Below are 288358 nucleotides of genomic sequence, written 5' to 3'. Positions count from 1 at the left end.
CCCACACTGCTGAGCAGTATTCAAGCATTGGGCGAACAAGCGTACTGTAACCTACTTCCTTTGTTGTCGGATTGCATTTCCTTAGGATTCTTCCAATGAATCTCAGTCTGGCATCTGCTTTACCGACGATCAACTTTATATGATCATTCCATTTTAAATCACTCCTAATGCGTACTCCCAGATAATTTATGGAATTAACTGCTTCCAGTTGCCGACCTGCTATTTTATAGCTAAATGATAAGGGACCTATCTTTCTATGTATTCGCATCACATTACACTTGTCTACATTGAGATTCAATTGCCATTCCGTGCACCATGCGTCAATTCGCTGCAGATCCTCCTGCATTTCAGTACAATTTTCCATTGTTGCAACCTCTCGATACACCACAGCATCATCTGCAAAAAGCCTCAGTGAACTTCGGATGTCATCACCAGGTCATTCATGTATATTGTGAATAGCAACGGTCCTATGACACTCCCCTGCGGCACACCTGAAATCACTCTTACTTCGGAAGACTTCTCTCCATTGAGAATGACATGCTGCGTTCTGTTATCTAGGAACTCCTCAATCCAATCACACAATTGATCTGATAGTCCGTATGCTCTTACTTTGTTCATTAAACGACTGTGGGGAACTGTGTCAAACGCCTTGCGGAAGTCAAGAAACACGGCATCTACCTGTGAACCCGTGCCTAAGGCCCTCTGAGTCTCGTGGACGAATAGCGCGAGCTGGGTTTCACACGACCGCCTTTTTCGAAACCCATGCTGATTCCTACAGAGTAGATTTCTAGTCTCCAGAAAAGACATTATACTCGAACATAATACGTGTTCCAAAATTCTACAACTGATCGACGTTAGAGATATAGGTCTATAGTTCTGCACATCTGTTCGACGTCCCTTCTTGAAAACGGGGATGACCTGTGCCCTTTTCCAATCCTTTGGAACGCTTCGCTCTTCTAGAGACCTACGGTACACCGCTGCAAGAAGGGGGGCAAGTTCCTTCGCGTACTCTGTGTAAAATCGAACTGGTATCCCATCAGGACCAGCGGCCTTTCCTCTTTAGTGACTAGCAACAAATTTTACGCATAATTTCAAACCCTTACGAAACTTTTATTCGCTTACTACCTCCCCCCCCCCGTCCCCCCAAACTATGAAAGGAAAAAAGTTTACCGCTCACTACATACTCGCTGTTCATGCAGTAACACTATCGCATCAGGCATCACGTTTTAATTTATTATTTCTTTACTACTTATTGTATTCACGACGCATTTTGCAGACAATGTTCACACATACGGCTGAATGTTCCTACAAAATTATATAAATGTACGGCACATGCTTCAGGGCGTATGACGTCTTAAACACAGAGATGCGTGAAAAACTGCCGCATCATGCACGACGTTTAAATTCATCACTTCTTTGCTACTAACTGTATTCGCAACACATTTCGCTCTTATGTGTCGCTAAATGTATCTACAAAATTATATCATTGTATGACACGTGTTTCATGAGATTTGACGTTATAAACATTGATCTGCGTGAAAACGAAACTGCAGGCCGAAATTTGCTAGAGACACGTGATATATGTGTACAAATATCTCTTTCGATGAAATTTAGTGTGGAGGTAGCTTGAATCCTGAGGAAACGCGTAGTTCAAGAAGGATATTACGCGAATCAGGGAAAAATATTTACTCTTTGAAAAAGCTATTTATTCTTTGTCTTTTGTACTTTAATATATCTGTGAAGCAGATTTTATTGGTTGATATGTGCAACGCCTTACTATTCAAAGTAATAAATTCAGTGCTTATACAATCTTCAGTGTGTTTAATCCACACGCTCCATTTGTTGCATAATGTACGCGTTGAATAATGTATAGTTCCTTCAATAACACGACGCATAGATCCCATGTCCTTCCGTAGGCTTTTCTCGGCAGCGACGCTGCGCATGCCGACACATCGTGCGTAGGGACAACGTGAAAGGGGATAGAGCGCGGAGCACATTACGGGCTGCGCATACCCGAATAGGCAGTTGATGTTATTGCACATGCAGTAGTTTATTTACTCACCAGCACTCATCATAACAAAACTATAGGTTTACAAGTGCAGCCCCAGGTAACAGTTAGTGTAATATAACGGAGAAGATTAATCTTTCAGGTCGAAAACGGTATCGGCGATGTTTGCGTAAGTAAATAGTATCATTAAAAGGGGCTGGTTGCTGTTTTCTTCATTGCAAAAATAAACTTGTAAGAACTCCTGAATTGGCACCTACAACCATTCACTTTACTGGGTAATGTATTTATTTTATAATTTGTGTCGTCATGTTTTGCGGTGGAATGGTGAGTAGTAACATTCTCTGGTATCAGAATAACCTCTTAGTATTTTATACAAATCAGTTAAGTACAAAGAGAGGAATATTCTGTTTCATTTTCGTGACAAACGTCAGATTTGGGACTTTCCATTTCCACTCTTCATCTGAAGGCTTTGCTCTGGCCATGCCCATAACAGTACTCTCAGGTCAAACAACTTTTTCCTTGGAATTTCCTGCGCTATTTTTGCCCTTTCAGTGACCGTACGGAAATAGAAGAACAAAAGGTAAGTTCCTTCCCCCTGAGGAAAATCCTGGACCCTCAGGGTTATGCAACAACGGACGACACTTATATTGGCTCTAGACATTTGTGGCATTGCTATTACTTTTATCATTATTATTTACAATCATTCCCTCGTAAAGAGACTGTCTGCATTTGAATGCCTTTACAATGATTTCTTTGTGATTTTTTTTCTCTTCGCTAATTCTCTTAATGTGTTCCCTGCGATTTTTCTTTCTGCTCTACCCATTTACATCCTATCTTCTTCTTTTGGCTTATGGATTCAAATTCGCGTTTGTTGATGGTATTCCCGAACTTTTCCCGATCATCTGTCGTCATATTCAATTTCTTTCATTCACTTAGTTTTTCCCCTGTTTCAGTTAATAACTCCGAGAATTTGTATTACGATTCTGTTCTCATCCATCCTCTGAATGTGTCCGTAAAATTTGAGTTTTCTATTCCTGGGGTTCCCATGATTCCGTCCAGGTGTTCTTTTCTTTTATTTCTGATGTTGGTCTCTTCATCCAAATTATTTTTCTATTTGTAGGTCTGACACTGATTTTTTTTGCCTCCTGTTTCTAGAAATCCTTAATTTTTGTTTGCACACAAATTTGTGTTGTTCCCATTACGTGTAGTGAGTGCTGAAGTACGATTATGTTGCAGTGTACTAACTTTGTTTCGATAGATTTGGATTTTTTGTTGTAGTTTCTTCCACATAAATAGAGTCTAATTTAATCCGTAATGATTGAAGAATTTCTTGTAAATTGTCCTTCTCGGCACAGTTCACATCTGTCTTTAAGTCTGCCAGTTCAGTTCTTCTAACATCTCAGTGACACTCTCCCGCGGGCCAAACAAATCTGTGACCTTTCGTGCGTCCCTTCTCTGCATATGTTCACAATCCCCTTTTAGTCTTGAAACTTCCTGGCAGATTAAAACTGTGTGCCCGACCGAGACTCGAACTCGGGACCTTTGCCTTTCGCGGGCAAGTGCTCTACCAACTGAGCTACCGAAGCACGACTCACGCCCGGTACACACAGCTTTACTTCTGCCAGTATCCGTCTCCTACCTTCCAAACTTTACAGAAGCTCTTATTTGGCACGGCCGCCACACACTTGGACAATATTCTAGGTTGGGTAAAACGAGTGAGTTGTAAGCAACCTCCTTTGTAGACTGATTGCATTTACTCAGTGTTCTACCAATGAACCGATGGTGCTACCTGCTTTACCCACGATTAAGCCTAATGTAGTCATTCTATTTCATACCTCTACAAAGTGTTATAACCCGGCATTTGTCTGAGTTTACCGATTCTAACGATGACTCGTTGATACTGTAGGCATACGACACTACTTGTTTTTGTGTGTGTAACGCACAATTTTACATTTCTGAACACTTAAAGCAAGTTGCTAGTCTTTGCAAAAGTTTAAAATCTTATTAAGGTCTGACTGAATATTTGTGCAACTTCTTTCAGACTGTAGTTAACCGTAGATAACTGCATCATCTCCGCAATTATGTGGTTACTATTAATATTGTTGACATGGCTATTAATATACAACATGAATAATAAGGGATCTCACAACCCGGCGATACATCTACATCGGCGTCTATCGATGAGTCTCCATCTAAGGTAACTTGCTGCGTCCTCCCAACCAACAAATTCTCAGTCAAGCCACAAATTTCGCTTGATACACCATACGATCCTTCTTTTGATAATAAGCGTAGGTATGACACTGAGTAGAATACTTTTCGGAAATCGAGAAATACTGCATCTACCCGACTGCCTTGATCCATGGCTTTCAGAATGTCATCAGATAAAAGATGCGAGTTGGCGTCCACATGGTCGATATTTCGATATCAGTGCTTGTTAGCGTGGAGGAGGTCATTCTGCTGGAGACACCTCATTATCAGAATGAAATTTTCACTCTGCTGTGGAGCGTGCGCTGATATGAAACTTCCTGGCAGATTAAAACTGTGTGCCGGCCGAGTTCTAGTCTCGGTCCGGCACACAGTTTTACCTGCAAGGAAGTTTCTCCCTCATCGTCTTTTGAACGTAGAATATGACCTAATATTCTGCAACAAATGGATGTCAAGAATATTGGACGGTAGTTTTGTGGACGATTTTGATAATATTTTGTAGACGAGTATGAGCCGAGCTTTTTCCAACCACTGGATAAAGTTTTTTGTTCGAGGAATCTACGATATATTATAGTCAACAGAGAGACTACCTCAGCCTCAAATGGGTTATAGAGTATGATAGGTATCCCATCAAGTCCTGGGGTTTTGTTCAGTTTTAACGATTTCACCTGTTTCACAACACCACTGACACTAATATCTATCTCATTCAAAACGAACAAACATGAATCAAAGTTGAAACCTACAATAAAATATTTGTCACTTAATGTAAGTTGTTATATGTTTACTGTTTTAGACCATACATGAAGCAAAAACTAGTGACTTGAGTACAACGCACGTTCTGTGATTCAACCTTGTGAAACTGTCAGAAAAGTCCTTGTTTGGGTTGATAATCAACTCGCGCATCGCGTACGCTAGAATGTTGGTTATGTCGCCTAAGCATCGACGCTTTACGTGAATATCTGCACTTTGTCGTTCTGTTGTAGGTTCGTACTGATAACACGAAGTCACGACACCTGTGATGATTTTTTCCAGAAAATAATTATGCACATTTTTCATTTCAATCAAGTCACGGCAGGCGTCCTCGTATCGTTGTTTTTGCTCGTAAGTCAAGGTGTGCGGACGAACCTCGAACACACTTTTCTCATTTTCAAAATATTTTGGAGTCTTGAACACTTCATTTAGAGATGTTGCTCAATTACGATTTGTGACACAGCACCATTGACACACTGCGACCGCACGTCCGCTACTTAACACTGCCTGCTCACAGTACATCTGTTGTTTACAGTTGTTATTTCAAGCTGCTATCATAGTTATTGTGCAGACGGCGCTTATACGCCAGGAATAAAATCAGTCTCGGATCTTTTTGGGCGGACAGTGAAAAAATGTTTTTAAAATAGTTTTAGCCAGCGTTGACGATCCTGTTTAAAACGCAGTTACGGTCCATGTTATGATGAGTATGAACTATTCTTATGTTAAACTGTAGCAGAAAGTTTGTCATTATAATATGAATCACATGCAATAGTTCACTGACAGGTATTATTGAACATTTGTGCGCCTTGGTGGTACTAGCCTGATAATGTGCCGCTGTTAATTTCTGCGCGGGTATCAATTAAAACATTGCTCCCGATTAAATGGTGTACTGAAGATGTCATAGGCCTATCGATACATCGAGATTCACAGGAAAAGATGTGTATTACATAACCAGTGAATTTCGCACCGCAGAACTCTTCCATAAAAGATACCAGATCAGGTGTTGACTGTTAAGCTGAATATTTTTTGATGCATTTAGTTTACTGATAATTTGCTATCATGTACCAATGTAACATCTCAATCATGGCATTTGAAGTTACACACATTACAATGTGACTGTCAGTGATCATGACATAAAATTATCCATGAGATGTGGTAAAATGAATGATGCTCATTAAAAGTTTAGTTAATCTCACTGAAATAAACTTATTAGTGATCTGTACATATCATAGTAACGATTTCTAACATCACAGGAAGCTACAAATCCTTGGAAACATCTCTTTATTTAATGAGTTCTTTATGGATGTTGACCCAGTTGTGGAGAAAACAATTTAACGCATAATTGTTGAACGTTTTCCATCTGTAGCAACCAGGTGAAGATTATCCTAACAGTTTTATATGAACAGGGACCTGAAATGGCTTTGACCGTAACAGCTTCTTGGGCAGTAGCCCTATAGAGTCTCAGAATGGCTGTCTAAGGCTACTTAAAATCATTGTGGAAGGTAACATACCAGCTGCATAAAGGATCAAATCCATAGATTGACCTACCTGCAGCCAAAACCAAATGTGAAACTTTCAGGAATCCGCAGATAGACCGGCAAAATGCACCAAGTTGAGCAAGTCAATGCGGAGAAAGACCTCAAACAAAGAATAAAATACAGGAAAAACCGTCTTTCCCCAACGTAGAGGGAACGACCGAAAGAATCGTCCAGCCTATTTTCAAGCTCACATGTCCACAGTCTGCAGATATGTGTTCACAATCGTAATGCTAAGGGACACACGAGTAACGCTGAGGGCATATTTAGATTTTATATCGTGTAACTTATGACAATGTCGAGAGTTTGTTTCATTATAGTTCTTAAATCATCAGGTTACCTTCCATTAGGAAAGTGGGTGCACTCAGCTACTGTGTTGTGATTTATTAATTATAGAGCGCAGCAATCAGTCGTCCTTTTTTTGCAGGTTTTATTTGGCACATCCACATTTCGGCTAGTGCCTAGCCTTTATCAATGCACTATTTTCTGGTCTCGATCCATGTCAGTTCCCTGTTGTTCGAGCGTCAGTCACCGCTCTTTTGTTATCTTTCTTAAATCAGTTGCACAACGCATATATCTCACTGAACACATTTATCGAAGCACGATTTCAAAACAGTTAAAGGATCTCAACTGTGTTTACAGCGGACTAACAGCGGTTTATGATATCGTTATGAGGTGAGAGGTAATATTCAAACTTCTACGCGTCATACCATGTCTTAAAATTGGATACCTCCTCGACGCTATGTTATCAAAAGAAGCTTTCACTTTCTAGTGGGCAATAAGATGAAACCTCTCATGAAGCTTGATAATAGCCTTCCACAAGGACCACTGCTAGCCTTTCTGTTTTTCTTGTATATAACAGACGCGCGTAAGTCAACATAAAGAAATTTTGGATATGCTGGGTTAGGGCTCTTGGTATCAACAACAAAGACCTGTGCATCACTTAGTATATGTTGACTGAGTATCTTCAAATTGTTGGCAATTATAAAGAGACACAGCTGTGACATGACAGAAGTCAGCGGTATCTAGGGGTCACACTCGAGAGGATTCTCAGTTTTAAAGAGCACTTGCTGAGAACTAGCGCAAAGATGAAGATGCGAAATGTCTTGCAGAAATTTTGTGATACGACATGGTGTTCACGAGCTCCAATAGTAAGAAGTTATGTTTTTGGACTGGTGTACCCTGTAGCAGAATATTGCTCTGCAGCCTGCATCAAAAGTCCTTACAGCAAATTCGCCGATGCGTGGCTCAGTCCGACTATGCGCATCATAACTGGAACGATCAGTAAATCTCCCACTTTCTGGCTGCCTATTCTCAGTCATACAGTTGTCTCAGTTCTGCGGCGAAGATCTGGTTTCAAGCAGGAATTTACAAAAGCACCTGGCGATTTTTATCTCCCTGTATATGAAGACTTTCCTGCACTCCTGTCATCCACCTCAGAAGACTGCCAAAATTTCGGTGGGCAATGGAATAACAATAAAAGACCGAAAAACAGAAATATGGCAGAGAAGTGCAACCACAGAACAGCTTACAGTGCTCTGCATCTCGTCTAAGCCACCAGGTACTGAAGAGCACTGCACTCAACATAAGGATAAATAGAGAAAAATGTGCTGACTCAATGTACAAATGGGGATTAATAACATGGCCCAATTGTGACTGCGGTGCAGAACAATAAACCGTTCAGCACCTCATACGTGTGGGCTCAAAGTGATCATTTTCTGGTTATTCAGAAGAGTTCTTTAATATATATTCCGTAGACTGTATAAGTTAAAATGTCAAGATTGATTGTTAATTTGCTCACTATGGAACATATTACTAGAGCTGTTTCGGGAGTAAAAATGAATCATAAAGGATTTTCCAAAAAACTGAACTATGTGTTTGTACCAGAATCCCTCCACAGCCGGTTCTGCACTTTTTATTACCTTATGTGTTCGTGGAATTAAACGTAGGCGCAGAGTACTCAATTAGTCAGCAATAAGTCGGCTGATGTGCGACAGTGTAATATAGCAGTACGATACGACGAAATGTATCGCAATTCACAGCAATAAATCATACCCCTTCGTTTTAAGAGCAAATAAGTTTGCAGATTCTAAAATGAGCAAAGTAAAGATTCATGTAATTAAACGCGGATGGTGCGTCGTCATCACATCACCGAACTTACGCTTTATAGCGATAATAAACTGCTGAAACATAAAAACCGCCCATATAAGTACTCAAGGAGACAGGACAGGTTATTCTAAACAACATTAATTCAATATGTGAATTTACGATACTTATTTCATTCAGTTTCAGACTACTACAATAGACATCTTGCAGGTTAGACACCCGAAGAGAGAAAGACGAGTCTGTAGAGCTCGGCTATATGCTTGTTTGCCTTACAAGAAAAATGACGATAGAAGATCCACCAAAAGCACATAAATTATTCTCTGTGAAGTGAACCTAAACAAAATTAATCTTTTACAGTTCCATATGGATAAAACGATATCAGCTGAACACATTCAGCAATTGGATGTATGTATGTGACTTATACTTTGTAAATACCGTAAATTTAACTAACTTTTAATTACGATTTTTTTCTGTATGTTGAATATTTATACATGTATTGTTTAAAAAAAGCTTTCTTGTGTGACGTGATAAAATTCATGCGCTAAATAAATGAATTACACTAAACTGCAATCACTTTGGTTTTACGCATAAGGCACACAATAGAAAAATTTTCTATTTGAAAAGCTATTATTCGTTGCTGCAGCTCTCTGGAAAATAATTGAAAAATCTATGTCCCCAATCCCACAGCAAAAAATTGTTTCTTACGTTTACCTATCTAAATAAATATTCCTTCCAATTATTATTTTGTAAGTTACCGAGAAAAACACCTTATCTGAACGTCCTATGACATTTCATGAAAAGGGGTATGGCCTGCACCTTTAACCAATTACTTGAAAAATCTACTCTCCTTTACTGAAGAAGAACACAGGAAGCGAAAAAAAGGAAAATTTGTTGCGTACTAAACATGATTTTTACGACAGGATTCACGAAAAGTGTTTCTGATTCTAACATCACTAAACCACTATTCAGAATCTAGCACGAATCCTGAAACCGTTGTCTCAAAAGACTATCATTTACCCAGAACTTGCGCAGCGGCTATGCCATTTTAAAATTTTCTGTCGGAAGCAACTGTTTGTTGCATATCAAGTAAACTGTCCCTCAAACCCGAGGATACGTGCTCTGCACACGCATTACACACCATCGCAATACGTTAACTATGTTGGGCTCTTCCAGGTGAAGAGGATTCTACAATTAGCGTACTGAAATCGACGACTACCTGTTTTTAACAGCTCGCTCATTACCTGTATTAGATTGTGAACACGTTACTGTTTAACTTCTTTCATGACATTCAACCAGCCAGATACACTGATTCCATCCCGTTCGTGTTCTACTAACGCATAACAAGCTTTCGAATGTACATGTTTATGGATGCGGTGTTAATGCACCCTGAACATAAATAACTCGTCTGCGGCGTTTTGAAGCGCTTATCTGCTGCAAACATGTGAATGTTTGGTCGTTAATCACACCACATTCATTATGACGCCTATTGTTCGCTAACCCGTTTCGATAAGTACAACGGTGCTAGTAAAGCAAGCACGAGACCTGGACACGGACACCAAATCGATTAGTGGTCCTTTTCTCGTGACTGACGGAAAAACGATACGGTAAGCGTGCAGTGGCGAAACAGGTAATCATAGGTTATTAAAACTGCACCATTCTTAGCTTCAGCCAATAAGCTTCTCGTATACTTCAAACATGCACTTCGTCTTTTTCACGTAACATGCACAGCTTACAGGGCGACGAGCCTAACTTGTTCACCTCGTGTATCTTTCGAGTCGTTAAAGAAGATATCATTTAATGTTTACAAACTGATGACTAGTCAAACGGCTTATAAAATAAAGAAAAACCTATTACGTAAGCTTACCGTTTTTGATTTCAGGACGTTTATTATTTATTTATTCAACCTGATCAAATTAGGGTCTTTAGGATCTTTCTTATGTCGGACCAGAGCTTTATACACACAGCAAGTTTTACATAATAGTTTCTTTATTAATGACAATAATTATAATATGATAAACAGAAATAAAATTATTTTAATACAACTAAAATGACCTGAATATGTCTAATGACAATGTCAATAACAGCACTAAGAATTAATAAGCTAACACTATCAAAATAATTATAATGACATTACCAGATACAATACATATTTACGGGTGTAAAAAGTGATATTTTCCGAGATAACCTAGTTCTGAGGGGGAAAAAATTTAGGAAGACTGCACCTGTCAAGGCTTTGGGAAATTAGGAAGATATGAATGGAAACAAGGATGTAATGAGGGAATGAGTGCATACAGGAGCACTGTCTTTTGAAGCTGGAGCTTTTTCTCAGTTATCTCAATAGTGAGGGGGTGTCTCCACAGCTGAATTCTTGCTACTGGAAAGCACTTCGAGAAAGTGGCTGAGTTATGGAGGGCCACAGAAAAGATTTCGCTCTGGAACTCTGCTGTGTTATTCAGATAGGAACTTTAAGACCAAGGAGAGATATAAGCGACTGTACCCGCATACTTTAATAAGTCGCTAGAAGAGACAGAGTGTTTGGAAAGCTCTGCTCTTGTCTGCATATAGCCGGGATAGCTGTGCGTAAGATGGAGAAATGTGATTTCAAAGTCAAACATCATAGGCGTTCATCAGTAGGCCCAAGCGCCGTGGGCTTCCCTGAGAATGTCTTGCGGGGTAACATCGCTGTGATCAACAATTGGTAGTACAAGCGTACGTATAACAGTCTTTTCCAAGTCAAAAGGAAAGAGTTTTTTTATATATTTTTGTAGAGAATGGGATAAGGCAACTTCCTTCTCGCACATTGCAAGTATGTGCTCAATCCAGTTTAGGGTTTCATCTGTTGTAGCTGCAAAGCAGTTATCTGATGGAGAAAAATTAATATTTTTCCTGTATAAGATTAAATATGGTAGATATTTCTGGTATTACGGATGAAGAGCCTAGAATGACCAACCAGGAGCACTTTGGTTTCGCACGTATTGTGCTTTAACCACACATTTTGTGCTAATGACGATAATGTGCACAGGTCAGCACTGGAATTCTCGACAGCTATCTTCACGTTTATTCGTATTACACTTAGATATAACTGGAGATCGTCAGTATATATGTGCTATTTACAGTAGGACAGAACTGATGGTACATCATTGACGTATTATGACAGAGGAGTTTAGAACCTAATAGCGAATCCTTGCGGACCTCTGTCTCCATTGCAATTTTATGGTGCCGGACATGAAATATTGTTGGCGAGAAGTCAGGCACACGTGAAATCATTAGACTGCATTCGGAGAGAAATTTAGGCTGCTAAGTTTGGCAAGGACAATAAATATGAAAGTCACCAGTGTCAAAGGCTTTGCTTAAGTCTATGAAGCATATGATAGTACTATATGCAGGAAGAATGCAGATAGCTCGGCAATCACATGGTGCTGTACAAAAGTCCCGTGTGGGCAGTGGCTCGAAAAGTCTTTGTAAAAAGAAGTGGATCAATAATAAGTTTCATCATTTGGATTGTGATCCCATTGTGTTCAGTAGACAGAATTGATGACACATCGTTGACTTAGAATGGAAAGAGCAAAGGACCTAACCTTGAGGGCCGCCCCGTCCTTAGCGGAGCATAGTAGCCATAGAGTCAAGTAAGATTTTTAGTTAATCCATGACGTTTTCGGGACAATGAAATTAGCTGCAACTTTTACTTTGCATAAACAAAGACCACGCTTGTTTTCCACTGGACAGATGGTTTGCGTCTGTTGTCGGCTAATGTGTAAGCACACCTATGCGATTTTCAGGATAGGACCTAATTTGTAAGCCGATATGCAGAGTCTCTGAGATTCATTAACTGTTTTAGCTCGCCAGTTAGCCGACAGCTGGGGGTCGCTAAAATAGGAGATCCGCAGCTCTGGAGCCTTGCTGCGCTTTGTTTTAATGATGAGAAATAAAAGGAATCTTAATTTATCGCTATAATTAACGTAATTAACTGACTTGTTTTACGTAATTTCCATAAAAAACTTTCGAATGATCTATGGCATATGACACTAACTGTACATGTTCAGTCTTGGGTTTTTGTCTGACCGACCACGGAAGAGGTCCAATAACATGTGATGGACAGAATATAGCCTGTATTAGTGCGCAGTCAATTAGCAGACAACATGTGTATCCTGCATTCAATAAATTGTGATACATGAAGCACTGTGAGAAAAATCTTATAGAATTCATTGGTTTTTATTTCAGGAACATTTATTTATTTGCAACCTTCATCAAAGTAAAAACTACGAAAACTATTAATTTCAGTTATACAATGTATGTCTATAATCAGTTGGATGATGGTCGAGTGCAACTAAGTAATTACAAATTGTCATAAAGTAAGAATAATTAATCTTGGAATAGTCTTCTGTTTTCCATCAAGAACCGTTCCAAGAACTTTCAAACAATGAAAAACTAATTCAAAAGGAAATGAAAAACAATATCACTACGATTTACGAATATTGTTGCTGTGAAAAAGATATTCATGATTTACAGTCTGACTTTATCAGCATAAACCTGAATTAAGAGGAATGCAGCAAATATTAGCCAGTTATTCATTTGCAGAAACCATCACAAAACTAGAAACGATTTACGAATTAATACCAGTTCAACAGTATAAATGTTTTACGAATAATTTAATGTAAAGTAATTGCAGCGAAGTCCCAACAAAGTAGTAGTCCTTCTGATACTGTGAAATACAATTCGTTCAATCAAACGCTTGCCTTGGCATCTTTGCATCTTTACTTTGTATACTTTTCTCACTTGTGTGAAATAGGTATATGACTTCATTTGTCTTTTCAAGAAGACCCTTAAAGTACGTAATCTGTGACCTCCGCAAGCCTCTGTAAGTAGACGGGTTAGTCTGTTTCGAAACTGCCTTCTCAAGTCTCGAATCGACGTACAGGCTAACAGTTATTACTGTTGATTATAACATAAATCGACCGAAGGTGACACAGTGCTGCTGGCCGGAGTGGCCGAGCGGTTCTAGGCGCTACAGTCTGGAGCCGAGCGAGCGCTACGGTAGCAGGTTCGAATCCTGCCTCTGGCATTGATGTGTGTGATGTCCTTCGGTTAGTTAGATTTAATTAGTTCTAAGTTCTAGGCGACTGATGACCTCAGTAGTTAAGTCGCATAATGCTCAGAGCCATTTGAACCTTTTTTTTTTTTTTTTTTTTTTTTTTTTTTTTTTTTTTTTGACGCAGTACTCTTCTTTGGCGTTGAACTCATGAAAACAGACAAAAGTATGTAAAACACTGAAACATTTCTACTAGGTGCAGCAGAAGAAGGCTAATTCGTGGTTAAGAAATTGGCGCGGATTCTGGAGGAATAGGTTCCAATGACGTATCTGAATTATTTTGTCAGCATCAAACAGATTTTATTCTCATAGGTCACCGTTAAGCTGTCAGCTACTTCCTGGAAGGGTGATCTATTTCGTGTAAGGTCGTGCGTGCATAGATCCATGTAGTATGGATTATGGATCGCAGGTCATCGCATAAGACATACACTCTTGAACAAAAGTGTTACGGCCACCTGCTGAAAGCTTGTTTGTCCGTCTTTGAAGCGAAATACATCGACGATTCTTCGTATCAGGGATCTGACAGTTCGTTGGTAGGATTTTGGAAGTATGTGGCGTTAGATGTCTACCCATAAGTCATATAATTCGCGTAAACAATAGGCAGCTGATCTGCACCCGATAGCAAAGCAGATGACTTCCATACGATTTACATTAGGCAAATTTGGTCGCCGAGACATCAACTTGAATTCACTACAATGATCATCAGACCACTATAGCACAGTTCTGGCTGCTGGACATGGACAATTATACTGCTGATAGATGGTATCGCTGGCGGGGAAGACATCAAACATGACGGGATGCGGGTGGTTCGCAGCTCTGAGTGTGTCTTCGATTACTACCACAGGTCACATGCAAGCGCAGGAGAATGTCTCCTAATGTATGACACTGCTCCCACCAACCTGTGTCTGGGGCGCACTGCACGTTTCGAGCCACGGTCCATCTCGATGACGGCGGTTGATGAGACTACCAGCGACCTCGTGTAGCAAAAATATGATTCACCCGAAGAGTGGACACCTTTCTGTTCATCGAAGGTCGAAGCCCTATGGTTCTGTACCCCCTGCAATCGTAATTGACGATGTCGAGGGGTCAACATACGAACGCGTTGGATTGGTCTGCTGCGAGGCTCCATGTTCAACCCTGTACGGTGAATGCCGTGCTCCCAAACACCTGTGCGTGCACCAGCATTGTGCTCTTTCGGCAGAGATGCCACAGATCACCATCTATCCCACTTTACAGAGCAGACAAGTATTCGAACCCCACGTTATGTGAAGAGTCGTGGGCGTCCAACTATTTTACGACTAGTAGTTTCACTGTACTTCCATCTACACTCCTGGAAATTGAAATAAGAACACCGTGAATTCATTGTCCCAGGAAGGGGAAACTTTATTGACACATTCCTGGGGTCAGATACATCACATGATCACACTGACAGAACCACAGGCACATAGACACAGGCAACAGAGCATGCACAATGTCGGCACTAGTACAGTTTATATCCACCTTTCGCAAGAATGCAGGCTGCTATTCACCCATGGAGACGATCGTAGAGATGCTGGATATAGTCCTGTGGGACGGCTGGCCATGCCATTTCCACCTGGCGCCTCAGTTGGACCAGCGTTCGTGCTGGACGTGCAGACCGCGTGAGACGACGCTTCATCCAGTCCCAACATGCTCAATGGGGGACAGATCCGGAGATCTTGCTGGCCAGGGTAGTTGACTTACACCTTTTAGAGCACTTTGGGTGGCACGGGATACATGCGGACGTGCATTGTCCTGTTGGAACAGCAAGTTCCCCTGCCGGTCTAGGAATGGTAGAACGATGGGTTCAATGACGGTTTGGATGTACCATGCACTATTCAGTGTCCCCTCGACGATCACCAGAGGTGTACGGCCAGTGTAGGAGATCGCTCCCCACACCATGATGCCGGGTGTTGGCCCTGTGTGCCTCGGTCGTATGCAGTCCTGATTGTGGCGCTCACCTGCACGGCGCCAAACACGCATACGACCATCATTGGCACCAAGGCAGAAGCGACTCTCATCGCTGAAGACGACACGTCTCCATTCGTCCCTCCATTCACGCCTGTCGCGACACCACTGGAGGCGGGCTGCACGATGTTGGGGCGTGAGCGGAAGACGGCCTAACGGTGTGGGGGACCGTAGCCCAGCTTCATGGAGACGGATGCGAATGGTCCTCGCCGATACCCCAGGAGCAACAGTGTCCCTAATTTGCTGGGAAGTGGCGGTGCGGTCCCCTACGGCACTGCGTAGGATCCTACGGTCTTGGCGTGCATCCGTGCGTCGCTGCGGTCCGGTCCCAGGTCGACGGGCACGTGCACCTTCCGCCGACCACTGGCGACAACATCGATGTACTGTGGAGACCTCACGCCCCACGTGTTGAACAATTCGGCGGTACGTCCACCCGGCCTCCCGCATGCCCACTATACGCCCTCGCTCAAAGTCCGTCAACTGCACATACGGTTCACGTCCACGCTGTCGCGGCATGCTACCAGTGTTAAAGACTGCGATGGAGCTCCGTATGCCACGGCAAACTGGCTGACACTGACGGCGGCTGTGCACAAATGCTGCGCAGCTAGCGCCATTCGACGGCCAACACCGCGGTTCCTGGTGTGTCCGCTGTGCCGTGCGTGTGATCATTGCTTGTACAGCCCTCTCGCAGTGTCCGGAGCAAGTATGGTGGGTCTGACACAGCGATGTCAATGTGTTCTTTTTTCCATTTCCAGGATTGTATTTCTGTAGATGCCCATGAAAGTAGCACGTGAACATTCGACCAGCTTCGTCGTTTTCGAGGTATTCGTTCACAGGCTCTGCATAATAATAATCTACCCTTTGCCAAAGTCACTTATCTCAATGAATTCTCCATTTGCAGCCCATACAGTATCTCCGCTTAGGGTGACCCCCGTTCGTGTCTCCTCTCCTTAGATACTTATGTTACAGAGTTACGTGCCCGTATCGTCACCAGGCGGCATCCAGCGTTGCGTTGGGAAGCGGTCATAATGTTTTGCCTTATCAGCGTAAGTTTCTACTTGATAATTTGGCTCCTGTGGTGGGAGAAATTATTAAATTCTCCGACACTTTTGTTACTCTCTCAATAAAAGTTTTCGAAATTTTCGTTTATTGTAGCACTTAACATTGGAGGAGTTAAATACCAGTGGCCATAGTATTCTAGTATCCGATATCTCTCAGTATGCTCAGATCAATAAGTTACCACAGAACCCGCGTAGCGTGCATTTTATGGTTAGCTGCAGACTTTTCGCTGGAGCAGAAGTAACACCCTGTCAGCTACTACTCATTCATGTAACTAGGACTCTGTCATGATGGTTTATTTGGTAGGAATTTGTGTGCGTTTGTGTGTGTGTGTGTGTGTGTGTGTGTGTCTGTTCGGCCCGAATATGTGCGTGAAAGAAAGCAACTGAAAACTAACGTATGCATCAGAGAAAGGGAGAGAGAAAGGCGATGACCATTAGAAAAAAGTGACGAAGCAACTGGGAGGCGGCCTGTTTCACAAGGGAACGTCCCGCCGGACTGCGTCCGCCTCCGCCTTAATATGCTTCCGTCACGCTACACAGACCATGAAATGGTTTTGTTTGTCGTGTTTCCAGAGCCGTACAGAAAACTCCTTCTTTCATGCAAGCAAAGTTAAATGACTTCAGGCTATCCGAGCTTCCGGTCAAGCTGGTTCTACTTCGCTCTGCCATTTGTGTTTTCATGGAATGATGCTTAAACAATTACTCCACGAGTAATGCGCGATATCGTCTAAAAATGTTCTGTCTGTTTATACCTCCGTCCATTCGTTCATAGTTTGCGCGTTATTTTAAACTGCGGGAAAACGCAGCTAAATTTCTACATTTTGAATTAAATGGCCCGCACTGGCAGTTAAACACTTTTTATTGAAAGTCACTACCGGTTTTACGTCGGCTGAGGACGCATCCTCAGGTGATCTGCACAAAACTTAATAATGCTCTTCTCGTTTATTGTGTTCATGCACTGAAATTTTTTTAGGAGCGTTACTAGTTTACAACTTTGTTGATCCAAATGGTCATATCCAGCTTTTATTTTTATAGGTTCTACGCTGCCCCCTTAATTTGAGCTATGGACTGCCTATTTTAGCGCGCCTTGCACGTGTAAGTAGACGTGAATGATAGGGAGGGCTCTAAGGCTGTTACCTTTCCGCTATGAGTTATTAAATAGAATTTCTGTAAGTACTTTTCAGGTATCGCAATACGTTAATCTATTTCAGTATACCTTTATTCACCAGATCATTGGTAAGAATTCTCTGTAAGAATTTTTCTTTCTTTCAAAAATGTTCAAATGTGTGTGAAATCTTATGGGACTTAACTGCTAAGGTCATCAGTCCCTAAGCTTACACACTACTTAACCTATATTATCCTAAGAATAAACACACACACCCATGCCAGAGGGAGGACTCAAACCTCTGCCGGTACCATTTATTTCTTTATTAATTTTTATACGGGTTACCTGAGGATGTGTCTTCAATTGACGCGATACCGATCATGACTTTGAACAAATATATTTTACTGCCAGTGCGGATCATTTCATTCAAAACCTTCATACTTTATTTGTCTCGGAATATTCTTATACTTTTCTCGATGGTACCAAAGTTACTGAGCGTTTCATACACAAGTGTGGACGAGCCATACATTTTTGTCGCGTGTGTTACAGATTATATATGGTTAATAAGATTAACCACGGTCTCGAGAGCAGCTGCTTACTGAGTAGCGTAACCTTGGTACCTACAGAGTATTTATAATCAACTTTGCAGAAAATTATGATGGTAGCTAGTCTTCATCATCTTCACGGAGAAATTTCGAAAAGAAGTTTTTTTTGTACCCGAAATATAATGCCTTTTCATTTCCTAGAATAGAGAGTTCCTGTTTTGCTCCGTTCTGTTGGTTGTTGTTAATATTAGGTACTGTTACTGGGATTGGAAATGGATATGCTCATTCTCAATTACACTACTGGCCATTAAAATTGCTACACCACGAAGATGACGTGCTACAGACGCGAAATTTAACCGACAGGAAGAAGATGCTATGATATGCAAATGATTAGCTTTTCAGAGCATTCACGCACAGTTGGCTCCGGTGGCGACACCTACAACTTGCTGACATGAGGAAAGTTTACAACCCATTTCTCATACACAAACAGCAGTTGACCGGCGTTGTCTGGTGAAACGTTGTTGTGATGCCTCGTGTAAGGAGAAGAAATGTGTAACATCACGTTTCCGACTTTGATAAAGATCGGATTGTAGCCTATCGCGATTGCCGTTTATCGTATCGCGACATTGCTGCTCGCGTTGGTCGAGATCTAATGACTGTTAGCAGAATATGGAATCGGTGGGTTCAGGAGGGTAATACGGAACACCGTGCTGGATCCCAACGGCCTCGTATCACTAGCAGTCGAGATGACAGGCATCTTATCCGCATGGCTGCAACGAATCGTGCAGCCACGTCTCGGGCACTGAATCAACAGATGGAGACGTTTGCAAGACAACACCCATCTGCACGAACAGTTCGACGACGTTTGCAGCAGCATGGACTATCAGCTCGGAGACCATGGCTGCGGTTACCCTTGACGCAGCATCACAGACAGGAGCGCCTGTCACGATGTATTCAACGACGAACCTGGGTGCACGAATGGCAAAACGTCATTTTTTCGGATGAATCCAGGTTCTGATTACAGCCTCATGATGGTCGCATCCGAGTCTGGTGACAACGCGGTGAACACACATTGGAAGTGTGTATTCGTCATCGCCATACTGGCGTTATTACCCGGCGTGATGGTATGGGGTGCCATTGGTTACACGTCTCGGTCACCTCTTGTTCGCGTTGACGGCACTTTCAACAGTGGACGTTACATTTCAGATGTGTTACGACACGTGGCTCGACCCTTCATTCGATCCCTGCGAAACCCTACATTTCAGCAGGAAAATGGTTGCATGTCCTGCACGGGCCTTTCTGGATACAGAAAATGTTCGACTGCTGCCCTGGCCAGCACGTTCTCCAGATCTCTCACAAATTGAAAACGTCTGGTCAATGGTGACCGAGGAACTGGCTCGTCACAATACGCCAGTCACTACTCTTGATGAACTGTGGTATCGTGTTGAAGCTGCATGGGCAGCTGTACCAGTACACGCCATCCGAGCTCTGTTTGACTCAATGCCCAGGGGTATCAAGGCCGTTATTACGGCCAGAGGGAGTTGTTCTGGGCAGTGATTTGTCAGGATCTACGCACCCAAATTCCATGAAAATACAATCCTGGAAATGGAAAAAAGAACACATTGACACCGGTGTGTCAGACCCACCATACATGCTCCGGACACTGCGAGAGGGCTGTACAAGCAATGATCACACGCACGGCACAGCGGACACACCAGGAACCACGGTGTAGGCCGTCGAATGGCGCTAGCTGCGCAGCATTTGTGCACCGCCGCCGTCAGTGTCAGCCAGTTTGCCGTGGCATACGGAGCTCCATCGCAGTCTTTAACACTGGCAGCATGCCGCGACAGCGTGGACGTGAACCGTATGTGCAGTTGACGGACTCTGAGCGAGGGCGTATAGTGGGCATGCGGGAGGCCGGGTGGACGTACCGCCGAATTGTTCAACACGTGGGGCGTGAGGTCTCCACAGTACATCGATGTTGTCGCCAGTGGTCGGCGGAAGGTGCACGTGCCCGTCGACCTGGGACCGGACCGCAGCGACGCACGGATGCACGCCAAGACCGTAGGATCCTACGCAGTGCCCTAGGGGACCGCACCACCACTTCCCAGCAAATTAGGGACACTGTTGCTCCTGGGGTATCGGCGAGGACCATTCGCAACCGTCTCCATGAAGCTGGGCTACGGTCCCCCACACCGTTAGGCCGTCTTCCGCTCACGCCCCAACATCGTGCAGCCCGCCTCCAGTGGTGTCGCGACAGGCGTGAATGGAGGGACGAATGGAGACGTGTCATCTTCAGCGATGAGAGTCGCTTCTGCCTTGGTGCCAATGATGGTCGTATGCGTGTTTGGCGCCGTGCAGGTGAGCGCCACAATCAGGACTGCATACGACCGAGGCACACAGGGCCAACGCCCGGCATCATGGTGTGGGGAACGATTTCCTACACGGGCCGTACACCTCTGGTGATCGTCGAGAGGACACTGAATAGTGCACGGTACATCCAAACCGTCATCGAACCCATCGTTCTACCATTCCTAGACCGGCAGGGGAACTTGCTGTTCCAACAGGATAATGTACGTCCGCACATATCCCGTGCCACCCAACGTGCTCTAGAAGGTGTAAGTCAAGTACCCTGGCCAGCAAGATGTCCGGATCTCTCCCCCATTGAGCATGTTTGGGACTGGATGAAGCGTCGTCTCACGCGATCTGCACGTCCAGCACGAACGCTCGTCCAACTGAGGCGCCAGGTGGAAATGGCATGACAAGCCGTTCCACAGGACTACGTCCAGCATCTCTACGATTGTCTCCATGGGAGAATAGCAGCCTGCATTGCTGCGAAAGGTGGATATACACTGTACTAGTGCCGACATTGTGCATGCTCTGTTTCCTGTGTCTATGTGCCTGTGGTTCTGTCAGTGTGATCATGTGATGTATCTGACCCCAGGAATGTGTCAATAAAGTTTCCCCTTCCTGGGTCAATGAATTCACGGTGTTCTTATTTCAATTTCCGGGAGTGTATAATCACATGTCAGTTGTAGTATAATATATTTGTCCCATGAATACCCGTTTATCATCTGCATTTCTTCTTGGTGTAGCAATTTTAATGGCCAGTAGTGTACATTATGAGCACATAAATGACGTAAGTGAGATCCAGCCGACTGTGTCACATCAAGCAGAGAATAGGGAAACAGGCAGGGTCATTCGCAGAGTAAAAATAGCTGTTGTGCCGTTTTTACTTGACTTTATGGATATCCTCCGAAACAGCACGCACCGCCACTGCGTTGTTTGTATAGGCCAGTCACATTTACGTGACCACCGCCTATGTTCGAGATCAGTGTGCTACAACCACTCACAGACGTCAGGTGGCAACACTGGCAGTCGATGGTATATAAAGAGTGCTGGAGATCGAATAAAGTAGAGCAGTAGTTGTAATGCGGAAAGGGAGCAATTTACCTGATGTCGAAAAGGGCGTTACCATTGGCTTCTGGGCCAAGGTTGGAATCATTTCCGAAACGGCTAAATTTGTAAACTGTTCGCGCGCCGCCGTGGACAAAGTATACCGTGCATCACAAAACGGCTCTATCCAAAACTGGCGTCGAGGCAAATGCGATGCACCACGGGCCATGGATGACAGAGGTGAAGTAAGACTGCGGAGATACGTGTGGCGAATAGACGTGCAACCGTCAAACTGACAGCTGTGATGAAGGAAGGGGCTATCAGCAGTGTCTCTTCAATGACCATTCAGCGAACGTTGCTGCGTATGGGCCTCCGCAGAAGGCGCCTTGTTCATGAACAGTGTGTTAACTTTATGATGGCAGAGCCGTGAGGGGAGTGCGGGGAGAGGAGGGAGCAAGCAGTGGCTGGCAGGGGGAGGGTTGCCGTTGGAGGGGGGTGGAAGGGGGGGAGACAAGGCAAGCCTATCAGTTGCAGTGCTGGCACTACAAATTGGACGATATATATATATACACTACATGGCCAGTTCCTTTTGCTGCCTTCCTTGCGGTCCTCTGTCCATGCTTCTTGTCGGCTTTGTGTCTTCGGCTTCATCTTGATTGCCTTTTTGGCTGCCCATATTTCTTTCATCTTCTGGCTGTGACCTTGCTTGCGTTCTTCAGTCCATTTTATGCCTGTTCGTTTGTCACATTGTATCTCATGTAGTTTACTTTTCTTAATGATGTTTCTGAATTTTATTCTGTCGTTTATTGTGTCTGCTGTTATGTTGAGTTGGTTCAGGTCGTTTTCTACCTCTGCCACCCATTTGTTGTTTCTAGTTGTTACCCAGTCAAAGATCTATTTGGTCAGCCTGTGTGATGGCATTCTGTATAGGTGTCCATAGAATTGTAGTCTGCGTTTTCTAATCTTGTCTGTGATTGTCTCCGTATGTTTGTATAGTTCCTCTGTAGGTTTCTTGATCCATATTCCATTGTTGTTAGTTGCGCCAAATATTTTCCTAAGTATTTTCCGTTCTACTTTTTTCTAATTGTCTGATACGTGTATGCCCTAGGATTAGTGTGGTCTCTGTTGCATATAGTGCCTCGGGGAGCACCACCGTGTCGTAATGGCGTAATTTGGCTTTTTGTGAGATAGACTTCTTGTTGTAATGATTCCACACTAATTTGTATGCCTTGTCCAGTTTAGTCTTTCTTTCTTCGTTTGAGTCTCTGTTATGTCTACTCATTTGTAGTGTTTCACCGAGGTATTTGAAGTTTGCCGTTTTGTAAATCGTGCCATACTTTGTGTTCAGAGATGAGAGTTTCTTTGTGCTCATAAACTGAGTCTTTTCGTAAGAGATCTGTAGTCCAGTTTTGGAAGCGATTTCGTGCAGTTTTTCAATAGAGTCTTTTGTTTCCTTTATACCTTTTGTGACAATCGCCAAATCGTCTGCAAAAGCCAGGCATTTAATATGTAGGTTTCCTAAGGTTATCCCCTGTTGTGATGTTTCCCATTCTTTTATGACCTTATCTAACGCCAGATTGAAAAGGAGAGGTGAGAGGCCATCGCCTTGTCGGACACCTGTGCGAATTTCAAAGGGCTCTGATAGTTCCCCACAGAACTTTACTTCGGACGTTGTGTTGGTTAAAGTTTGCGCTATGATATATATATATATATATATATATATATATATATATATATATATATATATATATATATATATATATGACTACTATGCGCTCCTCACAAACCATTCATCCGATTGCATTGAAAAATGAAATATAAGGTAATTCGGACGAAATAGGGGGCTCCTTCAAAATGATCGCGAACAAAATATCTGAAATGGAAACTCACCTTTTATTGCCAGGCGTTTGTGGTGATACGCCAGGATGATTCTTGGAAAACTGTTTGAATCTTTTAATGCTACGCATGCTTTGTCCTGTGTATGCAGCAGCCCTCACTGAAGATTTGTAAATAGGGTGAAGCAATTTTTTCTGCTCCCTTTCCCTTTCGCAGCATTCAATCACACGCAATATAATTTTGCGAGCATCGCTACGTAATACTGATTTCCTTCTAACCGTAAGCCTACAGGTAGGGGTTGTTGGCGACTCCCAAGATGGGCCAGCGACTACCTCTTCACTCATTTTGATAATGTTTATCACAACTGCACAATAAAAACACGCAGAACAGTACAGCGCAAAACAAGAACGAAGCAGACGACAATGGCTACCTTGTACAACACAGACAGCTACGTAATGTTGGCAGCAGTCGAAAGTGCATGCCTACCGAAGCCTCCCGACGTATACCGACTTCAACCGATTCAGGACTAGGGAGAGGTCTGCCATCTAAAAGTTTACACACTGTATCCACGCAGCATACTGTTCATCGGCTGCGAAGGCTGGACTTCACACGCCAGTACGGCAACTGGGCGTCCCCTCAGCGGCGACAAGTGGACTTTTCAGATTAATCAGGTTTTGTGCTCCATCATGTGACCGTTAGCGTGTGCGGCGTGAAAACGTCTGAAAGCAAACACCCTGCAACAATCATCAGTACTGTCCAACCCGGAGGAGGGGCGTTATGAACTGGAGAATGTTTCCGTGGCATTCCCTGGCTGATTTTTCCATCGCTACATGCAGTTCATTTTTTCTCTGCACGATGGTATCTATCAACAGGACAATGCAACGTGCCACACAGGTCGCAGTGTGTGTCGTTCGAAGAGCACCAGGACGAGTTTACCGTACTCCGCTGGCCAACAAACCTCCATGGATTAAAACCCAATCGAGAATCTGTGGGACCAACTAGATTGGGCTGGGATCCTCAACCAAGGCACCTCGCGCAGCTGACCACGGCGCTGGAGTCATTGTGGCTCCACGTACCTGTCGGTATCTTCCTGAGCCTCACAGACTCTGTGACTGCACGTCCGCGCCACTAAAGGTGATTATTTAGGCTATTGACATGTGGTCACATCGGTGTGACTGGAGAGTGTATATTCTTTATCTGAGCTTCATTATAACCTCTTTAGCCTGTTTTTCCCCTGTTTATTTTATGTTTCGTATTCATAAACACAATGCCGCTAGGTAAAATTAATCTGCTATGAGTAAGTCACGTGTTTTACGAGTTGGCATTTACAGAGTGATAATTATTGAACTATGTGAAATGAAATTGTCATAACTTCTGAACTGTTTGCATTAGAACGGTCAAACTGCACAGCTGGTCGCAGGTCTTGATGGCCCACTTTCGTTTGGATGGGTTCGTCAGTAAGCAAAACTGCCGCATTTGAAAGACTTGGAATCCGCATTTCGCATCGAGAAGTATATTCACCGTCAACAGGTGACTGTGTGGTATGCAACGGAATAATAATGACACGGTGCCTACCGAGCGGTACATGAAGGTTTTGGAAGATGATTTTATACCTATTATACAAAGCGATCCTCATTTTGAAAAGATGTGGTTCATGCAAGATGGAGCTCGACCTCATCGAAGCAGGAGAGTGTTTGATGTCCTGGAGGAGCAGTTTGGGGACCGCATTCTGGCTCTGGGGATACCCAGACGCCACTGGCATAGACCTCGATTGACCGCCTTATTCTCCGGATCTGAACACTTGAACTCCTTTGTGTGGGGCTATATTAAAGACAATGTGTACAGCAATAATCTCAAAACCGTTTCTGAGCTCAAGACAGCCATTCACGAGGTTATCGACAGCATCGATGTTCTGACACTTCAGCGGGCCTTGCGGAATTTCGCTATTCGTGTGCGCCACATTATCGCCAATGATGGCAGGCACATCGAACATGTCATAACCTAAATGAGAATACCTGTAGTAACGATTATATGTTGAATAAAGTATGTGCACACCATAGTTCGTACCGAATTTACGTTTTTTTTTCATGTTGTTGTTGTGGTCTTCAGTCCAGAGACTGGTTTGATGCAGCTCTCCATGCTATTCTATCCTGTGCAAGCTTCTTCATCTCCCAGCACCTACTGCAACCTACACCCTTCTGAATCTATTTAGTGTAGTCATCCCTTGGTCTCCCTCTACGATTTTTACCCTCGACGCTGCCCTCCAATACTAAATTGGTGATCCCTTCATGCCTCAGAATATGTCCTACCAACCGATCCCTTCTTCTGGTCAAGTTGTGCCACAAACTCCTCTTCTCCCCAATCCTATTCATTAGTTATGTGATCTACCCATCTAATCTTCAGCATTCTTCTGTAGCACCACATTTCGAAAGCTTATATTCTCTTCTTGTCTAAACTATTTATCGTTCACGTTTCACTTCCATACATGGCTACATTCCATACAAATACTTTCAGAAACGACTTCGTGACATTTAAATCTAAACTCGATGTTAACAAATTTCTCTTCTTCAGAAACGCTTTTCTTGCCATTGCCAGTCTACATTTTATATCCTCTCTACTTCGACCATCATCAGTTATTTTGCTCCCCAAATAGCAAAACTCCTTTACTACTTTAAGTGTCTCATTTCCTAATCTAATTCCCTCAGTATCACTCGATTTAATTTGACTACATTCCTTTATCCTAGTTTTGCGTTTGTTGATGTTCATCTTATATTCTCCTTTCAAGACATAGTCCATTCCGTTCAACTGCTCTTCCGGGTCCTTTGCAGTCTCTGAGAGAACTACAATGTCATCGGCGAACCGCAAAGTTTTTATTTATTCTCCATGGATTTTAATGCCTACTCCAAATTTTACTTTTGTTTCCTTTACTGCTTGCTCAATATACAGATTGAATAACAGTGGGGAGAGGCTACAACCATGTCTCACTCCCTTCCCAACCACTGCTTCCCTTTCATGCCGCTCGACTCTTATTACTGCCATCTGGTTTCTGTACAAATTGTAAATAGCCTTTCGCTCCCTGTATTTTACCCCTGCCACCTTTAGAATTTGGAAGAGAGTATTCCAGTCAACATTGTCAAAAGCTTTCTCTAAGTCTACAAATGCTAGAAACGTAGGTTTGCCTTTGCTTAATCTATTTTCTAAGATAAGTCGTAGGGTCAGTATTGCCTCTCGTGTTCCAACATTTCAGCGGAATCCAAACTGATCTTCCCCGACCTCGGCTTCTACCAGTTTTCCCATTCGTCTGGAAAGAATTCGTGTTAGTATTTTGCATCCGTGGCTTATTAAACTGATAGTTCGGTAATTTTCACATCTGTCAACACCTACTTTCTTTGGGATTGGAATTATTATATTCTTCTTGAAGTCTGAGGGTATTTCGCCTGTCTCATACATCTTGTTCACTAAATGCTAGAGTTTTGTTAATCCTGGCTCTCCCAAGGCTGTCATTAGTTGTAACGGGATGTTGTCTACTCCGGGGCCTTGTTTCGACTTAGATCTTTCGGTACTCTGTCAAACCCTTCACGCAATATCATATCTCCCATTTCATCTTCATCTACATTCTCTTACATTTCTATAATATTATCCCCAAGAACATCGCCCTTGTATAGACCCTCTTTCTGCTTTCCCTTCTTTGCTTATTACTGGGTGTCCATCTGTGCTCTTGATATTCATGCAAGTGGTTCTCCTTTCTCCAAAGGTCTCTTTAATTTTCCTGTAGGCAGTATCTATCTTACCCCCAGTGAGTTAAGCCTCTACATCCTTACATTTGTCCTCTAGCCACCCCTGCTTTGCCATTTTGCACCTCCTGTCGATCTAATTTTTGAGACGTTTGTATTCCTTTTTGCCTGCTTCATTTACAGCATTTTTATAATTTCTCCTTTCATCAATTAAATTCAATATTTCTTCTGTTACCCAAGGGTTTCTACTAGCCCTCGTCTTTTTACCTACTTATTCCTCTGGTACCTTCACTATTTCGTCTCTCAAAGCTTTTTTTTTTTCATACAGTTCAATAATTGTCACCCTTTATTTTTATACAAGACGCCTAAAAATTGTTGGTCGAAAGGTGTAAGAATAAAACATATGAAAGATGTAAACGAAATACCTTTACTGCCTTCAGAACAACAATCAGCCGCAATGGACGAGTAGACGCGACTCACATTAGGAAGCAAAACAGTTTCTGTAGTGTCCCTGTGTCGCTGATAGAAAATGGCAGGATGGTTCATCTGAAACGGGCATGGCCGAGTCCCTTGCGCTATTCTTTCATGCTCAGCTTGCGCTCCATGTCTTAAGCCCTATCGTCTATAGCGGCGATAAACTGTGATCACCCTTTCGTCCTTTCTTCTTTTTCATTAACCACGCCAATCCTTCGACAATATCCATAACACTGCTGAGAAGTGTCGATAAAAGATACTTTCAGAAATGGTAGACACGCTAAGTCACACGTCTACACCTACACACATATTCCGTGACTCTCTCTTGTGACCATTCGTGCCGCCCTTCTTTATCAACGTTCAATATCCCCTCTTAGTCCTATTTGTTCTTGGTCTCATGCACTCGAGTAGTATTCTAGGATGGGTCACACGAGCGTTTGGTAAGCAGTTTCCTTTGTAGGTAGAGTAAATATTCCTGTATGCTGCAAATGAACCAAAGTAAGGCTTCTCCTTGCCTACGTATGAGTCTAGGTGATCATTCCATCTCATTCCCTTACAAATCTTTACACCCACGCTTTTGTATGAGTTGACTGTCTCTAATTGGATAATTTAGACTGTAGTCATAGATTACTACGTTATTTTCGTTTTATGAAGTGCATAAATTTACATTTCTTTGGGTGCAAAGCAAGCTGCCGATCTCTGCCCCACTGTGAAACTTTTCAATATCTGATTGAATATTTCTGCAGCTTTTTTCACGTAGTACTTCATTATAGATAACTGCATCATCTGCGACAAGTGTGGAGTTTCTGTGAATAATGTCTGCCAGGTTATTAGCTTGTGGCAAGAACAATAATGGTCCCAACACACTTCCTTGCGGTCTTCTATAAGGGGCCATCAAAAAGTTTTCGTCTGAGGGCATTACTGAAACGTATGTTCAATGAAGCGGGACTCCGATGCGGGTATATAAGCTCCGATATGTAGGCAAGGGGTTAGTGTGGCATTCGTTCTTTCTGACGTGCGTGCGATAAACGAGGAAACGTGATTATAGCGACGTTATTACCAAAAGCATGCGAACAGAAGCAACGTGCTGTTAATCTTCCCTTCGCTGCCAAACGACAAATACCGATAGAGTGTGTGGAGCAGCATGTCTATATCGAACACCACGACTTTGGTGCGTGAAGGGGTTCTGCTGCTTCGTGATAATGCACGACCCCAAAGCACGCAAATTCGTAACGAAGAAGTTAACCAACGCAAGTCGGGGACACTCGACCGGGCGACCTATAGTTCTGATCTCTCCTCGTACGATTACCACGCCTTCGGTCCCTTGTAAAAGACCTTGAATGGTCGACGATTCCTATCGGAGTGCAGCGAGCAGTTACGGACACAGTGTTTTACCAACCGGGTATCTTCAGCCTGGTGCACTGGTGGGATGATTGTCTCAATGGTCATGGCTATTTGCCTAACTGGAATACCGATTTGCGCTGTACGAACTTCGAACGGGAACTTTCTGATAACTCCTTACACGACCGTCGAAAGGCGACACAGACTACTGTAGTGCAAATAGCAGCATCATGCTTGTCTATCCATCCAGAGCTATAGCAGTAGGTTTCTGTTGCAATCGTTTGCAGAAAATAGAGGCCTTTATCACAAATGTGAGATAAATTTGCAGCAGTTTTCAGCAGTGTTTCCTTTGTCCATCAGTCAGTTTGTGTGGCGCAAGTCGGAAACAAGTCTTCCGCTTTCATTGGCCTCGGTGACGAAATGCCCCGAGACTGCTCTACCTCGTCCTCAAGTCCCCCGAAAGAGAGTTTACACTGCTCCGAATGACTTTACGGAATACTTCCACGAGCCAAGTCTCACATACTGTAAACGTAATCCAATCCGTAAAGAATGTTTCTAGATGAAACTTCCTGGCAGATTAAAACTGTGTGCCGGGCCGAGACTCGAACTCGGGAGCTTTGCCTTTCGCCGGCAAGTGCTCTACCGCCTGAGCTACCCAAGCAAGACTGATACGCCGTCCTCACAGCTTTACTTCTGCCAGTACCTCATCTCCTACCTTCCAAACATCGTGGAAGCTCTCCTGCGAACCTTGCAGAACCAGCACTCCTGAAAGAAAGGATATTGCGGAGACATGGCTTAGCCACAGCCTGAGAGATGTTTCCAGAGTGCGATTTTCACTTTCTTTCGGGAATGCTAGTTTTGCAAGGTTCGCAGGAGAGCTTCTGTAAAATTTGGAAGGTATGAGACGAGGTACTGGCAGAAGTAAGGCTGTGAAGAGGGGCGTAAGTCGTGCTTGGGTAGCTCGGAGGGTAGAGCACTTGCCGGCAAAGGCAAAGGTCGCGAGTTCGAGTCTCGGTCCGGCACACAGTTTTAATCCGTCAGGAAGTTTCATGGCAGCGCACACTCCGTTGCAGACTGAAAATCTCATTATGTTTCTAGATGGTTGTTCCGCGATGAGGCAAATCAGCACCGGTTTTCGGACTTGCGTCGAAGGGCCCGGCTCCTCTCGTGTCGTGTACAACGCGAGGGTCAGAGTAATACCTGCGAGACGTGAGGTGAAGAGCAGAGCAACAGTCTTTTTTATCGTCACTCCTTTCCACCCCGCGACTGCCCGTGGTCTGTGTTACTGACCGTCCGAAAATATTCACTTGCCGTTAGTCTTTTTTGTCAGCCTTCTTGTATTTCATTTTCGCCGCTTGTGCTCTCCGAGGTCTTCAGTTATTTATAAGCGCCAAAGAGCAAAATTATAGTGAAACGTGCATACTGACATCACATCCCCTACGACACTGTGTTGTGATGTAAAAACCCGTTTCATTACTTGCGTACCCGGTGCCGGTATTAATAAACTATTGGCGGAGAAGTTACAGATACTATGTACACTCATATGAAGAATTTGATGGATGTTATTCTGGACGTTTTAATAACTGATGAGGTAAATAATTTAATGATCATTCTAAGAGCAAAAAACGTTTGTTTGTCGAGACATTTTTATTCAAGACAATGAAAGAAAACTCATTGTACAGCATATTTCGATATATTAGCTATTTTTCTATGTAATTAATGTTCAAACTTCAACATCAGCCATAGCGTTCCGCAAGTTTTCCTACGCCTTCTGAATAATCAGTTGCTGCCAAGTTGTTAAAGACACTAACCCCCTCTTCAGTTAGTTGTCATTTCCGCAGGGCTTCCCGCCCAAATAACCCCTCTGTCTGCCAAATATAGGGCACAGGGCGAATATTCAGAAACTTCCTACTGAAGGTACCTAACGGAATTCTTCGTCAACCCATCAAGTAGCGGGCGAGCTTGACTGTAAAGAAGCACAGTGCCGCTTGACAACAATCCCCGACATTTGTTATGAACGGCACGGCGCAGTCGGGGAAAGGTCTGAGAGTAGGCTGCTGCATTTATGGTCTCTTCTCTAGACGTAAAGTCGATGAGTATGATGCCCTTTCGATCCTGAAACATTGTGGCCACAGCCTGTTTGGTGCGCAGAGTTTGTCTGAGAATTTTTTGGTTTAATTTCTGGATATCTGTTGTTGTTGTTGTTGTTGTGGTCTTCAGTCATGAGACTGGTTTGATGCAGCTCTCCATGCTACTCTATCCTGTGCAAGCTTCTTCATCTCCCAGTACCTACTGCAACATACATCCTTCTGAATCTGCTTAGTGTATTCTCTCTTGGTCTCCCTCTACGATTTTTACCCTCCACGCTGCCCTACAATACTAAATTGGTGATCCCTTGATGCCTCAGAACATGTCCTACCAACCGATCCCTTCTTCTGGTCAAGTTGTGCCACAAACTTCTCTTCTCCCCAATCCTATTCAACACCTCCTCATTAGTTATGTGGTCTACCCATCTAATCTTCAGCATTCTTCTGTACCACCACATGTCGAAAGCTTCTATTCTCTTCTTGTCCAAACTATTTATCGTCCATGTTTCACTTCCATTCATGGCTACACTCCATACAAATATTTTCAGACATAACTTCCTGACACTTAAATCTATGCTCGATGTTAACAAATTTCTCTTCTTCAAAAACGCTTTTCTTGCCATTGCCAGTCTACATTTTATATCCTCTCTACTTCGACCATCATCAGTTATTTTGCTCCCCAAATAGCAAAACTCCTTTACTACTTTAAGTGTCTCATTTCCTAATCTAATTCCCTCAGCAGCACCCGACTTAATTCGACTACATTCCATTATCCTCGTTTTGCTTTTGTTGATTTTCAACTTATATCACCCTTTCAAGACCCTATCCATTCCGTTCAACTGCTCTTCCAGGTCCTTTGCTGTCTCTGACAGAATTACAATGTCGTCGGCGAACCTCAAAGTTTTTATTTCTTCTCCATGGATTTTAATACCTACTCCGATTTTTTCTTTTGTTTCCTTCACTGCTTGCTCAATATACAGATTGAATAACACCGGGGAGAGACTACAACCCTGTCTCACTCCCTTCCCAACCACTGCTTCCCTTTCATGTCCCTCGACTCTTATAACTGCCATCTGGTTTCTGTACAAATTGTAAATAGCCTTTCGCTCCCTGTATTTTACCCCTGCCACCTTCAGAATTTGAAAGAGAGTATTCCAGTCAACATTGTCAAAAGCTTTCTCTAAGTCTACAAATGCTAGAAACGTAGGTTTGCCCTTCCTTAATCTAGCTTCTAAGATAAGTCGTAGGGTCAGTATTGGCTCACGTGTTCCAATATTTCTACGAAATCCAAACTGATCTTCCCCGAGGTTGGCTTCTACTAGTTTTTCCATTCGTCTGTAAAGAATTCGTGTTAGTATTTTGCAGCTGTGGCTTATTAAACTGATAGTTCGGTAATTTTCACATCTGTCAACACCTACTTTCTTTGGGATTGGAATTATTATATTGTTCTTGAAGTCTGAGGGTATTTCGCCTGTCTCGTACATCTTGCTCACCAGATGGTAGAGTTTTGTCACGACTGGCTCTCCCAAGACCGTCAGTAGTTCTAATGGAATGTTGTCTACTCCTGGGGCCTTGTTTCGACTCAGGTCTTTCAGTGCTCTGTCAAACTCTTCACGCAGTATCGTATCTCCCATTTCATCTTCATCTACATCCTCTTCCATTTTCATAATATTGTCCTCACGTACATCGCCCTTGTATAGACACTCTATATACTCCTTCCACCTTTCAGCTTTCCCTTCTTTGCTTAGAACTGGGTTTCCAACTGAGCTCTTGATATTCATACAAGTGGTTCTCTTATCTCCAAAGGTCTCTTTAATTTTCCTGTTGGTAGTATCTATCTTACCCTTAGTGAGATAAGCCTCTACATCCTTACATTTGTTCTCTAGCCATCCCTGCTTAGCCATTTTGCACTTCCTGTCGATCTAATTTTTGAGACGTTTGTATTCCTTTTTGCCTGCTTCATTTACTGCATTTTTATACTTTCTCCTTTCATCAATTAAATTCAATATTTCTTCTGTTGCCCAAGGATTTCTACTAGCCCTCGTCTTTTTACCTACTTGTTCATCTGCTGCCTTCAGTACTTCACCCCTCAAAGCTACCCATTCGTCTTCTACTGTATTTCTTTCCCCCATTCCTGCCATTTGTTCCCTTACGCTCTCCATGATACTCTGTACAACCTCTGGTTTAGTCAGTTTATCCAGGTCCCATCTACTTAAATTCCCACCTTTTTGCAGTTTCTTTAGTTTTTATCTACAGTTCATAACCAATAGATTGTGGTCAGAGTCCACATCTGCCCCTGGAAATGTTTTACAATTTAAAACCTGGTTCCTAAATCTCTGTCTTACCATTATATAATCTATCTGAAACCTGTCAGTATCTCCAGGCTGCTTCCATGTATACAGCCTTCTTTTATGATTCTTGAACCAAGTGTTAGCTATGATTAAGTTGTGCTCTGTGCAAAATTCTACCAGGCGGCTTCCTCTTTCATTTCTTACCCCCAATCCATATTCACCTACTACGTTTCCTTCTCTCCCTTTTCCTACTACCGAATTCCAGTCACCCATGACTATTAAATTTTCGTCACCCTTCACTATCTGAATAATTTCTTTTATTTCATCATACATTTCTTCAATTTCTTCGTCATCTGCAGAGGTAGTTGGCGTATAACCTTGTATTACTGTAATAGGTGTGGGCTTCGTATCTATCTTGGCCACAATAATGCGTTCACTATGCTGTTTGTAGTGGCTTACCCGCATTCCTATTTTCCTATTCATTATTAAACCTACTCCTGCATTACCCCTATTTGATTTTGTGTTTATAACCCTGTAGTCACCTGACCAGAAGTCGTGTTCCTCCTGCGCCAAACTTCACTAATTTCCACTATATCTAACATTAAACCTATCCATTTCCCTTTTTAAATTTTCTAACCTACCTGCCCGATTAAGGGATCTGACATTCCACGCTCCGATCCGTAGAACACCAGTTTTCTTTCTTCTGATAACGACATCCTCTTGAGTAGTCCCCGCCCGGAGATCCGAATGGGGGACTATTTCACCTCCGGAATATTTTACCCAAGAGGACACCATCATCATTTAATCATACAATAAAGCTGCATGCCCTCGGGAAAAATTACGGCCGTAGTTTCCCCTTGCTTTCAGCCGTTCGCAGTACCAGCACAGCCAGGCCGTTTTGGTTATTGTTACAAGGTCAGATCAGTCAATCATCCAGACTGTTGCCCTTGCAAGTACTGAAAAGGCTGCTGCCCCTCTTCAGGAATCAGGCGTTTGTCTGGCCTCTCAACAGATACCCCTCCGTTGTGGTTGCACTTACGGTACGGCTATCTATATCTATCCTTCTTAAATAGGAGTTTTGTTGGGAATCTTGAATGAAGCCATTCCACTGATTGGCGCTTTGTTTCTAAACTTTTACTCTAAAAGCAGCGATCGTCATCAGTAACAGTGAGAAGCAAAAACTCCTCGCCATCCTTGTCGCACCAAGTGAGAAAAGGCAGTGCAGCTCCCATCCACTGGTTTTTTTTTTTTTTTTTTTTTTTTTTTTTTTTTTTCGTCTGGCAAAGTCGAGGGACCCGCGTGGCACTCACTTTTCTATGTCTCAAAGCACCACCAACAGTTGGTAAAGAAGCCAACCTTAAAGCAATCTTACTGTTGCCGTGCTGACATCGCCGACGTAATAATGCCTTTCTCTGCCAGCAGTAACCTTGCTTTGTTTTCTTTTTCGAATATAACATTGCTTTGAGGGCGATAACGGATGAGGACCAACACAGCACTTTAACATGTATCTCAACTCAAACTGACAACTCATCCTGTTCATACTTGTTTCATTTACATGAAAGGCCCAAGCAGCTGTCTCGCGAAACGGTCTCCTGCAACTGTTTCGTGAGAAACTCTCAAATAGTGTTAAAGAACCTTAATACAAATGTCAGTCATCGATGTTGAGCCATGACTTGCCGTACTCCCTCACTATTTTCTGTACTTAGATTTGCTGACGGTGAGTCAGAAGTGTCGTAGCAAGAGCTTCCTTTACGTCATGAAAGTATTTGCACCTGTGGTAAGCGGATTTCTGCTTACCGCTTCCGTTCCGTACATTTGCATCAACAACTGTTTGTGCTAAGACACGAGTCTTTACACTCACTGAGTTCGAATAGCCCACAGATGACAAATCTGGTTCAGCTTAAAGTGATCCATTTTGCGCGGCGAATATTGACATTTTTCTCCATGCTCGGGGGCATGGACCCTCTGAATAGGCTGGCCGCGGTGGCCGTGCGGTTCTAGGCGCTTCAGTCCGGAACCCCGCGACTGCTACGGTCGCAGGTTCGAATCCTGCATCCGGCATGGATGTGTGTGATGTGCTTAGGTTAGTTAGGTTTAAGTAGTTCTAAGTTCCAGGGGACTGGTGACCTCAGATGTTAAGTCCCATAGTGCTCAGAGCCATTTGAACCATTTGAAGCTCTGAATAGCGTGGATATTCGAACATGCTGTGTTTCAATCCATCGATTCTCTCTCCTTTGGGCAAGTGTATTGTCCTGATGAAAGACAGTCTTCTTTTGCTTCTCACATAGACTTTTTCCTTAACCCAGTTGGTCCAAATGATATGCGAAGCATTCGTCAGTTATTATTTTCCCCTTTGTAAGGTCTTAAACGAAAACCATCCCTCTTTAACCCCAGAAAACATTGATCATAATCTCGTCGGCAGACGAAATCGACTTAGTCTTTGTCGGTACTGGACCATCAGCTTCCTCCCAGTGCTACGATTAATTTTTCATTTCTAAGGTTATCTGGTAGACCCGTTTTATCCACGTCTCACTAACAAGCCAGCGCGCAAAGACAATTAGATTCTTTCTGAAAAGGCACAAACGGTGCTAAGAAATTCTTTCTTTTTATTTGTTTTAGTCAGAATTCAAAAAATACAGCTCATTTTTGCAAAAGCTTTCTCTAAGTTAATTCTTAGTGAAAATGAGCCTCCTTTTTACTCCGATGTGCCTACTGTATCAGTTACTTCATAGACCTTAAATACCAAATCACCCAGTACCGTACTGTCCAGTTTCTACATCTTTCATCCATGGTTGCTATTTCGCACGTCCGTGATGTGGATCAGTATCAAGAAAAGTGTGAAAAGATACTAGTTCTCAGTTGTTGAAAATGACGAAGTAGATTTCTTATTAACATTCGCTAATTTCGAGTAAGTTTCGGTAACCGATAAACTGAACAAAACAAATAACTTTATATTTTAATAATTAATGGAAAATCTCATATAAAGATGTGAAACAATTACTAACAAAGAGATAGAGGGGCTGGCCAGTACTTACCTCAGCTCAGTACAGCCGATGGAGACACAAAAAACAACCGAAAATTTAAGCTCCTAGCTTTCGGAATAAATGTTCCTTCATCAGGGAGGAGAGAGGGGAAAGAAAGGGAAGAAGGGAAAGTGGATTTAGTTACTCACAACCCAGGTTATGAAGCAACAGGGAAAGGAAAACAGGGAAGGTAGCAAGGATGGAGGCATGGTTGTCAGAGGCTTCCCTCTGACAACCATGCCTCCATCCTTGCTACCTTCCCTGTTTTCCTTTCCCTGTTGCTTCATAACCTGGGTTGTGAGTAACTAAATCCACTTTCCCTTCTTCCCTTTCTTTCCCCTCTCTCCTCCCTGATGAAGGAACATTTATTCCGAAAGCTAGGAGCTTAAATTTTCGGTTGTTTTTTGTGTCTCCATCGGCTGTACTGAGCTGAGGTAAGTACTGGCCAGCCCCTCTATCTCTTTGTTAGTAACTTTATATTTTGTTCGATGACGAACTGCAGTTTCGAATATGGAAATTTATTCCCTAAATTCAATTTAACAGTAATAGATATAGATGTACTGCCTATCTTGAACCCGGATATCCACTTATTGCGAGCGGTCACGTTACCACTTAGGCTATCCGAGAACGCTCTCAGAACCAACCTAAACTTCCATATGTCACACGTCTATCTATTTCTTCTCGTAGATTATTAATTAATTTATTTACACTCGCACGTCTTGTGATTCCCGTGCAGTTTTTTTAGAATCAGGACAACGAAAAGTCATAGGCCATCGTTGTCATTTTCATAACAGGTCCACCTTCGCCTTATAGGTAGTCCCTTTATACCTATTACTTAGGTTGAATTTCAGCAATAAATTTCAGTATTTGAAATTGTAGTTCAACATCAGCTGTAAATATACAAGCTCTTCAAAAAAACTATGTCGAATACTTTGAGAGGTGATAGTACTGATCGAAACAAGGAAAATAAGTCCAATAAACTCGCATACTTTTCGAGATAAACACGTGCTTATAGGAAGGGCTGCATGACGGTTGGTTGCTGATGTTAGCACAGTCACAAGAGAGCTCAGTTAAACGCGTCGGCAGGGTATTATGATGTGTTACGTTACTCTACCTACCATTAGGTGGTCTGCAGTCAGTTTTGTGGTTCGAGCAGTGTTGTAAGCTACGTTAGTTTTCGTCGTCTTTGTCTGCCTTATTGTCAGTACTGTCAATCCTGGGTACTGTCATGGTCCTTAACGTTCTTACAAACGCGAATTCACTTATGTATTTACTGTTATTGCGCTGTTTGTGCGTACAGATGGTGTAGCACACTAAAATTTTCTTTCTTCCACCGCTTGTTAGCAACGGAAGTTTACTACTTGACAAGTGAAATGGCCAATGTGATGCTCTGCTATGTTTCAGCAAATGGACGTAGCCTTCGAGTCCGTGTCCTCTACGCTGAAAAATATCCGCAGCAGAGAGTGTCCTCTGATAAGCTGTTCGGTAGACTTTTCCAGCGTCTGAAGGACACAGGTACCATGCACCTCGGAAGACTGAAATTGGAAGGTTCCGCACAGTCTGCAAACCTGACATGGAGGAGCATGTGCTACGTTCTGTGGAAGAAACCCCTGGGACCAGTGTGCGACGATTAATAGCTGCAGAAGGCGTGTCTCATTCACTTATCTGGAGGGCACTTCATGAATAATTGCTGTACCCAAATCATCTACAACGCGTTCGTGTCCTAAGGAGATAGGATCATCATGGCAGAGGGCGCTTCTGATTATGGCTATAGAAGAAGTGTGCCACAGATCCACTGTTCACACTCAAGATTTTGCTTACCGGTGAGGCAGGTGCTCAAGAGATGGTGGTGCGAATTTCCATAATCAGCGTGTCTGGGCAGATGTAAACCCCAAAGCAATTCAGGAAAGACGACATCAACACCGATACTCAATCAACGTATGGGCAGGCGTACTTGGTGGCAGATTAATAGGGCGATGTTTGATACCACAGTGGGTAACTGGGGCGCGTTATCTGGACTTTCTCATTAATGTGTTGACTACTTTACTGGAGGCTGTGCCATTGCAGTAACGAGTACAAATGTGATTCATCCGTGATGGCGTACCCACACTTTCGTCACAATGTGAGCAACCGTCTGACACAGACATTTCAGGACCGGCGGATTAATCAGGGAGGGGGTGATGGTGGGAGGGGGGGGGGGGGGGAAGGAGATGGTGGAGGACGCACTTTTGGCCTGCTCGTTACCCAAACCTCAATCCCCTAGACTTTTGACTACGGGGACACTGTAACGAATTGGCCTACGTCACGCCAATCAACGACGTGCGGACACTACAGACCCGCGTCTTCAATGCGTGCCAGCATATGCAACAACAACCACGTGTACTTGAAAGCGTGAGTCATTCCTTACGCCTGGCCGGTCATAGTGGCCGTGCGGTTCTAGGCGCTACAGTCTGGAGCCGAGCGACCGCTACGGTCGCAGGTTCGAATCCTGCCTCGGGCATGAATGTGTGTGAAGTCCTTAGGTTGGTTAGGTTTAATTAGTTCTAAGTTCTAGGTGACTGATGACCTCAGAAGTTAAGTCGCATAGTGCTCAGAGCCATTTGAACCATTTGAACCTTACGTCGGAGGGCAGAGGGGTGCATTGTCGTGAATGGACGCAACGTTAAACACCTCCTGTAAACACGCGTTTATCGCAGAAGGTATGCATTTCCGGACCCATCTTTATTGGACTTATCTCAGAAAGTAAGCATTTCTGCACCCATTTTTCGTATTTGGATGAGTACTACCACCTCTCAAACTATTCGACACATTTTTTTTAACACGCTGTATATATAACGCGAAGACAGACCTGCAACGAAAATGATAACGATAGTTTATGGCTTCCGTTGTCTTGATTCTAAAAAAAAAACCATGGGACTGACGGGACGTGCTTGTGTGGGTAAATTAATTAATAATCTATGAGAGCAAATAGATGGGTGTGTGACATATGGAGGATTGGATCAGTCCGTTGAGCGTGTTTGGATAGTCTAAGTGGGAAGACAGCTGCTCACGATAAGCAGGAAATCCGGGTTCGAGCCCTGTCCAGCACAAATTTTCATATGTCGCTTTATGTAGTACATCTATACCTGTTACGGGTAAGTAGAATTTCAGGAATATATTTTAAATAATTTTATGAGTGCGTGATATTGTTGTTTATTGATTTCAACAAAATATAGACGACACGACTTTTTCAAAAACCTCTCCAAGGAACTCTCCACAAATAAAGTTGACATTTCACTTAATGTTAATATGCAACATGTGCAAATACAATAACAACTAAATTCCCGCCTTTTCTATGCCGTAGTGAGAAATTTCCGCCATAACCTCGTACAACAAGCATAGATTCGTATTCCAGAAGCTTTCGTCACAGTGAGAAAAATTAAAATATATGAACTCTACACACTACACGTCGAGCTCCACCCTGATGATATTGCAACATATCTACTAAAGACATTGCTTACGCTACGCTTGTCCGTCCTTTGCTAGCGTATTGCTATGCGGTACGGGATCCTTACTGGGTAGGATTGACAGGGGACATCGAAAAGGTTCAATGAAGAGCATTTCGTTTTTTACTATCGCAAAATAGGGGAGAGAGTGTCACGTATATGATACGCGAGTTAGCGGTGACAATCAAAGGCGTTTTTTGGTGCGGAGAGATCTTTTCATGAAACTCCAGTCACTTTTCTCCTCCGAATGCGAGAATATTTTATTGACACCCATCTACATCGGAAGAAATGATCATCGTAACGAAATAGGAGGACTCAGAGCTCGCACAACAAGATGTAAGTGTTCGTTTTTCTCGCACGCTCTTTGACATGAGAGGCAGAAATTTGGAAATTTGTTGTAAGATCTTATGGGACCAAACTGCTGAGGTCATCGGTCACTAAGATTACGCACTACCTAATCTAACTTAAACTAACTAACGCTAAGGATGACACAGTCACCCATGCTCGAGGGAGGACCCGAACATCCGACGGGGGAGCCGAGCGGTTCGTGACAAGACGCCCTCAGACTGCGCGGCTACTGAGCGGTAGAGAAGTAGTGTGAAAGTGGTTCGATGAACCCTCTGCCAGGCACTTAAGCGCGAATTGAATTGCAGAGTAGTCACATAATAATGGGGCAGACTTGAACTCGACAGCTTTTAATGACCACAAGGATACTGTGAAAGGGTCAGTTAATCCCACACTCGAACTCTCCATCTCTAAACCCAGGTATCAGGACGGCCGAACACTAGGTATCAGTCAACGGATGTGGTATTCCTAGCCCTAACCTAACTCGTCAGCATCTCCCTAACGTCTGTGCAGAAGCATAGTGTTTCGTTGTGTAGTTCAAGTTAGTCATCGAAGCGAAAATTATGGCAGAAAGTCGCGTTTTACGACCTATTTTTAGTGATCGTGGTAATACACATTTAAACTGCGATGGTTATAAATTCAAACGCTAGAGAAGAGTTCTACGAACTGAAGAACGTGAATGGCGATGTGGCGATAAAAATTTGCGGTGTTCTGTTAAATTGTTTACAGGAGGCAGTAAAAACTTACGGAAGGCGTTCGTGACCGCACACCAGTTCCAGAACACTTGTTAAACAGGAAAATGTTACCGAATTCTATTAAAACGAAAGGAGCAGCTTGGATGAATGACCATAAAAGCTTATACGTGAAGAAGTAGACGACAACTGTGAAACATTAACGAGGAAGGGTGCCAGGTATATTCGCAACAATATTACTTAGGCTCGTTTGAAGAGTATGCTGAAACAATCAAACAATCAAGATATGAGAAGGTAACTTATGTTGCCTTATCGCATATGGAGGTGACAACAACAAAAGGCGAAACCTCTGTCCTTACTAATAATGTGGAAAATGGTCACGATGTTTTTCCAACTGACTCCAATCTACAATAGCTATATCAACAGGAAACTGTATTGATGTATGGTATTTTTCAATATGCAGCGAAGCACTTTCTTCAGTAATTCACGATCCACAGTTACTCTGAAGATTCTTACATGCCATTAATGTTGAGCCTTATAAAAGGTAAGACAAAGGAAACATACACTCCTGGAAATTGAAATAAGAATACCGTGAATTCATTGTCCCAGGGAGGGGAAACTTTATTGACACATTCCTGGGGTCAGATACATCACATGGTCACACTGACAGAACCACAGACACATAGACACAGGCAACAGAGCATGCACAATGTCGGCACTAGTACAGTGTATATCCACCTTTCGCAGCAATGCAGGCTGCTATTCTCCCATGGAGACGATCGTAGAGATGCTGGATGTAGTCCTGTGGAACGGCTTGCCATGCCATTTCCACCTGGCGCCTCAGTTGGACCAGCGTTCGTGCTGGACGTGCAGACCGCGTGAGACGACGCTTCATCCAGTCCCAAACATGCTCAATGGGGGACAGATCCGGAGATCTTGCTGGCCAGGGTAGTTGACTTACACCTTCTAGAGCACGTTGGGTGGCACGGGATACATGCCGACGTGCATTGTCCTGTTGGAACAGCAAGTTCCCTTGCCGGTCTAGGAATGGTAGAACGATGGGTTCGATGACGGTTTGGATGTACCGTGCACTATTCAGTGTCCCCTCGACGATCACCAGAGGTGTACGGCCAGTGTAGGAGATCGCTCCCCACACCATGATGCCGGGTGTTGGCCCTGTGTACCTCGTCGTATGCAGTCCTGATTGTGGCGCTCACCTGCACGGCGCCAAACACGCATACGACCATCATTGGCACCAAGGCAGAAGCGACTCTCATCGCTGAAGACGACATGTCTCCATTCGTCCCTCCATTCACGCCTGTCGCGACACCACTGGAGGCGGGCTGCACGATGTTGGGGCGTGAGCGGAAGACGGCCTAACGGTGTGCGGGACCGTAGCCCAGCTTCATGGAGACGGTTGCGAATGGTCCTCGCCGATACCCCAGGACCAACAGTGTCCCTAATTTGCTGGGAAGCGGCGGTCCGGTCCCCTATGGCACTGCGTAGGATCGTACGGTCTTGGCGTGCATCCATGTGTCGCTGCGGTCCGGTCCCAGGTCGACGGGCACGTGCACCTTCCGCCGACCACTGGCGACAACATCGATGTACTGTGCAGACCTCACGCCCCACGTGTTGAGCAATTCGGCGGTACGTCCACCCGGCCTCCCGCAAGCCCACTATACGCCCTCGCTCAAAGTCCGTCAACTGCACATACGGTTCACGTCCACGCTGTCGCGGCATGCTACCAGTGTTAAAGACTGCGATGGAGCTCCGTATGCCACGGCAAACTGGCTGATACTGACGGCGGCGGTGCACAAATGCTGCGCAGCTAGCGCCATTCGACGGCCAACACCGCGGTTCCTGGTGTGTCCGCTGTGCCGTGCGTGTGATCATTGCTTGTATAGCCCTCTCGCAGTGTCCGGAGCAAGTATGGTGGGTCTGACACACCGGTGTCAATGTGTTCTTTTTTCCATTTCCAGGAGTGTATTACAAAATAATACTGCGTGTTCAAGGTGAATATAGGAGTAGGGCACTGTCTTGTAACCCAAAAAACCGTGGTAATTAAATTCGAATAGTCTATCCATGAGAGTATTAAGGTTGCCTTCCCATCGGTCATGATTACAGGTTTTTGGTTTCGCCTACAACTGTAGCTGTTATTATAAAAAAAAGCCGTATTACTGTTGAACGATAAACAACCATAATTAGTACAGAATTACCTTTTTACAAACACAGTAGAATATACGTAGTTATTACCGTAGCTAATTTCCTGTAAGACACTAAATATTAGTATGAAAGATTTGTGTTTCAGCTTATTCTCACTCTTCTTCATTTATACAGAACTTCAATTATTTTATTTGCGGGAGGGAGCTTCTCTATCGATAGACGCAAGCGTGGGGATACGGCTCAGCACTGGTGAGTTAGGAGACGAGCGGCTAGGCGCGTGGCTGCGACAGAAATAGGGGCCCGGATCTGGGGAAGGCGGCGCGCCCGCCATTGTTCGCAGCCGAGGAAGCCGCGGAGGACACGCCCGGCCGCTTCGTGGCGCGTCACGCCGGGCGAGCGAGCCCTCCAAGTCCAGACGCGCCTCAGCAGGGCTGACCGAAAATATTGAATATCGAGGAAAGAAGATCGTTTAACAATTAAGTGGGACACGCACGTGACTTTTCCTACCCCTCGTGCTCCCATATTCCCTCTGCCGGCTTTTGTTGTAGACGCACGCAGTTGACACAGAGCCATTTCTACAGTGTCGTTTCGTACAAGTAATGTCATAAAGAAACGGCTAATATCGAACAGCCGTCAACCGACAACATGATTTACATGACAACAGTGACCTCAGCTCACACAGCTTTCTCGTTTCCAACAATGAAGTTCTTCCTGTTACTTCCCCCTACGGTACTGTAGGACCTCAAAGGTCGGCGAGCAGGTGCTGGAATAAATATATCCTACTAGATAAGCACAAGACGTCGTTTAACGCTGTTATCAAAGATCTTGTAAAGTTATTGACCCGTTTACTCCAAGTTTTAACACGATGCTCTAATAAACACTCGGATGGACATAGGCTGTATATGTTTTTAACATGCAGGGTGGGCAGAAACAGTCTAAAAAGCTTGTAAGGATGTTGCAGAACAGGCTGTGCTGAGAAATAATTTTAAAGAAAAACTTCGATAGTTGCGCCGTTCCCGGCTTATTTAACACTGCCGATCAGGCAGTCACGCCTGCAAATCCAAGCGGTCCACCAGATACAATTAGGGTCTATTGTTCTTGTAGCGTACATGCCCCACTGTACGAGACTGTTCAGCTAATGGTTCAGGTCCAATCTTTACTACCGCCCTATGTCCAGTTTTCGTGTCGCTCTATCTTTCAGTGTCAGGAAACCAAACGAAGCACACGTTTGACGACACCATCTCTGACAGGCCGCTTGAATTTTCACGAGCAACGGCCTGATTGGCTAACTTGAATACTTATTAACATGGAAACGGCGCAACGTATCGATTTTATTTCTTACCATTATTTCTCAGCACAACCTACCTTGCAACACCATTACAAGCTTTCAAGTGTTCCTGACCACCCTATATTTTGTTTCTCATCATATGTAACTTTAAACGTAAACTATACACACGGCAATGTGCTGTTTCTTCTCTTCCTCGCAGTCGGCTGTAACAGAAAACAGAAAAGTTGTATTTACGGCTTATCGTCTTATTATTAGAATACGATACACTACGGAATCTGAATTGCCCGAAATTTTGTAATCCTACCGATTCGCATATTATAACTGTGCTAAATACTGTCATGGAAGCTAGTATCCCCTCAGATCCAGCAAATGGAGAGGTCTTTCTCATACCCCATGTACTAATGACCCCTACCGGTTAACCTACTCATTTTAAGCGTCTTCAATTCAAAACCAAGGTTTTGTTTGCAACAACAATATACGAGGCTAGAAGTCATAGAGAAGGGGGAAGAGCAGATGGACAAAGGTTGGTGGGGGGGGGGGGGAGAAGAGGAGGAAATGGACAGAGAGAGAGAGGGGGGGAGGAGGAAATGGATAGAGAGAAAGATGAGAAGGAGATTAAGCCGTATATCCAATTCTAACACGTATTTAGCGATTGTGGAGGATTGCCAGGTTCGCTAATATGGCATACAAAGTGTGACAGCCGCGAAAAAGGCAGTACTGCAGGAAATACAGAATTTCTTTCTTTAGTTCTAGTGAATAAACGCAAACAAATTTTCCTCTGTCTATTTCAGTCTGCGATAAACACCTTCAGATCTGATTAAAACATAACATGACTCACATTATGTTATCCCAAAATGATTATGCCAAAGCGTCATCGTCATAAAGTATAGACGAAGTTAGCTTTGTATCGTGTCGGACCTTGCTTTTGCCTTGCATGGCACAGCACCTAGACGTGGCATGGACTCAGCAAGACATGCTGCCTCCGTGGCCGTTCGTAATGGCGGAAGTGTTGCTGGTGCATGATTTTGTACGCGAACTGACCTCTCGATTATGGCAAATGTTCAATGGGAATCGTGTCGGACGATCTGGGCGGCCAAATCGTTCACTTGAGTTGTCCAGAATGTCCTTCAAACCAACCGTGAAAAATTGTGGCCCGGTGACATGGCGCATTGTCATCCTTGAAAATTCCATCGTTGTTTGGCTTCAAATGGCTCTGAGCACTATGGGACTTAACTTCTGAGGTCATCAGTCCCCTACAACTTAGAACTACTTAAACCTAACTAACCTAAGGACATCACACACATCCATGCCGGAGACAGGATTCGAACCTGCGACCGTAGCACTCGCGCGGTTCCAGACTGTAGCGTCTAGAGCCGCTCGGCCACCCCGTCCGGCCGTTGTTTGGGAACATGAAGCCCACATGAATGGCTGCAGATGGTCGCCAAGTAATCGAACATAACAGATTATCAAATTCTTTTCACGTGAACATAGCCCACACCATTATGGAGTCACCACCAGATTGCACAGTGCTGTGATGACAACTTGGTTCCATAGCTTCGGCGGTCTGCGCCACATTCAGACCCCACCACCAGCTCTTACCAACCGAAATAGGGGCTCATCTCACCAGACAATGGTTTTCCAGTCGTGTAAGGTCCAACTGATACGGTCACGAGCCCAGGAGAGGTGCTGCAGGCAACGTCGTGCTGTTAGCAAAGGCACTCATGGAGGTCTTGGGCTGCTATAGCGCATTAACGCTAAATTTCTTAGCACTGTCCTAACAGTTACGTTCGTCATACATCCCACATTGATTTCTGCGGATACTTCACTCAGTGCTGCTTGTCTCTTAGGACTGCTAACTCAACTCAAACGCCATTGCTCTTGGTCGTTGAGTGAGGGCCACTGTGTTGTCCGTGGTGAGGGCCAACATCTGGACACACTTTTGACACTGTGGATCTCAGAATATTGAATTTCCTAACGATTTCCGAAACAGAAGGTCCGAAGCGCCTAGCTCCAACTACCATTCCGAATTCGAGGGGTGCTAATTCCCTTTATGCATCCATAAACACATCTGAAACCTTTTCACCTGAGCACAAATGGCTGCTCTGCCAATGTGCTGCCCTTTTATACTTCGTATGTGCGATGCTACCTCTATCTTGTCATCTGATCCCCCCACACTTCACTATTAAAATTCCCTATCTCTGCACAAGTTTTGAAAGATTCGAGAGGCGCAAGATATACAAAAAGCAAAACAATTTACTTATCTTCATTTTCTCTTCTTGTTGGCTGCAGTTCTCGCGCATAGGGGTACATTCTTATATAACATTCTTTTTATAACGTTGTGGGTTCCAGAAGACTAAATAATTGATGAAGTACTATCTGTTGCTATCGTTTTCTTTTATTTTATCCCATTCTTCTATATCACAATGACTTCACAATCTCCATTTTCATAAAACCATCAATTATATTGTTGTAGACAAAATTAAAAAAAAAAAAAAAAACACATGCCCATTACTCCCAACATTCTGTGGTACTCACAATACTTCAAAGAGTTTTCAAACCGAAAGAGTTTACAAACTATCTTGACAAAAGAAGAATCTTCAAGTTACATCATTATTTTATAAACGAGACCAGAAATAAATTTAATAAATAGCATCAGATTGTGCAATTACTAATATGAATTTTAAGAATGCCAGACATTTTGTAGTTTCAATTATTCCCAAAAGAAGAGCAATTTTAGCTGTACAAATCGATTATAACAAATTTATTTTTTTTCATATATTTTAGTTTGAAATATAGTACATCGTATGCAACTCGTATGAAATTATTTTATTGGAATGGCTGAGATAATTTTAACCTTTACAAGATTTAAAATATCTTTTGGTATCGCCTACTCCTATTAAAAAAAAAAAAGTTATGTTAGAAATGTGTCACCAATTACAATCTGTATGTGTGCATATTAATGGCCCATAACTTTTGTCACCTCAGTGTATTCGCTATTGTACATCATACTAAAATCAATGTGCAATAGGTGCCATAAAACAATAAGACACAGATTTTGTTTTACTTACAGTTCTTAGAAAGTTTATACAATTTATAATTTACTTAACACAGTAATACATTTAATTCATTTCTGATCATTATTTTTCATCACTGTAATACAGTTAAGTAACATTTTTTCATTAATGCTTCATCTTAGACAGTTCTGGTAGGGGTGCAGGATCACTGTGATACTAGACTGCAACTCAAAAGTCATCCTCACACTGGACTCGAACGTGGAGAGGAACGAATAGTGCCAGTTCAAGAACATTTTTCCCCGTAAACGACATTTCATTTGCCGCTCTGCCCCCTTCCCCTCTGCCCGACACTTTCCCCAGACATGGGTCATCTTTCTTATGGCTCTTGATAAAACCTTTAACAGGAAGTCTAAATCCAGTTGTTGTGGGAACTGATTGTATTCTTCTGTAACAAAAATAAATTTGTAAATCTTATTCCAGTGCTAAATATTACAAGATGATATGATTCATTTCATTTTAAGGAAACTCCTAAGATCTTTGAAGCCTTTTAGTGAAAATATTTTGTTATTTTACATACAGGGTGAATGGCAGCTAATAGCAGAAACTGACACAGTAAAAGTATACGATAATGGAAGCATAACTATTCCAGTAAAGATGGACCCACAAATGGGCCACTTGTGAGGTAACTGCGAGTTTGTGGTTACAAGCCACCACTGACTTCAGTACAAAGTATTTTCCTGGTTAGTACAAACATATTTTAAATGTAGTCTTTTCAGTTAAGTCCCCATACATTGGGGTGAGTGGTACATGTACAATGGGTTGCAGGCACATTTTGCTGCTGGAGTAAGATGGCATCTAATGCATCTGTATGGTCCGAGATGGATAAGTCGCACACAGCCCTTCCCTTGGCCTCTGAAGTCCCCTGACCTCAACCATGTGGATTTTTCTGTCTGGGGTTATCTCAGAAGTGAAGTCTACAGCACTCTCACTGCTAGGGTTGGAAAACTGGAGCAGTTTGTACACTTTTGTCAAGCTTTACAAGACCCACGAGTATTTGAAAGAACTTGAACTCATTTCATAGAGAGTGCAGTGTTGCATCCAGATGTGAAGCCGACATGTGGAACACCTACTATAATAATTATGTGTAACGTGCTGAAGTAGTAATGTATTTCTTTTTAGATAGATCTTGGGTGAAATTTGAGGCCAGTTACATGAGGACTTAATTGAAATGTATTTGTACTAACTAGGATAATGTTTCATAATGATGTCAGTGGCAGCTCAGGACCACTCATTCCCAATTTTCGCACAGAAGGCTCATTTGTGGGCCCATGTTTGCTGGAACATTTTCGTTTCTGAGAATATCATATATTTTCAGCCATGCAAGTTTTCATTACTGGCTATTTTTCACACTTCATAAAAATTACACACTTTCTCAGCATGGTACCCCAAACTAGTCACTTGTGTCACCTGGGCCTTAAACTGGCTCTGTGATGCCACACCATGCAATCCCAAGTCTCAGAGCAAGCCTTACTGTGAACTACAAAATAAGTTGTGTCGGATCTTGACAATGTCCTATGAAACATGAACCAATGCGATGGAGATCGCTTTCTACTTCACAGACTACACCAAACAGATGCTGCAATGGAATACAGTCCTCTAAAGGTATTACATTACATTACGTTAGTCGCATTCGATGGATCATGGACTCCATAATGTGGGGTTACTGGGATGTAGGAAGAAGTCAAATATTTGCATTTTATTTCATTTAAATGGAATACAATAAAATACCTTCACAGTACTGTATTACAATGTTAATTATAGTTATAAACTAATGTAAGACATTTTCTTCAGAGATTCTGTGATGAAACTCTTCGGTGTACAAGGAGTTGCACAACAGAAAGTTCTTTAACTCCACCACATAAATTACAAGACATTTTATATGCTCTGGTAGATTGTTGAATAGATGTTTAGCATGCACCCCATGCCTTCCTGTATTAGATTCATGTTATCCCCTTGAAGTCTTGTAGGACATAGTTTCTAGTCCTAGTCTTTTTCTCATGCTTTTCACCATTTTTTGAGACATGATAAATATTGGTAATGATGAAGGATATTAATGAATATACGAGGTCTAATACAATGATGTACTAAAAATCTGAGAGATTGTAGAGGATGAAATTTTGAACATTTTGATATAACAAAATGATATCCAGAAATCTGAAATAAACTTTCTACAACACTATGCACTTTCTACATATTCGTTAAGCTAAATAAAACACCAGAATACTACCAGTTGAAAAACATTTATTGACATCACAGTACAATTAGACAACATAAACTAAATCTGGGCTTCACTACTGTGGAGTAAATGTTCAATTTGACAGTCACCAACTTCATTACATCATGTGCAATGAAAAACGATATTTTGTTTGATTCCCCCACATGGAGGAAGCACAGGTCAAGAGAGTGGGCATCCCCTACTAATTACTCTTTCCCTGAAGTTGTCTGTGAGGTAAGCCCTGCACCAATGATCAAAGTGCACTGGAGCACCACAAACTGGTGTGAAGTTGCAAGGAAATGCCCTTCAGAAGTTCAGGGAAGGAATTTTCCAGAAAGTTCAAATACCAAGAACTATTCAAACGTTCTGGTAAGATGTGTATTACAATAAGGTGATCTCCAAGAATTCTGGCCCAGATGTTCATTGCGGACCTCATCTAGTATCTTCTTATACAGGTAATGCATGGATTTTCAATGGCCCCAGTGGTGCCACCCTGTAGCCTGCATATTGTGGAATTGTACTTGTCAAAACACCCAGTTGTTTGAAGAAGTCTGTGCAGCATGTTCTAGAATTAGCACCAGATACTAATTCTTTTAACATATTTCTGTATTCTGTATACTGTCCTTGTATGTTGATTTTCACCAGAAAAAGACACCATAACTCATTAATGAGGAGAAATATGCAGAGATGTATATGGTGGTTTTTGCATTAGACAATTCAACCTATAAAAATATGTTGATTCAGGGCACCACTGCATTTTAGTTATAAGGTGTAGTCATTAAGTTTTAGTTATCACCCCAAAAAATCAGCCAAAAGCATCAAACTTATTGATGGAGTTAATGATTCTCTACATATTCACCTTCAATGCAACACATCATTCTTATAAGAGGCGTTCAAGTTGTAACACCTCCATTTTTTTCTCAGGATTGGAAACACATAGATACATGTAGTTTCTTTTAAAATACACGTGCAATCATTGTAAATGTGTGGCAGGGATGACAGCACTACACAGTGCAAAGAAATCTAGCAGCAGCCAAGAATGAGGAATATTTTTGATATTTAAAACAGCAACATTTTCATTACACGAACAGCAAGTAATCATCCATTTTCTCCGTTTGCGTGGTTTGATATGAACTGAAATTCATCACCAGTTGAGTGAGACACATGGTGATGGTATTTTGGATGTGTCTTAAGTACGTCAATGAGCACAACTGTTCAAAGACAGCAGGACGTCATGTGACAACAAACCTAGACAATCTCGGCCTTGTAACAGCAGGTCTGATGACATGACTGAGTGAATGGAGAAAGTCGTTTAGGGAGGATTTTTGAATGAAAGTGGAACACATACCTCCAAGGCTGGTATTTCATTGGGATCTGTGCACACAATCCTGCATGAAGACCTGAAAATGTGAGAAGTGTCCTCCATCTGGGCACCACGAATGCTGATGGCTGACTGTGAGGCTGCACACATGGCATGTTGCCAGGCTGTGTTGACACATGGGTCTTTCTTTTGAACGACTGTGACAATGGATGAGATATGGATACCATTTTACAATCCTGAAATGAAGCAATGTAACAATGTAGAGGTCTTCAGTTTGGCTGTTCAGGAAAAATTTCACCTTGAAAATCACATCGCCATCATTCTGAAAATGTCTATCACACAATAATTTCTTTGTAGAAAAGAGGAAGAATTCATTAGTTGCCATGGCACGGAAATATGGGAAGTGAAGCTAAATTTGATAGCCAAAGAAACAGCTGCAAGGGTGCCCATACAATACTTTGTTTGGTTTGAGGGGGGGGGGGGGGGGGGGGGAGGGGGGGAGATGGACACAGAACTGGAGATATGGATTACTTTTAATATTGCACTTGTGCAAGGTGATTAGGCAGCTAAAGAAGTCATCTGGGTTGATCTGACAGCATCAAAATGGCGAGCTTTCTGAATTAGTATTAAAAGTTGCTGGACCAAGTGGGTGGGAAACTTTATCATGTTCAAAATGTAGGCTAATGTTAGATGTTGACTGGTGTTAACTTTTTCCACTCTTGCTTGACTGCAATAGGCCAGTCTTCAACCAACAGAGTGTCCACTTCTCTTGTGACTCCCGTCTCTTCTCTAGAGGGTGGTCTGTTACTTCATCTGCATTATTCACACTTGCTTGACCACACTGTAATTATCTGCACCATCTGTGCTGCTCAGTCATAAAACTTTAACTCCTCACAAATATCAGTAAGTTTATTTTCTTATTTAAATATATTATCAATGATAATTGGTCTAGGAAATAATTAAATATTTTAATGCTTTTTTTCTCAAAATGTTAAAGAGCTTTTGTAACCATTGATGTCTGTACAAAGTTCTTTGGTATTTTCTCTGTGCTTCATTGAGAATCACTAATTCAATTAATGCACATATTTCAAGCATTTTTATTTCCAGAATGAAAATCTATGCAGTTAGTGAACCAGCAGTAGCTCACAAGGGCTGTGGAGAAAGCTGCAGTCACAGATCATAGTTGTGAGCATGTCCCATGTGAACGTTTCTGAGCACTCTCCTTCCATAACAGAAATCATTTCCACATATGCTGTACGGTTTCACATCTTGTCTGAAGACAACCTTAGGCATCATGGCTTTATCTTCAATGTCGCTGATAGGTTCAAGGCATACTAAACTGAAAGTGAAGTCAGTGGTGAAGGCAGAAAGTGCATTGTATCAATAATGTGCAGATCTACCACTGTCATCCAGCTATCATCCCATTAACTGCTAACATTGAGGTTACTGCTTAATTCTTGGTGACTGCTTTTCAGTTTCATATAATGGGGTTGTCTAGGACAAGGCTTAGCTCAGTAAGGTCCAAGACTGTGAAGACGCCAGATTAGCATAATGTTAAAAGACTTTAAGCAAAAGACCTTCTAGTCTTACCCATCAGGGATCAGCCAACAAATTCAGTGTTGCTCTTGCCAACAACCAGTAAAGAGGTGACACACGTACTAAGCCAATTGAAAAATAATAAATCAGTGGTCTAGATGAAATTCCAAATTGTGTGCTTGTAGAATGCATAAATAATATAAATGCACTGCACTGTTAACACAAATGATTAATTACTCATTCCAATCTGGCTGCTTACCCAAGTACTTGAACTGAGCTAAAGTATTACCTGCCCTCAAAAGAAGTCAGGTGGAAAAAGTAGAAAACTACAGACCAGATACAGTACTATCTTCCATTTCTAAAATAACAGACACCATAATGAAAAATGTTTTAATGAACTACCTGAATAAACATAAACATCTGCCAGGAAGTTTCAAACATAACCATCTTTGCAATGAATAATTTGGTTTCAGGCGCAAAAGAGGTACAGAGTTTGCTACAGGAAAATTTATAAAAATTGTTCTTGAAGCACTGGATAAAGGTGACATCTCTTGGATCTGTTAAAAGCTTTAGGCACTGTTGATCACATAATCGACACTTATCAATCAGAACATTATGACCACCTGCCAAATAGCTAATATGTCCACTTATGGCAGGGATGATGGCAGTGATGCATCATGGCATGAAAGCAATGAGGCCTTGGTACACTGCTGGACGGAGCTGGTGCCACATATGCACACACAAGTGACCTAATTCCCATACATTCTGAGGGGGGTCAAAGAGCTTTGAAGCCATGTTTAAGCACATCCAAGATGTGGGTTCAGATATGGCAAGTTGGGGGCCAACACATCAACTGGATCTCACCACTCTGTTCCTCAAAACATTACATCACACAACTGGCCTTGTGACATGGAGCATTATTTTGTTAAAAACTACCACTGCTGCCATGAAGGGGTGTACATGGTGTGTAACCAGCGTACAGTACTCCTTCACTGTCAAGGTGCCTTCCACGAGCTCCACTGGACCTATGGATACCCATGTGAATGTTACCCAGAGCATAATACAGCCACTGCACTGCCTTGTCTCCATCCCACTGTACAGGTGTTATGGAGTTGTTCCCCTGGAAGAAGACGGATTTGCGCATTCCCATTGGCATGATGATGATGGTACCAGGATTCATGGGACCATGCAACACTCTCCCATCCCACCAATGTTCAGTGCTAATGGTCACATACCCATTTGAGTTGCAGTTGCCAGTGTCATGGTGTTAACACTGTCACATGGATGGGTCATTGCCTGCAGAGGCCCATTGTTAGGAGTGTTTGGTGCATTGTGTGTTCAGACACATTCGTACTCTCCCCAGAATTAAAGTCTGATGTTAATTCCACCACAGTTCGCTGCCTGTCCTGTTTTACCATTCTGTGGAGCCTATAACGTTCGACATTTGTAATGAGGGGCAGCCACTGTATCACCCCCCATCCCCTCTTCTATGGTATTAAAATGAATTGATTTTAATCTAAGATGTGGTTGGAATAGTTGGGAAAAGGTACAGGATATTTAATACACTGTTGACATTGCGTGTTTTCTGTACACTTGTAAATGAGGCTTGCTTACATCCCGAGGATAATGAAGGTGGCTATGCATGCACAAATATTAGTAAAAATGGGTACAGTTTTACTTGTAATGGTTTAATTAGATTATCTAAACTCATGGCTAGCTCAAAGATAATCAGACATAGAATGAAACTATTACCGTTATTGTCTGATAAATTAATTGTTTCAAAGAGAAAGGTGATATAACCACCTACATATCATAAGGTTTTGTACTGATAATAAATAGTTTCATAGATAGCAAGCTGGCTTCATTGTAGGTGAAGTATTTCCTTGACAGAAATAAGTTTGATTGCAAACTCAAAGATATTGTGAAGCAAACCTAAGCCTTGTTGCCTACTGCAGTTAAATCTATTCATGCAATTCTTAAGGCTTCTGATAAAAAGAACTTTGAAAATATTAATGCCTGGAAATTATTATCAATATTCAAAGTATTTATAATGTTAACTTGAGGGTGAAGCCCAATATTTAATTAATATTATCTAATGGCTGTTGGTGTGACATTATGACAAAAGAAAGCCAGATGGACAATCTTCTACACAACTCACTTTAAATAATTATTTTTCACTGAGATATTTCCACAGAGGGGGGCATTTTGAATAAAAACAGGAGACATTCACTTTTCACCATATATCATGAAAGAAAATACATAGATCAAATACTTCATGTGTCAGAACAGCTAAGTGACATAATTCTTCAATAGCAGAGACAAAATTAGCACTTGATCTTTGAACCATCACTTTTAACCTTAATGATATAAGATGTCCATGGCTATAAAAATGTCTTTATACTGTATAGTTACTCTCTGACACTGAAATACATGTTTTATTAACATTTTAACATAGACAACATCATATTAATGAGTTGTATGTTCTATAGTTTTCTGTTGTATTAGCCACAATTTCATTAACAGAAATTCACTCTGTTTTGTGCTTCCTTTGTACTTCATACTTACACATCTGGTATAGGTTTAGTTCAATTTTTAAAGGGCTTTCCAGCAGACATCACAATGCCCTTGAAAGTTTAAAGCACGCTCGTTTACAAGACCTGTTTGAAACTTTCCAAAAAACATTTATTTACATGGTATTCTGCAGGTACAGTAAGTTGTTATTGTAATATTCATGATATGGTTGAAGGTCATTTAGAATTATTGAGAGAATATCCTATCAGCACATTCGTCATTTAAATACCGTGATGAACACTGTTAGTCCGAGTTTAAGTAACAATTTGCTAGGGATAATTAATTTGCTTCCCCATTCAACATGGCCGAAGGAAAACCCCAGCTGAAAATCCAGGCACAAGCCTTCAGACTAGCTGTGTCTGACTTTCAAAGTGTGATAGTTAACATTCAGTCAGATAAGAAGGGAAAAAAAAATACCCTATCATATTACAAGTTTACATCAAATAAAATATCAGATCATTAATAAATCGATAAATGTTCAAGTTATTGAGTACCTCTTGGCTTATTTCTACATCAATCTGAAAATTGAATTATATTATTCATTCGGTCGTTTCTTAACAGTTCTGTACTATTTAGCACAAGAAATAAGTCCTTCAAGTGTGAAATATCAATGATGTTTCACCATTAGTTCATTGTCTATTAATAGAAAATATTGGTTGATTGTACATTGTTTCTTAAGACATTAGTATTTAGTATTTCAAGGTTATACAAGTCAGTTATTTTGCAAGCATCTTGCATTAGCACTTATAAACTGACAACAACTGAAATATTAACATTGTCGTGTCAGTAACAGGCAGCATGAGTGTCCAGAATGCATTCATTGGTGAGTGGCTTTAATGACTCTCATCCATGTGGGGTGTCGACATCTGCTTTGTGGTTGACGGTGGGTAGTGCTGATGATCTGGGTGCCATCGGTGTCGCCAGCAGTGGCTGAGCTGCCATCCGCAGTAGGTATCGGATGATGATGATTATGCAGGATCAGGAATGCAGCCACTGGATTAGTTGTAGGAACTCTGCACTGCTTCCTGGAGACCTTGGTGTTAACTGGGATAGTAAACGTGATAATTTTCCAAAGTGACATCTCAAATTATTCACAACTTAATGTCTGCTGGAAAGAACTCACAAAGTAGTACATTGTCACACATACGATTTCTAACACATATGTCTGTGAAGTTTTTTTCTGTTGTATGTGAAGTCTTTGTAGAAATACTGCCAGTTTATCCAGTTCACGGAAGTTGCTTGCAGAATCACGTTAGTTCACTGCCCTTAATTTCACAGTTTCCACTGCCTTAGGTAAATTAAACATATTAACACCAAAAAGCAAATATTTGCATAGTACAATTTGCTGCAGAAATATTTATTTTAATTTAAAAAGTTTGCATATTTATTAATAGTGCCCTTGATACCATTATTTAACAGTTTATGGAATGTTGCTGCACTTTCAGAGTGACAGTCCTCCCCACAAGTCCTGACACATTTTCTGTGCTGCAGTTCTATATGCATCATACTCAATGGGTAATCTCATTATCATTGTCATGCTTTTGATTTATTTCTGAGTTAGCACTGTTGGTTCATTATTTATTGAATGTACAGTTTATCTCATGTTGCTTGAGCTAAGTTTTACACTATGTGTGCACATTCTTCATCTGTACATTATTGTTTGATGAATTAATAATATAGACGCATACAAAGCCCTTTTGCAGATACATATTTTGCTATCAGCAGCTAATATTAGTACCTCTCCACTCCATGACTTATGATCAATTGACCATCTGGATTTTTGTTAAACAAAATTCTGGCTTGACTTTTACAGATTAAATGCCAATGTGTTGTTTCTTATAATCTTTAAGAGTGATTATATGTAGAGGACACCACTTTGTGCATTCTACAATAATGGAAGCAAACTACCAGTGCCTGAATACGAAATAATGTTGTCACGAGGACAACATTAGACACACGAAAATTAACTGACAAATCTGCCATTCTGATTGGGTAATCACAGACTCTATCTCAAGTTCAAAAGAAATTCAGATCTCGATGCATCTTGCAAATATTAATTAAGGCATACAATGAATCTAAGTTAGTTATAAATCATGTTTCATGTAGTTTTAGAAAATCAAACACATGCTAAGAAACCTAAATCCTATCATTACAAAAATGTAAAAAATATTATTGTGCTTATTGAAACCTTAAGAAAATTTAATCTGAATGGAAATATGGACAAACCGACAATCTTCATTTTTAAGCAAATAGCACTGAGTGTATTTCTGTTCATACACACAATATTACATAAAATACAATCTAAATTATTGGAAACTTTTTCAGAATTCTTTGAATCATCACACTTTAAATAACATGAAATGAAAAACTTATAATCTACTACTTACATACTAAATATCTGTGCAAGGAAGAAACAAGAATACATTTCTGTACAAGAAAACAATGTTATTCAAGAAACTTCTTTAAATCTTCATAGGGGTATAAGCCTTGGAGAATCAGGTCGTCTTGTGTCAACCTGTAGCTGCCCCACAGGTAATTTCAACAATTTTGTAGGGATCAGCACACAAAAATTGCCACTTCTTATTCTGCCTTTTAAGGCTTGATGACTTGGTACATACTAGTATGATTATCCTATTAGTAACTCTCACATCCAGAACCAGCCTCACACTACCATCTGCCTTTACTATTGCAAATAGTGGACTACTGTACGGAGAATAAGAAGGCTCTGTTATATCCAATTCGATCATATTCCTAATTTCATTTGCTACTGCTTCCTTCTGTGTCCAAAGGATAGAATGTATAATGCGACAGCATGTTTGATGTGGGTAAACCTCCATGTTATATACGTAACCTTTTATAGTTCATGGTTTTTCAGAAAATACTTTTGTACACACACCAAATATATCCATTAACTGTGTCTGTTGCTGCATATCTATGCACTCTGATTCTACTATATTTTGCCAAATAAGCTCTTTAGTGGAAATTACCTCATCACTTTGACTAAGGCATGAAGTACAGTACCCTTGAGTAGGTGGATTACTGTCTAGAAATAATATTTGAGTCCTGGCATACTCAACACAGATACTCTGGCAGTACTTGCCATGTATCTCCTCTATTCCAGTTAATTCCAGCATGAGTCTTTTCGCTACATTGTCCACAGTACACGTTCCAAATGAGAGATTGATCATTGTGTTGCTCCCCCTAATAAAATCCCAACCCAGAGTATAGGCCACTGATAAGTTTTTTATCACTGGGAATGTGCAATTAAAGGCTCCATTTCCCATTAAAAGGTCGACCTGCACTGTGTTTTGCTTACCTGCAACTTGGCACTAACAGCCCCTACCATTCTACATCCTTGAACTGGAAATGATGGTATCTTGTATACCTAACAAAATTCTTTGTATAAGTCATAATTCATAACACTTGTTATTGCTCCTGTGTCCAAGATCACAGTCGACAGTACATTGCCTATTTTCACGTGCACTGCAGCTTGCACTATGGATTTACCTGTCTTATTAAAAGTTTTCAGCTCAGTGCATTGTTCATTGTTCATATCCTGGCCATCTTTGTAATGCAACATGTTTACAGAGTCTATAGAGGTGCCTTCATTTTTCTCCTTGACCACTACTGAAGAACATGGGGTGGTCGACTTTGGTTTAAAGGTGTGGGCAGGCTGGATTGGCTTTAATCCACAACCATTACTATTCTATCTCATTGATCCTGGTGCTGCCACATCATATGACTGTTTTGTTCCTGCACATTATGGTGCTCAGAATTATTTCTGTATTGAATGTTTCCATCAGGTGGCTCCCAGTTTTGACTCAGCTGAGGTGCTTGTTGGTTATCCCACCTGTCGGCATAAGATTGACTCGTTTTAGGCTGTTGGAAGTTAGGCTTGTTATGTCTCATTACATCTCTGTCTCTCTTCCTACTACTTCCTTGTTGATTTATTAATGAATCCATTCCCATTTGAGTTCATATACGCCATATTCTGTTACGGTTGCTTATAATCACTGTTATTATTGACACTGTTGTCATAGTAACTGTTCTTTTTTCTGTTTCTGTTACCACTGCTGTCTTAACATTATTATTTCCACCATTCTGCAGAGGTTATCTGCCCTTACCTGAGCTAATCTTTCTTCTATCATCACGTATCAAATCTAGTGAATCCATGATGGCTAGAAATCTTTCCAACTCTTCTTCAAGGACGTTAACTAACTGCTCTCTAACTGGAATACGTAATTTTGGTTTTAATATTCTTAACACCTCTCTCATTATCATGTGTTCATCCCAGTAATGGGTTTTACTAATATAACACTCTGTGTATTTTCTCATACTAATCCCACCATGTACAACACAAAGTTAGGTAGTATGAGAAAATACACAGAGTGTTATATTAGTAAAACCCATTACTGGGATGAACACATGATAATGAGGGAGTTGTTAAGAACATTAAAGCCAAAATTACCTATTCCACTTAGAGAGCAGTTAGTTAACGTCCTTGGAGAAGACTTGGAAAGATTTCTAGCCATCATGGATTCACTAGATTTGATACATGATGATAGAAGAAAGATTAGCTCAGGTAGAGGTAGTTACCCTCTGCAGACCGTTGTAAATAAGCTTAGACGTTCTTGGGTACAAGTACTCCAATATTTTGCTAAGAAAATTTTCTCAAATTCTTCGAGTGTTTTATTGCTGTCCGCTGTCTCTATTGCCTGTAGTGTGGCTTCACCTATAGTATGTAAAGCCACAAACTGTATTTTTTGTCACTCTGTCCAAACCTTGGGTAGAAAGTGTCAAAAACTTTCAATGAAAATGACCAAAAGCATGGTCTTTTTCTCTGCAGAAAATGTTTGAATGTGCCTGTGTTTTATGAGGCTTTCTTGCAGTTTAATCTCTGCATAGCTCGGCCTTTGCTCATCAGTTACCGCTGCTTTCCTCTCTGGAGCAAGTTTGTCAACATTTTGTTCAGGGAAAGTTGTTGAGGAATTATTTTGGAAAAAAAAAAAAACAGATCCCTTCATGTTTCCACAAAGGATTACTCAAGATAATTAGCCTCAGTAGTAACCACTGAGACTGTGGAATGAGCGTGAATCTTATTCAATAAAAAGCCCATTACATCAATAAGATGTGCTTCACAGCAGCTAAGAATGTCACAATGATTTGTCCACAGGATACTGAAAGAGAAACTTAACCTTCTCCTTCACAAAAATGAACAATGTCATCCTCTGAAGGACAGGGATATTCTTTGGAAATGAGATGACTGAGGCCTTTTAAAATGGAACAGTAGGTATGAATTAGATATGGTTCAATGATGAGGCACACTGGCACCTCCACGGCTATGTCAACAAATAGAACTGGTGCCACTGGGGTACTCAGAATTCACACATTCAAGCTGCTGCTCCATGTCTTCAACAAAAAGTCACTGTTCAGAGTGCAATCAGTGAACAATGTATTATTGAGCTCATTTTTGTGCTGTTTGAGGCTTTCCTGGTGCTGCATCTGCTTGATAGGTTCCCAGGAGTTACACCGGATAATATTGTAAAAACCGCACAAACATTTCAGCGAGACAACTGCCCGCCATCTTCAGGTGCTACTGTTGCGTCGCTGAAAAGCTCACCAATTTATATGTTGGCTTTCTAGAACAGCACAGGTGCCAGTGGGGGCATAGCGTCATCAGAGACCAATCGTAGATGGCATTGAATAAAAGAGCCCTCTGCTGGAGAAACGGGTCGCGGTCTGCAGAACCGTGCCGCGGTGCGAGAAAATGCGGCCAGGAGCGACAGATCCCATTCGAGCGCGAGGTGTTGGCGTGCGATTTAAGCATCCGTGCTAAGGTTTTCCATCTGTGTTGACTCAGTGCAGTTGCTAATCTGTGGCTGATGATTCCTTAGTGCCGCCAAAGCTGGCTCCCAGGCTTTGCTCATGTGAAACCCCATGACTCTCTTTATTAGGTCACTGCTTATATGTATTTCGACCACCTCTTTGATGATGGAGTCCCAGTATGTGGAAGCATACGAGAGGATCTTGGTTTCTTCATAGTTCATGCCGTGTCCTGTGTCAAGGCAGTGATCAGCAACTGCAGATTTCTTTGGCTGACCCAACCTCGTGTGGCTTTTATGTTCGTCGCATCTGTCTTTAACTATACGACACGTCTGGCCAATAAAAGACTTCCCACAGTGGCATGAGATTTTATATATTCCTCGTCTCCTCAGGCTGAGGTTGTCTTTAACAGAGCCCAGCATTGATTGCACTTGTGCTGGAGGCCGGCTAACACCTTTAATCTGGTATTTCTTGGAAATTCTGCTCATCTGAAAAGACACGCCACCGACATACGGTAGAAAAACCAACCCCGTGGTTTTCTCTGCTTCTTCATGCTGCCCTTGAGCTTTGGAGAATGCTAGTCGAAATGCGTTCTGGATCTGCTTCTTGGAGTACCTGTTCTGGGCAAACGCAGAGCGGAGATGGCTAAGCTCTACCGATAAGCTGTCCTGATCGGAGATGGCTCTAGCCCCATGCACTAGCATCCATAATACACAGCTGCGCTGTGAGGGATGATGACAGCTCATAGCTTGTAAATACAAGTTTGTGTGCGTAGGCTTCCAGAACATACTGTGACCCAAGGAGCCATCTCCTTTTCTACAAACCAAAACATCCAGAAACGTGAGCTCACCATCTTTCTCTACCTCCCTGGAGAAACAGATGCTTGCATGGAGGGAGTTCAGATGTTCCAGAAAAGAAGGAAGTGTTGCTGTCCCATGCAGCCATACCACAAACATATCATCTACATATCTTCAAAAACATTTGGGTTTCAAAATCGCCATCTGAACTGCTTTGCCCTTGAAATCTTCCATAAAAAGTTTAGCTACTATGGGAGACAGAGGGCTACCCATAGCAACACCGTCAGTCTGATCAAAATACTTGTCATTGAATAAAAAGTAAGTCGAGGTAAGCACATGTTTAAAAAGGTGTAAGATGTCCTCTTCCAGCTTAGCTCCTATGAGTTGTAATGAGTCTATCAGAGGCACTCGTGTGAACAAAGAAACCACATCGAAACTCACTAATAAATTGGTAGATTCAAGGCGCAAGTTCTTCAGTTGCCATATAAAATCTTCTGAGTTTCGAATATGGTGTTCACATTTTCCCACCATGGGAGAAGCCAGATGTTTAGCTAGGTGGTATGTTTGGGCACCTGTTATACTGATGACAGGGCAAAGTGGAAAATTCTCCTTATGTATCTTTGGCAGACCATAAAGTCATGGTGGAACTGGTGTTCGTTCTCTTAAACTCTTCTTCAGGTGGTCAGGAAGTTGGCTGAATTTGAGGAGAGCAGATGTCTTCTGTTGTATGGCATCCATCGGATGTTTCTGGAGATGACGATTCACTGTATTTTGTAGTAATTCCATCATCTTGCCAAAATAAGATGTGGCAGGCAGAAGAACAGTGGCATTATCCTTGTCAGCTGGTAAAATTACTATATCATTGTCTTCTTTTAAAGAACGGAGCGCTCTTCTTTCTTCAATGATGACATTCTGCTTGGCTGCAGACATCCTGGTTATTGATCTGCAAGTTTCTCGCCTTATTTCTTCAGCGGCATCATTCGGAAGTTTTAAACACCTTGTTCAACAACACTGATGAGCTCCTTGATGGACAAGGTCTTGGGAGTAGGCACAAAATTAAGTCCCTTTTCTAGCACTGACATTGCAGCGTTACTCAGTGGTTTATCTGTTAGATTAAACACAGTCCGTCTGCTAAATTTTTCTTCTTGCAATGACCGGTGTGTAAGGCATTGGAACTTAGAAGTTTGACAAGCCGTGATTTGCTGCTGCGCCCAGTCCTAAAGCACCCAAGTAGAGCTGTCCAACCACTCCCAGGAATCTACTGACAGACACAATGAGATTTTCAGATGAAGTGAGAGCAGGCTTCTGGATACTTGGTATAATACTTGCCTAGTATAATGGATTCTTTCTCTCATGAGTGCCCTGCTTGCTCATTGTTTAATTCTCCTGGCCGCCGCACAGTCCACATAATGGGTGAACTTGGCAAAAGTCGGTGTAGTTTGCTGGTCCCGACATCTCAGTAAGAACGTGAGAGACCACAAGAGAGAAGTTTATCGAACTCACATACTGTGTTAACCATCTTCTCCCCGTAGAAGTACCAGATGTGCTGTTTGAGGCTTTCCCAGAGATACCCATTTCTGGATGTTTTGGTTCGTAGAAAAGGAGACAGCTCCTTGAGTCACAATGTGTTCCGGAAGCCTACACATACAGACTTGTATTACAAGCTACGAGCTGTCATCATCCCTCACAGCGCAGTGGTGCATTACAGACGCTAGTGCATAGGGCTAGAGCCATCTCAGACCAAGACAGCTTATCAGCACAGCTTAGCCATCTCCACTCTGTGTTTGCCCAGAACGGGCACTCCGAGAAGCAGATCCGGAATGCATTTCGACCAGCATGCTCCAAACCTCAAGAGCAGCATGAAGAAGCAGAGAACACCATGGGGTTGGTTTTTCTACCGTATGTCGGTGGCATGTCTTTTAAGATGAGCAGATTTTCAAGAAACACTGGATTAAATGTGTTTTCTGGTCTCCAGCATGAGTGCAATCAATGAAGGGCTCTGTTAAAGACAACCTCAGCCTGAGGAGACCAGGAATATATAAAATCCCGTGCTACTGTGGCAGAGCTCATTTTTATTTACGATCTTGTCACAGCAGGCAAACAGATGGAACATGAATTTGTACTAGCTGCATGATGTGGCTGAATGCTCTGGAACTACTGATTCATTCAGGATGGAGCGTGGCCACACCATACTGGAAGAAAGGAAGATTGGGTTTAATGCCCCATTGAAATCAAGGTCATCAGAGAAGGAGCAGAAGCTCGGATTTTGGGAGGGATGGGGAAGGAAATCGGCTGTGACTTCCAAAGGAACCATCCCCGGCAAAGTCGCAGAAACACTGAATCTGGATGGCCTGATATGGTTCTGAAGTGTCATTCTCCTGAATGTGAGCCCAGTTTGTTAACCACTGTATCACCTCGCTCAGCCACACTATACTTCAAATGTCATCAGTTTCTATCAGAAGACGTTCAGAGATCAAATTGTTGCCCTGTACAGCTTGTCATTCACTGGAGATGGTGTGGAATGGCACCCTTATAGTCCTGATCTCAAACTGTTATTATTTTTATTGGGTTAGCTGAAGGACAGAGTCTTCAAAGATGCATCTGCAACACTCCAAAATGTGGGTACTGTTATTTACAGTGAGATTAAATCTGTCTAAAATAATGTTCTTCAGAACATCATCTCAGAATTCAGTTCAAGGCTCTACACACTTCATTGCTGCAGGAGGAAATCGCTTAGAAAACCTATTGTATTAAATTTTAGGTTGTCCACTAAAGCATAAATATGAAAACAAGAATTATCATCCTATATTGTATTGCAGAAGACAACAACTTTCTAACACCTGTTCTGCCCCATCTTGTATGTTAATATAGGAATACCTCAGGGGAATGTATTGGCGCTAATCTTCTTCCTAATCTATACTAAAAATTTCCTACAGACCACCAAACCTGAAGAAAAATTACTGTGTTCAGATGACAGCATCATACTGATCATTGGACACTGAAGTAACATTAAATTTAAATAAGACAAACTGATTGAACTTCTGACTGAATAAAACACATTGGAGCTAGACTGTAAGTCAGTGATGTCATATTTAAATGTGTAAATGAGACCAAATTCTTGGGACTGAATATATACTGTGAGTTGAAATGGACACAACATTAAAACATCTTCAGCTTGTTATTCCATTCAAAATTTTGCTCCATTTCACGTCTCAAAGTGACCTACTTTGGATATATATATTCAGTCCTCAGTTATGGGATTACACAGGCTGTGTTCAATGTACAGTGAAGGGCTGTTCAGATAATGACAAATAGCAGTAGCAGGGCTTATTCTGTTAGTTATTTAAAATGCTAAGTATTCTGACTGTCACACGTGATTTATATATTTCATAATACAATATAAATTAGAGAAAAATATTCATCTGTACATCTCAAGCAGTTCAACAAATGAGCATGGAACAAGAGCAAGTCACTATTTACAGCTAAACAGGAAAAAACAAGTACAAAACACAATACAGTGTGTTATATGATGGACTTAAACTGTACAACAGCCTGACAGGAAATTAAACATGTAAATAACTCCAGCACCTTTAGGCAAAGGTTTAAAAACATTAGTTAAATACTAAGTTTTTCTGAGTCATCAGTCATCTACCTGATATGATGTGGCCCACCACGAATTTCTCTTCTGCACTAATCTCTTCATTTCAAAATGACACTTACACCCAAAATCCTCAATTATTTGATTGGTGTATTCCAATCTCCATTTTTCTCTACAGTTATTACCCTCTACAGCTCCCTCTAATATTATGCACATTATTCCTTGATGTCTTAACATAGGTCCTTCTTCTCGTTACTGTTTTTCGTACCTTCCTTTCTTTGCCAATTCATCCTCATGCCTTATCTTATCTTATCTTATCTTATCTTATCAGTACACCTAACTTTCAACATTTTTCTGTAGCACTGGATCTCAAACTCTTTAATTCTCTTCTGTCCTGGTTTTCCCACTGTCCACAATTTACTACCATACAATGCTGTCCTCCAAACAGATAGCATTGCCCTGAGCAAGATTGAGAACATTGAAACAGATACCTCTGAACAAGTCAACCCTGCATTTTAGACCATCTTTTGATCACATACCAAACCCCGCCCCCTTCCAGATGTTAAGCAAAAGATGGCAACAAAAGTGAAGAAGAAGAAATAGCGAGGAAATGATATCACTCATTCTATTTTTGTTTTTCTTTTTTTTCCCTACAAATCTCAGTCACCTAGGCCAACATCAAGGAAGGTCTTGCTGTCAATGATACAGGCTCTTCTACTACTTCACTCACTGAACACAGCTCAAATGAAACACTGACCCTGAAAGTCAGTTTAAGGATATCAATGAACAATTTACTGCTAGTCGTAATACATTCTGTGTGAGATGTGACTAGCTGAAAACTGGACTGATATAGCAGAAGGAGTACCTGAAGCTGTGGGAATACATTATCATCATGGTATTCTGTGAATAAAGAACTGTATGGTGCATGAACATAATTTTATGCAACCTACTTAAAGCTGGTGAAAGAGCAATTCACACTGCAGAATTTGTGGCTCCATGGCAATATTTTTTTTTCCCCCAGCATAGTTTACATATTTCCCACAATATCTGAACCACAAACTGAGAAATGAAGTTGATAAATGTGAATCTCTAGTTTCCACTACTTTAGAAAACCACTCTTTTGGGTACTGAATGTTAAATGTGGCTAAGCCCCAGAGGTTGCACTCTTAACGTTACATATCTTCCGTGGTGTGTTCTCTTACAGCACACTGTGTAGTAAGACTCAAGGATAAATTGGCCCTGACAGCTTGTCTTCAGTGATGAAATAGATAGGAAAATTTATTTACTTTAAAGGAACAATTACAGCAGTGTGAAATCAGGAATGTGGATATATTGCACATATTGCTTAGCTACTTATGAAAGTAAAAGACATTAGTCTACCAGTTGGACTGGTCCTCAGTCTCAGCAAGTCCAAAGTCATGTTAACTGATTAAGTAGCACTGTTTCAACTCATGGCTGATTAAAGGACTGGAAGAAGTGAAATCTTTCATCTAACTTGGGTCAACTACCTGTGACATGGCAAGCTGTGAAGATGAGATAAAAAGATGGATCACTTTAGAGTGAGTGGTCTGAAGAAGCTCACCAAACGCAGTGGATAGTGAAACTATTATAGCTCAATTACTCAGAATGACTGAATGATGCACTTTTTCATCTGCTAGTCTAGCAATACCCTCTAGAGCCTTTTTGGTGCTTGTATTCTCATTGTTTTTTGTGCTACTATGCGGTGTGGTCAGCACTATATATATGACAACAAGGAGACAAAGTCTAAAGCTTGCTCCTTGATTTCAAACTATCTTGTCTAAAAAAGGGGTATATATATATATATATATATATATATATATATATATATATATATATATATATATATTTGGTCTATCAAGCATTACTGACTCTCATGCCAGCTCGCTTCAATCATCCTGAATGAATACAGACACTTTTGGTGGTTCTTTTCCCAACACTGAAATAAGAAACAATGTTGAAATGTAACTTGTCATATGATTTTGCTTAGTGTATTCCATGATTTTTTCCTGGCTTTGACTTCATTTATTCCATGCACTTTTATCATCACAAAGGCAGTGTCTGTTATAGTACAAATTTTTGAGATAGGGGTTAACAACAAAAATTCACTAGAGAAAAAATAAATACAGACTACTGCATTCCAGCTAACAGTCAATTCAGACAACATTATAGTAAGTAAGAAGATCCCTAAAAGTTGCATTGGGGTGGGCACTGCAGCTTAGAAGACCTATGCAACCAGTCACATTTCACAATTTTGCAATTTTCTCTATAGCAACACTTCTGTGTTGCCGGAGCACTATACACTGTTATTGCTTTTGCCTTCAGCCATTGGCAACTTTGTTGTTGACAGCTGGCAACAGCATTGCCAACGGTCAGGGATCAGCTTACGCCGTCTCATCTATAGCTACGAGGTATGATAAAAGAAGGTGGTGAATAATTTTAATAGAACCAATGTAATATGCTTACGTGAAATTTGGTTTAATCTCCTTCAAAGCAGTGAGGCTAACAATGCACTTATCCCAACATTGAATCCATGAATACAAGCATTTTTGGAAGGTTTCTTTTGGGTGAGTGTTCTTCTACTCTTTCATGATCCTCTCGATGTCAGGAATGGTGTCAAAATCTTTTCCTTTAAGCACAGTTTTAATTTTTGGGGAGAGTCAGAAGTCACATGGCACTATATCTGGTACATACAGTGGATGTGAACAGATAGAAACACTTCTTCCAGCCAAAATCTTGCAATTCAAAAGTTAAGTGTGGCAAGGCACACTATTATGATGAAAAAGGAAGAATTTGTTTGGTCTCTTTCTTCATACATCATTTTACAAACATAAGTATAAATGATTAAAACTGTGTGCCGGACCGAGACTCGAACTCGGAATCTTTGCCTTTCGCGGGCAAGTGCTTTACCAACTGAGCTACCCAAGCACGACTCACGCCCCGTCCTCACAGCTTTAATTCCCGCAGTACCTCATTTCCTACCTTCCAAACTTCACAGAAGCTCTCCCTGTTGGTAGAGCACTTGCCTGCGAAAGGCAAAGATCTCGAGTTTGAGTCTCGGTCTGGCACACAGTTTTAATCTGCCAGGAAGTTTCATATCAGCACACACTCCACTGTAGAGTGAAAATTTCATTCTGAAAACTAGACTTTCCACAACTGCTCGACATCCAGTAACAGTTCATCCAGACTGGTCTGCATTGCATACATCTGTTTTTCTGCATTGCACATATCTCTGGTGCAGGAACTTGAAACACCCGCTAAATCATGCAGGGCTAACAGGTAATTAGGATTGTGGAAAGGGCCAAGGGAGTTGCGGTTGGATTCATTTCACAACTGTAATTTATTATCATTTAGTTCACAAATACACTTTTGAAAGAATTAAATTTGCTTCGAGGCTGAAGGCCTCCCAACAGATGCTTTAGAATAAGTTCAATTTTGAAAAGACTTGACACACAGTTAAATTTACGAATAAGATAAACTGTATACATATATGAGATCAGCATGTGGAGTGGCTGAAGGCCGTCGGATTAAATCTTCAAAATTCCAAGTATACTATGATGATTACTGAAGGCAGAAGGCCACAATGTTTTAAGATGTTAACAGGGATGATGGCCCACAAGGTGCACAGAAGGAGATAAACAAATACAATAAGATGGCTGAAGGCCACAAAGTTAAATTCTGCAAATTAAGGAAATATATATATTGGAACAATTGATAAAACAATACATTAAGTTTAAAAATTTCCCTTTCGCAACACCAATGGCTGAAGGCCCACAGTAACTTGTAAAATCTTTCAGAGGAAACTACAATAACCTTTCAAGAGCAAAAGGCGATACTGTTTGGTGTTGAAGGAAACTCTGAGAACATGTTTCCAGGGCTGAAGACCCACAACTAACCTTGCCAAATTAAAAATATAAAATACAGCTAAATTACAACAACATTAACACTGCCAAAAAGATAATTAAGAGAACCGCACTCAGGAGTCTCCAGTGGATCGGTCTGCCCTCGTACACTTAGGCAAGACAGGAGGCGAGTCCAACTACACTTAATTCATGCAAACCCAACCAAGGGACAGTCAGGGACTGAACGACCAACTGCTTGCTTGCCATGACGTACCTGCTATGATGGAGTAAACGAGAATTCAAAGCAAAAAAAAAAAAAAAAAAAAAAAAAAAAAAAAAAAAAAAAAAAAAAAATAAAAAAAAAAATAAAAGTATCACTATCCGCAAGCAAATACGTATGTGAAAAGTATCACTATCCCCAAACAACGTATGTGAACTGAGCTGCCAAAACTACACACCATGTTGGGCAGCAACAACAGGTGAGGAAAAGACACAGCCTAAAAACTACGTTAGTGGCCAGGGCAGGTAACCAGAACACTAGCGGCCACAAGGCAGAAAATTCCACTGGTTCACTTAACTACAAAACAAGATAATACAGTTAACTTCACCCAAAATGAACACTGCCTGAATTTATGTTAGTGGCCAGTGCAGATAACCAGAACACTAATGGTCACAAGGCAGAAAATTCTGCTGGTGCACTTGACTATGAATAAATTAATTTGATCAATTTCACCTGATGGCAGCTATTTCGAACACTACACTCGTCGTTGCTCACAGGAAAACCTCCACAACAGCAATGCCAGAACCAACCTCGCCTTCACATCTTAGGTCGGCGAGCGTCAATGCTCATACCGATCGGACAGCTCCAGACAGACTCCAACACTGCGCAGAGACCGCCAGTGCCCCAGTCGATTACACCGCACGGAGATGTCCTCGGACCAACCGACCGACCAACAATCCACCAAAAGTCAGGCCCAGCTTACGTGATGCGTGGCAGCAATGGTTGGGCAGGCAATGTCCACACAGGGCTCACTGCTGGTGCAAGCCGGCGAGTGAACTGCACTCTAGACGTGTTGCAACTTACTGCCAGGGCCCAACTCATGACCCGAACTGCCACCTTGAACTCTCTTCCTCACACATTCTGACTGACTCCTCTCAGAATGCTAACAACATCTAAAATAGTTGTCAGTGGAAATAACACCAACTGCATACACAGAACCTGACAAACACTTGCACGAGGGCCTGAACAATACCCAACAGTAACTAAGCACTCACAAAGACAAATTAGGAGTCAAAGCACACACACAGCTAACTCATGAACGATTGGTGAGCCAAGACGCGTCGTCCGGTAGGACGACAACTGACCGACGATCTACCAAGAGCGTGACTCGGCTCAAGTGATGTGTAGCGGCAATGGTCGGGCGAGCGATGTCGACGCAGACCTCACTGCACTAGTGCCGCATTGCAACTCCCAACTGGAAGGTCCGGACTGCACTCCAGATGCGTTTCAACTGACTGGCAGACCCGGGCTCAAGACCCGAACCGGCTTACAACAAGCAACAACTGGGAAGTAATAGCAGTCGAGCAAAGATACTATGAGAGAGGATATATCGATACACGCTGCTAACATTCAGGCAAAGCAGCAACTCAGTGACAGTAGTAATTTAAATTAACGTAGTGAGGAGGAAGTATGTTAAGAACAGGGTGTAAAATACATTATTCTGGAAGACAAGCCACGCACGGCTCAGAACTGATATTTGACCCTGAGAGTAAATAAATGTAACGCATTGCACAAAAATAAGCTAAGAAATCCATTACCATACATTTACATTAAGTGGGTGGGGGGGGGGGGGGGGGAGAAGACGCAGGGGATTAATGATAATGGTACCAGAAGTATCCTATGCTACACACTGTAAGATGGCTTGTGGAGTATAGATGTAGATGTAGAATTATTCTACATTCGGGCGTAAAAAACACAGCCTCCAAGAATAAGACCCTTGCTGTTAGTTGTTAATTAATCCTAAACAAGTGTCAACCCACTGTAAATGTGTAGTTACTGCATTGAAAAAACAAAGTTTATGGTGATAAAATTATTTGTTCAGTTTAAAAATGAAATATTGTGGAAATGCATTGCTGGTGTATTGCAACAATATGAAGATGGCATTCCACAGATGTCAGATTGCCATAAACTGTACTATATGCTTAGATATGTATCCAAATGATTAGCATTTTTAGGGCAACCACACAAAGTAGTTATGAGAATTACTATCTAAATTTTGTGTTTAAGGATGATTTATACAACAGGTGTCTCATTCAGAAATCACAAGAGTGTTAGCTGGTTGTGAGAACAAGACATCTTCCAGCACAAAATGTCAAATCAAAACACCTTCAGCCACATAAATTTCCAGTTTTATCCTCTTTGTGCTATCAGTTTCAGCATTACATTATGCCATCTTCAGGTAGCAAGTGATGGTCCAGCTGAGTATCTGCTATGAAGTTTTCAACAGATCACAGATCTGCTTTCATCCAACCTTGTGTGATAGACAGCAAAAATATATCATCCTCAAAAACAATCACAGGGATATGTGAACCCCCTGAGGTCCACACTTCTCTGTAACTGCTCTCATCAGGTTATCCACCATGATGTTAAAAATCACTGGCCTCAGTGGGGCACATTGCTTCTGTTTCTACATCTACATCTCATACTTGACTTAAATGTCCCTTACCACTTCAAGGTCAATACGGAACTGTGAGACCACCTCCTTGTAGGAGCTCACTATGTGTTGCATTGTTGTTTCATCAACACACTAGGACCAAAATGCCTGATAAATAGCCTTACAAGAAGTCCCAATCAAATGTTTAAGTCAAATCTACAGCAACTACATATAGTGGCTCCTTTATAACAATGACAGGTATTGTAATATTTGTCATTATTCTGTCCACTGATCAAAATTGCCTCCGAGTGCTGTGGATATAAATTATTTTCAATGATCTGAAGGCCAATATCTTTCAGCAGCTGAGTTATCTGTGCTGAGATGGTAATAGCATGCCTGTTTGCTAGGAACCTTAAGTCACCCTTCTTTGGCAGCCAAAAAAGTATTATTCTTAAAAAATACAGATGATAACTTCTTTAAACCATATAAGATGTTAACAGAGTATTCAGATGGTGGCCCTGCTTGTGCTTTATGTGCTCAAATATTATGCCAGTTCTCTTCAACCTCCTTATCCTAAGTTACAGCTCCTGTAATGACAAAAGTTGAAGTCGACGAATGCATTGTTAATATATCACCAGAGAAGTGGACCTAGGCCCTTCCCTTAACACTCTGAGGACTCCAAACAGTGCTGAAATGCAACACTGGTGCATCTGTGGCTGGAACAGTACACAGTGAGCCTCTACACATTCCACCAGACTACTCAGTGCCAGCATCACAACCAGTCATGACAAAACTTCTTCAGTTAGTGTAACAATTAAAGTAATACTGCACCAATAATCAACACCCAAACACTTCTTGGCATGCCAATCATCACATGTTTCTGCACAAAGATCTGCACAACTGTTCCTACATAATGCTACATACTGACTCAGACAGATCGCCCCTCCAACCCTATATGCTGGTTCTTTCCCAGTGTTGCATAATGGGAGCACACAATATACATTCTATGCAATGCAGCTCTTCAAAGTCTCCAATGAACAAGTAAAACTAGCGTAGATTTTAAACTCAACTGTGGCCGACACTTAGCCCACACCTCATGTCACAACCAATCCAGAGTCAAAGGATCACACTTCCCATACACCGATCAACCCTGCCTCAAAGCCTGCTGATAAGCTAGTGTCGCAGCTGACGGCTTCACCACCATGATGGCATCCAAGCCACCCAAGAGCCTAGCCATTAAATCAAGTTTAAATATCAAGTTATCCCAGCTGTTCTGAACTGCAATGGGATTTTTTTTTTTGGGGGGGGGGGGGGGGCGGGGCTATGTGGCACTGATGTATTTTGAGTTTGTACATCACGAAATTATTGATAGCCTCCCTAGCAAGCATTTTACCTTGTTCAGGTCGTTGCTAACTTCTGTACCAAATGGTCTCTTATGCTGTGAAAAAAAGTTCTCTCTGTATGTGTAAAGGCTATGTCCAATATTTAAATAGCTTACATATCCAATCAGTATTCGATAATCCTGAATAGTAAATTAAATATGGCCAGCAGTAACAGAAAATAGAGATGATAATACAAGAGTGTCAGTGAGAATGGACATTATCAATCCTCCATTTTCTGTGGCAACTGCAGAGAAACAGAAGGATTTTGAGTAGTAAGATTCTTGTCCTGTAAGTTACCAGGGCATAGAAACCTGTGTGCGCAGTCAAAATCTGTAATGTGCTTCAAATGCACACAAAGTGGTCACTATGTGAAAGACTGTACAGTGAGCGCATGGCTGAAGTAAAGAAAGAATAAAATGCTGGGAAACTAAGGTGCGTATCGCATGTATTGATAGTCCATAGTTAGTACTGCATTTGTTGCTTTGGTGTGGTGGTGGTTGCATGAAAAAAGCAATGTGTTGAGTTTCACCAATAGACAGTAATGGAAGCTGGCTCACTCGTCACAAGCATGTAGCAGCACATGGAGCTATGAAAGTTTACTTATGTAGTAAAAGACAGTTATTGGTGGTACATGTATATGTGTGCCATGTAATAGTGCAGGTGATACGTTTAGTGAACAGCTTAAGCCAATTTGTGCATGTTATAAATGTCCATTTGTGTACATTTGACTTACTATTTTTACTGAGTCAGAATAATCATAATTATGCTCACAAACAGGTAATTAGAAGATCTGAGTGGTTTGACTATAAATGTGACTCAGATTTCAGTGTATCTACGATGACAGTGATATGGAGATAAGAGCAGCCTGTGCTGTAGCTTCACATAGACGATAAAACATAAAATTTCTTATCACTTACCGACAGTTGAGCCACTTCCATGTCACCATGACTGGACCTACATTTTTGGATAGGTTTGCTGATTGAATTTATTGATAAATATACAGGAAAATGGTTGTGGTGTCATAAAGTGTAGTGAATGTGAGAAACAAGGAACTTGATCACACATTGATACCACTCAAAACAGCAGAGAACCCGAAGTCGAAGAAGTAAGTGACAGTGTAACATCATCAGCCATTTCCTTCACCATCTATGTATGGAGCAGATGTACCAAGAAATGATCAAATTACTTCAGCAGTGACTCACACAGCAGTGCAGTTGGAGAGCTGATTCCAGGATAGTGAAACATTGCCAGCCATTTGTCCCACCACCAATGTGTGCAGCAGAAGTTTAAGACATGAGCAGAGCATTTCAACAGTGATTCACAACATGGTGCAATGGAAGAGCCAACGTCATGAGAGCACAACACATGCAAGAGCACAACACATGCATAAAGTGTGTAATAAATTCTAATAACAATATCAAATCCCATGGAGTCAATAACATTGTAAAAGCAACTTACGTGTGCTTTGTATCAATTTGCATGATGAAACCAGGAGGCAGCCGAGATTACTCCACAGTAGGCTTGGATGTAATTGTGTGTAACGTAATTCTGATCAACAATTGAATGTTAAGAAATATTACTAGTGCACATTGTCTGTATGTTTATTAATTTTAAAGTATATTCTGGTATTGAGTTTCACTGTTGTCAGTGTTAACTGATGTTGATTTAGTGTTGTCACTGTATACATCAAGTGTAGATTGTGCAAGTGAATTTCATCCCAACATACAAGGGTAGTTACACTTGTTATGGCAATAACAAACACAAGTGCACATTTGGCTAGTGCAACAGTACCATTAAAATGTGAAGCCGGGGCAGGTAGAGATAGTGAAAATAAAAACAGATGTTGTTAATAACAAGGTGCCAAATTACCCTATTACTGGCAATACTAGAATCGAATCTGACATAGGAAGTTCAGGTGCAGATCCATTCTCAATTTCTGGAACAGTCAAATGAGAAGACCAAGGGCAAGATGTGGACTTATTTACTATGATGAAGCTGTTATTGATATGTAGTAACCAGAGTAGGTAAGATATTAAATAGAATAGGATAGATTTTAAAGGAGTAGAACTGGAGCTTCCAAGGCTCAGGAAAACCTTTCAAAGAGATTAAATAAAGTAGGACATACACACAGAGAAGTTCAGAGCACCTGTGAGGACCTCGCCATAGAGCATCACAAGTTTAATGAAAAACTCAGAAAACAAGATGGGACGCTAGATCACATAAAGGAAGTGCTAAAGAATATGAGTAATGAAAAAAATGAAGAATGTGAGAAGGATGTACGAGAACTGACAACATGTCTAGATCAGTGAATGGAAGATTGTAATAAACCATATGTAAAAGTCAGAACACAGATAACAGATGTGAAAATAGACATGAGCAGCCAGACTGATTAAAATGTAAAACACTTGACAAAATTGAATGATGATGTTTTGCAACTTGATTCAGAGCAGAAAACAGGCAAGCAATGTGTGAATGCTGTATGCATTTACATGGGGACAGACAGCAAATAGAGACTAATGTGAGATCACTGGTATGTGGTGATTATGTATCTGGAAATCACCAAGTGGGGATGCAGGGTAAAGAAGTAGTCATTACTTTAGGAAATTTCAGAAAATGTACCATAAATGGAAGACTGCATCCTGTAGACTTCCCTGACCAATTGAAATACATAATGTCAGACCTGTGGTATGATCACAGGAAGATAAGATTTGTAACATCACTTATGGCACGAGAAGCAGGCATGTGGGGAATGACAATTGCCAGAAACGCAAAACATATGATTAGTTCCAATGAGAATTCATAAGCTAGTAATGTTTGGAAAGGAAACAAAGGAATATTCAGAATAGCTGTTTCAAAACAGAAGATACAGCCACAAATGTGACAGAAATTTAAAAAACTTTTCCACAAACTGTATGAATGGAACAGTACAGTATAGAAGCAAGAATACCACTAGATATGTAAACTGCTAGTAGAAGAACCAGAGAAGCGTTTAGTTATACCAGAGGACAGTGTAGAATCTATCAAATTATCACTAGAAAAGCTGGATATGTTGGGAAAAAGAAGGAAAGATATAGAATCTGAGCAAGCCAGAGGACAACAAAGGAAGAATGGAATGGTTCAAATGGCTCTGAGCACTAAGGGACTTAACATCTATGGTCATCAGTCCCCTAGAACTTAGAACTACTTAAACCTAACTAACCTAAGGACAGCACACAACACCCGGTCATCACGAGGCAGAGAAGAATGGAATAAACGAGGCAGAGAGACCTAACAAAGTTTAAAAAAACTATAACAAGGTGGAATGGCCATAATGGAGGATCTTGTGGTCACAGTTCCCGAGAAAGATATAACAGGTACAGAGACAGAGGTGGTGGTTTTGTTCACTAGAAAGCTGGGCAAAGAGTGCGAGAAGTTGTAAGAGAAGCATTATCAATATCCTTACTAATAACAGACAACAACCACTTACTTTCTGGGACTGCTCTTTCATTGGCTTTCTAGATGGTTCCAGATGGGCCAGTTTTGTTCCAACGGTCAGGGAGTGCTTGGATGATGCTGGAGAGGCAATTCAGTGAGTTATGGGTTGTCAAAGGTGACAGTTGGGGTGTGGCTCAGAGGTAGAAAAAGTTAATACTGTTGAGGAAAAATTAGTTCAGTTTAAATTATGACAAGTACCGTGAATAGAGGATGTGTTTATGTACATGTGGATGAAGTTTTGTGGATTTGTAAGCGAAGCACCAAAAGTTATAAGTAATAAATGAGGATTGTAGAGTGCTAGGTGAGTGGCAGCCATTGATGCCGCATGGCTGTTTGAATATACGAAACGCAACTGTCGATATAGTTTGATACCAGAAGAATTTATATAACCTGTTGAGGGAGCTAGAAAGGCAGTTAAAACTTTCTGAACATATGTTACATGGTGACTCTTTTTGTTGTGGCGAGACAGAATGAGTGATGTGAGACTGTGTGACACTGACTATGCACTATATGCTTGTTTCAAGGATATGTAAGCTATATTAAAATTGAGTGACATTTATCATTCTAGTACTATCGTTAAAGATAGATTCCTATGTACACAGCAAACACTGTATAAGTCAGATTAGACTCATGGTAAAATTCAGTAGCTGTCTATGTATCTGATGTAAATGCTACCCCTTTCACTCATCCAATTGCAGCTAAAAATGAGTGTAGTGTTAATCCACTATCAAAAAGTTGTATGCAAAGTGGTTGAACAAGGACAAAAGTACCAAGTCTTTCAGATAATGAAGTCTGCATCATTAGTGTTGTATGCATGAAGAATAATGCTGTGAAAGGGTAAATTATGATTGCTATGAGAATTAAAGAGAGTTTTAATGTTTCGGCATCAGCTGTGCCTGGACTGGGCTTGCCAATGATTTCAGCTGTGGAATTATTAGGGAAGCAGCAAACTCTCTTAAATTTTTCTAATGGTAGTTTAAATGAAAGAGAAGAAGAAGTAGTTATTGTATTTAAGGGCACTGTGGTGGAATGGTGATTAATAGGAACAACAGGGTTATGCTACACTGTGCTGTGCTATGGAATCACAGATACTACAGTACTGAAGAAGAAACAGTGGAGATAGGAAGATTAGTTAAAGTTGAGGACCCTGAACTGGCAACTAAGAAGAACATGACTTCGTTAGAGCAAGCTAATCCTGAAAAAATTAAAGTTCTCATCAATGTACTATGGAAGCTCAGTCAATCTTTCTCAAGTGAACCAGGCATAATTGAGGCAGGGGAATGGAAAAGAATCAATTATTAATGATGTTCCACAATTTGTTTCAAAGAATAAGAAGAGGTGCTATGACATCATAATATAGAACAAATTTTGATAGCAAAAAACAAGCCTGCCTCAAGTCCTGCAGGAATAGTAATGAAGGAAGGCAATCATATGTGACAGACATGTCATCACAAGTGTAGCCAACTGATGGAATATGTAGAGAACTTTGAAAACAGGTTCACACCATTGGCTTCACACCCAGCAACAACTTACTAAACTAACAGCCAGAAAATATATTTACTGAACTCATCAAGGATGTTCTGAATACAAAGTAGGCATTGGATGGAAAGATACAATTAGCAGTGGAAATGAAGCCACAGAAAGGACACAACAGAAGCATTCATCCCATAAAATATGAGTTAGGTGATGCATTGCATCAAGATGCACACAAAATCCTATTAGATGAATCACGAAATACATAAATTCAATTTAGAGTCCAGAGGACCATACTGAATGCTCAAATACAAGAGAGCTAAAAGCTGATAAATGGGGCAGTTATGAATGGAAGCACAAGGTTCAGAATATTAAACCATATCCTAAGGATGACTGATATAATGAAACATATTTGTATTTGCTAAATAGGAAGGTTTAGTATATGTAACAATAACATTCCCTGTATTACGTAAAATGGTGCCCTTGCGTACAATGTGAACTGAACTTAAACTTCTAACAATTTTTTTCTATAAAGACTATTAACAATGTTCAGAATATTAAACCATATCCTAAGGATGACTGATATAAGGAAACATGTTTGTATTTGCTAAATAGGAAGGTTTAGTATACGTAACAATAGCATTCCCTGTATTACGTGAAATGGTGCCCTTGCGTACTTTGGCATTAAATGCTTCGTCTAATATTGAGATTCACGAGCTTTGGATTTTGTCTTGCTTTGTTGTAGCAATACATCAATGTGATTGCCGTGTTATGCAGTAACTGAGCTTGATTTATACTAATATGTATACTTTCTCTAATCTCAAACCTTTTATGTTGTTATTGTACAGCAGACAATGGATCAAACTCGTAAATTTCATGACTGCCATTATACTTTGTTTGGATGTTAGTCTCTTTACTTTCAGATTCTTTGGTATAGCTACTAATACAAGGATAACCAAGCAAGACAGATGTCATTTCTTTTGTATTGGGTTTTAAGGTAGATCAGTCACTTACGGGATGCTGTTCGTCTTTTCTTTTTGGAGCACACTGCTGCAACACAAGAGTTAAATGCTGCTACAGAATTCAGTAGTCAGCACAGTGGCTGTCAATGACATACGGTTCTAGCAACTGTATTTGAGAGCAGTGACCTCCCTTTTTTCTGCGGGTGCTTAAGTGTGTAAAGGTCACTGCAGATGTCAGACATTGGCATGCTCATGAAGTGTGTGTGGATGTGCTGTTAGGAGACAAATGTGGCCCAAACCTAGTACAATACTATAATTTTCTTATGTAAATTCTAATTTTTGCTATTCCTTTGTATACATGAACTGCACTTATCAATGCTGACATATTTCATGTAAAAATTTTGCTCTCTAAAAATTTCTTTTGCTTTCATAGACTATGTGTATACTTTCAGATATTTACATTCATTTTCACCTGTATTGCTACATTTCGTATCTTTTTTTGTACTTTTTGTGTTTGCTATGATTTATTGTTTCTACTATTGACTACTCAAGAGGATGTCGTTATCAGGAGAAAGAAAACTAGCGTTCTATGGATCGGAGCGTGGAATGTCAGATCCCTTAATCGGGCAGGTAGGTTAGAAAATTTAAAAAGGGAAATGGATAGGTTAAAGTTAGATATAGTGGGAATTAGTGAAGTTCGGTGGCAGGAGGAACAAGACCTCTGGTCAGGTGACTACAGGGTTATAAACACAAAATCAAATAGGGGTAATGCAGGAGTAGGTTTAATAATGAATAGGAAAATAGGAATGCCGGTAAGCTACTACAAACAGCATAGTGAACGAATTATTGTAGCCAAGATAGATACGAAGCCCACACCTATTACAGTAGTACAAGTTTATATGCCAACTAGCTCTGCTGATGACGAAGAAATTGACGAACTGTATGATGAAATAAAAGAAATTATTCAGATAGTGAAGGGAGATGAAAATTCAATAGTCATGGGTGACTGGAATTCGAGTGTAGGAAAAGGGAGAGAAGGAAATGTAGTAGGTGGATATGGATTGGGGCTAAGAAATGAAAGAGGAAGCCACCTGGTAGAATTTTGCACAGAGCATAACTTAGTCATAGCTAACACTTGGTTTAAGAATCATGAAAGAAGGTTGTATACATGGAAGAACCGTGGAGATACTAAAAGGTATGAGATAGATTATATAATGGTAAGATAGAGATTTAGGAACCAAGTTTTAATTTGTAAGCCATTTCCAGGGGCAGATGTGGACTCTGACCACAATCTATTAGTTATGACCTGTAGATTAAAACTGAAGAAACTGCAAAAAGGTGGGAATTTAAGGAGATGGGACTTAGATAAACTGAAGGAACCAGAGGTTGTACAGGGTTTCAGGGAGAGCATAAGGGAACGATTGTTTGGAATGGGGGAAATAAATACAGTAGAAGAAGAATGGGTAGCTTTGAGGGATGAAGTAGTGAAGGCAGCAGAGGATCAAGTAGGTAAAAAGACGAGGGCTAGTAGAAATCCTTGGGTAACAGAAGAAATATTGAATTTAATTGATGAAAGGAGAAAATATAAAAATGCAGTAAATGAAGCACGCAAAAAGGAATACAAACGTCTCAAAAATGAGATCGACAGGAAGTGCAAAATGGCTAAGCAGGGATGGCTAGAGGACAAATGTAAGGGTGTACAGGCTTATCTCACTAGGGGTAAGATAGATACTGCCTACAGGAAAATTAAAGAGACCTTTGGAGATAAGAGAACCACTTGTATGAACATCAAGAGCTCAGATGGAAACCCAGTTCTAAGCAAAGAAGGGAAAGCAGAAAGGTGGCAGGAGTATATAGAGGGTCTATACAAGGGTGATGGACTTGAGGACAATATTATGGAAATGGAAGAGGATGTAGATGAAGATGAAATGGGAGATACGATACTGCATGAAGAGTTTGACAGAGCACTGAAAGACCTGAGTCAAAACAAGGCCCCCGGAGTAGACAACATTCCATTGGAACTACTAACAGCCTTGGGAGAGCCAGTCCTGACAAAACTCTACCATCTGGTGAGCAAGATGTATGAGACAGGCGAAATACCCTCAGACTTCAAGAAGAATATAATAATTCCAATCCCAAAGAAAGTAGGTGTTGACAGATGTGAAAATTACTGAACTATCAGTTTAATAAGCCATAGCTGCAAAATACTAACACGAATTCTTTACAGACCAATGGAAATACTAGTAGAAGCCAACCTCGCGGAAGATCAGTTTGGATTTTGTAGAAATACTGGAACACGTGAGGCAATACTGACCTTACGACTTATCTTAGAAGAAAGATTAAGAAAAGGCAAACCTACGTTTCTAGCATTTGTAGACTTAGAGAAAACTTTTGACAATGTTGACTGGAATACTCTCTTTCAAATTCTAAAGGTGGCAGGGGTAAAATACAGGGAGCGAAAGGCTATTTACAATTTGTACAGAAACCAGATGGCAGTTATAAGAGTCGAGGGACATGAAAGGGAAGCAGTGGTTGGGAAGGCAGTAAGACAGGAATGTAGCTTCTCCCCGATGTTATTCAATCTGTATATTGAGCAAGCAGTAAAGGAAACAAAAGAAAAATTCAGAGTAGGTATTAAAATCCATGGAGAAGAAATAAAAACTTTGAGGTTCGCCGATGACATTGTAATTCTGTCAGAGACAGCAAGGGACTTGGAAGAGAAGTTGAATGGAATGGACAGTGTCTTGAAAGGAGGATATAAGATGAACATCAACAAAAGCAAAACAAGGATAATGGAATGTAGTCAAATTAAGTCGGGTGATGCTGAGAGAATTAGATTAGGAAATGAGACACTTAAAGTAGTAAAAGAGTTTTGCTATTTGGGGAGCAAAATAACTGATGATGGTCGAAGTAGAGAGGATATAAAATGTAGACTGGCAATGGCAAGGAAAGCGTTTCTGAAGAAGAGAAACTTGTTAACATCGAGTATATATTTAAGTGTCACGAAGTCTTTTCTGAAAGTATTTGTATGGAGTGTAGCCATGTATGGAAGTGAAACATGGACGATAAATAGTTTGGACAAGAAGAGAATAGAAGCTTTCGAAATGTGGTGCTACAGAAGAATGCTGAAGATTAGATGAGTAGATCACATAACTAATGAGGAAGTACTGAATAGGATTGGGGAGAAGAGAAGTTTGTGGCACAACTTGACAAGAAGAAGGGATCGGTTGGTAGGACATGTTCTGAGGCATCAAGGGATCATCAATTTAGTATTGTAGGGCAGCGTGGAGGGTAAAAATCGTAGAGGGAGACCAAGAGATGAATACACCAAGCAGATTCAGAAAGATGTGGGTTGCGGTAGGTACTGGGAGATGAAGAAGCTTGCACAGGATATAGTAGCATGGAGAGCTGCATCAAACCAGTCTCAGGACTGAAGACCACAACAACAACAACATTGTTTCTTTATTGATTTCATGTTGTGTGACTGCAGCAGAGGCTTTCCATAGTATGCTGTTAACAGCTCATTTGTTTCCTTGGTACATAAGCAGTGGCAGTTGCCATGAAATGGTAGTGTGTTGGGACCTCCTGACAGAAAATCAGCTGGCTTGCAGCACGGAGCAGGATGTTAAAGCTAGAGAAGTTTCTTTAAGCAATAAAAGGCAAGTGGTGGTACATGTATGTGTGTACTGCATAATATGGCAGATGATATATTTAGTTCACAGATTAAGCTGATTTATGCATGTTCCTCATAAGTTTTCGTATCATCTACCAATATTATTCCATTTTTTTCCCCTAAAGAAACAAATATTCTATAGTGCAACCATTTGATAACACACATCCACATTTTAATGAAAAGGATAGTTGCTACTCACCATGTAGAGGAGATGCTGAGTCACAGAAAGGCACAACAATAAGATTGTCAGAAAGTTAGCTGTCAAAAAGACACAACACACACACACACACACACACGACCAGCTGGAGTCAGACTGCAAACAGTAGCACATTATGGGAGAGGAAACCAGGGGGAGTTAAGGAAGAGACTGGAATGAGGTGGAGGAGGAATAACAGGGTAGGGGTGAGGGAAGGTAAAGAGCTGCTGGTAGCATGCAGCAGGGACGATGTGGAGCCTGATGCAGTCGAGAGATTAGACGGAGGGGGGCGGGGGGGTGTAGTGGAAAAGGAGAGAAGTAAAAAGACTGGGTATGTTGGTGGAATAGAGGGCTGTGTAGTGCTGGAATGGGAACATGAAAGGAGCTAGATGGGTAAGGACAATGACTAACAAATAAGGAGGCCAGGAGGGTTACAAAAACATAGGATATATTGCAGGGAAAGTTCCCAACTGTGCAATTTAGAAAAGCTGGTGATGGTGGGAAGGATCCAGATAGTACAGGATGTGGATCAGTCATTCAAATTAAGAACACCGTGTTGGGTAGCGTGCCCAGCAACAGGGTGGCCCGGCAGTTTCTTGGCCACAGTTTGTTGGTGACCATTCATGCAGACAAGCAGCTTGTTGGTTGCCATGCCCATGTAGAAAGCTTGCAGCTTAGCTTGTAGATCACATGACTCTTTTCCCATGTAGTCCTGCCTTTGATGGGATAGGTGATGTTTGTGACCAGACTGGAATAGGCGGTGGTAGGAGGATGTATGGGACAGGTCTTCCACCTAGGTCTACTACAGAGATATGAACCATGAAGTAAGGGGTTGGGATCAGGAGTTGTGTAGGGATGAACAAGCATATTGTGTAGGTTCAGTGGGCTATGGATAGCACTGTAGGAGGGGTGGAAAGGATTGTGGGTAGGAAATTTCTCATTTCAGAGCACAACAAGAGGTAGTCGAAACACCGGTGACTGCAGCAGAGGCTTTCCATAGTATGCTGTTAACAGCTCATTTGTTTCCTTGGTACATAAGCAGTGGCAGTTGCCATGAAATGGTAGTGTGTTGGGACCTCCTGACAGAAAATCAGCTGGCTTGCAGCACGGAGCAGGATGTTAAAGCTAGAGAAGTTTCTTTAAGCAATAAAAGGCAAGTGGTGGTACATGTATGTGTGTACTGCATAATATGGCAGATGATATATTTAGTTCACAGATTAAGCTGATTTATGCATGTTCCTCATAAGTTTTCGTATCATCTACCAATATTATTCCATTTTTTTCCCCTAAAGAAACAAATATTCTATAGTGCAACCATTTGATAACACACATCCACATTTTAATGAAAAGGATAGTTGCTACTCACCATGTAGAGGAGATGCTGAGTCACAGAAAGGCACAACAATAAGATTGTCAGAAAGTTAGCTGTCAAAAAGACACAACACACACACACACACACACACACGACCAGCTGGAGTCAGACTGCAAACAGTAGCACATTATGGGAGAGGAAACCAGGGGGAGTTAAGGAAGAGACTGGAATGAGGTGGAGGAGGAATAACAGGGTAGGGGTGAGGGAAGGTAAAGAGCTGCTGGTAGCATGCAGCAGGGACGATGTGGAGCCTGATGCAGTCGAGAGATTAGACGGAGGGGGGCGGGGGGGTGTAGTGGAAAAGGAGAGAAGTAAAAAGACTGGGTATGTTGGTGGAATAGAGGGCTGTGTAGTGCTGGAATGGGAACATGAAAGGAGCTAGATGGGTAAGGACAATGACTAACGAATAAGGAGGCCAGGAGGGTTACAAAAACATAGGATATATTGCAGGGAAAGTTCCCAACTGTGCAATTTAGAAAAGCTGGTGATGGTGGGAAGGATCCAGATAGTACAGGATGTGGATCAGTCATTCAAATTAAGAACACCGTGTTGGGTAGCGTGCCCAGCAACAGGGTGGCCCGGCAGTTTCTTGGCCACAGTTTGTTGGTGACCATTCATGCAGACAAGCAGCTTGTTGGTTGCCATGCCCATGTAGAAAGCTTGCAGCTTAGCTTGTAGATCACATGACTCTTTTCCCATGTAGTCCTGCCTTTGATGGGATAGGTGATGTTTGTGACCAGACTGGAATAGGCGGTGGTAGGAGGATGTATGGGACAGGTCTTCCACCTAGGTCTACTACAGAGATATGAACCATGAAGTAAGGGGTTGGGATCAGGAGTTGTGTAGGGATGAACAAGCATATTGTGTAGGTTCAGTGGGCTATGGATAGCACTGTAGGAGGGGTGGAAAGGATTGTGGGTAGGAAATTTCTCATTTCAGAGCACAACAAGAGGTAGTCGAAACACCGGTGACTGCAGCAGAGGCTTTCCATAGTATGCTGTTAACAGCTCATTTGTTTCCTTGGTACATAAGCAGTGGCAGTTGCCATGAAATGGTAGTGTGTTGGGACCTCCTGACAGAAAATCAGCTGGCTTGCAGCACGGAGCAGGATGTTAAAGCTAGAGAAGTTTCTTTAAGCAATAAAAGGCAAGTGGTGGTACATGTATGTGTGTACTGCATAATATGGCAGATGATATATTTAGTTCACAGATTAAGCTGATTTATGCATGTTCCTCATAAGTTTTCGTATCATCTACCAATATTATTCCATTTTTTTCCCCTAAAGAAACAAATATTCTATAGTGCAACCATTTGATAACACACATCCACATTTTAATGAAAAGGATAGTTGCTACTCACCATGTAGAGGAGATGCTGAGTCACAGAAAGGCACAACAATAAGATTGTCAGAAAGTTAGCTGTCAAAAAGACACAACACACACACACACACACACGACCAGCTGGAGTCAGACTGCAAACAGTAGCACATTATGGGAGAGGAAACCAGGGGGAGTTAAGGAAGAGACTGGAATGAGGTGGAGGAGGAATAACAGGGTAGGGGTGAGGGAAGGTAAAGAGCTGCTGGTAGCATGCAGCAGGGACGATGTGGAGCCTGATGCAGTCGAGAGATTAGACGGAGGGGGGCGGGGGGGTGTAGTGGAAAAGGAGAGAAGTAAAAAGACTGGGTATGTTGGTGGAATAGAGGGCTGTGTAGTGCTGGAATGGGAACATGAAAGGAGCTAGATGGGTAAGGACAATGACTAACGAATAAGGAGGCCAGGAGGGTTACAAAAACATAGGATATATTGCAGGGAAAGTTCCCAACTGTGCAATTTAGAAAAGCTGGTGATGGTGGGAAGGATCCAGATAGTACAGGATGTGGATCAGTCATTCAAATTAAGAACACCGTGTTGGGTAGCGTGCCCAGCAACAGGGTGGCCCGGCAGTTTCTTGGCCACAGTTTGTTGGTGACCATTCATGCAGACAAGCAGCTTGTTGGTTGCCATGCCCATGTAGAAAGCTTGCAGCTTAGCTTGTAGATCACATGACTCTTTTCCCATGTAGTCCTGCCTTTGATGGGATAGGTGATGTTTGTGACCAGACTGGAATAGGCGGTGGTAGGAGGATGTATGGGACAGGTCTTCCACCTAGGTCTACTACAGAGATATGAACCATGAAGTAAGGGGTTGGGATCAGGAGTTGTGTAGGGATGAACAAGCATATTGTGTAGGTTCAGTGGGCTATGGATAGCACTGTAGGAGGGGTGGAAAGGATTGTGGGTAGGAAATTTCTCATTTCAGAGCACAACAAGAGGTAGTCGAAACACCGGTGACTGCAGCAGAGGCTTTCCATAGTATGCTGTTAACAGCTCATTTGTTTCCTTGGTACATAAGCAGTGGCAGTTGCCATGAAATGGTAGTGTGTTGGGACCTCCTGACAGAAAATCAGCTGGCTTGCAGCACGGAGCAGGATGTTAAAGCTAGAGAAGTTTCTTTAAGCAATAAAAGGCAAGTGGTGGTACATGTATGTGTGTACTGCATAATATGGCAGATGATATATTTAGTTCACAGATTAAGCTGATTTATGCATGTTCCTCATAAGTTTTCGTATCATCTACCAATATTATTCCATTTTTTTCCCCTAAAGAAACAAATATTCTATAGTGCAACCATTTGATAACACACATCCACATTTTAATGAAAAGGATAGTTGCTACTCACCATGTAGAGGAGATGCTGAGTCACAGAAAGGCACAACAATAAGATTGTCAGAAAGTTAGCTGTCAAAAAGACACAACACACACACACACACACACGACCAGCTGGAGTCAGACTGCAAACAGTAGCACATTATGGGAGAGGAAACCAGGGGGAGTTAAGGAAGAGACTGGAATGAGGTGGAGGAGGAATAACAGGGTAGGGGTGAGGGAAGGTAAAGAGCTGCTGGTAGCATGCAGCAGGGACGATGTGGAGCCTGATGCAGTCGAGAGATTAGACGGAGGGGGGCGGGGGGGTGTAGTGGAAAAGGAGAGAAGTAAAAAGACTGGGTATGTTGGTGGAATAGAGGGCTGTGTAGTGCTGGAATGGGAACATGAAAGGAGCTAGATGGGTAAGGACAATGACTAACGAATAAGGAGGCCAGGAGGGTTACAAAAACATAGGATATATTGCAGGGAAAGTTCCCAACTGTGCAATTTAGAAAAGCTGGTGATGGTGGGAAGGATCCAGATAGTACAGGATGTGGATCAGTCATTCAAATTAAGAACACCGTGTTGGGTAGCGTGCCCAGCAACAGGGTGGCCCGGCAGTTTCTTGGCCACAGTTTGTTGGTGACCATTCATGCAGACAAGCAGCTTGTTGGTTGCCATGCCCATGTAGAAAGCTTGCAGCTTAGCTTGTAGATCACATGACTCTTTTCCCATGTAGTCCTGCCTTTGATGGGATAGGTGATGTTTGTGACCAGACTGGAATAGGCGGTGGTAGGAGGATGTATGGGACAGGTCTTCCACCTAGGTCTACTACAGAGATATGAACCATGAAGTAAGGGGTTGGGATCAGGAGTTGTGTAGGGATGAACAAGCATATTGTGTAGGTTCAGTGGGCTATGGATAGCACTGTAGGAGGGGTGGAAAGGATTGTGGGTAGGAAATTTCTCATTTCAGAGCACAACAAGAGGTAGTCGAAACACCGGTGGACAATGAAATTCAGTTGCTCTGTCGTTGGGAGGTACTGAGTCATGAATGGAACGTTCCTGAGTGTCTGGACGTTGGGACTTTGGCAGGTGTTGGGTGACCAGAAAGATAAGGCAGGGAAGATCTGTTTCAGTACAAAGTCAGGTGAGTAACTAAAATCTGTAAAGGCCTCACCGAGACTCTCATGATATTTTGAAAGGGACCGCTTGTCGCTACAGGTGCGATGGCCACGGGTGGCTAGGCTGTATGGAAGGGACTTCTTGGTATGGAATGGATGGCAGTTGTTGAAGTGGAGGTGATTGGTAGGTTTGATACATACAGAGGTACTGAGATAGCCATCTCTGAGAGGGAGGTCAATATCGAGGAATGTGACTTGATGAGTTGAGTAGAACCAGGTGAAGCGAATGGGGGAAGAGTAGGTACTGAGGTTCTGGAGGAATGAGAATAGGGTGTCCTCACTCTCAGTCCAGATCACAAAGATGTCATCAATGAATCTGAACCAGGCGGAGGTTTGGGATTCTGAGTGTCTGGGAAGGATTCTTCTGGATGGCCCATGAACAGGTTGACATAGGATGGTGCCATACAGGTGCCCATAGCCGTACCCCGGATTTGTTTGTAGGTAATTTCCTCAAAAGAGAAGTAATCGTAGGTGAGGATATAGTTGGTCATGGCAACTATGAAGGAGGTGGTTGGTTTGGAATCCATAGGGCTTTGAGCAAGGCCATGGGTAGTAGGGACATTAGTGCAAAGGGATGTGGCACCAATAGAGATGAGCAGGGCACCTTGTGGTAAAGGAACAGGGACTGTTGAGAGTCGGTGGAGGAAATGGTTGGTACCTCTTATTTAGGAGGGTAGGTTACTGGTAACTGCTGAAGGTGTTGGTCTACAAGAGCTGAGATTCTCTCTGTGGGGGCACAGCAACAAGCCACAATGGAGCATCTTGGGTGGTTGGGTTTGTGGACTTTAGGAAGCATGTAGAAGGTAGGAGTGCGGGGAGTAGTAGGGGTGAGGAAGGAGATGGACTCCAGGGAGAGGTTCTGGGAGGGGCCTAAGGATTTGAGGAGAGACTGAAAATGCTGAAGATTTCTGAAAATGGGTCACTGTAACAGGGTTTTGTAAGTGGATGTATCTGATAGATGGCGGAGTCCTTCTGCCAGGTAATCCTTGTGGTTCAAAACAACAGTGATGGAGCCTCTGTCAGCAGATTGGATTATAAGGTTGGGACCAGTTTTTAGGTGGTGGAGTGTAGATTTTTCTGTGGATGTAAGGTTAGGCTGCATGTTGAGGTATTTGAGGAATGGTGATGAGGCAAGGATCAACGTTAAGAAATTCTAAAGTTAACAGGGAGTGATTAGGGGGCAGTAGGGGTGGATCACAGTTGGATGGAGGAGTGATCTGAGTCAGGCAGGGTTCAACATTGGTCTTCGGTTGAGTCTGATTGGTTGTGTTGGTGGTGAAAAAGTGTTTCCAATGCAGGGACTGGGAGAAGGTCTTTAACAAGCCTTTCATGAATAAACTTGGGGTGGGGCAAAAGGTGAGGCTTTTGGAAAGGGCTGGTATTTCTGTGGGGCTAAGGCTTTGGAGGAAAGGTTCATGACTGTGTTTTGGGTCTGTTTAGGTTCTGGATTCAGTGTGGTGGTGGGAGAGAGTGTGGAGGGTGGGATAAATGTAGTAGGTCTGTGAAACAGGGTTTGTTAGCTATGAGGGAACGATAGGGAGGTTTGGAGGTTGTTGTAGAGGTGGTGTACAGTGGTAGTCCAAGGCGAGAGTAGGAAGTAAGCAGGTTGGAGAGTTTTTTGTGGCATGCAGTGCATGTTGCTCTAGTTCCTAGAGGGCAAGAGTTTCAATGTGTGTTATGGGATCCAGGAATTTGGAATTGCATAGCAGGAGAATTTTAGATGGAAAGAAGGTATTGCAAGGAGGTTTAGGCATGACTGATATGGTTTTGCTGGACTATGTTGGTGAGGGCTAAGGATCGGCAGAATCTGAACAGATGGCGGTCGTTGTGGAAGGAAGGATGGCAGTTGGAGATGAGAAATTTGAGGGTAAAGCCATTTTGCAGGGATTTCATGAGCCAAGAAACAATACAGAAACATGACTGAGTTCTGACAAAGGATAAAGAAACTTTTCCGTATTGATTCACATGGAAGGAGCAAGAATCCACGGTGGTGGAAAAAAAAGTGTAAAAATATGTAAATAACGTAAAATTATGTTTTAAAAAAATTCATAATACTGTTACATTCCATCCTGGAGTTACCGTTGTTCGATTCACCCACGTTTGACATATTCATAAATATTTGTTTTGTAAATGTTATCCTGCATAATTATTAATGTAATAGCTTTGTATCTTCTTTGACATAACAACACCTGTGTATTTGCAGACAACACCTGTGTATTTGTAGAAGTGTCTTTATATTTGAAATTCTTTGACTTGTTTTGACTAATGTTTGCAAATGTGCTGTAGAATGGAAAGTGTATATATTTACATCAACATGTTTACTCTTACTGTGATTCAAAACCATGTATCTACTACTGGAAACAGTTAAGTTTTTTTTTTTTATTTGTCTTAGTTTTGTTAACTTATACTCACAATATAGCACTTTGTAATATATCACTGTAATCTTACCAGGACCAGAATTAACCTAACTCTGAAAAAATTGATGTAGACTGTCGAAACATCTGAAGATGAGCCCGCAGGGCTCAAAATGCATCGTGTATTGAAGTAAAATCACTATTGTGACTGAACGCAGTTGTTCTTTATTTTTATTTTACACAAGTCATTCAGTCACAGAAAAAACACTAACAGCAATGGATGAAATTAACATTATTCCAGCTGCACTGTTTACAAGGGACATAAGAAAGCAATTGTATTGTGCCTTGCATTGGAAAATATTGGCAGCCGACTGCAAAAACAAAAATAAGTTTGTAGAGTTGGAGCTCCAGAAAGGTAGAACAGCATGAAATTCCTTATTGATAGTGGGGCACAGATAGGCTGGGTGAAGAACACTAGTTCCAGAGATGATGGAAAGTATAATCCAGCTGAAGATATTAGGATTCGAGTTAATAATGTTGTGATGACAGAACTGTAGCCCTCAGACCGCAAACAATAAAGGGATTGGAAAACAGGCATCCCCTTCACATGGTGCAAGTACAGGAAAGAGGCGTTCTCTCAAAGCAAAGTTGGATTCTATGGCTATCAGAGAGCAGGTGCAAAACGTAGGCAAAGCAGGCAGAAGAATATCCTGAAAAACAATTAAAAAGTGGTGCTGAGAAACACATGTAAGTCAAAAGAAGATTAACGCCAGGGTCATGCGAGGTACAAGTGTACAGGGTAAGAACGGAAGTAAATGAGAGAAGCTGTCACCCAAAACAAAAATAATAAGGGACTTTTATATAGCTGATAAACTGGTAAAAATGGAATTAGGAATGTGTGTAATGAGTATACTGAACACTGCAGATTAGTGTGTATCAGTAAAATTCCCACTGCTGTTCATGGAGGCTGTACCAAATTAGAGAACATTCAGTGTTCTGGCAGTTCCCGGTGATTAAGGGTGGCAGTTAAGGGTGGCAGTGTGGTACTGGAGTGCCAGACACACACTCCCCCTTAGCTATCAAACTTATTTGGAGTTGCTTCGCCGATCTTCTTTTCAGGATAGCCGGCTGCGATGTCCTGCACAACTTCTTCTCTGAAGATAAGATGCTACTTTGGAGGCATTTTTTATACTTTTAAAATAACCCCGTACACTCGAGAATACTATGAACTCAATCTCACTGTATCTTCATCACACTATCATAAGACTGTAACATTCATTTTTCAATAATTACAATCTTCAAATCTCTCCAAGTTTAACAAGACAACTGACCGGACCTTACGAAAGTAAGTGAAAAAAATGAATAAGTAATTGTCTCTTCTCTTAATTCAACAACATTTAAATGTTCACACAATAATGTTTGATGGCACACAGAGTACGGCGCATTTATTCCTTGAACTGGACGTTTAACTTCTAGGTGGGCTCGGCGACTACCTGCCCACGCTGATTATCCATCCAATACACGGCCATCCTGCACATACATAATTGTGGTGCGGTAGACACAGTTCTACTTTACCACACTCATCTCTAAACTGGAAATATGGGGGTGTCTAGAATTTACCCCGAAATTCTCGAGGCACTACAGTATGTCGCAGTTCAGTAATACCAAACCACAGCTAAAAAATTACACTAAAAGAGAATATCTGTGTTGGTCATTTAAATGGGAAAAAAAAGTAGCCATTACTTAAATACGAAGAATGTAGAGCAATGTTTTTCACTTGCCTGGAGATAAGTTATACTGAGGACATAAAGCAGGAAATAAAACTGTGGTCTGAAGTGGAAAGTAGGTGATTTATTTCACCACCCCACAGAATACCAGAATCGCAAAAGAAGTGCTGCAACAGGAAACTGAGATAATGTTGTTATATAACAGCACACAGTAAAAGTGGATGGAGCTTTCTGTTGATAATGATTCTGACAACAACTGATGCCAGTCAGTAACAAAAGTGTAAGTTGCTGACTGTAGGAGCACAAATGAAAGCTCCTTAAATTTAGTCTGTCTACTGCCAAGATAGATGAATTACTTGATGATCTAAGAAAGGCAAAATAATCCTTGGCCCTCGATTTAACAAAAGGCTATTCCCAGACCTTACTAGATGGAGAATTTCAAGAAAAGACAGCTATCAAAATGATGTTTGGTCATTGTGAATATAAGCAGATGTTTGCAAGTGTTAGGATAACTCAAAGCACTTTTCAGAAGCTGATAAATTTTGCTTTGCTGACACTACAATGCGCCAAACTGTTCATTCACTCAGATGATGTGATGATATTTGGCTGCTCCTTAGAAGAACACAATGTGTGGCTAATGAAAGCGTTTGTATGGCTTAGACTCCATAATTTAAAACTATAGGTCAACAAATATGAGCTTTTGTGAAAAGGAGTGTCCTGTTCAGGTTATGTCCTGTCTGCCACAGCCTTAAAGTCAGATCTAAAGAAGGTCAAAATGATAAAAGAATATCCACAATCTACAACCACAAAGCAACTAAAAACTTCCCTATGTTTTGTTGAATACTATTTTTAGCAATTTTAGTATTTTTTTAAATAATTTTAGCAAAACTGCCAAACCACACATTATTTGTTAAAGAAGGAGGTATCTTATAGCTGGGTCCCTGAGCAAGATATTTTCTAACCAGTCAGATATAGCAAGTAGCAGGACCTGTGTCGGTAGCCACAGGAAACATGACAGTTGATCCAGAACCAGTGAAAAAATAAGACGTGGATGAAAAGGCACTGATACTAAAACAGTACCACTATTGTTAGCCACCTTGGCACTGGGAGAACATATGAATGCATTAAAAAAGCACCAAATGTGGGGTGGTATAAAAAACCATACAGGCACAGAAGAATGATTATATCCAAAAAATCCTGAACATATATTCAAGAGAAATGATATTGATTAGGTCCGTCCTCTGAACCAAATGGACTGAGGAAATGAATACATTCTTACACTTCAGGATGCTCTGACAAAGTGTACATTAATGGAACATATAAAAGGCAAGACGCTCATGTGGTGGCCTCAGTACCAGCTGAGAAAATTGTACTCAGGTACGGAATACTCACAGTACTTTTAAGTGACATGGGAAGAAATAAGTGGTACCATGAAGAAGAAGGAAGAAAGGAAAATTTGGGTTTAACATCCCGTCCATAATGAGATCATCAGAGATGGAGCAAAAGCTCAGATCGAGGAAGGAAGTTGCCAGGGTTTTCAAAGGAACCATCCCAGCATTCGCTGTAAATGATTTATGGAAATTATGGAAAACATAAACCTAGATGGCCAAACATGGGCTTGAACCATTTTCCTTGCTAATGCATGTCCAGTGTGCTAACCATTGCACCATCTCGGTTGGTGATACCATGGTAAAGTGTTTGAACTGTTGAAACTGAAAGAAATAGTCTACTAGCTAACATCTTCAAACGAACAGAGTGCTGGAGAGGTCATGTCATATGTTAACAGAGGTTCTGCGATATTATGTAAACACAGCACAGATTACAATAGTTAGGTTCCATATGCAGTAAAATACAACACTGCACAGTGAAAACTGATACACTCCACATGAAATGTTCTTTGGATGAGGATGTAACATTCTAGTGATATTACAAAAACATCTAGCCAGACTGTTATATAAATCTGATGACTATGTGGCAGAACTAAAAGTGCATATGCAAGAGATGCACCAATGTGTGAGTGAACCAAAAGCTCAATGTAATGCAAAGAACAAAAGAGTATTACAATAAAACAAGAAACCCAATAAAATTCTACTTTGATGATAAAATTATGTCATTTAATGTAAGCGTATGATGAGGCAGATCACAAAAATTAGATACCCAATGGCAAGGACTGGACAAAGAACCACGAACAAAGGGACCCAATGCAGAAATAGGCCAATACAAAAATATGCAACAGCATCTTTGGCATCGCTTTCCTAACAAAGTTGAATCCACTGGATGAGACCCATACACTGAGCTAAAGAAATTCCAGTTGTCACTGAGACTGTACTATGTGGAAAGTAAAAATTTATAGTATAACCCAGAAGATAGTAAACTATTTCAATCTACTAGAGCTGTAGGAAACTTTGAACAAATTCAGTCAAATTTTATACATGAAGACTGGCTTTTCTTAATACAAGTTCAGCAGAAACTGAAGATGGTGAAGACACCCCAAATTGGCACACATGGCGAAGTTAAAAAAAAAATGACAGTTTAAGTGGACCACTAGCATGACATGAATCATGTATGAAGTAACCATAGTTAAAGCAACTTTAACTAGTTTCAATTGAACAAAAATCTCCATAGTTAAAAGTGAAGGAATTATCATGCAAGGAATCAAAAAAGTGAGCCAACACTTTGTAGAGCACAAATACGATTGTAAATAATGGTAGTTGGCATCTCTGAAACTGAACAACTTATACAGCTAACGGACATCTTTAATTAATTTAGAGTGATCATATGAATTACTAATACTGGAAATTGTAGACACTCACATGGGTATTTTAGATCGCATCTGACCATTCCAGATCAAATTGTAAAGTATGTAGAACTGATCAAGAATCACATCAAGCACGAGAGACACTCTGTCGCCCTTAGGTCAGACAATGGTTACCAGTTTATCGGCACTATTGATTTAGATGTTTTCTTAGCCGTAACATCTTAAGCATTAAACATCCAGCTCGTAGAAGATAACATGTTTAATGTGCACAAAGCTTAAGCACTACCATCAGAGGCATACAGAACCAAACAGTTACATTCGTACATCGCAGCTGAAATGGAGTTACTGCTAATTAATGATGTAAAGCCACTGTAAGCAAAGTCAAGTAGTAAGCAATTACAGTGCAAAACTGTGGGTCAAAATGTTGGAATCTTAACCAAATATTCACGCTCACATTCATTTATGATCACAAAATGCGAGAGACAAGGTGCTGCAAGCAGTCATAAGGTTCAAAAGCACTGTGTTCAGAAATTAATTGTATTAAATTAAAGTGTGTGAACACCACTAAGTACTAAAAAATGGCTGTTTGTTGTCCCAAATGACAAAGACAACGGAAGTAAACCTATTGATACTACAGTCTAGGGAAATGTCATGAGTACACAAGTCTTCCAATCTGAGCAGGTAAACTGAACAAACGCCACCAGTATTGACACTGTGGGTACTTTAACCATGGAAAAAAAAACTGCTACATATGAAATAATGAAAGGAAGAATATTAGTGAACTTAATCTGGACTTACCAGAACAGAATGTGATTAGGCCAGTTGGAGACCTAACAGCTTCAGGACATACTTTATGAACTAAAGAATGAAACTAAGTATTGGAAAAGAAGTTCCTTCAGCAATTACCATCTAAATAATTTCTCCTTGTAGAGTTACACGGACTCTGGCGTAACAATTATATGGTGTCTTTGTAGATACTTTGTTGTCGAGACTGTTTTAAATTTGTCCCCAAGATGATGGGTGACATTTGCTGTGGAGAAAATGTGTGTTAGAAACACTTCAGCGAATCAGTGTCCAAACATGGATGTGGTAAGATATGACTCTATTCAAAGGATGTCAAGAGACAGTGAAGAATAATTTTTGGGAAATCAAGTATGCCTGCTAAATATGTGGCACGATGGCACAAGAAGCCAGTGAAGGGCTCAGGATACAGTTTGAGCCCATGTACAGAGAGGCAATTCTACTCCTCCACTTAACCACTGAAAAAAGCCTCAAAAATACCACATACGGTTGCCAATAAGACAATGAAAATCCCTTTGATATTAAGTCATGTCAGTGAGGTCAAAGGAGGAAGTTTGACAAGGAAGCATGACAAAGGGTCCTCAGAATTGCAGTCAGAGCAGTCGAGGACGATTTGTAGTTGAGAGATTTGCAATTCCTGGGGGCTCATGCAGAGGAGTCAGGCAAAAGTCTATCAAGTAGCCTCAGTAAGGAGTTTTAAAGTAGAGACTATGTTCAGTCAATGCCTATCGATCCAGTATAAAAGTCTTGCAGTTGAGATTCGGTAAGCTGGAGAAGACACAAGAGCAGTCCTGCTGCTAAGTTCATATTAGGTCTGGAGGTTGGAGGATGTGATTCCAGTAGGTTGACAGAATGGTGAGAGTTTGTCACCACCTCTGTGTTAGAGTTTGGCAATCTTGTGAAGGTGAGATTCTGTTCAGGCAGAAATTCCACTTGTGTGAAGAGTATCATGAAATAAACACAGAAGAAAACTTTTATTTCGGAAGTTGCAATTCATCTCGAGTCACCTTTTATCCTTTTCCATCATCACGGATAGGTAAATTTCGAAGGACTATAAGTTCATTAAGTGCAAGACTCCTCCTCACTTTTGCAAAATGGTTGAATTCCCTTGCAAAATGGTTGAACTGCCTTTAGTACTCACCCCTGTTGCTCAAGTACCTGCAAAACCCATGTTTGAGATGTGACAGTGCTTAATGTGTAGTGTTGCCAACATATAAGATCTTTTTCCTTCATCTACATGAGAGTGATAGACCACAACATTTCATCTCAAGTGTTTGCATGTCATTTGAGCACAGTCACCACTATTCTGTACTCTGTTCCTACAGTTTGTTAGTATCTACTAAATCGTGAATTTAGTGCACTTATTCCTTTTACACATGGTATATTTCTAATTACAAGAGACTAGTTAGTAAAGACAGGACTGGGTTAAACAGTTACATTTTTAGTGTACCACACCTCTGTTGGTAAAAAGGAACCCTTAAAGAATTGCTTTCTTGTCCATCTGTCTTTCCGTCTGTGCAACTGTTAAAAACAATTTTTCTCAGGAACAAGTACACACATAAAGTTGAAACTTATGTCATGTGTTTAAGGTCTATGGTCGCTTGATGGTGTAAAAAAGTTAAGCATCTAAGTCAATTCCATCAAAATATATGGCCATGTATGTCACGTACTTGAATACTCGCAAACTCACTCATTAAAATATATAAGGTACTTCCCACTGACTTAGAATAATGAAATTTGGCAAGAAGCAAGTGTCAGAGTATAAATAAAGGGAAAAAATCAGACCATCGCTAATTTTTAATTGTAAATTAAAAGATTCTCAACAATCTTGGAATTCTTGGGACCAATTTTGGCCTGTGTCAATGGCAATAACAGATAAAAATCATCGAGATTTTCAATTCCCGTGATGAATGAACTGCTTATGTACATAATTAAGTTTGTATGGACCCTCAGAGTCTGAGTCCTACGCACATCTGCCCAAGTTTCTGTTTAGTTTTACTTCAGTATAGGCTGTGGTGACAGCCATATATGAATGATATGCTGACAGGTGCACAACCTCCCTGGAGTGCATTATCCAGACTTATATAACATGAGGGCCTTATATGATGGTCTAAAGCACCAGCAAGTATCATAACAGTATAGTTACTTTCAATGTTGGATACAATCATCAGTCATCAGCAGATCTGAAAGTTATGGAGTACTTCAGCACAGTCCTGAAATTATTATTCGTACATAACAGACGGCTGCACTCTACAGACTATGACTTTTCAAAATTTGTACTCTGCATCTTATTTCACTCTGTCAAACATCTCATCATACCTAAGAAAACAGTGTCAAGTTGTCAACTTGTGCATGACACTAATCATGTTTAGTTTAGGAAGAAGACTACGATTTTAAGAGTCCCACACTGATAAGGTCATTAAGGAGAAAAAAACAAGCTTAAGCTACGAAACAATGAGGAAGGAAATCAGTCAGATACTTGTTTGAAGAAATACGTCAGAATTTACCATTAAATAATTTAGGGGAACTACGGAAAATGTGGATTATGGAACAGAGTTTTGAATCATACTCATCTTGAATATGAGTCCAATATTTAAACACATTTAATTTATTTTATTTAGTTCCTGTTCCACAGATCACAATCACAATGTATGTTATAATGTGGAACTTGTCAATTAAACACAATCTGAACACATTTGAAGTATCCAATACATGCAGACTTTGGACAAGTAGAACCTATTTACGATGCCTTTTCTCATGAAGTCATCAGTGTCTAACTGCGTAGCATACAGAGTGTCTTATTTCAATGGGCATTGTCTTCACTTATACAGAATTTGGGGAAGTAATATTGTTTTACTGCTCAGTTTTGTTGGCTGTTTGTTTCCATTAATATATCTGATAGACAGGCTGAATTTCACTGGTATATAACAATTCCTTCAACGTGAAGCAATTTTCACACATAATGTTTCAGACCATGCTACAAGGAAAATGCAGGTACTTTCCTTTATAAACTTATTGTTTCAAAATCAGATAGGTATGAACTATGCTATTAAAGCCTTTTCATTATTTTCCAATAGAAAAAAAAGATTACATGGGGTTACAAAAATGGTTTTCTCCACAATGTAATTTCAGCTCCGTGTGTGTGTGTGTGTGTGTGTGTGTGTGTGTGTGTGAGTGTGAGAGAGAGAGAGAGAGAGAGAGAGAGAGAGAGAGAGAGAGATAGATAGATAGATAGAGAGAGAGAGAGAGAGAGAGAGAGAGAGAGATAACAATACTTAACAACTTTTGTGTCTCCACTGTTAATATTGCGTTCTTTTTAACACGAGTTTTAAACAATCAACAACAGTCATGAAACTCACATAAATGTGTTATAATAACATACTGTGTATGCAGAGCCAATGTGTAACTACCACACTACAATAAATATATTTAATGGTATTAAATGTCTTTTTAACATAAATTATCACAGTTTGATATTATTTCAGTCTATCTTTCCCATGACAGTAGTTTTGGTCAACATCAATATACAAAATTAAAGCTATAAAATCTAATCATGAAAGTCAACAATGGAAATTAATGAATATAAATGTTTTCATTTATGACATTCATGTTAAAGTCTATCACTGACAGAATAATCTGCAACAGTTAGAGTAGCCAAATTATCATTAACTTTAATCAAAATATCCACGGGTGTACTGCCGGTTTATAGTGTCCAACGGGCAGAATCACATCATTAACTTTGTCTTTGTACTTTACTGTCCTTTCCTGACTCTAACATTACATACAATATGAAGTTGGTTGTAATGTATTCATTGTTTCTTTGGCCCTACCCACCACAGTTTTAGACTGTTTTCACTTTTTGTTTTGACTTTTGTAATACGGCAGTCTGAATCATATTCTGTAGGAGACTGATCTGTATCTGAACTGCTGTCAGAAAAGAGATCCTCAAAATGCCTCTGCCCTGAGCAAGTTGCAAGAACTGGATACTGCTTATGTATGCTGTAAGAAAGAACAAAATGTATTAGTATTTTGATGACCATTATTAAATGTATTTAAATCAATATGAAAGTATTTGAAAGTACTTGACATTTAATGCTGATACCAATAACAAAAAATTACTTAAAGAATTCAGAGTGCGTAAACATAGCAGTACAACAGAACAGTTCTTTTTCCACGGTGTGCTGATTTCTCTTGCCTCTGAAGTTGTCCGACAATGTCGTACAAAAACTGGTTACAACCTTTTAATATTTGGTGGTAAAGATTGTAATTCTCCAGCAAAATTTTAATAAATAATTTTCTTTTCTCTTACATCAACTGCTAACATGGTACTGTTCTCTTTTTCTGAGTTCAACGCTCCTTAACATTATGAATGTGGTGGGACTGTTTTCCAACCCAACTCTTGCATCAATCCCACCACAGTGGAAGTAACTATCAATGCTGTAAATGTGTACAACCCTTTTTACTCTCTTTCTTTTTGTACGTTAGGCAGATTCTGTATCATGAGCAGAAATATGTACAACAGCTCTTTCCTTTTACTCTTTTACATAAAACACACCCTGTATCAAGAGTGTGAAGAGATGCAATAAAAATAAATAAACGCTGTTATTTAACATCACATTATAATTTTATTTTAGTTCAATATTATTCAGGGGAGCCGGATCAATGAAAATGGCAAAATTAACCTTTTTTTCATTATAAAATTATTTGGAGTTTTCTGAATAAAACAAATCAAGTTCCACTCTTCTAAGTGAATTCCAAGTGTGTTTTTTATCGCTGCAAAGTTGACGCACTGCATAAACAGTTGTAGCAACTTGGTGTGTCACCTCTGACGGCACCACTTGCTGGTTGCAAGCAGGGTATCTTTACAGAATTAGACAGTGTTTTGTTTTCAAATGTTGTATGGCTTTATCCCTGTGACAAGTGACTATTTACATCAGCAAACATAAATGCTATACTGTGTGTGTTGACTTGTGGAGTTTGCTTTGTGTTGTTTAGCTGTTCAATTTTGCATATTTGATGAATTTTGCTCGTACCTGTTTGGTTTGTGTATATCAATATGCCTCGTTTCAGCAATCGAGTGTTTAAGAAAAGGCACAATGAGTGGAAGAAGAAATCTTTTGTTGTTTCGAAGGGAGATGCTGGTCAGACTGCTTCACCGACTACTCCAAAATAATGTGATAGAACTTATTCCAGCAAGAAACTTTGTGACAGCAAAGAAAAATTTGAACACTATGAAAGTGATAGTAATGATGTGAATGAAATAACTAACATTTCCTTGCCCTCTAATATTTTGAAACATTGCGTATTGTGCCAAGTTTGCAAAGAAAGAGGACTGGGATTAAAAATGACTTCACACATTGGTTTGGCATGTAAAATGTTATTGAAGTGTAACAAATGAGCTGCAGAAGTTTCGTTTTCTAATTCTAACAGTATTCCTCACAGTGGTAATAGTGGAAAGAAGGTGTGTGATATAAATGTTAGGTGTGATATTAATGTTAGGTTAGTGTATGGCTTGCTTTGCATTGGCAAGGTCAGTGCTGCATTGACAATGTTATTTGGAATTATGAACTTTCCAAAACTACAAACCAAGTTTGGATTTTATAATGAATTGGTGGGATTTTCTGCTGAAGATATTTCTCAAGCATCAATGAAGAAAGCAGTTGAAGAAGCTGTGACAGATAACAGGAATTGTAGAGATATAACTGTTGCTTTAGATGGATCATGGCAACGTAGAGCTCATAACTCTCTAAATGGAGTTGTGACAGCTACCAGTGGAGACGGTTGCAAAGTAATTGATATTGCTATTCTCTCAAAGCATTGTAGATGTAGGGCAATACCAAGGACGAAGCTAGTGAAAGTTGTGAAGCAAATTTTCATGGCACAGGTGGAGCGATGGAAGTAGGGGGAGTGAAAGCAATTTTTTTCAGATCACAGGAGTGGTATAATGTACAATAAACAAACTATCTATGAGATGGTGATTCTAAGGGATACAAAGCTGTAGAGGAACTCAAATCTTATGGCAATGAAATTCACATTAAAAAACAGAATTGCATTGGACACGTGCAGACGCGCACGGGGGCTCGCTTGCGCAAACTAAAGCAGACATTAGGATCCCACAAGCTTAGTGATGGTAAGAGCCTTGGAGGAAGAGGAAGAGTGACAGATGAAGCAACTGATAGATTGCAGAAGTATTATGGGTGTGCAATTAGGCAAAATACAAGAAGCATTGAGCATATGAGAAGAGCAGTATGGGCGTTATTTTTTCATACTGCATCAACAAATGAGCACCCACAACATGTGCTGTGCCCCACAGGTGATGACTCATGGTGTAAGTACCAATCAGGAAAGGAATATGGCCATAAAAATAGTTTGCCAATTGCTGTAATTGATGTAATTAAGCCAATATTCAGAGATTTATCATAGTCAACTTTATTGGAAACGTGTCTACATGGGAAAACACAAAATCCAAATGAAAGTGTAAATAATTTAATTTGGATTAGGATTCCCAAAAGAGTGTTTGTACAGATAAAACGCCGCCAGGTGGCTTGCGGAGTATGGATGTACATGTAGATGTAGATTTTGAATTGTATGATGCAGTGGCAACATACAACGAAGGAAACATTATCAAATGTGATGTGCTGAAACGTTTAGGTTTCCAACCAGAACACAACACCATTTCCACAATGCACCTAATTGATGAAGAAAGTCTAAGAGGTGCAGGAAGAAGAGACAAAAGCCTACAACATGCAGCAAAAGGGAAGAAAAGACGTCAAATGGAAACTAACACTGGAAAAAAAAGGATGCTGATAATCCATAATATGGGGAAGGAATATATTAAAAAAAACTTTGGGAGCCATTTCCCGTAACTTTAAAATTTTCATCTTTGAGGAACATTTTCTCAAAAACTGATAACAGTATATCAATGAAATTTATACACAATATTGTTTATTTTGTTTCCTTCAGTTTTATAACAAATTGTAAAAAAAATGTATAATTCAAGAGTTATAGAAGCAAAAGTGCAAACTTAGAGAAAAAATAAGCATCTGTTTAAAAAAATTGTAAAACAAAAACCAATACATATTTCTTAAAATGGCAATATAACTTTGTAGAGAAATATTCACAGAACATGTAGTCCAAATTTCAGAACAATATGTTTAATGGTTTTAGAAAAAAATGTTCCTTCTATTTGCTAAAATTAACATGGAGGAGTTGGATCATTCCGGCTCCCCTTAAGGACCCCTCCCCCACGAACCATGGATCCTGCCATTGGTGGGGAGGCTTGCGTGCCTCAGGATTACAGATAGCCATAGCATAGGTGCTAGCACAATGGAGGGGTATCTGTGGAGAGGCCAGACAAACATGTGGTTCCTGAAGAGGGGCAACAGACTTTTCAGTAGTTGCAGGGGCAAGAGTCTGGATGATTGACTGATCTGGCCTTGTAACATTAACCAAAGCAGCATTGCTGTGCTGGTACTGTGAATGGCTGAAAGCAAGGGGAAACTCCAGGTGTAATTTTTCCCCGAGGGTATGCAGCTTTAACTGTATGATGATGATGATAGTCCTCTTGGGTAAAATATTCCGGAGATAAAATAGACCCCCATTCAGATCTCCAGGTGGGGACTACTCAGGAGGGCGTCATTATAAGAAGAAACAAAACACATTCTATGGATAGGAGGTTGGAATGTCAGATCCCATAATGGGCAGGTAGGTTAGAAAATTTAAAAAGGGAAATGGATAGATTAAAGTAAGATATAGTGGGAATTAGTGAATTTCAGTGGTAGCAGGAGCAGGACTTCTGGTCGGGTGAATACAGTGTTATAAATACAAAATCAAATAGGGGTAATGCAGGAGTAGGCTTAATAATGAATTTAAAAAAGACAGGAACGCACATAAGCTACTACAAACAGCATAGTGAATGCATTATTGTAGCCAAACAGACATGAAGCCCACACCTACCACAGAAGTACAAGTTTATATGCCAACTAGCTCTGCAGATGATGAAGAGATTGAAGAAATGTATGGTGAGATAAAAGAAATTACTCAAACAGTTAAGGGAGACAAAAATTTAATAGTCACGGAGGACTGGAATTCGATAGTAGCTAAAGGAAGAGAAGGAAAAGTAGTAGATGAATATGGAATGGGGGAAAGGAATGAAAGACGAAGCCGCCTGGTAGAATTTTGCACAGAGCATAACTTAATCATAGCTAACACTTGGTTTGAGAATTATGAAAGAACACGGTATATGTGGAAGAGGCCTAGAGACACTGTAAGATTTCAGATAGATTATATAATGGTAAGACAGAGATTTAGGAATCAGGTTTTAAATTGTAAGACATTTTCAGGGATAGATGTGGATTCTGACCAAAATTTTTTATTATGAACTGTAGGTTTAAACTGAATAAACTGCAGACAGGTAGTAGTTTAAGGAGATTGGACCTGGATAAACTGAAAGAAGCAGAAGTTGTAGAGGGTTTCAAAGAGAGTATTAGGGAACAACTGGCAACAACAGAGGAAGTAAATAGAGTAGAAGAAGAATGGGTAGCTTTGAGAGATGAAATAGTGAAGGCAGCAGAGGATCAAGTAGGTAAAAAGACGAGGGCTGGTATAAATCCTTGGGTAACATAAGAGATATTGAATTTAACTGATGAAAGGAGAAATTATAAAACTGAAGTAAATTCAAGCAGGTGAAAAGGAAAACAAATGTCTCAAAAATGAGATTGACAGAGAGTGCAAAATGGCTAAGAGGGAATGACTAGGGGACAAATGTAAGGATGTAGAAGCATATATCACTAGGAGTAAGATAGATGGCCCCTACAAAAAAATTAAAGAGACCTTTGGAGAAAAGAGAACCACCTGTATGAGTATCAAGAGCTCAAGTGGAAAACCTGTCTTAAGCAAAGAAAGGAAATCAGAAAGTTGGAACGAGTATATAGACGATCTATACAAGGGCAATGTAGGCTTGAGGGCAATACTATGGAAATGGAAGAGGACGTAGATGAAGATGAGATGGGAGACATGATACTGCATGAAGAATTTGACAGAGCACTGAAAGACGTAAGTACAAACAAGGCCTCTGGAATAGACAACATTCTGTTCTGGGACAGCCAGCCATGACCAAACACTTGCATCTTGTGGGCAAGATGTATGAGACAGCCAAAATACCCTCAGACTTCAAGAAGAATATAATAATTACAATTCCAAAGAAAGCAGGTGTTGACAGGTGTGAAAATTTACCGAACTATCAGTTTAATACATCAAGGTTGCCAAATACTAACACGAATTCTTCACAGGTGAATGGAAAAACTGGTAGAAGCCAACCTCGGGGAAGATCAGTTCAGATTCTGTAGGAATGTAGGAACACGCGAGGCAACACTAACCCTAAGACTTATCTTAGAAGCTAGATTAAGGAAAGGCAAACCTATGTTTATAGCATTTGTAGATTTAGAAAAAGCTTTTGACAGTGTTGGCTGGAATACTCCCTTTCAAATTCTGAAGGTGGCAGGGGTAAAATACAGGGATCGAAAAGCCATTTACAATTTGTACAGAAACAAGAAGGCAGTTATAAGAGTTGATGGGCACGAAAGGGAAGCAATGGCTGAGAAGGGAGTGAGACAAGTTTGTAACCTATTCCCAATGTCATTCAGTCTGTACACTGAACAGGCAGTAAAGAAACCAAAGAAAAATTTGGAGTAGGAATTCAAATCCAGGGAGAAAAAATAAAAAAGCCTTGATGTTTGCTGATGTCATTGTAATTATGTCAGAGCAGCAAAGGACTTGGAAGAACAGTTGCACAGAACGGACAGTGTCTTGAAAGAAGTATATAAGATGAACAACAACAAAAGCAAAACGAGGGTAATGGAATGTAGTCGAATTATATCAGGTGATGCTAAGTGAATCAGATTAGGATTGAGACACTTAAAGTAATAGATGAGTTTTGCTATTTGTGCAACAAAATAACTGAGGATGGTCAAAGCATTTCTGAAGAAGAGAAATTTTTTAACATCAAGCATAGATTTAAGTGTCAGGAAGGCTTTGATGAAAGTATTTGTATTGAGTGTGGCCGGACAATAAACACTTTAGACAAGAAGGTTATAGAAGATTTTGAAATGTGATGCTATAGAAGAATGCTGAAGATTAGATGGGTAGATCACGTAACTAATGAGGAGGTACTGAATAAAAAAGGAATTTGTGGAGAGAATAGGAATTTGTAGCACAAACTCGACTAAAAGAAGGGATGAGTTAGTAGGACACCTACTGAGGCATCAAGGGATCACCAATTTAGTACTGGAAGAAAGTGTGGAGGGTAAAAATCATAGAGGAAGGCCAAGAGATGAATACATTAAGCAGATTAGAAGGACGTAGGTTCCAGCAGCTACTCGGAGAAGAAGAGGCTTGCACAGGATAGAGTAGCATGGAGAGCTGCATCAAATCAGTCTTTGGACTGACAACCACAACAACACAACATTGTTAAGGATGTTATTGTGTTACAAACAAAGTGGAAATTATTATGGAACTCACTCACTTGTTACAGTATTGCTGTCAAGTCATTATTCAGTAAGATTAAACGTACAGAAGCACTGCAATTGGCACACACAAAGAAACTAAGCACAGTGGCTTCAGTTCAAAGAAGTAGTCAAAAGCTTAGTATGATTTTTCATGTTTCTGGATGCTCTGTTACTGCCACAACAAATTGTAATAAAAGCATATTTCAACACATACACAGAGCAAATAGCAGACTAGAGGATAGTAAACTGAACAATGTTACGCTCACTAGCAGATCTACAAACTAATGGTGTAGGGAAAGACAATCTACTGATGCACAAAGAAATAATGTAAACAATGAGCAGTAGGTACACATACAGATAAACACAACAGAGTGTCTTTACAACACATGTGCATGTAATTTTCTAAGCTGCACCCAAGATTTGCAGTTTCTGTTATGAAGGAATTCATTAAAATTCCACTGTTGCAAATTGTAACTTGTAGGCCTACCTGATTTCAAGCTAATGCTGTCAGATATTACCTAGATACAACAAGAAAAAGAACCATGAGTCACTCACTATTGGTAGTTTACTGCTGCAATATTTGTTTTGTATCTAAAGATGATATTTGCACCAGTTTGGAAACAGTTACAAAATAAAAAGTACTATGAGTGACCCATAGAGTATTTTTTATTGTTATTGTTAAACTCACAGCACAAGACATACTTCCTAATAATTCAGTCTCTTTCTTTATCTCTAAAATGAAAGACAGAATATTACCTTAAACCATTAACACAGTCATTGTGTGCCACAAAGGTCTTTAGAGGATGTAGTACAGGATCGCCAAGAGAGGTGTCTGGTGGTCGCTGAATATCCCAAATTTTTACAATACCGTTAGTGCCACCTATAAATGTAATAATCTGAAGTTACATATTTCAACTTTATTGTATATACACTCTGTTTTGAAATTTGGAAACTATTCAAATGGTTTCAGAAGATATTATGAAGCATGAGGAACTGATCAAGAGTTGTTTAAAAGAACATAAAAAATCACCCATTTAAAATTTCATGAGTGGAAGAAAATAATTTAAAAAGATGGAATGTGATGTAATGCTGACTAAGAAAAATAGGAAAAAAATTTAGTGCCAAATTTCTTCACAAGTTACCTATGCTCATATAAATACAGACCAAGACACTATTAGAAATTACCACGTATGGATTGAGAAAATTAACATGTTGTTTTCATAAACAAGAATTTTATAGAGCAATTACTTACCTGACATGACATAACATCCATTAGGGCTGATGTCAAAGTATATTCTTTGATTTGTTGTAACTTCTCGCTGGAGAACAAAGAGAACAGTACCAGGATTTCGTAAATCCCAGCAAATTATTTCTGAATCTTTGCGACCACCACTTAGAAGTTTCGTGCCATCTGGTGAGAAGGCAATGTGTGTTACACCACCTTTCTGCCCTTTCAAAAAACAAAGTAACTGTCCATCTGGTTCAGAATACAGACCTGAAACAAAGATAGTTTTCAGTATTGTTCCCCATTTTCTCTATTTTAAAAATATAAACTTTTAGTGATATTTATGCAGTAAACATAAGAAATCTATCAAAATCATTATCCTTTGTTGGGAGGTGTAACTTTGTACAGCAGAGTTATCATAATATACACAAACACAAACAAAAATTTTAAAATATGAAAATCTTAATTTTGTAGTTATTTATTTATTTTTAAGTCATCAGCCTTTTGATTACTTTAATGCTGTTCCATGCTCAATTTCTTTTTAACTTGTGTTTAGTATTTTATTTTGCTATTGCACCCAACCTTATCTATAATCTGTTCAGCATAGTCTAATTTTTGTTTACCTCTACAATTGCACCCCCCTCAATCTCTTCTAGCACCAATTTTACCATACTTCAACAGCTGAACCACTAAGCTCTCTCTCCTTCTGGTACGAATTCTCAATAGTGTTAAACCATCATTATTATTTTTAATACCTCTTCATTTCATTTCATACTTTGTGTGACCATCTAATTTTTAACATTCTGCTACAGAACTGCATTTCAATTGCCTCCAGTTCCTTCTGGTCCATGTTTCTCATGCCCATGTTTTGCTTCAAGACAACAACATGTTTCAGACAGACACTTTCAAACATTTCTTCCTCAGCTTGATATTAATATTTCATGCCAGGAACACAAAAAACTCTTCTTCACCTAGACCAATCAAATGCTGATATTTTCCTTGGTTCATTTATTTATTTATTTCATGTTCTGTAGATCCAGTTAGTGAGTCAATCACAAAGATACGGAACGCGTCAAATTGTACAGGTTTCAATTTAAACTTACAATAAATATAAGGGCAATTCAATGCCAAATTGTACATACTTTAAGTAAGACATACTATAAATACAGGAATAGATACAACTTCAGCTAAATAACATAACAACCATTTAACAGAAAAAGGAGTTTCAAATAAAGGTTAAAAATAAGAGCACAAAGTTAAATCAGATATTAGGCCTACAAGATTAAATACAGGTACAGCCAATCTGTTGTTACAAAAAGTGTGATAATGCTCAAATGCTCTATGAAATCACTTTAACTAGTTCTAGACGCTATAAATATTCATCCACAGTATAAAAAGATTTCTCCGTCAACTAATCTTTGAGAACTTGTTTAAACTTTGGCAGTTCTGTATTAACCCATTTGATATGTAGTGGGAGAGCATTGAACAGCTTAATGCTGGAGTAGTAAACTCCTTTTTGTACCAGAGTGAGATGTTTCATTTCGAAATGTAGATTGTTTTTGTTTCTGGTGTTATAGCCATGGAATTTATTGTTGTCTTGGTAGATAGAATAATTTTTGCACACGGAGGTAGCAAGGAAAAAATATACTGTGAGGCAGTTGTTAGGATACCTATCTTTCGAAACAAGTGCCTGCAAGAGTGTCTTTGATGGACACTACACATTATTCTATTGCTTTTTTTTTTGAACGGCGAAAACTTTCTTTGCAAGTAGTTGGTTCCCCCAGAATATGATAGCATATGACATCAATGAGTGGAAGTAGCCAAAGTAGGCAACCTTAATGGTGTCAACTTCAGCCACCAAAGAAATTACCCATAATGCAAATGGCGCCGAGCTAAGTTTTTTTACATAGATGAAGAATGTGAACTGACCAATTACATTTGCTGTCTATATAAGCACCCAGGAATTTTGTATCTTCAACTTTCTGTATTGGTTGATCTCTACGTTTTATGTTAATTTCATCGAGATTACTTTGTCATGTATGGAACCTCATATAATGAGTTTTATATTCATTGAGTGAGAGACCATTTGAGGAGAACCAATTTAACATGTCATTAAAAACAGTATTTGTAGTTTGTTCAAGATCATGATCTATCAAATCGTCAATTAGAATTGTGGTATCATCAGCGAACAGGGTAAATTTTCTGTTTGTCTCTGAACAAAGAGGAAGATGATTAATGAAGATGAGGAAAAGCAGTGGGCCCAAAATGGAGCCTTGAGGCACACCACATGTTATCATGCCCCATTCAGACGAGGCAGGTTCTCCAGAAGAGCCATTTAGCAATACAGTCTGCTTCCAATCCTTTAGATATGATTGTAGCCATAAGCCAACAGTACCACCTAAACCACTGTATTCTGTCTTTTTGAAAAGAATTTGGTTGTTTACACAGTCAAAGGCTTTCGTAAGATCACAAAAAATACCCAAAGGAGACATTTTTTTGTTAATGGCTTCCAAACCTTGGTTGCTGAAGGAGAATATTGCCTGTTTAGTACAAAGACCAGCATGAAAAATAAACTGATTTTTGCTTAAGATACTGTGGAAATTGAGATTGTCTACAATCCTCCTGTGCACGAGTTTTTCAAGATTTTTCGAGAAGCTAGCTAATACAGATATTGGGCGATTACATTGTTTTTATCACCTTTTTTTTAAAGAGAGGAATCACTACAGCCAATTTTAGTCCGTCAGGGACAATCCCTTCTTGTAGGGATGTATTGTATATGTTGCATAAAACGGGACAAACAAATTTATAACAGTGTTCCAGTATTTTACTAGGAATATTGTCCACACCAGCAGAATTTTTATTTTTTAATTATCTAATTACTCTTATGACTTCGCTTACAGTAAATGGAGGTAAAGATAAATGTGGGATTCTGTTGCTAATAGCTTTCTGTAGGAGGGACAATGATTCTCCTATATAACCATTACAGCCTGTCTTCTCTGCTGCTCTCAGAAAGTGGTTATTAAATACTTCTGCAACCAACTCAGGCTTCTTTATGATACTGTCCCCTGTTTTAATCTCTACCTGAGACATGTTCCCTGTTTTCCTGCCAGTTTCCCCCTTTATTACATTACATATAGTTTTAATTTTATTTTCTGAGCTTTCAATTTCTGATTTTACGCACATACTTTTAGATTTATTTATACCCTTCTTGAGAACGCTACAGTAAAGTTTGTAGTGTTGCCATTTCTTTGGATCATTACAAGTCCTGAGAGAACTGTATAACATTCTCTTTGTTCTACAAGATGTTATTATCCCTGTAGTGATCCGAGACTTCTTAGCATTAACTATATGACTATTTCTAACTACTTTTATGGGAAAGATAGACTCAAAGGCATGAATTCATTTAAAAATGAATTGTACTTTTTGTTTACATCTGTTTCCCTATAGACTGAGCTCAATCTATCTCTTTGAGGCTGTCATATAATTTTTTAAGGCCCTCTTCATTTATTATCCTAAAGGATTTCCAAGAACGCTCGGAACTGTTGCACACACTGATATAATTGAGCCTAAGAAATTGACCATCACAATCAGAAAGGCAAGGATTGGATGTACAGTGATTTCATTGCATTTAGACTTATCTATAAATACACTCCTGGAAATGGAAAAAAGAACACATTGACACCGGTGTGTCAGACCCACCATACTTGCTCCGGACACTGCGAGAGGGCTGTACAAGCAATGATCACACGCATGGCACAGCGGACACACCAGGAACCGCGGAGTTGGCCGTCGAATGGCGCTAGCTGCACAGCATTTGTGCACCGCCGCCGTCAGTGTCAGCCAGTTTGCCGTGGCATACGGAGCTCCATCGCAGTCTTTAACACTGGAAGCATGCCGCGACAGTGTGGACGTGAACCGTATGTGCAGTTGACGGACTTTGAGCGAGAGCGTATAGTGGGCATGCGGGAGGCCGGGTGGACGTACCGCTGAATTGCTCAACACGTGGGGTGTGAGGTCTCCACAGTACATCGATGTTGTCGCCAGTGGTCGGCGGAAGGTGCACGTGCCCGTCGACCTGGGACAGGACCGCAGCGACTCACGGATGCACGCCAAGACCGTAGGATCCTACGCAGTGCCGTAGGGGACCGCACCGCCACTTCCCAGCAAATTAGGGACACTGTTGCTCCTGGGGTATTGGCGAGGACCATTCGCAACCGTCTCCATGAAGCTGGGCTACGGTCCCGCACACCGTTAGGCCGTCTTCCGCTCACGCCCCAACATCGTGCAACCCACCTCCAGTGGTGTCGCGACAGGCGTGAATGGAGGGACGAATGGAGATGTGTCGTCTTCAGCGATGAGAGTCGCTTCTGCCTTGGTGCCAATGATGGTCGTATGCGTGTTTGGCACCGTGCAGGTGAGCGCCACAATCAGGACTGCATACGACCGAGGCACACAGGGCCAACACCCGGCATCATGGTGTGGGGAGCGATCTCCTACACTGGCCGTACACCTCTGGTGATCGTCGAGGGGACACTGAATAGTGCACGGTACATCCGAACCGTCATCGAACCCATCATTCTACCATTCCTAGACCGGCAAGGGAACTTGCTCTTCCAACAGGACAATGCACGTCTGCATGTATCCCGTGCCACCCAACGTGCTCTAGAAGGTGTAAGTCAACTACCCTGGCCAGCAAGATCTCTGGATCTGTCCCCCATTGAGCATGTTTGGGACTGGATGAAGTGTCGTCTCAAGCGGTCTGCACATCCAGTACGAACGCTGGTCCAACTGAGGCGCCAGGTGAAAATGGCATGGCAAGCTGTTCTACAGGACTACATCCAGCATCTCTACGATCGTCTCCATGGGAGAATAGCAGCCTGCATTGCTGCGAAAGGTGGATATACATTGTACTAGTGCCGACACTGTGCATGCTCTGTTGCCTGTGTCTACGTGCCTGTGGTTCTGTCAGTGTGATCATGTGATGTATCTGACCCCAGGAATGTGTCAATAAAGTTTCCCCTTCCTGGGACAATGAATTCACGGTGTTCTTATTTCAATTTCCAGGAGTGTATATTATATATCAGACTTTTACTGTTAACAGTAACCCTAGTTGGGAAATCTACCACTGCTATCAGATTATAAGACTCCATTAAATATACTAAATCAATTTTACTATTGCTCTCATTTACGAAATCAACATTAAAGTCACCAGTAATTATCAAGTTCTTGGACTTTGAGTACAGTTTGGATACTAAAGAATCTAAGTGCTTAAGAAATACATTCAAATTCCCTGAGGGAGATCTATAGAGTGCTGATCTATACGATGCTAACACTACAGCCGTGAAGTCATTTACAGTAATCTCAACGCCACATACTCCAATTAGGTGCTCTATACAATGGCTCTTTAAATCTAATGCATTGTAAGATAAGTTGTTTTTTTACATAAATTACCACTCCACCTTTTTCCATGATGGTTCTAAAGTAATGTGCTGCCTGGCAGTAATCACTTAGCTGCAACCTTTCAATATCTTTCACATGATGTTCACTAAAACATAATACATCAGTATCTTTTATTCCTTGTGGTTCCTCTAACAGAACAGTAATATCATTTACTTTATTACCAAGTCCTCTCACATTTTGGTGAAAAATTGTGATTGCATTGGAATGAGAGACAGGTGTGAACTTTTGCCTAAAAAATTATCTGAAGCTACAGAAGCAGTACGTTCATTACTAACAATTTCCTGAAATATTTGAGTTTGAAACTGAGTCTGACTTGATGGCTGGAGACATTTAAGTGCGATTGGTTCCAACTCTGGGGTACATTTGTGGACTTCTTCCGATATTTTTGTTTTTAAAACGGTGCTTAATGCTTTTTTTCCTGATCTGTTCAGGTGCATACCATGCCTTGTAAATAATTCTCCTCCAAAGCTGCTTATATCTACAACACAAGTATTGTTAAAATGCTTACACTACTTTGCTAACTTAGAGTTCGTTTGTGAGATTTACACAGAACTGTGGGATTAAGTCATGTCTCTTTGGAATGTTCACAACAAATACCTTAGAGTGATGAAGCAGATATTTTCTTCCTGAGCGACTATATGACATCATTCCCTTCGTTGCAGGCAACGTTGTTTGACCCACCTATTCAGATCACACACTCGTTTTTTACTTTTTCAGGATCATACCCCACTACAACTTCTTGAAGTTTAGCACCTGGTTTCACGATTCCACAAACATTGGCAGCATTAAAACTGTTTTTCACTATATCAGCAATGCCTCTACCATGACTATCAGCGAAAATCTGAAGACGATTTGTTGATGTCTTACTCACAGCAGACTGGATCACGCCACTGCCACTTTCATTGCTGTTAACTGAACGCTGTGGCTTTGAAAGATCAAACGTAACCATTTTCTGGCAGTTTACCGGTACACTCTCCTTACAATTGTTTTCACTTTCTGTGCAACTATTACTAGTACAAAGTACATCAAAATTGTTTACATTCTTGCACCTCGAAACATTTGTTGTAAATGACGTTTCAGCACAGAATGTTTGACGCTTGTTGTGTACTACCTTCCATTTCGATGATTTATCAACGTCGTTTTGCAGCAATGTATCCATGTTCTGGCAAAAGCTTTTGTCCTTCTGTCTGTCTTTCAGCAATGGATACATGTTTCGCTTCTACTTCAGTTCCATATTTTCGGACTTCAGGCTGTCGATGTCTACTCTTAGACTGCTGATTACACATTGTAAACTAGCAATACGTTCACTATACTTTAAGAATTCACTTTTGCTCTTTACACAAGGATTTTTAACACCTTCACTGTAACTTATTTTTGGAGTAAAATCGCAGATATCTACACACACCGCCATCCTGTACACTCCAATTTTCTAAAAAGTTACTATTCCTGTATGTGCTACTCTTCATCAGCTTTGTCTAAGCTTTGTCTAGCCTTAGCTCACCTTCAGCACCACGTATGCAGTCCTCCCCAGAGTAAATTATTGCTTACTTTTAGTCAGCTTACTATTAGTCATAAAAGTTGTGTCATCTGGGGAGCTTAGCATCAGTACTTGTTCCTCATTTATTCCTCTTTTGAAATTTCCATTCAAACTCCTCACTGTTTATCTATCTATCTATCTTCTGCCCACACACATATAAACTGAAATACCCTCTCATTGTTCTCACTGCACATTCGGGTTAACCTCGAAAACTATTGTAGGGATTTTGATGCAGTATTCTCTAATAAACAGACTGATTTATGAGCACAGTTTGTGTGCATAATTTAGAAATATTTTATGCAAATTGCCTGAACTCTGATGAGTTAAATTCCTCAGCCACTGTGAGCATTATACCACTGCCATCTAGCAATACACGGCAGATCTCCTTGGAATCACAATAGCTTGCATAGTGCTCCATACCAATGTTACATAGCAGAGGGTGCTTCATACCAATGTTATATGGTAGACAGCACTTTGTACCAATGTTACATGGTACAGAATGCTTTGTACCAATGTTACATAGTGAAGAACATCATGGATTGCCACCTGAGTTCAGGAAGCATCTCCATAATACTCCCATGTTGCAAACCTAACAATAACAAATCTACCAGTCCGACTCTTGAATTGCTTCAGCATCTTCCTTCCTTTAATCTGACCTGGTGTGGGTCCCAAACACTTGAACAGTACTCAATATTGAGTTGCACCAGTGTCCTATATATGGGGTCTCCTTTACAAATGAACTACACTTGCCCAAAACTCTCCCAATAAACCAAAGTCAACCATTTGCCTACCCTACGACAAGCCTTATATGTTCACTCCATTTCACACTGCTAAAATTTTCTTCAGGGACCTCAAGGGTGAAGGGATCCTGGGGAAGGGGGTTTTCCTGTCTTTGGGGCTATCTTCTTTCTCTTCTTCGATCTTAGCAATCATTTCTACTTTTTCCTTTCTTACTTGTCATTTGAGTACCTGTCTATCTTTCCCTTTTACATATTCATATACTTATAACACTGAAGTCCTTATTTTCCGTGGCTTTCTTATAAGTAGCAGACCACATACACATGTTTCCCAACGGCAGTTGTATTTTTCAACAAGATAATGCACCATGTCACAAGGCCAGGCGTGTGATTGAGTGGTTCAACAAACATAGTGGTGACTTCCAATTGATGTGCTGGCCCCTCAACTCACCAGATCTGAACCTCATCAAACACATCTGGGATATGGTGGAACATGGCAGCAGATCTCATTGGCTCGCTCCCCAGAATGTACAGGAATTCGTTGACTTGTGTGTGCAGATGTGGTGCCAACATCCTCCAGTGACCTACCAAGGCCTCAATGCTTCCTTGCCACAAAGTGTCGCCACTGTTATACATGCCAAAGGTGGACATACCGGCTATTAGGTAGGTGGTCATAATGCTCTGGTTCATCAGAGCATATGACAGATAATTTGAATCAGAATAACTATTTCAAGCTGCTGGAAAACCAAACTTTAGCATTAGCCCATAAGCTTAATAAGGATGGTAAATGTAATGGCTCTGTCTAGCTGGTTGATAATTCTCAGTCCATTGGTTAAAACTGTGGCTATATGACAAGAGGAACATTCAGGAACAGCTGGTCAGGGCTTAAAGTTTCCAGATTTGCATGGCACTGAAAATCTCTGAGATCAATAGAAACTTTATGTCACACAATATTGACTGATTTATGCATATTGTTGAGACAGGTGCAGTTCTGTTACGTGTCATTAGGGCGGGGAGGTGCTTAACATATTGTCTCATGACCTTATATTCCTAGCATACAATTAGTGTCATATCATGGAAAATACATGTCACATATACCAATCTTCTGATGACATAAACTACAAACAGTACCACCATGGTCGTTTTAGGTTTTGCCAATTATTTACATTTTTAACAGCCAACTCACTGGTTTCACCTGAGGTTAGAATTTTATAAAATGATAATTCTGTTAGGCATTTGCTCTAGTTCCCAGTAGGAGATTCAGCATACGGTGTATTAAGTTGTGTATGTTGAATACTGTGAATGGTACACATCTCAATGTCAGTATAGCAAAAATGCCAAACAATTTGAACCATCTCGTTTTCATATATGTGGTGATTATTGCACATGTCACACTGCAATATTGCACATTGCCCCCTTGTTAACTCACCAGCAGAATTGGTCCAAATAGAAGTGCTACTGCCTTCCCTATTAGTGCTAAGTACAACACAATGTTTTCTGACATCACATTGTTTTGAAACAAAATAAGTGTTCTAACCCAAGAACACTGTAATTTATTGCTCAAACACCATACACACAGAAGCAAGCTACAATACAATTAGTAGTACACAAGTGGCTGGCAGAGCTTTGCGCTCCAGCCTACATAGCCATCAGTCCCAACAGGGAGCGCAGCCAGCATGTTGCACAAGCAGCTGCTGCCACATCAGCAGACCAGGTGACCTCTAGTAGTCAAAGCAAACTTCACGCACGAACTACGAAGCAGCGCACACACAAAATTGGTACTTACACCACTCCTCTTCCTTCGCGAAGAAGTGTGAGCTGATTGACACAGGTTGTTGAGTCATGTGAAGCACTGCCACTGGTGCTTAGGGTTGGAAGTGGTACAAGCACAGATAGGTGCAGCACCTGCCGCCTTGTGACAAAAGTAGGCCATGTGACGTTGGCGCAGCTTTCATTTCCATGTCTGAGTGTCTGAGTTCAACCCCAGGCAAGGAGGTGGTGGCAAAGGCACGCTGAAACAGGCAGTGCCAGCTGTGAGGGAGCAGCAATGGCAGAGGCATTGTCTGCGATGATGTGGGAGCCGGGGTCCCGCCACGGCCACAGGCAGCTGAAGGCTGAAGATTGTTGTGAAAACATCAGCAGCCAAGGTAGAAAAGGCTATGGCACCGGCAGCAATGTGCGAGTCAGTTGGGCAGATGGAGGATGCGGGAGTGACAGAAGTGTACCCAGTGTGCAGCTGCCCATGCCAGGTCGTAGCTGTTCAATGTTTGTGGCACCTTCCCCTCAAGCAGGTGAACGACGCAGAGGCATCAGTCACGGTTACTCTCAATTACTGCCGGCACCCATTTTAGCCAGCAGCCAAACAGTTGTGCCAGGCTGGAAGCGTTGCAACACTGTGCCATTGGATGGCCTGGAATCACCGAAAACATAAGAGCTGTAAAAGAGTCCAGGGGTGACGACCATGCAACAACTCTGCTGGACTCTTATCACCAATAGGGGTGAGCATCCAAGAATTGAGGAACTGATCAAGAGCAACTTCTGGTGACACATCCAAAACGTATTTTGTCATCTGAGTCTTAAGTGCTCACACTAGTCATTCAATTAAGGGTGGAAAGGAGCGACTGTGACATGTCAAACACCAGTTTTGTTACAAAAATCTTCAAATGACTGAGATATGAACTGGGGGTCACTGCATGTAACTAACATATATTGAAGACACACTGCAAAAATTTTTGTCAAAGCTAAAGTTGTTGCCACTGCATAAACAGACAGACAATGCACCACATAGGGAAACAGAATAAGCATCGATTACGAGTCAGTACAAATTCAAAAAAGGTCACACCCGCAAAATGTACATGTATTTGATTCGTTCCCAATGCTGCTGTGGATCCAGCCATGGTGACAATGAAACATGGGGAGCTGCCTGTTGTGTGGCACACTGTGGACAGGATGCAACAACTCGCACTATTTCACTACCAATGCCTGGACAAAAAACATGTCTGATTGCTAACACTTTTGTATGTGACCCCCACCTAATGATCTACATGTAATAAATGCATAACCTGGTGCTAAAGGGCATACAGGACTACAACCCTGAGAGCAGTGTCCTCTGTAGACAGCAGCAGCACTCCATCCCAAACAGAAAGACGAATTTGTAACACAAAGTAATTTCGCAAAGGATCAGATGCAAGGTCTAGAGTTTTGTCTGGCCAGCGATGTTGCACAAATGAAACAACAGTGTGGTTATAAATCCCATTCCTTGAATGAGAAGTATCACATCCTTATGTACAATTGTTAGAGAAAAGTTGTTCATGGCAGAGAGTAATCGATAAGTGGTTAGCACCCCACTGTTGGGAACTGTTTTAAATTATAGGTATGGATACCAGAGCTAACAATCCAGTGACTGTATAGAAGTAGGTAGCAGTCAGATGATATTATCTGCTGAGGTAGAGATTAGAGGTCCATGGAGCAGGTGGTGTGGAAGAAAGACCTATATGAAATCTAAGAACACAAAATGTCAAAATTAATAAATGTACTGTAATTGTTAACTATCAAGTTCAATATCAGATTTATTATGTACATAGCACAGAGAGGCAGTATGCAGGTTGGTAGCGGTCCTCATTTATCATGTATTGAGTTGTAATTTTGAAAATAATATGTTGTTGTTGTTGTTGTGGTCTTCAGTCCTGATACTAGTTTGATGCAGCTCTCCATGCTACTCTATCCTGTGCAAGCTATTTCATCTCCCAGTACCTACTGCAACCTACATCATTCTGAATCTGCTTGGTGTATTCATCTCTTGGCCTCGCTCTACAATTTTTACCCTCCACGCTGCCCTCCAATACCAAATTGGAGATCCCTTGATGCCTCAGAACATGTCCTAAAAACCGATCCCTTCTTCTAATCAAGTTGTGCCACAATCTTCTCTTCTCCCCAATCCTATTCAATACCTCCTCATTAGTTATGTGATCTACCCATCTAATCTTCAGCATTCTTCTGTAGCACTACATTTTGAAAGCTTCTATTCTCTTCTTGCTGAACTACTTATCATCCATGTTTCACTTCCATACATGGCTACACTCCATACAAATACTTTCAGAAACTACTTCCTGACACTTAAATCTATACTCGATGTTAACAAATTTCTCTTCTTCAGATATGCTTTCCTTGCCATTGCCAGTGTACATTTTCTATCCTCTCTACTTCAACCATCATTAGTTATTTTGCTCCCCAAATAGCAAAACTCCTTTACTACTTTAAGTGTCTCATTTTCTAATCTAATACCCTCAACATCACCCGACTTAATTCGGCTACATTACAATATCCTCGTTTTGCTTTTGTTGATGTTCATGTTATATCCTCCCTTCAAGACAACATCCATCCCGTTAAACTCCTCTTCCAAGTCCTTTGCTGTCTCTGACAGAATTACAATGTCATCGGCGTACCTCAAAGTTTTAATTTCTTCACCATGGACTTTAATACCTACTCCGAATTTTTCATTTGTTTCCTTCACTGCTTGCTCAATATACAGATTGAATAACACCGGGGAGAGGCTACAACCCTGTCTCACTCCCTTCCCAACCACTGCTTCCCTTTCACACCCCTTGACTCTCATAACTGCCATCTGGTTTCTGTACAAACTGTAAATAGCCTTTCGCTCCCTGTATTTTACCCCTCCCACCTTTAGAATTTGAAAGAGAGTATTCCAGTCAACATTGTCAAAAGCTTTCTCTAAGTCTACAAATGCTAGAAATGTAGGTTTGCCTTTTCTTAATCTAGCTCGTAAGGTACGTCGTTAGGTCAGTATTGCCTCACGTGTTCCAATATTTCTACAGAATCCAAACTGATTTCCCCCTAGGTCGGCTACTACTAGTTTTCCCATTTGTCTGTGAAGAATTCGCATTAGTATTTTGCAGCTGTGACTTATTAAACTGATAGTTCAGTAATTTTCACATCTGACAACACCTGCTTTCTTTGGGATTGGAATTATTATATTGTTCTTGAAGTCTGAGGGAATTTAGCCTGTCTCATACATCTTACTCACCAGATGGTAGAGTTTTGTCAGGACTGGCTCTCCCAAGGCTGTTAGTAGTTCCAATGGAATGTTGTCTACTCCGGGGGCCTTGTTTTGACTCAGGTCTTTCAGTGCTCTGTCAAACTCTTCACGCAGTATCGTATCTCCCATTTCATCTTCATCTACATCCTCTTCCATTTCCATAATATTGTCCTCAAGTACGTCGCTCTGGTGTATACCCTCTATATACTCCTTCCACCTTTCTGCTTTCCCTTCTTTGCTTAGAACTGGGTTTCCATTCGAGCTCTTGATGTTCATACAAGTGGTTCTCTTTTCTCCAAAGGTGTCTTTAATTTTCCTGTAGGCAGTATCTATCTTACCCCTAGTGAGATAAGCCTCTACATCCTTACATTTATCTTCCAGCCATCCCTGCTTAGCCATTTTGTACTTCCTGTCGATCTCATTTTTGAGATGTTTGTATTCCTTTTTGCCTGCTTCATTTACTGCATTTTTATATTTTCTCCTTTCATCAATTAAATTCAATATTTCTTCTGGTACCCAAGGATTTCTACTAGCCCTCGTCTTTTTACCTACTTGATTCTCTGCTGCCTTCATTACTTTATCCCTCAAAGCTACCCAGTCTTCTTCCACTGTATTTCTTTCCCCCATTCCTGTCAATTGTTCTCTTACGCTCTTCCTGAAACTCTGTACAACCTCTGGCTTAGTCAGTTTATCCAGGTCCTATCTCCCTAAATTCCCACCTTTTTGCAGTTTCTTCAGTTTTAATCTACAGTTCATAACCAATAGATTGTGGTCAGAGTCCACATCTGCCCCTGGAAATATCTTACAATTTAAAACCAGGTTCCTAAATCTCTGTCTTACCATTATATAATCTATCTGAAATCTGTCAGTATCTCCAGGCTTCTTCCATGTATACGATCTTCTTTTATGATTCTTGAACCAAGTGTTAGCTATGATTAAGTTGTGGTCTGTGCAAAATTCTACCAGGCGGCTTCCTCTTTCATTTCTTAGCCCCAAGCCATATTCACCTAATAATATAATAAAGTGAATTGAACCTCACTTCTTATTTATGTGGTGGAGCGAATGAGAACAAGAATTATCAGTAGCTTTATCTACAGCCTGTAAGGAGGCAAAGTCTGAGCCAAGTTGAAGGAAGAAGATACACAGATTCAGGGCAAAAAGTAGCTGGACCTTAATTAATAATACTTCATGGCAACCGAATATTCAGTAAGTAACATTCATTGTATATAAAAGGAGTGTTCATATGGCAACTTATTTAAGCGTTTGGTGCATGAAGTATAACAAACCACCACACAGCCAAAGCCAACCTGAAACATTCATGTGGTGGCCTCAGCAGCTAAAAGACAGATAAAGTGTAACGAAAAAGCCAAATCTCAAGAAAATTTCGTAAGAAAGCACCAGGGAGAAAATGCATTTCCAAGGGCAATGGAATAAAACAATAAAATGTTCTGTACGGTACAAAAATGAAACTGAATCAGAAGCAAATAACAAAATTGAGTGAAAAAGGAAGAAGAGCTTTGTTGGGGAGACACAAACGAGTATTTCCCCAATGACAGTAGGTAATCCAGCAGTCATCAAAAGATTGAAGCGCAGACACAGTCATCAGCCTATTGCAGCCTACACTCAGTTCGTTGGCAGCACACAGCCATCTGCAGACTGCAGCTAAAAGACAGATAAAGTGTAACGAAAAAGCCAAATCTCAATAAAATTTTGTAAGAAAGCACTAGGGAGAAAATGCATTTCCAAGGGCAATGGAATAAAACAATAAAATGTTCTGTACGGTACAAAAATGAAACTGAATCAGAAGCAAATAACAAAATTGAGTGAAAAAGGAAGAAGAGCTTTGTTGGGGAGACACAAACCAGTATTTCCCCAATGACAGTAGGTAATCCAGCAGTCATCAAAAGATTGAAGCGCAGACACAGTCATCAGCATATTGCAGCCTACACTCAGTTCGTTGGCAGGACACAGCCATCTGCAGATTGCAGACCACAAGCAGTACATCGGCAGCATGCAGCCGTGAGCAATTAGCAGTCAATGCACACAATACACAGTTAATGGTGAGAAATTTAAAAAAGTTGTATGTGTTGTGAGTAATACAATAAGACAAGTGTAGGATACAATTAATTTTAAAATTAAAAACATCAATACAGATGATAATCTTGTTGAAATGAGAAATAAAATATCCGTTTATGCCTGTCATCACAAGACAGATGACCATGCCAGGAGAAATAAATTTAGATATAATATTGGAAAAATTGGATTGAATAACTAAGCAGATACAAACACTTAATGAGGAAAATAATAAGAAGAAACGAATCAATTTAAAGCTATTAATAATAAAATACAGTCAACCAAGTTATAGGTACTTAACAGTAATGACAGATTTGCTCGATTTTATCGGAAACTTGAGCACTTGGAGGAGCGTTTCACGAATGCAGAAGATCATAAATTAAATGTTTTTAAAAATAAAATTCATACTGAAATGCTTCAACAATGCGACCTGGTACATAACCATATTCGAGAACGTATTAGGGAAATTCATACTGATGAAGAAAGTTTGCGAGAATTTGCAGTAAAGGAGTGTCAACCTTGTAAAGGATCCGATCTCAGACGCACAAAATCATGATAAACATTTAGCCCAAAGGAGTGAGAACGGAGATGCCGTTTCTTCACATGATTATTTTACAGTTTTGGGAGAAAACATACAGGCCTTAGTAGAACAAAATTTTCAAGAAAATCACAAAAAAAAGTAGGTGTTGACAGATGTGAAAATTACCGAACTATCAGTTTAATAAGCCACAGCTGCAAAATAGTAATGCGAATTATGTATAGACGAATGGAAAAACTGGTAGAAGTCAACCTCGGGGAAGATCAGTTTGGATTCCGTAGAAATGTTGGAACACGTGAGGCAATACTGACCTTACGACTTATCTTAGAAGAAAGATTAAGGAAAGGCAAACCTACGTTTCTAGCATTTGTAGCCTTAGAGAAAGCTTTCGACAATGTTGACTGGAATACTCTCTTTCAAATTCTAAAGGTGGCAGGGGTAAAATACAGGGAGCGAAAGTCTATTTACAATTTGTACAGAAACCAGATGGCAGTTATAAGAGTCGAGGGGCATGAAAGGGAAGCAGTGGTTGGGAAGGGAGTGAGACAGGGCTGTAGCCTCTCCCCACTGTTATTCAATCTGTATATTGAGCAAGCAGTAAAGGAAACAAAAGTAAAATTTGGAGTAGGTATTAAAATCCAGGTAGAAGAAATAAAAACTTTGAGGTTCGCCGATGACATTGTAATTCTGTCAGAGACAGCAAAGGACTTGGAAGAGGAGTTGAACGGAATGGACAGTGTCTTGAAAGGAGGATATAAGATGAACATCAACAAAAGTAAAACGAGGATAATGGAATGTAGTCGAATTAAATCGGGTGATGCTGAGGGAATTAGATTAGGAAATGAGACACTTAAAGTAGTAAAGGAGTTTTGCTATTTGGGAAGCAAAATAACTGATGATGGTCAAAGTTAAGAGGATATAAAATGTAGACTGACCATGGCAAGGAAAGCATTTATGAAGAAGAGAAATTTGCTAACAACAAGTATAGATTTAAGTGTCAGGAAGTTGTTTCTGAAAGTATTTGTATGGAGTGTAGCCATGTATGGAAGTGAAACATAGACGATAAATAGTTTAGACAAGAAGAGAATAGAAGCTTTCGAAATGTGGTGCTACAGAAGAATGCTGAAGATTAAATGGGTAGTCACATAACTAATGAGGAGGTGTTGAATAGGATTGGGGAGAAGAGAAGATTGTGGCACAAATTGACTAGAAGAAGGGATCGGTTGGTAGGACATGTTCTGAGGCATCAAGGGATCACCAATTTAGTATTGTAGGGCAGCGTGGAAAGTAAAAATCGTAGAGGGAGACCAAGAGATGAATACACCAAGCAGATTCAGAAGGATGTAGGTTGCTGTAGGTACTGGGAGATGAAGAAGCTTGCACAGGATAGAGTAGCATGGAGAGCTGCATCAAACCAGTATCAGGACTAAAGACCACAACAACAACAAACAATGGGAAAACCTCATAGGGTACTGACAGACAATGGACCACAGTTTACCAGTCAAGCCTCTAAAGAGTTTTTAGCGTGGAAAAACATTAAACACATTGCTATTTCAAAATACCATCTGCAAAGTAACCTTTGTGAGTGGATAATGAAGGAAATTGCTTGACTTTGCAGAACTTTTTGTTCAAAGCAACATACAGGTTGGGTACATCTGATTCCAGAGTTTCAAAAGATTATTAATGAGCTGTCACATCTAATTACAGGCCTATCACAGATACAAATAATGGACAAACAGTTTACAGGAGAAACTTTATTAATATTCTTTACTCGGGCAAACCCGATACCTTACGAACAGAACAAACACAATGACAAGTAACAAAAAATACATAATAGGCAGCATGGATCTTCTAGTCCAATGGTACAATGATCAAGTGAGTACCACACTTTAATATTAGAGACCCAGTGTTAATCAATGATCCTTACATGAGGTCAGATAGTAACACAGACCAGTAATTTTTTTCCTATGTATGTTGGACAACACAGAGGAAGTTTCCCATCCAAAAGCGTTATTTCTAATAGAGGCAATTACGGGAAAAGAAAAAGGGCTATACAATGTAGAGATGGTAAAGAGATAAATGACACAGTATCTGACTGGAAACTCAGACAAGCATTGTTTTCTACTCTGAACAATGTGAATTATGTAATTTTTTTACCTTATATATTTAATGATTGTACTTTGGGTGGGTTTGAATTCATTTTATAGGAGAGAGATGAGATTTTCAGATACTACAGGTCACACGCACCCAGGTAACACCGTGCTATGGTTTAATCTCTACAGGCATTCTTGGCAGGGAGTGTGTACTGGGGTCAGGGGGTGGGAAGGGATTCTGTCTTTGGGGTCTATCTTCTTTCCTCCTTCAGGTGCATCACTCAGGTTCTATTTTTTCACTTTATTACTTCTCAACTTTGAGGACCAACTCTGAATTCCCTCTTTCAATATTCATATATGTGTATCGTTGAGACCCTATCCTGTTTTCCATGTCAATAGTGACATTCATCATGTTGCGATTATAAAGTTTACTTTAGTGAACTGGCCAAGGAACAAGCACAAACAGTGTACAATCATGCACATGATCTCCAGTAGAAGTAGGAAACATTATAGGAATTTTTATTTTTTTTTAATTTTATTTTTTATTTTTTTAGAAGTTAACTCTTGTCATTTTTCCGATGGGAAGAACAATGGGGCCAGGTATCAGAATAACCCAAAGATAAGAGTGACAAGGTAATGCAGAAGGAAAAGAGTTTTAGAGGAGAGTAGCAATAGGAGTAACATTCGCAGGAGAACTGTCCGGAGCAAATCAGGAGTACGCAGAATTCTGGGGGGGGGGGGGATGCAGACACAGAAAAAGAAAAACAAATGGAAGAGGTAATGGAGTACTCAAAATAATAGTAAAGAGCTATGAGATGCACTTTATAACAGTTTGTGGGTAAGTTACCCCAGAGAAAATAACTTATACCAGGCTCATATGGATGCAAGGGAGGGAAGACCACAACCACTTTGTAGGAGTTTATGGGTAAGTTGCCACAGAGAAGGGAATTTATACCAGATTCAGGTGAATCCAAGGAAAGGAGGACCCCAAACACATTATGGGAAGAAAATTATATCACCTTAGTGAGGGTATGAAGATAAGAGGAAAGAGTACTTAATCCCTGGAAGGGTTGTGTTAAGAAATGTTTACAAGTATTATTATTTGCACAAGGATAGAGTCCCTGGATAAGGGAACATTTCCTCCAAACTGATTAAATAAAATGATTAAAGTTAAGTAATTTCTGAGGACACAATATAACCTCATAGTGCTCTGATGTTTGATCCTAGAATTATAGATAATATTGACCTTCTCCAAGAAAGGAAGACATTTGTGTGATAAGATATAATGTAATGTGTGTTAATAGTAAAACCAAACCTAAAGAAAAATTTACCACAATGATAAACTTAAAGAATCACTGAAGGTGATAGTGAAGCTATCGTGTCTATTTATGCAACACTTGTATAATAATTAAAGTTGAATGTGTGGAAGTGGGTAGCGGTCAGACAACCCTATCTGCTGAGGTGGAAACTGGAGTTCAATTGAGCGGGCAGTGCAGAAAAAAGAGCTCCATGAAGTATAAGAACGTGAAATGTCAAAGATAATAATTGTATTGTAATTGTTAATTTTCATGTATGTAGCTCCCGCCTGGCCCAAAGAATCATGGGCCTTGCCGTTGGTGGGGAGGCTTGCGTGCTCCAGTGCCTCAGCGATACAGATACACATACCGTAGGTGCATCCACAACGGAGGGGTATCTGTTGAGAGGTCAGACAAACGTGTGGTTCCTGAAGAGGGGCAGCAACTTTTCAGTCTGGATAATTGACTGATCTAGCCTTGTAACATTAACTAAAACGGCCTTGCTGTGCTGGTTCTGTGAATGGCTAACAGCAAAGGGAAACTACAGCAGTAATTTTTCCCGAGGGCATGCAGCTTTACTGTATGGTTAAATCATGATGGCGTCCTCTCGAGTAAAATTTTCCACAGGTAAAATAATCCCCCATTCAGATCTCCAGGAGGGGACTACTCAGGACATTGTTATCAGGAGAAACAAAACTGGCATTCTAGAGATCAGAGCGTAGAATGTCAAATCTCTTAAACGGGCATGTAGGTTAGAAAATTTAAAAAGAAAAACAGATAGTGCGAAGTAGTGAAGTTTGGTGGCAGGAGGAAAAACACTTTTGGTGAATACAGGGTTATAGATACAAACTCAAATAGGGATAATGCAGGAGTAGGTTTAATAATAAATAAAAAAATAGGAGTGCAGGTAAGCTACTACAAACAGCATAGAAACGCATTATTGTAGCCAAGATAGACACAAAGCCCATGCCTACCACAGTAGTACAAGTTTATATGCCAACTAGCTCCGCAGATGATGAAGAGATTGAAGAAATGTGTGTGATGAGATAAAACAAATCATTCAGATAGTGAAGAGAGACAGAAATTTAATAGTCATAGAGGACTGGAATTCAATAGTACGTAAAGGAAGACAAGGAAAAGTAGTAGGTGAATATGGAATGGGGAAAAGGAATGAAAGAGGAAGCCAACTGGTAGAATTTTGCACCGAGCATAATTTAATCGCAGCTAACACTTGGTTTAAGAATCGTGAAAGAACATTGTATAGGTGGAAGAGACCTGGAAACAGTGTAAGGTTTCAGACAGATTATATAATGGTAAGACAGATATTCAGGGGCAGAAGTTGACCCTGACCACAATTTATTGGTTATGAACTATAGACTAAAACTGAAGAAACTGCAGGCAGGTAAGAATTTAAGGAGATGGGACCTGGATAAACAGAAAGAACCGAAGTTGTAGAGAGCTCCAGAGACAGCAATAGGGAATGACTGACAAGAACGCGAGAATGAAATACAGTAAAAGAAGAATAGGTAGCTTTGAAAGATGAAACAGTGAAAGCAGCAGAGGATCAAGTAGGGAAAAAGATGAGGGTCAGTACAAATCCTTGGGTAACAGAAGAGATACTTAATTTAACTGACAAAAGGAGAAAATATAAAAATGCAGTAAATGAAGCAGGCAAAAATGAATACAAACATTTCAAAAATGAGATCGACAGGAAGTGAAAAATGGCTAAGCAGTGATGGTTAGAGGACAAATGTAAGGCTGTAGAGGCATATATCACTAGGGGGTAAGATATAAGAAGGTGAACAGAATCTCACTTCTTATTGATGTGGTGGAGTGAATGAAAATGAGAAGTAAATTTTCAGTAGCTTTATCTGCATGCACCCTTTAAGGAGGCGAAGTCTGAGCCACGTCAGAGAAAGAAGGCACAGGGATTCAAGAACAGACTAGCTGGACCATTTGATAATACTTAACAGTGACCAAATATTCAGTAAGTAATGCTCCTCGTATATAAAAACTGTATTCAAGTGGCAGCTTATTTAAGTGAGGTGAAGTATAGGAAACCACTACGCAGCACAAGCCAACCTGAAATACTTCAGCGACTATCATAGCTACAATTTTAGTGCTGATAATATGAAAACAGGAAAATTATCAACAACATTTGGAGCTTCCGCATCTAACAGGAAACAAAGGACTTCCTCTTTATCAAAATTTGGATACAGATCAGTCAGCAAACACAATAAGGTGTCTCTGTTTGCATGTTGCACTGTAGATCATAAACATATCTCATAATTCTATCGCAAAAAGAAAGGAACCCACTGCTGTAAGCGATGAGCAGTTTTGGCTAGCAAAGCCACCAAAGGATTAAAAAGACAGACATTGGTGGTCTGTCATCAGGTGAAACATAGACCCAGATAGAAAAATATGAGCATACACGATTACTGAAGTTTCTTTTTCTACCTGAGAATAATGCTGTTGTGCTGAATTAAGGTTTTAGAGGCATATGTAAAAGGGTGTTTCCATCCGTCCACAAACTTATGAGCAAGGACAGCACCAAGGCTGAACAGAGATGGATAACACAAGGTGCTCGTCTGACTGAAAAGGGGCCAACGGCAGCTTAGTTTTCAACAACCTGAAAGACTGGTCACAAGCTGGGAAGCATTGTAAAGGAACATCTTTAATTAATAATGCATGGAGCAGGCATTTAGATTCCTCGTGGAAAGGCAGCTGTAAAAAGGCCTCTGCCAAGTCAATCTTTGTAAAATAATAGCCTCCTGATAATATTGCTAACAGCTCATCAGGGCATGGCAACGGATGATATCTATGATTGACTGAGCCTTAACAAATTTTTTAATATCACCACAGAAGCATAATTTACCAAAAGGCTTTCTGACAATCACCAGTGGTGTTGACAATTCACTGGAAGAAGTAGCTCATATAACATCAAGGGAGTGAAGACAATGTAATTCTGCTTTTGCTTGATCGTGTAAAGTTACTGGCACCAAAAAGGCCCAGAAAAATCAAGGGCAGGCAGACTGTTTCAGTGTAATATGAGCCTGAAATTCTGTTGCACAACCCAGGCCTAGAGGAAAGACGGCACAGAGAGCATCTAATTGTTGAGAAGGAACTTAATTAGAAACCAAATTCACTTCATCATCGATGGAGTCTCCAAAAAGTTTAAAAGTTTCCAACTTGTTGTAACTGCGACCGGGACAGTTGCAGAGTTAAAATGACGGAAAGTGCAGCGAGACCCGCGGAGAGGCCCGTGAATAACAACACAATGTGAGAGGACGGACACGACCAACAAAGGAGAGAATGAACAACAACAAGATCGAATAACGGAGTCACGAGGAAACCTAATAACCACGTCCACTCGTACACAGAACAAAAACGTAAGTAAGCTGTCCAACGCAAGGCGATGTGTCCACAGACATACGCGAGATTAGACTGGCTGGCTGTGCGAAAGGCAGGAGCTTAAGTACTCTATCAGGGGCGCCGCTATTGCCCACTGGAACCATGTGTTCCACTGTGGCGCCCTCACACTAAAAGCGGGCCAGGAGGTGCGCGCCGCCACAGCTTATGGCGCGATGGTGAAGAGACCTCTAGGGGTCTTCGACATCCATGACATCTGGCGAGGATTCAAATTCCGCAGAGTGTGGTACCAGACAACTCAAACAGATTTTCAGTGTAAGCATTGTACACAACTAGGAATGTTAATGAAAAAACCATAGCCTTGTAAGTCACAGGTGCAAGAAACAGTCCAAGAATGAGAATCTGTCATTTGTTATCACTCACCAGCCTCCATGACAATGGAGTCAGAAGGGGAAAAACCAAATCCACGTAAGTCTTGAGTATTCACTAATGCTGCTGATGCACCTTTGTCCACATGCATTCTCAATGGTTTGTTAAGCACATGCACTTCAACGTATAACTTGCTTTGAGACACCATCACTGCTGGCACACTATTCACATTCATATTTGTTTCATCCTCACTGAAGTTTGGAAAGGAGTTAAATAAAAAAGCAATTTGTCCTTACTAATGGTACATATTAAATGTCACCCAGCACTTGGGACATGCGGTTCATTTATGTTGAATGAAGCAGTATGGGCATGAGGGCACCAGAGCACAAGGCTGTCGCTACTGAGACACAGGGTGGTGGTGTTACAAACAATGATTACCTGTACAATGCTGAGACATCTGTTGGACTGCTGCAATTACGTCTTTCTGGAACTTCAAACCAGGCTTCAACCTGACTACATGCAGCCTGTGAAACTTCAAATGCCTGCACTATGTTCAATACTTCTGTAAGTTTAGGATTTTCACATTGTAGAGCTCACTCTTGAACTTCCCCATAAGGAACAAAACGTGTGATTGCATCACAAGCCATTGATCTGCATAGGATTCGTTTTGAACATTTGTCACAAAATTACGACTACTAAGTCCATACAGTTCTGCTGCCCATGCTCTAAATGACTACTTTGGCCACTTCTGGCAGCGGTAAAATTCCACACGAGCAGCAATAACAAGAGTACATTTACAGTGATAGGTAGAAAGTAATTCACACATCTAATCGAAATATGGACTTGAAGGTTCTTGTAAGGAAATAAGCTGGGGCAATAACTGATACAGGCAAGGTGAAATCCACAACAAAAAAAGGGTCTTGCACAAGTTTACGTCTATTACCCCAAACACCAGGAAATGTTGCCACATATATTTTCATAAGTGTCCCAGTCTTCTGCTGCATCGTCATAATGCAGGGAACAGTGGCAGACATATTGTTGGTGGGGCCGCATGTTGTCTCAATGTAGTTGTTAAACTGGAAATAGCAACTGGCAGTGCCTGTTGTTACTCGAGAAGCGATTTCAGCATTCCGTCCATGGAAATTAAACTCAAAGGACCAATGACTGAAGAGGAACATGTGGAGTTGAATACCGTACTTGTCACCAAATGAATGTTCTAACCCAAGAACACTGTAATTCAGTGCTCAAACACTACACACACACACACACACACACACACACACACACACACACACACGGAAGACAAGGTAGAATACAATTACTGTAGTAACATACAAGTGGCTGGTGGAGCCTTGCACTCTGGTCTACATAGACGTAAGTTCCAACAGGGGGCACAGCCACAAAGCTGTGCACGCAACTGCTGTCGTATTAGGAAGCTGGGTGGCCTCTAGTGGCCAAATCAAGCACAAATTATGAAGCGGCGCACACACAAAATTGGTAGTTACAGCACTAACAATGTTATCTGACCAAAGAAAACATTTCACACTGAATAATGTCATCTTTCACAACAGCTGCTGCACTAATAATGATCTATGGCTCTTTGAGATAAAACTGAAGTTCAAACTGGAATGTGACACCTTTCGGAGAATACTGTAATATGATTAACTGAGTCTCCATTGGTTCTTAGTAAAACATTACAATAAATGAAAAGCATCAGTTTGCTTTTGCCTACAGTATTAATTTTATTGTGTTAATTGGTTTTTGGCTTACAATGCCACCTTCGGAAATTACTGACAATATTCAGTAAATATCTGCAGATGGCCATTTACTGACTGTAGTCAGTAAATGTTTGAAGCTGGCCTTGTAAGCCAAAAATCAGTTAACACAGTAAAATTAATACTGTAAAACAAAAGCAAACTAGTGTTTTTCATTTACTATTATACTGTCATTAAAATACTTATTACTAAACAACAAAAACAGTTATAGTGATTTATATCAAAGATATTTTGACTTTTATCCCCACAGGAGACAAATAATAATGAGTTGTGTGCATTTACATAGCAAGGAAAGTGTGTTTTCCGTCTCAATCATATCAGTCACTTAGAATTCAACAGAGGCTTAGTACCTCAACTATTACAACCTCTGACAATAAAGTGCAGTGAATGAAGTCAGAATGGTCGATCAGGCAACACTGGCAACTCACAATGCTGCACCTGCTTAGGGGCCAGTGTTGACAAACTGCCCCCACCATAGTTCAGTTGAGCATCATGTGTTTTCTGTGTTAGACCTGTTGGACAAATGACTTGTTTAGTGTGTTGGTTCTGAACTGAGAACAAGACAATGAACATGCAAAGGACCAATTTAAAGTTTTGCTTTAAGCTTGGTAAGACATCAAATGAAACGCATGCAATGCTGTTACAGGTTTATGGGGATCAAGCACAGACCATGAAGTGTGTGTACGAATGATTCGCCAGTTTTTTTAGGTGGGCGAGAAAGTGTTTCTGACAATCCCCGTAGCGGACGACTGGTAACTGCCACCAGTGACGAAAACATTGAGAACGACTGCTGATTGACTGTGCGCATGATAGCGGATGAACTGCAGATGAACCGTGAATCCATACAACAAATCCTTATCCAGGAGTTAGGGAAGAGGAAAATATGTTTTCGTTTTGTACCACATCGCTTGACTGACAATCAGAAGCATGCACGTTTAGAGGCTTCACAGGAATTTGTTGAAACGTTGAGTACGAGACCCAATTTCTTGAACTGTATTGCCACTGAGGATGAAACCTGGTACCTCCATTACAACCCTGAAACGAAATGGCAAGGCATGGAATGGCGTTCTCTGACATCACCTCATCGGAAAAAGGTCAGAGCTGAAAAATCATGCATCAAAATAATGCTAATCACCTTTTTCAACAATCAAGGCATTATCCACAAGGACTTTCTACCTGAGGGAATGACGCTGAACACTGCACGGTACACTGAAATTTTGACCCATTTCATGCAACGTCTACACAGGGTATGACTCCAGTATGCACAAGGTCCTGGTTTTTTGTTCATGACAACACTCGCCCACACACAGCCAATATCGGTTAAACAGTTCCTGGCAAAAAAAGGAGGTGGTTCAATTTGAACATCCACCATATTTCGAAGGACAGTAAGCTAACTGTAGTACATAGTTCATCGACGTTAATGTTACAGGAATATTAACCAAACTTTAATATCAGAGGTTGTATTATGCTTACAGCTTTCCAATCCTCTTCAAAAACAGCTGGTGATCTTTCCCTCCAAACATATAAATTCCAGTACAGTTTTCTACTGTTATTATTGTAGCACTAGAAGGTAATTTGTTTTATGTCATTAGAATGTCATTTACTTACCAACAGTCTTAAGGTAAGTGCCAACAGCATAGACACTACTCAGATTTGGGTTCACAGCTACACATGACACAATTCCAATTTTAGTTTCATTCTGGTACATTGGCACTGAAAAAGATGGACACACAGAATATAGTACTTTCTGCAAAATTTTGGAATTAAATCAATGAAAGTAGAAGCTCAAAGCAACAAAATGCATACTTTCACACCATCAATAATTAATGCAAATGTTAAGAGGCATCCCCACAAACATTCTGTCTGAAAAACTACCTTTATTGAAACAATACATTATACTCCTAATATGCACACTCCACAAATCTTCACCATTCTAGGAGATATCTAGTGATAACCCCATCAGTCCTCACACTTCACAGATTTAATTATTGCCCCAATTTACTTGAATCCCCCATCTTCCATTGTTTCCTTACAAAAGTGTTCTGTAAAAAAAACCTACATATGTGGCACTGTGCAAGTTATTTTGATTCAATACCCACATAAAATTATCACTGAAGATTCCCCCCCCCCCCCCCAAGGACTGATGACCTCAGATGTTAAGTCCCATAGTGCTCAGAGCCATTTGAGCCACCCCCCCCCCCCCCCCCCCCCACTTCCCCACAGTAATACCACTAACTGTTTTATTCTCCAGTTTCAGTGAACTGAAAACTGATCTTTCTGTTGCATCTCTGACACCATCCTTACCATACCCCACAGTTTTGATTTGTTCTGAGACTTCTATATACTAACAAAGCTGATTTTACCTATCTGACAACTTCTGGTCACCAATTGCTCTGGTGTTTGCTGACAGAGAAGTTACATCCATATTGAGAAATGGTATGCTGAAGGTAAAAACCATCTCCCAATATTTAAAAAAAAAAAATAAATAAATAAAATAATAGAAAATCCAGGATGGAATCACAACAACATTATGAAAAGGATAGATTCCAACTCATCACTCAGAGCAGACACTGAGTCACAGACAGGCGCGCCATACGGTCACTGAGGCCTCAATGGCCACAGACAGTGGTCGTGTCTGTGAGTTGTGTTTGTGTCAATGTGAGTTTTCTACTTTAGAAGGTCTTTTGGCCGACAGCTCAAATGTACAGCAGTCTTTTTGTTGTTCTTGTCTGTGATTCAACGTGTTAGTGAGGTAATTAAAAAGGGATATGGGAGAGTAACATCCTTGCCTTTTTTCATTTGAGTATTGGTTAGAGCTATAGTTCGTGCTGCTCTAAAATTGAAATCAGCTTTTCTTCTATGCAGCAAGTGTGAACTACAACACCTTCAGTCATGATTTTTTTGTATTTTACTTAATCACACAATACATTGCCGACCTCATAGGTCATCATAAGGCACAAATTGTTTTTATGCATTATTCATTTCTGTTCTTGAGTGAGGTGATACAAAATGTATGTTGTTGTTATGAAGAGATCAGGTGTTAGGTTTTGAAACTCATGCAGCAAATAATAGACAATTCAGTTAAGAAAAAGTGAAAATATGGTAAGAAAAAGTGAAAAACTTACCGAAAAATATAGAAAGAACAGTTTTAACATTTTAATGCAGCATACATCAGCTGACATTTCGGTGTTAAAAATATTCTTCTTGGATGCTTTGGTAAATTTTTCACAGTGTCTCATAACTTCGTTGTTTGATCTGTGAGTTTTGAAACTTAATATCTAACCTCTCCACAAAAAGAACATATATTTTGCATCACTCAAGAATGGAAGTAAATTACATATTACAATTATTTTCATCTGATGATGGGTACACAGGGTCTAAATGCATTGTATAATTCAATAAACCATGGAAAAATAGTGGCTGAATGTGTTACCATCCTTAATTAACTGTGTTCCATACAGTTATATCCACATCTACAAAATGTGGGTAAAACTAGCTTTTTTCTGTTTGTGTACACAAGTGTGTCTATGTATCTTTATCCTTTCGTAATGCTTATTATGCTTACAAGTGCAGAGATTTCCACACACTGTCTCCTCTATTGCCTTATTCACATTGACTGCCTTTCATATCTATCCTTGACCTTAACTGTCTTGCCTGAACAACATAACAGCAACACTCGTTCCTATCAGAACACAATCCTTTCTGTCCCAATCCATCACTCAGATACTTTCTCAAAGTCTTCTTCCAGTAATAGGAGCCTGAGTTTGGAGTAGCCTTCATAATCATATGAGAGAACTGAACAACATCTCCATCTTCAAAAGGGTGGTTAACGATGCATTTACTGAAGCAATAATGTCTACTTTTGCCCTGTACATACTGGTTACCTCATTACATCCTTCGTTCCAACCAGATTCTCCTCATTTCCCAATGCTCTTACTATTTAGCATCAGCAGCAGCACCATTGGTAGTACTACTGTTAGAATTAACCTTATTGGTTTTTAGACAGTACTATTTATTCACACTGTCTCTACACACATTTGAATCATTTTTAATTCCATTAATACTATTTTATCACAAGTTGTCATATTAAAATTGTTGTTATTACTAAAGTAACTGTGATGTAAAATACAAAAATAAGGAATGTGCAAGATCCTGATCCAACGAATGAGATGACCCCAATCTCATGAGATTAAATAAATTAGATAACAAGTTGCTTATTACTAACTGTGACTTTAAATAAGTGTTAATGTCAATATCTACAGGATACTAATGGACCCGATACAGTCAAATACTTCCTGGTAATATCTGACATCACATGCCTCTTCTTCATAAGACCTAGGCAATGTGAGGCACACAAAAGAAATGATGCAAGTGATAATTATGTAAAAATTATCAGGAAAAAAGTTTATTTTTTCCTTAATCAAATATAAAGAGAAATGATGTGGGAAGAGGCAGATAGAATGAAGTCAACAGTTGTCATATCCTGGGAGAGTGTAGGGAGAAAATGTAAGTGTTTATGCAGGACAAAAACGTGACTACTAGAGGTAATAAATTACAGACACATGACCTAGCAGTGGAGGCTTGCAAAACTTATATGCAATAAGGAGACACAATAAAGTTGGGAACTTAGTTAGCCTTGATTACAAATACTGTACTGTAACACAATAACAATAGCACTACATAGCCAGTGTGGATATTACAAGGAGTCTCACAATAATCAAGAGCCATCTGTAATAGCTTATTACAGAAAACATTGCAAGTCTTTTAGGAAGTGTTTCACAAGCTTAAGACATACATTAGTAGATACAATATTTAAGCACATGTTCAGCACCCCAAAATTTAGAACAGACTGTATAGGTAGGTTGGTTGTTTCGGGGAAGGGTACCAGACAGCAAGGTCATCGGTCTCATCGGATTACGGAAGGACAGGGAAGGAAGTCGGCCATGCCCTTTGAAAGGAACCATCTTGGCATTTGCCTGGAGCGATTTAGGGAAATTACGGAAAACCTAAATCAGGATGGCCGGACGCGGGATTGAACCGTCGTCCTCCCAAATGCGAGTACAGTGTCTAACCACTGCGCCACCTCGCTCGGTAACAGACTGTATAATTACTGCTGTTAAAGGAGTAAAGGAGCATTTTGTGAGTGATATTCAATCATTTCTAGCAGTCAAACTCCATATACCTAATCATTCAATGCAAATACGAGAGTGTGCTGAAAAGTAATGCCTCCAAATTTTTTGAAAGAAAACTCCTAAAGAATTAAACAAAACAAATGTTATTAACATTCTACATTAAGAAACTTCCACATGGGAAAAATATATTAAAAATAAAGATTCCAAGACTTACCAAGCGGGAAAGCGCCGGCAGACAGGCACATGAACAAAACACACAAACACACACACAGAATTACGAGCTTTCGCAACTGGCAGTTGCTTCGTCAGGATTGTTCATGTGCCTGTCTGCCGGCGCTTTCCCGCTTGGTAAGTCTTGGAATCTTTATTTTTAACATTCTACATTTTTATTCTTCATGTCTCCGTATTTAATACTCAACACTGTGGTTACAAACACATTTCTCCCAACACGAGAAGATTTTGTTGACACTGCCACTGTAGAACATTTCATTTTGTTGGCAGAGCCACAAGCTCACCTCTGCTTCCAACACTCCATCACTATCAAAGTGCAGTCCTCAAAGGTGTTCTTTAAGTTTTGGAAATACATGGAAATAAGATGGCACCATCACTGTACTTCTGCATAATCTGGCATTGTCATACTGAAGGAGAGAGTGCTCCATGTGTGGATGAACTCTTTCAAATCAAAACACAATCAAAGCATAGTGTTTTTCACCCAGCGACAGAGTTACAATACACACCACTATGTTAAATGCTACAATTTGGAGCCCTCTTGTGAAAGAGAATAAAACTGTAGAATGTTAACAGCATTTGTTTTATGTAAAAAGCTTGAAGAGTTTTCACAGAAAAAAATCTGGAGGTATTATTTTTCACCATGTCCTTGTATTTCAAATTTACCTTCTCATTCTACTGGTAGAATTTATGAAGTACCTTTAAACTTATTCACATTAATTATGACTCATCAGATAGACTTCTTATTAGAGTAATTACTACATACACTCATTTCTCAAATAGCCAATATTGTCCTTAATCTAAACTTATTATTGAAAAAACATTTCAAACTTCAGCAGTCTGGGAGTGTTAACAAAATTTTCTTTATTATTTACTTCTTTTCAATTTTTATTTGAACAAAACAAAATATGTTCTTTTGTAGTAGCACTACATCATAAGGTGATGACCACAACTGGAACTGATTTGGCCTGTGTTATTTTGCTAATCCAAATTGATCCTAATTACCAGTGAAATACTATGAGAGTAACATTTATGCAACGCAGATTCCTGAATTCACCCTGACCTGAGCTCATTTTATGTTCTAGCTCAGATAAATTGCTTTCTAAAATAAACCCTTAGACTATGGCCAGAGTGCAGCATGGTGGATAAACAGAAAGTATTATTTGGAGAGTTTAATACATTGTATGAGAGATTATGATTAGAGCCTGATAAATTTCATGAATGCAGATCAGTGCTCGAGAGCACCCTGCATAAGGTTCCATTCAATTGTGCCACCAGAGGAGAAACTTGCAGTAGCCTTGACGTAAGAAAATTTAACATTTTTTTTTATTTTTAAAATTTTATATTATATAAAAACAGTATTAAATAATTTAAACAATTGCATGTAACACCACTAGTGCAAAGAAATGTGCAAGATATGTTTGTGAAAACATTTTGTCAAAAAAGAATGGTCTGTTCTTTCAGGCTTTCAAATGGCGTCTGTTCCTTTGGATACGTTCTTTCAGACATGTCCAGAAGAACCAAATGTCCAAAAGAACATGTCCAAACGTCTTTCGGACATCTCTTAGAAACACAGAATCAAAGTGAAGGCAACCATTTCTATTCATCCTCTTTTATCACATGCCTTATTCCACAAGTAACAAGTGCTACCTTCATTTCCCAGACTGAATACAGATAAATTACGCACTGGCAGTTTTCTCAGGCAGAATATTTGAAGAAGTTACCCCATCATTCACCTGAAGTGATTTGGGGGGACAGGCTTCTTCAAAATACAAATCTAGTATCTAGTACTAATGACACTTTTCTTTGGGTTTTTTCCTGGGATATTAGTACTGAGCTCCAGCAGCAGTTATGCATAGCAATTAATATCTACATCTACGGCTACATCTACATCCATACTCCGCAAGCCACCTGACGATGTCTGGCAGAGGGTACCTTGAGCACCTCTATCAATTGTCCCTTCTATTCCAGTCTCGTATTGTTAATGGAAAGAAGGATTGTCGGTATGCCTCTGTGTGGGCTCTAATCTCTCTGATCTTATCCTCATGGTCTCTTCGCGAGATATATGTAAGAGGGGGCAATATACTGCTTGACTCCTTGGTGAAGGTATGTTCTCGAAACTTCAACAAAAGCCAGTACCGAGCTACTGAGCGTCTCTCCTGCAGAGTCTTCCACTGGAGTTTATCTGTCATCTCCGTAATCCTTTCACAATTACTACACGATTCTGTAACGAAGTGCGCTGCTCTCTGTTGGATCTTCTCTATCTCTTCTATCAACCCTATCTGGTACGGATCCCACACTACTGAGCAGTATTCAAGCACTGGGACAACAAGCGTACTGTAACCTACTTCCTTTGTTTTCGGATTGCATTACCTTAGGATTCTTCCAATGAATCTTAGTCTGGCATCTGCTTTACCAACGATCAACTTTATATAATCATTCCATTTTAAATCACTGCTAATGCTTACTCCCAGATAATTTATGGAATTAACTGCTTCCAGTTGCTGACCTGCTATATTGTAGCTAAATGATAACGGATCTTTCTTTCTATGTATTCGCAGCATATTACACTTGTCTACATTGAGATTCAATTGCCATTCCCTGCACCATGCACCATGAGCCAATTCGCTGCAGATCCTCCTGCATTTCAGTACAATTTTCTATTGTTACAACCTCTCGATATAATACAGCATCATCCACAAAAAGCCTCAGTGAACTTACAATCTCATCCACAAGGTCATTTATGTATATTGTGAATAGCAACGGTCCTACGACACTCCCCTGCAGCACACCTGAAATCACTCTTACTTCAGAAGACTTCTCTCCACTGAGAATGACATGCTGCGTTCTGTTATCTAGGAACTCTTCAATCCAATCACAAAATTGGTCTGATAGTCCGTATGCTCTTATTTTGTTCATTAAATGACTGTGGGGAACTGTATTGGACGCCTTGCAGAAGTCAAGAAACACAGCATCTACCTGGGAACCCGTGTCTATGGCCCTCTGAGTCTCGTGGACAAATAGCATGAGCTGGGTTTCACACAATCGTCTTTTTCGAAACCCATGCTGATTCCTACAGAGTAGATTTCTAGTCTCCAGAAAAGTCATTATACTCGAACATAATACATGTTCCAAAATTCTACAACCGATCGACGTTAGAGATATAGATCTATAGTTCTGCACATCTGTTCGATGTCCCTCCTTGAAAACGGGGATGACCTGTGCCCTTTTCCAATCCTTTGGAACGCTACGCTCTTCTAGAGACCTACGCTACACCGCTGCAAGAAGGGGGCATGTTCCTTCACATACTCTGCGTAAAATCGAACTGGTATCCCATCAGGTCCAGGGGCCTTTCCTCTTTTGAGTGATTTTAATTGTTTCTCTATCCCTCAGTCGTCTATTTCGATATCTACCATTATGTCATCTGTGCGGCAACCTAGAGAAGGAACTACAGAGCAGTATTCCTCTGTGAAACAGCTTTGGAAAAAGACACTTAGTATTTCAGCCTTTAGTCTGTCTTCCTCTGTTCCAGTACCATTTTGGTCACAGAGTGTCTGGACATTTTGTTTTGATCCACCTACCGCTTTGACATAAGACCAAAATCTCTTAGGATTTTCTGCCAAGTCAGTACATAGAACTTTACTTTTGAATTCATTGAACGCCTCTCGCATAGCCCTCCTCACACTACATTTCGCTTCACGTAATTTTTGTTTGTCTGCAAGGCTTTGGCTATGTTTATGTTTGCTATGAAGTTCCCTTTGCTTCCGCAGCAGTTTTCTAACTCGGTCATTTTCCATCTCTTATGATCTTGCTTGGCACATACTCATCTAACACATATTGTACTATGGTTATGAACTTTGTCCACTGATCCTCAACACTATCTGTACTTGAGACAAAACTTTTGTGTTGAGACATCAGGTACTCTGAAATCTGTTTTTTGTCACTTTTGCTAAACAGAAAAATCTTCCTACCTTTTTTAATATTTCTATTTACAGCTGAAATCATCGATGCAGTAACCGCTTTATGATCGCTGATTTCCTGTTCTGCGTTAAATGTTTCAAATAGTTTGGGTCTGTTTGTCACCATAAGGTCTAATACGTTATCACCACTAGTCGGTTCTCTGTTTAACTGCTGAAGGTAGTTTTCAGATAAAGCACTTAAAAAAATTTCACTGGATTCTTTGTCCCTGCCACCCGTTATGAACGTTTGAGTCTCCCAGTCTATATCCGGCAAATTAAAATCTCCACCCAGAACTATAACATGGTGGGGAAATCTACTCGAAATATTTTCCAAATTATCCTTCAGGTGCTCAGCCACAACAGCTGCTGAGCCAGGGGTCCTATAGAGACATCCAATTACCATGTCTGAGCCTGCTTTAACCGTGACCTTCACCCAAATTATTTCACATTTCGGATTTCCGTCAATTTCCTTCGATACTATTGTACTTCTTATCGCTATAAACACACCTCCCCCTTCACTGTCCAGCCTGACTCTGCGGTATACATTCCAATCTGAGTTTAAAATTTCATTACTGTTTACATCTGGTTTCAGCTAACCTTCTGTCCATAGTACTATGTGGGCATTGTGACCGTTTATTAATGAGAGCAATTCTGGGACCTTTCTATAGACGCTCCTGCAGTTTACTATTAGCACATTAATATTATTATTCCCTGCTGCATTTTGCCTACTCCTGCCTTGCCATGTCTCAGGAGGCGTCTTGTCGGGCCTAGGGAGGGAATTCTCTAATCTAAAAAAACCACATGTGCACTCCACATGTACTCCGCTACCCTTGTAGCCACTTCCTGCGTGTAGTGCATGCCTGACATATTCAGGGGGATCCTACATTTCTCCACCCGATGGCGGAGGTCGAGAAATTTGCACCCCAGATCTCCGCAGAATCGTCAGAGCCTCTGGTTTAAGCCTTCCACTCGGCTCCAAACCAGAGGACCGCAATCGGTTCTGGGAACGATACTACAAATAGTTAGCTCAGATTCCACCCCAAGAGCAACGTTTTCCGCCTTCACCAACTGCGCCAAACGCCTGTATGAACTGAGGATGACCTCTGAACCCAGATGGCAGGAGTCATTGGTGCTGACATGTGCAACAATTTGCAGTCAGGTGCACCCAGTGCTTTCTATCACCGCCGGCAGGGCCTCCTCCACATCTCAGATGAGATCCCCTGGCAAGCAGATAGAGTGAACACTGGCCTTCTTCCCCAACCTTTCCGCTATTTCCCTAAGGGGCTCCATGCTCCATCACCTGCCTAATGTTGGAGCTCCCAATCACTAATAAACCCCTCCCCCCGTGTGCCTGCTCGGACCTTGCTGAAGGAGCGGCCACATGTCCACTCACAGGCAGAGCAGGCGATGCAACACGGCCAGCCTCCACATTGACCCTCCGCCTCGTGCACCGTGAATGCCGCTGAACCTGCCACTCCCCTTGGGGAAAGGGTGGCCCAACCGCACCCAGTACCTGCGGAGATGTCTCGACAGCAGGGATAGTGGGTGAAGCATGTAACACCTGAGGTGTACCATGTGACGCACCAGACTCCCCACTACCGCTACACTCCGAGGGAGTAGCCTGAAGACGGCTGACCGCGGCCATCAACATGTTCAGATATTCATGAACAGTGGCCAGCTCCTCCTGCATCTGTACACAGCAGTCACACATCCTATCCATCCTAAGAAATCAATTTACTGTACAGAGTTAATCAACTTTTAACTAGACTGCTAATTCACTAAAGGTGGCTGTTATTTGACTAAACTGTGGTTACTAGACACTTCTTGTAGAAAACAATGAAAATAGCACTACCTGTCTCTTGGCTGTATTCAAAACAAACACTAGCACTACTGGCACTATGGCTGACTAAAGGGACTCTCTCTGACTGTATTCAAAACAAAAACGAAATCTTTGGAACACTATTACTAGCACTCGGCAATTAAAGCTTCTTAAAATCAAAAACACACGGAAGAAGAAGTGACAAGTAAGAAAAATACAGTTAATACTTTAATTAATGTAGCTCGCTGCACAACAGACGTGACGCAGACGGCAGTTACGATGACACTTCTAGGGAACATACCTAATCAATGCAGACTGCCTTTGTTCATTACAAATAAAATTATTTTGAAAGCTGTATTATCTGAACCTCAGCTGTCAATAATCACAACTTAGCCAGACTAACTGGCACCAGAGTAACAAACAAAATCTGATAAAACAATGGAAAATCCAAGATGTATTGATGACAATATTATGAAAAGAAAAGAATTGCTACTCACCATATTGTGGAGATTCTAAATCACAGACAGGTCCCACACATCCTCTCACCACAACCTACCCCAGTCTGGTCACAGGCATCACCTATCCCATCAAAGGTACTAATTGTGAAGCCGGTCACGTGATCTAAGAGCTAAGCTGCAACCACTGTGCTACATCCTACATTGGCAAGACAACCAACAAGCTATCTGTCGGCATGAATGACCACTGACAAACTGTGGCCAAGAAACAGCTGGAGCATCCAGCTGCTGAGTGCAATGTCCAATACAATGTTCTTCATTTCAATGATTTCTTCACAGCCTGTGCCATCTTGATCTTTCCTACCAACATCAACTTTTCTGGTGCACAGGTGGGGGAACTCTCTCTCAAATGCATCCTATGTTCCCAGGTTCTTCCTGAGATTAATCACTATCCTTCACCCGTTTATCCCCTTACCTGTTCCCAGTCCAGCACTGCACAGCTTTCTATCTCACCAACACACCCACAGTCTTCTAACTTCTCTCCTTTCCTACTCTCACCCCCCCCCCCCCCCTCCCCCAACCACCAATTGCTGTCTAACCACCTGGCTGTACATAAATGCCCTACCCTCTCCCCAGTTCATCCCCATACACTCACAGAAGCAGCACTTTACCGTCCCCCACCTGTATCCAGCCAGAGACAGTGGTTATGTGTGTGAGAATTTTGTGTGTGTGTGTGTGTGTGTGTGTGTGTGTGTGTGTGTGTGTGTGTGTTATCTAATTCAGAAGAAAGTCTTTTGACCAAAAACTTACTTTTTTAGCAGTCTTTTAATTGTGCATGTCTGTGACTGCATTTCCAGTATATGGTGATTAGAATCTATCCTTTTCATAATAAAATCTGGTATTTGCACTAACATCCAGGCAGAATGAAGAAAACTGGAGCTGTTTGCACAGATTCTTTATACATCATTCTGTTGTCATCAGTCTGGGAATAAAGCACACTTTCCAGATATTAGTCATTGTTGCCATAAAAAATTTGGAAGGGGGGTATGCCATCCTGGCTTCAGGTAACATTCCCTCTACAATTACTTCTACATAGATACTCCACAAGCCACAATATGGTGTGTGGTAGTGGGTACTTTGTACCACTAATAGTCGTTTCCTTTCTTTTCCCACTCACAAATAGAGCAAGGGAAAAACCACTGCCCATACATCTCTGTCCCACTTTCTCTTATCTTATCTTTGTTATCCTTACGCAAAATGTACATTGCAGACAGATTCAAATGATGGTTCTCTAAATTTTCTCAATAGGTTTCTACAAAAGAATCATCATCTTACCTCCACAGATTCCCACTTGAGTTCACGAAGCACCTCTGTAATATCCCCATGTTGTAAACCCTAACAATAACAAATCTAGCAGCCTGCCTCTGAATTGCTTCCACATCTTTCTTCAATCTGACCTAGTGCGGATGCCAAACACTCGAGCAGTACTCAAGAATAGGTCATACTAGTGTTCTATACATGGTCTCCTTTACAAATGAATCACACTTTTCTAAAAGTCTCCGAATAAACTGAAGTCGAGCATTCATCTTTCCTGCTATCATCCATAAAGTGCTTGTTCCATTTCATATCACTTTGCAATGTTATGGCCAGATATTTAATCAACATGACTGTGTCAAACAGTACTTTAGTAATGCTGTATTCAAATATTATGTGATTTTTTCCCATACTCATTTGCATTAGCTTACATTTTTTACATTTAGTGCAGATTGCCATTCATCTAAGTTTGTCTAACAAGGAGACGGCACAACCGTGGGGTCGGGGATTTGTCCAAAATTTTGTGTGGTGAAAGAGGACCCCTAACACCTCACGTGGTTAAAATATTAGGATGCACTACTTGGAAAATCCTGAGAAAAATTGATCCAAATTTCTTAGGTGCCTTATGAGTATAAAATGTTAGTCCATTGCCGAGCTGCCGTCTGGCATAGATGGTCAGGGCTCGGACTCTTATGCCACAGGTCTCGGGTTCGATTCCTCCTCTGGCACTTTTTTTTTCTTCTTCTGTTTCATTTTCTTTTGTTATTCCACCAATTATTCAAAAAGTTTCTCAAACCTACATTATTTTAGCTCAAGAATGTAAAGTTTTTCATACACTGAAAAATATTCATGCTCGTTGCTCTATTTTGTTTTATGGGATTTCAAGATTTAAAGGGGCTTTGTAAGGGACCCCTTGGGATTATAACGGTCATCTGTGCACAGCACTGTGCGAGCCGTGAGAAGCAAATGGCAGTTTTTGATTTCGTTGTGAACAGACGTGCCTGTTTCAAATTTCAACGTGTTATTCTGATCCGAGGTTAAACATGTTGACTGAAGAAGTAGCTGGTTCATCTGGAATAGGAGAAGAAATTGCTGAAGAATCCATTCATAGTGATCTATCAAAATTATGATTGAAGGACACAGTGGTGTATTACAAAAAGCTGTTGACAGAAAATAATTTAATTGCATTGACATCTTCAGAAGAAATCTCTCGCAATGCTATGTTATTGGCTGGAGAACTTTATAATAATAGACTGGAACTTTTGGGTGAAAAAACATTCATAACTGACGAGGAATTAATTCACACTCATGAGGATTGCGAAGAATGTGAGGAGAACGACGAACAGTTCGAAGTGCCACAAAGTGATTCGTCTCCAGACGAATATAAACCGTCACCGAAAAGATTTAAAAGTGACATGATTCCCATTGCCTAAAAAGTCAAAGTCGTGAATATTGCTAAAGCACACATCACATGGTCCTTGGTGACATTGCAAAAAAAAGGATGCCGCCAATTGAAGAGAAGAGAATATCTTTCACAATGGGAGAAAGATATTAAAAGTGGTGCTACGCGAATGGATAAATTTGAGGCAATAGATTTATGGACCTACGACCGTTTTGTGGAAGCAAAACAGCAATATCAGCAAGTCACGACGAGAAATTTACAGCAATGGGCGTTGGCTGCAGCTGCACAATTCATCAATTTCAAATTCATGGCATCTGATCGATGGGTCATGGCATTTAAACAGAAGCACACAATTTCATAACGCAAGATCACAAAACTGGTTTCAAAAAAAGAAGCGGCGTCAATGGAGGACATCCAGGAGTTTGCGGAGACCTTTAGTTGGCAGATGTGCCATTTAATCCCTCAATACCATGAGGATTATGTGATAAATACTGACCAAACAGGTAAATACATGTTTTCTGCGTACAAAATGTTTTTACTGATGTAAAATATATCAATTTAAATTTAATTACAGAAAAAGATATTTGCATACACATTTGAATATTGTTTAATATTAAAAATACTATTGTTTCAGGATGCCAATATCAATCTGTTTTCAACAGGACTCTCACAGAAAAAGGGAGTAAAACAGTTTTCATGAAAAAGTCGGATTTGAATAAAGTGACGCATTCATACACTGCACAATATTCAATAACATTACCCAGAAAACTGCTCCCACATGTCTTCATATGGTTACAAGAAGCGACCGGTCATTTCGGACATCGTATTCACAAATTAATATATGTCTATGCCAATACTTATACGAACATCATCATAACATCATCGAAGTCCAGAAAATTAACAATAGTTTTATACATGGATTTTCTCCGGAAATGTTGAAAATCTTACATCGGGAGAATAAATATTTACTTTTCATTGACTCTTGGGGAGGTCAAACGAATCCGGAGATATATGATGCAATTTTTCAAGATGACGAAAATATGCCAACTTAGTCTGTAAAAGTCATACTTCCAAAATGCACTTCTTTGATGCAACCCTGTGATGTTTACTTTTACAGGCAAGTTACAAATTTCATAAAGTGCTCGCAAAATTGCACTGCATTGTTACAGGATAATCGTGAAATTAATTCCCAGAAATATTGTATAAAAATTCATTCTAGAATTCGCCATCAATTATCGTCACCAATATCTCGAGACATGATTCAATATGCCTAGTTTGCCTCAAAATTATCAGAAACTCGAAACACTTTCGTAAATGTTAATGGGGCATGTTTTTGTACAGATTTATTGCAAACACCGTGTGATTGTAAAAAATCCACTTTTACATGCTGCGCAAGATGTCACAAAAATTATTGCTTTGTTTGTTTTTACGATAATTACCACTGCGGTTCTTGTTTATAATTATTATATGTATAAAAATTGAATGTTTCCCAATCAACTTTGTTATTCTGATTAAAAACCCAATATTTATCCTCATATACTTTACAATGAAAAATGGAAAACCCACTGCCATGAATTGTAAGAAAATAATTTTTATTCAATAACTTAACTAATTTGTTAAAGACAATGCAGGTTTCGGAAACTTTCTGAATAATTGGTGGAATAACAAAAGAAAATGAAACAGAAGAAGAAAAAAAAAGTGCCAGAGGAGGAATCGAACCCGAGACCTCTGGCGTACGAGTCCAAACCCTAACCGTCTAGGCCAGATGGCGGCTCGGCAGTGGACTAACATTTTATACTCATAAGGCACCTAAGAAACTGTGGATCGACTTTTCTCGGGATTTTCCGAGTAGTGTATCCTAATATTTTAACCACATGAGATGTTAGTGGGCCTCTTTCACCACACAAAATTTCAGACAAATCCACGACCCCACGGTCGTGCCGTCTCGTTGTAAGTCATGTTGCATCCTTCTACACTCACTAATAATGACAACTTCCCATAAACCACAGCATCATCAGCAAAAGGCTGCAGATTGCTGCTCATCCTGCCTCTCAGATCATTTATCTACATAGCGAAAAATAAGTGGTCCTTTCACACATTTCTTGGCACTCCTGACCATGCCGTTGTCTCTACCCACAAAAGCAGTTTCACCAAGCGCAAAACTGTGCTTGATTCAACCAAAAGTTCCATATAACAAATATGTAAACTGAGTCAGACATAGTTTTTGTTATAACTTCAAGTTGAACAAATATATTTCAAGGAAGACGCAATACATGAAAGCCACAGATCAAGTAAAAAGAGTAAGATGTGTGTACACTTTAACCGTCAAATCATAACTGAGTCCAAGTCTAGCGGCCGCTGGCTGACTGGCTGCTTAGGTAGCACTGCTGCTGCATGGCTGACAGACAGCACCACATGTAGAGGACGCGCGTTAACTGTGTGGCGGCACTTTGAAAGATTTGGCGAGTGACAACACTTTTCCCCCCTTTGAAGTTTTTTGCACAGGTCTTGATGGAGGTGGCCTGTAGATTGCTAACGTCCATAGGTGTTGTTGACTGGCCGTAAAGTCTTGAGGAGGAGGCTTCCCGTACGGACGGAAGTGTCCCCGATGATAACGGGCCGAGATGACAGAAGACGTGGGGGTCGAATCTGCTGGGATCCTGTGCACCAATCTGCCCGTTGCGGCAAGTCCAGTTGTTATAACAGGAGACATGGGCAATGTGTCTGCGTCTGTAGGAGAAGAAGTTGAGTACAGTTGCTCCGACAGACGATAGTCATCTGGTTCCTGCATGGGCATGTCTCCTGGTGGTGTCAGTTCTTGTGCTGGCACCGATATGATGACATGTGTTGTGAGTAATGAGAGATTCCAGTATCCCGAGCGCCATGTAGAGCCGAAGGTTGTGTAGCGGTATCTGGACCAGGTATTGCCGGCACTCGAGGCCGAAGTTGGTCCGAATAACACACTGCAACACCCGTGTCCGTCTGGATTTCATACAGGCGTTGGCCACAGTGTCGTAAGATACGGTCAGGACTCCATTTTGGCAGCCTGCCATATCCCCATACCCATACAAGGTGGGTGGCGGTGAACCGGCCAAGCAAAGGCACTCGCGACCGTGAGGTGGAAGGTCGCAGAAGATGAAGTAGCGTGCGGGGCTGTCGGCCATCTAAGAGCTCAGCTGAGCTGCGGTCGCCCATAGGGGTGAAACAGTAACAAGCCAGAAATTGGAGAAGCGCATTATCAGCAGCAGAAGAAGTCAGGAGTTTCCTCATCTGAGCCTTAAATCTGCGGACCAGTCGTTCAGCGTCACCGTTTGACTGTGGAAGGGACGGAGGGGCCGTGACATGCATGACGCCGTGACAGGCACAAAAATCCGCATAATCGGAAGAGGCAAATTGCAGACCATTATCAGTAACAAGAGTAGAGGGAAGGCCTTCCAAAGAGAAAATGCGAGCTACAGTGTTGGCGATTGCCACGGTGATAGGCGCGTGCAAAGGACAATGAAAGGAAAGTTAGAGCAGGCATCAATAACAAGAAGCCAATAAGTACCTAAAAAGGTCTCGCAAAGTCAGCATGAATACGCTCCCAGGGCTTCTCAGGCGAAGGCCACGGTGACAAAGATGACTTCGGGGCGGTGGCCTGTGACGCACAAGGGCCGCAGACAGCGACCATGTCTGTGATTTCAGAGTCAATGCCGGGCCAGTACACATGACGGCGTGCCAGAGATTATGTGCGAGACACACCCCAGTGCCCTTGGTGAAAGAGGCGCAAGACTGAAGCACGCAAGATGCAGGTACCACAACACACGGAGAAGCATTTTCGGTGGAAAGGATGATAACACCATCCCTAGCCATGAGGCGGTAACGCAAAGCGTAGTAGTTCCGCAACGGTTCAGAAGTATTAGCGGACGGACGATCTGGCCAACCCTTCTGAATACAGAAAGCCCGGGAGAGGGTAGGGTCAGAATCCGTAGCAGCCGCCAGCCGGTCCCCGGTGATGGGGAACCTGTCCACAACCCGCTGCTCGGCAACATCCAGGTGGAAACACAAAAGTGCGTCCCTATCAATGACAGATCAGGACCCATGGGAAGGCGAGACAGTGCATCAGCATTTGCATGTTGAGCCGTCGGCTGGAAATGAATCTCATAATTGAAATGAGACAAGTAAAGAGCCCAATGCTGGAGGCAGTGTGCAGCCTTGTCGGGAAGTGACGTTAATGGATGAAACAACTAAACAAGTGGTTTGTGATCTGTAACAAGATGAAATTTGGATCTGTAGAGAAAAACACCAAACTTATGAAGAGCATAAATAATGGCCAAAGCTTCTTTTTCAATTTGAGAATACTTTTGTTGGGCATCCATAAGCGTTTTGGAGGCATAAGCAAAGGGTTGTTCAGAACCATCAGACAAATGGTGCACAAGGACTGCACTGACCCGTATTGAGAGGCGTCCGTGGCAAGAACAAGATGGCCAGGTTGATAAGTAGCCAGGCACGGGGCCTGTTTCAGCATAGTCTTCAAATTGTGGAAAGCTGCATTGCATGACGCGGTCCAGTGAAAAGGCACGTTTTTATGCAACAGGTGATGCAACGGCTGAGCCACCGAAGCAGCAGACAGTAAAAACTTGTGATAGTATGCTATTTTCCCCAAGAAGGCCTGCAGTTAATTAACAGATGTAGAGCAAGGAAGGGCATCAATCGCAGCAACAGTTTGCTGAAGCGGATGAATACCATCCCAAGAGAGTGGAAACCCCAAATACATGATAGATGCCTGGAAAAATTTTGATTTCTGAAGGTTACACTTAAGACCGGCAGTCTGTAAGACATGAAAAGGAGTCAGTGGTGGAGGCAGTGACAACAACGTCATCCTGGTAATTTATACACCCAGGAACAGTGAGCAATAATTGTTCCAAGAATCGTTGAAAGAGAGCAGGGGTGCTGGCAGTCCCGGATGGCAATCGTTTGTATTGATAGAGGCCGAAAGGCGTGTTAAGAACCGCATGTAGAGGACGCGCGTAACTGCGTGGCGGCACTTTGAAAGATTGGCGAGTCACAATAGTGTTCTTAGTTTTGGCATATATGAGCCTTTTGTCAATAGTGATAGCACTCGAGACACTGCTAGCACCATCACTACCACATGGACATACCTCTACAATAATTTATGGCTGGCTATCCTTAACAGACTTCAGAATATGGCACACCATTAGAAAATATAATATCATTTGTTATTATCATGCCTCATGGCGAAGTGGTTAGCACCTTTGGCAATCAACAAGGGAGTCCTGGCTCCAGTCTCAGTTACCTATTCAGATTTCTCCGTGGTGGGAAGATTCAGAGAGGCATCCATTCAGTCTCATGAGACCAAATGAGAAAATTCCTGCATAAATAAGTAGCAAAAATGACACACATATATCATTAAGTGGAATGCCTTTCACCCAACATAACATTTCTTTATAATTATGAAGACTTGCTCAAATGTACACCTTACTTCAGATTACATATACAACACTCATAATGGAAGTTTGCACACCATAATATAAGGAAAAAATGTATAATATTCATCATTCAGTTACTACTATTTTACTACAAATATTGTATAAAAGTATAAAAATAAGGAGCATCATTAACTGTATCTGCACTTACATTTCAAATTCCTAGTGTCACAATTACGTCCAGGGTAGGCAGTGTTGAATATTTTTATCATATTCTTGAGACCACAGTATAACTTTTCACCAGTAGTGTCAAAGGAAACACAATGTGGAGTCACAATTTCATCCATTCTGAAAGAAATGACAGAATCAATACCAAATGACTGTTGAGTTTTCACAATGTGATTGTCAAAACATCATACAAACAATTATTTCAATTCAGATCAATATCACCTAGTTAAATGTTGTCTCAAGAATATGTTACTTGCTCAATAAGAGAAAAAAAAACTGGGCGGAGAACAGACAGTTATATGAAAAATGGCAACCATAGAGAGAGAGAGAGAGAGAGAGAGAGAGAGAGAGAGAGAGAGAGAGAGAGTAGGACAGGAATACGAGTGCAACAGACAACTTGTCCATGGGGTACCAGTGATAGTTATATGCTGTACACTGGAACACAGAGGAGTTGGTGTCTATAGTGGGAGGAACTAGATGGATGGAGAAAGGAAAGCTGGCTGTAAGAAGATACAGAGGCCAGTAACATGAGAAGATGATACCCACAGCAAGAGAAATGTGAAATTGGGTGTGCAGGTGGAGAAAATAAGATTATTAACATTGGCATAAATACAAAGAAGCCAGGGACAAGTAAGTAGAGACTGGCGGCAGAAGGACTACATAACCAAACACCATGTTGGAGGATCTGCCCTACTTATATACCAGTAATTATGATAAGCTAGTGTGGTAACGTAAAGTCTTGGTAGAAAGTGGGGAAAAAGTGGAGTAAAGATAGGAACTCACCAAATAGTAGAAGCATTGAGTCATTGGCAGCCGCATGAACAAGACTGAAAACTTTGCTAACTTTCACACAAGGCCTTTTCTGAGTTAAGAGTACACGTGCACCCACATACATGTGCACCCCCACACATCTCCCACCTGCACTGTGCTGGATGAATGTACACCACAGGTTATTCAGCAAGCATAATGTAGGGAGACACGCATGTGTGAGTGCACCAGTACATGTACCTCAGCTAAAAAAAGAATTTTTCTGAAAGCTAGTGAAGTTTAAAGTCATGTATAGGCGCTTGATGGTGATTCAATACATCTCCTACACAGTAAGTTGTGGCTTCACCCAATTTTTTAAATTAAAGGAATTACTGTTTCAATAGTTGTGAGTGGGGAGGGATTGAGGGATGAGGGAAGGTGGGGACGGGGAGGCTTAATGGAGGCATCCATATGGCTTGAGTTCAGAAAAAGCCACTGAAGGTGAATTAGCTGTGCTGAAAGGAACTGTTGCAATTGGATTGTCAAATTGCTTTTTATAAGTCTGACAGAGGCTATTCAAACAGGTAGCCAGCTGGCTAGTGGTCATGCCCATATGAAATGTCAAGGTGTTGGTGTTAAATCTTAAAAACATTTAAAAGTAAAGTTAACAACAATATTGTGAACAGGCCAGACTGCTGCTCACCAAGTAGAAGCGACACTGTCACAGGCAGGCTCAGTGAAAAGTCCGCTATAACATTTTAGCTTTTGGCCAAAAGATGTTCTTTTAAATTAGTACACACACACAGACACACACATACACACAATCACTGTCTATGGCCACTGTGGCCAGACTTTTTGTGAAAGTGAAAATAATTAAGCCAAAAATAAATAATACCCATTAAGTAAAAAATTAAAATAGAATTGCCACACTGATAGTTCACCTCAGAAGGATAACATAAAATTTACAAATGGTAGAAAGCACAGACTATTTTTAATTACATTTAACTTGTTTAATATCAGCATAATGTAAGCCTGTTAAAGAAACTTTGGAACAAAAGGTTACACCAGCCCTTATTTGTAAACAGAATGCAAAGAACTCTCGTATTCCAAACAATTAGGTCAGATATGGTGTGGGAATATACATTTCTTGATTGTTACACAGCTGAACTGAAGTATTCTCACACTGACCATGAAGGCTGACCTAAGTACATATCACTGGATCATACACAATGCTTACAATGTACTTCTGAATGCTACAAGAGCAAAGTGGAACTCTGTCAACCTAGCATAGAGATGGTATCAATATCAATGAAATTTTGTTTTTCTTATTCTGGCACATGTTGCAAAATAATTAAGTCAAATATCAATTTGATCAACAGTAGAAGTATTGTGTATTTCTCATTAAATACTGATGAAATGCAATGGTCAACAGTATTAATAGTATTGTACATGTTTTGTTAAATACTGATCAAATGGAATACTCTGCAATCACAAAATTCTTTGTTCTGGAAATGTTGTCACCAAGGGAAATTGCTTCAAAGATGGTCAAAGTTTTTTTAATAGGAATCTGCTTCCTTATTTTCAACAGCTGAAAGATGGGTTCATATTTTTCTTGAAAATGGTCACGTGAATGATATCACAAAACTGCAACAAAAAAATGAAAACCCTGAAAAGTCCATAATATGTATAGAACAGTCAATGATTAAGGATGTACAAAATATCTGATGCCAAAGACGCGTGAAAAGAAATAGTACATTAAATTTTGCACGACAAATTAACTATGAGGGCCTTTTGTCAAGGATAGTTGCCACATTTGATGAATACTGACAAAGAATACCTCCAAAAACAAATTTAACACCAATATTTGCACAATTTTAAAGAGATGTCAATTTATTCTGTCATCTAATTTCCTACTGTGGATGAAACGCGGGTCTGCTGCTTTATGCCTGAAAGAAAACTTCAATGAAAGTAGTGAGTGGAGTCCAGCAGACCTATACCTAAAGAGGTGAAGTCAATTTCATTTACTGGATCGCTTATGTCGTCGTCATTTTCTGGACTGCAAAAAGGTTTCTTTGTACTAGTTACAATAACTGGCAGATTCTATGCAAGTCTTCTGCACTAACTGGATGAGGTAATGCATGAGAAGTGGCCTGGAATGCAAAATTAAAATATATAACAATGCAGATGCTCACAAAAGCAATTTTCTAGTTGGAAAATTGGCAGATATGAAGTATAAGTAGTTGCGATGTTATTCATGAGATTTTGCGCACTGTGACTTAAATTAGTCCTGCACCTAAGGGACCAAAGGAACATTCTGAGTCCAATGAAGAGGTTCTACTGCGGCCTTACACGTGCCACAATTATATTTCAAAAGAGAGCCTTTCACTTTTAAGACAAGAAATTTTTACCTTGTCCTCGTATAAAAAGGACATACACACTTAATATGACTCAAAGCCTTATAAAAGTCTTTTATTTTGATGTACATAAATGGGCTTGTTTCAAGAATGTTGCTTAATATTCTAAGCAGTTAAACAGTTTGTCCAGTGAAATTACTGATTTATTGTATCAAGACAAAAAATCTGATAAAATCCATTATTTTATGTCAATGTTTATGGATCATAAACAATCACTTAATGATTTATAACTGTTTACTCAAAACATGACCAGTTTACAATGAGCTCTGTTGATTCGAATTATATGGGCATTGGGCCATAGTCTAAGGCATGTTTCTGTGCCTAATGCTTTGTCTCCTAATGCTGGAGACATCCTTAGAAGCCATAAAGACTTGGTTACTTGATTTCAAAATCTGACAACCTCAGCAATCTGAACTGTTTATTTAAATGTAATTCCACAATGGCTTTCTGAGCTTGTCTGCATTTGAAAAACAATCAACACAGTCTTTACAGTCTCTGAGCATGTCTCCAGCATTGGTAGATGAAACATTCAGCACGGAAAAATGTCTCAGATCAAGGCCTTATATTCACATAATTAAAACTCAAAAGGATGTAAAAACTAGCCACGAAAGCCTGCACTGTGTGATTCAATGAGCTTTGTCAAATTTCTTCATATGCTCACTGTGCATTTATGGGTGGCTGTGTGTAGGTTGCACACCATAGTCTTATTTTTTTGTGATAAGCACCTGTTTTAAATAAGGATTTTTTTTAGAGAGAGAATAACATTTATGTTTCAGTGTAATTTTGCTTTGCTAGATGCCCACTATGTTTTCAATACACAGTAATCATGAAATTGTTCTAGTTAGCTATACAAACATGTTTTGTTATCATCAATGCATTTTCTTTTTTTTTATTTTATTTTAAGAAAAAGTTCTGTGGTGGAAAAGATTCCCAAAACATGTTTGTGTGAAATATAAAAACAAGAAAAAAAGACATGCTCATAAATAATATACTCTTTTAGACAGACATAGAATAAATATGAGCATAGAATACAATGACAGTGTCTTTTTTCCTATATCAATGATGTCAGAAAAAAACTGCTGCCACAAAGGAAAACACTGAAAAAGTGCACATTACTGAACAACAGGTGATTAAAGACGTAAAAAATAGCAGCTGCCTGGGGCACATCTGCAATGTACATCTACATCTATACCCTGCAAACAACTGCAAGGTGCATGGCAGATGGTATGCCCCATTGTACCAGTTATTAGGATTTCTTCCCGTTCCATTCACATATGCCTTAAAGAGTCTTCCAGTTCAGCTCCTTCAGTATCTCTGTGACACTCACCCATGGAACAAACAAACTTGTGACCTTTCACGCTGCCCTCCTCTGTATATGTTCAATATCCCCTGTTAGTCCTATCTGGTGCAGGTCCCATACACGTCAGTAATATTCTATGATGGGCCACACGAGTTATTTGTATGAAATCTCCTTTGTAGATTGATTGCACTTTACCAGTATTCTACCAATAAACTAAAGTCTATCACTTACTTTACCCATGACTGAGCCTGTGTGGCCATTTCACTTCATATTCCTACAAAGTGTTACACCCAGGTTTGGTATGACTTGGCCAATTCCAACAGTGACTCACTGACATTATAGTCACAGGATACTATGGTTTTTTCATTCTGTGCAGTGGACAATTTTAATTTCTGAACATTAAATGCAAGTTGCCAGTCTTTGCAACACTTTGAAATCTTATCAAGATCTGGCTGAATATTCATGCAGTTTCTTTCAGGTAGCACTTCGTTATAGATAACTACATCATCTGCAATAAGTCTGGAGTTACTATTAATAATGCCTGCAAGTTCATCAACATACACCATGAATGGCAAGGATCTCAACAACACACTTCCCTGATATACACCTGAAGGTACCTCTACATCTGACGATGACTCTCCATCCAAGATAACATACTGCATCCTCCTACCAAAATGCACTCAGTCCAGTCACAAATTTGCTTGATGCCCCATACAATCACACTTTTGGCAGTAAGTGTAGATGTGGTACTGCGTCAAATGCTTTTCAGAAATCGAGAAGTACTGCTTCTACCTGACTGCCTTGGTCCAGGGCTTTCAGTATGTCAAGTGAGAAAAGTGCGAGTTGATTTCACACAATCTATGTTTTCAGAGAGAAAGAGTACACTAAATTTTGCATGAGAAAGTAACTGTGTAAAAAAGCAGCAGCACTCCATCATCAGGCCACAAGTTGCCCATTGGGACAATCCGATTGCCATGTCATCCTCAGTTGAGGATGCGGGTGGACCCCGAAAAAGGGCAACAGTGCATGGCGGCCTGGATGGTCACCCATTCAAGTGCCGGCCATACCTGACAGTGCTTAACTTCGGTGATCTCACGGGAATCAGTGTATCCAATGCGGCAAGGCCGTTGCCTAACTGTGAAAAAGCTTTGTCCAAAATGGGTGCCACATTTATCAAACACTGACCAGGAGTCTCCATGAAAATGAAATTCTCATGCATGTCTGGACGAATTAAAAAATCTAATAGATTTTGTGCTCCGATTTGTTACAGTGAATGAGACATTAATTTGCAAACGCTCAAATCACAACTTTCCCTAATAGCACTAAATAGAGTATTCCAAATTCTTAGATGTTTATACTGATGAAAATCTGTACTCGAAGTCACATGTTACACAACTTCTTAAGCAACTGGATAATATCAGATTCTGGAGACAAAAATGAAACAAAATACACTTACTTCCCTCACGGTCATTCACTAAAGTATTACAAATAAAATTTTCCACAAGGCAGAAAATGTCTGTAGCAAACTCTGCAGATAACGGGGGCATACTGACAACAGCCTCATAGCACATTCACTCCCTCATGAGGATTGCTGCCAAATATCAATCACAATTTGAAAACAGTAAAGGTCATAAACATTGGAAGGAGAAATGACACACTCTCCTACATGCAGCCGTGTGGCACAAATAGCAGTTAGATATTCAACCATAAAATTCTTTGACCACCTATTCAGTGATGTAAATAATTTAACAGATAATAAAATTACCTTCAAACAGAAACAGGAACCATAAATTCTTGACAACTTCCACTAATCCACACAAAAATTTCTGTACGTGTAATAATATAATATGATGTAATATAAGGTAGGTGTGTGTGTGTGTGTGTGTGTGTGTGTGTGTGTGTGTGTGTGTGTGTGTGTGTGTGTGTGAGTGAGAGAGAGAGAGAGAGAGAGAGAGAGAGAGAGAGAGAGAGAGAGAGACTGGACACAATTAAGTACAAATCATTGAATGTACAGTGCTAGCCATTAAATTAGTACACCAAGAAGTTGTGACAGCAAAAGATGGAGAATTGGCAACAACACTATAAATTTCTGAGGAATGTCATTCTCAATGTGGACAAACAACATCACACACACTTTCAACACATTATTTGAATGATTTTTATTGAAATTACATGCAATAGATCAGTTCACAGGCCACACATGCATATGTCTAGGTGTATTGATCTTCTTGGAATGTGCAAATAACTGAACTAAACTACAACAGGCCCACTGAGTTTAGAAGTGTACATTCTTGTCAAAAAGATACTGACTCTGATGGTCATGTCAATTATGTCATCAATGCAGCTCTAGAATTTTACTAGTGGTCTTCTTTCCCATGACCCAGTGCTTAGCATTACTTTCTTAATCAGTTCCTGTCATTTCTCCTATTCCTTCACTCAGTGGTCAGCAAACATGAAGCTTCTGAATTACCATTCAGTTTCTAACTCCTACTGAGAGCTACCAAAAGAAACTAGGACAGGAACAAGAACTTTTAATAAAAATCCTAAATTTGTTTATTGCAAATAAACCTACATTCCTAGTTACTATGAAATGAATTTGAATTAATCTGTATCTAAGAAAAAGAAATTGAATTTGAATTACACATGAGGAAGAAATTAAAGTGTAGTATTACTAAATTACAAATACAAGAACAGTTTTTTTAATCAGAGTTATTTTCTTTAATGAGAAGGATGGCATTCATTTTTGCATCAACAACTTTTAATGTGGGGAGGTAGGTTCTGACTGCCATTCGAATATAGTTGTCCAAATGTACCTCAGTTAATCTATTTCTGTACTTGTTTTTAAATTTCAAACTAGAAAAAGAAATCTCACACAGATATACTGAGCTGAACATTTCTTTCACTTAGAGAACAACCTGGACTAAAAGTGGAATTTTTCTTTAGGAACAAGAGGTCAAATATTTTCAGAGCTTTAAGAAAGTGAATTTAAAGATAAACTATTTTGAAAATCAATCAATTCCAACTGCACTGCAGCAGTGTCTTCTTGAAAATAAAAATGTTCCATGGCTAATAGAGAACTCTTCCACATCAGTCTCTATAAAGGCAGTTTGATGCTTTCAATAACTTGGAAGCATTTGTTGAATTCACTTCTTAAATCTGAAAGAATTTGCTGTTCAAAGGTGGTGTTGAAGAGACCTATTTTTCATGGGTTTCTTTCAAACACTCAATATGTTGGTATTCATCTTGGATGAGATTTTTTCCCCGCAGTTCCACCTCTTTTTTTTTTTTTTTTTTTTTTTTTTTTTTTTTTTTTTTTTTTTTTTTTAAAGAATAAAGCAACATCTGAAACTCTTCCACAATTTTCTTTACCTCTACCTTCAAGCAACAAATTAAGGATATAGGACTTTTTGGGGATGTCTCTGAGAAAATCAAAATCCTAAACCAGGTCTTCTAGTACATGGAATGATTCGCCTCACTCTTTCAAAAATTCTACTGAGGCAAGCAGCATCTCTTTAAAAAATATAAACTCTTCCTCTATTAAGACACTGAACTTCTGCATGAAGCAACAAATCACTGTACTGGCAAACCACTTCATCAGTTGGTGTTCTGAACAAAAAATTGTGAATTGCGAAAACATTTCCTGTCCTGTTAGTGGTATAATATTGACCAGTTCTGCTCTTATTTCAAAATTAACAAAAGCAATTTTTGCAAAAACAGCCAACTGCATTGTATGAACTATATCAGTCAGTTTGTCAAGCTGTAGAGGAAAATAGCTGCCATGATCAAAGTCCTTTTTAAACTGTTAAGTAAGACCAGAACTCATAACCTCAAATAACCTCATTATTGTACTTACAGGAAGCTGTATAGAGTTAAGTTAATAAATGACATTATCTCACTTTTATTTTTGAAATTAGCACTTAATAGATCTGTAGCTTCTAAAAATTCAGTTTTGATTAATTCACTTTCTTCATAAGTTCTCTTGCTTTATTGCTTGAACACACCATCATTTGAACAAACCTAGTTTAGCATCAATGCATAAATCAAACTATCCATGTTAGCAAATATCTCATACACACAAAAAACATAACATGCACAACTTCAAGTGTACACAATTAACTATGAGGCTGACGATGTAGTATTCTTGAGTAACAATGGCAGTTGCAGGAGTGAAAGAACGAGTCATTGTCATGAGTGGGACGTGAGCTCAGTGGAGCAGTCCACATTGGCCAATCTGGACATCACTGTGATCTAGTGAAAATGTCCCTGCTCACAACTGAAGTCTTGATGATCACTGCCTTGCCTCCTTTGACACATCAAGGAACCACTGGTTCTGAAATCTACTAACTTCCTACTGCAATCCTGTACAAAGAATGTTTCAATTTCAAAACAAAAGAAAAATAATACTTACTGATTAAAACATCGATACGAGCACCTTAATTCACCAGTGAAGGCATCCCACATATGAACTGGATTGTCTTTACTTGTGCTCACCAGGCTGAAATCAGAGTATGTCATTCAAACACTTAAAATATAAGCATACACTGGAAAATATATATATGAAAGAAGTAAAGAAATGGTTGAAAGCAAGGGGAAACTACAGCTGTCATTTTTCCCGAGGGCATGCAGCTTTACTATATGGTTAATGATGATGGCGTCCTCTTGGGTAAAATATTCCGTAGGTAAAATAGTCCCCCATTCGGGACTCCGGGCGGGGACTACTGAGGACGTCGTTATAAGGAGAAAGAAAACTGGCGTTCTACGGATCGGAGCGTGGAATGTCAGATCCCTTAATCGGGCAGGTAGGTTAGAAAATTTAAAAAGGGAAATGGAAAGGTTAAAGTTAGATATAGTGGGAATTAGTGAAGTTCGGTGGGAGGAGGAACAAGACTTTTGGTCAGGAGAATACAGGGTTATAAATACGAAGTCAAATAGGAGTAATGCAGGAGTAGGTTTAATAATGAATAAAAAAATAGGAATGTGGGTAAGCTACTACAAACAGCATAGTGAACGCATTATTGTGGCCAAGATAGACACGAAGCCCACGCCTACTAAAGTAGTACAACTCTATATGCCAACTAGCTCTGCAGATGACGAAAAAATTGAAGATATGTATGATGAAATAAAAGAAATTATTCAGATAGTGAAGGGAGACGAAAATTTAATAGTCATGGGTGACTGGCATTCGGTAGTAGGAAAAGGGAGAGAAGGAAACGTAGTAGGTGAATATGGATTGGGGGTAAGAAATGAAAGAGGAAGGCGCCTGGTAGAATTTTGCACAGAGCACAACTTAATCATTGCTAACACTTGGTTCAAGGATCACACAAGAAGGTTGTACACATGGAAGAAGCCTGGAGATACTGGCAGATTTCAGGTAGATTATATAATGGTGAGACAGAGATTTAGGAACCAAGTATTAAATTGTAAGACATTTCCAGAGGCAGATGTGGACTCTGAGCACAATCTATTGGTTATGAACTGTAGGTTGAAACTGAAGCTGAAGAAACTGCAAAAAGGTGGGCATTTAAGGAGATGGGACCTAGATAAACTGAAAGAACCAGAGGTTGTAGAGTGTTTCAGGGAGAGCGTAAGGGAACAAATGGCAGGAATGGGGGAAAGAAATACAACAGAAGAAGAATGGGTAGCTTTGAGGGATGAAGTAGTGAAGGCAGCCAAGGATCAAGTAGGTAAAAAGACGAGGGCTAGTAGAAATCCTTGGGTAACAGACGAAATATTGAATTTACTTGATGAAAGGAGAAAATATAAAAATGCAGTAAATGAAGCAGGCAAAAAGGAATACAGATGTCTCAAAAATGAGATCGACAGAAAGTGCAAAATGGCTAAGCAGGGATGGCTAGAGATAAAATTTAAGGATGGAGAGGCTTATCTCACTAGGGGTAAGATAGATACTGCCTACAGGAAAATTAGAGAGACCTTTGGAGATAAGAGAACCACTTGTATGAACATCAAGAACTCAGATGGCAACCCAGTTCTAAGCAAAGAAGGGAAAGCAGAAAGGTGGAAGGAGTATATAGAGGGTCTATACAAGGGCGATGTATTTGAGGGAAATATTATGGAAATGGAAGAGGATCTACATGAAGATGAAATGGGAGATACGATACTGCGTGAAGAGTTTGACAGAGCACTGAAAGACCTGAGTCGAAACAAGGCCCCCGGAGTAGACAACATTCCATTAGAACTACTGACGGCCTTGGGAGAGCCAGTCGAGATAAAACTCTACCATCTGGTGAGCAAGATGTATGAGTCAGGCGAAATACCCTCAGACTTCAATAACAATATAATAATTAAATCCCAAAGAAAGCAGGTGTTGACAGATGTGAAAATTACCGAACTATCAGTTTAATAAGCCACAGCTGCAAAATAGTAACGCGAATTATGTACAGACTAATGGAAAAACTGGTAGAAGTCAACCTCGGGGAAGATCAGTTTGGATTCCGTAGAAATGTTGGAACACATGAGGCAATACTGACTTTACGACTTATCTTAGAAGAAAGATTAAGGAAAGGCAAACCTACGTTTCTAGCATTTGTAGACTTAGAGAAAGCTTTTGACAATGTTGACTGGAATACTCTCTTTCAAATTCATAAGGTGGCAGGGGTAAAATACAGGGAGCGAAAGTCTATTTACAATTTGTACAGAAACCAGATGGCAGTTATAAGAGTTGAGGGGCATGAAAGGGAAGCAGTGGTTGGGAAGGGAGTGAGACAGGGCTGTAGCCTCTCCCCACTGTTATTCAATCTGTATATTGAGCAAGCAGTAAAGGAAACAAAAGTAAAATTTGGAGTAGGTATTAAAATCCAGGTAGAAGAAATAAAAACTTTGAGGTTCGCCGATGACATTGTAATTCTGTCAGAGACAGCAAAGGACTTGGAAGAGGAGTTGAACGGAATGGACAGTGTCTTGAAAGGAGGATATAAGATGAACATCAACAAAAGTAAAACGAGGATAATGGAATGTAGTCGAATTAAATCGTGTGATGCTGAGGGAATTAGTTTTAGGAAATGAGACACTTAAAGTAGTAAAGGAGTTTTGCTATTTGGGAAGCAAAATAACTGATGATGGTCAAAGTTAAGAGGATATAAAATGTAGACTGACCACGGCAAGGAAAGCATTTATGAAGAAGAGAAATTTGCTAACAACAAGTATAGATTTAAGTGTCAGGAAGTTGTTTCTGAAAGTATTTGTATGGAGTGTAGCCATGTATGGAAGTGAAACATAGACGATAAATAGTTTAGACAAGAAGAGAATAGAAGCTTTCGAAATGTGGTGCTACAGAAGAATGCTGAAGATTAAATGGGTAGTCACATAACTAATGAGGAGGTGTTGAATAGGATTGGGGAGAAGAGAAGATTGTGGCACAACTTGACTAGAAGAAGGGATCGGTTGGTAGGACATGTTCTGAGGCATCAAGGGATCACCAATTTAGTATTGTAGGGCAGCGTGGAGAGTAAAAATCGTAGAGGGAGACCAAGAGATGAATACACCAAGCAGATTCAGAAGGATGTAGGTTGCTGTAGGTACTGGGAGATGAAGAAGCTTGCACAGGATAGAGTAGCATGGAGAGCTGTATCAAACCAATCTCTGGACTGAAGACCACAACAGCAACATAAGTAAAGATGTGCTGGCAAAATATGGAGAACTGGCAACAACAGTACAAATTTATGTAAAAATGTAGATTTCAACTGTGGATAAGCAGCCCTTAAGTCTACAGATGTGTTCAAAAGATATCCAATATTATGATATTACTTTGTTTTCTCAGCTTCCAAATTGTGCACTGTTGCTTTTCTTTATTTATTTCTTATTAGACGTGAAATAAATATAATATAATTATGCCTCTGAATGTGATACATGCTGCATATTCATATTAAGTGGAAAGTACTATGACAATTTTTGTAGAAAAACATTTCGCATATTTAGCACTGAATGTGCAAGTCAGATGGCTAATTACATGTTTCTTGAATGATGATAACATGTAGTCAATCATCTCACAGATATTGTGCATTTTTGTGTGTCCAGACAGCTTCAAATGATCGTAAAAAATGTTTGTAGTGAGTTAAGGTATTATATGCTTATATTTATAGAAACATCAACTCAAAAAGTTTTTTTTTTATGTTTACAAATTCTTAATGTGTGAATCATTAGTTCTATGGCACACTTCCAGTTTATGGTCCAATTCGGCCCACATTCGCCACAAAGTGTTCACAATGATGGCAATCAAAGCATGTTGTGAAACTACAATGTGCGAACAGTCATGTTGACAAATGAAATTATCACATTATCACTGTCCTCTCACAACTGCAGCATAAGCCACAGCTAAAGCATGCCCCACTGAGAGCATCCATTGATTGTCACCTGTGTAACAAAGAAGAAGTGTTGATACACTTTTTGCCCTGACTAAGTACATAACACATTAAGTTTTGGGGATCTACAGATATGCTCAACAACACTGTTGTAATTCTTTGCTCCCCAGATTCGTACATCATGCCAGTTAACATCACTTTTCAGCTGAAAGGTAGCCTTAGCTGAAGATCAACCTGCGAGTGATACTTGTTGTGATAGTGCCACGACATTTAACAGTGCCGCCACGACAGTACGCACAATTGGCGATAGAGGCGCTCCGCAAATTGGCTGAGCGCGGGAGCGCCACCTAGCTACGAACGGCGCCGGCCGCATGTCACGCCACGTCAGTCCAATACGAGAGACTGAGTTGTAATCATGTGATCAGCTATTGTTTCTAAGAGAGAGTGTGAATATCCACGCAATTATTGTGATTAAAGGTTATAACACTTTTTGGCGACGAAGTCGGGATATTTTCACTGCGTTGTGGATTTGCGTGTTCGTGACGGGGCAGACATGGAACAGCTTATGCAAGCGCTCATTGAACAACAAACACAGCTGACGGCAGCGATTCAGGCATTGTCGACGTCGCTTACTTATCGTCTGTCTTCCTCTTCTCCGCCTCCATTCCCTCCTTACGACGAGGCCGCTGAAGACTGGGAGGATTATGAGAAGCGTTTGCGGCAACACTTCTTGGCTTTCGGTGTTGTCAACACTCCTATGTGAAAGTCGTTATTTCTATCTTGGATTTCCCCTCGAGTCTATCAGCTGCTATCTCAGTTAGCCCCTCTGCGGGAACCCGCCTCCCTGTCCTTCCAAGAAATGTGTGACTTATTGTCTGCCTATTATCGAAAAAACACCCACGTCGTTGCCGCCTGCGTGGCATTCTACCGGTGTCGTAAACAGCCTCATCAATCTTACCGGGCTTGGGCGGCGGAACTACACAGTCTGAGTAGGAAATGTCAGTTTGTCACGGACACTCATCACGAGTCTTATGCTGATTCAATGGTTAGGGATGCTATTCTACGGCTTGATCCTGATAGAGAAGTTCGGCAACGTGCCCTACAACTGCCAAACCCGTCGTTGTCGGAAGTTCTAAGCATTGCTCAATCCTTTGAAGTGTCTCACGCTGCTGGTGCGTAAATAGATGCGTGGTGTGATGTAGGCGCTGTACAGTCAACTCTCGACAAGGACGATTTGCCTGTTGCACAGGAGAACGAAGATGTGGCGGCGGTTCACTCGCGTAAACAACGTCGCGTTAGGCCGCAACGCTCGCAGCGAAACCAGCAACCACAGAAGCCGGTTCGTTCCGCGCTTCCTTCTTGCCCCCGTTGTTTCGTACAGCACGACAGGGCAGCGTGTCCAAAACGTTGGGCCACGTGTAATTCATGTAGGAAAAAAGGCCACATTGCTTCTGTGTGTCAGTCCCATAAAGTTCCTGTCGACGAGGACGGGCGTCGGACATGGATGTTCACTGTGTGCTTTCTCAAACAAATAAGTTGTTTGTTACTGTTCGTGTTCTGAATAAAGACATCCGCATGCAAGTGGACACTGGCTCTGCAGCAACTCTCATTAATTCTCGCACGTATTTGGCGTTGGGCTCCCCTCCTTTGTCTCCAGTTACGCGAAATTTGAGGACTTATAATCAACAGAAAATTCCTATCATGGGCCAGTTTGATGCTTCCACTGCCTACAAGTCTGTTGTTCGGCCCCTCACGTTTTATGTGGTGGATCATGCGGGCACTGAAAACCTGTTCGGTTATGATGCTTTCCAGTTGTTCGAGTTCTCCATTGATGACGATGTGCACCTCATATCTGAGGACATTCCGTATCAACAGCTGGATGGACTGTGTTCTGAATTTTCGTCCGTGTTCTCTGCTGGTCTGGGTTGTGCCAAGGATTTTGCAGCCCACATTACTCTTAAACGTACAGCTCACCCTAAGTTTTTCCGGGCACGCCCTATTCCAGTGGTGTTGCGTGCACCTGTCACGGCTGAGCTAGACAGGTTAACAGCTTCAGGGCTTCTCCTTCCGGTTACCTCCAGCGAATGGGCATCGCCGATCGTGGTGGTTTCTAAACCAAACGGGAGTCTGCGATTGTGTGGTGACTTTAAAGCCACTGTCAACGCTCAGAGCCTCATTGACACTTATCCTCTTCCCCGTCCTGAGGAGTCGTTTACCGAGCTCGCTGGGGGCCAGTTCTTTTCCAAACTTGACTTATCGGAGGCGTACCATCAGTTGCCGTTGAACGATACTTCCGAGGAATTTCTCGTTATCAACACTCCTTGTGGGTTGTATCAGTACCAGCAATTACCATTTGGTGTCGCTAGCGCACCGGCCATTTTTCAGCGGTTTTTGGAACAGCTCACGGCTTCCGTTCCCGGCTGCATAAACTATCTGGATGACATTGTTGTCACGGGAGCCTCCGCTGCGGAGCACCTTCGTAATTTACGTTCATTGTTTCGGGTTTTGCATTCGGCTGGGTTGAGGTGCAATCTGGACAAGTCACAGTTCTTCCAACCCTCCATTGAGTATCTTGGTTTCCACTTGTCCCGTGAGGGTATACGTCCTCTCCGTCAGCACGTTGCGGCCATTAACGCTCTACCCCGGCCGTCTACGCTCAAAGAACTTCAGGCGTTTCTAGGCAAGATTGCTTATTATCACAAATTCATTCCATCCGCAGCGGCGGTAGCTTATCCTCTGCATCAGCTGTTACGCAAAAACGTCCCCTTCTGTTGGTCCAACGGGTGTGAGCAGGCTTTTGTCCGCCTGAAGGCATTTGCAGTCGGTGCCTTGTCTTGCCACATTCCGTCCGGGTCAGCACTTGGTTCTGGCGACTGACGCGTCACAGTATGGCCTAGGGGCTGTTCTCGCCCATCGGTATGAGGATGGGTCGGAACGACCCATCGCCTATGCTTCCAAGACCCTCAACGAGGCGCAACGGCGTTACTGTCAAATCGAAAAGGAGGCGCTCGCTATCATTTATGCTCTAAAAAGTTCAGTGTTTTTTTGTATGGTTCTAAGTTTCACCTCATCACCGACCACAAACCACTGGTCTCTCTGTTCAGCCCCTCGGCGTCACTTCCGGATAAGGCAGCTCACCGCCTGCAACGTTGGGCCTTATACTTGTCTCATTTTCATTATGAGATTCACTATCGCCCCACTGCCCAGCACGCCAACGCTGATGCATTGTCGCGATTGCCGATGGGCCCCGACCCTGTTTTCGATCGTGATGAACTCCTCTGTTTCCACAATGATGAGGAAGAACGTCGTGCGGTCGAGGGCTTTCCACTTACAGGTTCGCAGGTCGCGTCGGCTACTGCGCGGGACCCGGTCCTGCGTCGGGTGATCGGTTTTGTTCAACGAGGTTGGCTGGACAGGACTAAGGGCCGGGCATCGGATCCCCTTCGCAACTACCATGCCTCGCGCCTTCATCTGTCTGTTCGTGATGGTGTTGTTCTTCTGGCCACGGATGGCGCATCTCCACGGGTCGTGGTGCCAGCCTCTCTTCGCAAAGATGTTCTCAAACTGTTGCACGGAGGCCATTGGGGTATTTCTCGGACTAAGTTCCTGGCCCGCAGGCACGTTTATTGGCCCGGTATTGATTCGGACATCGCCCATATGGTTGCTGCGTGTGGCCAGTGTGCTCAACAACTGGCGGCACCTCGTACAATGCCCGTAGTGATTTTTCCACAGATGACGCCCTGCTGCAATTTCTGAGTTCTTATCGCTTCACGCCTCTGGGTGATCGCAGCCCTGTTGAACTCTTGCATGGCCGCCAACCGCGCACTCTACTGCACCTGCTTTACCCTGTCTGGCCTTGTACTGTGTCCCCTAGTGCTGGAAAATACTCGGTGGGCGCCAACGTGTGGGCACGAGGGTATGGATCTCGCCCTAAATGGATTCCAGGGGTGGTCAAGGCTCTTCGCGGCCGCCGGCTTTGTGAAATCCGCACGGGCGATGGCACGGTTGTTCGCCATTACAACCAGATGCGCCCACGAGTGGTGGCCACGCCGATGCCACCGCCCCATCCTTCGCCTCCACCAGCCCGAGACGCCAGTCCTGTCGCTGCTGCCGATCTACCGTCCGTGTTGATGCAGCCGCCGTCGCTGCCGCTTCCGAGTATGCCGGAACCGGCCCCAAGCGCGATCCCGCCTTCTCCGGGACCCATCTCGCTGGAGCACACTCCCAAGTCAATGACACCTATGGACGCTGCTCCGGAGTTTTCACCCATCATCTCATCCAGGAGGCACGTTCCACGCACGAGCTTCCGTCCTGGACATTTTCGACCATACTCTCATGTCTCTGCGCGAGATCTCCTCGGGGCCTCACAAGAGGCCATGGATGTCTCCGCGCTGTCCATGTCTCCAAGGAAGTGAGTGTTTATTTTTTTCAAGGAGGGAAAAGTGTTGTGATAGTGCCACGACATTTAACAGTGCCGCCACGACAGTACGCACAAACGGCGATAGAGGCGCTCCGCAAATCGGCTGAGCGCGGGAGCGCTACCTAGCTACGAACGGCGCCGGCCGCAAGTCACGGCACGGCAGTCCAATACGAGAGACTGAGTTGTAATCATGTGATCAGGTATTGTTTCTAAGAGAGAGTGTGAATATCCACGCAATTATTGTGATTAAAGGTTATAACAATACTGCCATCCATTAAGTGCTGCAGATCAATACAAAACTGTTTCCGCAAACATTTGTCGCCATACGTAATGGCTTTTAACAATGGAATCCAATACTGTTTCATTTGAAGATGGTTTCTCAGCACCCTTCAAGCAGATGGCTGTAGAATTTCTAGCTCTCAGCTGCCACAAGAAGCTGATTTTTTGTGGAATTGTGAAAAATTACTTCCCTGGTCCATTCATCTGTTCCTCAGTAGTCAATGGCTGCCCACTGTTTTGGTTTCACACACATCCTGTTTTCTTGAACTTCTCTACCTAAACATAAGGGGATTTTCTGGCAGGTGGAGCAATGTTAAATGTGGTCCTGAATTTCCAACAAACTGTGCTTGCAGACCCACATAAGCATCTTTCAAAAACCTTTTCCACTGTTATGGCAGCCATGTTGCTGGAGATCACTCTCACAAAAAGAGCTTCTTGAGTTGCTGTTTCCATAAATATAATCATTTAATACCTTACCTCAATACAACTATTTTTGTCAGTCAGTTTAAACTGTCTAGATCATTTTTAATAACCCTGTATAAAGGAACATATCTATCACAAGCCATGTACAGTGCATGGTGGAGGATATACTGAACTGATATTATCAATTTTCTTTCCTATTTCATTTGCATTTTGAGTAAGGAAAAAGGACTGTAAATACTTTAACGTCTCTTAACTTATTCTCATGATCCTTACATGACATTTACATTGGTGGCAGCATAACTGTCACAGTCTTCTTCAAATAAACATTCTCTAAATTTACCCAACAGGTTTTGCAAGAAATAAATCATCTTTCTTTCACGAATTCCCATCTAAGCTCCCTGACCATTTTTGTTAACACTTTCATATGGGCTACACAGCCCTGTTACAATCTTCGCAATGTGTCTCCGAATATTTTAGATGTCTGTTGTCATACCTATTTGATAAGGACTCCAAACACTGAAACAATACTCCAAAATTTGTTTTGTCAGCATCTTGTATGTAGTCTCCTTTACAGATACACTGCATTTTTACCAGAACACTTCTGGAAATCTAAGTCTTTCATTCCACTTCCCTAATACTGATTTTGTATGATAGTTCCATTTCATATCACTTCTTAGCATCATCCACAATGCGTATACAATGTGACATGTCCAAGGTGTTCATCAATAATCTTATAATGAGATATTATGTGATTTTCTCCTTTTTTGTATGCATTACCTTGCATTTATCAACATTTAAAGAGAGCTGTCTTTCACTGCACAAGTGCAAATTCTGTCCAAGTCTTTCTGCAATTCCTTACGATCATCCAGCAATTATACTTTCCTGTACACAACAGCATCAATCTTATAGTGCTGTTGAACCTATCTCATAAATTATTTATATATACTGAATACATTAGAGCACCTCCTATGTTTCGTTGGGCACATCCAATGTTACTTTCCAATGATAAGTCTGTCAGGTGCTGGCGCCATTTTTGCTTTAAGCAGTCTTAATTGATTTTCAACACCAGTGGTATTAATAACGATATCTCTTATTTGTGATTTTGTGCAGCATCCAAACATTGACACAGAAGTATCCTCATTTATAACTACATTTTTAAATGTGGAATTTTAAATTTCTGCCATATTTCTACATTCAGTGTCACCACCACATGGATCCACGAAAGAATGGAAGGTTTAGATTTGCTCATTGACTTTATATATGACCCGAATGTTTTGCGATTTTGTAATAAATGTTCTCCAGGACCCAACCATGTGTAAATTATTGTAGGCTTCATGCACAACCCTTCTTACAGATGCACAAGTTTGCTATCAGCATCCCTGCAGTCTCTGTTGTATCAAGAGTGCAGTAGTCTGTTTTTGCAATATTCTATTAATAGTGCCATTAAAACAGGACAGGCCATTGTCTTTTATTACTTTACCTAGAACATATTTACCCAGTACACAGTTTATAACGTCTTTCAGCTTTAAGCACAACTGTTCTTTGTTTGACAGATCTGAACGAAATTTCTTAGTTCATCCATTACATAAGTTGGTAATCATTCTCCAGCAGTTTGACCAAACACAAGTAGATTACAAAATAGCATGGTTTCACTACTCATGTTCCAAATGAAACACAACTTTAACAATAAAGTAAACATCTGGTATTAAATATATAATGTTTAAATAAGTATGCAACTACAGAATAGAAGTTGTCAAGAAGCAATGATATACAAACAAAAGAAAAAGCAAATCTGTAAATTTGGTGACAGGAATAACTACAATTTATATCTGCAACAAATAACACCTGTAAGACCTTCAAAAGAACAGTTCAAATTAAAGACAGGTGTACAAAACACAAGTATAATATTCTGTAGTTTTTCATTTGTGATATTTGTTAGTGTAGGGGAACCTTACATACCTATTCTCTAATGGCTGTGATGTAGAGATGGTAAAGCTTTCATACAAGTTAGATGAGAAATGGAAAGGTAAACAACTTGTAAGAAAAAAAGTAAAGCTGGAAGAAGGACAACATGCAAGAAAAACACAGGAGGTAAAGGCAAAAGAAAAACAAGCACTTCAACAAAATGGGACAGCCTAGTTTGACATATCACAGGAGGAAAAAAGTTTAGTGTTGAAAAGATAACAGAAGAGGCAGCAAAGGGTAAACTAAACAGACACTTATACATCAGGGGCAAAGGCATAAGAACAGAAAAGTAGAGGTGAGTAGGGGTGTTAGAGAAAAAGCAGATATATCAGAGAAAACATAAACAAAAACAAGAATATAAATTGTTCAAAATGAATTTTGCACCCTCTGCATATCTATGAATGTGTGTCGGATTAAAATGAAACAGGTCAAGGACTGATTAAATAAACCTTATGAACCTTTAACATAAATAATGAAAGACAGTGAAACCAAAAAATTAAAACTGAATTTGAAAGTGATCATCTGTGAAATCAATGCCACTTTGCTCTACCTCATGCATTTTAACATAGTCAGATAGCCCTTGACGTGCTCTCAACAAGGTAGTCGAGACGTTACTGCACAATGCTGTCCCACTCTTTGATGGTAAACCTCCTGTAGTCATTGACGTGTGAGGAAATTTGCTTTGATGATACAATGTAAGATTCAACTGGTCCCAAATATTCTCAATCAGGTTAACATCAATTGATAGCAATGACTATTCAATTTGGTCATCTCCGGCCTCCTGGAGGAAGGTTGCCATAAGCTGGGCTCAGTATGCTCTTGTTGTATCATCCTGAAATACAAACCCACTGCCAAAAAAGTTGAGTGTAGTATTAACCAGAAGGTTGAATTGGAGAATCCTGTCCCAAAACTGTACAGCCCACAGAATTATTCTTAGTAATAATGACAGGTGTCTGACATCATCAATAAATTATGCCAGTAAATACATGATTAAACTGTCTCCCTGCTGAACCGATGGGTTTTTATCCCCTAAATGTTCATTGATACCTGGCTGTCTTCATAGCAGTCTGTGACGGTCATCAGATGTCAGACTTCTGCACTTGTCAATGAAAAGAAATCGATACTATTCATATAGTTTGTTCCCCTGCCCATCGTTTTTATGCACTATGGTGCTGCGACATTTGTATTTTGTTGGAAATGGACATGTACAAGTCAAGTTGATTCTATGGAGATGATTGCAACTGTCTGGGTTAACATTGCTCTCCCTGTTGCCGCCAAAAGGAAACGCACAGTTCTGCTGCATTTTTCTTGGGTTACCCTCAAGCCAAATTTGTAGCTACAGGCCACCAGCTATTGTTGCTGATCACAGGCAACCACTATGAGACATATTTTCAATATTTTGTACTTCTCACTAGTGGCTGAATGTTCTAATGGCATTTATGTTGTGTACGCCAATTCGACTGCAGCTTCTCATGCTGAAACCCTCCATTTCTGCAAAGTAACAATGCACACATGATCTCCGCTGAAGTGATACTGCAAGGCATGCTGACAGCCTGAACACTTTATACAAGCCACAGTGCCCCATTCATGACTTGACAATAGTGCACTCTACTCAACGGCACTGAGAGTGTAGGTTTACCTTTAATCTCCACTACACAAACAGGCTGCACGTATAGGGATATTCTGTGGTCAAAATAATATTAAGAATGAAGTTTCCAATCACAAAAACACAAATTACACAAGTCACAAAACTGAGAAATAAAGAGAAATTAGGGAGAAGATAAATGAAGAATTAAGATTTTTTTTAGTGTGTGTGTGTGGGGGGGGGGGAGTTTACATAAATGTATCTTTACTTCTCACTTTGGCCTTATCTCTGCTCTGCAGTTGGCACAGTGCTTACCAAAGTACCATTCCTGACCTACTCCACAGGATGTCTTGTAAGTGCATCGTCTTTCCACCTTACACAGTATTTGAATATTTAAGTGGTGTGCTTGCACTAGTAACCTAAACTGAGGCACGGTTGTCAGAGTTGAGCTTTGCTGGCAGCATGGGCTGGAGTTATGCAGCATGTGCCAGGGTCCATGTCTGTAGCAAGACACTATGGTATTGTAATCTAAATCACATTACATGGATCATAATGTTACTGCCAATGTTATAAGTTTTGCTGCGATGGGGCTTGAATGTTGTGGAGAATTTGACTGAAGTATTTTTATAAAAGTGTGCTGCATCACAAAATACAGGGTGATTCAAAAAGAATACCACAACTTTAGGAATTTAAAACTCTGCAACGACAAAAGGCAGAGCTAAGCACTATCTGTCGGCGAATTAAGGGAGCTATAAAGTTTCATTTAGTTGTCATTTGTTCGCTTGAGGTGCTGTTGACTGTGCCATTTCAGCCAATAAAGTTTTTGGTCCCTTTTTCTTCGAAGGTGCTACTGTAACTGGACTACAGTATCTGGAGATGTTAGAGAATTGGCTGTTCCCTCAGCTCGAACAAGAAGCACAACAATTCATATTTCAGCAGGATGGAGCGCCACCACATTGGCACTTATCTGTCCTAACTACCTGAACGTCAGCTACCCGAGGCGATGGATCAGCCGCCAGGCAGCCCGTGACAGAGCACTTCATCACTGGCCTCCAAGAAGCCCTGATCTTACCCCCTGCAATTTTTTCGTATGGGAGTATGTTAAGGATATGGTGTTTCGCCACCTCTCCCAGCCACCATTGATGATTTGAAACGAGAAATAACAGCAGCTATCCAAACTGTTACGCCTGATATGCTACAGAGAGTGTGGAACGAGTTGGAGTATCGGGTTGATATTGCTCGAGTGTCTGGAGGGGGCCATATTGAACATCTCTGAACTTGTTTTTGAGTGAATAAAACCTTTTTAAATACTCTTTGTAATGATGTATAACAGAAGGTTATATTATGTTTCTTTCATTAAATACACATTTTTAAAGTTGTGGTATTCTTTTTGAATCACCCTGTATTCTGAACTTCCTCATCCAATAATGAAAGACTTAGCTCTGGCCACACACAAATGATTAACTGTTTTCAATTGAAAAATGCAATCCAGGCTGATCAGGTCACCTGCCTTCATCATAAATTTGGGAAGTGGATTTGATCTGGGGCAAGTTCACCTCCCTGAATCCTGAAAGAGGTGTGTTAAAGTGCTCTGTTGGCCCAGTATGTAAAAGATTTCTCAGAAATTATGCAAGTGTATTTCTGAGCTTGTGGGACGTTATCTGAAACTCATCTCTCAACCTACGTCATTCACATTTTTCAGGTACGGGTTTTGCAGGGTGGACTGTGGGTGATTGTAGACTATGTACAACTAAAGGTAAGCAACTGATGTAAACTGTACCATGCTCAGTGTGGACAGTAGCAAATATACAACTGCACCATGCACCTTTTATTTTGTTATTATCTATGTAGAGATAAAGGCAACATGGTCGAATATTCCACAAAAACAACACTAATACACAATAACGGGCTCTCATGGCCTCCACTCTTCATCTACTCTTGTCCTTACTAGGTAGGTCCCTCTCATCTTCGAGTCTGGCCTAGCATTTTAGCTTTCCTTGAGCAATCCCTCTCCTCTCCCCAAGGAAGGAACTATCTGTTCCAAAAGCTTGGAAGTGTTTGACCTGTAATTTTACATGTATCTGTCAGTAATAGTACATATTTTTCTTCATGAAGTGACATATTGGCCAGCCAGTCTGTCTCATAATCTATTGAAACTTTTTTGAGCAGAGTGAACAAACATTCATAAGTGTGTGACAGGTAAAGATGACACATAAAGAAGGTAACTTTTGAAAAAATTTCAATCACCAACTTTCTCCTCCAAATGCGAAAACATTTTGTTGACACCGACCTACATAGGGAGGAATGATCATCACGACAAAATAAGGGAAACCAGAGCTTGTACGGAAAGATATAGGTGTTCATTCTTTTGGAATAATAGAGAGTTGTGAAGATGGTTCAATGAACCCTCTGCCAGGCACTTAAATGTGATTTACAGAATAAAAACCATCACAAAAATTTGTGCTGGCAGCAACTGACCACAAAAAACTGCCTTTTAAGAGACAGTAATCCAAATAATCAATGTTTGAAAGTTACATCTTGTACTTGGCATCCTCCTTTGCACGTGCTTTCTTCCCACCCACTCTTGATCATCCTAGCTGATCAGTGCAACACCTCAGCTGAGATAACACAAATTTGATCTTGAATTCCTTGTTTCAACTCATCCAGTGTCCCTGGCTGAGTCTCGTAGCCCCACAACAACAAATCACTAACAGACAAATCCCATGATATTGGGGGCCAGGAAATGCCACCAAATCTTGAGATGACATGGTTACCGAACAATTTTTGGACAGCTGCCACTGACTGCCTTGTAGTGTGCAATGACACACCATCCTGCTAAAACCAAGTTCAATGCAGGTGCAACAAAAGATTATAATATCTGATCCAAAGTGACAGTCACGGTGATCTACTTTTCAGTTTTGAAAAAGTAATGTCCGATGACACGTTGTGGTGAAACTACACACCATACTGTCATCCTGCTGACAAGGAGAGGGTATTCATAAACTTCAGTAGGGTTGTCATCTACCCAGCAAGAGTAGTTCTGCTTACTCTAATAACTTACTTAACCTGTGATATGAAAATGATCCTCATCTGTCATCCACAGCTTGTTCAGAAATGCATTGTCCTTATTTACATTTGTCATAATTTGATTACAGAAGTCTATCTACAACTGGTAATCATTCTCCTCCAGTTGCTGCATGATCTGTAGTTTTCACATATAAAATTTTACAGTATAATGGAGAATTTGGTGAACACACTCTCAGGACTGTCTGCCTGCAGCAACTTGCTCACAAACTGAATGCTGTGGACTACGAAAGACTGAAACACATACAGCTTCAACATTCTGTGAAGCACAAGCACTTCTTGGATGTCCCATCATTTTGTTTTTTTTTTAGAGAAGATCTTGACTCTTCAAAAATTTTTATCCCAAGTTTTCATCATGTGTTTCAAGGGAACTCGACCATGACCCCAAAGGCTGAAAAAATGTCGGAATCCTCTCTCGCACTTTCAAACTATCATTGTTTGTGTAAAACATTTTTACACGGTACAAGGTGACTAATAATGAATGACAAAGATCAGGTGAAGGTACAGAAAGGAATTGTTACACTGCAAGTGGGAGCCAGAGAACTTTGCACTGGTACACTGCACACAGAGAGATTGCTCTAGTGAAAACCACAGATTGAAGACATAATTTTGCTCTGCCAGAAATAATTTAAGGAAATGTTACCTCCAAGGAAGCTAGACACCTCCAAGGAAGTTAGACTCAACAGTAAGAAGGGTGAAAGTGAAAACATCTTGATCTGGGATGTACCTTAGTGCATAAAAGAAATTATAAACTGTGTGAAGTTAAGCTTCTGACTTAAGTTTTTGTTTCATTGAATGGTTCGCACAGTGACACTTGCTGATGGCTCAGCATTGAAATCTGCAGCAATCTACATCTACATCGATACTCTGTAAATCACATTTAAGTGCCTGGCAGAGGGTTCATTGAACCACCTTCACAATTCTCTATTATTCCAATGTGGTATAGTGTGGGGAAAGAATGAACACCTATATCTTTCCGTACGAGCTCTGATTTCCCTTATTTTGTCGTGGTGATCATTCCTCCCTATGTAGGTCGGTGTCAACAAAATATTTTCGCATTTGCAGGAGAAATTTGGTGACTGAAATTTCGTGAGAAGATCCCGTTGCAACGAAAAAAGCCTTTCTTTTAATGATTTCCAGCCAAAATCCTACATCATTTCTGTGACACTCTCTCCCATATTTCACGTTAATACAAAACGTGCTGCCTTTCTTTGAACTTTTTCAATGTAGTCCATCAGTCCTATCTGGTAAGGATCCCACACTGCGCAGTATTCTGAAAGAGGACAGACAAGGATAGTGTAGGCAGTCTCCTTAGCAGGTCTGTTACATTTTCTAAGTGTCCTGCCAATAAAACACAGCCTCTGGTTAGCCTTCCCCACAACATTTTCTGTGTTCTTTCCAATTTACTTTGTTCATAATTGTAATACCTAGGTATTTAGTTGAATTTATGGCTTTTAGATTAGACTGATTTATCGTGTAACCAAAGTTTAACAAGTTCCTTTTAGCATTCATGTGAATGACCTCACACTTTTCATTATTTAGGGTCAACTGCCACTTTTCGCACCATTCAGATATTTTTTTAAAAATTGTTTTGCAGTTTGTTTTGACCTTCTGATGACTTTATTAGTCAATAAATGGCAGTGTTATCTGCAAACAACTGAAGATGGCTGCTCAGATTGTCTCCCAAATGATTTGTATAGATAAGGAACAGCAAAGGGCCTATAACACTACCTTGGGGAACACCTGAAATCACTTCTGTTTTACTTGATGACTTTCCGTCAATTAGTATGAACTGTGACGTCTCTGACAGAAAATCGCAAATCCAGTCACATAACTGAGATGATATTCCATAAGCACGCAATTTCACTACGAGATTGTCTCCCAAATGATTTGTATAGATAAGGAACAGCAAAGGGCCTATAACACTACCTTGGGGAACACCTGAAATCACTTCTGTTTTACTTGATGACTTTCCGTCAATTACTGTGAACTGTGACGTCTCTGACAGGAAATCGCAAATCCAGCCACATAACTGAGATGATATTCCATAAGCACGCAATTTCACTACAAGCCGCTTGTGTGGTACAATGTCAAAAGCCTTCTGGAAATCCAGGAATACGGAATCGATCTGAAATCTCTTGTCAATAGCCCTTAGCACTTCATGTGAATAAAGAGCTAGTTGTGTTTCAAAGGAACGATGTTTTCTACACCCATGTTGACTGTGTGCCAATAGACCGCTCCCTTCGAGGTAATTCATAATGTTCAAACACAATATATGTTATAAAATCCTGCTGCATATTGACGTTATCGATATGGGCCTGTAATGTAGTGGATTACTCCACTACTTTTCTTGAATATTGGTGTGATCTGTGCAACTTTCCAGTCTCTGAGTACGGATCTTTCATCGAGTGAACGGTTGTATATGATTGTTTAGTATGGAGTTAAAGCTTCAGCATACTCAGAAAGGAACCTAATTGGTATACAGTCTGGACCAGAAGACTTGCTTTTATTAAGTGATTTGAATTGCTTCACTACTCCAAGGATATTTACTTCTACGTTACTTATGTTGGCAGCTGTTCTCGATTCGAATTCCGGAATATTTAGCAATGAGCAGAGGAGTGCACTTATGTCACAATGAACGATTCTCTTCAGTCATGGTTGGTCCCTTTCCTGCACGGTCATTTTCCGGCCTCAGGGATGTCGGAGATTTCAAGGTTTATCTGATTCCTGATATTCACGGTAAACCCATGAAATGGTCACACGGGAAAATCCCCACTTCATTGCTACCTCGGAGATGTTTTGTTTCATCATTCGTGCACCAACTATAACGCCACATTCAAACTCACTTAAATCTTGACAACATGCCATTTAGCAGCAGTAACTGATCTAACAACTGCGCCAGAACCTTGTTATCTTATATAGGCGTTGCTGACCGCAGTGCCGTATTCTGCCTGTTTACACATCTCTGTATTTGAATACATGCACCTATACCAGTTTCTTTGGCACTTCAGTGTACATAGTTAATTATTTGGAGTTTTGTGTATCATAGCTACGACGTCACAGTATAATGTGGAACCAGTCGTTTTACAATTACTTATACTATCATTAAATATTATTACCTCTTGGAGCTGCAAGGTTTGAGCAAATGCATTAAAGAATGCATAACCTAGCACAATACATGTAGGACAGATGGGATTTCTCAATGCAGAGAAATACCAGGCGTGTGACGTAAGTGGGAGTGGCAATAGCAGAACCATTAGAAGTTGCGGATCTCAATATACAAGCACATCAGACACATGAATATGGGAGTTTTGGAGGCCTCTGTCAAACCATTCATCACAAGATTAATATAGTGGATGGGGGGGGGGGGGGGGTGGGGGGAGGGATGGTTAACATTAGTTTGTGCAGTCTTTTCTAGAATTATGGTGAGTATAGCTTTCTTGAATATTTTTTTGACAGTTTGGTTTCCCAAGGACATGTCTTATTAAAATAATCTCTCACTTACATAAATAATAACACCATGTACCTCATTACATTTGACTACGAACATTCACACTGGCAAGAACTTCTTATCTTTTTCCATCAAAACTGACCTTTCATCAGCATATTAAAGTGTATTCAGATACTACAGATGGCACGGAAATTGACAAACAAGGTGATGAAGACGTGATATACTGATGGAAGATTAATGACGATATGACTGCAGGGTAGTTTGAAAAACATGGTATTAATACACTTATACATGCCAACCAGGCAGCACAGAGGCGAGGGGATGGAAGAATATTAAGACAAGATTAAAGAAGTTATCACAAAGGAAAATATAAATGCCTGAATTATCACTATGGGGAACTGGTATGTAATTGAGGGTGAAGAAAGAGATGAAGATACAGTAGAGAAATTTCGAGTAGGGATAAGAAATGAGAGAAATAAATGGCTAACTACAGTGTATTTTGCACAGAAACCTCACTAGATGTGGGTAACTCCTTATTTGAAAATCACAAAAGAAGACTTTTGTCATTCATGGATCTCAAATTTGAACAGAGAAAGATGTTAGACTACACCCTGACAAAGAGAAGAATGTCAAATCAAATACCTTTCAGCTGTCTACATTTCCAAATTATTATTTTATTGGGCTATCAATTTCAGCCATATATCCTGACATCTTCAGGCCCCCTGACCTACATATAGTAAGATTCCCACGTTTGGTCCAGTCAAAATAGGGGCCAGCATTCAAAGAACGTTATCTGTACATTTCTACTTTAGACAACGATTACTTCAAATATCGCCTGCCGACTCTTGCCAGGTGATGTTTGAAGTGATCGTTGTCTCAATTAGGAATCTACGAATCCAGTGTTTGAATGCTGGCCCCTATTTTAATTGAACCAAAGGTGGGAATCTTCCTACACATCAGTCAGTGGGCCTGAAGATGGTATAACATATCGCTGAAACTGGTGGCCCAATAAAATAACAATTTGGAAATTTAGACGGCTGAAATGTGTTTGATTTGACATTCTGTATTGAACACCCAAAGCCCAGCAACCATTTGTGAAAAGATGGGCATATAGAGACTTGACTCTCAGAAGTTTTAAGAACTATCTGAAAATACCAAAGCTTACCCAGATTACAACCTCACAGTGAGAGATACAAGTGAAGTTGAAGAAAGTATGGAGAGGTAAAGTTAAGAAAGATTAAACTTGGAGACACTCGAGGAGGTAGGTATGGCTTCACAGTTAGAGGAAAGATTATTGGAAAAATGGGAAAGTGGTAGAGTGGAAGAATATGTAACTGACAAATTGATAAAAATGAGGTACGGACTCATGGACTTTGTCAAAGAAGTTTTAGGAATTAGTGTGTCCAAAAGTATCAGGAAAGAATGGATAATGGAAACCATGTTGAAAAACATAGAAGAAAACAGAAAGTGGAAAAATGTGAAAAATTAAGATGGTGAAAAGGGCTATGGGAAACTGAACAATGAAATAAGAAGAGAATATCATGAAGCAAGAGAAAGATAGAAGAAAGAAAAATGTGAGGAAATACATAAAATGGAGGGAAGGAGGGAGGGAGAGAGTGAGAGAGAGAGTGTGTGTGAGAGAGAGAGAGAGAGAGAGAGAGAGAGAGAGAGAGAGAGAGAAGGAAAGGGGGGGGGAGTACGAAATCATGTACAGATTGACTAGTGAGATATTTTTTGAAGTTAAAAGAAGGAAGACTAATATGGTAATAGAAAGAGCGGATGGCACATTAGCCAAAGAACCAAAGGAGGTTTTGGGCAGATGGCAGGAACATATAGCATGTCTGTATATCTTATGAAATCAAGGTTGACAAGGAGGAATATGTGCCAGAAGACAGAAAGAGTACAGCATCTTGGAAGCAGGAGTACAAAAGGCACTGAAGGCGATGAAGAATTGGAAGGCATGTGGAACTGAAAACTTACCAGAAGAAGTGTTGAAGAGTTTGGGAAACAGGAGAGGTATAGGACAAAGGGGAATGACCTGATGACTTTCTTACAGTGGTAATGATACCAACAGAGAAAAGAGAAATACCAAAATATGTGAAGATCATTGTACTATCATCCCAGTTTCTCATACAGCTAAAGTATTGTTGATAGTGCTGAATAGAAGGCTGTATGGCAAGTTAGGCAAATGGATTGGGGAGAAACAGTTTACATTTAGAGGAAGAAACATAGGGAAGAAATATATTTAGAAAGATAGAGAAATTTACGCTTTTTTTATTTTTTTATTTTGGAAAAGCTTCCTACAGAGCTCACAGGAACAAGCTGGCGGTTATTTTGAAAAGGAAAGGTGTAAACAGAAAGGTGAAATGTCTGGTACAGAATCTATATTTACAACAGAAAGTAAGAATAAGGATTGGAAATTAAATGCTAGAAGGAAGCAGCACCAGAAAGGACATTATACAAGGTTGTTGTTCTCCCCTTTGTTGCTCATCTTATACCTGGGAGAAATTATTATGAAGTGCTTAGATGTAATAAGAGAACTTATTTGTGGAAGCAAAATAGAATGTATAAGGTTTGCTGACGACATGGTATTATAGGCAGGAAGTGAATGAACTGTAAATAAAATGCTCAAATATCTTAATAAAGCTTGTTTGGAGTATTGTATGAGAGATGAGAGTCAATACACCAAAAAAAGAAGAACAGTATGATGATCAGCAGAAAAAAAAGGAGACTGGCAAATATTAAGATAGCAAAACTTATTATTACGAATGATGATGTGACTTACCAAACAAAAGCGCTGGCAGGCTGATACATACACAAACATACACACAAAATTCAGCTTTCGCAACCAACGGTTGCTTCATCAGGAAAGAAGGAAGGAGAGGGAAAGACGAAAGGATGTGGGTTTTAAGGGAGAGGGTAAGGAGTCATTCCAATCCCGGGAGCGGAAAGACTTACCTTAGGGGGGAAAAAGGACAGGTATACACTCGCACACATATCCATCCGCACATACAGAGTCAGAAGCAGACATTTGTAAACGCCTATTATTAATATGAGCATTTAAATATCTTGATCACTAAAACCTGAAATATCATCATCAGGAGGTGAAAACTCACATTGCTATGGCAAAGAAGGTATGCAAGAGAAAGAGGAGATTAATATGTGGCAAACTAAATACAAGTCTGCGGGAAAGGCTTAGCAATTGTTTTGTTTGGAGTTTGGACATGGGACAGGAACAAGGACAGTGAAATGAGAGAATGAAAAAGGTTACAAGAATTTGAGGCATATATGTGGAGTAGAATGGAGTGAGTAAAATAAGGGAAAGGCAACCACTCGCCTGTAGTGGATCAACACGTGGAGCAGGGTAAGGAATAACAGAAAACAGCATTCTCACTAGCTTCCAAGCACTAACTCATTTTCCAGAAACAATGCACACATTCAGATGTACAACCTCACAGACACATAGACACCCAATTAAGAGTGCCCGTAGTATAATATGCTGGAGGGGGTGGGGGGTGGGGGAGGGGGGGGTTCTACACCTGCTAGTATGACATAATTTTAATATTTTGGAAGAACAGTGAATTGTAAGAGGCCATAAACATTTTTTGGATCTGACCACATTGAACATGTGTAATAATGACTTTTAAATCTTTTCTTGAAAAATAAACACCTAAATATACCTTTTTTTCTTTTCCTTGAGAGCTAGGAGGGGGCGGGGAGGGGCATGGTCCCTCCCTTACCCATAGATATAGGTGTTCTGGCACCCAAATACACACTCCGGTGGCATAACCAAGACTAATTATTGATACTCAATTATTGAAAGCAGCTGACTGAGGTGGGAAGGGGGTACGGAAGGATGCAAGGGGGAAGGGTTGTGGGAATGTGGCACCTCTCTGGAGAGATGACTTCGCAGCTGCATGACAAGACAAAAAAAGCACAGAGTGTACAATACAAAGAGATGTAGGACAAAGAAGATGAGGATGGGGAACAGGGGAGGGGGGGGGGGCAAGTGGGGGAGGGGGGGGGTTGTTCGGATGGGAGGTGGGTGGGAAAGGAGAGAAATGTGAAGATAAAGAAGAGGGGGAGAGGGGAGGGAGAGAGAAGGGCGAGGGTTGAAAAGGGGGGAGACGAGAGGGAGAAAACCCACATGGAGGAGGAAGGAAGAGTTGTTGGAGAAGGCAGTGCTTGATCTGGATGGAAGAGGACTGGTATGGACAGATTGGGAGGGGGGGGGGGGGGGGGGCAGGTGAGGCAATGGGAACATGTTAGTGGAAACTTAGGCCCCAGTATTGTGAGAGCACAAGATATGTTGTAGATAGAATTTCCATCTGCATACTTCAGAAGAAACTTGTGCTGTAAGGGAGTATCCGAACGGTCCTTGTAGCAAAGCAGCTGTTTAAGTCATTTGTATTGTGGAAGACAAGTGTTCAGCAACTGGATAGTCAAGTTTAAAGTTTGCCATAGTTCAGTGGTGTTCATTCATGGGAGCAGTCAGATGGTACTTGTCCTACCTAGAAAGACTGCTCTACAGTAATAACAGCACAGCTGAAACATAACATGGCTGCTTCCACACCTGGTCCTACTTTTTATTGGGTGGGAAATGGCTGAGACTGGACTGTGGTAGGAGATGGAGGGTGGGTGTATGGGACAGGTCTTGCAGCTGGGCTGACTCCAAAGGAATGACCCAAGGGGTGCGGGATTGGGAGCAGGAATGGAATACGGATGGACAGGATCAGGTTGGACTGGCAGCGGAACAATGCTTTTGGGGATTTGGGTAGGATTTTGGATAGGATATCCCTCATCTCAGAGCACAATGCGAGGTAATAGAGGCCCTAGTGGAGGATGTGATTAAGCTTTTCAAGCCCATGGTGATACTGGGTGTTAGAGGAGTACTGGTCGGTGGCTAGTTAACAGGTTTATTGGTATCAGACGAGCAGATGGCTCAGGGGGACTTGTTCATGGATGAGCAGGATAGGATATTGTTTGTCAGTAAAGGCTTGGTAAGGTTATTGGTATATTTCAACAACTGCTGTTTTCCACAGCAGATGCGATGTCCGTGGATGGGTCAGATGTATGGAAGAGACTTTATCCTGTTGGTGGTTGGACAGTTCATATGGTCAGACCAATCTATGGAGTCAGCACAGGGGTGGAGACAAACATCTAGGAAGATGGCTCGATGTACTGAGAAGGACCAAGTGAAGCAGATTTGGGGATAGGTGTTGAGGTTATGGAAGAAAGGTTGTGCTTGCGATGAGTTCAGATAACGAAAATGTCATCAATGAATCTGAAACAGACAAGAGGTTTTACATGATGACTGGTTAGAATCAATTCCTCCAGATGGTCTCTTCCTTACAGCCTCAGCATGCATGAATGCCGCATCTGCAGTGGAAAGTTGGACTTGGCAAAATATACTAATAACCTCACCAGAGCCTTAGCTCATCCATAACAAGTCTCCCGCACCATCTGCTCATCTGACACTAGTAAACAAGCCACTTACCAGCACTCCTCTAATCAGCCAGTATCACCACAGCCTTGAAAAGCTCAATCACATTCCCTATTATCTCACGTCATGCACAGAGATGTGAGAACTACCAACACCCCCCAAAATAGTGTTACACCACCCATTCAGCAACAGAATATCCTTGCCCATCCCTATTCCAGTCCTACCCCCAATCCTGCACTCCATGGTTTGTTCCCTTGTGGCTGGCCCAGGTGCAAGACCTGTTCCATGCACCAGGGTTTCCCGAACTTTTCTTCTTATGGAGCATTTTGAGAAGCCTGGTATTTTCATAGAACAGCTTGTTTATTTTGAAGGTTAATGAAATTCAATAAAATTATAAAAATTGAGAAAAATAGGTTTTATTTGATAATTTTAAATCATAACTAAAACAATAAAATCATGATAAAATTTTAAAAAATAAGAAAAACCTAATTATTTATTTCAAATGTATTTAATAATTATTTTATTTTGTCCCTTAACATATAACAACAATGAGGAATAAAGTTTCCAATGGCTTGGGTGATTTTAGGTCCTTAAATTACAGATCTTGATATCAGATGCAACAGTAGAAAGTTGAATTCTAATATCTGGTGTGTTGTCAAGCCTGCTCCTAAACACTGTCTTCATTGCAGTGTAATTAAAAAATTCTGCTTGACATAAATACAGTGGTAAATGGAAGTAATAGACGCCAAATCATCGAGTAAAACTGAAGTGATATCAGGTATTCCCCAGGGAAGCGTCCTGGGACCTCTGCTGTTCCTGATCTAAATAAATGACCTGGGTGACAATCTGAGCAGTTTTCTTTGGTTTTTCACAGATGATGCTGTAATTTACCGTCTAGTAAGGTCATCCGAAGACCAGTATCACTTGCAAAGCGATTTAGAAAAGATTGCTGTATGGTGTGGCAGGTGGCAGTTGACGCTAAATAACGAAAAGTGTGAGGTGATCCACACGAGTTCCAAAAGAAATCCGTTGGAATTTGATTACTCGATAAATAGTACAATTCTCAAGGCTGTCAATTCAACTAAGTACCTGGGTGTTAAAATTACGAACAACTTCAGTTGGAAAGACCACATAGATAATATTGTGAGGAAGGCGAGCCAAAGGTTGCGTTTCATTGGCAGGACACTTAGAAGATGCAACAAGTCCACTAAAGAGACAGCTTACACTACACTCGTTCGTCCTGTTAGAATATTGCTGCGCGGTGTGGGATGCTTACCAGGTGGGATTGACGGAGGACATAGAAAGGGTGCAAAAAAGGGCACCTCGTTTTGTATTATCATGTAATAGGGGAGAGAGTGTGGCTGATTTGATACACGAATTGGGATGGAAGTCATTACAGCAAAGACGTTTTTTGTCGCGGCAAGATCTTTTTACGAAATTTCAGACACCAATTTTCTCTTCCGAATGCGAAAATATTTTGTTGAGCCCAACCTACATAGGTAGGAATGATCATCAAAATAAAATAAGAGAAATCAGAGCTCGAACAGAAAGGTTTAGGTGTTCGTTTTTCCCGCGCGCTGTTAGGGAGGGGAATGGTAGAGAGATAGTATGATTGTGGTTCGATGAACCCTCTGGCAAGCACTTAAATATGAATTGCAGAGTAGTTATGTAGATGTAGAAGTAAAATAATAATAGCTTGTTTTGATAAACTTGAATATTCTTCTGACAAATTCACCTAGAAGTTACATAATGATTGTTCTCTTTGCTTTTGCTTTAAAACAGAGTCACTTATTAAGTCAATTATTTTTCATACTCTCTTGCACTTAAGCCTGCTGGCTTAGCTGTTATGGACAATGGATTTTGAACACAGGAATTATCCTCACTAGCTATTGCAGAAGAGTTTTTTCCGATTCGTGGAATTGCTCTTTAATAACTAAGAAACTTCATCTATTTTAAAATTGTTTTCAGTTAAACATCACAAAAAGTGTGAAAGCAATTAAAAGTGTTTTCTTGACCTGAAGGAGTCCAAAACTCTAATTTTATCTCAAAATATCCAATTTTGTCTCTCCTATTAAAAACTGTGACATTCTTTCTACATCCACATGTACATACCACAGTTCAGTGCATGACAGAAAGTATCTTGTACCATTACTAGTTGCTTCCTCTTCTGTTCCACTCATAAATAAGAAGGGAAAAATTTATCATGTCTTATCTTCATTGTCCTTATGTAAACATGGCAGAAGAATTGCTCTGTGATCAGCCTCAAATGCTGGTTTTCAAATTTGCACAATAGTGCCTTGCACGATGAGCATTGTCTTCCTTCTAGGGATTCTCACTGTGTTCACGACACATCTCCATAATACTTGTGTGCTGATCGAACCTATCAATAATAAATCTAGCAGCCCACCTCCCAACTGCTTCAATGTTCTCCTTTAATCTGAACTGGTGGGAATCCCAAACACTCAAACAGGACTCAAGAATGGATCCACAATCACGTTCTATAAGCCATCTCCTTTATGGATGAGCTACACAGTCCGAAAATTCTCCCAATAAAACACAGTCGAGCATTTGCCTTCCCTACTACAAACTTGACATGCTTACTCCACTTCATATTACAGCTACGTACTTAATTGAAGTTATTGCATTAAGATGGACCCTACTAGTGCTGTATTCCAATGTTACAAGACTGTTTATCCTGCTTGTCCACACTGCAATTAGAGCAAGCTGCCAATCCATCACACCAACTAAAAGTTTTGTCTAAGTCATCCTGAACAGTCCCACAGTCCCTCAAAAATAACACCATTCCGTAACCACAGCCCCGGGAGTAAACATACATAAACTGGTGCTCATTCTTTCTGTCAGGTCATTTATATAAACAGAGAATAAAAGCAGTCCTATCAGACTCGCCGCTGAGGATCACTTACTGGGTTCTATTATTTAAAAAGTCTTCAAGCTACTCGTGTCTGGGAACTAAGCCGATGCTCATATCTTTGTCAACAATCTGCACTGGGGCACCATGTCAAATGCTTTCCGGAAATCTAGGAATAAGGAATCTGTGTGTTTCTATGATATCATGTGAGAGAAGGACAATTTGAGTTTTGCATGAGTGATGCTTTCTCAATCTACGTTGATTTGCGGACAGAAGCTTTTCTCTCCCAGTGAAATTTATTATATTCAACTCAGAATATGTTCAAGAATTCTGTGGCAAACCAATGTTAAGGATATTGGTCTTTAATTATGCGGGTCAGTTTTACCTTTCTCATACACAAAAGCCACCTGTGCTTTATTCCATTTGCCTGGTGTTTTTCGCCGGGTGAGAGTTTTGCGATAAATGGACGATAAGTAAGGGGAGTAAAACTGTCTTCAGCGATGAGTCCTGGTTAAAACTGAGCCCCGATGACCAGCAAAGATGTTTTTGGAGATGCCCTGGACAGTAGTGGGATTCCAACCTATCAGTTGCTGTATGAGCTAAAAACAGGGAGTGAAGATCTGGGATGTCAATTCATTTAATAGCAGGACTCGTTTGGTTATTATCTGCAACACCCTTACAGCACGTCAGTGATATTCTGTGCCCCATTTCATTGCCCTTCATGACAAACCATCCTGGGCTTGCATTTCATCAAGTTAATACCTGCCTACACATGGTGAAAGGTTCCACTGCTTGTCATAGTGCTTGTCAAACCCTACCTTGGTCAGCAAGGTCACCGGATCTCTACCCTATCGATAACATTTAGACCATTATGAGCAGGGCCCTGCAACCAGCTCGGGATTTTGACAATATAACACGCCACTCGAACATAATATGGCACTATATCCCTCAGAAGAATCCAACAACTCTACCAATCAACACTAAGCTGCTTGCATAACAGTCAGAGGTGGCTCAATGCATTACTGACATGAACAATTTGTGAAGCTCTTTCTCTTGAATAAAGCATCCAATTTTTTCTGCAATTGTAATCATTTGTTTGTCTGTACATTTACAACACATCTACCAATTTCCATCCCATTTGGACAATTTCTTCATGGTGTGTTCCCCCCCCACACACACACACACTTATAATGTACCTCCATTATGCCATTATGTGTGGGTTGTCTAACTAGTCATTCACACCACTTTTTGGAAAATGTGTTCACAATTACTTCACAAGGCTGCTCGCCTGTACCACATGGAATGAGTCAATAGACGTTCCAGTCTATACTCACTACCAGTAGGTTAAAATCACCTCCAATTAATACTGCATGATTTGAGTATTTACACGATACTGATCATAGCTTATCCTTGAATGATTCTGTCATAGTCCATATCAATTCAGGCAGGCTAGAAAAAAATCTTACCTTCATAGTCTTGGATGTTATTGAATTTAGCATATGTTAAAATGAATAACTCAGTCAGGAACACATATTTCTTTGTTTTCTCCAAAAACATTTCTGCTCCGAGATATAGCCCTCCTAAGGTGACACTGTGCATACCATTATGAATATACGAATTTTGGAAAAATTTTACTGGAACAGTTTTAGATATTTTGTTGTTTTTTTTTATTTCAAAGATAATTGCTTTCTAATTTCAAATAAATCCTCCATTTGGACTTACCTGTCAAAGTTATTTCACTATAGTATACTGAACTTTTTTATAATTCTTGTAAAAAAATTTTTTTTTCAGAAATGCTAATCCATACTTTTTTTTTTAAGTGCCATATTGTTCTGAATTCCCTGAAAAAGAGAGCTTCCACTTTTAGGTTGGACAGGTTTTATAAACAACTCAAATTTTTGCCATACATAAAACCTGTTTTATCATCACATAACAGGCTCATAAAAATCAAAACCTAGCCTTATTTAACATAATTTTAGTTTTGAAAGATGAGTAAAAGAATCATTTTTCAAGCATTTTAAATGGTTCCAAAATGCATGTGAAAGGTCCAAAGACAAAGGTTTTAATTCATACAACTTCTGTGCACACTGTTTTGTACTGAAATCAGCCAGTCAATGAACTAAAAATGTGTTCCACTGCTTCAGTATCTTACTTTGATATAGAGTGATGCCTTCCTGTTGAACCAATAGGAACTGGAGCACTTACAATCTTCAAAACACTAAACAGGAAGTGAGCACTGATGGCATTGTTGCTGTCCTTCAGCTGGAAACCTATATCCAGCAGCTGGTCCATGTGGTAGCATAAAGTTCACTACAATTTTGTTTAACTCATAATCTCTACAATCCACTAGTCGAAGTCATACACAAGTGCAGCGAACATTCCCCTTCTCAGGTTGTGAATCTGAATATTATCCTGCTGTTTCTGAGGTGTTGATTGAACAAATGAAATTTCTTCTTTCTTCCTCTCTAAAGTGCCTGGAATATGAGTTTGCCCATCACTTTGAATCCAAAAATTTGTCTTATGAATTCCTCTCACAGGAGTAGTTTGTTTGGACCATTCTGCTTTTTTCTGCTCACAGAATTCTTTGATTTCCTCTTTGGACAAAAGAATGAGGGCTGTGGATGTGTAAGATTTCATGACTTTAGTAAAATCCTTACAGGTGTATTTGGTCTGGAAAGATTATGTTTTGTAGCATGATGCTTCAGCAGTCCTCCGCCATCAAAAGGCCCCTTCCCGTGACCAGTAGCACTGTATAACCCTGTCAGTTGGCACAAGCGACTTACTCAATTCAAACAGGTGGTAACGATTTTTAGAATGACTAGGGGCACCATCAGAAATAATGATGATCTTCTCTGCCCCTGTTTGCAGTTGAAGAATGTTGTGCGTTGCTAGCAAAGAATGTGCTGAGACATGTCCTGTGTCATCACTTATAATTGTAATGTCCTGTGTCATCACTTATAACTGCAACACTTGTAGTCTTTTTTTGAAAATATGTCACTCCTGTAAAAATTGAAACCTGGCATTTACTCCAATGATATCCTTGTACACCTTGTGGGAGAATTAGAGACCAGTTCTCAGCAAAATCACAGTGAAGCACAAACATAGCTCTTCAGCCTGTACACACCCTTTCACTTCTGCAATGTGTTGTTGTAGCAATTTATTCAGATGCTGGTGTGTTACTGCTTTCATTGACCATTCACCAAATTCATCAATGAAACTGTTAAAGGCAACAATTTTCTTAATTAGTTTATTTACTCCCATGTCGCATATGTAATTTCTACAGAGTTGTCTGTTATGTCTTCCAGGCCAAGGGTCTGTGAAGACTGTCCTCCCTTTCCAGGATAGTCACCACTTTCTTGAAACAAACAAATCTCTTGCTTTACATCAAAGACTTCTAATGACTTCACCTGCCCAACCCAGGTGTCATATGTAACATGCTCCAGTAAGTTCTTCAAATTTACCATACAAAGTTCAAAATTAACACAGTACACATGTAAACAGACATTTTGATCCTCCAATATGTGAAGTTGTATAGTTGCTCTTATAAATTGCAAAAGTTTCTTTAATACTGCGAGTCATGTACCTCTTCACTTTCACAACTTTTTGACCTTCAAATGTTACAGTTATAGTGTCTTTTTTGTTGCCACTTATGTTCCAGATAAAATGACTGCACTATTTGAACTTCAGCTGCTTCTACAGGATGACCACAATAGTGATCTGGTCTTCCAAAGACTCATTTTACAGACCTCTCATTTTTTTATTTGTCTACCATTACTTTGGTATTGACAGAATGTGGTTCAAAACAGCTTTCTTTGAAATGTCTCTGGAATAATAGATAAACCCTGCACCTTTTCACTGTAGGATGAATAATACGAGGGTCATCCACAAAGTAAGTCCGTTTCTATTTGTATCTGCGACAATGCTACAATCGCAGTTCTGAGCATGTGCGGTAGTTACTCTGATGCAAAGGGAAGACATAAACGCCATTTTCAGATCACTGCTGCTGACGTGTGCTTTGTAGTGCTTCTTTATGAAGTCAGCCATAATCGAAAATGCTGCCGCACGGCACAAGTTCTTAATGGTCTCGCAGTAACCATATACATTGATTGTTTGGCCTCGAGGTAAGAAATCAATCAGCAAAATGCCTTTTCTGTCCCAAAAAATGGTGCACATGACTTTTCCAGGTGTCAAGATTTGCTTAGGCTTAACCTTTGTTGGGGATGAAGTGTGCCTCATTCTATTGATTGCCACTGTGTTTCAGGGGTGTTGTATGACACCCAATTTTCATCCCCCCTGACTATCAGACAAAGAAAACCATTGCCTTCTTCATTGTAACATGTCAAAAACTGAAGTGCACTGCCCATCCATTGTTTTTTGTGTTGTTCAGTAAGAATTTTGGGTACCCAATGTGGGCAAAGTTTTCGAAATTTCAGTTTATCGGTAACAATTTCATGAATTAGTGATCGTGAGATTTGTAGAACTTCCATAGCATGGGCACTAAGTGTAAACTTACGGTTGTGCTTAATCTTCTCTTCAATTGTGTGAACCAGTTCATCAGTAACCATATACGGGTGTCCACTTCGTTCTTCATCGTGCACTCGATCACGATCACGATCCGTAAACTTCACAGATTTGCCAATGGATTTCCTTTGGTTTAATTTTCTTTGCATTTACAAAAGAAATAACAAATCTGTTTTCACATGTGGAGGTGGCATTTTCAATTACAGCTGACATTATAAAGAAGCATTACAAAGCACACACCGGCAGCAGCAATCTGAAAATGGTGTAAATGTCTTCTCCTTGAGTCAGAGTAAGTGCCAAGCGTGCTCGGAACTGAGATCGTAGCACTGCCGCGGATAGAAATAGAAACGGAACTTACTGTGTGAGCGACCATTGTATTCAACAGCTGAATTGATATTTGTGAAAAATTCCTAGCAAGAGGTTCATTTCCTTCTGAAGATTGAATTTCTACTTTGAAGAGTGTGATCAGTTCATCCATAGCTTTAGTAATTTCTCTGCACTTTCTTGATGCATAGAGCTTATGACTCGACTTCACTGATCACGGTTTCTTAACAGGACTAACACCTACCTCTGTAGTTGACTGATTGAGGGTATTTAATTTTCCTCTATTGATGCAAAATCTGCATCATCTGCACCATGGGAGGCTTCAGCTTGTTCAGATACTATCATTGTTGTTATTCCGTCAAAACATTTAGAACTCAAAAAGACACCATTGGAAACATCTTCACTTTGAAACTGAGTCTTCAAATGAGAACACTAATCCCCAAACTGAACAATGTGTTTTTTTTTTTTTTTCTTTGGGGGGGGGGGGCTCTTACATATCGCTATTTTATGGACATGCAAATAGTAAGCACACTTCACTCTCCTGTGGCCCCAATCAGAAGACATTTAAAACAGTCCTTTTCACAAAACACACTGCAACTGTGACAACTGGCAAATTGCTCGCAAAAACACAGAACTCACTGAATGGTGGTCTCAAATTTCTTAGAAGCCTCTTCAGTACACAAATTAGCACTGAACAACTACAATACAGAAACCTGCAATGAACAATCACAGCAAAGAAACTGACAAGAAACAACAATGAAGTGTAAGAATTATCAGCAACAATGAATGTGAAAAGAAATAACTGCAACAAAGTAAATGATAAGAAATTACTGCAACAAAGAAAGTGGTAAGATATTACTGTTACAAAGACAATAGAAATAAACATTGTAACAAAGAAATCAGTTAGAAACAACTTCAGCAAAGACATACATTACCCTTGAAAGTTAAAAAGATTTTTTTTTTTAATAAAATCGGTCTAACTTAAAAGGGGGAGCTCTCGTTTACAGAGAACATAGTACTACATGGTACTAATCAACAGAAAAAAACCTAGCTTTTCTGGATTGGCATTTTCAAAAACAAAAAAAAAAATTCTGTAAATTATAAAGAAAAATTAAAAAGGCAACAGTAAAAGAACTTTGACAGATATGTCCAAATGGAGGACACCATTGTAATCATAAAGCAATTATCTTTCAAATAAAAAAACCTCTAACAAAATATCTAGAACTGTTACAGAAATACAGCATTTAAAAAGAATTTCCGAAATTACCTTCAAAATGGTGTTCACAGTGTCACCTTTGGAGGCCTGTATCTCGGGGCAGGAATTTTTTTAGAGGAAACAAAAAATACGTTTCTTACTTACCCCTGATTTTAACATATGCTAAATTCATTAAAATCCAAGACTATGAAGGTAACACCCCCTCCCACCTGAAGTCATATGGATTATGCCTTCTAAAACTGGCTCAGCAGAACCAGGTAGCTGCTAAAAACATCTAACAATTGACTTGATTTCACCTAGAACTGTTATATGCAGCCAGATAATTATACTGTCACACTCAAACTCCACCTCAATAGACACTATCTTTTTGTCAACTGCAGTGAACATTTCCCCTCCTAGAGCTCTCTACTTCAGGTTTCAGCCAACTCTCAGTTGTGAGAATAGCTTGAGCGTGAAAAATTTCCTGATGACCAGTATATTCGGGAATTCCATTATGAATACTTTAAAAATTTTATCAGTAAATTTTCAAAAATGAATTGTGTCTACTTTGTACACGATGATTCTGGCCTCTGCATATAGAAAAACAAGTGCACATCAGACAATCTCAAACTACCACCTAGCCTAAAAAAAAAAGTACTCCGCTACCCGAGTAGTGGCGTTTCTGTAATGCACTGTTGACCTATGAAGGGGAGTCTTACAACTCCACATCCTGTAATGCAGGTCCAGAAATCTGCAGCCACGACCACCACAGAACTGATGGAGCCTCTGGTTGAGACCCTCCACTCAGCTCCAAACCAAAAGACCCCAATGACTCTGGGTGCAATGCTGAATATTGTGAGCTCTGCTTGCACCCCTTGTGCTAGGCCAGTAGTCTTTAGCACTTCTGCCAGCTGCCCATAGGAACTGAGTATGCCCTCAGAACCTAAGCAACAGGCCTTGTTAGTAATGACATGAGCAACAACTTGCAGATTACTACACCCTGCAGCCATCTTCATTCTTTGCTGACATAACAATTGCGATCATCTGGGTTTCATGGAAGTGCGTTACAGAGATATTCTCGTTGAAATCTGGTGCTTATTTGTGGTAATGATTATACACTGAGTTATATGGAGGCTACTGTAACTCAAGTGAGTATAAAAGGAATGACATTTTCAACATCTACTTAAAATGCAGGCAGTTTGTAACCATCTTTCTAATGCCCTGCAAGTTTCCTACTAAACTCTCCTAGAATCCTTCCCTACCCCTCCCCAGCTCCATCACCTCAATATCTGTGTACCAATAATTAGGTCTGTCATGACCACAGCACTGTGTGTGTGTGTGTGTGTGTGTGTGTGTGTGTGTGTGTGTGTGTACTATTTCTGGAAAAGCAGCTAGTGCTCAAAGCTAGTGTGAATGCTCTTTTCTGATATATGCTACTGTGCTCCATGCATTAATCTGCTATAGGTGAGTGGTTGCCTTTCCTTTATTTTATGTATTGTTGCATCTAGGGATTTCTATTATTACTGTAAATACAGCAAATTTTGATAAGAAGTAATCCATACTTTCATATGGTGAGGACACTTTGAAATAGCTCTCCATAGCCAAGAACAACTATTACTTAATCAGTTTTAAAATATGCTTCCACAAGCAAGGGAAGAGGAAGAGGGGATGGGGGGAGAGTGGGAGAGGGGAAAAGGGGAAGAGGAGAGGGGAGGGAGGGAGGGACGGAGGGAGGGAGGGAGGGAGGGAGGGAGGGAGGGAGAGGGAGAGGGAGAGGGAGAGGGAGAGGGAGAGGGAGAGAGAGAGAGAGAGAGAGAGAGAGAGAGAGAGAGAGAGAGAGAGCAAGCACTCAAACAAATCTTACCAGCATGAAAGAGGGTTTCCTGAAGACATTAAGGGATACCAACTGTAATCATACACTTGGCGCCCCACAGAAATTGCAAGGACTGACTTCAGTTCTGAGAGATTGCGGTCTTTATCCCAAGTCTCTTGACAATGAAGTTCTGGTGGCAAGTCATATACGCGTAAGACATTGTCTACACTGTTTGTAACAACACAGGTTCCATCAGGGGCCCTGAAACGAAGAAAACATCACCTTCAAATAATTTCCAGCTGTATTTTTTATGTTCACAGAACATTACGTTTAAGATTTTCACCGAGCATTATCTTCATGTGAAACATAAACCCTAGAGTTAGTAGCCCCACAGGACATCAATAGGGAAAATATCTCGGCAGTCACCTCAACTAGTGCATCAACTAGTGAGGATGCTGGGAACCACCTGGCATGAGGCCTGTGGCGTGTACCTTGTTAGCTGGCTGCCTGGGCAAATAAAAGGCCAGCTTTAGCCTGTTGAAGCTCCTTTTTTATTTACGTGTGTCAGCTTCTAACATTGATAACAGTGTGGCATACACACTGGATTCGGCTATCTTTAGCACTGTGTTTGTTTTGCTCTTCGAACTTGGCCTGTATCTGCTGCCACTAGACTAGTGCTTGGACTTCGAATATGCCATGTTTTCTTTTCATGACCTGCCTGCTTTAGCCTGTGATGAACTAACCTGTTACCAATGGGGGATTCCATTGTCACGGGTGGGACAGTTGCACTATGTTTTTCAACAGTCAGATGCTGGTATAACATAAAGTGTAAATAGAAATAAAGTATAAATTGACTGGTTGCCTTACAAATAATTGTTTTACCTTCCCTTTAAATCTGAATGTCAGAAGTTTACAAACTGAGCTGTTATTCATCTTTAAAACTTTGTAATGGGTGGAACAGCAAATAGACATAGCATTGAATAACCACCAACATTTTATAAGAATTCTGTGATTTATGCAGTTATTTCCTTTTGAAAATATTGAATTCACATTAATAAAACAATTCTCTACATGACATAATATCAATAAATATTAGATTAGTAATACTTACTTACAATAATTGCAATCAAAGACTGTCACGGGTGGGACAAGGAATTGTCACAGGTGGGACTCGTGTGAAGTGCAGTCTTTTTTTTTATTTAAACTGATTTTATTATGTCAGCTAGCTGTGAATCAGTAGGTAACATATACTTAGAGAACACTTTAAGTTTTAATAACTTTGTAGAACATTTTTGTTGCTTATAAATAATGTAAATTTTGGTATAGTATTAGTTTACAGTTCTGAGTACTTAATTATTTCACTTGAAGAATGCACCACTTTGAAAAAATACACTTGACCTATCATCCACTTTCGAAAATGTCTAAATTGCCAGGAAACTCATAATATAAGGTGTCCCTAACATGTTTGACATTTGGATTCGGGAGAATAGCAAGAATTGTTTAAGCTCTATGTAGGATACACCTTGCTTGTCAGCTTTAAATACCTTTGTGGAGTCCCCAACAGATCGCATACACATAATCTGTATTTCCCCCTTGTCTTCTACACTTCTCTGTGCAATTGCAGGATATCTGTATGTAGTGGATTTCTTTCTTGTAGTTTGGAACTCAACTAAAATAAATGTTCCTGGCATGATTTGTTCCACAGCTGGTTCTGAACCTGTAACTTCTTAGGAATTGGTTGTAAACAAGACATCAGGATATTATTCCTCATCACTCATCTCAGAATCTGTGTAGATTGGTGAATATATGTTGGGTGAAAGTGAGAAAACCTCCACTTTCTCTAAATCTGATTTTAGGAAAGTTCTACCACATACTAGGTTACAGGTATTGTAACCGTTGAAGTAATGCTTGCTGCGAATATCTTTTATTTTTTTAACAGCTTTCCAGCGGCCATCCAGAAGATCTCTGTTTTCATCAGTATAATCTTTTGTCAGAAGAAGAAAGTTTATTCCAGAAACATATGATTTGGCACAGTCTAAAAATTCCTGTGCCTTGCTGATGATGACTTTTCTTTGCTTAACTTTATTCCAAACAGCCCTTTTTGTTACAGCTCCAATGCCATCCACTGCATCTTTCCCATGTGATGTTGCAAAGAAATACCATTCTCCAGACACTCCAAAGTCTTGCATCATGTAGCAGAGGTTAGAAATGGTGAATTTGTCCTTAAATTGACCTGCACAACCATCAGAAAAAAAATCTGTATCAAGATCAAATTGGGAAGCTCTTGTTTCAGCTTACTTAGTATCCTCTTCAAACATTCATAAACTGAGTACTTATCGTGGCACAGTTCATCGCTCACAATTGCAAATGACTGTAGCCCTGTTTTCATCCAAACACAAATAGTGACCACTGTAATCTGTGTATGACTCCAGTGGGCACTTTGTATCTCATCTTGTGGCAGTGCTACATAGTTTTCTGCAAAATCTATTTGCAATATCACTTCATCATCACTAACTGATGCTTTCGCAGTCTTGAAAGCTCCAGATTGCATCCTTTTGACAAAGAAGTGCTCCTTGAATGTTTTTAGTTGAGACTGAAGTTCAGAGAGAGCTTCACAAAGTGTTCCACTGGTAGTAGTCTGTTTAGGGTGACACTCATGTTCGGTCCATTACCTCCAAGATATTATGTCACACAAATCAAACTTTCCGTCTATTAATGTGTGTAAATTCATGATGCATTTCTTGCATTGACTTGTCATTCATATTTCACTTTCTACATCACAGCAAACAAGATTCATAAGGCGAGTGTGAGTAGCAGGGAAACTAGCTATTTCTTTGTAAATGGCTTCAATGATGAAGTTAAAGTCAGCATGATATCTGCACACACATACATTGTGAGGCATTTGAGATGTTAGAACAACAATTTTAGGCGGCAACTCGTAGAATTTTGAAATCTTGATCAATATCTGGATTGTCTTGCTTAAAAAGAAAAAATACTTCCTTAACTGTCATATTCATGTGACGTTTCTGCAAGCTAACTCTTTTCCCAGTTTCATGGTCTACAATAGACTTGACATCCTTTATACCAGGTGTCTGCCTGCTGATTTCATCATTTGTGAAAAAAAAAATTATTTTGACCAGATTATCACCTGTAAGCTTACGAGATGTTTTCGTCGCTACTGGGAAGATCTGCTTTACTACCTTTTTAGGTAAGCTTTCACTTACAAGCCTTTTTATTACTGCTGATTTTTTTGAGGGGCTTGAAGGAAGCACCTTCTTTACCCGAGAAACAGCTTTGCCAAGGGACTGAGGACACGTATATGATTCTAACTGGGAAATACAGGTCTCAGATTGATCTTCAATTAATACGGATTTTAGTTTTAAGTCTGTACTTCCTTTTTCTTTCAGCTTCCTTCTTTCGATATTCCAATAAAGATTTTTCTCTGGAGGATACCTTCATCTTCATATTTTCCCTTCTTCTTTTATCCCACTCTCTTTATTTTTCTTTGTGGACATTGTACTTGCTGGTATCTTTCTTCAGTTTTTCTCGAAGTTTTCTCATACGCTCTGCTGATGTTGTTTTCCCCATTTTCTGAATTAACAGTAAGTTTTTATTTAGTGTAAACCATCAAAGCACTTGTTATATCAACCAATTTAACTTAACAATAACAAGAAGTGTTAAATGGTTTAGATTTGAGTAACATCCAAAAAACTGTCATGGGTGAGTTACAATTTCAATGGGGCTGACAGGAACTGCTGCTATGCAGATTTGCAATTTAAATGTTCATTTCACAGGAATACAAACAGTATATTGATCCAAAGGTTTGTATATTCAGGAGAGCAACATATCCCAAGCCATAAGTCAGCTGCATATGAGGCATGCATCAGCATTTTCCAGAAATGCTGTTCAGGATCCTATAAAACGTTTTAAATAATTTAGCTGAGTCACCAAATACAACAGGTGGGATGACACTGTGTGTTTCTCAAATGTATATTTTTACTTGGACAGCACAGCCAAACAATCATTTGATAACAACAAAGAAAAGCTCAATAGCTGGGTTAAATTTTAGGGCAAGCCGAAGAAAACATTTAGCAATAATTAATAGCAATTCTGCTTAGCAGAACAACAACTGAAGAACAGTGCCCAACATTATGGCAAAATGACATAGTCATAACACCTAGATCCAAATGTGACAGAAGCCAACAAAATCTCACGTTTGATGAATGGAGCTGCAAAAGACATGTACCAAGCTCTCTTATAGTAAAGAATGTCACAACAGAAGAATTCATCAAGTGCTGCCATTATATCAAGGAAATGCAACAGAAAAGAGTAGGGTAATAGGACTGATTCCCAAATGCAGGTCTTATGGCAATTGTGGAAGGCCATCATGACCTCACCTCTCATACTCCAGGTAGTAAGAAAATAACTATGAGATACAGCGTTTTGTGGTAGTTAAAACTACCAGATCAAGTACACAAGAGACAGCAGCCCTATACAGCACATGGTAATAGACAATGTTGAAGAAGAAGTGTATCAATCTTTGGCACCAATCTGAACCACTGTCATCCGAACACACCATGAAGAATGCACTCAACCAACTTGGACTTAAGCCGCTGTCATCAAATGACAACCCAACACCTGACCGATGCAGATCCAACCATCTCCTCTGCAGATTAGCAAGACATCTGGAAGGTGGAAGTCAACACACAGGTCTGTTCTCACTGTGGATGCCCTGGACACACTGTATGCTACTCCAGAGAAAGAAGACGAGTGTTAGATGACTGTTATGTCACAAGGTGGCAATCATCACAACAGTCCTACAGACAGAGCAGGCAAGGAAGCTACTACTGAATTACCAATAGAATCTTGCCTGCTGAGGAACATCGGCAAGCATTAACTGTTCCACCCCAATTTTCAGGCGATTTCAAATCCAGAAAGAAAAAACAAAGACCAAGTGGACCATAGTAAAACAGAATACCAACACTGGAGATCATCCACGTATTAGCCATTGCTCATATAGGGTGTTGCCGGTGGTGTGACAGATAAGCTAGGAGGCAGGGGAGAAGATACTGCAAGATGACATCGCTGAACCTGGAGAGAATCCTCAGTCCTTTCGTGTGGCTGTTCTGAAGGAGGAGGAGGATGGCACGTGGAAATTTCTGCATCAACTTCCAACAACTGAGGAAATCGCAAAAAAAAGGCTACCCATTGCCAAGCATTGATAATACCCTAGGCTGTTTAACAAGAGCAAAATATTTCTCAACCATATGCATGCAGACAGATTACAGGCAAATTGACACTGACAAGACCAACTGGGAAAACACTGCTTTCACAGCTGCTGAAAGCCTCTACGAGTTGAAAGTTTTACGGGTTGGACTGTATAAAACTCCACCACACACCTTTAAAAAAATGATGGACCGCCTACTCCAACACTGTAAGTCAACAAACTGTCTTTGTTACCAGTGTGACACTCATATTTTTAAGTCATCTGGAGATCATCTATGCCACCAGACAAATCTGCTGAAGTGTATTCAGATAGCAGGTCGAAAAAGTGACTGTTTGCTGCCCAAGAAATAAAAATCTTGGGGCACGGCAATGGAGCCCACATCAATCCTGAGAAAATATGAGTAGTCAAATATTTTTCAGGTCTTCAGCACATCTGTGATGGGAGAAGTTTTCTCAAAATGTCCTCATAGTACCAGCGATTCATAAAGGACTTCTGTACCAATGCTCATTCCTTGTAAGAACTGTTGCAGACAAGTCAAATTTTCCTGGAACAAGGTGCAGGAAAGGTCTCCCTTGTTCTTAAGGAGGCACTAACACACAAATCATTCACCACTGTGATGAACCACCACTCTCTCAGCTGGCTAGTCTGAAAGATCCATACGGTCAACTGGCAAGATAGGCACTGAGACTTCAGGACTATGAAGTGACAGTGATACACAAAAGTGGATGCAACTGCAAGGACACCAACTGCCTTTCATGGAATCCTTTGACAGAACACAGCAGCGCAGATGAAATATCAGTTATCACTACATTAAATGATACTATTGCCAAACACAAGGAAGATCCAGCACTGCAGAAAACCATAGAAGTCTTGGAGGATATGGAAATGATCAAATGAAAATTCCAATTAATAATCAGAACACTGTCTAAGAGGAACTATGATATGGAGCAGTACTGGTTACTGGTCATCCCAGCTATTCTACGAACAATGATCCTGAAGTATTTACACAAACTCCAACATCTGGTCACCAGGAATTTGTAAAGACTGTAGACAGAATCAAATACACATATCATTGGCCAGGTCTCTTCCAATCCGTTAAGACACTATGTGGGCCACTGTAAGGAAAGCCAATGACAGAAGCATATGCTGTAATTAACTCTGGGGCATCTGCTCCTGCAAGACCACCATTCCACTGTATTGGACTTGACCACTTCGGGAGGCTCGCGAAGTCATAAACAGGACTTGATGGATAATAGTTTGTACTGACTATTTCACCTGCCACGCTGTCACCAAAGTTGTGCTGGCTGCTGAAGCTCCGAAAATTGCAATGTACCTTGTAGAAGACATCATTCTGGAGAATGGAGCTTCCAGTGTCAAGGTACAGTTGCGAATAGTATCAGAGATAATTTCACATTGCGACATCACCTACAAGATAACTGCCAACCACTCACAGACAAATGGCCTCACAAAACACTTTAATAAGACCTTGAAGATATGCTCTCAATGTATGTTGATGTTGATCAGAGAAATTGAGACACAGTACTACCTATCGTGACATTTGTGTGGAACAAAGGAAAGCAAGATGTTACAGCCTTTACATTGCTCTCTCTGTTCCATCGTTGTGAGGCCAAAACAACGATGGACAAAACTTTTTCCATTTCAACTGGATGACACTCAGGATGGCTATACGTGAAACACTTAATAACCATGACTGAATAAGCAAAATAGTTGGCTCACATACGGACCCTGATTGCCCAGGAGAAGACCGAAAGTGCTATAACATCAATATTTTGGGCATATTGTATTCTGTATTGCTTGCCACTCATCACAGACAAAGTCCAGTACTACAATCCTTGATCAAGAAAACAAAAGGGCAGAGACGTCATTCATAGCCTCCACATGAAGTTTGACTACAGTCTCAAGATGCAGATCAAGGATGGAGGCTTCTTATTCAAGGGAACTGTAGATAAGCACAATGATCGTTACTCTTTGTTGGGAGGCACTACTTTCGATGCTCCTGATGAAAAAGGATGATGTGACAATATGGCTAGAATGAGATGTCTGCCAGTACTGTTACAGAGGACCACTGAGAAGATCTAGATCCAGAATGCTGTAGTTCGTTCAAATAAGAACTTCTGAAACAGCGGATAACTGTTTCTCCAGGAGGAAAAGCAATCCTGCGATCTGTCGTGCATGTGAGTTGGCACAGTTGTTAGCGTTGCTGAATCATGTGCTGAGTGTTGCCAGTTCAAACCAGACTACCAGTATTTATTTGTTATTTAGGCCTAGAATTTATCATTTCTGCAAGGTTCCCAAAATATCTTGTTCTGTAATGCCTGTATATTATAGAATATTTGATGTCTGTATAAATAGTAGTACTCTCCACTCAGGAGTTCAGTTCTGTCCTGGCTTCATTTTGGTGTTTGTAATAAATGTGTTTTCAGTGCTAAGTGTTGTATTTCACTGATGACCCTGTTTTCAGATGTGGGCTTCAGTTCAGTATGATTTAACAATATATTGCCCTACAGTCCAGTGTTACATGTGGCAGTAGTTGATGGCTTCCACAGTCATATATAAACTGTTGATCATGGGTAATAACACTGACAACTGCATACTAGTACCAGACAGCATCTTTGAATGGCAGTCCATGGAAAGCAAAGTAGCTAGACAACTCAGATGGTGATGCATTCCCTGCATCTGCCTCCAATTAAGCAACATGCAAGTTCATGTCTGACCTACCCAGTCTTGTTACTAACGATAAAATCTTCTGAGTTGTTATGCCAAACCCTATTCCTCTTACAGAGTGTGTTTCTGATACTGAGATGAAAGTCCATGCCCAACTTCCACCAAGAAGATCATCATCAACTAAAGTTCATCTTGGGATGAAATGTACTCTGCATAAATGATGCAATTTGTTGTTAAATTTCTCAGTTTGTTTAAGTGACTTACAAGTAACACAGACATAGGAATGAAATGTGCAATGAGTAAGTTAGGTACTATAAAAATATTTCTGTGTTTTTCGAGTGTAGGTTACAATGTCTTAATTATGCTGTATAGTGATTATGTCTCTAACACATTTACATCACATACTACAGATCTATTGCTTTAATATGGTCAAAATCTTCAAACTGATACACAAAACCCAATGTCTATAAGAGCCATCGGGCATAAATCCTATTTTGTCTTTAACAGGGATTAATTAGAATCAACAAGAATAAATTCTCTTTAGTACATCATGTTTTCACAAGAACCAATATGAAAAGAAAATGTTGATTTGTTACTCATCATCACAAACATTATGTTTTTTAAAAAAGAATTTTATTTACTCACATGAAAAAATGATCTCTAATGAAAGCTTTGTTTAAATTATGTTTGTTTGCAGGTACAGCAAAACATAATGAATACTATCTCTTTAATGAAACTTCTCATATTCTTTCTAAGATATTTGAGACAAGTTTTGTTTCGTTACCCATATTTCATCGAGCTTCTAATATCATTTCCTGCCAAGTTGTCTTGTTCCACTTGATATTTTCTTTTCACTTTACCTTTCTACCACAAGCAACATCTTTTGCTGCCTGCCTATGTAGTTTTCTCATATATGATGGGCTTGTCATCTGTGTACAGTTAGGCTAAAACCACACATTATTAACACACTAAAAGAAATGTACACATCAACATTAGAATCACTGATAATTTATGAGTTTTTTCTGGTAGAACTGCTTGTATCATGGCCTAATGCCCATGAAACAAAATTGCTATAGACACAAATGACAACCATGTAAGCCTGCTGCAGTGTATAACTGAAAGTGATGATCAATCAGCTTCGAGTACCAAAACAAAGCTTCCCATACGAAAAAAAGTTTGTAGCCTATTATCACTTTTGACAAGTAGGCCTAGTGTCAGTCAACCATGGTCCTTGATAGGAAAAATACTCAAAACTCAGGATTGCTCTCCGACCAGTGTACAGACTAATGTTGGGAATTTTAATGAGAGCCAGGAAAACAAGCAAATGGCCCAAGGAACAGACTGGAGAGACAGACATAATTCTGAAAGTAACAAAGAACTGGATGTGGGCAAACCATGGACTGGGGTGCGAATGGTAGATGAATGTAACATGTTCTTTCCCACATGCCAATGAATAGAAAAGAATGAGAAAACAACATAATGAAAGATGGATCTATTAGAAAACACACAGGAACAACATAATGCATTTATCTGAAGAGAGTAATGCAAGAGGAAATCCTTATCCAGCAGTGGTTACACGATGCTGCTCCTGATACGTTCGTGTACAATTGAATGCCATTTTTTAAAATAATCCAAAGACGGCTAACCACGCCCTCTTCTTCTTCTACTACTACCACTACTACTACTACTACTACAATGTTCATTATATTATAATATTAATAATTATTAAGTAACCTCTTAGTATGTAACCGCAAGTAAAATATTACAACTGAAAAAAAGAAACAGCTCTTCTGATAACATAAGCACCAATTTTTGGACGGAACAGAACAGTTCATGCCACTGAAATAAGCCCATGTGTTAGGTAGAAACACACCTCTGGCATTAAAAACCACTACAAAATAGAGATTTAACAGTATTGTCGTATCACGATTTCAAGGGCGAATTGTACACATCAGTCCAGTTTAAGCAAATCAGAACATAGTAGCTACCATTTACATCCTTTTGTGTAGCACTCCTCGCGCGATCTGAAATCGTTCCATGCTCCAGTAATGCACACAACCTCCTCAATAGAATAAGATATGCTTGACACACTGTCTGTTACTGGAGTTTCTTCAGGCTTATGTGTCTCGTCCTTTGTCATATCACTAGGAGTGTCAACATTACAAACATCCCCTCCCTTATCCTCGCTATCGGCAGTACCGCTAAGCAGATCTGTACCCCTGTCCCCGCCGATTTGCGTATCCTGACAGGTATCATTGTGACAGTCATCTCGGTTCTCAGACATTCTCAATTGTTAATGACTATGCACCCGCTGCCTAAAAAACTGTTTTTCACCATAAGAATGTCTGCAGCATCAGACTGAAACCACATACACACAACATTATCACACACGAAACACACACAACAATACTCTGAGACCATTTGTAAACAATCCGCTTAAATCAAAGATTACTGACTGAAACAGTCTCGTCAATTCAAATGCTTTTCACGGGTAGGCTGGCTCTTTGGTTACCAACCGAGCAAATAGGATTGCAATAGTTAATTTTCCAAATTTTTGCGACAAAAGCAGGAAAATGTTATTAGTACACATACAAGTCCAGTGTATTAAATAAATAAAGCACGACCATAACTCTGCATAACCAGAACAAATAGTGGTACAATAAATTTGCACGTTGGCCCATTCGGGAAGGCAGCTGAAGCTGAAGCTCTCCTGAACATGAGTATGGATATCGAACAAACGACGAGTTCTGCAGTAAAACGCACACTGGAGCAGAAGGAAGCATTAAAAGAGAAGAGCTGAGCAGTCACCATTCTGCAAAACCAGCAACAAGTAACAAAGGAGGTAAAGAATTCGACAATGCTCAACACAGATATGTCTGAAAATTTTAATTTAAATGGCGGATCAAATTCTCTTATACGCAGGGGGCTTTGAGGACGTCACTGGGTGGTAACTCATTCAGTACACAACTAACATACGAAAATGGTAACACACCAAGGGAAAATCCTTTGCAAATAAATGTACAGCTAATATACGATCAAAACAAAGGTAACAGATATCATAGTGATACAATAGATCCATTTTATCTGTTTGTTGTAGGCCTTCATGGTAATATAGGTAAATACCATCCCATGGGTTTGGGGAAGATACTATTACCTCAGATTCTAAGTACAAGCATAAAATCACAAATCTCAAGGTTTTGAGGAGAAAAAGACTTCGTATTGATTTATCAACAAGGGAGGCTGCAAACAAGTTTGTGGAGGACAACCCATTACATCATAAACAGATGGTAGCATACATATGAAACCACAGAACACATAGACATGGAGTTATCAGAAATGTAGATCGTGAATTAACAGAGTTAGAACTGAAGACAGTACTCAGTTTACAATTTTAGTCACTCACGTATGCAGAATGATGAAGAAAATTAGTAATTTAGAAATGACGAAATACATATCCCAGCAAATGTGAGTGCTCACAGTTTCAAACCGAACATGTGACAATATATGGAATGAAAGGTAATGTTAGACCATAAATACCTCTGGTGAGGCAGTATTTTAAATGCCTTCGATATGACCATCTTAGTACACAATGCCAGTCACAGACTTGATGCAATCAGAGTGAAGGGAGCCATGAGATAGCTCAGTGCACAAGTAAAGTAATGTGCTGCATCTGCTGTATAGGTATCCATAAATAGAGAGATACGTCTTGCTAGTATATCTCAAACAACAAGAGATTAAGAAAGTGTCAGCTTCATCAATTTATCCTTTAAGGAAACTGAAGAATATGTAAACCAAAGACCTTATATTGCTGTTGCAGGGAATCTTGATAGGAGTAAATCGGAATGGGAGAAAGAATTCCCCCTGTAAAAAGTATTCAGCACATATCCATTACAGCTGTTCACCACAGAAGGCCAAAACAAATAAGGCCTACACCAGCTCCAAGTCCCATGTTTGCAAATATAGATTTACCAATATCTCCTGTTAAAGAGAATCCATATGCACCACAGCCACATACTCCTAAACTGCAACTGGCAATTATTTCAGGAGGAGAGGATAAAAATATGGCGATACTCAAATAACTGGTGGCTGGAATAAAAAATTTAATAACACATTTTACTTTATTAAACAAAGATGGTTTGGATGAGGCTAATATCTACACTATGGTTGCTTCGATAGTATCAAAACAATAAATATGGTTGGTTGATTGATTTGGAAGAAGGGACCAAACAGTGATGTCATCAGTCCCATTGGATTAGGAAAGGATGGGGAAGGAAGTCGGCCATGCTCTTCCAGAGGAACAATCCCGGCATTTGCCTGAAGTGATTTAGGGAAGTCATGGATAACTGAAATCAAGATGGCCAGACATGGGTTTGATCTGTCGTCCTCCCCAATGCGACTCCAGTGTGCTAACTACTGTGCCACCTCGCTCAGTAAAACAATAAACATGGATCAGGACATAAATAGGCCATATTTACACTTTATTCATGTGAACAGAATAACTGATATTAACGTTCTCCAATGCAATGCCATATCCGTATATGCTAATAGATAGTCATTCATTCATGAACGTATGCTAATGACTACTCTATCACTGTTATAAGTGAAACTTGGATTAAACCGAACATGTCTACTAGATATCAAGGATATCAAGTAATAAAATCAGATCGAGAGGATGGGAAAGATGGAGTAGCCATATTGATTAGTACAAACCTCAACTGCAAACCAGTTACCGCGCTACTACCTAAATTTCATTTTCAAGCAACCGCAATAGGAGTAAGTACTAATAAATGGCGATTCTCCATTGCATCTGTATATTGTCCCCCAAAATCTAGGAATTTCAAACAACACATGCACATACTGTTGCAACACATACCAAATGCCTTCCTAATCTGTGGTCACTTCAAAGCCCACCATGCAGCATGTGGACGTTATATGATTGATAAGGCAGAGAAGTACATAATGTCTTGCATTGATGATAATAGCATGAACACATACAATGATCGATCTGTAACATTAAACCAAGGAACACGGATGAGACCAGCTGCAGTGGATACAACATTAGCTCCTCCCTGTTTGAACCAAATCACAGCATGGTCAGTTCTGCAGGATACCATGGGATCCAATCAGTTCCCTAAAACTATGAATATACAGTGCAAGAAAAGTAACCAAGCACATATTGCTAACAAACTGACTTGGAACATCAACAAAGGAGATTGGTATAAACATCGCCAAACTCTTCGACCAGAGGTAAAATCAATAGAAAAAAATGACCTCCACAGAGGCCCCTTATGCAACTGCAGAATGTAATATATCATGCAGCAAATGAATCCATCCCGAAACGACCTTTATCAACAAAAGCAAGACGACTGTGTGATCCATGGTGGAATGAACACTGCAATAAAGTAATGCAAGACAGAAGGGCCGCATTATGTGAGCATGTTAAACAACCTAACATGACCAGATTTTCGGTCTATAAGCAAACAGCAGCTAGAACCAAGAAAATACGAAAAGCCATCAAGAAGAGTAGTTGAATAAAATATTGCAATAGTTTGCCCAAGAATACCAAATCATCAGAGATATGGCACAAGTTCAACAGATTTAGGAATATCACTTATGCAGTCAATAATACACAATCATATGAGTGGATAAAGGAATTCTGTGATCTTATTGCCACCCCAAGTATTTGCAATAAGCTACTTATGAGACAAAGGAAAACTCTAGCATCGCAACATGTGCTGACTATATAGTTCAGTGTTAATGAGTAGAAAACAGACACCAAAGAGAGCCCTAATACTGCCCAAGATATGGATCACAACACATATTCCATGATACAAAATATGCCTAACAATGCTTTAGAATTACTTCTTCAAATCTATAATGGAATTTTGATGCTTCAAGAACTGATCAGAAAATTGTAGATACAGATCATAGTCCCCATACACAAAAAATGGAAAGATCCATTGTAATCCACTTCTTACAGACCAATTGCGTTGTCGTAATTTACTGCTAAAACATTGGAAAAACCAATAAAAAGAGAAGTGGAATGGTGGGTAGACTCTTCATCCTTACTAGTTGGATTGCAATTCGGATTCTGTAAAGGTAGACGTTGCATTGACATTTCAGTATTAGTTTCCTCTATGTTGGCTGTCTTTAGTGAGAGCAAATATACAGCAGCCTGTTTTCGGATATAAAAACATGTGATGATGTTCAGACAAGTATACTAGTAGATAAGTTGATGGAAAAAGGCATACCACAGGGATCAGTACTCAGCCCACTACTATATACAATATGTACCTATAATGTGGAAAGGATAGTAACTCATCCAGTTAGAACAATACAATTTGCAGATGACATATGTGTATTTGCTCCCCACATATTATTACAGGAGGCGATGAACAATCTTATGTCATCGATTAAGAACCTGACTTGGTGGCTTTGGGGAAGTGACCTGATGATGGCACAGGAGAAATCTGCATTAGTCATATTCACTGGGAATAGTAATATACCAATAAATTACTTAATATATGTATATCTTATTCGGTTCTTAGAAATGACACTGAACAGGAAGCTTACTTTGATGGCACATATTAATACCTTAATCGAATCGTTGAGCAGATGTTTAATAATATTCGATCACTTATTACAACGTAATGGGGATCAAATCCGTCAGTGCTGTTGCTCTTATATAGCTCCTTCATCCTACCCAAATTGGGTTATGGCTGTTACAGAAGCTGGGGAGATTGCAGCACCACTGTATATGCACCTGCTTAGGAGTAATGAAATCCACCCCAACAAATGCACTCCTGGTGGAAGTGCAAAAGAGGCTCGTCTATATAACGAGGAAGATGCTCATGGAACGATACATAGTAGAGAAATTACCATGCTCACAGCACCAAATTCATTCTGTTTCCAGGAAATTGGGAAAGAAAGCCTTTTGATTTCTTTCTGACATATAATGATTTGCCAGATGAGCCCAAAGATATTCCCACAAGTACACAGTGGCCTACTTACTAATATGACAATTACATAATCAGCATATCATTCCAAACGATAGAAGGAAAGTCTGGTTTCTTGGGGATGGTTGCAGCACTGTAAAGACAAATAGAGGAAACAAGACAATGGGTAATCCACATGTACATAGATGAATCAAAGATAGCGGGAGAGGACAACACAGGGTGTGCTGTATTTCGTCCACAACTGCAGATGCACCAAAGATATAAATTACCAGCAAATACTTATACCTATCTGGTTGAAACAACAGTGATATTACAGGCGATATAGTGATGTCCGAATGAGAAATACTCATCCTATGTAACATTATCAGGCTCAAAAAGTGTACTTTAGGAGACATCAAATATAAAGATTTCAAAAACCACCAATGAGTACCTATTCCAACTATATTACTGGTATTAGGAATGTCTCGGTAGGCAGAAAAATTTCAGTTATGTGGGTGAAAGACCATTGTGAAATCCCAGACAATAAAAAACCAGATCAGTTGGGAGAGCAGGCCACAAACAATAAGACACTACTAGACATAAAGCTTTCCTATACGGAATAGAGACAACTTATTTGAAAAAGGGCATTCCAATCCTGGCAGAAAGAATAGACAAAGAGCTCACGACCCAAAGGAGGCGACTATGTGAAAATACAACCACGAATTCCGCAAAGACACTGGTTTGAGTACGTTAGTGGACACTGACAAGCAAACAGCCACATTAAGTAGAATAAGTCTCAATCATGGATATTTCCAGAGCATTTATAATGACTGCATGTAAAACAAACATCAGCCTGTGATTGTGATGATACTACACAAGGAGGCATGAACCATACATTATTTCAGTGCCGAAAATATAGTGAAGTGAGAAACAAGTTTTTAGCATTTGTTATCAAGAATAAAATCCAACAACCAATGTCAGTCAGGCCCTTGACATCTGAATCAAACATTAAAACTTACAAGAAGATAATCGAATTTATATGCATTATTCAGATAAAGATATAAAGTTTAGTAGTAAACTGCGAACAGCTGAAAGCAAGAGGAAACTACAGCCGTAATTTTCCCTGAGGGCATGCAGCTTTACTGTATGATTAAATGATGATGGCGTCCTCTTGGGTAAGATATTCTGGAGGTAAAATAGTCCCCCATTTGGATCTCCGGGCGGGTACTACTCAGGAGGATGTCATTATCAGGAGAAAGAAATCTGGCGTTCTACGGATCGGAGTGTGGAATGTCAGATCCCTTAATTGGGCAGGTAGGTTAGAAAATTTAAAAAAAGAAATGGATAGGTTAAAGTTAGATTTTAGTGGGAATTAGCGAAGTTCGATGGCAGGAGGAACAAGACTTTTGGTCAGGAGAATACAGGGTTATAAATACAAAGTCAAATAGAGGTAATGCAGGAGTAGGTTTAATAATGAATAAAAAATAGGAATGCGGGTAAGCTACTACAAACAGCATAGTGAACGCATTATTGTGGCCAAGATAGATACGAAGCCCATGCCTACTACAGTAGTACAACTCTATATGCCAACTAGCTCTGCAGATGACGAAGAAATTGAAGAAATGTATGATGAAATAAAAGAAATTATTCACATAGTGAAGGGTGACGAAAATTTAATAGTCATGGGTGACTGGAATTCGGTAGTAGGAAAGGGAGAGAAGGAAACGTAGTAGGTGAATATGGATTGGGGGTAAGAAATGAAAGAGGAAGGCGCCTGGTAGAATTTTGCACAGAGCACAACTTAATCATAGCTAACACTTGGTTCAAGAATCATAAAAGAAGGCTGTATACATGGAAGAACCCTGGAGATACTAACAGGTATCAGATAGATTATATAATGGTAAGACAGAGATTTAGGAACCAGGTTTTAAATTGTAAGACATTTCCAGGGGCAGATGTGGACTCTGACCAAAATCTATTGGTTATGAACTGTAGATTAAAACTGAAGAAACTGCAAAAAGGTGGGCATTTAAGGCGATGGGATCTGGATAAACTGACTAAACCAGAGGTTGTACAGAGTTTCAGGGAGAGCATCAGGGAACAATTGACAGGAATGGGGGAAAGAAATACAGTATAAGAAGAATGAGTAGCTTTGAGGGATGAAGAAGTGAAGGCAGCAGAGGATCAAGTAGGTAAAAAGACGAGGGCTAGAAGAAATCGTTGGGTAACAGAAGATATATTGAATTTAATTGACGAAAGGAGAAAATATAAATATGCAGTAAATGAAGCATGCAAAAAGGAATACAAACGTCTGAAAAATAAGATCGACAGGAAGTGCAAAATGGCTAAGTAGGCATGGCTAGAGGACAAATGTAAGGATGTAGAGGCTTATCTCACGAGGGGTAAGATAGATACTGCCTACAGGAAGATTAAAGAGACCTTTGGAGATAACCAAACCACTTGCATGAAGGAGTATATAAAGTGTCTATACAAGGGCGATGTACTTGAGGACAATATTATGGAAATGGAAGAGGATGTAGGTGAAGATGAAATGGGAGCTACGATGCTGCGTGAAGAGTTTGACAGAGCACTGAAAGACCTGAGTCGAAATAAGGCCCCAGGAGTAGACAACATTCCATTAGAACTACTGACGGTCTTGGGAGAGCCAGTCGTGACAAAACTCTACCATCTGGTGAGCAAGATGTATGAGACAGGCAAAATACCCGCAGACTTCAAGAACAATATAATAATTCCAATCCCAAAGAAAGTAGGTGTTGACAGATGTGAAAATTATCGAACTATCAGTTTAATAAGAGACAGCTGCAAAATACTAACACGAATTCTTTACAGACGAATGGAAAAACTAGTAGAAGCCAACCTCGGGGAAGATCAGTTTGGATTTCATAGAAATATTGGAACACATGAGGCAATACTGACCCTACGACTTATCTTAGAAGCTAGATTAAGGAAGGGCAAACCTATGTTTCTAGCATTTGTAGACTTAGAGAAAGCTTTTGACAATGTTGACTGGAATACTCTCTTTCAAATTCTGAAGGTGGCAGGGGTAAAATACAGGGAGCGAAAGGCTATTTACAATTTGTACAGAAACCAGATGGCAGTTATAAGAGTCGAGGGACATGAAAGGGAAGCAGCGGTTGGGAAGGGAGTGAGACAGGGTTGTAGTCTCTCCCCAATGTTATTCAATCTGTATATTGAGCAAGCAGTGAAGGAAACAAAAGAAAAATTCGGAATAGGTATTAAACTCCATGGAGAAGAAATAAAAACTTTGAGATTCGCTGATGACATTGTAATTCTGTCAGAGACGGCAAAGGACTTGCAAGAGCAGTTGAACAGAATGCATAGTGTCTTGAAAGGAGGATATAAGATGAACATCAACAAAAGCAAAACGAGGATAATGGAATGTAGTCGAATGAAGTCGGGTGATGTTGAGGGAATTAGATTAGGAAATGAGACACTTAAAGTAGTAAAGGAGTTTTACTATATCGGGAGCAAAATAACTGATGATGGTCGAAGCGGAGAGGATATAAAATGTAGACTGGCAATGCCAAGGAAGAAGAGAAATTTGTTAACATCGGGTACAGATTTAAGTGTCAGGAAGACATTTCTGAAAGTATTTGTATGGAGTATAGCCATGTATGGAAGTGAAACATGGACGATAAATAGTTTGGACAAAAAGAGAATAGAAGCTTCTGAAATATGGTGCTACTGAAGAATGCTGAACATTAGGTGGGTAGATTGTAAGGTGTCAGGCAAATCCAACACCTTCTATGAAAACCCTGACATGATAAGCAAATCCAGTAGTATGTCACATAGCTCCGAATAAATCGTGATATTAAATTAACCAAAGTAATACGAGTAATGAGTGAGCAAATGGAATACCACAGACTAACACAAGAATGCCTAAATGCATGTCGTACATTCCCACCGTGAGACCGATGCAGTTATGAGGGGAGAAACGAGAACAGAAGCCGAGAGCAGAACCGTGTTAATCTAGAAGGCCCTACGATAAGGGACCGACTGGACACCCACGTCGCCAGCTAACCACTAGAGCCACATTACCCGTATGTTTTAGCGTGAGACTGTTTCGCATCTCTGTTACATCAAGGACCACCCCACAGCCCATGTTAAAAGCTAGAGCCCTCCAGAAAAACAGTATAGATCTTACGATAACACAAAAAGGGCTACTACCACCCGCAAGTTTTAGCGTGAGACTTTTTTGCGTGTCTGTTACATTAGGACCACCCCCCAGCCCATGTTAAAACATAGAGCCCTCCAGAAGAACGGTATAGATCTTACGATAACGGTAAAAGGACCACACCAGCTGCAGGTTTTAGCGTGAGACTTTTCGCGTCTGTGTTACGTTGCAAACTGCCCAACCACGAAAAGTATAACGTTTCTCATTGGATGGACAGAATTTTTGTAGGCGGAGCTTAAGGTTAACATTGAGACCCAGATTGGTCAGATGAAAACACAGCCAGATAGATGTTTTAAAACCAACTTCGGTAAATTGTAGTAAGGAGAAGTTAGGAGGAGAGTTAGTTCCGAGACGGCGAACTGGATGGCTGCTGCGCCGGCCGCTGCCGCCTTGACGCTGCCTAAACACCGACAAGGTAATGAACGCACGCGATGCCTCATTTTTGAGCGCATAAGGCTTCACTCATAACTGCAGAAGTCTCATCTGCTACACTCCTTTTTGCGTAATACTAGTGTCGATCGTAAATTAAAGCTCATGGTGTTCACATTTGCCACTTGAAGTAAAAATCTGAAACGTGATGATTTCTCTGTTATATAATTATTGAGAAGCCGTATCAGCCACTGTAATTTAAGACAAGTTAGTTAAGTAATTAAATATAATTGAGGGTCACTGTAGAACATTTTGATAGTTTTCTCTCTTGTGAAACTTAATTTAAACCTAGATTATAGACGTGATATGGCACAGATCATCGTTCGATCCATTGTAGAACTTGGAAACCCACTCAGGGAATATTCGTTCACATTTTTGTTGAACACAGTTGGTTTTTACCATCCTGTATTAAAACATTTCCTTTTATAAATAGTGCAATTTATAAACGATGTTTTGTGAGTAGAATAAAATTTCCAATGGTAAACGTAACTGTTTTTCGACGTTATTTTACCAACTAACTAAAAAGTAGAAAAGCCTTGAACCCCTTCCTCTAAATTTAGTTAGTATTAAGATTTTTTTACAGGCAGTGCAGTGGAGCTGACACTGACATCATTAAGTATTTGGTTATATCATCGCTAGTCTCACTGAACTCTTCTGAATTCTACATGTCATGTGTGGTCTGGCGTCTCCTTACCAGCAACAGGTTCCAGGTTCAAACTAGTCATTTCCCTAAAAAACACGCTCAGAGCGTCGTTGCTCGAAAGTGGTAGGGAGACACAATATAGAACAAACAGACACCACCATGAATGTTTAGAAGATCACATGCCTAATGAGGAAGTATTGAATAGGATTGGGGAGAAGATTGTGGCACAAGTTAACTAGAAGAAGGGATCGAATTAAGGTTTCAACTTCTAAATCCAGCTGTGGTGCACAGCGGCGTTTTTCACACCCTTAGGCAAAAAAAATGTGTACAGTACGCCGAAGGCAGCCATTCAAAATTACGACTGAACAATGACAAACTGGCAACACAGGAGCCATGGCACGCAATTATAAAGTACAACTCACCATTTCAAATGACGGCATCCACACTGGCTTACCCCATTCCATAACATCATGTCACAGCACCGTCAAGGTTTCTCCGCAAGAAAGTTTTGATGGCTGATGTCATCCATCAGTTGTTGATTATGTGACCCCACATTCTCTCCCTATACATTGGCATGTGAAGATCTCCATATTTCGTTTTCGTGTGATTTTAGTGGTTAATATCAGTAGTTTTGTTGTTGTTTGTTACAAGATTGTTTTATTTCGTTACTTCTGTTGTCAAAATTTATAACACATGAAGAAAGATTAATTGGAGCAGTGAGACAGCAGTCTGAATTTATGACATGAACATATGAAATTACTTGCCCTCTACTACATTTATAAAGGGAAATGTATACATTCTGGTACTGTATTTAATATCTTACAATGAAATGGATTGCAATATGTCTGCAACTTGAAGTGAAAAAAGTACTGTGGGTAGAATCAGATTGATTATTAGGTGGTATCCACATTGCCAGGCATTTGTAGTATTTCGTAAGGAAGTGATCTGTAACCTTCAGACACTGCAAGTTGTTTGTTTAAATATGTATTTGTGGCAAGCTTATTTATTTTTAGGTAGCTGTCTGAATTGTGGCGTGCAACTGCTTCGCAGACATCAGTGGTCAATATTTATGTGGTTTCACTAGCGAACCCATTGCCAAATACAAGGCGTAAAGAAAACTTACAAATCTTGAAGGGAAAGGAATTGAGGGAGATATGACTATTGGACAAAAATTTGCGATGGACTAACAAAGAAAGTTAACTTTAAACAAAACAGTTTTTCATGCAGTGTGATGGCAGCTTGTAACACTGCGTTTCGTTTAGTAATTCTGTGTGCAATTTTATGCAAAAGATTAAAAAAGTTGGTGCTTTGACTTTCTAAAATATAAAATGAAGATTTCTCTTCCTCGAGCTCCTTGTGTAGTCTGTGAATTTCCCTTTCTGTATCATATAACGATATTTTTCAGATCCACATTTTTTTGGTATTGTTTTGCACTTTTGTCTTGCATCTCGAATATGCAAGCTATCCCTGCAAGCTGCAAATCATTTAAGTCCAATAAATGTCATTTTCGTACAAATGTGCACTTAAATATCCATGTATATAAGCTATCATGCTCTGTATGTGCACTTCATCCATAAAAATAGTTGAAAAACACATGCTAAAATCGCAGTTCCCGAGGAAATATCAATTGAGTACAGCATATAAGTTGAGATCTCAAGACTGGAATTGACTTGATGTGCCATGACGTTATAGACAGTGCTATGACATGACAGTGCTGTGATGACCAGTGGTAATTGACCTTAAGTGAGGCTGAGGCTCTAATTAACCAGAATAAAGACAACAAGATCTCAAACATGGATGTCAGTGCCACAAATTGTAAGTTGAAAAGTAAACGTTTATCTGATGAGACAGCTGTAAATAAAGATAAGCGGCAGGCAAAAACAAAGCAATTACCGAATAAAAAAGGCCAAGTCATCCTGGCCATCATGGGACCATCACATCATGGCAACAATCATGTCAAGGTGTATTCACACAGTCTGTCATGTCATGGCACTTCAAGTCAATTCAAGTCACGTAATCTCAACTCGCATGGCTGTCCTCAGGTGTTTTTTCATGGGAACTGCGATCTTTGTATGATGGTTTTCAACTTTTTTTAGGCACACACTATACAAGGGGCTCAATGAAGAGCAATCTGCAGTTTATATTTTAGAAAATCGAAGCATCAGTTTTATCTTTTAATATTTCAAGTGCCTTACTTGTTGTGGGGTTAGCTGGTGAAACCACATAAATATTGATTACTACTGCTTGCAAAACTCAAGATCCAGAGAGCTACTTAACAATAAATAAACCTGCAACAAACACATATTTAAACTAACAACTTGCAATGTCTGAAGGTTTCAGTCCATTTATTTATGAAACACTACAAATTCCTGGTATTAAAATAAATTTGCCTACTGAAATATCTGAGTCTAGCCACAGTATTTTTCTCTCTTCAAGCTACATCCATATTGCAATCCATTTCATTGTTTAAGATTAAATACATTACTGGTAAGTATGGGATGATATATAAGTATGACCATAGATAATAGCCGTCAGACGATGTTTCAGTTGACCAAGATTCAACGATATTAGTAGTCAATGTCATTCTCAGAAATAGTGTAAAAACTGTTGTGATAATCATTTGGGAGATAACTGCTCAAACCCAAATCCTATATGTGTTCAATGCAAATGGAATCCTAATTCAATGGGTAAGAGGTGTCCAGAGTAAGAGAAGCAGATACAAAAAAAAAAAAAAGAATCTTCCGTTGAGCTCAACATTCCGCAGGCGAAGCTAAGAATCTAGTAGCTCGCTGACCTTACACAGAAGTTGCAGCAGCTCAGTGGCCAAGGAAAGATGAACTACCTTAGCCCAGTTTACCTAACATACAACACAGGCTTCACAATGTATAGACAGCCCTGGAAACAAACAAAACATTCCGTAATTTCTACTGCACTGCGTTTCCAAGTCGTTCACAGTCAAAGTGAAGTACCATAGGACCTATTGCAGCAAATCCACATTGTCCACGGTATCATACATTTCCTAATCAGAAGGAAATGAACACTGGCAGCGTTTCTTCTGCAGGTATGCCAAGCAAAACAAAAATTATTGAAAATCTTGTGAACTTTGTTGCTGAACTTATAAGACAAGCCCAATCACCAAGCATGGAATCGAGACTTGTTATCTACACAGCAAGCAAGTTCTAATATTTTATCTTATAAAATAATACATTCAATGAAAATTCTACAGTGAAATGCCCATTCAGCAATCTCAAACTAGGAAACTTCAAAGCATGAACTTTTTTCTGAACAAGTCGATATAGCAGCAATGTGTGAAACAGTGTTCAAACGAGAATCAAATACAGATATGATGGAAAAGAAGTCATAGCTCCATTAACAACATCTTCTGTGGCTTTCACTGTACAGTATGCAAAGTTTATCAATATATGTAATTTCCAAGCGGCATCAGCAAAAGCACATATATCATTACAGCTTTTAACTATATCTCAATGTATTGTCCGCTAGGATCCAAAATAATAATGATAGAATAGTTCGCATGATTTAATCAGTTAAGCCACCATTTTTGATATGCAGAGACATTAATGCTCATAATTCTTCATTGGACTGTGAAATCAATGACAGTTTTGGAGAAACAATTTTGGAAGTAATTGACATATTTAATTTATTTATACTAAATGATGGGCCTCTGACTCTGCTTATTACATCACACCAGAAAAAAATTGGCTGTTGATTTACCTATCTGTTCAGCATCCCTAGCAGCCACATTTGAGTGGAAAGTTAACTCATCACTTTCCAACTGAAATATCAATATGTAATTCCCCAATTAATTTTACCTAAGAACCAGAATCGAGATGGAATATACGAAAAGCAAATTGGACTAGATACCAAAGACTTCTAGACATAAAATGTAGTACATTTTATTTGTCAGAAGGATGCCATAGCATGTACAGTAAATTTGTCAATATGATCAGTGCGGCAATGTCAGCCTCCACTCCTCAGAAGAAGGTGACAAGTAATCCGAAGTTCCAAACTTTACCATTGTTAAACGCTAAGTTTACATGTGTAGTAGGTCAAGATAAATTACCATATACACAGTTCAAGTGCAACAGCACGTAAGAAAATTCTGCAATTATAAGAAAAAGAAAACCAAAGCTAAGTGACTCCTCAAAGTCCAGAGAAAGTTTCCTCGAAAAAGCACTCTGAAAGGATTACAAGAAATACCCCTCTCTCAGAGGTCTGGGCAATGATAAGAAGAGCTAGCCGCGGTGGCCGAGCGTTTCTAGGTGCTTCAGTCTAGAACTACATGACTGCTATGGTCGCAGGTTCGAATCCTGCATTGGGCATGGATGTGTATGATGTCCTTAGGTTAGTTAGGTTTAAGTAGTTCAAAATTCTAGGGGACTGATGACCTCAAATGTTAAGTCCCATTGTGCTCAGAGCCATTTGAACCATTTGATAAGAAGAATCAACAATTAACCTTTAATACCAAAATCTATAAACAATTAGTTTGAAGTCTTCACAGACAGTATTGCATTTCCATCAGCATAAAGAAAAAATTACAGTTTGAAAAGAGCGTCCACAAAGAAGCACAGAATCTAGCGAATTACTTCCAAAACCTTTTACAATCCAAGAGTTAGAAATGATAGTTAAATATTCTACAGCCACAGCACTAGGAAATGAGCAAATAAATTACACTATGATATACAACTCATCAACGGCAACAAAACACACTGTTGCAAATCTGTAATAAAATAAGGGAAGAGAGCAATGTCCCTCACGAACTGACCACACAAATTATTGTATCTATACTAAAATCTTGTAAAGATCCTTCAAGAGCAGATTCATATCATTCAATTGCACTGTCATCACACTTAGCATAGAATTTTGAATGCTTTTTCAAATTACTTTTTGAGTAGTGCTTAGAGCAAATTAGAATTTTGCAAGTGTCACAATAAGGCTCGGGAATGGACTGTTTATGTATCCTTATGATGGACATTGGAAAAGCATTCAACAAGAAAGGCTATCATATAGCTTTATTCTTGGATATATTGGGAGCATAAGACTCTGTTGATGTCTTCAAATGGTTCGAATGGCTCTGAGCACTATGGGTCTTAACATCTGAGGTCATCAGTCCCCTAGAACTTACAAATACTTAAACTTAACTAACCTAAGGATATCACACACATCCATACCAGAGGCAGGATTCGAACCTGCGACCGTAGCGGTCGCGTGGTTCCAGAGTGAAGCGCCTAGAACTGCTCGCTGACACCGGCCGGCGACATTGTCTTAATAATGCAGAAGTTAGACTACTTAGGTGTCCTACACATTTGCTTCATTTTCTTCAAAATTACTTACACTGTGGAAATGTTAACGTTAGAAAGCAATACAACGGTTTATATGGACTGTTCTATTCTATGTCCCCTTTTATATGCCTTATTTGTAACTGCGTTAAAAACATAATCGGCCCCACTATTAATGTGCTACTATATGCAGATGATGTCTGAATGTATACAGCATCCAACCGTTTGAAACTGCCTTGCTCGTGGATGAATAATACCAGTGATTTACTGTTGAATGATTACTGAGGAATGGTGTTAATTTGTCAAAATCAAAATTTTCTGTAGATTTCTTTACATGAAAACACCGAACATACCGAGGGAATACGATAAGATTGGGGCCTTATACAATGAAAAGCCAAAGAAACTGGCAAACTTGCCCAATATGGTGTAGCGCCCCGGCGAGCACACAGAAGTGCCACAACACAACATGGCATGGACTCGTCTAATGTCTGAAGTAATGCTGGAGGGAACTGACACCATGGATCATGCAGGGCTATCCATAAATCCGTAAGAGGACGAGGTGGTGGAGATCTCTTCTGAACAGCACATTCCAAGTCATCCCAGATATGCTTAATAATCTACATCTCTAATCATACTCCACAAGCCACCTGACGGTGTGTGGCGGAGGGTACCCTGAGTAATGTTCATATCTGGGGAGTTTGGTGGGCAGAAGAAGTGTATAAACTCAGAAGAGTGCTTCTGGAGCCACTATGTGGCAATTCTGGGCGTGTGGGACGTCGCGTTGTCCTGCTGGAATTTCCCAAGTCCATCGGATTGCACAATCGGCATGAATGGATGCAGATCATCAGATAGGATGCTTTCATACATGTCACCTGTCAGAGTCGTATCTTCACATATCAGGGGTCCCACACACACTCCACACCATTACAGAGTCTCCACCATCTTAAACAGTCCCCTGCTGACACAGAGAGTACACAGATTCATGAAGTTGTCTCCATACCCATACACTTCGATCCGCTCTATACAATTTGAATCGAGAATTGTGCGACCAGGCAAGATGTTTCGAGTCATCAACATTCCAATGGCGATGTTGACAAGCCCAGGCAAGGTGTAAAGCTTTGCGTCGTGCAGTCATCAAGGGTACATGTGTGGGGTTTCGGCCTCGAAAGCCCATACCGATGCTGTTTCGTCGAATGGTCGTACGCTGATACTTGTTGATTGAAATCTGCAGCAATGTGCAGGAGGGTTGCACTTCTATCACGTTGTAAGAATCTCTCCAGTCGTGGTTGGTCCCATTCTTGCAGGATCTTTTCACACCCGCAGCAATGTCGGAGATTTGATATTTTACCGGATTCCTTGTATTCACGGTAAACTCATGAAATGGTCGTATGGGGAAATACACATTCCATTGCTACCTCGAAAATGCTGTATACCAACGCTCATGTGCCGACTGTAGCACCTCTTTCAAACTCACTTGAATCTTGACAATGTGTCATTGTAGCAGCAGTAACTGTTCTAACAACTGCGCCAGACGATTGTTGTCTTACACAGGCGATACCGACCGCAGCGCCGTATTCAGCCTGTTTACATATCTCTGTATTTGAATATGCATGCCTATACCTGTTTCTTTGGCGCTTAATGTCCAAACTTCAACAAGGGTATTGAGAGTTTTTCTGGATAGCAGACTAACCTGGACAGAACATGTTAGTCATTTTGTTATGAAAACAGGAAAAGCACTGGACATCTTAAGTGCTTAAGCCACGTGTTGTGGTGAACCCAACTTACTCTTTATCCTATACCACGGACTAATATGTTCCGTAATGGACTACAGAAGTTTTTTATTTGGAAATGCCTCACAAAATGTACTAGAAAAACTAAATGGACTTCAATACTGAGCTATAAGGCAGTGCCTAGGAGCAATGAATTGGTCACGAACTAATGCAGTTCTAATAGAAGCCAAAGAAATGCCTCTTAACATCCAGAGAAAACTACTTGCCAAAAAATTTCTGTTTCTAAAATCTGTAGTAATTAATCATCCTGTCATAGTTAAAGCTAAGCAATTGGTGGAAAGAATATACCCAGATGAACATAAACGATCACCACTGTAAGTAACAGCCTTTTGAAGTCTCAGATTTATGTTCCCTTTGGCATGAAAGGACCGAAGTTTCCAGTGTTCAGTAAAGAATATGAATTGAAGTTTTTTATCTACCAGACAGAATGGGTCTAGAGCTTAGAGCTAAAATGAAAGTAATAAATTACCTGGAAAGCGAATGGCCAGATTTTTTTTGCATATGTGTACTGAAGGATCCACAGCTCATGAGGAGGTAGTTGGCTGTATATATTATTGCCCTAAGCTGCAGATAGCTAAATAGTGTTTATCACCATCATGAAGTAGGATTCACACTGCAGAAGTAACAACTATTAAAAAAGCAATTAAGTTTGGGACTGAAAAGGCGAACAAAATATTAATTCTGACTGAATTTAGAAGTTCTTTGGAGCAATTAGAGCATTGGAAGTGGGGAGCTGATAAGATATGTAGCTGTGTTGTGGTGAAACTAATAATTAAAGCTTAAAACAAAAATAAACCGTGCATCTAATGCGAGTCAAGGATACTCAGGTATTTGGCATAACAAAGTAGTAGTTGATTTAGCAAAAGAAAGCATCAAAGAAGGGGACCCCAGTTTTACACAGCTTCCATATTCTGACTTTCTCCAAATTTAAAAAAAAGAGGCATACAATCAGTGAGAACAGTTGTCACTAACATCACAGCAGAAAAAGGGCTTTTCATTCGCTTCAGTCAAGTATAATATACAAAAAACTGGGTGCAGTCAGAAAAGTCTTTCGAGGAAGTGTGTAACATGAGTAACATTATTTGTTAGAATAATGTTAGGACACACGTGTTTCCCCACAAATCTCTTTAGGATTGGAAAGGTAGACTGTCACATGCAGTGAATATCCAGAAAACAACAGAGACCTCGACCATATTATTTTAGGATTTTCCAAATATGCTTCAGATCAACATAAACCGTGGGGAAACCTTTCAAAACGAAGATTTCCTTACCAACAAATATTAAAACAGTAATTAGTGAGAATACCTGAAAATCGGTAGTGTAATAGCACATTGCCAACAAAAGATGGAAATAGAGCTCTGATACAAAAGATACTAAACCAGTAATTGAAATTTTATGTGTGCATAAAGTAGATGCACTTAAAATTTAAGTCACTAATCAAAGCAACTGCAATGGCTGCATTGTTTGCTATAGAAAGTCTATAAAATATCAGTTTCAAAAACGCTTTCACACCATATAGCCAACAATGTAGTCTGTCGCGAAAGTGTTATTTCTAGCACTGTGGTAGACACCTCTATGCTTCCCCTCAAGTTCACTCTTTTATGAACCACAAATTATTTTAGGAAGTAATCGTAGATGTGATACTTCTGTGTAAAATGCTTTTCGGTATTCGAGATATAGTGAACTTATCTGACACTACGTTTACAGACACACGTCTCCCGAAAGACGAAAAGGAATTTTGGAAACTTGTTAAGGTCTGAAGCGAATTTGCAAGCCCAGTTAAATATGGCGCCTGGAAACTAACTGATAAGGTTTATGATTTAGCCAACACAGTCGCTATTTCTCTTCAGTTAGGTCAGGTGTAATCAGCCGAAATATAATATTTCCATATTATATCATGGGCCTTCACTGTCAAAAAGTCACTCCGTCCATATTAATCAAAACGTTTTTAAAAACAGGGTGAAAACTTACTGCCCAAGCACGTTTCGAAACAGGCTGTGTTTACAAGGGAGCGAAAATCAATTGCGTAATTGGAAAACTGGCAACCACAAACTGATTTCCAGAATCGATTTTGAAGTGCTTACATGATCAGTAAGCAGTATTGGGAAATCGGTTTACAAAATTCTGTTTTGGGAGTCACGTATAATTGGGATCAATGTGAGAAAAGTACAACTTGGGTTTTACAAATCGATGTCTTTGGAATTTCATATTTGCTGGCGTGGAGGAGGTAGTCTTTATTTGTACCCTTGAACTCGGAATTTGTTCTAATATTCTACAACATACCGACGCTAAGGATACTGGATGGTGGTTTTATGGACCACTTCTCTTCTTGGAGATCAGTGTGAATTACGCCTTCTCCTAATTACTGGCACGGTTTTTTTTGTTCAAAGAATCTTTAATAGATAAGGTGATAAATACAGGTGGTTACGTTACCAGTGTGGGCCGAGGTTTTATATTATATTGAAAAATGGGTTTGACGTCGAAAGCACAATGAAACTTGCCTCTACTGTAAATAAGCAGGTAAACACCATTAAAGGTGTTGTTGATGATAATGTAATTTTGAATATGAACCTTTATTTTGTAACGAAAACACAATTGTTATATGAAACAGCCGGACACTTAGTGAGCAGGAAGAAGTGTTCACTTCAGCTGTGCAAACACATTCAAGATGATGAAGTTTTTCTGGTACAGGCTTTTGAATGTTTGATCCCACAACGCTAATGAAATTACGAAAATCTCATTGACTTAAGGACCTTTGTGGAAGAGGAAATAGAACACCAAAACTTAAAAGAAACATAATAAATATAAGAAGAAACTGCCCATCCATACACTTCAAAGCTTGCTCTCTATAGCACAGTTTCTACATGTGAACATCTTCTAGCAAACAAGACATTACATTAAATTTTGAAATAAAAAACGCCTGAGTCAACTTGTGGAAGAGGTAAAAATACTAAAACGATAGTAATTGGATCTAATACCACAGAAAGAGGCTTGAAAACTATGGAGCAAGGAACCGATTTTTAATTGTGGGTGTGGCAGTGATATTACAGCAGTGCATGTTCGAAGTTGCATTAAGGTTGGAGATATTGTCAACTTAAGCTAAAACAAACTTAGAACTAAACATTTTTCTTACAAAAGTTTCTAGGTAAGTGTGTCCAAAACGGACTTTATTACTATATTCAAGGTGATTCTGACCAAGTGGCATTTCTGTGAAGGAGTATGGATTCGCTAAAAATATTTCTAAGCCTAGGCTGTTTAGGTCTCGTGTAAACAGGACACAAATTCCTCTTTTTAGGTAGAAGTCCCTCGAAGATATACAGCTCCACAAATGGAGCTTTTTCTATGTTTAACGATAATCTAGAATTTCTTTTAAGTCATATTTATGAAAATTAAGATGCTGATGTTTGTGTTGTAGAAGGTTTAAAGGATTACAATGATAGGACTAGATTTATCGATCTTATTACTATCTTCATTCTAACTGACTATCTTGGCAAACTGTCAACTAGAACTGTCCAAAATAATTCCTTTTCAATTGATCACTTAATTACTGGCACAGGTTGTTTTGAGGCTGCTGTACTTAATGGTTCTGTAGCTAACCACTTTGCTCAGTTAATTGATTTCAATAATTTAGTGACCCAAGACTGTTTTAAGTCATTTGAATATAAGATAAATTTTCAGATACAGATGTCGCACTTCTTGAACATAGTTCAGCCTCAGAAAATAGGGACATTGTTCCCTCATGTCCCTGGGTGGATATTAAGATTTATCCATTTCTTTCTTCAAAATAGTTCTTGGTGCACTGAAATTCACATTACTGATGGTAAAATGATAAGGGCTGCACAATCCAGTAACTACACTGTTGGTTCAAGAGTTCCTCAAGGTTCTCACATTGGTCCTTATCTCTGCATTCACTATGTTAATGGCTTCCCTTCAGTTGAGAATGTATTCATTAGTATGTTTGCTGACAACACATCTTGTTTGTGGTAATCAAGTAAGCAATTTGCTGATTTTGCATGTGATTTTTTCTACAGAAATAGACTTTAAAGTAAACATAAGCAAACCTAAACTTGAAAGAGGACTAAAGATACATTCTTGTCAATAGTCAAGAACATGAATACAACATTAGGTTTAAGAATGATTCTTTTAGAATAAGAAGAAATTTTTCCCATAATGTAAACAGCCCACACATAAAAGGAACAATCTTTTACAGTAAATTACCAACATACCTGAAAGACCTTGAAGGTTCAAAATTTAAAATCAAAATCAAAAACTGACTTATATTAAAATGTCCCTGTTGCCTTTATAAACTCTAATTATAAGTACTGTTATGAGTATTTTCTTTGATATCCTATTGCTATTGTGTGTCTTATTTACCTTATATTAAGGTACAACTTAATTTTTCTTAAAATGAAAAATTACAGTTAAAAGAGGGGCCAATGAAGCTATAGAAACCATATAGAATATGATAGGGATTACATTGGGTTCTGGAGCTTTGTTCAGTTTTAATGACTTCAGATGTTTCTCAACGTAATTGACAGTAATATCTATTTAACCCACATTTTAGTGGTATCAGGATTAAATTGAGGAACTCTCATGGATTTTCCTTAGTAAAGGAACATTTAAAATAGAGTTAAGCGTTTCTGCTTGTGCTATGATTTCTTCGATTTCAGTTCATGTCTCATACATGAGTGACTCGACACTAACGTTGGTGACATTTATAAGCTTTACATATGTCTAGAATTTCTTTGGGCTTTGTGAAAAATCATTCAACAGTTTACTGCTATGGTAGTCACTGAAGGCTTCACACATTTCTGTCTTGACAACCAAATGCATTTCGTGCAGCATCTCTCTATCTAGAAACCTATACTTTGCTTTATTCCTATTATGCAGGGTCTCGGTTTCTTCAGTGGGTTCTTTACAGTGAATGTACACCATAGAAAATCCGTCCCAATATGATCTGCTCTACCGGGTACATATATATCCAGTGTATGGTCAACTACACTTTTTAAACTTCAGCCATAATTCCTTTATGTGCTCCTCTCCTGAGCTAAAAGTTAAAGGTCCCTGATTGAGATATGACAGTATTTATCCTTTATCAAGTTTAATGAACATATAAATCTTTTTCTTTGTTTATTTGCTCCTTTCGCTTTTGTAATAATTGTTGCTCCAACTGCCTCATGGTCACTGATATCAGTCTCTATGTCAACCTCCTGATAAAGATCAAGTTTATGTATTGCCAAAAATATTTAACATATTTCCATCATGAGTGTGGTTCTGAACGGTTTTGCCTAGGTAGTTTTCAAAGAGGGCATTTAGTAATGTTTCACAGGATACCTTGTTATGCCCACTACTAACAATTCTGCAATTATCCCATTTGACTGTTGGGTGGTTAAAGGGTCCTCCAATGATGACTCTATGATTAGGAAATTTGTGTACAAGCAAACTGATGTTTTTGCTAACATTTTTGGTTACATCAGGAGGTAACTCTGGTGTTTGATAGAAAGATGGTGTTTTACACTTCGTTCTATGCCCACTCCTAATACTGAGCCTTTCCCAAACAATTTCGCTTGTAGCTTCCATTTCTGTCTCAGTGGATATGAGATTCTTGCCTACTGTGACAAATATACCATCTCATTTCTAATGTTCTTATTCTTTATATACACTCTTAAATTCCTCGCATAAATCTTGCTGCTGTCAACTTCAAGTTTTAACCAGCATTCTGTATCAAGTATTATGTGAGACTTTTTAGCAGAGCTTCAAACTCTGACACTTTGTTGTGAATGCTTTAGCAGTTAATCACTAGCATTTTAATATTTTCACCTTTAATAGGCAGTTCTTGGGATCTTACACTAATACTTCTGGGCCTCCTATAACTGCCATTATCTAGAATGGATGGAGAATTGCCTAATCTAAAGAACCGCTGTGTGCACCCCAGACACAGTTAACTACCTTGATGTCACGTTCTAAGCCTAAAACGTATTTCATAGTTATAGTGAGACAGAAACAAGGCCCAACACTCGAGGTGATGTGCTGCTTAGTTGGGAAATGAACTGGAAGGACAGAACAACCGAACCAAGGGCTTGTTGTCGTAATGAGTTGTAAGTTAGACCCATACAAGAACACATGAATCTTTTTGAGGGTATAGACTATACAAAGGACTTCTTTTCAACACTGAAGTAGCCCTACTGCGCGGGATTGAACGTGTTTGATGCGTAAGCTATCAGAGATCAGAACCATGCTTGTATCATTGCACGAGAACGGCCCTGAGACGATACTGAGAGATATACGTAGAGAAAACCAAGTGGTGGCCAGGATGGAAATTAGTCAACTAAGGAGCAGAATGTAATTTAGATTTCAAAACATAACACACACTCACAGGCCAGCGTCCACTGAAAACCAACGCTCTTTTGGACCAATGTGGCCGCACCTGCAATAACTTTGCGCTACTGAGCAATTTTACCTAAAAAAGCTTGAAATTCTTTGACATTTGTAGGACGATGCAGAGCTGTGACAACGGCGACATGATGACGTAAACGCTTAACACTGTCCTCAGAATATTCAAACCTCAAATACTTAATGGATAGCTGGGCGGCACTGACACTGGTACGAACAGAAGGGCTTGTTAATCACAAAGAGCTGTTTAGAAACCCCGTTCAATGGAACCTGTTAATAGGATGGGGATAAATCAGTTTTGGAGATGCTCTCCCACCAACAGGGTTAGCCAATAACCCATCTTGATGGAGTGAAGCGTAGGTGTCTATTATACACTGAACATTTACTGAAACTTTAAAGTCACCACAGAGGCGAAGGTTACCAAAGAGTTTATAAAAAGTCACGAGGGTTAGAACACTCACTCGATGTAATAGACTGTATGACCCCAACGTCAGACAGTCCAATTCTGATTTAACTTGATCACTCAAATCCACTTAAATTGGGCGCACATGGAAAAAGTGCGGCAGCGCCTTAGTTTTCAGGATAATGTGGTTTCAAAACTAGTGGAGCAAACGAACCCATCCGAGAAAAGAGACGAGAACACAGAACGCAGAGAATCTAACTGCTGAAGGGGACCTGGTTGGGAATGGGGTGCACTATATGCGAAGAGACGAGAACGCACAACACAGAAAATCTAACTAATGGAAGGGACCTGGTTGGAAACGGGGTGCACAATATCGGAAGTGGAGAAAGCAAAAGCATTGAAAGCATCCAGTCTGAACAAATTATCGGTGCCAGCATCATCCACCAGAAAAAAGGTCAAGGAATGAACCACAGGTTTATACAATGTGGGAACCATAACTTGCCCCAAAACTGGCTGGTTCAAATGGCTCTGAGCACTATGGGACTCAACTTATGAGGTCATTAGTCCCCTAGAACTTAGAACTACTTAAACCTAACTAACCTAAGGACATCATACACATCTATGCCCGAGGCAGGATTCGAACCTGCGACTGTAGCAGCAGCGCGATTCCAGACTGAAGCGCCTAGAACCGCTCGGCCAATCAGACCGGCCCCAAAACTGGATTTGCTGCTTGTTGTAACCCACATATCACTGAGTAACCGGAGACAACGCTGGAAATTCCAAATTAACGTAAATTTGTGAATTCAGTGAAGCCTTACCTGTAACCATATCCACTTGTATTATGAGCACTTTGTCCACCACCCACACTTTTATGTACAGGATTTTATGATTTAAAAGCACTGCAGACACACAATTAACGTCCATGTCCATATTTGCAAAAGGAGGGCTGGGAATGACATACAGATGTCCTCTTTTTCTTCAGTTGTTACAAGTTGCCCAGTGCTTGGGGCACACAGCCCTGTCATGTTACACAAAACAGTATGAGCTTGATGGGAGCAGGGAGTGCTGCTGTTGAATTGGCTGCTGTGGTAGCTGTTGTTGTTTGGCACATTGCTATCCTGTGCAACACAGAAGCCATGTTTGTTGGGTACCATGTTATATTCTGTCCAAGAACTGAATGATGCCCAACGTCTAGGAACAGGAGCCATCGTGGCAGTGTTGCACCTAGCCTCAATCTGATAACCAGCTGCACGAGATACATTGAAAGATTGAGCAGTATTCATCGTTTAAGCCAAAGATGGATTTTCGGACTGTAGTGAGCGTTAAAATCTCCTTGTCAACAGCCGACTGAATCACTGAGTATCAGCATAGGAATCATGATAAGCTTTGGTAAAAACTGACATTTGCGACTAAGGCCGTGGAGTTCTGCCACCGAAGCCCAGTAGAACTGGTAAAACTGTCTACATCAACAATGGAACTCTACTTGTGCTGCAATGACATGCATGCATTTACTGTGATAATTTGAGAACTTAAACATTTCGTCAAATTTACCTTGGAGGTTGAGAATGAGGTCTCCCGTTCCTAGACGTATTAGTGTACAGAAGATGTGATAACACTCTAGGTCACAGAGTGTACAGAAAGCCGACTAACACAAAGAGATATTTAGATGCCACTTAGCACCACAACCCAGCCCAGAAGCAAGCAGTACTCAACGCTCTGTCTTCATGTGCCTTCCGTACAAGCGATGACAACTTGGAATCGGAGTTGAATTTTTTAAACAGGACATTGAAGACAAATGGATATGACAGTTATTCAATCGACAGGGATTTTAGGCGGAATATCTATAACGCTAATAAGAATGACGGCAAACCCCATTATCACTCCGTTAGGTTACCTTTCGTTTCTGGGGTCACTGACTGCATAAGCAGAATTCTAAAGAAAAATGATATTTAGACATTTTTCTTTAGTCAGAACAAAATAAAAGATTTTTCCGACGGAAAGCGGATGCACCTGATTGCCTCCACAATGCTGGCGTCTATCAAGTGACATGTGCCTGCGGCAAAGTGTATACAGGCGAAACGGTAAGAACTGTTAAGGGACGCATTAAGGAACACGAACGGTACATGTGGCTAAAACAAAGCGCAAAATCGGCAATAGCGGAACATAATGAGATTCGTGACTCTGACAACGATTTAATAACTTACGTGTACTGGCTAAGGAAACAAACATTTATAGAAGGAAAGTCAGACAAGCGGTTGAAATTTCCAAGAATGCATGTAATTTCAATAGAGAGGGGGCTATAGGCTTCCGACATCGTGGCATCCTGACATCAAGGAAGTATACATTAGCCGCGACGTGCGAGCGCATAAACAACGCTCTGCAAGTCACTTCGGCGGACAATAATATTTTGGATAAACAGTCCCACTCTCTTGCTCTGTCCGTTTTGAATCTAGCCAATGATGATGACCAACCAAAAGCAGTAGCAGGAGTTTCAACCAATACCTCTTTTCCAATGTAAGTGTGGAATAGTGCCTTTCTATCCAATGACGAGGGGCTGCCAATGATATCTACAAGAGATCAGCTAACAACGCCCCTTCTTCTGCGGGAATATTAGCCTATGACTATGGCCCACCAATGGTACACATATGAATTCTAACCAATAATATCACTTCTCCAGCACGAACGCGAGAAAACTCCCCTTTATAAGAGGACGCGACACTCGTCTCTGACAGTGTTCTAGCAGTAGTGGACACCATAAGATCCTGAGGAAGATCCCAGCAGAGGGGTCAAAACATCGATAATTTTAGTAAAAGTATGATGTGGCCTAATAAACCAGAAGATTTTTACTTCAGTGACAAAGGCTTCGAAAACCTGCAGAATTACATAAGTTCGTGATAGCAAGCATAAAAGCTTGCTGCTGCTCGAGGCGAGATTTGATCACTGGCTCTATGGACAGAAGGACCAATGCAACAAACAGATAAACTGATCACACAGTAGTGAACACTTCACTCATCGCTAGTTGTGCGGAACTGTAAGACACAAACAACAGCATGGCCACAATGAATCAAGTTTTATTCTTCTTCCACATGCAAGCAAACAACAGCCGAGTACATAGACACAAATATATAAAAACCCAGGTATTGATGTAAACAATGGCTGACAGTAAATATGAACACAATACGAGAGCCGGCTAGTGTGGCCGAGCGGTTCAAGGCGCTTCAGTCTGTATAGTACTTAATATGGTGGAAGATAGTAAATGAGCATGTTTCATTTCTCAAGTCTGATCATTGTTATTTACTTGTGCCTCATTTCCTTATCCTGAAGTTTCTCCACTCCTATCCTCCTACATATGGACCTGACCTCCTGCACTTTCGGCCTCACAATCCCAATTTCACTGCAGATTAAATAATGATCAGTGTCATCATAGAATCCCCTGAATACACGTGTGTCCCACACAGCCTTCCTGAATTCCTGATCTGTTATTATATAGTCAATTACAGATCTGATTCCCCTGCCTTCCCAAGTATAATGGTGAATGTTCTTATGTTTAAAAAGGAGTTTGTGATTACTAAGCCCACACTGGCACAGAAATCCAAGAGTTGTTTCCCGTTCCTGTAGGCCTCCATATTCTCTCCAAATTTATCCATAACCTTTTCATACCCTTCTGTTCGATTTCCAATCCTGGCATTAAAATCATCCTTAAGCAGAACACTGTCCTCGTCCTTTACTCTAACAACTACATCACCGAGTGCCTCATAAAAACTATCCATATTATCTTGATCTTTCCCTTCACAATGCGAATATACTGACACAATCCTAATTTTCTTGCTAGACACTGTCAGATCTACCCACATCAGTCGTTCGTTTACATACCTTATTGCAACTACACTGGGTTCCATTTCTTTCCTGATGTAAAGTCCTACACCCCATTGTGCTATTCCTGCTTTGACCCCTGACAGGTAGACGTTGTATTCTCCCACTTCCTCTTCTTTCTGACTCCTTACACGAATGTCACTAACAGCTAGAACGTCCAGCCCCATCTTACTTGCAGCCCCTGCCAGCTCTACATTCTTCCCAGAGAAACCCTCATTGATATTAATAGCTCCTCATCCCATTACCATTTGTTTGTCAAGTCGAATCTTATGAGTCCCCAGCTTGTCAGTTAGAGGTGGGACTCCGTCACCTCCAAAAGTCCGAGACATTTTGCTCTGATTGTTGCCAGCATCATATTTAAAGTTTCAGGGAAGCAGGTTGCTAGCCTTACTTGCTTCAAGTCCCATTGAGTTTCACCCCTAACGGTTGAGTGACTAACCGGTGGATTTGGTAGTCTTTGCCGTATGAGCACAAAGGTGACCACGACTCAGAATATGTCTGAAATGCCCAGCCTTATTCCAAAGTAACTGGTAACCCGACTGTCGTTGCCTATGGTTCATGAACTAGGACATGACTACAGGAACCCACACCATGATTTTTGTTACACTGTTATTAAAATTTTCGTATACATTTTTCATAATACATGATTCAATGCTGACTCTGATCAGCTACTCATGAGACTAATAATTTATTCATTGTGGTGATATTAATTATATAAGCCCTCCCATTCTGGTGCAGTTTCATGGGAAACCTAGAATAAGTCTTGAAAAACATCTGCATCCTTATGAGAAATGATGGAAACATGCAGTTTCAATTTACATAAGATATTTAAGTTTTTTTTGATACATGTTCATTTGAAGTTAGATTGTGTTTCTTTGAAACTGCTTCAAATTGTACGTTTTTGACCTTAAAAAATTTACATCTTCCTTATGATAAAGATATCTGTATTTCTACACAGCATCTGATAAATGAACTTTGGTTTCAATGTACAGCAAGATTACAATTCCTTCAATGTGGATTATGACTGATTTCGGTATGAGCTGCAATAACGATTCCAAAATTCATTTCACATGCCAAGTTTATCTGACTTGAGAGGAGACAATTTTATTTAAGTTCTATTGTTTGAGCTAAACAAATTTTAACAAGTGATTCTTCCGTTTCTCCCATCATATTTCTTGCTCGAACAGAGCACAGGTGTACTGCCAGTCCATAGTGTCCAATGGGCACAATATTTCAGCGATCAAACATGTCGCCATTGTCAGATGTGCTGACGAACTGAGCTCCTGAGGCTTTTTTTTCACTTTTCGTTCTCTCCTCTGATGGAGGAAGGCATGCTATCGTCCCTTTTCAGCCGTTAGGTTTTTGCATGTTTTTTTTTTTTATTTTTGTACAATTTATTTTTCCTGCAAGTGCAATGTTATAACTGGTTTGACAATTTTGTTACTGCAGGTTTTTAGCAGAATGAAGACATTATAAACATAATAAAATTTAAATTTACAGAAAAAGGAAAGAAAAGAAAACAACATAAACATTTTAAACAATTTTGAACAATTTTATTAACATGGTACATTTTAAGTTTGATAGATGTATATATATAATTATTCTGTGTTTGTTGCAGATTCCGAGCGTTGCTGGCTTTACAAGTGTATATATGTATATATATATTTTTTTCTCCCCCTAGTTTAATTAAAAAAAACACATGACAAATAGGTGTGTGTACTATATCATTTTCCCCCTCTCCCGAGAGGGAGTGAGTGCTGTTTGGTGTTGATTGGATTGTTTGTGTTTTATGTGGTGGATTGTTTTGTGTGTGTGTGTGTGTGTGTGTGTGTGTGTGTGTGTGTGTGTGTGTGTGTGCGTGTGAGTGTGTGTGTGTGTGTGTGTGTGTGTGTGTGTGTGTGTGGGTGGGTGGGTGGGTGGGTGGGTGTGAGTGTGTTTGTGGTTAATATGTTGTTCTTTCGCCAAGGTGAGTTGGTGTTGTTGTGTCTGCAGTTAAGGGTAGTAGGATCGGGATGAGGTCAAGGAATGTTTTGGCTGTGTTTTGGGCTATTGTGCATTATGGGGGAATGTATTTGTATTTCGGTTTTCTGTTTTCTCTTGCGTTTATAGTAAGAATGTCCTCCATGTCCGGTCTGTTGTGGATAATGTGATTTCCATATCTCGCCCTAAGTTTGGTCATTCTGGTTTGGAGTGGTTCTATACCAGAGCTTGTATATACTTCGTTGCTGGAGGGTTGTAGGGGGTAGCCTGGTAATGCTGCGCATTAACCTCCTTTACGTTTTGTACAGTTTTTCCGCTACGTGGACCTGTATTCCCCCGAGTGGGCCGACTGCGTATTCGAGTATTGGTCTTATAAATGTTTTATATGTATGTAGGGCTGTTTCGTCGCTGGAGCCGTGGAAGCGTCCTTGAACCTGTCTTATTAAGTTTTGTCGTAGTCGTGTTTTGTTCAGAAGGTGATTTAGGTGCGTTTTCCAGTTCAGTTGTCGGTCTAAATATACTCCACGGTATCTGGCTGAGTTGCTCAGTGTGAGTGGCGTGTTCCATAGTCTTAGTCGGATGTCGTTGTCGTCTTGTTGTCGTTTTTTTTTGTCAGATGTCTGTGTTTGAAAAGAACTGTCTGTGTTTTGTTGGGATTGGGCCGAATTCTCCACTTGGTCATCCATTGCTCTAGTCGTGTAAGGTAGCCGTTCGTCTCTCGTTGTACAGTGTTTGTTCTTAGTTCGGTGCACCAGTAAGCTGTATTGTCTGCATACAGCCCTAGGGTTTCGGTTCGTGTCCTGACAGTGGGTATGTCGGCTGTATATAACGTGTAGAGTAGGGGCGATAATATTCCGCCTTGGGGTACCCCTGCTTGTGGGGTAAAGGCTTCGGATTTTTCTTTTTCTACATGTACCATGCAGGTTCTGTCAGTTAAGTAAGCTTTTATAGTTCTTGTCATCTTCGTTGGGATTCCTATTTCTGTTAGTTTGTAAAGTAGTCCGTTGTGCCATAATTTGTCAAAAGCGCGCTTGATGTCCAGGAGTACAGCGAGCGTGCAGTGTCCTTTGTTAAAACCTTTCGCTATGCTGTCAGTCACTCTCAGTAGGGGGTCGTTGGTGGAGTGCTTCTGTCGGAAACCTGCCTGTGTAGGGGGTATTAGTACTTTGTCATCTGTGTATTTCTGTATCCTGTCTGTCAGTATCCGTTCAAATGTCTTTCCTATTACGTCTAGCAGTGATATTGGTCTGTATAAACGGGGGTCAGTCCTTGGTTTGTCCTGCTGGTTTTCCAATTTGTCGATACAGTTTCGTGAGTCATGCAAAAGTTGAAGATGAGGGATAGTAGAGGGGTGAGGATATGTAAGGGAGCTTTTTCGAGGTGGATTCGTTGGATACCATTTTCACCAGGGGCAGAATTTCGTCCCGTGTATATTGCGTCTGCTATTTCAGTCTCTGTTATGTCTTTAGTGAGGGTTAGTTGTTCTTCTGTTTTGGTTGTGGGGGTTTCTAGGATTCGTGGTAGTTGGGACTCTATGTGTTGTCTGAATTGTTCGTCAAATTTGTCGTCAGCTGGAAATGAATAAACTTCTTGCAGCACTTGTTTGAAAGCTTCTGCCTGTTCTTTGTGGTCAGTCGTTGGTTCGTTGTTTACCAGTAGAGTGGATTGAGTCGTCTTTCATTGTCCTATTAGGGTCTTGAATCTATTCCAGAACTTTCTGCCCTCCCTGTAGTTTAACTGGGCACAGGTGTCGTCCCATTGCTGTTGTTTGTGTGTTGAAATGATTCTCTTGACCCTAGCATTTAGTCTATTCCACTGTCGTTTAAGGTCTGGGTTGTCTCCACGTCTCATTTGTCTTTGTGGTCTTTTTTTTTTTTTTGTCTGATGAGATTTAATGCTTCTGGGGGGATGGAGGGTTTCCAGTTCTCTATTGTTTTTGTTGGTACTGCTTCTGTTATGGCACTTTGGTAGGCTGATTCGAGTCTGTGTGCGACACTATGTAGGTCATCTGGGTATGTGATACTGACGGGGGCAGTTAGTTCTTCTGTTAGTATGTCTCGATATTTGTCCCAGTCAGCGTTTCAGTATAGTTTTATGGTTCTGCTGGTCGGGTGAGGGAGAGGTGGTTGTCTGGCTGTTGTTGTGAATGTGATGGGGAGGTGGTCACTTGTGATGGAGTCGCCTAGTGTCATGGAGGTCTGGGCTGTAGAGGATGTGGTCTGGATTTGATGTGCCTTGGAAGCTTATGAAGGTTGGTTCATGAACTGGTAGTCTGAGTATGGGTAGTTAAGAGGTCGAATAGTAGTCGGCCGTCTCCTAGTAGGTGATGTCTGGCGTTTAGGTCTGCAAGGAGGATGGTGCGGTTTTGTGTCGTGATGTGTTGTATGAATTGTGTTGGCAGCGCTGTGCCTGGCGGGTTATACATTCAAACTATTTGGAGAGTCCTTCTGTCCCTGTCTTTGATTTTAATTATTATGGCCTCAATGTTGATGTATGCCTGTGGGAGCGCAATTTCCTGGGCTGCTATGGAGTTGCTTATATATATTGCAACGCCTCCTCTTCCGTCTTGCCTGTCTTTGCGGAAGGTGTTATATTTTGTGAAGTCGCATTTGTCATGGTCGCGGAGCCAGGTCTCTGCAATTGCAGCGATGTGTATTTTCTCGTGGTGAAGTGTGTGTGCGAGGACAGTCTGTTTATTTTTTATCCCTTGCGAATTTGCAAAGAGGAGTTTCAAGTGCTTTCCATGAAGGTGGTGGTGGTGGTGGTGGTGGTGGTGGTGGTGGTGTGTGTGTGTGTGTGTGTGTAAGTGCGCTTTAGTGTTTACTTTTGTGTTTGTCTCTCGGCGCCGCTTTCTTGCTGTGGATGGTGTGGAGTGGAGTGGTGGATGGGGGACAGGTGGGATGAGGTGGAGTGGTGAGGTATGTTTGTACTTGAGTGATCTGTGTCTATGCAGTTTTCTGGGTCCCATGCCTCTGTGATGGTGACGTGTAGTGTGTTTCTGATTTGTGTTGCTATCATCCCCCTCTCAAGGATTTTTTTGGACGCATGGTCCATGGATTTCTTTACATCCTCGCGTCTGTCCTGGAAGAGATCGAACAGGCTGGTGGTCAGGAGGCGTATCAAATCGTTCTTGAAGACGATGTGGTTCGCTGAGACCGACTCTCCGTTTTCGTCTTTTTTTGTAGGTGGGTGATCTGGCCCATCCATTGTTTTGAATGGGGCGCGGAGTTCAGGACTGGGTGGTTCCTTGGGTCTGCGGGGGCATTTGTATGACAGGGCAGAGTGCGGTCCTGAGCAGTTCGCGCATTTTTCCTCCTTCAGGTTGCACTATGAGACGTTGTGCTGCCCTCCGCACCTGGCACATTTGGCTTGTTGCTGTGTGCATTTTCTGGTGGGGTGCTTGAAAGATAAGCATCGGCCACACTGTGCTGGTTGGGATGGGGGGTCGTGTGGCAGTTTGGCCATTCTTCTTTTGAAATCTATGTCGACGCCTTCTGTTAGCAGTTGGTCGACGGTCTGCTGGTCGTGTGTTATGACCCTAAACTTCTCGGTAGGTTGCTGCTTTTTCCTGGAGATGATGCGCCATGCTTTCTCCACATGTAGTCCCTGTTTTATCATTTGACCTCTGACTTCCTCCTCGGGCGTGGTGACTGGGATTTTTTTCAGAATCACTGAGAGGGATGGTGTGATCTTTCGGTTGGGATTAGGCCTTGGTCCTCTTGGTTTTTGCCAATGGACTTTAGCTGTGAGGTAGCCGGAATTTCGAAGGTCTTTTTGTAGTTCCCCTTCCATCCCTTTTACCCTCAGCTCCAAGAAGGCCTTTTGAGACCTTGTAACAGTGAGGCTTTTAACGTTTGTTACAATCGCGCTCTTGCAGAAACGTCGGATGGTGGAGGCGAGGTCGTGTTGCGTTTGGCAAGCCTGTTATCACGTACGTGTGGCAGATGAGGTCGCACGTAGGGCGTGCAGACATATCCGGGCTGCAGCTCCCTGCTGGCGAGGGCGGGCTGGTGATGGAGATGTTCCGCCTTCTGCCGTCAGGTGTTGGTGGTGAGGGGGAGTCCGTGTTTTGTACTGTTTCTTCTTGCCTGGTGGGGGGGTGGATGGTTGTGGGTCCTGGTGCGGTCCATGTTGTTGCAGTTCCCTTGTTTGTGTGTGTGTGGTCGTACTGGGGTACGCCACGCTCCCGATTAGTTGGCACCTTGCTTGGCAGAAGCCTCGCCTGAACGTCTCCACGGGTTAAGCAGCCCTGTTTATACACGTGAGCGGGAAACGGGGCGACGCCACCGACCCTGACACGGAGTTGTCCCTACGCTCGGAGGAGGCACAATTGTTCTGCCGTACGACACTGAATGGTAGCTGACACAGACAATATGCTTTCTCTTTCTTTGTGTCGCGAGCGGCACAAATAACTGAGAAACACGATAGTTTTGCTTTTTTTATTGTGCAACACCGTTCGTGGTGTTGACAGGAGCGAAGTATTTCTGTAGCAGCGGTCCGGGGGTCCGTAGAGATCTTCTTTCCCGCTGGCTCGCCTGTGCGGCTGCTTTGACACGTCCAGAAGCTCGCGTACACGAAGGTCCCGTTGTAACGTGCGTCTGCTTCGCTCGGCTGCTCCGCTCCTGAGGGCGGGCAGCCGTCTTAAATCCCCTCCCCTCGCGGGGCGTTCTCTCCGTGGTCCGCGCCCGCGCGTGAGCGGTCGGTGAGACGATCCGTTACAGCCATGAGGATAAGATGCCTGTCATCTCGACTGCTAGTGATACGAGGCCGTTTGGATCCAGCACAGTGTTCCGTATTACCCTCCTGAACCCACCGATTGCATATTCTGCTAACAGTCATTGGAACTCGATCAATGCGAGCAGCAGTGTCGCGATACGATAAACAGCAATCGCGATAGGCTACAATCCGACCTTTATCAAAAACGGAAACCTGATGGTACACATTTCTCCTCCTTACACGAGGCATCACAACAAAGTTTCACCAGACAACGCCAGTAAACAGCTGTTTGTGTATGGGAAATCGGTTGGAAACTTTCCTCATGTCAGCACGTTGTAGGAGTCGCCACTGGCGCCAACCTTGCGTGAATGCTCTGAAAAGCTAATCATTTGCATATCACAGGAACTTCTTCCTGTCGGTTAAATTTCGCGTCTGTAGCATGTCATGTTCGTGGTGTAGCAATTTTAATGACCAGTAGTGTAAGTCTTCCCACATTGACATGAAATCTGGTATGTGCCGGACTTCCTTAAACCGAGATCGTCTTTGACACTTCCAAATAGTGCTCATGTTTTATTTAGTGGGCAAAAGACATTTACTACTCCGTGTTTCCTCAATATTTGTCCTATATTCACCGATAATCTACCAGTATTTGGTATATTGGCAGTGGCTATCTCTTTCTCCGTGACTTCTTCCGTCTCCACACGTTGTACTGTAGAGGTGGGGTGGAGAGCGCGTCTGGTCTGCCATTTCGAATACCAGTTTTCAGGTTTTCATGTGTTCCAGCTTTTGGGCAGACTCTCTGTGTCAGAGATAGTGCTGCCCTACGCACCAGTGTTTTTAGCACTAATTCCTCTGCACAGGATGGTGACAGCTATCCGCTTGCAAATACAGGTCGTTGTACGTTTTTTTCCTGCTCTTGGACAGACAGTGCATTGAAGATCATTGCCGAACACACTTGATTTGGGTACCCCAACAAGTCGGCGGTCGCAGAGCAATGTTTGTCCGAAAATCATGAAATGGACTACCACCATAACAGGGTCTTGGAAAATACATCTAAATCCTGGGACAGCGTCGTTAGAAAGGTTATCGAAATTCGTACCCAGGACGGACTCATCAACCGAGATTGCGGATACAACCTCAGCAGGGCGTAGGAACCAGCATTGAGTCTAATTAAAAAGACGCTCAGCAAAGAAAACGAACGGGCGACTAGGGCGATCGAGGCGATTACACCGACGCCATGACAGACGCCGATGACAGCGTCTCACCGACCGCTGACGCGCGGGCGCGGACTCCGGAGAGAACGCCTCGCGAGGGGAGGGGATTTAAGGTGGCCGCCTGCCCTCAGGAGCTCAGTTCGTTAGCACTCGTGGCGATGGCGATATGTCTGATCGCCGAAATAGTGTGCCCATTGGACACTATGGCTTGGCAGTACACCAGTGAACTGTTCAAGCAATTTTTAACAAGTCACTTGTGAATTTCAACTCGGATATTTACATTGATTTTCACATGTAAAATAAACTTGTATCACACATAAATGTTACTTTCATGAACTCTTGACCATCAGGCATCATAGGTGGACAGTTGGAGCAGGTAGTGGTAGTTTCAACTAAGTGTTTCGTGTAGGGACAGCTGTTGGTTGTTTAGTGGACTTGGAAATGCTTTGTTCGCCATCCTGGATTAGGTGCAGATGAACATGAAACATTCAAATAAAATAAGAGAAATAATACATACTGATTGAAACGTCCTCTGGCAAGAATGTGAACTTGATTAGTTATTAACAGTAGGCAGAGATATTTCCGTTGCCCTAACTCATAATCCTAACCTGATTTCTGAAGTTGGAGGCATTATTGATTAGTGATCTCTCAGAAAATTAGTACAATGGTTTCATTTTACCTACTCCCTTGCGAATCCACATGTATTTTATTTGTTGATTTTCTTTGGTTTCTTTCACCACACCCCCTCAGCATCTTCAACGTTGCATGTACTTGACTCTCAATTCTGATGATTGCTGCTGTGCTGCTATGACAATTCTGTCTGCTGGTTAAAGTGATTGTTGGTTCCTGGTGTAGGCCAGGCTCACTCTCATTACACCCGCTCTCACGCGAGGAGAACATACTGTCTTTCCCTGATAAACACTTAGATTAGGTTTCATATACTTCACTGTCGTTGCACATACACCCACTGCTATACTGTTCACTTCCAATCATCTGCCATTCCAGTGCAAACGAAGTCTTAAAATTACGAAGTTTACTTGAAGTAGAGATTTCATTAATTGTTAATATTACACATGATTTCTCAAAAAAGAAATTTTCACACAGTGGAATGCACATTGTTTTAGAAAATTGTCAAACAAATGTATTTTCCATAGAACTGTAAAACATCAGTCATTTGTTCATTGTCAGTCCTAGTCACCACATTTTACGAATTTGGTCAAGTATTCCGTGTACAAATTACTATACAGAGAAAGCCCACAACTATTTATCACTCCATCCCATATCTGTGTAAAGAAACTAATAATTACAATGAAGTGCCACAAGATATTAATTTTTCTTTTATCAGTTGTACCTGGTGTAAGGAAAACTTGTTTTCCTCATCCAACAGACATTTCGTATTTTTGTCATGAATGCAGGGAACAAACAAGGAAAATTGCATTATTAGTAAAATACAAATTATTCAAAACTGTGCTACAAGAATTGTTATAAAAATATGTAATGTCAACAAATTGAACTCCCAATTGTTACATCATACAGTCCCCTGATTTTCTACTCACTTGTGAAACAATTGCATCTGCAACAGCTTAGCAGACGGTATTAACTGTAAGTTATTCAAATAATTAATTATTTGAAGCATTTTTGGTATGATTTCAGTTCTTAAAATTCGCATGTGTGCACTTTGGACTTAGCACCTTGTGGCACTACGTTTTCTTGTCATTACTAATTCGCCGGCTCAAGGCATAGGCAGTAAGGGCTGTCGAAACTGCTGACATAAGTGGTGCTTTGATCAGCAATAATACTTGCAGTGCGCCTTAGCAGCTAAAATTTTAGTGCTCCATTTCTTTCAGTGTCTTCGTCCTGTAATAAAAATTTCAGCATGCTTTTCGACATGTTAGACAGCAACATTTAACTACTAAGAGAAGTATTCACTAATCTCTGACTAATTATACACAAGCAGAATAAAATGGTCTAAATAATTGTTCATCTCAGTTCAGTGTTCTTGTCACTTAACTACATTACACTGGTATCTTTCATCTGGTTCTTCCTATCTACAACTGCAGTCCTTTGAACAAATATTTCTTGATAAACATGTGAATCTCTGTGAATAATACTGAATGACTTGTCCTTCTGAATATGTTTCATCCCTGTCTTGCAAAAAAATACTGTGTTTCTTAGGAGGTTCACATGGAAACACGGAGGAAAGTATCTAAGCATATACACACAAATTACCTTTAAATACTCAGTATGAAATTTTCATTAATGATTAGCATTATACATAATGAATAGCTTTGAACTTATTTACACAATGCTTTGTAATTTCACAATCAACATATTAATGAAATATTTCTTATTTCTTGGTTAGGACAAGGCTGTATATTTTTGTGTTTTTTCCTCTAAATGCCAATACCGCCCTTACAAGTTGGTGTAAGTTCGATATTTAACACCATGGAAACTTTGTATCATCAAGGTTTTCAGATCTAGTGCTCACAGGTAGAATTACACTCCTGGAAATGGAAAAAAGAACACATTGACACCGGTGTGTCAGACCCACCATACTTGCTCCGGACACTGCGAGAGGGCAGTACAAGCAATGATCACACGCACGGCACAGCGGACACACCGGGAACCGCGGTGTTGGCCGTCGAATGGCGCTGGCTGCACAGCATTTGTGCACCGCCGCCGTCAGTGTCAGGCAGTTTGCCGTGGCATACGGAGCTCCATCGCAGTCTTTAACACTGGTAGCATACCGCGACAGCGTGGACGTTAACCGTATGTGCAGTTGACGGACTTTGAGCGAGGGCGTATAGTGGGCATGCGGGAGGCCGGGTGGACGTACCGCCGAATTGCTCAACACGTGGGGCGTGAGGTCTCCACAGTACATCGATGTTGTCGCCAGTGGTCGGCGGAAGGTGCACGTGCCTGTTGACCTGGGACCGGACCACAGCGATGCACGGATGCACGCCAAGACCGTAGGATCCTACGCAGTACCGTAGGAGAATGCACCGCCACTTCCCAGCAAATTAGGGACACTGTTGCTCCTGGGGTATCGGCGAGGACCATTCACAACCGTCTCCATGAAGCTGGGCTACGGTCCCGCCCACCGTTAGGCCGTCTTCCGCTCTTGCTCCAACATCGTGCAGCCCGCCTCCAGTGGTGTCGCGACAGGCGTGAATGGAGGGACGAATGGAGACGTGTCGTCTTCAGCGATGAGAGTCGCTTCTGCCTTGGTGCCAATGATGGTCGTATGCGTGTTTGGCGCCCTGCAGGTGAGCGCCACAATCAGGACTGCATACGACCGAGGCACACAGGGCCAACACCCGGCATCATGGTGTGGGGAGCGATCTCCTACACTGGCCGTACACCTCTGATGATTGTCGAGGGGACACTGAATAGTGCACGGTACATCCAAACCGTCATCGAACCCATCGTTCTACCATTCCTAGACCGGCAAGGGAACTTGCTGTTCCAACAGGACAATGCACGTCCGCATGTATCCCGTGCCACCAAACGTGCTCTAGAAGGTGTAAGTCAACTACCCTGGCTAGCAAGATCTCCGGATCTGTCCCCCATTGAGCATGTTTGGGACTGGATGAAGCGTCGTCTCACGCGGTCTGCACGTCCAGCACGAACGCTGGTCCAACTGAGGCGCCAGGTGGAAATGACATGGCAAGCCGTTCCACAGGACTACATCCAGCATCTCTACGATCGTCTCCATGGGAGAATAGCAGCCTGCATTGCTGCGAAAGGTGGATATACACTGTACTAGTGCCGACATTGTGCATGCTCTGTTGCCTGTGTCTATGTGCCTGTGGTTCTGTCAGTGTGATCATGTGATGTATCTGACCCCAGGAATGTGTCAATAAGGTTTCCCCTTCCTGGGACAATGAATTCACGGTGTTCTTATTTCAATTTCCAGGAGTGTATTTTGTTTACCACCCTTGTGTCGATCGTGGATCTGATGTTGCCCCAAACGTTGGCTACAGTTAGTAGAGGATTGCAATATGTACTTGAAGATGGTTTTATAATTTTCCAGTTTAGCATTTTTCTAATTTCTTTTGACATGGCTGGCATCTTTGACCAAGGAATTGGGGATGGAGTTGTAACATAATGGTTCATATGGTATGGAATTTAAGTGACATGCGTATCCTTGTATCTTTCATTGTCTCTTCTCAAACACATTAACATATTGCAGTAAAACCTTACTCACGCCTGTCTATTGATCTTTAGTGAAATATTGTGATTCTGAGACTTTACTCATAATTTGTATATCCTGACATAGCTGTGTGAGCTATTTGGTTTGCTGTGAGTATTGCATTTGCATCTCCTTTCCCATATTTTTTGTTCTTTCCCCTGGCAGTGTCTGCTGTGTCCAACTTCAGTTTTTACGTAATCGGTCACCACTTTGTCCCTATTAAATGTTAATTTGCAATTTCCAGTAGGAAGCTCTTTTTGTGCTTGACTCTCACATAGAAAATCAATAACATGACCAATGCATAAACTATAAAGATCGTGCAAACTGTTGCTACATTTCTTATGGTAACAGATATATTGTGTGTCATCTCACATTCATTGACTGGGTGCCAATAGCTCCCATGATTAAGCAATTACTAATCAGCATTCTCACTCAGTATATCTACTGACGTAACTTATCGTGAAGGTTGTGGTAGGTTTTGTTAGCTGTAGCACCTGTATCCAAAATTACCACAGTAGGAATATTACCTACATATGCAGTGAGAGCCGACTGTGACATGACACTGGCTGGAGTATAACAATTTTATATATCAGAATGTAATACTGTACCTAGCTGATATAAGTACCATAATTGTACCTTAAGAGCTTAATTTCTTCCTGTTCATCCCTGTTAAATTCTATGCTTACCATTTGGGGCTACAAATTGTCAAATTTAGTGTCCCGTCTCAGAATGGAAGATCCAATTTCCAAATTACAACTCTGCCTATTAGGATTTGTGTTATAAGTGTCTGGTTGCCGAATTGCTCTGCCTGCTGGAATAACCAGGGTTCAACCTATGGCCCTTTGCTATTTGCTGTCTACAATTGTATTGATTATGGTTATAATATTTGTTATTACCGCTATGGGTTTCACTGTTCACGTTTGTGGGCCATGATTATATGCATGATTTTTTAATGTTGATTTCTGATCATGGTAATTATTTGTGGAAGGATTTTAAAGTGAAAATTATGGTCAGAGAAGGAAGGAAAAGTTTTTGAAAATACTTACAACAAGGTGCAAAAAAGGCACTGATGAAATTCCTTTACTTAAGTTTAGACCTGTTACATTAACTTTCTTTGGCACATTTACAAGATTTTATTAATCTGAATTACACTCATCATTTCGATATGACGTTTTTAGCTCACAAGCTAGTTATATATGGACCAACACCATTTGACATCTACAGAAACCAATGGAGGATATCTTGTCAGCACCCTTAAAGGACGTTGCAAAGGTTTTTATATCCAGATTGTTTGTCAAATTTAATTACAATTTGTCTTTAGAAAATCCATCAAGGATGTCCCTAACAGTCAACAACTTATTACAATTTGTCTTTAGAAAATCCATCAAGGATGTCCCTAACACTCATCAACTTCTTCCACTGTTGCTCCTTCTCCATAACTTCTTCCAAACAGATTGGGAAAACACTTACAGCCATACATTGTAAAAAGTTCCAATTTAGATCGATGTTGTTGGCTAAATGTTAGGCCTGCTCAATGTCTGCTGTGTCCATTGGGTGTAGGGCACATAAGATGTATTTCGATTTTATCAAAATTTTAGATTTCAACTATTGCAGCAAAATTGTTTAAATTTTATTTGATTTCACGACTACAGGTTCACAATTGTTACTAGACTCACTATTTTTTCTGAGCTTGGTCATTGTTGCTGCAGATATAAATAATTACTGGCGTTTTCCATAAATTATATTTTAATACTTATTGGCCATTGTTGAATTCTGACTAAACAAAATCTTGAAATCATGTTCAAGAAGAGAAAAAATTCTATTTAATCTATTAAAAAAAAGATAAAAATGAGAGGAAAGGTGCTTATGCATGGAGTATAAGGGAAACCGTGCCAAAAGGGTGCAGCAGTCTGTGCTTATTTTGCTTAACTTCATGTTCCCAAAAGCTCAGTACAAGGTGTTGGAGGGGAATGTATTTATTACTAGCTTCCATTAGTCCATCTCCTTCCTCCTCCCTCGTTCCCTCTCCTCCTCAGTAGTGGGATAAAGCAGGTACTGGTGCACTTTTGGCAGCAAATTGATATGCTAATTAATTAAATTGATCAATTAAATGACTCATCTCCCTCTTAACCTATTGTTCTGCTAAGTGGTTTATGACCCCCATGGGAATGATTTATGATCCACAGAGGAAAATCAGTCCTTATGAAAAAAAAAACACCGCTCCCCCCCTCTCCTCCTATTCCTATGGAAAATGGGGCACTTATTCAGTTCTGAGCTACATGTCCCCCAGCTGGGAAATCCCCCTGCCCTCCCTTACACTCCGCCACTCCCCCTCTCCCATCTGGCAATTGGTGGGAAAAAGACTTAGCCTGTGCTGGAGAGGAAGGATCTCATAACACAGAATTTAAATCAGTGTTGATAATATTTTGATGCAAATTGTTGATTTTATCAGGCTCCTCCCTAGTGAGAAGTAACACAACTGCAGTATCTTCTCTCTCATGATATTACCTCACATCCTATTGGTGGATACTGGTGCATTTAAGTCAAAATCCTTACAGCATGGATCCCACAACCCAGTAGTTCCAAGGGAATGTTGAGACACTTCTGACTGATTGCTTGTATATTTGTTAGGAAAGGTCCTCTCAAATTGACTGACTGTGTGAAATATATCTGAGGTCTTGTATGCATTGTCGAGAGATTACACATGCACTCTTCTCCACCACCACAACCCAAATCTGGGAGATAAAACCTTCTGTTCACATCTTCACACTAACTGCAGGGCAGATGTGTAGGATGCAGCAGTCGCACTAGTCGCCTCAGGAATTCCTGCACACACAAGTTGCGAGAGAGGCTCGCTTACAGGACTGGCTTGTGGCATGCACAGAAGAAGTCACGCCAGTTCCCAAAACAAAGCATCAGGTGGTAGCAACCCTTTATGGTAACAGGTAAGAGGGGGGGGGGGGTTAGGAAGCACTAGCTTTCTGCTGCAACCAAGATCAGATGTTATGTCCTGCTCTGATTACAGTGCAACAGATTGACGATGTGAATAACATATAACAAAAAGATACATCTCTAATAAAGACCTAAAATTTCTAAGAGATCGTGAAAAACCCAGCTTAAGATATACACTGCAAATAGACCCCATAAAATACACACCTGCTAATAGCTCCATACAAATGCACAATGTTACAAAAATAACTCATTTACTTCACTGCACTGGAACCATCACAAGAACATGTCTGCTTCTCAAGGTGTCCGGAAGCCTTGTGCCCAGGCCAGTGGAATTGTTTCAAAAAGAGTATAACATGTTTCACAAACTTGTACAACTGAACAGCGATAGTGATATGGACTGGAATTTTCATTCCAATACTTTAACTGCCATTCTTCGAAGACTATTCTATAGCAATCTCACTGCAATAGCATACTAACTCTCTAGATGCATGCATGTTAGGAGGTTAGCACTCCCTATTGGCGTTTAGTAAATACAAACTTGATTCATTTGAGAGTGTTAAGAAGAAGAAAATATGCTTTACACATGCTGTAATGTTAAATCAGTGTGGTTTCCGATATATTAGTCAGATGGGATGCAATGCTGTTAATACCCAAATAATGCAGGAAATATAATTCCAGCACCTGACATCCATTCACACTGACAGTTTTCTGTCCTACACACTATGGTGAAAAACTTTAAGATGATAAAAGCACTACCTTCTACACCAAAGAAAATAAAAAACATCCCACTCGTCGTCTCCACTTATATCATGACTCAGTCCATCTCATCCTTTTCCTTTTCTCTGTCCACTTCCTCCTCACACTTCTCCCTGAGTATTTCTTCCTCCCCTTTTTCCTTTCTCTGTACATTTCCTTCTCTCCTTTCTCTGTCCATCCCCTCTTCTCCCCCCAATCTGTGTCCATCTCCTCCTTCTCCCTCACTGTGCCCATCATCTCCTTCCTCATTCTCTCTCTCCAAGTTATCACTCTCACCCAAAAGGAAACTGTTATTCTTACCCTCCGAGATTTCTTTACAGATATTAAGTAATTTGTGTAGCAAGTTTGGCTTAAATCGACCAGGTGATTAAGAGGAGACTATTAGGGTCGAAATTCGGTCTGCAATTTCGTTTTCAAGCATCTGAATGTTGATGACGTCATGTAGTATTAAATATGTGCCATACAATTATATAATTTTGCAGGTACATCCAGATTTACATGTGAACACTGTCTGCAGTATGTATTTCAAATAGAATCAGTAGTAAGGAAGTAATATAGTAAAACGTCTTGCATGATGCGGCAGTTTTTCACAAGTATCACTATACCATACACACACACACACACACACACACACACACACACACACACACACACACACACACACACACACACACACACATATATATATATATATATATATTTATATATATATATATATATATATATATATATATATATATATATATAATTTAAATGTCATGCATGATGCAGCAGTCTTCACACATCTCAGTGTTTATGACGCCACATGTCTTGAACTACATGTTGTACAGTCACATATTTTTGAAGATACATGCAGTGGCATATGTGTGTAGAGACATTTGGCAACATATGTGGATACTATCTGCAAAATGTGTTGCGAAAAGAGTCAGTAGTAAAGTAGTAATAAATTAAAAGACATTCATGACGCACCATTTTTCATGTATCTCAGTGCTTATAATGAAATATCTCGTGAAATATGTGACGTACAATGATATAATTTTGCTGGTACATTCATTCGTAGGTGTGAATGCTGTATGAAAGAAGTGTCGTGAATACAGTTGCTAGTAAAGAAGTAATAAATAAAAATGGAATGACTGATTCGGAAGTTTTACTACATGAATAGCGAAAATGTAGTAAGTGAGAAACCTTTGTCCTTTCATAATTTTTTGACGGTTGTCAGTGGGATAAAGTTTCTTAAAGATGTCAGATTATGTGTAAAATTTGTTGTACATCATTAAGTGTTCTCATTCTCAAATACTGGATATATGTAATTTTACTATTTGTGCCTCATGAGCTACACTACTTTTTCACACGCACCCCTCTCACTTTGATAGGTGTTTTTACGCCCACAGCGATTGTTTCCAGACAATAAGTGATGTATGTGTCAAGTTAGTTTGAAATTGATCTATTGGTTAGGAGGAGATGTGGAACATACATAGGCACACCTATTTTTATAAAATGGTTGGATTCAATTCATCCTTTCTTTTTCCACTTCTTTCTACAGTCTTCTCCTTTCAGAGCTCATTTACGAAACTTGATATCAAGTTTTACAGCTAAGATTTTATTACTCTTTGGTCCACAGTTGAATACTATCTAGATGTCTTTCATCAAACCCTTTGTACACACCACTTTTTATATTCTTCTTTTTGTGAAGTTTCTGGATAATTTTCCATAAAAAAAAGTCTTCTGTGGTACAATTTTGCAAGTTTTTCGATGTTGTGAGCGGTTCAGTCCTTCACCATACCTGAAGCATCTGAAACTTGCTGTCAAGTGAAAACTGCAAGAAAGCTCATGTACGTTGTGAACAAAGCCTGGCCCATTGTTGCAGAAATCTGCATTTGTGCGCCCAGCTAATCAACTGTTCTGAGAAATACAGCTGATAGCCTCAAAGCTGTGTCTTCACTAAGGCACAGGTGAAGACTACAGGTGTTCCTGAATGTGTCGAATATATCCGTGGATGGCCCATCTCTAGCAACTGCTCACTTGTGACCAGTTTATGCAGACTTATGCAGACAGGTCAGTTGAGGACACTGAAGTTATCAGACTATAAGCAACTCGTAATTGCTTTGGTTTTGTTGATAGTATCTTTAGATTATCATGTATTATTATTACTGTTATTATTATTATTATTCTTTCTTTTCTCAGACGTTATGTCTGGTCGAAAGTGGAAAGTGATGCAGAACTTGATCAAGCGTGACTTCCTTTTAACTGTACGGTATATGTTACATTGCATTTAGGAACTTTCGTGTAATTGAACATGTATCAATAATTACAGATTTCTTTACTTGTATATATATATGTTTGGATGTAGCTGTATTGCGTTGATGTACTGGTGGATATCTACATCTACATCTACATCCATACTCCGCAAGCCACCTGACGGTGTGTGTCGGAGGGTACCCTGAGTACCTCTATCGGTTCTCCCTTCTATTCCAGTCTCGTATTGTACGTGGAAAGAAGGATTGTCGGTATGCTTCTGTGTGGGCTCTAATCTCTCTGATTTTATCCTCATGGTCTCTTCGCGAGATATACGTAGGAGGGAGCAATATACTGCTTGACTCTTCGGTGAAGGTATGTTCTCGAAACTTTAACAAAAGCCCGTACCGAGCTACTGAGCGTCTCTCCTGCAGAGTCTTCCACTGGAGTTTATCTATCATCTCCGTAACGCTTTCGCAATTACTAAATGATCCTGTAACGAAGCGCGCTGCTCTCCGTTGGATCTTCTCTATCTCTTCTATCAACCCTACCTGGTGCGGATCCCACACTGCTGAGCAGTATTCAAGCATTGGGCGAACAAGCGTACTGTAACCTACTTCCTTTGTTGTCGGATTGCATTTCCTTAAGATTCTTCCAATGAATCTCAGTCTGGCATCTGCTTTACCGACGATCAACTTTATATGATCATTCCATTTTAAATCACTCCTAATGAGTACTCCCAGATAATTTATGGAATTAACTACTTCCAGTTGCTGACCTGCTATTTTGTAGCTAAATGATAAGGGACCTATCTTTCTATGTATTCGCATCACATTACACTTGTCTACATTGAGATTCAATTGCCATTCCGTGCACCATGCGTCAATTCGCTGCAGATCCTCCTGCATTTCAGTACAATTTTCCATTGTTGCAACCTCTCGATACACCACAGCATCATCTGCAAAAAGCCTCAGTGAACTTCCGATGTCATCCACCAGGTCATTTATGTATATTGTGAATAGCAACGGTCCTATGACACTCCCCTGGGGCACACCTGAAATCACTCTTACTTCGGAAGACTTCTCTCCATTGAGAATGACATGCTGCGTTCTGTTATCTAGGAACTCCTCAATCCAATCACACAATTGATCTGATAGTCCGTATGCTCTTACTTTGTTCATTAAACGACTGTGGGGAACTGTGTCAAACGCCTTGCGGAAGTCAAGAAACACGGCATCTACCTGTGAACCCGTGTCTAAGGCCCTCTGAGTCTCGTGGACGAATAGCGAGAGCTGGGTTTCACACGACCGTCTTTTTCGAAACCCATGCTGATTCCTACAGAGTAGATTTCTAGTCTCCAGAAAAGACATTATACTCGAACATAATACGTGTTCCAAAATTCTACAACTGATCGACGTTAGAGATATAGGTCTATAGTTCTGCACATCTGTTTGACGTCCCTTCTTGAAAACGGGGATGACCTGTGCCCTTTTCCAATCCTTTGGAACGCTTCGCTCTTCTAGAGACCTACGGTACACCGCTGCAAGAAGGGGGGCAAGTTCCTTCGCGTACTCTGTGTAAAATCGAACTGGTATTCCATCAGGACCAGCGGCCTTTCCTCTTTTGAGCGATGTGGTATGACTCCTGTAGTTGATAGTATAATTGGTATAATGTCAACTTTATCCTGATGCCACATGTCCTTGACTTCCTCAGCCAGTTGGATGTATTTTTCAATTTTTTCTCCTGTTTTCTTCTGTATATTTGTTGTATTAGGTATGTATATCTCTATTAGTTGTGTTAATTTCTCCTTTTTATTGTTGAGTATGATGTCAGGTTTGTTATGTGATGTTGTTTTATCTGTTATAATGGTTCGGTTCCAGTATAATTTGTATTCATCATTCTCCAGTACATTTTGTGGTGCATACTTATATGTGGAAACGTGTTGTTTTATTATTTAATGTTGTATGGCAAGTTGTTGATGCATTATTTTTGCTACATTGTCATGTCTTCTGGGGTATTCTGTATTTGCTAGTATTGTACATCCGCTTGTGTATTTGTTGTTTGTAAAGTCTGCATTTATCTGTTTTGGTATTGGGATCTTTAATAAAATGCTTGCTGTAATATCTAGTGTATGTGTGGCTATCTTAGATGATACGGGTGCTTGCCATGTAGTGTTTTCTTTTTCCAATTTACTTTCTTCGTGTCTGTTGATGTTATGTGATCTAAAGGGTTGTAGAAGTGGTTATGAAATTGCAATGGTGTAGCCGATGTGTTTATATGAGTGATTGCTTTGTGTATTTTGCTAGTTTCTGCTCGTTCTAGAAAGAATTTTCTTAAATTGTCTACCTGTTCATAATGTAGGTTTTTTATGTCGATAAAGCCCCTTCCTCCATCCTTTCTGCTTAATGTGAATCATTCTGTTGCTGAATGTATGTGATGTATTCTAAATTTGTGGCATTGTGATTGCACAAGTGTATTGAGTGCTTCTAGGTCTGTGTTACTCCATTTCACTACTCCAAATAAGTAGGTCAATATTGGTATAGCGTAAGTATTTATAGCTTTGTCTTGTTTCTTGCTGTCAATTCGGTATTCAGTATTTTTGTTAGTCTTTGTCTATATTTTTCTTTTAGTTCTTCTTTAATTATCTATTCCTATTTTTTGTCTGTATCCTAGATATTTATAAGCATCTGTTTTATCCATCGCTTCTATGCAGTCGCTGTGGTTATCCAATATATAATCTTCTTGTTTAGTATGTTTTCCCTTGACTATGCTATTTTTCTTACATTTGTCTGTTCCAAAAGCCATATTTATATCATTGCTGAATACTTCTGTTATCTTTAGTAATTGGTTGAGTTGTTGATTTGTTGCTGCCAGTAGTTTTAGATCATCTATGTACAGCAAATGTGTGATTTTGTGTGGGTATGTTCCAGTAATATTGTATCCGTAATTTGTATTATTCAGCATGTTGGATAGTGGGTTCAGAGCAAGGCAGAACCAGAAAGGTCTTAATGAGTCTCCTTGGTATATTCCACTCTTAATCTGTATTGCCTGTGATGTGATATTATTTGAATTTGTTTGGATATTAAGTGTGGTTTTCCAATTTTTCATTACTATGTTTTTAACTGTATCAATTTAGGATCTACTTTGTATATTTCCGATATTTGTAGTAACCATGTGTGGGGTACATTATCAAAAGCTTTTTGGTAATCAATGTATGTGTAGTGTAGCGACCTTTGTTTGGTTTTAGCTTGATATGTCACCTTTCCATCTATTATCAGTTGCTCTTTACATCCTCGTGCTCCTTTGCAACAGCCTTTTTGTTCTCCATTTATAATTTTGTTCTGTGTTGTATGTGTCATTAATTTCTGTGTAATGACTGAAGTTAATATTTTGTATATTGTTGGTAGCCATGTTATGGGGCGATATTTAGCTGGGTTTGCTGTGTCTGCTTGATCTTTAGGTTTCAGATAAGTTACTCCATGTGTAAGTGTATCAGGGAATGTGTATGGGTCTACAATGTAACTGTTAAATAATTTAGTTAAATACGATTGTGTTGAGGTGAACTTCTTCAGCCAGAAATTTGCTATTTTATCTTTTCCAGGAGCTTTCCAATTGTGAGTAGAATTAATAGCCTGGGTGACTTCATGCTGCAAAGTTATCACTTCAGACATTTCTGATATCATCATGTATGCATCTGCTTCTGCTTGTATCCACCGTGCATACCTGTTATGCTGCACTGGGTTTGCTCCAGAAGTGTTCCATGTCTGTCATGTTTGGTGCATTGTCTATTTTAATGTGTGTTTTATCTATTGTCTGGTAAAATTTCTTTTGGTTGGTGTTGAATGTTTGGTTTTGTTTCCTTCTATATTCACTTTTTTTGTATCTTCTAAGTCATTTGACCAATGCTTGTAATTTCTGCTTCATTTCATCAAATTGCTCTATCGCTTCTTGTTGTGAGATTTTACCTAACATTTTTTGTTTTTTGTCTGACATTTCGTTTCTTATGAATTGTGTTAGCTGTCCGATGTGTTTTCTCAGTTTTTCTATTCTGGTCTGTAGCCTGTGTTGCCATGCTTGTATTGTGGGTTTCTTCTGTGTGTTGGTTGGTTTTGATCTTTGCCTAGTGTATATATTTAGTGTAGTGAGTGCTCCTATATAAACCGGTAGTTGTATCTCTTCCATAGTTGTGTTTTCATTTATTTTGTTATGTATGATTGTGTTGATAGTTGTTATTATTGTTTCGACTTGTGGGTTATTTGGTGGTCTATGCAAGAATGGTCTAATGTCTATATTTGTGTCTTTGTATTCTATATATGTCAGCTGAAATTTTTCTTCTATATCTAACATGTGTGTCTCTTCGTGTTCTATTTGTGCTTGTTCTGGTGATTGTATTAAGATTTCCTTTCCCTCTGATTGTTTAATTGATGCGTGTTGTTCTTTGTTTGTTTGCTCTGGGATGTTTGAGTCCATTACTGTATTTTCTTCTTCTTCTGATTGCACATTATTTTGTTCCAGTATTTGTTGTACTTGTTGTTTGATGTTTTCTAATTCTGACTGGGGTATCCTGTTATTTTTTATTATTACATGGATCTGATCAGCTAGTCGTTGTTCTGTTAAAAATTGTAATTCTGGTAATAACTGTTGGGTATACTTGTGATCTGTATCCAGTTGTGTTGGTTCCTAGATTTGTTGCTTGGAAATAACTGAACATGAGGTGTTGGTTAACTTCATCTGACCATCTCATCCTCTGTATTTGTTTTCCTTCTAGAGTGGCTGCAGGAAGCATATGCTGCAAAACACTCTATTTGGATTTAAATCATTTGCCTAGTGACTAGCAGTATCGTTACCATTGTGGACGAGCACAGGGTTCAAGCGTCGTCCCCGACCATGACAGCACTTGTCCGAGGCTTCATTGGTTCTGTCCTGAACCAACTAATCACACTAAAAGGGGGGTTAGCCCTACTAGTGGTTTGTTCTTTTCGTCGCCTTTTACGACTGGCAGAACATACCGGAGGCCTATTCTTTTCCAGGGCCTCCATGGGTATTATTATTATTATTATTATTATTATGTCAGAAATATATATCAAACAGCAAAGGTACTTACAGTGTCCAAGGAAAAGTGTAGAAGAGAAAAAAGAAGTTTCATCGAAACTGGAGAGGGGAAACTAAACTTGTCTGAAGAAATCAGGAGATAGCATGGTATGGGAAAAGTTTGCACAGTCAAAGTAAGTCTATAGATTTTTCAGAGTGTGCTGGCTGTCATAGGTTACTACTTATTACCTTTCTGTGATGGCAGTACCAATACTCTACTGTGACAATTGAATACCTGTGAAGCCTTCTCCTAAGAATCAGGTAAATAGTAGTTGCACCCTTGTGGTGTCAGCAAAATCCATTGCCCTGGATTACTGTGTAACAGTGTGTGCAATGTTGAGCACAACGGCAGGAGAATGCTTACTAGATCTTGCACTGACACTGCTAGAAATAGGAGCACATTACCCCTCTGTAAATGCCAGAGACATACTTCCTCACCTATCAACAATAACTCACACTGAAAGAGAAGTAGCAGACGAATGCTGTATGGCGATGGTCAGAGTTGCAGGATATGGAGGATGGTGCATGCACATGTACAACTGACATGTGGATAGGGGCCTACACTAAAATTGCTTATTTAACTCTTATCACACTCAGGTCCGGTTTGTTACATCTGATATGGAGAAAAATGCTACAAATGTTGGGAGGAAACAGGAACCTAGTCAGTAAGGGATGTATACAAGCCATCTCTGGAGGGCAAATGTGAAAAATGCACTTTAGAACTACTGTCGTCTTCTATACAACAACCACTCCCTTAGCATTGTTCTATGCAACAACCTTGAGGATAAAAGATTGCTGGGATATTGTTCTAATGTGCACACATTGTTGGGACCAAAGAAGAATGCCATAAATTATTTAAAAAGGAATGGCTATGAGAAAGACTTATGGTTGCAGTTTATCATAAAGCAGCACACTGATATCTTGCTGGAATACTTTGTGTGTCATGCTAAAATCCATATTTATGTAACGTGAACAAATTGCTGAAACTTTATGTGAATCAGATAAAATACACTTGTTTGGGAATTGGGATTACCAGGTAGCTGACATATTAATTCATTTTCTCGAACTATAACAAGGGGCTACAAAGGCTTTGACGTTAACAGTGCTCTGAAGCTCAAATTCTTATGCCACTGATGTACAAGGTATAAAGAACACTGTGTGGAGAACGTGGCAGACAGGTAAGATTTCCTGTACATGTAAAACGACGCATTTATAAAAAAATAAAATTTAAATATTTTAAACATCCAAAATTGGATAAGAAATCATATTTCAAGAAGATGCCGTGGTTCAATATTGTCAAACATTTGCAGGTAATAACACTTCTGAAAGCAACTGCAGGAAATCTCTTGAGCGAAAATATGGAAAAAAGCCAAGTACATTACCTTACATAATTTCTGTTGTCACTGGCAGATCACCTAAAGCAGACCATGATAACTGAGAGAGAGGAAGTGTATGCTACATCTCATTCCACATATGTTGCACTTGACAGTAAAGACAAAGTTATGTAGGTATATAAAGTAACTATTTTATCAGTAGTGATGTCCTCAGTGTTTTGGTTGTATCACAGTGAAAAACCTGTAAATTCGTGCCAAAAGTGCTCCATATTTATTAGCAGCTAAAGCGATATAACATATTTGTATTCCATGCAACCGTGCTGTATTATTTGCAGAATGTCATACAGAGAAAGAAGCCTTACCATCGATTACTTCAAAATGGGCGAAGAGTGTCTCTGCATCATGGGTATTGAAGGAACAAACTGTCGATGAAGTTCCCATGTATCCATTGATGGGAAAACCAGTTGAAGAACAGTTGCTTCTGGAATGGTTGATGCCAAGAGCAACAACTTATCCCAGACTATCGCAAGTGGCATGAGAAGTTATATGCACACCTGACTCGAGGACTTCTAGTGGGAAGGTATTTAGTGGAGTGGGACTTATCATTACCGATAAATGTAATGGAATATCTACAAAAATTCGAATGACCTGCTAATGGTGCACTGCAGTGTCACTGTAGCTTTCAGTTACATTTACATAATATCCTATTTTCGTTATCATAAATATCTAACTTCTTAATTGCTTGTTTCAGGGAAAATTCATCCACCACATTACGAGATGAAGAATATTTCTTTGTTTACTTGCAGCAAGGAACTTTACAATAATGATCATATGTCTTTCTTGTCTGCAGTTTGTGTTCCCTCATTATTTTGATTTTAAATTTAATAATTATATTTGCACCCAATAAATGCTTTAGTGGTTGTATCATATGAGTGTGACTTCATGTAGATATTTTTGCACATACGAGAGAGCAGTGGTTCCTACACTTTTTCAACCTATGATCTCCTTTCTCGAAAATCTGAAATACTCATATAAAAAACTGATAAAAAAGGGTACTTACAGTAACATGGAAACAATTGAATTCCAAGCAAATGGTTTAAGAGGCCTAGTGATTTTGTAATGCTTTACATTTCAATTGCACCACATCAAATTCAGTTGATGAAGACTTTTGCACAATGGGTAGGTCTAATATGCAATCTTAAAATATTTCAGACTGTCCTGTTAACTTGCAATTTTTTTACAATGAAATTAACTAATTCGCCCCTTCGTTGGAATTGGTGAGGAGGATCCACTTGCTTAGTATGCCACATAACTTTGAAATCAGGAACCACATGCCTTAAAGAGAGTCTCAAACTACCTTCCTTGAGGAGTTTATTTCTGTATTTTTTTTTTGCTTAAGTGTAAGAAGGAAAAGTGTTTTCATACAAATATGTGGCTGAGGCAGACAATAAATGTGTTATCACTTTATCTGACAGCATTGGAAACTCCATCTTTAAGCTTAACCCGAAGCTTATCAGCGACAAAAATTAATTTTCCGTAATTTAAAGTCACTACATGTTTCTGGTAGTTGCTCATTTTTGTTTACACTTCATGTGCACACCAAAAGACTGTATTTTCGAAATGATCCAGTTGTCATTACTTAATAGAGCAGGAAAACATCCTTTGAAAGTCTTGCTAAATCCCATGACATGTGCCTTAAACATGTTCTTGACTTTACAGTCTGAAGTGAGATGAATTTCTACTGGAATACCGTGAAGAGTACTGAAGCACTCAGTTTGACTCGAATTTAAACAGTTTTTCCAAACTGCATGGTTTTAACAGAAGATTCGATACAGCCTTTCACATTACATAGGTTTCTGTTTGGTCCTTGAAGTAATAATTTTAAACTGTTGATTTTTAACAAAAATCTGCCAAATAAGCCACAATTGAACCAAAAAATTAAAAAAAATTCAAATAGCTCTGAGCACTATGGGACTTAACGTCTGTGGTCATCATTCCCCTAGAACTTAGAACTACTTATACTTAACTAACCTAAGGACATCACACACATCCATGCCCTAGGCACGATTCGAACTCGCGACTGGAGCGGTCACGCGATTCCAGACTGAAGCGCCTAGAACCGCACGGCCACGCCGGCCAGCAAACAATTTAAGCCAGACTTTGCCTATGGAAAGACGTACGTTGTGAGAAAAAGATATGTGATGTAACCACCTAACTTCTGTGCATCTCAATAAAAACTTTTAAATACTTGCCACTTCCTCATACATTATTAAAAAACTTCGGTACTTCAAAGTATGACTTTTAATAAAAATAAGTATTTTCGCTGCCTGACAAAGTGGAGAGATTTTTCACATGCAGATAACAATAAACTGAATTAATTATTACGAGCAACAGTGGAGGTTCAAGTGACCATCTTGTTGTGATGTTACAGCCACAGTTTATGTTAGTGTAACACCAGAAGTGAAGTATTATGTCAACAAATACTGTCCATAGTAAAAAGTTGCCTGTTAATGGACCACAGAGGTTTCCTTTTGCACCCACAACAGCACAGTGCCTGTCAGTTGCATACTTTGATGAGCATCTGAGCCACACAGCACCCAGGTGGACTCGGGCTATGGCAGGGCACAGCATGGCCCAGTGGGCCCCTGTGTGGCTCCACTGGCTAACCAAGCAGCACAAGACAAAGCTCGCCCAGTTGTTATGGCCATGCTGGCTCAATGTGTGCATCTGGCTGGGATTAAATAACAATTTATGCAATCCTTCTTGTATGGTCACGTACCAGAGTTTGACCAGAACGCCTGTCCAAATCCCTCATAAGATCGACAATAAACAGCAACATCTTTGGCCCACAAGGTGTCATCCTGAAAAAGCCTGTCATGAAAGCAATTCATTTTATGTCTGATGATGCCTGTAGTATCGCTCCACCAAATTCTTTTATAAAAACAACAGGGTGCACCCCTTGTCTATCTGGCAAAAAAACTTTAAATTGTTGGTGTCTTGTCAGGGTTTCGTCTGTTATCATACTCGTGAAATATGTCACTGTGATGCAGCAGTTGGTGCATCAAGTTGAACATGGATTTTTACTCTCTATTGGCCAGGAATCTGCTCTCAATCCATCGTACTGTTCGATATTTTGCACCTCTGCTAATTATTCCTTCGTTTACACAGGTTGGTAGCTGATAGCATTCCGCTATACCGAAAGATCTTGCCTTAGCTTTTCATTTACCTTTTGCTATTCATTACTGACTGGTCTTTCTGACCGACTTTTTAACTCAGAGATTTGCACGGAAATCTTACCGAGAGCTACTTGTATTTTTGTCAGTCAACTGGGAAATTTGTCCATCCTTGGCTGATGCCTAAGCTGTGTAATCGTGTCCTAAGATTTTTTTCTAGGATTCTAACTTGTTGCAGGTAATCTTCTCTTCCTCATCAGCGAGACTATCTACTCGAGATGTCACCTGCTGAACAGTACCCAACAGGAGGTGTGTGTCTGCCTGCCCTCTCTGGCGGAAAGTTTCTGCACTGTTACAGGAATGCCAGCATGAGAGGGCTTCGAAGTGGCTATCTCAAATTGTTCTTTTGCTAGCAGATCATGCTTAGCAGAACGTTCATTAGTTTTGGATGCAACAGCATCTTGTTTCTTGGTCATCTTCAAAACTAATCGAAGTTCCTTGACATCATGCCTTAGTTCCTTATTATGTCATTATATCTTATAGAAAACTCAGATGTTATGTCCTACTGTTTATTTTTGACAACTCTTCTAGCGGTTAATTATCTTCAACATTATCGACAATACTGTTTCTAATTTTGGAAGTAAAGCACCTTGAGGATCGTGCAACTAATCAGCAATGCGACTGTTCCTTCTCCTTCACGGTTTCACTCAATGTTTTAGACACTTGATCAACATTAGCTATCTGTGGTCAGGTCTTAAGCATTTCAAATTAGGTTACAATTCCCAAAATCCCTACTTTATTTCAATTAAACAGTTAATTACTGCACTGAAAATGTAATTGATTGTAGCCAAGTAATATTAAGTACATCCCCAATTGAGTCCATGAGAGAAACAACCTCTGCACACTTAGGTCAATGTTGTGCTTTACTATGATTCCACTTTCAATTACTTAAAAAAACTCTATGATCAAAATGCTTTTAGCTGTGTTATGCAGGTAGAATCATCAGAGGTTCCTTCAGACTTAACACAAGTAAGCCTTTATATGAAAAAGAAGAAATTTAACTTGCACATAACTGTTCCATTGACGAGTTGCTTCAACTTACTAGTTTATTGATCTTTTATGCCTTTTTCTCTCCACTACGTTCAAAAAGTGTCAGTTTCATGGAACAGAAAGCAAAGTCTTGTTAATACATGTAAAATAGCGACTCATCAAATTTTCAAAGCGTTCTTGAGAGGAAACTAATTATAGTGTATACATGGATTAAACAGAAAGAATACATGTAGCAGTACATGTTGTTTGCTCAATCTGGTGCAGCTAAATTTTAGAAAATCTGATTTCTATTCGAAATTAAGTTTAAAGAAAAGTTAATGTGTGAATCAGACTCATATCAGAAGTGCAGATTCGATTTCGTTAAATGAAAGAATAATTAAGGATCATTAAAGCTAGCCAACAACAGAGAAGATGGTAATGGACCACACACTATACAATTAATTTTTCCTTTGGAGTGAACGGTAGACATTAAATCTTTTCATAAAATTTCTTAAGTATTTCACTCTTCAGGATTGAGAAACTGGGTAGTATAACACCATGATAACTCTTTATGGACATTGTATTAACACAAGATAGCCACACAAGTGTACCTTCTCGTTTAATCAGTCCAGCATACAACTGAAATAAACAACAGAAAGAGATGTGGGAAACAGCGGTCTTGGTAGCAGCAATGAGTCGTAAAATATCACTGGATGTAGTTACTAATGATTCATGTGTTCCAAGCAGACATAAACCTACAACACATAGTGCACATTCGTAAATATGATTATGTGGCCCCTCCAACAGGAATACTGGTAAATAGTCTTGTGACATGAAATGAGACTTACTCAGTACTAAGTGAAATAGGAATATGCTTTAATTTTTCCACTAATGAAAGCGAATTAACGACAATTCACATTGCCCATGTCCCCAAGTCACATCAATTTGCTTAGTGTAGTACCGAAATGTGAATGTGAGATTACAAGTTACTATCTGTAGTACGAAATGCCGTAGTATGCTACTGGAATTGATGAACAAAGAACGATAAAGTTTATTAATGGCCAAAGAAAAATTCATAATGCATGTACTTAATCAGTTTTTTGTGGTAAATTGCTAAGGAATGAAACAATGTTTCAAAACATTTACAGTTCTTTTTAGCGAAAATATGTACATACACACACAGCAAACAACATTTACAAGATAACAGATGGAGCCTACCCATATGTTTTTTCCTTATGTAACTAATAAGGTCATTAGAAACCATATTTTTCTCCTTAATTACTGCTGACACTTTTACTTAAAATGCTTCATTATTTTATGTTCTTAAAATGTGGGCGTCAGCAGTCTTCTGTTATTGTAAAACATAAATAAATGTACGCTGTCAACTGTCTGACTTCGCATGTGGAAGAACACTCAATGGAAAAAAATAGCCAAGTCTCCAGCAAAGCACAATAATTGATCAAGAAGACCCAAAATGATGCAATATACTTTTATACTCTGAGAGAGGGTGCCGAAAATACGTGAATTTCCGATGTTAGCAGACGACGTCGCTGTCGAAACTCTCTTCCGAGAAACCTTCACATGAAGTGAAGGCCCGTTTATAGTTGGTGTGACTGCCGACATTTGAAACGCATCGTGGAATGTTCTGACGTGCCAAGCTGTCACGGTCACTGTGCACTGGACTTAGGTCTTTGGGCCTAAATTAGGCTTCAGGCCCATCCACACTCAGTCATCTATCTGCACAGATATCTGCACAAATGTTTGTACTAATATATGCAATACATCCCGGCTAAGGTGGTATGTTCACACGACACAAATTCCAATTTACAGATCGCCCACCATTTGTCGGTCTAGAGAAGAAATTTCAGTAGCAAACTACTAGGCTGTCGCAAACTTCAAAATTTAATTTAATTTGTTCAGAAATTCGTAATGCAGGAAATTCTGTTATGGTCTGTATTCGCCACTTGTGCTGCAAAAAGAATGCAAACAAAATGCAAGAAGCGAAAAGTTCAATAGAATGTTCCAGAAAGCGACAGTTTAAGACAATGGAAGTTTTTGGATATCAGTTTACTTCAGAGATTGCGGTGTGGACACAACTACTGGTATAGTTTTTTTGCGAATGAATCTGGATACATATAACTATCTTTTGACACTCATAACCTCTTGCATAATACGGTAAAATATTTTTGTGAGGAGAGCAACTACTCCACATGAGCTTTTGATACTGAGGTTAAGGGTATTGGAAACAGAAATTAGGGAAAAGACGTTAGAATCCTCCGAAGCAGTTTTGAAATAAGCTTTCAATGAAATTATACTCAATACATACGAAGTTATCCAGACTGTTATAGAGGAGGATTTCTTGAAGGCAAAAAAAAGCAATTCCTTAATGGGCTATATCAATTCAGACAAGCTACTTGTTTTAGATTTATCTGGAACTTGATATATTCTTAGAAATTATAGCTGTGGCCAGTTGGCTGTATTTGTTGCAGAGTCGGAAGTTTCAGTTCACTACCTGCATCTATCAACAATCTATTGTAGACTTTTGTAATAGTGTACAAAAGTCCATTACAGACTTCTGAAAGGGATTCCTAGTCCATCTCGAAAGTTTTACTTCTGGTAGTGTAGTAATGAATTCTACAGTTCACCTAAAATTCACTGTTTTATGAATAACATATTTTTTTAGGATGTAAAACAAGTGTCCTTATTTCCTTGATGGAACTGCTCTAAGATCAGACATTGTCAGCTTGTCACACTATTCTGACTGTACTTTTCTTTAGAATAAATAGTGCCTACATTTTTGATATGCTGACACATAATATTATGGGGTAGGACAGTTCTGAGTGGAAGTGTACAAGCAATCCTGTTTGCAAGATTATATAATGAGAGAGATTTTTAAGTTCAAAGCAAACGGAACTGAAAATTTTTGTTGTGTTATGCTAGTTCCAATTCAGTTTGGTGAAATGATTTCTGTCAGTGGCATCTGAAAGAGAAATCAGGTAGACTCATGTATTAATATCTGCAGTCATTTCCCTCGATTGTTGCTTATGTGTTTTATAGGAAAATGTATAGAGTTGCAAAAGACAAGTAATAGTTTATGTTAAATTTAGTTTCTTGTGATCAATCTTCATCACTCAGAAAGCAAAGGACGTCGAAATACTACAAACGTGGCTTATATATTTCGCTGTTCTAGGTGCCAGATTGAGTAGATTTCGTTAGTTTGCTGAGATACCTGCGGTAAACAATTCGCAGTGAATTTATTAAGTGCAGCAATGAGATTTCTAAAACACTGACGGGTATTTAGCAGTTTAAAATTTACTGTGCACACACACACATTTCCACAAATCTGGTGCTCTAAAGCAATAACATGTCTGCGCAAATTCTTGTGTGGAGAACAGATTGTTACATAGGAGTGACCATATTTCTTCAAATACAGAGAGTACAATGATGACTTTTTGCAGTATGGTACACTGTAGAAAATACTGCAACCAGCGATAAGTTGCTTTGAAAAGGTTTTGCTGTACCATTACTAGTTGCGGGCCTGAGTCTATCATCAGACGGAAGCATTGACCTCCTTGCAAGTTTCACATTTATATCAGCGCTACCATCTGATGATGGGCTCAGGCTCTAAACTAGTAACGGTACAATTATGTCATTTAAAAAAAAAAATACCTCTGTGGCTGGTTGCAGCATTTCCTACTTTGTGATTTAGGAAATCTGCTGCGTTGTTCTCTAACCAAAATTGATAAAATATTTTTGTAAGTATCTTTATGGAGTAAAACGTCGTCAACAAAATATTTTTGCTTCAGTTTATATTCGAAATTATCGAGAAATGTATCTATGGTCCATATCGTTCCAATTAGAATGATTGCATTAAGTAGTAGTAGTAACTTTGGAATCTCAACATGCTGAAAAGTCAGTGGTGATGTTGGTAGTCCGCCTGTGTGAGCTTCCGGTTCTTTTACGTCTGCCGTAAGATGGGTGAGTGTTGTGTGTTTGTGGAAATCTGATTGCATCTATTTGTGAACTGAATAATTATATGTACAAGTTTCTGTATGTGCGAAATTGCTTAATAGTGTCTCCAGAACTGAAATGAAAATTATTATCAAAGCTTTGTTTATAATTTTAAGGTTATTTAGCTGTGGGAAACATGTGGTACTTCGTATCTAACACTGTTGTTTTTCTTATTTGCAATAAATAAGTGTCCTATCGAAAAACATATTTCTCTTTATATATTTCTCTGTGTGATTAGGTATATCCCGGGACCATTGGCATAAGAGGAGAGCTACCGGAGGGAAAAGAAAGCCGCTCCGGAAGAAGAGGAAGTTTGAGTTGGGCAGACCTGCAGCAAATACAAAAGTGAGTGTTGTGCAGTAGTAGTTGTTAGTAGTGGTGGTAATGAACAAATCAGTAGCATTCTTTTGGATGAGGTTGATTTTGTGTTCTATTATTAACCAATGTAGCATCTAGAACCATTTAAATAGCGGTGCAAGTATTTATACATTTGGTGTCGGATCTTTTTTATTTCGTATGTCAGTGATAGTTTTTTGCTGAATTGAGACGTGCCATGTCGGTGGCAAGAAACTGCTGTCGACAGTTAATTTTTTTTGTCGCATTGATTGTCATTCTAGCTTGGTCCAAGGCGTATCCACACTGTCCGCACCAGGGGCGGTAACAAGAAATATCGTGCTTTGAGGTTGGACCAGGGGAACTTTGCCTGGGGATCTGAAGGTAATAAAAATCTCAATCTGTAGTATGAATCAAGGTATTTGTTACAATGGTAATGTAATTCTTGGTTACTGTTTTAAGTTGAACCTACTGATACAGTTATCAGTTTGTGGATGTAAACTACTTAAACTCAAATGTTCAATGGTATGTGCCGTGACAAGACTTACTAATCGCATTGAAAGTGTCTCGAAACCATATGGTGGGTATGCTACCCGAAGCAACATGCATTGGCGAAATGCTCATTTCTTTGCTCTATTGAACTTTTCCTATTTAAATAGGTTATAGTTGGAGCTAAAAACTTCTTTGGCAGTTTTCACATTTCTGAATTGTTATGCAGAGGTAGAAAGTATGTTCAAACTGATAAAAGAATCTTGATCTCACATTTTGTTTCGTAGTTTGATCAATGCACAGATTTGAGTGATTTTTCTCATGTTAATGGAATGTGTTCTGCATAGGACTGACATACAATTTCACATTACTCAGCAGTGCTTGTTGTGCATACTGAAATTTGAGTAATTTCAGACCTGTTATCCTGAAGACATCTCCACATATAGCTGTCCCTGGTCTGAGACACCAGAACTTAAGTTAGCCTCATCTGTTCACAACACACTGAACACTTCACGACTTCAGCCTACAGGCCAATTAGCTGAAGAAATTTTGTTAGACAATGCACTGTCCCCCATCATTACAGACAATTGAGAACTGCTGACCTTGTCAGTCGTATCCATACCTACCAAAGACATAAGCGTAGCAATTTACGAGAATTCAGACACGACAAAGAGAATAAAAACAGTAAGGGTGACATAACAAAACCAAAATCGTTAGCTCGCTGAAAAAAATACTGTGGATCACCTTGCATTTTTTGTAGTTTATGTATTATGCATTTCCATATTTATCATAATATTTGGAGATATTCCCATTAACTAAGTGTTTTCTGAATCTATCTTCCTGTTTTTTGACAAAGTTCTTTAAAAGAGTATGTAAACATCATTAGGCTATGTTATTGATAAATCTGTTAACACTGTGTGTGTTTGATGACCTAAACTCTCAAGCACATTACTTCTTGTACCCTACTGTCCATTTTATAATCATTGACCTGTTACTTTCAGCTCATATTTGTCAATTGCGTTATCAACATTGATATGTTATACCTTGCCAGAATTGTGGAAACGTCTACTTTTATTTAGTATTAGAATGTTACAACTTCACTGAAATGTGGGTGACATAAGGAGTAATAACTTTGTTCTATTTACATTTGGAGTTTTGTTCTTTCTCATTTTTTTGTTTCATCGCTATGTGAAAAGTGCAATGCTGCTATTGGTCTTACCATTGGTTAGAGTTAATAGAACAATTGTTAGTAGCTGTAATATGTGAGGCTGTGGTGAAGCGTAGTTGCATTCCAGGACAGCAGTAAAGGGTTCAGTTTGTGTTGAGTAGATATAGCTAATTTACTTTGTACATAAGTGTGCTGAAGAGTTTCTATAAATATTTCCAGGTTGTACGCGAAAAACGCGTATCATTGATGTTGTGTATAATGCTTCCAACAATGAATTAGTAAGAACAAAAACATTGGTGAAGAATGCCATTGTAGTGATTGATGCTGTACCATTTAGACAGTGGTACGAATCCCATTATGCTCTGCCACTTGGAAGGAAGAAGGGAGCTAAATTGGTAAGCATGTTCAAATCCTATTCTGTAATGAAATGTAAAGTGTACTTAGTAAAATTTGAGTAGCTTCAGTTAAACTGAAAACATGAGTGCTGTCAATCTTGCTTTAGTAAGAGATGCTTTTTGCTCAGAGATCCTTAATTTGCTGTCACAGTTGCATGTTACATATGTTTTGGTCTGTCTTAACAATGTGTCCATCAGACAGCACTAGTAAAAAATGTAAACTAAAGTTTTAACAATTCTGTAGTGTAAAGGTGCTTAAAATGTTGTACATTCCCAGGCCAAAGACTAGTAGGTTTGGTGGAGCTCTCCTTTCCAGTCCATCCTTTTGAAGTACCTGTATAACTACGATAACCAACATGCATTTGAATATGCTGTCATAGAATTTTGTCTTTGTGGCCATTATCACCCATGCTTCCCTACATTAACTATTCTGTGATGTATCAGTTTTTGTTGGCAGTTAAGTCATTAATTACTTGACCTGCACATGTAATCCTAGGTCTATATGTATTCCTGTCACTGTTTTCCTTCCATAGAAATTACATATTTGAAGGAACAATTAAGTGTGATGGCAAATAAACTTGTTAATCATATCTGGAGACTTGAAGATGTGATAAGAATCTATGATTTTGAGAAACTCGTAGGAAGTAGTCACAGCATACTCTACCAATATGTTCAGTGGTCTGCCCACTCAGTTCACATGTAAATATAATTATGCAGTGACTAGGACAATTAAAGGGTACCAGTAATTTTGTTAAGCAAAATTCCTCATGCACTCAAGACATTTATATGGTTTTCTCAGAATAAATGGACAGATTCGTGATGCTTCATTTTTCATAAAAAAGCTATGTATACTTCAATTATTCTTTCTTGGGATTTGTGTATTCTGGGTCCTTTTAAAAACCCCAATCTGTGTTCAAGAATTTACAGAGGAGAATCATACTAACATACTATTCTTTGACAATTGCACAGTTTTGTATGGATAACTAAGCATTCATGGTGTGCAGAAATAACTGATAAAGTTGGAATCAGAATGTCGCCAGATCCAGATGAAATCCCAATGAAGTTTTATGAGTACTCTATGGCGTTTACCCCCTTGCATTGCACTTACTGCTGATCTCTTGCCCAGTGAAAGTACCAAGTGACTAGACAAGTGGAGGTGGCTCTTGTGTACAGGAAGAGTAAAAGAATGGACTGGCAAAATCAGACCAGTATCATTAACATCTGTTTGCCATAAAATTCTAGAGGATATTCTGCGTTCAAATTGTTTGCCCCCCCCCCCCCCCCCCCGGATAGTGCCCTCCAGGTTTTACTGTCTTTGGAACAGAGTTGTAGGTAACCTTTTCCACACTGGAGCAGATCAGATTTGTTGGGAGTGCTAAGTTTGTCTTACCACCTGAGGGCCCTTGACTCCTCCATGTACAAAGACTGGGGAGGGAGTTTTCTTTCTGCCAGTTACCAGTGCACAGGGGTGTAACAGGGAAAGCAAGCTGGACATAGCAGACAAATAGTAGTCATGATCCTCAGATACTTCAGTGTACCATCCCTAGACATGCTATTGCCTTGCTGTTGAGATAGTGTCACTGTGAAGGAGAGTGGCTGGAAGTAACGGACAATAAGCTGGGTCTAGCAAAGTCAGCAATGCAGCTGTGGTGTACCTCCTTGCAGCCACATCTTTGTTTTGACCATGCCTTTGACATGGCTTCTTGCTCTGGTGAGAGGACCCTCCAAGGTGTGGTGCTTGTGGCATACAAATCAGTGCACCCCATCTTACTGCACTGATATTTATTTTCAAGCTAAAGATTGGCAGATCATTTGCTGTTAGATTTACTATCTGTTTTAATTGACAATCAAATGAATGTGGCATGGCTTACAGTTTTGTGAATTGTTTGGCTTGTTGCCCATAGTTTTTAGGCAATGTATTTATCAGGGTGGTTGCTCATCTGTGTTTTAAATGATCAGTCAACCACATATTCCTGTGAATCTATTATAAGTTTTGCTTAATAGTTCTACAACATGTGAACACTTTTACCATTCACTCCCATTAAGTTAGTGTGATTGTGCAGGTGATGGTAGTTTAGATTGGGGAAGAGTGAATGGAATTCCTCAAATTGCTTTCTGTCTCTCCTCACATTTTGACAGTTTTAAATACATCTCGTCTAACATTGCTGTCAAAGTAGCAGGATTGGGATTGAAATGGATGTGTAGCATAATTTTTTATGATTTGTAAAATCATTCAAATTATTTTTTTGTTTTTAAATTCTGAGACAGAAGTTTATACTACTGCTCCCTAATGACATTAAAAAGCCAGTACTGCCACACTTTCTCGCTCCGTGCTGAAGACAACAAAATGATGCCATTAATTGTTCGTGTTGGCTTCATGTTTGGTGTATCACCCTTCCCCAGACACATATTTCTAATAAAGATTGTACGCTATGATGGTTATTCATGCGATGCTAGATTGATACAGCAGGCAACAAGACACAGCCGGCGCCAAAAACGTTGCATGTGGCTTGACGCTGCCAGCCTTCTCACAGATGATTTCTAACTACATATTTACTAGAGTGGAAACAGACATGTCCCACCTCCTGGCTTCAAATAAATTAAGTATGTTGGCTCCATTTGGTATGCAGCATTATGTCCTGCAATGCCCCAAACATAAACAGGACAGTGACTGCATGTTTGAACTACAAACTATCCAAAATGTGTGCCATATTTTACTACATTTTGAAGTTTAACAATTACTATGGGCAATAGTGAAAAACTACATTGAAACCCTGCTTTTACACTTTTCAATGGACTTCAAAAAATAATGTAAAATATGGGAAATTACATTTTAAACTACAAGTGACGTATACAGGCATCAAGACTTGTGACTTGTTTATTACATAGGAAAGGTTTCTTATGTAATAAAAACTGGGACTGTATGGGAAAGAGGAACATTTGACTCAATTTCATACATCATAATCGATGCTTTCATAATCCTGCAGCTGTTATTATTTAAATAATAAAATATTGCACTAGTCACGTATTTTCTCAAGCTTAGAATGTTGTTTCAAGAATTTTTTCTTGTCAAGTGCAAATACTTACTGAAGTATTTTGTGTGGTGTTTGAATGTGTGTTGTGTGTCCTGTGCACTGTAGTCTTCTTGAGATTGGCTACTATGCCGCCTCAAAAACCACACACATGCAAACTATCACTCAATGTTCATATAACATCACAAAAAAATACATAAGCAAATACTGTGATCAACAAGAATAAATTCTCAAAACACACTTTGCACAGTGTGAAGAAAATACCTAACCAGTGCTGCGTTTTTAGTTTCAACATTTGAGCAACGCAAAGTAAATGGCGTTATCAACCAGCACCACAAGTGGCTGGCCAAATACCGAAATGCGCTAAATATGTTTCGACAAAGGTGTCAAAACGACGACAATAACAAAACTGCATTTGCGCAATAGACAGTTTGGAAATGGTTGTGGTTGGTCGCGACATCTTCATTCAAATGAATCTAGCTACTCCCATCAGCCATCCCAGCAAGCAGCTTGGCAGTGGCGGGAGATATGGCTTGAATTGTTCAAATTTTCTCATTTACTGGTACAAATCTGGTGAGTGCAAGTGCCCTGGTATCAAGAAATTTAACAATGTAATATTTGTAAACAGTAAGGTCAAGATAAAGTGTGCAAATTAGCATTGTGGACATACGAAGTTTGACAGGAACCATAAAAAAAATGACGCAAACGGAAGGAAAACGTTAATTCCGGGAATGTAAAAGCGGGGTTATACTATAGTTCATAACGAGCTGTGATGTCAGACTAGGAAATGCAAGAAAATTTTTTACGAAATGAGTTTTCTCAAAACTCAATGAGAGATTGCACAGAAAATCCCAAAACAGGTTTCTAATTATTTTGTGTGAAACATCAAACTAGATACACAAATGGATGTAGCATTGCTTCACTTACATAGAGCAATTTTTGGGCACGTTAGATGACTCGAAATTACTGCCCCACGTATTGTATGGTAGTTGCATGATGATGCAACTAGTTCTCATTGTTACTCTGATAGAGAAGTGTGAATCAGGCACTTGAACTAAGTTTCTGTGCACTCTGCCAGTGTGAGTTGCTTCTGGGTTGTGTTGTAACATCATACACTGTTGTCTTCTCATTGAGGGGGCACATAGCCCTCCCCCATTCAGCTTGTTGTGAAGATATTTTATATAGGAAGATTGCAGTACTCATTCGTGCTGAGACTGAATTACTGTACATAGTTCTTGTGGGGCAGATTGTGGCAAAACAAAACCATTTGTTTGACCTTTCTGGGCATAATTTCCTCTGAAATGATTACTATCACTGTACATTGATTGTAGTTTTATGATACTGAACATTGCTGGCACCTGTTGGCTAGTTTGCTGCTCGGTATTCTCATGTACTAGTATTTTAGTTACAGCTTACACGTAACTTTATCCATCTGTACCCATGTTTTCTCAGAGGAATTCAGAGAAACACTTATGCTTAATGATGATCAACTAATAGAGGTTGTTTGCAGCTATCATTGTTTTTATGATAGCTTCATGGATAACCTGTATGTCATAGTTACTCTGAAAGCATAAGCTGAAGTCGGCCCACTCATACTCCACAAATTTCGTATGTTAAATGACTTGCTCTGAAATGCGAAGCTTCTAGATTTTACAGTATGTACTACTACAGCTGATGCAGTATAGTTCAGAGTTTTTTCTGATGGAAGAATTTGCATCATGTTTCTGTATGCCTAAAAACAAAAACAGGATAAAATTTTATAGCTTGCTAATATTACTAGTTTAGAAAAGTTTGTGTGCTTCTGTATCTTTTTGGGGCTATTTGAAAAGTATCTTATCATATTAAAGAGTTCATTAGAATGAGGCATCTCCATTGGTTTGTGGAAATGTTTGCTCATCAGCTATAGTAAAATCACACCTCAGTGACAACTTGACAAAGTTGGGGTAGGTGTCTAGAAGTGACTTGGTGTATAGCTGTACAGAAACCCCCTTCTTGAACCAAAATGCTAGTATACGAATACAGCAGACAGTTTTCGGCTCAAGTGTATCAACTGTTTTTTGTGGTATTCTTGTGCCACTCCACCAAGGAGTAGCATAAGTTGTAATGGATAAGAGGCTGTAGCAGAGTTGGCAGAGGAGGCCTGGCGAAGGTAGTGGCATCAATGTATGTGCTTAGAGGTATAGCATGAAAGTTGGTGAGGACAGGTTGAAGGGGAAAGGGATACTGAATAGAAACGAATCCAATTCGAATAGGTAAGCTGATGAAACTTAGAGCTGAATTTCAAAGATAATAGCATGTCTTGCACTTGTGTAAAATTCAAACTGCTAAGTTTTCCTTCTGCGATTTCATTTTCTGTCCCTTGTCTTTGGCAACAATTTGCTACTTCCATGTGTTTGGTTTCACTTTTTGCGAACTTCTGCTTTACGTAAAGCTGTAAGGCACACAGAAGAGCAACATACTGAGCATAAAATAGCTGATAACCCATGTTGTCTTCGTATATACCAGGACTGAATGGACATTAAAAACCTAAATATTTAATATCTAATGGCTAATAGGGCGTATATAACCTGAGGCAACTGCGAAATCCTGCAAAAATCCAAGAATTGTACTATTGGCTGGTTTCAACCGCTGGCTGAATTTCAAGTGCACATTTTTGTCTTCTGGCATGTATGTATAATGCCATAACACCACATGAGGTAAACCAGTATTGGTGGTCCCAAAAAAACACCACCTGAAAACCACATGTAAAAGTTTAATACCATGTAGGGCATACTTCATGGTGAATCTGTACATACAAACATGCACTTCAAGCTGAATTATGCATTTTAGTGTGGTTTACAAAATTCTGATGCTCTTGAAGTATTCTGAAGGCTTGTTTCTAAATAAAATAGAAAGAAACTTCCACATGGGAAAAATATATTAAAAACAAAGATTCCAAGACTTCCAAGCGGGAATGCGCCGGCAGACAGGCACATGAACAACACACACACACACACACACACACACACACACACACACACACACACAGACACACAGAATTACGGCTTTCGCAACTGGCAGTTGCTTCGTCAGGAAAGAGGGAAGGAGAGGGAAAAATGAAAGGATGTGGGTTTTAAGGGAGAGGGTAAGGAATCATTCCAATCCCGGGAGCAGAAAGACTTCCCTTAGGGGAAAAAAAGACAGGTGCACACACACACACACACACACACACACACACACACACACACACACACACACACACACACACACACGTCTGTGTATGTGCGGATGGGTGTGTGTGTGTGTGTGTGTGTGTGTGTGTGTGTGTGTGTGTACGTGTACACCTGTCCTTTTTTTCCCCTAAGGGAAGTCTTTCCGCTCCCGGGATTGGAATGACTCCTTACCCTCTCCCTTAAAACCCACATCCTTTCATTTTTCCCTCTCCTTCCCTCTTTCCTGACGAAGCAACTGCCAGTTGCGAAAGCCGTAATTCTGTGTGTGTGTTTGTGTGTTTTGTTCATGTGCCTGTCTGCCGGCACTTTCCCGCTTGGAAGTCTTGAAGGCTTGTTTCTTTTATACATAACGTAAGCTCTTAGTGCTGTATACATAAATATTAACTTGAAGATGACTAAGCAAACAAATTGGTCAGTAGTGTTGAATAAAATGTTTTATTTCAAATATATTGTCAGCTTCAGCAGAATTTTACATATCTGCCTTCCATGAAACAATGTTTTTAGATCACAAGACATCTTTGAACATTTGTCTGGTACTTTTTCTAGGCTTGATGTTATTCCTTAATTTTTGTTGAGTCTTAAATTTACAGAACATCATTCTTTGGTAAATTATAGACCAGCAGCACACCTTGTTTTATCAGTACCTCCCCACAAGACTAGTATTTACTCCTACGGCAGAATATACTTTCAATTTAAATGTTTCTTGGCTTCAGATAATGGTTATTTTTTTATATCACTAGAAAAAATCATAAACTTACTGTCCTTAATTGTGGCCTAAAGTAATGCAGTATTGCAGAATAAGAGCAATCTAACAGGAATTTGTGCACTCTGCTGCAGAATGAAAATGACTTCAGAATCTCATATTGTTAGATGTAGAGCTATTTGTGAAAGAAGTATGGTCCTAACTCGTGTCAGTTCAGCATAACCTATGTTGACATTACCACCAAGCCATGGTTGTGAATGAATGACCATTGTCACTTTCCACCCATGTGGATGAGTATTGGCAAACTAGCAGTGTGTTCAGCTGTTCAACCAATGGTAGTTCACTGTTGAGCAGTGTACTAGACTTAAATGACTTCATCACAACCCTTACATTCCTAGCCTTGCAACAGATATCCTAAACATCTGTAACCTTGCATCTGGCCAGTGTGCCTGACTCGGTGTTTTGGAAGTTACAAGCCAGCCACACTTATACACTAAAGCTTATTTAAGGCAAAGGCTCATATGGCTAATAAGATCTGACTGGTGATTGATAGCTCTGTAAAAGACCTATGAAAGTACTCTGATAGACAAATATGTAGCTGAAGTATGTAAAACTTAGCAATTCCACAAATTCTTCACTGATTGCTAGGAGCTAGTATTTCCATGAGGCTCCAGTTTCAACTAAGACCATTGTGTAAGTGCTTATGTAGCCAGAAGTGGCAGTTACTGCAGTTCAGTTTATATCTGTTATATAAAGTTGACATCAGAGCTTTACTTATATAACTCTGAGCTTTCAAGCCATTGGCCAAGAAGTGTTTCTCTCTTAAAAAAAGAATTATTTTGTTACTTATTAATTTTAGTTCAGTGATGAAATGTCATGTTTACTTGTATACTTTTGTAGGCTGAGCTAGTCAGCCTTTTTCTTTCTTTTTCCCCATCATATTTTAACCAGATCTGCTGTGAAATTGTTTGGCATTAGTGCTGATAACCTCATTTCACATGTGCTTACATGCTTTATATTATGGAATCTTATGTAGATTGCCATTTAAGTCTTTCATGTTAGGTTAGAAAGCAATTACCCACCGAAGCCTATTTCTACAGCAATGCTTATGTTAAAGTGCTAGGATTGTTGAGCATCATCTTGGCATAATTGGTGTTCAGCTCTCCATAGTTGAGAATAATCCCACATCCATACTAAGCAGTAGACTTAGTGGAACTGCTACTTCTTAACACTTTATCTTCACATCTGGTAAAAGTTTATTCGTTTGGCACCGGGAGCACTAATTCGGATTGCTTGCCTTGGTGTTGACCGTTCTTGACATTATCAGTAGATTATATTGTTACATTTTACTAATCTCATCGTTAGTTTTCATAAGTTCTCAACCTGTTCCCCTACTTTCATAATATTTCAAAGATATACCTACCGTATTTACTCAAATCTAAGCCGCACCTGAAAAATGACTCGAAATAAAAGGGAAAAATTCTCGAATCTAAGCCAGACTTGAAATTCAAGGGGAGAAAAAAGTTTTAGGCCGCACCTCCAAATCGAAACAGTTGGTCCATTGTAATCTGAGACACAATTTAGGTCGAATGAATGATACAGCTACAGTAGTTTGGTTCAAGTCGTAAGCTTAGCCGTTAAGCTTTACCAGGTAGCCATTACTATGCGTCAGGCGCTCCGTCTGTATTTATACGGGTACCTTTCCTTTTTCATGTGCTTCGTCTGGTTTGAATAGATTGCTTATTTTGCTTTGATCTGATAGGTGTCGTTTTCTTTGTTATAAGTGTTTACGTCACTCTAAGCTGAAAGTACATTACTGTGCTGTCATGCATTGTCGCATTCTGATAGTGCGTGTTTACGGTCTGTTGCCGCTCGCGGCATTGCTTGCTTTTGTGCGCTGCAGTCTACTGCCGCTTACAATTAAAAAAGAGGATGTGTCTCATTAGTGAAACAATGGGAAGAGACTATTTGTTGTTACTTACACTGCTGCCTTCTTTGATAATGATCAAGAAGAACCAAATAAGACTGCATATGATAGAACATGTTCTGAGCGAGAGTTAGGTAAAAAAATATTCTCCATTTGAAAATCTTTGCGGCTGCTTCTTTAGTACATCAAATTCTGCACAGAAATTAGTCATCTTAGATTTAAAAAACTAGTCAGTTGCTGTGCTTCATTTCTGGCTGTATCACTATTAGGCATAAGAATAATACGAATATAAACATATAGTTTCGTAGTTATTAGGCAGACAGGATTTAAATGAGATAGCAGCAAACACGAAAGAATACATGGCAAATTGTTTATATTCGTATTATTCTTATGGTGAAGAGAATACTGCATTTGATTCGCATTTCATCAGGTTCCTATTAGCAACCATCTCTTCTCACAGGCAGGAAAAAATTCAGAACATAGTTGGCCACATTGACAAACATCCCAAACAGTCTTGCCAGTCGGATTTTTGTATTACATTGAAATTCTGCTGCATTCGAAGATGAACAATATGGAATTTGTATTTTCTTTGTTGGATAATGTATGAAAATGCAGTGGTCGAAAAACAGGGCGGAAAAAAGCTCATCTTCCAACCCCTTTTTTTTACTGGTGCAGAGGTTTTGGTGCCAATATTTATCTTTGTGTCTACATAGCATGCCTGTGTAGTGCTACATATATTAGACGGCAGTTGTTAGTTGTGGTGGCATCTACCAACATTTTTCAGAAGTTCCGCTTGCTTTGCACTCGATTCTAAGCCGCAGACGGCTTTTTGGATTACAAAAACCGGAAAAAAAATTGGCTTTGATTCGAGTAAATATGGTAAATACAAAATGTTTCATATATTTATTTTTGTCTTTGGTACTTAGCATTTCTCTTTCATATGATTGCAGCAACAGTGTCTCAAAGGTGTAACGCAATTCCACAAGACTTGCCCATTAAGTTTTTTGTTCTTTTTATGTTTTTGAAACATACATGGTCGTTTCTTTTTCGTTTATTCGTTTTGGAATTATGTAGGCCTTTTAGTTGGTGTTGCTTAATGTGACCAGAAAGCCTGTCAACTGGATCAGGAGATGTATCAGATATAGTGGCAACATCCAAGATTTGCTCCACGTATTCATTGTAAATAATCGTATTCTCTCTTTCGTCTACTATGATGAAAGGGCACAAGCTGTTATGAAAACAAAAAGAATTGTAACGTTTTGTTACCTAAACAAAATACCAACAGAATGCTAATGGTACTGAAGTGTAGTGCTGTCGTCGGCCATTGACTGCTAATTCGCGCATGACACCACTGTGGTGTTGCCGGATGGCTGTGTTAATTTGGCAGATGCTACCTGTTCTTTGAATGCTCTGACATCACTGTTCATGTGCTTCCTATTATCCCATTCCATCCTTGTACTTCTGTCCCACATTTTATGGGTGAGTATAATAAATCTTGTTAAAGTGTGTTGTTAAGAATAAGAAAGGTCACTGTATGGTGACCACCCTTCAAGCACTCAGCTTGTATTACACCTACAGCCACTTCAGGTGTGCTTACTTCATGCAGAGTGCCATGCTGTTGTTGCCTAATGCATCTACCCTTGCTAAGTTGCTTGTGTCTTTTTATTTGCTAACCAAGAGGAACATAATTGTAGGTGTAAAAATTGGATTCTGGCTGTTAGTTGTCAGTGAATTAAGTTGTTATGTATCAGAGATTTAAAGATGACTACTTTGAGTAGTTCAGTGCCATTTTTATAAGTCATTCTGATAGTTGTTACTTTAAATACGTATCAGTATTTCATTGTTCCATCATAACAAGTTGATAATGACTACTGTACTGCAGGTATTCTTGACTCTGCTAAATAAAAATATAAAAGAACTTTGTCTTAGTTCAGCAAATGTTTCTAGATTACACAGTCTTGCTACTTCTTGCTTGTGTTCAGATTATACTGTTTTATTGTGCATGAGGGATGACGGAAGCCATCAGTGGTTAGTTTTCTTTATAGTATTGCTGTAAAAAGAAAAAGCATCCTGTTACTTCATATGAGAAGAAAATATACTGTAACTCCATAAGAATGAACCTGATGTTAACTAGTACAATCACTGTGATTGATGAGAAGCTGTAACACGTACACTGGTGGTGTTGTGTTCTTGGAAGTAGATCCTAATTAACTTCATGTTGTTAACACAGTATGAAACTGGCTGAGGCTGTGTCCTGCTACATAGTTACATGCCTGTGGAATATGGTTAAGTGCTGAGAAATAGGTTAACATTTTTAATATATTTACAGAAAAAAATGGCATTGAGGTATTCTGAGGGACTGTTTGATACAGTCGAGATACACACTCAATGTACTGTGGAGTTAGTAGCGTGGTTTTCATTTCGAAAATAAATTCTTAATTGACAATATGTTATGAAAGATTGTTAATGTTGCTTAACCTTAGAAAAGTAAGTCTAATTTTTTGGACAGAAATGAAAAATGTCCATTGTTTTGTACCACAGATGTAGTCTCACGCAAGCCAGAGTGATAAATGTCGTAGAAACATGGAAAAAGTCATTTCCGTAGCATCAAGCACACCATACAAATGATGCATTTTACATTTGCAACTGTATCATTACAACATGAACTGAACAGAAGTGATCTGGAACCAAGTTAAAGGATTTGTCATGAGAAACACTTAAGCTACCAGATTTGAAGGAACGAAAGCACCCAGCATTTTCATGTGCCATTGTCAAATGTAGGTGCGGATAGAGTAGCACCTCATTTAAGAGGAGAAAACGGTGCACCTTGGTGGCTTCATGTATTCTGTTGACTCGTTATCAACGTAGCAGATGAGCTCCAGAAATGGAATTTTTTAAAATTTCCTTTACTTTGTCTCTAGTCACAAACTTTTTGGCAACAGATTACTGGTTCCGGTCTATGACTATCTTCAGATCTGCAGCAAAATATGAGAAAACATGCACTAGCAAATTGTCTACAGCTTAAAACAATAAAGTAGACCATAATAAAAAGTACTACTGACATATATACAATTGTGTGCTTAGAGTATGAAAAGGCATACCTGTGTTATAAAAACAATGTCCTAATGTACTGCAGCCATAGTGGAATTGTCAAATGTTAAAACAAAATCAGTGCCAGCATTGTCAAATATATAAAAACCAGCACATTTAGTCATGTTTTCACCAGCACTACTGTTGAAAACACACTGCCGTACAGTAGCCACAAGATGTTTGTGTTGTAACTTCACCAGATATCACTACTGTAGGCATACATAAGTCTTCAGTGATTAATTGAACAATGTAAAATAAAGGGGCATACAGTCAGTAAAATATGTAATGGGCTTATAAGGAAGGTATTACTGATAGGTGACACCAGTGAGATACACATGCCCAAGCAATCAGTAGCATGCATCCAAAAAACCTACTACTGAAGTGGTAGAGGGGGGGCTCCATTAACCACCTTGACATTACTATTAGGAAAGTTAACAAACATGAGTTTCCAATTTATAGAAAACCTACTTGTACAGGTAGTCATCAATGCCATACTTCTCAATATAAAAAGTCCTTCACCTCCATGGTTAACCAGCTTTGTCTACCTTTGGATGAAAGTGAAACAAGTAAAGAACTCTACATTCTAAAGCAGATTGCGGTAGCTAACAGCTTTTCTCTAAATGAAGTCGCGAATAGAAAAATGTTTAAAAAAATGTCAGATATGGCTTTCAGGTTAATCACTGTAAAATTGTGAATAAAACATAAACTGAAAAGTATGGCTCTGGAGGGTACAGGATTGACTGCAGTAACTTGTGACAAATATATCATTCAAATGGGTCGCTCTTTTAACTTCAGGTTTAAAGAACATTCACAGCCATGGAACAAAACAGCTTTGGGACAGCATTTATCTGAAACGGGTCATTCTATAGAAAGCATTGAGAATTGTCTGCGTGTTCTCAACAGAGTGGAAAAAGGCTGTTCTCTTTATTTGTTAGGAGCTTAAAATTTATAAAGCAAAAAAGACAACCAATGAAACTGCTTAACTGTCAGTGATTTCGTGCCCAATGCCTTGTTTTCTTTGTTTGGCAATGTGTTACTTTAATCGCCGTACACCTTTATTATGTATAATTTGTTGATAGTTTCAACTGGTATAGAGTGCTTTATAGATTTACTTCGTTTTTGTACATTGTGCACATAATTAGTATTTCCTCCTTCTCTGTTTATATAAATACTGCATTCACTGGATTATCTTATTCATGCACTGGCATGGAGTTTCATCATTCTTTTCTTGCAATGTGTGGGTAAGAGGAGGCCCTGTGGCAGTTATGTTCCTCTAACCACTTCTCACCTATGCGCAATTCTGGTGTTAGTGCTAACAGAGGTGCTGATTATGTTGCAATAGGTTTTCTTTCATTGTGGCTTCTTTAGCTATTTGTTTTATAGTTTATATTCTTTGCACTATGAAAGCTGTTTGTCATTGTGTAGTATTGGCACTTGAGCGTATGTCAATTACTGTTTCTTAACTTGTCCTCTTTTATAACAATCTAACTTCTGTTTTATTTCATTTCATCGTTTTTTTAATTACTGTAATGCATCTTATGCCTTATGATACCATTACATACTTCACTGATTGTATCCCCCTTTATTTTATGTTGTTCAATTGATCATTTGACTTGTTTGTGGCTACAGTAGTGACATCTGGAGATGTTATTTAACACAAACATCTTGTGGCTACTGTATGGCAGTTTGTTTTGAATAGTAGTGCTGCTGACATGACTCTTCTATGTGCTGTTATATATATTTGATGATGCAGACATGTTGATTTTGTTTTTAACATTTGATGATGTCACTATGGCTGCTGTACATTAGGACATTGTTTCTAAAACACTGGTATGCCTCTTCATACTTAGTGCACAAATGTATGTATATGTCACAAGTAATTTTCATTATGGTCTATTCTAATGTTTTAAGTTGTAGACAATTCGCTAGTATATTTGTTATCCCATATTTTACTGCAGATCTGAATATGGTCATTATAGATTGAAATTGGTAACCTGTTAACAAAAAGGTTTTGACCATAAATGTAAAGTAGAGGGAATTTAATCTACATTTGGGTCACTGTTTTATTTGCAACAATGTTGCAGCTTGTGAAATGTATTTTTTGGATTCTGATGAGGAAGTAGCTAAGAGATTACTAGTTGACTGACTGTAATACCTTCAGTGGCTTCGGTATTCAACAGTATTGGGAAATCCCAGCAGTATGGTTTTGCATCACACACAGCTTGCTCAGAAAAATTACCCAGTGTCTAAGTTGGGAATTTTCATAACTCTTGTTTGTAATAAGAATATTGTGTTAGGTGACAGAGAGCATTTTATGCTTTTCATCTGGTTACCCAAGAAGCACGTGGTTGTGCTGGAGTTTTGCCAAATATTATTTCATTCCCTTTAACAATTAAATGGTATTTAAAGCCATATTGTTCCTCTTTCATCTGAACTGCAACTGCTCACACCACTACAGGTTAGTTGGACCAGATGGCTGGCCAGTGCTGCCAAAATGCGCATAAAACATATCCTTAAGATCTTATTTGACTGCACTGGACAAAGCTTGGCTTCTGCTTCGTGTGAAAGGAAATCAAGCAAACACAGAAGTGTACAGGGTGTAATGTTTACATCAGGTATATTATTATGATGGAGTATAATAATCTGACACACTTCTCAAATGTTGGCATTTTTGTGAACCACATTTTCATTTCACTGCTATCATAGCATGGAACTTGGTAGTTTCATGAATGATATTTTGCTAGGTGGAACGATTCTTCACTGGAGCAAGATAGATTGCTTGTCCATGTAAGTACTCTATGCGCACAATACACTGATGGAACAAGTTTTGACCTATAAGAAATTTTTCCAGTGTGTTGTTCAAATTCCTTAAAGTTCCATTTCTATTGGCAATGGATCACATGTTCTGTGAGGCAGAAATAACTGGTGCAGTTTCAGTATAATTCTGAAAATTAGGTGTGTATAATCTTGAAAGTTAATAATTTGTGCATGGTTTTTGCACAATTTGTCCTCGGGCAGCCGTAGATGACAAGATGTGTGCGGGCCAGAAAAGTTTAAGGAAATGTATGAAAATTTTGTTTTGTGTTGTGCAATTAATTATTAAGGCAATAGCCCAAATGATTTTGTACTAATCCATACTTATGTATACAACATACAGTGTAGGGCAGTTTGTATTTACCTAGTAAAAAGTTTTTCTACTTTTCTTCAAAACCAGTTATGGAGGACATTGACAGTTTTGCATCTAGGCGACTCGTATGATTAAGTGGACAAAGTATTTCCAATAAAAATTTTCACTAAACTGTGTTTTTAATTCCTTCACTATCCCTTTCATGTTCTCCTGATTCGGTAAAGAGTAAAAAGTGAAATGAAGTCTAATGCAGGAAATCAGATGTGCGAAATGCAATTTAGCAGCCAAAATTATGAAAACTTACTGAGATAAGAGGTAGAAAACCTGCTGTATATTTACTCGTCAGCAGCAGACAGATACCTAATCAGTGGCATGACTATACTTACTAGTACTCAGTAGATTGCAAAGATGCCAGGGTTAAGTCAGAAGTACTCAAGGAAAATTTATCTCCACTGTAACATCTGGAGACTCATGGAGCATGAATAGTTCCCATATTTGGTTAACAGATACAGTGCTGGTGGATACTGCTTGATATGTACCTTCACTGTTTATGACAAGCCGCTGAAGTCCTTGTATTTGACATACGGCTTACTGCATGGATTCTCTAAATATACTGTACAATGATGATTGTTGCGTGTCAGCTGACCATGTGATGACTTTGTTCAGTAACTACCTGACATTATTGTTTCTTAATAAAGAAATTGGATGTTAGTTTTTAGTATTAATACTGTTGATATTTCAGACTCCAGAGGATGAAGAAATTCTGAATAAAAAGAGATCAAAGAAAGTGGAAAAGAAATACAAAGCTCGACAGCGTTTAGCGAAAGTTGAACCTGCACTGGAAGAGCAGTTCCAGGCATCTAGAGTGCTTGGTAAGTGGATTTTGCATTGATGTTTTAAATTTATTTTTAAGTTCACACTGATGAAATTTTAACATTGATGCATATCTAAGTGATATGTTAAATGATTTTTGTCATAGTTACACTGAGTGGCAATAGATAAATGATTTGGCATTTAATTTTGTTTCAAATGTAGTGAAAACTGAAAAAACTTTTTTTCAGCGTGTATTTCTAGCCGACCTGGTCAGTGTGGGCGTGCAGATGGATACATCCTGGAAGGGAAAGAACTAGAATTCTACGTAAGGAAAACAAAAGCTAAAAAGGGCAAATAAGGCACTAAAAATACTGTAATTTGTAAATGCTGACAAGAAAAATAAATTTTTTCTTGTGAACAGTCAAAAAGTTTCTTTGAATCCTTCCCTTCATCTTCTCTCATTTCAGTAACCTTCCATCCATGTGGAATATGATTTTAAGTAATTATGGGTGATTTGCTGCAAACATTCAAATCTTGAAATAGATGTGCACTTTGGATATGTAAGATGCAATATCTAGAGTAAATGCTTTCATGCAGACGTTTGTTAATTTGAAACAAATTTGCACTGTTGGTGTCTTTCAAGCAGTTTTTAGTGGGGTTATCCCATTTTCCACCAGTTTGATCAATTATGTTTGATGTTACCTTGATATTGACGACAGTAAACATTCCCATTAATTTCTATTGATACTTTTGTATTTGCATTCAGAAATAAAGGTTAGTAATTAGAGTACATATGAATGTTTAAATATTGTCAAAAACTGGGTAAGCAACTGTTGCAGCAAATAAGAACAGAAGTTGAGGCTGTTAATGTCATTAAGACATAAGAGGAGGATGCAAAATAAATTTCTTTTTTGAACTAAAACAACTTTGACAAGAGTGTATTGTGGCAGGTGTCTGATGCCTGCTAGTCCCAGCTATCCATTATTGCCACATGCTTCACTGTATTGCTTGTTTTATGGGTACTGGCAGAGCTTTGTCAAATGTGACTGACTGCTTTGGCTTTTAAAGACTTTTCTTTATCACTTATATAAAACACAACTAAGTGATGTCAATACTGTACATCTATTCTCAGATTCTTGCTTCAGCTAAAATAAAGAGTTGTTTGGTGGCGATGCTTAAAGCTTTCTTGGAAAAGAGCACACAACTCAGTAATATTTGTCACTTCTTCCTGTTTGTGGCCATAGTTGCATGCCTACAGACAGTGTGTGGTAGAACTGAGAAGTCACAGAAAAAGAAACCATTGTCTCCAAAGGAATGATATTTTAGAACAACATAACTAAATTCTAAACACAGATTGGACTGTTAAAAACCTAAAAGGTAATGCACAGAAAGAACTAAAATCCAAGCAACCATTCAAAATGAACAGCCAGCACTTCATCTCATACAAGAAAACCAAGAAAATTAATTTCGGTAGGTGATGCGTACTCTGTACTCTGGAGTTAAAGTACAAGTTGACATCCTGAGGCAAAAGAAACCATGCCATCCAACAGTACTATAATCGTCTTTTTACCAAAACAAAATACAGTAACCAAAGAGTAGAAGAGAGATTTGTGCCTTGCTAAAGTGTTCTGAAATTCCAGATGACTGAGTTTTACAAAGATGTTGTAAATGAATAATGTGCAGATGTAAGAGCAGAAACTTGATAACAATGTGATTGTAACGTGCAATACTTTGTTTGCATACTTCATGTAGTACTCATGATGATACAAGCTGAACAGTTATGTTAAAGTATTGTCATTGCTATTATTATGCCATTGAGTTTCTAATATTTGCATTCTCAGTAAAGTCAAAAATTATAAATTAAAAATACTGTATGTAATAATATTTGCAAAAATGTGTGTTTTAAAACAATGCAAGCACATAATGAACACTGCAGCACAAAAAAATTAAGGGGGGAGTACGCAGAATTAAAGAAGGCAATGTAACTGACCCTAGCAATGATTAGGAGGATTTAGACTTAAGAAAAAAATACTATACTGCATAAAAATTTTAATAGCTTTCATTACAACACTTAATTTCAGTGAGATCTAGTAGTCATGAAAAATTCAAATGCCCACACACTTCTATCTAGATGAAAACAAACCCATTTTATGAAAAACTGTGTCTGCTGCACTTACTAAGCAGTTGTGATACTGCTCTTGTGGGGTGAGACTGTTGCCCAAGCGGTTTGGCCCGACCAAGTAGTTTGCCCCCACCCTTTTAACCAACCAACTTATGAGCCATGAGGAGGAAGAGGTTACAACACTACATTTGGGTCATCAAATTATTGAAATCAACAATACAACTGAAAAAGAAATATTTAACGATGGAAAAATCCGGGATGAAATAATGACAATATTTTGAAAGGATAGTTACTACTCATCATATAGCGGAGATGCTGAGTCACGGATAGATGCAAGAGAGAGAGACTGTCAAAACTTTTCGCCAAACAGGTCATAATCAACACACACACACACACACACACACACACACACACACACACACACACACACACACACACACACACACACACACACACACACACACACACACACACACACCATGATCTTGTCTGTCATGCCAGAGAATAGGGTGCATGATGTCTGTCTGTGATTTGGCATCTGTTATATATAGTGACTAGCAGCCACCCTGTCCATATTACTATCAAAAAGAAATATTACTTCCACAGACACACAGTTGTGTGGTTTGTACTGCAAATGGAGCAAGGAGCATATCAGTATGAAACTTTTGGCTTCAGTTCATCTAGTAGTTAGTGTAGTGCTCAATTGATCATCTGAAGATAAACTGCAGTCACAGCTCCGTATACACATAGTATTCATATTGTGTTAATAGTAAAACATTAATAGTGTTACTAAAGACTGCTGTAGTAGTCAGGTGGGAGTAAAGTGGAGAAAACTGCAGCCTAGCTATGAACATTTCAAACAAAACAGACTACTGTTGCATTGGCAGCAAGTTTTGTGGCAACACTTTCATGTGTTATTGTTTGTGTTGCATTTTGGGATGGAAAGTGGCTCCTAGTGCTTAAAATATGTTGGAAAAGATAGGTAGACTGACAATATTAGCAACCTTTCAAGGAAAGTGATACAGGTTGAGTAAATGGCAGCTCTTCAAATCGAGAAAAATTTTACAGCTGTGATGTTATCTCCCTTGCCATCACCACAATTCTGAATAAGTGTTGAATTGTTTAGACTACTAAAAACTAAACTACTACTGAACAGGCGGTGAAGGCCCAACTGTATTGACTGGCTGCAGTG

At 40.1% G+C, this 288358-nt stretch overlaps 2 protein-coding genes across 4 annotated transcripts; one reads left to right on the top strand and one right to left on the bottom strand.

The window, feature by feature from the left end:
* Positions 1–99450: 99450 nt before the first annotated feature.
* Positions 99451–209002, bottom strand: LOC126334585 (telomerase Cajal body protein 1-like). Of its 3 annotated transcripts, none has more exons than XM_049996974.1 (8): positions 208967–209002; positions 196233–196442; positions 160900–160986; positions 152014–152150; positions 133676–133780; positions 107793–108035; positions 107297–107420; positions 99451–100034 (listed from the first exon to the last, which is right to left on the bottom strand). In XM_049996974.1, exons 2-8 carry the CDS (start codon positions 196259–196261, stop codon positions 99845–99847), a joined length of 915 nt encoding a protein of 304 aa, XP_049852931.1. In that variant the 5' UTR covers positions 196262–196442; positions 208967–209002; the 3' UTR covers positions 99451–99844. The 3 variants fall into 3 exon arrangements, with proteins under 3 accessions (XP_049852931.1, XP_049852929.1, XP_049852930.1); XM_049996972.1 differs by lacking the exon at positions 208967–209002 and adding an exon at positions 206082–206554; XM_049996973.1 differs by lacking the exons at positions 196233–196442; positions 208967–209002 and adding an exon at positions 206082–206554.
* A 57616-nt stretch (positions 209003–266618) lies between these two features.
* LOC126334584 (40S ribosomal protein S8) lies at positions 266619–285464 on the top strand. Its single transcript, XM_049996971.1, has 6 exons — positions 266619–266722; positions 266994–267100; positions 267373–267472; positions 268965–269140; positions 284974–285103; positions 285293–285464. Exons 1-6 carry the CDS (start codon positions 266719–266721, stop codon positions 285400–285402), a joined length of 627 nt encoding a protein of 208 aa, XP_049852928.1. The 5' UTR covers positions 266619–266718; the 3' UTR covers positions 285403–285464.
* Positions 285465–288358: the final 2894 nt, after the last annotated feature.

The sequence above is a fragment of the Schistocerca gregaria genome, chromosome 2 (genome assembly GCF_023897955.1).
Source record: "Schistocerca gregaria isolate iqSchGreg1 chromosome 2, iqSchGreg1.2, whole genome shotgun sequence".
In the NCBI taxonomy this organism is placed as follows: Eukaryota; Metazoa; Arthropoda; class Insecta; order Orthoptera; family Acrididae; genus Schistocerca; species Schistocerca gregaria.
Note: the sequence above shows the minus strand (reverse complement) of the source record. Positions and strands in the feature narration are given on the sequence as shown.

Bases quoted from the DNA above. Each gene is read 5' to 3' on its own strand.
- LOC126334584 (XM_049996971.1), top strand. The intron at 267,101-267,372 runs GTGAGTGTTGTG...TTGTCATTCTAG, and splicing joins GACCTGCAGCAAATACAAAA to CTTGGTCCAAGGCGTATCCA. The intron at 267,473-268,964 runs GTAATAAAAATC...AAATATTTCCAG, and splicing joins CTTTGCCTGGGGATCTGAAG to GTTGTACGCGAAAAACGCGT.
- LOC126334585 (XM_049996972.1), bottom strand. From the start codon at position 206,377: ATGTCTGAGAACCGAGATGACTGTCACAATGATACCTGTCAGGATACG. The intron at 152,151-160,899 runs GTAAGTATTATT...CATTTCTTTCAG, and splicing joins TCGTATCGATGTTTTAATCA to AATGGATGAAATTGTGACTC. The intron at 108,036-133,675 runs GTAAGTAAATGA...TCTTTGTTTCAG, and splicing joins CACTTACCTTAAGACTGTTG to GTCTGTATTCTGAACCAGAT.